Source organism: Geotrypetes seraphini, chromosome 2 (assembly GCF_902459505.1).
Source record: "Geotrypetes seraphini chromosome 2, aGeoSer1.1, whole genome shotgun sequence".
Taxonomy (NCBI): domain Eukaryota; kingdom Metazoa; phylum Chordata; class Amphibia; order Gymnophiona; family Dermophiidae; genus Geotrypetes; species Geotrypetes seraphini.
The window spans coordinates 256,153,576-256,397,368 of NC_047085.1; the positions used below are offsets into that span (position 1 = coordinate 256,153,576).

The 243,793-nt window shown below is 45.9% G+C and overlaps 1 protein-coding gene across 3 annotated transcripts; it reads right to left on the reverse strand.

Moving 5' to 3' along the window:
- Window positions 1-57,507: 57,507 nt before the first annotated feature.
- On the reverse strand, window positions 57,508-243,489 carry DDX17 (DEAD-box helicase 17). 3 transcript variants are annotated; one of them, XR_004537952.1, is made up of 14 exons: window positions 234,122-234,182; window positions 210,930-211,107; window positions 174,373-174,469; window positions 154,281-154,414; window positions 112,746-112,811; window positions 91,781-91,922; window positions 91,409-91,569; window positions 91,151-91,323; window positions 83,124-83,234; window positions 81,864-81,925; window positions 81,683-81,742; window positions 72,002-72,244; window positions 58,027-60,639; window positions 57,508-57,855 (listed from the first exon to the last, which is right to left on the reverse strand). XR_004537952.1 is itself a non-coding variant. In XM_033929439.1 (13 exons), exons 1-13 carry the CDS (start codon window positions 242,822-242,824, stop codon window positions 60,065-60,067), a joined length of 2,034 nt encoding a protein of 677 aa, XP_033785330.1. In that variant the 5' UTR covers window positions 242,825-243,489; the 3' UTR covers window positions 57,508-60,064. The 3 variants fall into 3 exon arrangements, 2 of the variants coding, with proteins under 2 accessions (XP_033785330.1, XP_033785329.1); XM_033929439.1 differs by lacking the exon at window positions 234,122-234,182 and adding an exon at window positions 242,793-243,489 and having other exon boundaries at window positions 57,508-60,639; XM_033929438.1 differs by having other exon boundaries at window positions 57,508-60,639.
- Window positions 243,490-243,793: the final 304 nt, after the last annotated feature.

Sequence of the window (243,793 nt, forward strand, 5' to 3'; positions counted from 1 at the left end):
TTTTAGAAACCAAACCCCCTTTGTCAGGTCAGGAAAGGATACCATAACAGCAGTACAGTGGAACCTTGGTTTGCAAGCATAATTAGTTCCAGAAGCATGCTCGTAAACCAAAGTGCTCATATATCAAAGCAAATTTCCCCATAGAAAATAAGGGAAACTCGCTTGATTCGTTCCAATTCCCCCCCCCCCACAAGGCCACAGGCGCTGCTCGCTTCCACCCCACCACATCACAAAAAGATCCCCTACCCCAAGGCCACTGGCGCAGTTTCATCCCACCCCCGATACCGGCAGACACTCCCCCCCCGAGAACCAGCATCGCCCACCCAAATCCTTACTGCGATCTGGCACCAGCACGCAGCAGCAACCTACAGGACGTGCCGAAAAAGCCTGCCGCTTGCCGCTGATCTCTGCTGGGCTGGGCCTGGAGCATTTGCGCATGCTCAAGGCCGCCTGGATCTCACTCTCTCCGAGAATCTCATTAGAATCTCAGAGAAAGCGAGAGGCAGAAGGCCTTGAGCATGCGCAGATGGCTCAAGGTCCAGCCCAGCAGAGATCAGCGGCAGGCTCTTCAGGCACCAGCACGTCCTGTGGGTTGGTGCTGCGTGCCGGTGCCAGATCGCAGTAAGGGTTTGGGTGGGCGGGCAATGCTGGTTCTTGGGAGAGGGGGGGGCTCGCAAATCAAATCAACGCTTAGTTTGCGAGGCATGATTTGCAAGAGAGTTTTGCTCATCTTGCAAAACACTCACAAACCGAGGTTTGACTGTATATGGTACTGACCTGAGGAAAGAGATTTTGGCTTCTGAAAGCTAATTGAAAAATGGATTTCTCCAATAACATGGTATCTTGTTTCCCATTTTTGTTTCTATATGATGATTGGTATTTGTCAATCTTTTCAAATTTACATCTGCTGTCTTTATATTTTGCACAGTACTAGGGAACATTCATCACTGTTTATGGGATGTTACATTCTATGCAGAATCTGGCTTCTTAGGATGCAGTTTCATTGTTGTCTACATATTCCATTTTTAGTTTGCGGTTACTTATTCTCTACTGGGTGAGAGTGTATCTGTGTTCTATATATGCGAAAAAAAACCACATTCTTTTCTGTTGGCATTGACTGTGCAGAATAGATCTTTACTAATATGGTTTGTTTAGTTTTACAATGGGTGTATCAATGTTATAGTGTTCACTGCAAAGGTTAAGATGCTACCTTTTCCTAGGTGTGATTCGTGGATTATAAATAAAAATATTTTTTTCATATAGAGGAGAGGTTATTAAAAATGATTGGCCCCAGCTGTCAAATATGCTAGGTATGCCACTGCTGGCTGGACTTGGAGTTCCAGACCCGAAGCCGCAACAGTCAGCACCACCGGTTATCACAAATGCAAAGCGTGTGCCAGTAGAGATCATCTCAGGTCACGCCAGTCACCTTATCTTCTTGTGCTTGCTGTGCAGCAAGCAAAAAGCCTCCTTTTCCTCCAACCTTTTGCACTGCACTTAGCCAGCAGCCACCAAGGTCTGAGGAGGCCAGTGTTCTGCTGCCTAAGTTAGCCTGAAGTTGGGACAAAATAAAATAATGCTCTGTCCTAAGATTAGGAGCAACCGAAAGGAGGATGTACCAGGAAATTTTTTAAAAAATTTATATATCGCATACAACTAGGCAGTTTCCATATCACATACATAAAATCTTGTATGCGATTTCCACATATAACATAGATATGTCTAAACAACATCATGATCGTCCCTGTTGTGAACAGGGATAGAATGCAAATTCAATCCATTCAGAAATACAAGCAAGCTTCACCTCATACATTGCTGTCAAGAAATTCTAAAAGGCGATTATGAACTGAAATATACCTTAGCATAAGAAGGCATTGGCAAATAATTGAGTTGTCAACATTTTAAAAAAAATTCATCCTCCCCATACAGAACCACAAGATACCAGGCAAGGCATTCCATAATTCTACGCCAGCCACAGATATCATTGATGCTCAAATGCATAATCGACATTCTACCCTTCAAACTTAATTTCATCCCATTTACATCTCTAAGCTCCCTTCTTGGTTTATAGATCTCAGACTATTTGTAAGATCTTTGGGGAAGCATGATACATGTCTGATGTATAATCGCAACAATCTTAAATTGCACTCTTTGTTGCATAGGTAACCAGTACAGTTTCTTTAACACAGGAGTTATATAAGTACTCCTTGGAACTCCTGTGATTAATCTTGCAGCGGAGTTGATAAGCATTTGCAAAGCCCTCAACTTCCCTTTCACAACTCCTAAGTATAGTGAATTACAATAATCTACCCTACTCAGGATCAATGTCTGAACCACAGTAGGGAAATCATATGCTGGTAATATTGGCTTCAATCTATAAAGCATTTGAAGTTGCATATATCCCATCCTGATTATTTTTAATATTTGGTTTTCCATTGTCAAACAACTATCTATGCACACTCCCAGGACAGTCATCTCCTTTTTTACTGGTAGTTTTTTCCCCCCATAACAACCACATTTTCCAACTCAAAATTATCTCTTTGGCCTTTTACCACCATTTCCTCTGTTTTGTTAACATTTAATTTCAAATAATTTTCACTCATCCAACTCCCAATCATTTCCATATACTTTTGCAAGCAAAGATCTATATTAAGGATGTCTTTTATCAGGAAGAAGAACAGAATGTCATCGGCATATATTCTGTATTGCACATCCATCTCTTTAAACTTCTTCCCCAATGAGGCCATATAGATGTTAAACAGCATTGCCGATGTAATACAAAGTTTTACGTAAATTTCTTTGGAACAATAAGAAACCCAGATTGACCCTAGCACAACTCTCTTTGCCGGTGGGGAGAGGTGGTCTGGCATTGCCGAACCTGAGAAGATATAATATAGCCTGTCTCCTTCGACATCTGGTAGATTGGATTAAGAACACTCAATACTATACCCCTTTTTCTCTTGAACAGCAGTTGATGGCACCAATGCACTTGTTATACTATCTTCATGCCAAAAGACCTCATCTGATTTTTCCTACTCATTTTCATCCTTTGCTGAAATCTATGAAACAGTGCTGGCAATGGTTATGCAAATGTATGCATTTGCCTTTCACCTCTACTATACTATTGCCCTTATGGGGGAATCAAGATTTGGACCCGGATGGCTCTAAGCTTTATTTGCAGAGATGGACTGACCATGGTTTAAGTTAGGTGCGGGATGTGGTGTCAGAGCAAGGACTTCCTATTTCCTTTCAGAATCTTCAAGCTCGGGGAATTTTGCAGGCTCGAGATTGCCTTTCTTATGGCCAGGTCACCCATTACCTACACTCTTTGGACCATAATATAATACCTTAAATGAAGACATGGCGGATATGGTTCAGGAAACATTGACTTTGTCTCGACAGTCCAGAATTGGCTCTTCCTTTCACCAGGTCAGTTTGGGTAGTTTCAGTGTTCCCTGTGAAATGGATAACCTGGACACACAGATGGATAACATGGACAGATGGATAATACTGGCCTCACTTGTGTATGCTGGACACTACAGACATTTTAAACCTGTATTTTCCCATAGCCAGGCCCAGCCTGTACCTTGCTGTCTGTGAACACATGTATCCTTTGAAATGCTAACCCAGCTGGCCTTTGTGCTGCAAAGTTCCTGTCTCCATTCCCTGCTGGGAGGATACTTCTCCAAGGTTCTGCTGAACTGTTATCAGTGCAGTATGACTTCATATGCCAGGCACCTGGGAAAGCCATAAAACATTTATAACGAGCAAGGATCCCTGCAGGACGATGTGGGTGTAGTGAGATGAGAAAACTTGATACCAAAACATTTGTTGAACCAAGTTAAGGGAACCAAGCACAGCTGGGTTGTTGAAACTTTCTGTATAAGACTATCTACAAGGTGATAAGGATCTCAGAGCTGGAGGAAGAAAGTTCACCAAGAATTCTCTGTTTCTGCTCAGGCCCCCCTCTGGGGTGGGGGGGGTGGGGGGGCAAGTGAGAGAGGCGTGGACTGAGGGGAGGAATAGTTAGGTATACATTTTTGTACCAATAGGGAATTACATGACCAGAATTTGGGGATGTGCTTTTTGGAACAAAGGAAGAATTTCTCTGTATAAAAAAAACCACATGCATCACAGGTAGAGCCAGAGAGAAATTCACTTGGGTATACCAGCAGGGACATGCTTCGAAAATTGTGCCTCGTTCTCACAGTACCGTTGCCTCTTCGGTTTCATCGAGGCATTCGAGGTCCAGGACTCCGCCTTTGAGGCGTTTATCTCGGGATCGATCTCCCCTGGCTAAACCTCGCACTCCGCGCACCTCTCCATCTCGGAGTCTTAAGCGGAAGCATTCAGCCACTCCTCCTCTGACTGGCAGTGGAGCATCCTCCATCACTTTGCACCTTGAATCGGAGCCCGTCTCTCAATATTCGCACGAGGCTTCTCCATCGTTTTCAGTGGCGCCTCATTCTCGTTGTGCCTCCCCTGAGGAAGCCTCGACTTCAAAGTCTTCTTCGTTTGCGAAATTTGTTTTCGACATGGGGCAGGCACTTAAAATCGACTTGCATTCTGATTCTAAGTACACGCCCGAGTATTTGGCGGATATGGAGCTTTCTCATCCTCCTAAGGAGACTTTGCGTCTGCCCATGACACCGGTGCTGAAGCAGACTTTCCTGCGGAATATGGAGACTCCTTATTCTGTGACAGCGATCCCCTCAAAGTTGGAGTCTCGGTATCGCACTGTTCCCTGCAAAGGTTTCGAGAAATCACAACTTTCTCACCAGTCTCTAGTGGTGGAATCGTCCCTGAAGAAAGCTCATCCTTCTAAGGTGTCTGCAACAGTCCCACCGGGCCGAGAAGGGCGCACTATGGACAAGTTTGGGCGCAGACTTTATCAAAATTCGATGATGACAAATCGAATTTTGAATTACAACTATGTCTTTACTTCATATTTTAATTATTTTTTGAAGCAGTTGTCATCCTTTTGCCCAGACTGGCCCAGAGAACGCCTTTCTGAATATAAACATATTATTCAGTCTCTCTCTCAATTGCGTCTCTTCATGTTGCAGGCATCTTGTGATGCTTTTGAGCTTTCTTCCAGGGTCTCGGCATTTGCAGTGGCCATGCGACGTCTTGCATGGCTCAGAATAGTGGACATGGATCCCAACTTACAGGATCGTTTAGCAAACCTACCGTGCCTAGGTTCTGAGCTTTTTGATGACTCGATTGAGACGGCTACTAAAAGGCTCTCTGAGCATGAACGCTCCTTCGCCTCTCTTCTTCGTCCAAAACCAAAACCTTCTGCGACTAGAGCTTACAAACCTCCAGCTCGTCGCTACCCGATGAAATCCACGCCGGCTTTCTCTAGGCCTCCACCTAGACGGCCCCAGCAACAACGTCCTCAAAAGTCCCAGGCGCCTGCTCCAACCAAAACAGCTCTGTCTTTTTGACGGTCCAGTGGTGAGCATTCCAACCTCTTTGCATCCAAACTCCTCCCTACCCATCGGAGGTCGCCTTTCCCTTTTTACATCTGTCTGGGAAACCATTACATCGGACCTTTGGGTCCTCACGGTCATCCGCGAGGGATACTCTCTACGCCTACTTCAGGTGCCTCCAGATCACCCTCCAGGAGAGTGTCTTTCCAGTTCCTCGCAACTCCCCCTTCTTCTTCAGGAGGCTCAGGCGCTTCATCGCCTTCGAGCGGTGGAGGAGATTCCTCCTTCCGAACACAATCTGGGGTTTTACTCCAGATACTTCCTAGTTCCAAAGAAGACGGGGGATTTGCGACCCATTCTGGATCTCCGAGCTCTCAACAAATTTCTAGTCAAAGAAAAATTTCGCATGCTCTCTCTTCCAATTTTGTACTCCCTCATGGATCAGGGAGATTGGATGTGCTCACTGGACCTCAAAGAGGCTTATACTCACATTCCTATCCATCCAAATTTTCGCAAATATCTCCGGTTCAAGGTGGGGAACCTTCATCTTCAATACAGGGTTCTTCCGTTTGGCTTGGCAACCTCTCCCCGGGTCTTCACCAAGTGTCTAGTCGTGGTAGCCGTGGCCCTTCGTGCTCGGGGACTTCAAGTTTTTCCTTACCTCGACGATTGGCTTATCAAAGCTCCTTCTTTTCCAGAGGTTACTCAAGCGACCCTTCAGACTATTTCTTTTCTTCAAAGTCTGGGGTTCCATATCAACTTTCCCAAATCTCAGTTGGTTCCAACTCAATCGATCCAATTTATTGGCGCCGTGTTGGATTCTGTTCGCATGAGAGCTTTCCTCCCCCTCAATCGTCAAGACACTCTCTTGCGCCTTTGTCATCACGTAACTTCCCTGTCGACTCTCACGGCTCGACAAATGATGGTCCTTCTGGGACATATGGCATCTACGGTGCATGTGACTCCCTTTGCAAGACTCCACCTTCGCATTCCTCAGTGGACTCTGGCGTCCCAGTGGCAACAAGCCCTGGATCCGCCTTCTCGTCATATAGCGGTGACGCCTTCATTGAAGAACTCTCTCCGCTGGTGGATGCTCTCTTCCAATCTTTCCAGAGGTTTGCAGTTTCACCACCTTCCTCATCAGAAAGTTCTCACAACAGATTCATCCGAGTACGCATGGGGAGCCCACATAGATGGTCTCCGTACGCAAGGGTTATGGACCGCCACAGATTGTCGATTCACATCAATCTGTTGGAACTCAGAGCGATATTTCTTGCTCTCAAAGCTTTTCTTCACCTCCTTCACGACCAAGTAGTCCTTGTTCGGACGGACAATCAAGTAGCGATGTATTATATTAACAAACAGGGCGGGACGGGTTCCCACTCCCTTTGTCAGGAAGCTCTGAGGTTGTGGCATTGGGCGATTTCTCACAACATCCTTCTTCGCGCTGTTTATATTCAGGGCCTTCAGAACTGCCTTGCAGACAAATTGAGTCGTCTGCTTCAGCCTCACGAATGGACACTCAACTCCCCCACACTTCGTCAAGTATTCGCTCGATGGGGGACTCCTCGGGTGGATCTCTTTGCGTCACCCAGCAACTTCAAACTACCTCTGTTTTGTTCCCGCATTTTCTCGCCTCTTCGTCTCGAGGCGGATGCTTTTCTTCTGGATTGGAGGGGTCACTTCCTCTACGCCTTTCCTCCTTTCCCTCTGATTCTCAAAACCCTTGTCAAGCTGAAGTCGGACCATGCCGCGATGATTCTTATAGCGCCTCGGTGGCCCCGACAACCTTGGTTCTCTCCTCTTCTTCAACTCAGCATCAAGGAACCTCTTCTTCTGCCAGTTTTTCCTTCTCTGCTCACTCAGAGTCAGGGGTCTTTACTTCATCCCAACCTGCAGTCTCTTTACTTGACAGCATGGTTCCTTTCTACTTGACAGATTCTGCTAAATTTTCTCAATCTGTTCAGGATGTATTTCTGGCTTCCAGAAAACCGTCCACTCGTCAATGTTATGGTCAAAAGTGGACCAGATTCTCGGCTTGGTGTTCCACTCATAGTCTTCAGCCAAAATCTTCTCCTTTGGCTTCCGTTCTGGATTATTTGCTTCATTTATCCCAGTCAGGTCTTCAATCCACATCTATTAGAGTTCATCTTAGTGCAATTGCTGCTTTTCATCAGCCTTTGGATGGAAAACCGCTCTCGGCACACCCTCTGGTTTCTCGTTTTATGAAGGGCCTTTTTAATCTCCATCCACCTGTCAAACCGCCTCCTGTTGTATGGGATCTTAATGTTGTTCTGGCTCAACTGATGAAACCTCCTTTTGAACCTATTGACTTGGCTCATTTTAAATATCTTACTTGGAAAACTGTTTTCTTGATTGCCCTCACTTCAGCTCGTCGAGTTAGTGAGTTGCAAGCTTTGATCTCGGACCCGCCTTTCACAGTTTTTCATCATGATAAGGTGGTTCTCCGTACACATCCCAAATTCTTACCTAAAGTAGTGTCTGATTTTCATATCAATCAATCTATTGTGCTACCGGTATTTTTTCCTAAGCCGCATTCTCACCCTGGTGAGGCGTCACTGCATACTTTGGACTGTAAACGTGCGTTGGCATTTTATCTTCAACGTACTCAACCTCACAGAACTTCTCTTCAACTTTTCATTTCTTTTGACCCAAATAGATTAGGTCATCCCATCTCGAAGCGCACCATCTCCAACTGGATGGCTGCTTGCATTTCTTTCTGCTATGCTCAGGCTGGTCTTCCTCTACAGGGTCGAGTGACGGGCCACAAAGTTAGAGCTATGGCGGCTTCTGTCGCTTTCCTCAGATCAACTCCTATTGAGGATATTTGCAAGGCTGCCACTTGGTCCTCGGTTCATACTTTCACCTCTCATTACTGTCTGGATACTTTATCCAGGAGGGATGGCCATTTTGGCCAATCTGTTTTGCAAAATCTTTTTTCGTAAATTGCCAACTTCCCTCCCCCCTTTTTACTTAGCTTGGAGGTCACCCATGTGTGGGAATATGCTGCCTGCTTGTCCTGGGATAAAGCACAGTTACTTACCGTAACAGGTGTTATCCAGGGACAGCAGGCAGATATTCCCACAACCCTCCCACCTCCCCTGGTTGGCTTCTTAGCTTGGTATCTGAACTGAGGATCCTCACAGGAGATGCGCCCCCTAGTTCGGGCGGGAAGGCACGCGCGCATGCGCGATGCAGCACTCTAAAGCTTGAGATCTTCAAGCAAGTTTGCTTTCGAGGCTGTCCGCTGCGGGGCTCCGTCGGTGACATCACCCATGTGTGGGAATATCTGCCTGCTGTCCCTGGATAACACCTGTTACGGTAAGTAACTGTGCTTTTTCTGCTATGCCTTTGCTGCTGTAATTGTGTAAGTTTTTATACTAACAATAAACAAATATTGTCTGTTTTTGGAACATACAATGCTGTCTCGTAGTCATTCCAATGAGGTAAACAAAGCAGCCTTTACTTCACCTGGGACTATGATGCTGTGGCAGTGGTGTGAAATCAGGACCTTGCTTCTTCTGAGCAGCTAACTGGTGATGGCTTGCATATTCTATGAAACATCTCCCGCGCTTGACTCGCTCTATGGTCCTGCAAGAACAGTATTACAAATTCCTTTAATGACTTTACATTTCCCCCATAGGGCATATGTTGCAGTGTTTGCCTCTCATACCAGCTGAGCTAAGTGCCATTCAATGCCAGCTAGTTTATTTCATATGTTTTGGTCCTGCAATAGATTGCAAACTTTTTGGTCCTTTGTTGGTCTTCATCTACAGACCATCATGCAGAGGAGAGTTTCTTTGCGGGCGGATGTCCTGCTTTTTTCTCAATTTTCTTCTTTGGGATTGTCTAAGGGTAATTCATTGTTGCTGCAAAAAGCTTCTTTGTTGGCTAGGAAATTCATACTTTTACTATGGCGGCAAGCAGAGGTGCCTACCATTACTATATGGAAAAATGAACTGTTTACCTTGTTAAATTATGAATATTTGGATGTTAAGAATTGTGGCCCTGGCCGTTGGAGAAAATTCAGGGCCATTTGGGCTCCTGTTTGGGATAGTTGGCCCCTGGAGCCCGAAGTGCTCTTTTGAATTATTGACACTGGAGTGCTTGGGAGGGGAGGGGGAGAAATGAGGTGGGGGTGGATATTAATCTTTTTTTGTTGGGTTCATTCAGTCTCCGTGAAGAAACCACGCGGACTCTTATCCTGAGTTTTGTTTATGGTTGTATTTGTTTTCAGAGTGTTGTATCCTTTATATTGTATACAAATTTCTAAATAAAAAATATATATTAAAAAAAAAAAACAACAGCATTGCAGATAGGGCTGACCCTTGTGGGACTCCTTTTTTAACTTCCATTATTCTTGACACCACATTCTTATTCCTCACCCGCAAGGTTCAGGTATGTGCACTGTGCCAAAAGAGTCCCTAGACTCGAACGTAGGCATTTTGCACCAGAATCCAGGGCAACCTCTGGGCAAGATTGTTTTGGAAGACAAGATTACTCAGAGGCGGCAAAGTCCAAAGCTCCCACCACCAGCACGCAGTATACAAATCGCTGATCCAGCACAATTAATGTCCACATTCAACAGATTAGGGGCTGGGGAGGAAATGTTTCAGATGTTCTATTGTGTAAAGAGCAAAGACTGATTTATCCATGGGGAACAATCGAACCGAAAGGATTAAACAAAGAAATAGATTGGAATTTATTGTAATCTGAATCTGGTGTGTATTTGGGATTTAAGGAGAAGTTATGTGGGGTGAGGTATACCCTCCTTTTCTGGTTTTGGTTTGGTTGGGTGTGATCCTGGCTTGGAGATCCTAGCTTTGTTGCTGCCTTGCACGAGATTGAGAGTGAAGATTTGGTATGTGAATATTTAAAATATTTGATATTGATTGATATTGTGTTGATAAGATATATATATTATGTTTATAATTTTGATATGTTTTAGTAATAAGGAAAGTAGAGCCCTTTTAGTCAAAGCTCCTGAAGACGCTCATTAGCGAAACACAGACCTGTGTCAGGCTTGACTAATAGTGGTGAAAGATCTACCAGCTGAACATGTGAGATCACCAGCATGTACATATCTTTAATCATGGGATAATTTCATCTTTGAAAGCTGAAGAACTTGAACTGAATGGTGCATTATCCTTTGGAGTCAAAGATGGACAGTGATTATATACTGTTTGAAGTATTTATGGTCACTAGAAGGGTTCCGTAGTATGAATGGAGAGTGAATGATTGGGGGTAATGATATGAAGTATTACATTGATTGATAAAGTTGATAATATAATAAATTGTGATATTTATAGTTCACTAGTGTTTAAGCCCGTTACATTAATGGGTGCTAAAATATATGTCTGTCTATTTGTCTTTCTGTCTCTCTCCCTGCCTGTCTCTTTCTTCCTTTCTGTCTCTCTCCCTCCCACTTTCTATCTTTCTTTGTCTGTCTCTCTCCCTGGCCCATCTGTCTCTCTGTCTGTCTCTCCCCCTGGCCCCCTGTCTGTCTCTCTCCCTGGCTCCCTGTCTGTCTCTCTCCCTGGCCCCCTGGCTCTCTCCCTGGTCCCCTTTGTCTTTCTTTCTGTCTGTCTCTCTCCCTGGCCCCCTGACTTTCTTTCTGTCTGTCTCTCTCCATGGCCCTGTGTGTCTGTCTTTAGTTCTCGTGCGCTGAGACGCTTCAGCTCCCCTTTCCTACCAACCCACTTTTAAATCACTCCTTTTGCCTCCTCCCCAGCCTGAACAACTGCCAACCACAGTCCGGATGCTGAGCATCGGTATGCCTGTTTCCGTTATTTTTGTGCTCTCCTTGGTCCTGTTAGACGGAGTGAGGGCAGGATGGGGCGAGTCGCCGCCGCAGTTGCAGTCTCCGTGCATCCATGCTTAAGGTGCCTCTGCATGCGCAATAGAAGGAGAAAGCATCGCTGAGGGAGGGCGATGGGGAAACCGTCACTGGCTCCTTCTACTATGCATATGTGGCACGGAAGCACGGATCACGAAGATTGAAATGCACATGCCCGCTAAGGGTTTTATTATAGCGGATATTTGTGGTAATAGCTTATTCTATTTATAGTGTTAATATTTATTGAAGCTATTTTATACATTGAAAAGTCCTGGTGAACATATAGATATTGGTAATAAATAAATATGCATGAGATGCATTTGTATACAATAGAGGTAGTTCATGCAAATACTGCAGATCTCATGCATATTTATTGTTATGCACAAACTTATCCACACAATGATTTGTTGATTTTTGTGGAGTGCTTTTGCATGGTGGTTGTTTTTTTTTTTTTGGGGGGGCTGCTACTGTGCCTCATTTTTTCATCATTGTTTTTTGATACATCTAAGACACAAAAGCTGGGGGGTCACGTGATGGTAGCGAGCTGACCGGACGTCTCCGGCTCGGGCTCTGCTCTCCCTCAGTATAAACGCTACATATCTTGCTAGTAGTCAGCGTTTTTTCCCCGGCGATTTCGCTTCTCGCTGCTTGGGAACGCTGTGGCATTGCGTCGGGAGCTCCGGAACAGTGCAGCTCAGTTCCGTTCGGCAGGGATGCCGATCAAGACCACGAGGCCCGGCAAAGAAAGATCTGCTAAGCCTCCCAACATGGCCGCCGCTAGCCCGATCTCTCCAGGACCGCCCCCGCATGATGCAGACATGCAGGTCTCCGTCTGCCATCTCTCCAAGCTCCTGGATGAGAAACTCTCCAAACTGCACACCGTGATGGAGGAGGTAAAAGACAGCATAGCAGGCCATGCTGCGCGGCTGCAGCAGGCGGAGGAGCGCATTTCGGCGCACGAGGAGCAGGCGGTGGCGGCGGAGGTTCGTATTAGTGCCCTGGAGGGACAGGTTAAGCTGCTGGAAGAACAGGCGGAGGAGGCGGAGAACCGCAGCCGTCGCAATAACCTGCGGCTAATTGGGGTACCGGAGGCTGTCCGAGATTCTGAACTGGGCGAGTTGGTGGCCACGTGGCTTCCCCAAACCCTGGGACTTCCATCTTCCTTGGGCCCAGTACAAGTGGAGAGGGTTCACCGCATCGGGGCCCTGCGAGCTGAGGGAGCGCGGCCGTGCCCGGTCATAGCCCGTTTTCTGAATTATGCCATTAAAGCCCGCATACTGGAGGCTTACCGGCGCACCCGCTCCCTGGACTACCATGGCACCAAGCTCCTGCTTTTCCAGGATTTCTCCATCAAGCTGTCTGAACGCCGGCGGGCTCTGGCACCATATTGCACCCAGCTTCATGCCAGGGGAGTTAAATTCTCCCTCCAGTATCCAGCTAAAGTCCGCATCTCTCATAACAACAGTGTGGTCACCATGGATACCCTGGCAGCGCTTTGCTCATATCTGGAGGGGCTGCCGGCCACTTGGGCTGAAGACGGCGGAGTCCATGTTTGGGTTTCTGCCCTACGACCCTGGATAGGGGATGGAATTCTCTTTGTTTCCTGGGCAGGGGGACCTGCTTGTTTCTGCTTCCACCTTCGAGATTACGCCGGGGGGAGGGCGGCCCTGGGGGGATCTTGCCTCCTCTCCCTGAGTGTTTCCCTGCCCGTGGCTGCATTCTTGGACCCTGTCTCGGTTGATGATTGAACTACGGGGCACGGTCTGTGCCTAGCCTGCTGGGGGCAGCATCTCTTGGACTGTCACCTGATGCGGAGACCTTGATGGGCATTTTTTCCTCTGCCCACTCCGGCGGGAGCTAGACTGTTGGTCTTGGTCCTGTTGCACTTATGCTGACTACTTGTATATCTTGCGGACCTTTGTTTACTGGAGGGAGGGGGGGTTCGGGATATTGGTTACGTTTATGGTTTTCAGGATGGGTTGTCTGTGGGTGGTTGGATTGTTCCTGGGGAGGGGGTAGGGATGGGAGGGGGCGGGGGGGGGAGTGTGTCGGGTGGGGTATGCATGGGGATGTGTGATTGGAGTCTCGAGAGTGCGAGCTTCTTCCCTATCACAGAGGGGTGAATCCCATGGGGGGTCGGTGGGAGGTGGGCCTAGCTGGGGGGCCTTCTTCCCTGTATTTTTCTTTTGCCCGTTTTACTCCTGCAGTTCCAAGCAGGGTAGATAATGGTTAATTTAAAACTTTCCACCCTCAATGTGGATGGGATCCACTCCCCGATCAAAAGGAAGAAAATACTTTCTTGGTTTCATAGGGAACGTATAGACATTGCTTTCCTGCAAGAGACTCACCGCACGCCGGTAGAACATGAGAAACTCAGGATGGACTGGGTGGGGGAGGTGTACTATTCCTCATATAGCGCCCGTCAACGGGGGGTAGCTATTTTGGTTCACAAACAACTCCCGTTTCAATTGCATAAGGTTATACAAGATAAAGAGGGTCGATATGTTCTAGTGTTGGGCGAGCTTTGGGGCCGGAAGTACCTACTCGGTAATGTATATGCCCCTAATATCTATAATCACGGTTTCTTTTCAGGGATGTTGTCGCGGCTGACACAGTACCCGGGATACCAAGTTATTTTGGGGGGGGGATTTTAACATCACAGCGGACCCTGCTCAGGACTGCGCCCCCGCCAAGCGCATCCCTCGAGACCATATGGGCAAGGGAGTTAATTTTCTGACCACACAGCTTGGGCTCCTGGATATCTGGCGCTTATTTCACCCTACAGAACGTACTTATACGTTTTACTCTAATCCTCATAATCTTTATACCCGTCTTGACTATTTCTTGCTCTCTCCCTCGCTGTTGCCCCTCGTTCATGCTGCTGACATTGTGGAGGTCCCGCTCTCTGACCACTCTCCTGTGGTCCTCTCTTTTCAAATCACTGCTGATTCCTCTGATTGGACTTGGCGTTTCCCGGGATATTTGTTTAAAGATCTTGCTTTTCGTAGATTTCTGCGGGAAAAGTGGCTAGATTATTATAGTACCAACTATGCTTCTGATCTTGACCCGGGTCTCTTCTGGGAGGCTTCCAAAGCGGTACTGCGTGGCTTCGTTATAGCATATGTCGCTGGAAAGAAAAAGAAATTGGAAGCGGATCTGTTGCAGTTATCGGGCGAACTGCAACAGTTACGGAGGCGTCACCAGCGGACTCTGCAGGATGCTGATCGTATCCGCATACGTACTCTTTGACCACAAATTGATGTGATCCTCACCCAGCGAGCGGAGAGAGATCTGTATTTTCGTCATTACAATTTACATCGGTGGGGGGGCGAGCGGGCCGGTTGATGGCCCGTCTGGTCCGTCCCTATCGTAAGCGTCAAATCATTACGGCCATTACCGACCCAAAAGGTCAAACCTACATGACGGAAGCACACATCCAGCAACAATTTGTGACGTACTATAAGGATCTGTATGCTTGTCGGCCGTTCGCGGATGCGGATCAGGACCACTTCTTAAGGGATGTCCTTTTACCGAAACTTCAACCGTCCCAGGTTCAAGCCTTGAATGCCCCGATTGATAGCCTTGAGGTGGAGTTGGGTATTAAGGCACTTAAATTAACTAAATCTCCGGGGCCTGATGGCTATGGACCAGAATATTATAAGATCTTGTCTGACGTCATCTCCCCTTCTTTGGCAGCTGCTTTTAATTCTTTGCATTCCCAGAAGGGTGTGGACCGCTATAATATGGCGCACGTTATTTTGCTACCCAAGCCGGGCAAGGACCCGTCTCAGGTGGGATCTTACAGACCCATATCATTTCTCAACCAAGACGCCAAACTGCTAGCCGCCTTGCTTGCTCGACGTCTGAACTCTTATCTTCACCTTCTTATTCATGAAGATCAGGCAGGATTCGTACCTGGAAGATATGCCTCCATGACTCTTACGAGAGCTTTGATGGCCATCTATTCTCGTCGAGGGGGAGACAATAGGGCGGCTATAGTGGGCCTTGATATGGAGAAGGCGTTCGATAGCATCTCTTGGTCCTACCTCTTTTGGGTTATGGGTCACTACGGGTTGGAGGGCGCATTTCTGGACTGGGTGCGCAGTCTTTATTTTTTGCCCCAGGCTCGGCTTCTGGTTAATGGACAACTCACATCGCCATTTCCGCTTGAACGCGGTACTAGGCAGGGGTGCCCTTTGTCCCCGCTTCTTTTCCTTCTGGCTATTGAGCCATTGGCGGTTAAGATTCGTTCCAATTCACTCCTTCTTGGTATTAAAGTGGGAGCCAAAGAGAGTCACATTAATCTATTTGCGGACGATATTTTGTTATATTTGGAAAACGCACCTTTACACCTCCCGGTGGCTCTCTCACTTGTCCGAGATTTTGGGACCATATCGGGCCTCCGAGTTAATTGTGCTAAGTCAGAACTCTTGCCCCTGGCTTCCCATAGACATGAGCTGTGGCATGACGATCTTCCCATTCCTCCCGTCCGGAAACCCATGCGCTATCTCGGAGTCTATTTGAGCACCCAATATCATCTCCTCTATAAGTATAATGTTCTTCATCACATTGAGGCTATACGTCACCTTTGTGAAAAGTGGAAAGATTTGCCTCTTTCTTTATGGGGTAGAGCGGCATTGTTTAAGATGGTTCTTTTGCCAAAACTTTTATATCCGCTTCAAACGATCCCGCTCTGGATCCTGAATAAAGATGCCCAGGCCTTTCGGTCTCTCCTTCTTTCTTTTCTGTGGCGTAACAAAAGGGCTCGAATCAGCTTTGCTACCCTATCCTTGGACATCAGGCAAGGCGGACTGAATCTGCCGGATATTCGTCTATATAATGTTGCTTCCTTGATGCGTTTTGTCCATGAGGGCATCTCGGGACAGTTTAGGTATTCTCCCCCGGGGTGGATGACAGCTTGGTGTGCTCCTCACTCCTTTGTCTCTTTATTGCATTTGCATCCTCGATCCTCCCCTGGGGTGGACTTCCGATTTCATCTTCTGAAACCTTTTCGTCAGGCCTGGTGGTGGTGGCGGAGGTTGCAACGGCGGGCTCCGCAGGCCTCTCCGTTCTTGCCCCTGGTAGGTAATATTGATTTTCTTCCGGGAATGGGTCCATCGGGGTTTCACCTGTGGGAGTCCCGGGGCTGTGTCAGCGTGCGACATCTCTCTGCTGAGGGTGCGGGGACATTCCTTACTTTTCAACAACTGCAGTCCCGGTGGGACCTTCCGGCTTCACATTTTTGGGCTTACTTGCAAGCCAGACATTACTATTTCTCCTTAACACGTAAATGGGGCGAGCAGTGGCCTCTTGGCAAATTGGACGCCTGTTTGGCCCTCTTTCCTTCTCACCTTAACACCCTAGCTACTTGGTATAGGCTCTTAAAAACTGCTCTTCCCACCTCTTATCTGCCTAGGGTTTCGGCCCAGTGGGCTCGAGATCTGGCCCTTGACTATAATGAGTCCCAATTTTTGGCCCTCTTTACTAACCTTATCCAATTCACGAGCTCTATGGAACTCCGGGAGATGCAATTTAGGATCTTGCATCGGGCTTATATTTCTAGGGCTAGAGGACAGGCTATGGGCTTGTGGGACGATGCTACCTGCTCTCATTGTCGGAGGGCATCGGGCACACTAGTACATATGTTTTTGGAGTGTCCCCATTCAGCTCTGTGGCTCCGGTTCTCCCTTTTCTTGATGGCCTTCTTGGCAGGACGGTACCCAGGTCTTATGGCCTCTTGCTCCTGGGAGACATGGAAGAGGTGTCTGATGCAGGATTTTCCCCACCTTCCCAGAAGTTCTTATACACGGCACTCCTGGTGGCGAAAAAGATTTTGCTTCTACATTGGGTGGTGGAGGCGCAGGCTCAACAAAATGCGGGAACTAGCTGCATTCGAACTCCAGACCTATGCAACTCCTACCAGTAATGACAAAAAACTGTATGTTTCCTTATGGAGGGCGTTTCAGGTTGCAGCTGACTCTGCAGTCTCTGCTCCCTTGCCTTAATCTGGTCCCTGTTGGACTTGGGGACCCGCCTTCATGGGATTTCGCCCTACAGGACTGGTCGGTGACTCTCGAGCTCGGGTGCTTGTTGTTGTTTGTTTGAGGGGTGCTTGGTGTATGTTTGGTGCGAATTGTGTGGATTGATTGAGAGGGATGATTTTGTATGCTGGATGAGTGAGGGATGGTTGCGTGGGGGATTTCTATTTTTGAAAAATGATTTTGCAGTCTATGGTATCTTTAGGAGAGTCTTTTGCTGCACGTCTCTGAGCCCGACTTGGACGTGTTCCCCCTTTTATTTTATCTTATTTTATCTTGCTGATTTTGTATTCCTTCCAAGCGATTGTTTCGATTGCACCTCTCCTGTTGTACGGTTTTGTATTTACCAGCGATTTACTCTTCCTTTGTACTAGTACTTTGGTCCTCAGATTGGGCCTTGTTGTTTGTTCTTTTTGACTGCTTTCTCAATAAAAATTATTACAAAAAAAAAAAAAAAAGACACAAAAGCTTAACTGAGGCTTTTTCTCCACTTTTAATTTGTGTCTTGTTTATGTTGATTTTTTTCTGAACTTTCTGATTATGGTTGTGTGTGTTTATGGCCTTGCAGTGTCCTGAAAGACCCAAGCTGTTCCATTTGGGGGTATATTTTGAGGTGATTGTTGACAATTCTAAAAAACCCAACTGGATTATGGCCCTTAAGGACTAAGGTTGCCTACCCCTGCAATAATGAATATAAAGTTTAAGAAGAGTGTGTGAGGGTTTCATTGATCAGTTAAAGGAGTGCAGAAATAGAACAAACAACAACAAAAACAGGTTAAGAACTCCTGCTCTAAGGTCTTGAGTGCAGAAAAAGCACAGTTACTTACCGTAACAGGTGTTATCCAGGTACAGCAGGTCACATATGGGTGACGTCATCGACGGAGCCTGGATGCGGACGCCTCACAAACAGACTTGCTTGAAGAAACTAGAAGTTTCGAGTTGACCGCACTGCACATGCGCGAGTGCCTTCCCGCACAGCATAGGGCACATCTCCTCAGTTCAGATAGCTAGCAGAGAAGACAACCAGGGGAGGTGGGTGGGTGGTGAGAATAGCTGCCTGCTGTCCCTGGATAACACCTGTTACGGTAAGTAACTGTGCTTTATCCCAGGACAAGCAGGCAGCCTATTCTCAACATATAGGTGACCTCCAAGCTAACCAGAATGGGATGGTGGGAGTGTTAGTAATTTAAATTTTGTAATACTTTTGGCCAAACTGTTCATCCCGTCTGGAGAAAGTATCCAGACAGTAGTGAGAAGTGAAGGTATGAACCAAGGACCAAGGAGCAGCCTTACAGATTACCTCAATTGGAGTAGATCTGAGGAAAGCAATTGAAGCTGCCATCACTCTAACTTTATGAGTTGTAACTCTACTGTGTAGGAGGAATCCAGCCTGGACATAGCAGAATGAGATACAAGCAGCCATCCAGTTGGAGATGGTACACTTAAAAATAGGATGTCCCAACTTATTTGGATCAAAGGAGACAAAGAGTTGAGGAGCAGTTCTGTGTGGTTTGATGCGTTCCAAATAGAAGGCCAAAGCATGTTTACAGTCCAGAGTATGAAGAGCTACTTTTCCAGGATGAGAATGAGGCTTTGGAAAAAAACACTGGAAGAACAATGGATTGGCTGAGATGAAATTCCGATACCACTTTAGGGAGGAATTTAGGATGAGTACGAAGAATCACCTTGTCATGATGGAACACCGTGAAAGGTGGATCAGCAACTAAAGCTTGCAGCTCACTGAAGCGTTGAGCAGAAGTGAGGGCTATGAGAAACACCACTTTCCAAGTGAGGTACTTCAGATGAGCCTTATCAATTGGTTCAAATGGAGGCTTCATCAGTTGAGCAAGGACAACATTGAGATCCCAAACCACTGGAGGCAGTTTGAGAGGAGGTTTGACATTGAAAAATCATTTCATAAATATGGAAACCACTGGATGAGCAGAGAAAGGTTTCCCTTCAATAGGCTGATGGAAAGCCGCAATTGCACAGAGATGGACTCTGATAGATGTAAATTGAGGCCAGAATTGGATAAGTGCAAAAGATAGTCCAAAACAGAAGATAAGGAGGAATGCTGAGGCTCCTTATGATGAGAGAAACACAACATAGAAAATCTAGTTCATTTTTGGTGATAGCATTGTCTAGTGGTAGGCTTCCTAGAAACTTCTAAAACATCTCTAACAGATTGAGAAAACTGGTTATGTTGAAAGGTACCAAGCTGTCAGGTGTAGAGACTGCAGGTTGGGATGAAACAGAGATCCTTGACTCTGTGTAAGCAGAGAAGGAAAAACTGGTAGAAGGTATGGTTCCCTGCTGCTGAGTTGAAGTAGAAGGGAGTACTAAGGCTGTCTCGACCACCGAGGAGCAATTAGAATCATGGTGGCATGACCAGAGTCTTGAGAATGAGAGGAAATGGAGGGAATGCATATAGGAAGAGATTCGTCCATTCCAGAAGAAAAGCATCTGCCTCGAGGCGGTGAGGAGAGTATATCCTGGAGCAGAACTGAGGCACTTTGTAGTTGTGGGGAGCTGCAAAGAGGTCTATCTGAGGCGTTCCTCACTGTGAAAAAATGTGATGAAGAGGCGAGGAATGGAGTGTCCATTTGTGAGGTTGCAGAAGACGACTCAAGTTGTCCGCTAAGCAATTCTTCGCCCCTTGAATGTAGACAGCTTTGAGGAAGGTGTTATGGCGGATTGCCCAGTCCCAAACCTTCAGAGCTTCTTGACAAAGAGAGGCAGATCCCGTCCCTCCCTATTTGTTGACATAATACATGGCGACTTGGTTGTCCGTTCGAATGAGGACTACTTGGCTGTGAAGATGTTGAAAAGCGCTGAGAGCTTTGAGGATCGCTCTAAGTTCCAACAGATTGATATGACACTGACGATCCATACTGGTCCAGAGGCCTTGAGTACGGAGACCATCGAGATGAGCGCCCCAAGCATAGGTCGAAGAGTCTGTCGTGAGGACCTTTTGATGGGGGAGCGTTTGAAAAAGCAAGCCTCTGGAAAGATTGGAAGAGAGCATCCACCAATGGAGAGACTGCTTCAATGGAGTGACTGATATGTGTCGAGAAAGTGGATTGCAAACCTGTGTCCATTGAGATGCCAGGGTCCACTGAGGAATTCTGAGGTGAAGTCTGGAAAAAAGAGTCACGTGTACTGTGGAGGCCATAGGACCTAGGAGTACCATCATGTGTCTCGCTGAGATGGTAGAGCGGGAAGACACTGTATGACAAAGTTGAAGAAGAGCTTCCAGTCGTTGTTGTGGGAGGAATGCTCTGAGTTGGACAGTGTCCAGAACAGCTCCAATGAATTGTAGATTCTGTGAGGGCTGAAGTTGAGATTTGGGAAAGTTGATTTCGAATCCCAAACTTTGTAGGAACCAGGTAGTCCGTTGGGTCGCTACAATAATCCCTTGAGATGTGGACTCTTTGATGAGCCAGTCGTCGAGGTAGGAAAATACCTGAAGACCATGGCTTCAGAGAGCTGTTGCTACCACTACCAGGCACTTGGTGAACACTCTGGGAGATGAAGCCAGGCCAAAGGGTAGCACTGTATATTAGTAATGCAGATTCCCCACCCGAAATCTGAGATATTGACTGGAGGCCGAATGAATGGGAATATGAGTATAAGCCTCCTTGAGATCCAGAGAACATAACCAGTCGTTCTGATCTAGAAAGGGATAAAGGGATGCCAGGGATAACATGCAAAATTTTTCTTTTACTAAAAATTTGTTGAGAGCCCTGAGATCCAGAATGGGCCGCAGATCGCCCGTCTTCTTCGAACAAGGAAGTAACAAGGGTAAAACCCCCGTTATGCTGTTCCAAAGGAACTGGCTTGATGGCACGGAGGCGAAGCAGAGCTTGAGCTTCCTGAAGGCTGCTCAGAAACCCTACTCCTCGATTAGACCAACCATCCTTAGATTACTATAGACCAATTCATCCTAAACTACTCGGTAATTTAATCAATTTAAATTCCTTGTGAGGGAACTGCATCATGGCCCTGCCAAACTTTGCTATTCTTATTTTACTTGATCAGTTTCCGAATCTGCGTAATCAACTCACTTCATTCTGGTCCAATCCCAGTTCATTACTCCACATTTCGTACGGTAAAAACAAAATTCTCATCAATCTCACACTGTGCACTATATGACTACTCGGAGGCAGGTCCATTCCCAATTCCAACCTTACCATCTTTGTGCAGACCAACTAAGCCTTACTTAAAGAAACAACGCTCACTAAAAAATCTAGCCTATTCCCATTTTTTTCAAACGACCATAGCTACCATAACCTACAAGGCTTTTACCTAAATATAAGATCCATGAGGAATAAATCCATATTGATTAAGGACTGGCTGAAAGAAATTAACCCTGACTTTCTTCTTCTTACAGAAACCTGGTTGCTATCAGACAACGATATTATTATCCAAGACTGCCTCCCCACAGGTTTCAAGATTTTATCATTAGCTAGAGCCTGGGGAAGAGGGGGAGGACTAGCAATAATGTTTAGAGACTACTTAAACTACTCCATACTAAATTCCAAATTCTCTTCCAACTTAGAAATTTTATCTCTTTCATTAACATCTAAACCTCTAGCGGCTGCTTTAACCACAATCCTGTTTTATGTTCCACCAAAAAAATGGAATCTAGCCAAGGAGTTTTCAGAATTTCTACTAACTAACTAATTCATTATCAAGCCCATATAACCTACTATGCGGGGATATTAATTTGCACCTTGAGCAACTAGATCAACCAGAAATTAAGGAATTTTGGTCATTCATCTCTCTGTTAGGTTACGCCAAACCCCTGCCAGTTAAAACACATCAAAGAAGCCATCAATTAGATTTTAGTTACATTCTCCTCTAGAGAACTGACCAATCTCAAAATCTATTGGAAACAAGATAATTGGACAGATTCTCTATGGCCTGATTACAGACTACACAACTTTAATATTGACTGCCAATTAAAGTCAACTAAATCAACAAACTACAAAACCAGAAATAAAAAAGTTCATGCTAGTAAGATAAACCCTGTTGAATTTTGGTTTCATTATGAGATTGTCTTAAAACAAAATGAAGAAACCGAACAACTCATTAACTCCTGGATTAATGATAGCACAAACATTTTAAATGAAATAGACCCATTAAAACCCGTAGAATGCGACCAAAAAACTCAGAGGGATGGTTTGATACAGAGCTGCTAATGACAAAGAAAGATTTAAGAAAATCAGAAAGACAATGGTTAAAATCAGGAACTCATGAGCATAGAGTTGCTTGGAGATTAAAATTAAAAAAACTACATAAACCTCTCTAAGTAAAAACTAAAAATTTCTACGCCCAAAAAATTGGAAATGTATCTATCAATAGTAGTAGCCTTTTTAAACTGGTCAATATTCATTGACACCCAGGAAGAATCTACCCTAACTGCAAACAGCTTGGCAGATTTCTTTAACTCAAAAATGCAAAAATTAAGATCCTCGCTAACAGTTCCTGCCAAGCCTCATTGGTGTTACTCTATTCTGCAGGATACTGACATATCCAGAGCCAATCTGAATTGGAATTACTTTACAACGAATTGGAATTACTTTACAACCATCGATTGGCAAATTTTCAGTAAATACTACAATAAGTATGTTAATTCCTACTGCAGACTGGACACTTGTCCCCCAAATGTTATAAAAACTGCCCCGGTCAATTTTAAGGTTAAGTTACTGACATGGGTTAACTTCTTATTATCATCAGGAAAGTTCCCACTAGAACAAGGTCATATTACGATTACACCTATTATAAAAAATGCAAAACAACTATCCAATGTCTCATCTAATTATAGACCCATCGCTAGTATCCCGCTGGCAACTAAAATTGCAGAAGGGGTGGTAAATGCCGAATACACCACATATTTGGAGAAACATAACATTATACATGACAACCAATCTGGCTTTCGATCAGGCCATAGTACCGAAACCATTATAGCCTCATTGATCGATTACCTGCACTCACTTTTTAGCCAAGGATCAAGTGCTCTGATCATGCAACTTGATCTGAGTAGTGAATTTGACCTGGTCAACCATACTATTCTTCTGGACTGTCTGGCATCCATTGGTATCTCGGGCTACATGCTCAACTGGTTCCGTGGGTTTCTGGAAAATAGATCATATAAGGCAGGGGTGTCCAATGTCGGTCCTCGAGGGCCGCAATCCAGTCGGGTTTTCAGGATTTCCCCAATGAATATGCATGAGATCTATGTGCATGCACTGCTTTCAATGCATATTCATTGGGGAAATCCTGAAAACCCGACTGGATTGCGGCCCTCGAGGACCGACATTGGACACCCCTGATATAAGGTGTTTAAGAATGGCACTTTCTCCTATAGTTGGGATAACTCATTTGGTGTTCCACAGGGCTCCCCCCCTGTCCCCCACCCTGTTTAATATCTATCTTGTCTTCTTGGGAAATCTCTTGCAGAGTTTAAAGCTTAAATTCTTCATCTACGTGGATGACATTACTATAGTCATCCCGCTATCTTGTTTTACATCAGAGCTTCTAAATTCCCTATCAACTACTCTTAATCAGGTTGAACTTTGGATGTCTGCTTTCAGATTAAAGTTAAACACAGAAAAAACCAAATTTTTCTTGGCAGCCCCCAACGATAAAATTAAGGAAACCACAATATTTGTGAACGGGATGGATTATTGTATTGAACAATCCTTAAAAATACTAGGAGTTACTTTAGACAAACACCTTACCCTGGAGAAACATTCTGATCTAGTGTTGAAGAGAAGTATCTCGGTACTCTGGAAACTCTTTACCATAAAAAAAATACGTTGACAATACCTCCTTTCGTTTGTTGGTACAATCCTCCATTCTCAGCATTCTGGACTATTGTAACATCATATATCTAGGCGCCTTTAAGAAAACCATAAGGAAGCTGAGGCTGGTTCAAAATACGGCCGTCCGCCTCATCTTTGGCCTGAACAAATAGGAACATATTACTCCTTTCTACCATAAACTACACTGGTTACCATTTGAATCCAGAGTTCTGTTTAATTTATCATGCATTTGTTACAAATCAGTATTCGGTATGTCACCGAGTTATCTTCACCCCACCCCAACTTGAGTCACAACAAGAGCTCCCACAGAATACATCTGTTTGCCTTTCCCTCATTAAAATTATGTCATCTTAAAAGGTTCTTCGAAAAAAACTTTTCTTTTCAGGCGGCTAAACTAAATTCATGGCTCGCCCAATTGGTGCTCGATGCCCCCTCTTATCTTGACTTCAGAAAGCTGATCAAAACTCAATTATTCCACAGACTGTATTATTAATTGTATTCCACAGACTGAATTCCTTAAATGTATTTATTACTATCTTTTTACTATTTCTTTCCTCATTTATTACGATCCTTTTAAGTCTGTTGGCCTGTAAACTCCTCCTTCCTTTTCCTTATTGTATGCATTTAATATGTTAACTTCAATGATTGCATTGTTTGTAATTCGATTAACTGATGTGAACCGCCTAGAACTCCCTGGGTATGGCGGTATACAAAAATAAAATTATTATTATTATTAGTTTAGTACAGGAAGAAAGAAAAGAGAAAAGGCAGGGGATTTTCCAACCAGAAATTCAGGCAGGGAGGACACACAAAACACTATCTATCCCCTATTATTCCTTTCCCTGCTCTAAGGTGAAACAGAGAGTCAACACAGGAGGTGGAGTTTGTCACGAGGCTCTGCAGTCACGTAAGCCTCAAGCAGGAGGAAGGGAGGTAAATAAATTAACCCCAGCCGACTCTAACAAGGGAAGCATAGCATGGCACACGGAGAGCAGCCCAACCACCATTGCAAAGCAATAGGAATGTGTGATTGCCCCAGTCCAACAAGCAGGGAGAGGAATCCAGCAACCAGCTAGGTACTGTGAATTGCCAGGGGAGCCTGAAGGGGTAGAGCTAGAGGTTCTTTCAGACGGAGAAAAACCTAGCCAGGAAACTTTCCCAAACACCCAGAGAGGGGGATGGGAGGTGGGGAGTGAAGTAGGGGAATTTATGGAGACAGAAGACGACTATAGCCCCAGTGATCCAGGGTGGGGGTGGTACAGTGAGGCTGAAGCAGAGTTAAGTGTGCCAGAGGAATGTATGGAAATCTGTAAAAGTTATAAGCTGTGACATTCTTCCATTTGAAGTAAACATAAGAACATAAGAACATAAGCAGTGCCTCCGCCGGGTCAGACCATAGGTCCATCCTGCCCAGCAGTCCGCTCCCGCGGCGGCCCAAACAGGTCACGACCTGTCTAAATCACCAGAAGGGGCCCCCATGCCACCTCGGTTTCCTAATTGAGTCCTATCTTCCCATCAAAGTCCTAGCCCTCCGGTCTTGCACCTGCACGACCTGGTTGGGTTTCTACATTTATTTTCTGGTTAGCTTTCTCAGTATCCCATGATCCCTTTATCCCTCAGGAATCCATCCAGTCTCTGTTTGAATCCCTGTACCGTACTCTGCCTGATCACTTCCTCCGGTAGCGCATTCCAAGTGTCCACGACCCTCTGGGTGAAAAAAAACTTCCTTGCATTCGTTCTGAACCTATCTCCCTTCAGTTTCTCCGAGTGCCCCCTCGTACCTGTTGTCCCCTTCAGTCTGAAGAATCTGTCCCTATCCACCCTCTCTATGCCCCTCATGATCTTGAAGGTCTCTATCATATCACCCCTGAGCCTCCTTTTTTCCAGAGAGAAGAGCCCCAGCCTATCCAACCTCTCAGCATATGAGTAGTGTTCCAGCCCTCTTACCAGTTTCGTTGCTCTCCTTTGGACTCTCTCAAGTACCTCCATGTCTTTCTTGAGGTACGGCGACCAATATTGAACGCAGTATTCCAGATGCGGACGCACCATCGCTCGATACAGTGGCATGATGACTTCCCGCGTCCTGGTAGTTATGCCCCTCTTTATGATGCCCAGCATCCTGTTGGCTTTTTTTGAGGCCGCTGCGCACTGTGCAGATGGCTTCAGTGATGCATCCACCAGCACACCCAAGTCTCTCTCAAGATTGCTTTCTCCCAACAATGCCCCCCCCAATTTGTAGTTGAACAACGGGTTCTTTTTCCCTATATGCATGACTTTGCATTTTTCCACGTTAAAGCGCATTTGCCATTTGTTTGCCCAGTCTTCCAGCTTGTCTAGGTCCCTTTGCAGGTCCTCACACTCCTCCCTGGAGTTAACTCTGCCGCACAGTTTCGTATCGTCTGCAAATTTTATAACCTCGCACTTTGCCTCTTTTTCCAGGTCATTGATAAATATGTTGAAGAGTAACGGCCCCAGCACCGATCCCTGTGGCACACCGCTCGTGACTCCCCGCCAGTCAGAATATTGGCCCTTTACTCCGACCCTCTGCAGTCTACCCGACAGCCAGTGCTCGATCCATCTGTGCACATCCCCTCCCACCCCGTGATTCCACAGTTTCCTAAGCAGCCTTTCATGTGGTACCTTGTCGAAAGCCTTCTGAAAATCGAGGTAAATGATGTCGATGGGTTCCCCATTGTCCACCCGACTGCTTATTCCCTCAAAGAAGTACAGAAGGTTCGTTAGGCACGACCTTCCCTTACAGAATCCGTGCTGGCTTGTTCTCAGTAGGCCATTTCTCTCAATGTGCTCACAAATGCCGTCTTTTATCATAGCTTCCACCATCTTCCCTATAATTGAAGTCAGGCTCACCGGCCTGTAGTTCCCGGGGTCACCCCTCGATCCCTTCTTGAATATAGGTGTGACATTCGCCAATTTCCAGTCCTCTGGTACCTCTCCAGTTTTCAAGGATAGGTTACAAACATGCTGGATTGTGCCCGCTATTTCTTGTCTTAGTTCCTTCAGAACCCTTGGGTGGATCCCGTCCGGACCCGGTGATTTGCCGCATTTTAATCTGTCTATCTGTTTGAGGACATCCTCCTTACTTACCTCTATGTGCTCCAATTTTTCAGCCTGTTCCCCAATCATGAGCTCCTCTGAGTCCGGTATATTAGATGTGTCTTCTCTCGTGAAGACCGACGAGAAGAACGTGTTCAACCTCTCAGCTACCTCTTTATCCTCCTTAATCACTCCCTTCCTATCCCCATCGTCCAACGGCCCCACCTCCTCTCTCGCTGGTCGTTTCCCCTTTACGTAACTGAAGAATGCCTTGAAGTTTTTTGCTTCCCTGGCCAGCCCCTCTTCGTATTTCCCTTTTGCTTTTCTAACCTCTCGGTGGCATTCTTTTTGGCATTTCCTGTGCGCCTGGTGATTTTCCTCAGTTGGATCCTTTTTCCATCTCCGGAAGGACACTTTTTTGTCATTTATTGCCTTCTTTACTTCTGCTGAGATCCAAATCGGGTCCTTTGTCCGCTTGTTCTTGCATCCTTTCCTGAAACTGGGGACGTACGTTTTTTGTGCTTCCTGCAGGGTGTCCCTGAATAGGGTCCAGGCGCTTTCCACAGTCTCCATCCTAAAGATGTTTCTGAGCTTCCTCCCCACCGTTTCCCTCATAGCAACATAGTTCCCTTTCTTGAAGTTGAGCGCAGTTGTTGCGGTTCTCCTTACTATGGGTGTCCCCCTTTCTAATGTGAATCTGATTTCATTGTGGTCACTGTTGCCTAGTGGTCCTCCTACTTCTACCCCTCTTGCAGGCCCCCCTAATCCATTCAGGATGAGGTCAAGGGTAGCACACCCCCGCGTCGGTTCCCTGACCAGTTGCTCCATGAAGCAGTCCCTCACAGCTTCTACAAATCCTGTTTCCCTAGTGCAGTTGGAGTGACCCGTACTCCAGTCTATCCCTGGGTAGTTGAAGTCTCCCATCACTGTTACACTTCCAGTCCTGCACTCCTGTCTCAGTTCAGCTTCCAGGTCGTGTCCGAGTCCTTCCGGCGTGCCAGGTGGGCGATAGTACAGTCCCAGTTTTATGCCTGCACCATTGTTTCCCGGCAATTTGACCCATAGCGATTCCAGCCCCTCTGCCTTCGTTGCTATATCCATCCCGACCGAGTAGATAGAGTCCTTTATGTATAGTGCTATGCCTCCCCCCTTCTTGTGGGTCCTGTCTCTCCTGTAGAGCTTGTACCCCGGCAGCGCCACATCCCATTGATTCTCCTCTGTCCACCATGTTTCTGTAATTCCAATTATATCCAGGTCTTCCCCCTTGGCCACGACCTCAAGTTCACTCATCTTGGCCATGAGGCTTCTTGCATTTGCGTATAAGCACCGCAGGTCCCGTCGTTTTTCCTCCACCTCTGCATTCACCTGGGCCGCCTCTCCTGTTCCCTGTACTTCTGTTTTGCCCATAGCCTTTACCCTCGTAGCTTTCAGCTTCCCCACATTTCCGCCACCCCAATTCCCCGCTTTTCCTCTGGGTTTTCTTGTCCCCTCCTGGGCCCCGGCCTCTGTTCGATCCCCCTCGCCTTGTGTAGCCCCTATAATGCCCTCAGCTTTCGCCCTATTGCCACCCAGTCCCCCTGTGTCTCCATGCCCCTTAGTCTCCACCCAGCAAGCTCCCTTTACCTGTTGTTTCCTTTGCTGTCTGATCCTGAGATCCACTGGTCTCTCTACTTCCTCTGTGCAGTCAGCCCGTTCAGCATCTGTTCTGGATACTGTTGTCCGAAGCGTCAACATCAGATCAGCTGTCGGCTTTCCCCCTCTCCTCAGTTTAAAGCCCTCTCGATCTCCTTCCTCACATTGGCAGCCAGTAGTCTAGTTCCCTCTGTGCTCAGGTGCAGGCCGTCCCGCCGGTAGAGCTTACTCTTTCCCCAGAAGGACGTCCAGTTCCTTACAAAGTGGAAGCCCTCCTCCTGGCACCATCTCCTCAACCATGCATTCACAGCCTGGAGGTCTGCCTGCCTTTTTGCATCTGCTCTCGGCACTGGCAGGATCTCTGAGAATGCTATCCTCCGGTTACTCTGCTTCAGTTTTCGTCCCAGGACCCTGAACTGGTCAGTCATCGTGGCCATGCTGAAGTTCCTCCGGCTCACGTCATTTGTTCCGACGTGGATTATCACCGCAGTCTCCTCTGTCTCTGCTCCGTCCAGGATCCTCTCAATCCTATCAGTGACGTCTCGTGTCTTGGCCCCTGGGAGACAAGTCACTAGCCGATCCTCCCTTCCTCCAGCTACGTGACTATCTACCTCTCTCAAGATCGAGTCTCCCACCACAATAGCAGACTTCCCTTTCCTCAGCAACCTCCTCTGTCTCAGGTCCGTGTCCTCGGTGTAGTGAGGTGTCTCACCCTCGGGGTCTCGGTGAGTCACGGTCTCCTCCTCTTGTGTGGTTCCTCCGCTAGGTCCTTCCCCGGTGTCGCCTTGTGGATCCTGGGTCTCGTCTGCCGACATCCGTCTGTGCAGCTGTTGGTCCTGTCCTTCCGCCTTCCTATAGGCCTCCTCGATGAATCTCTCAAGGTCCCTCACAAGTTTCAAGTTTCAAGTTTCAAGTTTATTAAGTCTTGATGAATCGCCTATAAATTTGCTAGGCGATGTACAATAAAAATAACATGTATTAATAAATGAAACAAGTACAATATTAAAAATGACATAAAAACAAATTTGTTGTATAGACAAGAAACATACTTTCCAAACTACTCAAAAAACCTAAATTCACAATAATGTGAAGGTAAAACAAACATGACATGTGAGGATAAATAGGGAAATAGTTACAATTTTGATAGAGGAGAGGAATAAACATAAAAGGAAAAAAACAAAAGGTGGGAAAAAAGATGGCTGTTTTTTTTTTTTTTTTTTTATTTATTTTAAAAAAAAGAAAAAAACCGAAAATGTAAATAAGAATGTCAAATTTTACTGCTCATAATCACCATACGCATCTTTGAAAAGAAAAGTTTTTAACATTTTTTTGAATTGAGTTAGGTCTTTTAGTTCTCTGATGTGTTGGGGTAGAAGATTCCATGATTGAGGGGCATTAACTGAAAACATATCCTGTCTTCTAGTTCCTATCATTTTAATAGAAGGAACTGAAAGAAGATTAGTTGAAGAAGAACGAAGAGAGCGTGTCGTACTATAGGGAATAAGCCATCTGTTAATGAGGCCTGCTCCATCTGTGTCCTTGGTTGACCAGCTCGTCTCCTCTATGTTGCGCAGTCCCTCCAGTCCCTCCAGTTCCTGGACCTTGACCCTCAATCTGCCGACCTCCATCCTCAGGCTTTCCAGTTCCTGACACCGACCGCATATGTATGCCCGCCTCCCGGAGGGGAGGTAGTCATACATATGACACTCAACGCAGTAAACTGGGTAGCTCTGCTGGGTTCCTGTAGCCTCCATTTCTTTCTCCTTGCTCCTACGGTCCCTCGGTGGTTGAGAGTGGCTTTTGGCGTGCAGCTAGTTGAAAGAGTAGAGAGAGAGAGAGAGAAGAGTGAGAAGCCGAAAGGGTAGAGAAGGAAGAAAGTGGAGAAAAAAGATTTTTTTTTTTTTTTTTTTTAATTTGGGTTAAAGTTAGGTTTGCTGCTGGGCTGCCTGGGCTCCTTCTCAAGGCTCCTTCGCGAAGGCGCTCTCGCTAAGGCGAGCGCCTTTACCGCTCGCCTTCGCCGCGCGCCGAACGGCTGGGCGCCGTTGGCTCCCTTCCTCTTCTAGTGGAGCCCGGGCCGATGCGACCTGTGACGCGCGGGGGTGGGCGGAGCTAACTCTCGCCGCGACCCCGATCTGCCTGCCTCCCCAGTCCTCCTCTCCTCAGCGTCCCCGGCTCACCTCTCTGCCTGGAAACCTAAAAAAAGGCACAAAAAACAACTAGAACAGCTAACAGAAGCGCCGCTGCAGGTCTCCTCGTGTCCCGGCTCCCTTCCTCTTCTAGTGGAGCCCGGGCCGATGCGACCTGTGACGCGCGGGGGTGGGCGGAGCTAACTCTCGCCGCGACCCCGATCTGCCTGCCTCCCCAGTCCTCCTCTCCTCAGCGTCCCCGGCTCACCTCTCTGCCTGGAAACCTAAAAAAAGGCACAAAAAACAACTAGAACAGCTAACAGAAGCGCCGCTGCAGGTCTCCTCGTGTCCCGGCTCCCTTCCTCTTCTAGTGGAGCCCGGGCCGATGCGACCTGTGACGCGCGGGGGTGGGCGGAGCTAACTCTCGCCGCGACCCCGATCTGCCTGCCTCCCCAGTCCTCCTCTCCTCAGCGTCCCCGGCTCACCTCTCTGCCTGGAAACCTAAAAAAAGGCACAAAAAACAACTAGAACAGCTAACAGAAGCGCCGCTGCAGGTCTCCTCGTGTCCCGGCTCCCTTCCTCTTCTAGTGGAGCCCGGGCCGATGCGACCTGTGACGCGCGGGGGTGGGCGGAGCTAACTCTCGCCGCGACCCCGATCTGCCTGCCTCCCCAGTCCTCCTCTCCTCAGCGTCCCCGGCTCACCTCTCTGCCTGGAAACCTAAAAAAAGGCACAAAAAACAACTAGAACAGCTAACAGAAGCGCCGCTGCAGGTCTCCTCGTGTCCCGGCTCCCTTCCTCTTCTAGTGGAGCCCGGGCCGATGCGACCTGTGACGCGCGGGGGTGGGCGGAGCTAACTCTCGCCGCGACCCCGATCTGCCTGCCTCCCCAGTCCTCCTCTCCTCAGCGTCCCCGGCTCACCTCTCTGCCTGGAAACCTAAAAAAAGGCACAAAAAACAACTAGAACAGCTAACAGAAGCGCCGCTGCAGGTCTCCTCGTGTCCCGGCTCTCTTCCTCTTCTAGTGGAGCCCGGGCCGATGCGACCTGTGACGCGCGGGGGTGGGCGGAGCTAACTCTCGCCGCGACCCCGATCTGCCTGCCTCCCCAGTCCTCCTCTCCTCAGCGTCCCCGGCTCACCTCTCTGCCTGGAAACCTAAAAAAAAGGCACAAAAAACAACTAGAACAGCTAACAGAAGCGCCGCTGCAGGTCTCCTCGTGTCCCGGCTCCCTTCCTCTTCTAGTGGAGCCCGGGCCGATGCGACCTGTGACGCGCGGGGGTGGGCGGAGCTAACTCTCGCCGCGACCCCGATCTGCCTGCCTCCCCAGTCCTCCTCTCCTCAGCGTCCCCGGCTCACCTCTCTGCCTGGAAACCTAAAAAAAAGGCACAAAAAACAACTAGAACAGCTAACAGAAGCGCCGCTGCAGGTCTCCTCGTGTCCCGGCTCCCAGAGAAGCCTGTGCTCAATTAATGCCATAGAAGCAGCAAAGCAGCAGAGCCTGTCTGTTTGAACCAGGCTTAAAAGCCTTATTAGCAAGCCAGGTCCCTAGGTAACAAAAGCTCTAGGACTGTGGTGGCATTTTGGGAGGGCATGAACACCTGGATACAAAAGGGAGGCTGGCTTCCATACAGACTGCACTGCAGGCTGTGAAAGTCCTTAGTGGGACAAATTGCTAATAATAATAAAAGCCAAAAGAAGAAGTTTTTTTTTCTTATACTATGGTGTAGAGAAGTGTGGGCACCTGAAGTGCCAGAGTAGGGCTGGCCAGGACTGTTGCATAAAGTATCCAGCAGCCCTAAGAGGGGCACACTAGGATATTGAGGGACGGAGAAGTCCTATTTTGATTGTCTTATGCTGTTAAAGTAGGGATGAGGACTATCCGGTCCCGGAACTATATTACTGATAAAGGACACTGGAGCTGTGGAAAGGGAACTGTGTGATACCTGCCTGTGGACAGCAGTTTTGTTTTGAATTTTCTTTTTCTTTATAATAAACCCGGGAGAGGATTTGTTTGAACTGAATCCAGTGTCCATGTTTTCCTTACACCAGCCATATAAAAGGCACATAAAAATCTTACCTGTGGTCCAAACCGGGTTTGCCCACTCACCTGGGGCCTGGCCCGGCCACAGTGGTCACAAGGGGAACAGTTGGGAGCTTACTCAAAAAGTAAAGTCTGGGTTGGCATTGCTAACTGCTTAAATGCAGTCCATCACCACAACCGGGACATAGAGGACTGCAAAAAGAAATGGAGGGCTCTCAAAAGGGAGGTTTGAGCCAAGGCTGGGAACAGGGCTGCTGATGCAGACTTATCTGATCTCAGCCCATTGAAGCAGGTGGAGCTTTGTCTCACCAACGGCAACATATGGCCTCAAGTAAATTGTTGCCTTAATCCCCATTCAAATAGCAATGTTCCATATAAATATAGATTGCCTTTTCTTCTTCCCCCCCCCCCTTTTCTCCTCTTTTCTTTCTAATGGGCTCTGAGTACTGTTGCTGTTCTAACCTTTACATGTGGAGAAGGAAAATCAAACTGTAGCAGTGGGTAGCATCAGAGGCCAAAAAGACATTCTATGAGGATCTCATAAATCAATCGGAAAATTTCACCAAAACCCTCTTCAAGATCTTCAACTCCTTAACATCAACGCAAGCCATCTGCAATGGCTCAGCCTCAAATCAACCAGACGCAGCAAGACTGGAACACTACTTCCAAGAGAAAATCTAGACAGTGAGGGGATCCTTCATTGACACCCAGGAAGAAACTGTCAGTCAGGACCAAATATACCACACTGCTGAGGAAGGCATTCCTGCAGACAGATGCTGGTTATACATCACCCCAGTTACAACCAAAGAGATATCAAACTAACTACTGAGGCTCTCAAAGAAACCATCCAGTCTAGACATATGTCCAGCGAAACTGCTGCGTCAGGCACCTTCCTTCTCTGACTGACAGACCTCGTCAATAAATGCTTGCGCCAGGCACCCCCCCACCAACGCCTTCCTTCTCTGACTGACAGACCTCGTCAATACATGCTTGCGCAACGGCATTTACCCCAATGCAATATCAGTAATTACACTGACACCTATACTAAAAGCCCAAGGCCTGGACTTATCTAGGACCAAGAGCTTCAGACCCATAGCTGGAATACCCTGGCAGGTGAAACTACTGGAATTCTGCTTAAACTCACTCTTCAACTTCATTAACCAATGGGATGGATTCCACAGCACACAATACGATTTTATGGCCATGCACAGCAGTGAAACACTACTATTGGAACTAACCTAGACAGCCAAATTCTACCTGAGAAAGGGTAGTCAGTCAGTCATGTTGCAATTTGACATCTCAGCCGCCTTCCGACACTGTAGACCACTCACTCTTGCTCCTGAGATTGGATGAACTGGGTATACAAGGAACAGTTCACGAATGGTTCTCACAGTTCTTGAAAAATAAGCTCTACGAGGTGTGGAAGAGTGGCCAAAGAACTCAGAACTGGATGCCCTCCTGTGGGGTGCTGCAAGGTTCACCGCTTTCACCCTCTCAACATCTACAGTATGCAACCCAGTTGTTTGAATGAAATGAGTGACTGGATGGTTTTGGCTGAGTGAGGCTGATTATAGCTGGTATTTGTTTGCTTCTTGCCTGTTACTGATTTGATTTGTATTATGTCTTTGCTCTTATGCATTTCTGGTTTTATTTTTACAGTGTTGAAGTACTCGCTGACCCTTGCTGTGACTGGTGGGGATCCCCAAGCACTGCCAGCAGAGGACCTCCTCTGGAGATGGCCAGAACTCCCCTCCACCAAGCACAGCAGTCACTGGCAACATCCATGAGCTACTGAGGTGCCAGTATGTGACTCAGGGACACTACTGCTGCCTGCCAAGCTTGGCAAAAGGGACCCCCCGGCCAACTGCAAAGGAAGTGCTCAGCTGATAGCTTGGAGGTTCTCATCAGCTGAGTATATTTTATATTTACATTAGAGGCTCTGGTAGAAACCCATTTACAAAGTATGTATTCTTCCCAATTAATATTTCCAAATTAATAAAGTCTCTTTGCTTATTTGTAAATGGGTCTCTACCACAGCCTTTAATTCAGTAGCATAATTAAATGAAATAACTATTTCTGAAGTTTATAGGGATGGGTGGGGATTCCTCACGGGGACGGGTGGTATTTTGGCAGGGACGGGTGGGATTTCTGTCCCTGCGCAACTCTAGTGGAGAGTGATGTGGCAGAACTCCAGCTTGCTGAAGCAAGGCAGAAGCCTTGTACAGAGCGGGCAGACCTTGAAGGCTTGGACTGGCCCATGCAGGAGGTGGAAGAGTTTCCCTACTTCCAACTTTCATGCTCCAGAGGTTTTGGAGAGAATGGAAATCCAGGAAACCTACCCTATCTCAGAAAGCCAGGCAGAACAAATGGAGATCAGCTAGTAGTGAGTATCTGTGAGACAGCTGGTGATTTTCCCTCTAGCAAAGTATGCTCTATATTTGTTCAAAGATTCTGAGTTTGGCATTATTTCTGGCTAGGAAATTTCTTACCTGGGTTTTTACAGTCTGCCAATTTCCTGCTTGATTTGTACCAAAGAACACGGTGCAAAGTTAGTGTTTAAATGCTGGACAAAACATACTGTTTGCTGTTGCTGAGAGCAATCACAGAACACCATTCAGCTGTGCTGCCTACCAATGGTTACTACAGTAACCAAAGAGCCTTATGCATAGCTTACTTGCTACTATAGCATATTTCTTAGTGCCTCAGAGAATGTCCAAAACTGTCAGCTGTTGAATAACATTCCTGTATGCACTATATTGTGAGAGTATCTATTTCTGCTTGGAAATAACTGTCACAGAGAAGGAGTTCTGTTTCTGGAAAACAACTTTAATTTGAATGCTGAGCAAGAGTATATTGTCTCAGGCAAGACAAATTTATTTGGGTTTTTTTTTTTTTCCTCTTTCAAAATCCTTTTTGTGCTAACTCACTGCAGTCAGGTACATGCCTTTATTCAGGAAACTGAATGCTGGTTAATAATTACTGCAATACTGGACTGGAGCTGGTTTAAAGCTCATAACATCACTTGTGCTGTTTGCCAGGTGCATATATTTTCTTTTGCCTTTATTATGAAAACTGAAAGGATAAAAGACATCAATGTAATGTAATTTTTCTTATGCTATGCATTTTGACCACTGGGGTCAAAATAAAGGCCATTTCTGATTTGAGACTTTATTACTGAGTTTGCATTTTTTGGTGAATGAAACGAATACCTACCAATACTCCTAGGTAGGCACTTAGGGCCAAGTAAAAGTCCTGAAGATATCCCTGGTAGTAGGGGACATGTCAAATCACAGGTTTTTGTCACCTTTCAACTCTGCTCTAAGGGGTGTTTGTGACACTATACCAGGATGCTCTCCACAAGAAAATCGCTTGGCCATGTATATTTTTACAGTTGCGCACCTGGCACTGGCACGCTGTTGACACGCCCTGAATTTACCACCATTACAAGACCTTCTTCACCAATTGGACTATATTCAATTGATATGTAAACTGACTGCAACTAGATGGAGGGCGATGCTTCTATATTATAAAGTTTGGAGTACCTATGAATCTTGGAGAGCTGGCAATAGGGAGTGAAATTTGCGGCTCAAACTGGGCCCCTTCCTGAGTATTGCTGTCCAATGTACCACCTCTTTGGTTTGGGGTGAGGTTTAAGGGTGGGAAGGGGATGGGGGGTTGGGATTTGGATTTCTATCATGACTGTGTATTGCTTAAGTTTGTGTTATTCGCATTAAATTTAGCAGCTGACTTAAATAAGCACAGAACCGTGGGATCATCCCCAGGTTCAAAAGTCATAGAAGGATCTGAAGACCTAGCATATTGCCCGAGTCCCCCGGCACAGAAGAGTGTCCCTGGAAAACAAGGGGTACGCAAGCTGATCATCATAAGTATCACCCAAATCAGGGTCAGCTAACTCAGGAACAGTGGCTGACTGAGAAGAGGACTAAAGAGGCAAAACCACTGAGAGACAAGACTGAAGAGTAGGACTGCACAGGGGAAGAACGGCTATCCTGAAAGCATTCCACAAATATTTCATAAATTCTGAGAAGGCCTCCAGTCCATGGAGAGTAGTCACCCTTAGATGACTTGACCTTGCGTTGCTTGGGCTGTGGGGTGTCCATGTCTTTTCGTGCAGAACCTTACTGAGCCTCGAAAAAGAAATGGCTGCCCTAATGGGCTAACTGCATGGTCTATCACCTGCTTAGGCAGGAGAGAGGTTAAGCATAGCATTCTCCCAGCCGTGCCAGGCAGCACAAGGTCACTGTGGAGGTGCCAAATTTGCATAAACCTGGCATGGAATGGAAGAAGAGCACAAGGACTCCATCCCAAGTCTTGAGGCAAAAAATGCAGTTTTGGAAGACCAGGGAGCTTTCCAAATAAAGATTGCTAAAATTCAAGATTACCACCACTAAGAAATTTGCTAATTGTGAAAAATATCATAATTTTGGTGAAAAGTACAAAAACTGCAATTTTAGGATTTTTCAGATGAGGGAACCCAGGGAGACATGCAGAAACCCTTAAAACTCTGAAATTCAGACCCCCCCCTCCCCCCCAGGTTATGGCAGCCTTACTTACTGTGGCCTGTACTGGAAATGTGCTGCAGCCTACCTCAGCTCTCTTACAGTAGCTGGAATCAGAGAATCAATGCCTCATGTTGGGAATGCCTCTTTGATGCTGATCTTTGGATTGCCAGACATGGTGTCTGACTATCTCCACCCTCACGGACCGATGAATACGCTAAGGGAATGGTGGAGGCAAAAAACACAGCCAACACCCTGCGAGACTTTGCTGAGCTTCCTAAGGGTGCTTAACTGCTTACGCTCAAACCCCTGCTAGACAGGTTACAGCAATGTAGGGATGGCCCTGAGCTCCAAAGAAACAAATGCAGGCTGGCTAACAGGTGCCACCAGGGATCAGCTTATCAACTGCAGACCAGAGTTTGCTCTTTCTCTATGCAGGCAGAGCTGACGAAAGCACTCCGAGCACAAAGAAAACCCCTAAATGGGTCAAAAATCATCAAAAAAATAAGAAGGGGAGAAGAACAGAAACACCTTCAGGCTCACGTGCAAAAGGGAAAAATTACAGGTGGCAGTAGAGCAGCTTACTTCACTCTCCACACATCTGCCAAATTTTACAGAGAGGATGTGGCTGCAAGACGGGACTCTGTCTTTGGGTCCTTGATCTTGAGGGTCGGCACACTTGGTCCACCCTAGATTTTTGGGACTGCTTTTGTCTCTCTTGTTTAGAATGACTCACCTATTGCACTGGAAAAAGAGATTATGTCCTACTTTAATAATATCTTTTCCAGTAGATAGGCGAGTCATTCTAGACTCCTGCCCTGTCCTGCCTCCACCTGCCTACTGTCTCATTCTGCTTATGCTTTTCCAAGTTTGATTCTTGGATGCCAGTCAGCCCTTTGGCGCCTTGAATAATTCTGCATATAGGTTAAAGGTGCATGCAGGGGTACTTGAGCTCCTTTGATGCTTATGTTGGCTGTTTGAGGTTTTGATTTCACATTGCTTATTTGAGCTGAACAGTTGCTTCTTGGAAAAGTTCCAGTTGATGACCCTACTTTACATACTGTCGATGGAGCTCTTTGTGTTTGGGTACTAACTACAGGTGGCAGTAGAGCTCCTAGTGAAGTAGAGAAGGGTCAGAATAAAAATCTGGAGTGGATTCCTTCTGCAGATGGCTCGTAGCCATTGGGCAATAACCCGTTTGTCTAGAATGACTCACCTGTTGCACTGGTAAAAAAAAAATTTCTGCATAATTTTACTGCACTTCAGTGTTCGGAAGGTGTTATGTATGGTATATACATCCCACACCTAGTTTAGACGTTTCTGTTTACTGGTCTATTCTTATTGGAGGCATCATGCTACTCTGACAAAAGCACCATCTAGGAAACCATCTTCTAAATAGTAAGAAGTTAGAACTCTCTGGGGACCTGGTGATTACATTTTCTGGCAACGTTTGGGTTGGAACAACCCCATGAAAGTAAGACGACTATCGAGTCCTCCCAGATCTTTTAGCCTCTGGGTTATTCCATGTCAACTGGTCCAAGTTCAAGGAGAGTCCCCAATCGACATCTTTTAGAGATATAAAAAAAGGTGGCTCAAATAAGGGGCCCCTAACTCTGGATCTAGTTGAGATCATGCCCCAAAACTTTAGATATCTGTATTAGAGGTCCCAATATATTCCCTAAAAAAATTTAATCAATTTCTAAGATAGTCAAGTGGGGAGATGTGATCTCTAAGGACTGCTTTGAAAGCAAAATTGGTTGAGATGATTCCTTTTTAAGAGCAGCTGGCATATCCTTGAAATAGTTTTTCATGAAGTATTATACAAAGGGATGATGAAAAGTTCTCAGCCCAGTCAACTTTCAAATTCTGAGCATTATTTTGCCACTGTAGCTGAAGAGAGTGTTATTTTATTTTGCAAAGTGCCAATTTGCAGAATCGTAATGCTTTGTTTTGACATTGTTTCAAAATCACTGATTGAACCATGTCAATGAAAAATGTGGAATTTTCAAGTGTGGAACTCCGAGCTGTCATGAAGTTCCTGCTCCTGCAGAAGAAAACACCAAAGGAAATCCATGAATATATGATGCAAACACTGAGTGATGAATGCCCATCATACTCCACAGTGAAGAAGCAGTATGTAAACTTTCAGTGTGGAGACTTGAGATCAAAGATGCAGCAAGGTCTGGGAGGCTTCAAACTGGGTCAACTCCTGAAATTATTGACCATGTTCATGACCTAATTTTGGCAGATCGGTAAATATCAGCTAAAACAATTGCTGAGACACTACAGATAACCAGGGATAATCTGGGAATATAGAAACTGTCAGCCAAGTGGGTGCTCAAATGTTTAAATGCTGACAAGAATCAATGTCAAGTATATACTTCCAAGTTGATTTTGCAGCATTTTCAGCGAGCTTGTGCCAATATTTTGGCATGATTGGTCACTGTTGATGAATCAGTTACACCACTATGATCCAGAGACAACACAACAGTGCATGCAATCGAAGCACTCAGGTTCTCCAAGGCCAAGGAAATTCAAGACCCAAAAGTCAGTAGGAAAGGTCTTAGCCAGAGTGTTTTGAGATCAGGAAGGTGTTGTAATGACTATCTTCCAAGAGGCCAAACAGTTAATGCAGAATACTACTGTAACTTGCTATGCCGATTAAAGGAGGCATTGAAAGAAAAAAGAAGAGGGAAGCTATGGAAGGGAGTTCTCTTTCTACAAGAAAATGCACTTGTTCACAAGGCTGGCAAAATGATGGATGTTTTGATGTAGTTGGGTTTTCAGTAAACAGATCTTGCTCCATCTATTTTGTTTACAAACCTTAAAAAAGAGTTTCAAAGGGAAACAATTTGAGTGCTTCGGAGGTGACTGCAGCAGCAGAGCACAGTGACCAGACATCAAGAATATTTTTGGAAGTGTTACAGAAACTTCAGACACAATGTGCCAAGTGTGTTGAACATAGGAGTGAATATGTAGATTAACTTATAAGTTTCACGACTCGTTGTCACTCCCTTTTTGGTTGGGCTGAGAACTTTTCAGTACCCCCTTGTAACCTTCCTTGGTGGCTTCCTTAACCTATAGTTACTGACTTTGGAAGGATAGCCTGCTTATGGCAGTATCTTGGTAGCACTAACTATTTTCTCTTTATAATAATGGATCCAACAGTGATAATTCAAGCACACTGGAAGTCTTATATTTTTCCTCACAAATGTATCTTTAAATAACTTTAGCACAGAGTTCTTTTAGCAGCTCCATATTTCAAATTCACTTCAGTTTGATTCTTCTCTTGGGAAGTATCTGAAGCAGCTCAATTACTATGATTGGACATAGGTGGGGGTCTGTGTTATTACAGGGCTTGTTTGGAACTGGAGCTAATTTGGAATTGCCACAAAAAAGGGGGGTGAAAGCTTGCACAGGACATTTTGGTTTCTTACTTTTTATATTTCTATAGCTGTTTAAAGTAAAGATTATATTGTGTGGACCAGTGAAAAACTACTTTAATGCATTTTGAATTCTTTTCACACTAGCTGTCTACAAGAAAATGTAGAAGAGTATAAAGACAATGAAGATTAGGTTCTTATCTTTGCTAATATTTTCTCCTGTAAATCTTCCCTTTATTCCAGGACCAGTGGGTTTATGCATCCCTTGCCGCCAGGCACTGTAAGAAGCCTCAGATGATTGAAGTCTTCTCTCTTCCCCCTGATAGCATATCCTGGAGCATGCCCTTTGGACACCAGTTAGTCTTCAAGCAGCCAGGAACATCTACAGCAGAGGTGTCAAAATTGGTCTTCGAGGACCGCAATCCAGTCGGGTCTTCAGGATTTCCCCAATGAATATACATGAGATCTATTTGCATGCACTGCTTTCATTATATGCTAATAGATCTCATGCATATTCATTGGGGAAATCCTGAAAACCTGGCTGATTTGCGGCCCTCGAGGACTGACTTTGATACCTGTGATCTACAGAATAAACAAGAAACTAATCTAAAGCCTAAGCTTGGGGGTTTTCAGTTAATTAAATAGCTGCCTATTGGATAACTCAAATTCTTAAAACCAGCTATTTAATCTTTAATACAAACAAGTATTATCTTAATTCAATTTTATTATCTCCCACAATTCATTTCATTACAGTACAACTTATCAATACTTAATTTATTAATAAATATCAGAATAATTTAGTCAGTGAACCTAATCCCCATCAACTCACACTCACTTCCCAACTTTCACACACATAATACAATCACAAGAGACAGAGGGAAAAGGAGAACTCCCCATCAAACAAATCAATTCTGCTCATATTAACATATGCAAAACAGCAACAATGAAAACTAGAAACAGGTTATGAAACATTAGAAACCTGAATGACAAAAACAGCTTGCACCGTCAGAAGGGGGCACCCCAAAAAAATATATATATATATTTAGTGCTAGATCCCAGAATAAAGGGAGGATTTACAAGAAAGAAGATTGGCAAAGATAAGAACCTAATCTTTCGTTCTTATAAAAATCCCCCTTTATTCTGGGACCAGTGGGATGTAATAAAGCAGTTCTGAAAACATCAGGGTGGGACTGATCGAGCTCAGTGCCAATACCAAGTCACTAAAAGCGGCATCCTGCTTGGCCACCACATCAATCCTGTAAAACTTGGTGAAGGTGCGCAAGGAGGACCACGTAGCAGCCCTGCAAATCTCATCCGGAGATACCACTGAAGACACGGCCCAGGAGGAAACCCCTCTGGAAGAATAAGCCTGCACCTCGAGGGGGGGCTTCTTTCCTGCCACTACATAAGCTACAGAAATGACCGCTCAAATCCATTTTGAAATGGTGGCCTTAGAGGCAGACTTGACCTTGCGGGCAGGACTCACTATGACAAACAGGTGGTCCGAGACATGAAACTCGGTAACTTCCAAATACCGCAGCAAAAGCTCATCCAGGGAACGCAGCACCTGGACCTGGGCCTTTGAACTGGAAGGAATAAATGCCAGAAATAAAACTTCCTGATTCACGTGGAAGACAGAAACCATTTTCAGAAGGAAGGCACCGTATGCAAGAGCACCGCGGTATCCGTAATATGCAAGAAAGTATCCCGACATGAAAAAGCTTGAAGCTTTGAAACTCTCCAAATCGACCTGACAGCTACAAGGAATACCATCTTGATAGTGAGATCCATCAATGACGCCTGCTCTAGAGGCTCATAAGGTGGGTGAGCCAGGGAGCAGAGAACTTCTAGACAACTGATCCACTCATCTCTCTCCCTCAATAGCGATTAACTTGTCCTATTGATCACTTTCTCCTCAACAATGGATTTCCTGTCCTATTAATTTTCTTTCTTCCACCCTCTTAAAGTCAATCAATTTGTACCTTTGCTTAATCTTTTGTAAACCACATAGAACTTCACGGTATTGCAGTATATAAACTGTTATTATTATTCCATGTCGGACAAGGGAGGCACAAAGGAGGCCTCAGACGAACTGAGCTCCGTAGAAAATGGACCATGTCTAGATGAACCGCCAAAGGGCCCCTCAAGGTAATAGGGCCCAGGCAGGACAGACCTGCAATCTGAGCGCATAGGGAAGCCACTGGAAGGTCCTTTTTCAGGCCATCCTGCAGAAACTCCAGCACCCAAGGAACAGAGGGAGTAGGATCTTCCTGATGGTTGGTAGCACTGCTAAGCTTTCGCGTAGGCCACCACCGCAAACTGAAAGTGCTTCTCCAGGGCGTGTGCTGGAAAGATTGGGATATAGAGCTACACCTCTGTGAGGTCCAGGGAGGCCAGAAACTCCCCTAGTGCCACCGAAGCAATGACAGAATGCACCGTCTCCTTGCGGAAGTGGGTCACCTTCAGTGCTGCATTGACTGCTTTGAGATTCAGGATCAGTCTCCAATCTTCGGAGCCTTTCTTTGGAACTATTAAGTATATCGAGTATCTCACTGAGCCCAAGTTGCCTTCTGGCACGGGCTTGATCACCGCAAGATCTAACAGTCTGCGGACCGTGGCCTGCACCCAAAGCGCTTTCTCAGGCCGGCCTGAAGGGGAATCCAGGAAGTACTCGGAGACATCCCGGGATCTGTTCCCTTGGCAAAGCCTTGGGTTTGCAGTCTTGTACATTTGCCATAAGGTCATCCAGACCCTAGTCAAATAGAAGCTGTCCCTTAAGTGCAACTTGCTCAAGGTAGAAGAGTCCCCAGACCACTGCCTGATCCACAGCATCCGCCGGATGGAAACTGAATAAGTGCCCAGCTTGGTGAAAACCTTCAATATATCAAATAAGGCATCAGCCATATAATCCACCCCGAAGATAAGAAAATCCAAATCATGCAGCACCACAATATCAGGGTCATAGCGTAGTTTGAAGTGGCATGCCCGAACAATGAAGGATGAGGCTGTTGCTGCCTTGACACAGGCCGCAACCAAATCAAACAGGTGTTTAAGGATAAAATCCATACGCCTGTCTTGAACATCCTTCAGGCCACCCCTCCATCAGTAGGGAGGTAAGTACGCTTGGTGAGCTGGCTTTTCAGCAAATTGTAACTCTGTCCTTCCCCCCTTTCTCTCCCCCCTTCTACACATAAGTTCATGTAATCCTTTTTTTTTCTTCTCTACCCACTATTTTAAGTTCTTGTAAACCGTATCGAGCTCCATACTCATGGAGATGATGTGGTATATAAACTTAAGGTTTAGATTAGATTAGCCACAGCTGAATCCACCTTCAGAGAAGCAAAGTGCTTGGTAAAACCAACCTACGCCATGGTCCCAGTGCATTTTAAGGGGCCCTCCGGGTTATCCCAAATCTCAGCCAGGATACGAACCACATTGGGGTTATCAGGAAAGGAGGCAGTTAGCGGCCTCTGATCACTCATGAGAGAACATTCCGCCTGGACCAGCTGATCCGGTTGCAGCTTCAATTCCTGCAGAGATTCCATAATGAGGTCCTCCAGATAAGGCTTGAAGAACCTGGATACTGTGGGATCGTCAGCCAGGTCCTAGGACCTACACAGATCCTGATCGCGTATCTCCAACAGATCTGCCACATCTGTGGTTACTGCTGTGAAAGCATAGGGATTGAGAGTGTCTGACGCAACATGGGCATTGCCCTTTTCCACTCCGGGGTCCCCGCTGGGAAACAAAGCAAAAGACCCGGATCCAGCAGAGGCATAGTCTCCACGGATGGCCCAGACTTCGGTGGTGTGACCACAGGCATGGACTTCTTAACTAAGTATGCCCGATACAGCAAATTCACAAATTCCAGGAGTAAAAGCTACCCTGTGCGCCTCAGACTTAAGAGTGCTTGGAAGATTTATGAGGCTTTTCTCCAGATCCATGGTTGTTTTGCCGATATACCTTCAGTGCTCTACTGCGAGTCCCCAGTTGTGAATTTTTGCAGAATTTGGGGCATAAAGCTGAAGCAGGGTATCCCTGGGAGTGGAAGGCACCACATCCGTACAAGCCTTGCCCCCCCCTTGCGGGTCGCAAGGAATGTGGAACACTGTTGTGTATCCAACAGCCATCCGCTGCAAACGAGGCATGAATCCGTCCCATCCCAACCTGGGGAGGCCATCTGTGAAGTTTGGATCAAAAACAAAGCTCCTAACTATAAAAATTATAGTTTTATTCAAATTGAGAAAAATCCAAGATGGCTGCCATGGGTGGGTGGTGATTTTGCACTAAAATAGCCCGGGAAAGGAACAGGAATCCCTAAAAAATTGCGATTTTAGAAGTAGAGAGGAGTAGGGCATACAGGGAAACCACCCAAAACTCCCTTTTTAAGAACCCCCCCTCCAATCGCTAAAACAGGCTGTTAAGTCTGTTACTCACAGTTCCATTGTGCTGTATGAGAGAAGCTCAGGCAATGATGGAACAGCATGTAGGGTGATCTAAAGCCTCAGGAAGCTGAAAAGCTGGATTTAAAGTCTTCTGACTACCCCACTGGCCCAACTACCATGGCCGGTGACCTATGCCACCCTCAGAAAGATGTCATGCAACCACCTGGCGGAGGCACGCAGTCCGCCTCCAATGCTGATCGCACCTCCAAGGAACTGCTCAGTGGACAAACCTGGGGTGAGCTAGCTCCCAATCCCAGAGTACCAATCTCCAACCGTCTGCGATCTCTTGCCGCAAGGAACAGGGAACCATAGGGAACCTCCACAATATGAAGGCAACCCACAAAGGAAATACCAAAAAAATCCTGAAAACTAAGAGATAAACTTCTATTTATTTATTTTATATTTAAATGATTTTTATTATTCCAGCAGTAAGAAGCAAATACAAACAGTAGTACCATTCAGGAAATAACATTTTCAACAATATAATCAGTTCCCCTCCCATCCCCCTTCCCCAAGAATCCATGGCCAGTCCAACAGCTGAGAGTGGGAATAAAATCTTAAAGATTCAAAAGTCTACTGCGAGCACGCGGTGTGAGGTCCTGCCAGAAGTGCTCCCACACCTGACAAAATTTGCGACCCGGGCCAAGAGTCAAGTCTCCCACCATGCGTCTCTCCAGTGTTGCGTGCACTATCATTAGGGATCTCCATTGTGCATATGACGGGGGATCACGGGAGAGTCAGTTGGTGAGGATGGCTTTTTTTCCCATCAAAAGGGCTCTGGAGATAAATGCTGACATTCCCCTGGGTTTGGGCGAGGCTATATTATAAAATCCAAATAACGCCCTCAGTTGCGGAAGCCATCGCCTTCCCCAAAGCGATGTGGTATATAGGCCAAGATGTCTCCAAAACTGTTGGATTGCGGGGCAAGCCCAAAACATGTGACTCAAAGATGCGTGAGCCTGATTGCATTTCGGGCAAGAATGCGACGCAGTAATCCCCATCCGGGCTGCACGTTCTGGTGGAATGTAAAGTCTAAGAACAATTTTCAATTGCATTTCCCAGTGAGTAATATTGGGTGACACCTTCTGAATGTTCTTCAGGACCCGTTGTAACTGTTGAGCAGTCAACTGCCAATGCAAGTCCTCAGCCCACGCTGTCGCTAATATATCCAGATTCGTACTTGGTTGGCAATCCCGGATCCCCACAATATGAAATCGTAGAGGAATCCTCTGTTGGGCTGAAAGGCTGAAGAGTTCCGAAAGCGTGACGGATCTGGTAATAGGCGAAGAGATCATTAGCCTGTAGGTCAAAAGTTCGTTGCAGCTCGGCAAATGTGACCAGACTCCCCTCCTCTGAAAACAGGTGAAAAAGATATTGTAGACCTTGTGCTTGCCACCTAAGAAAGGTGGCATTTTGCATGCCCGGCTGGAAAGCTCCATTGCCCAGTATAGGCAAATATAAAGACATCCTAGAAGACAATTTGGCTGTTTTACAGACCCATCTCCATGTCCTTCTGGCCGGCGTAAAAATGGGGTAATGAGACACCAAAGGACGCATCCTCGGATCCGCCACATGTAGAAAATAGCTCACATGGAACGGAGCCAGCAAAGATAACTCCAGTGGTGTAGCAGAAAAATCAGATGTTCCTCTAAACCAATCATTAATATGTCTCATCTGACAAGCCATAGCATACCAACATACATTTAATAAACCATAGCCCCCCCCTATCCCTGGGCAGAACATCCATAGCAAGGGCATATGTGGTCGCTTACCACCCCAAAGAAAACGCTGTAGCTCTTTCGTTAAACGAATGTTATGGGCATGGGACAGCAGCAGAGGTAAAACCTGAAAGCGATATAACCATTTGGGAAAGAGCATCATATTAAAAAGGGCTACCTGGCCCGCCACCGATAAAGGAAAAGTGGACCAATTCTGTAGATGTTGTGAGGTGTCTTGAAGCATTGGGGTGATATTGCTGGAGTACAGGGTCATAAGGTCTCGGGGGATCTGTACCCCCAAATAGCGAATTGAAGTCTGAGCCCACGTAAATGGGAAGTGACCACTCCATGTCTGTTGTAGTGTCATGGGGCTAGCTAGGGCCATAGATTTCTGGTAGTTCAACGTAAATCCCGAATAAAATTTGAATTCGTCAAGCGCTTGCAATAAATATCGAACAGAGTGAGCGGGGTCAGTTAGCAAAAATAATAGGTCATCTGCAAAGGCCAACACTTTGAGTGAATGAGTCCCGAAATCCACACCCACTATGTCGGGGTCCTGAGACACTGTGCGAAGAAAGGGTTCGAGGTACAATAGAAATAAGAGGGGTGACAGGGGACAGCCTTGTCGAGTTCCCCTCTCAATAGGTATTGGGTCAGTATTATGTCATTGACAAGTAGTCTTGCTGTTGGAGTGGAATATAAAGTGCGTAATGCCGAGGCGAACCAGCCAAATATCCCCAAACAATTTAGCACTTCAAAGAGGTACGTCCAATTGACCTGGTCGAACGCCTGTGCCGCATCCAAACTGAGTAGAAGCATAGGAGTGTGATGGAATTGCGTGTGCGCTAAGGCTATCAATGCTTTACGTACGTTGTGTACTGCTTGTCTACCCTGTACAAAGCCGACTTGTGTGGATGCAATCACATCGGGGAGAAGGGTCGCTAATCTATCAGCTAAGATTTTGGACAGAATTTTGATGTCTACATTCAGCAAAGAAATTGGGTGATAGGACTCGGGAGCAGAACTGTCTTTGCCAGGTTTCAATATCAACGTGATTAAAGCCTCATTCGCTTCTCCTGGGAAATGTTCATCCTGGATTACCTGGGAGTAATAGTCCCTTAAAAAAGGACTAAGCTGCCCTGAGAGCAGTTTATAAAATTCTGCCGTAAAGCTATCTGGCCCTGGAGCCGAAAAATTTTGTTGATTGTGGATAGCTTTATGTAGTTCTTTAGGGGTGATGGGTGCATTAAGAAACCTAACATCCGAGTCAGAGAGCGGCTGTAAACAGGAATCCGTAAAATAGTCCTTAATAAGGGGTTCAGCTCCCGAGTCCCGGCGCTCATATATCTTCCCGAAGTGGGACTGAAAAATTTGTGCAATGTGTTCAGTAGTGTGTCGAAATTGGCCCGTACTATCCCTCAATCCCAAAACATAACAGTGACCCCGCACCTGGGAAGTCAAGCGGGCTAATAACTTCCTTGCCCGATTTCCATAGCGATGGTAGCGAAATTTTTGATACAAGAGCATTTTCACCGTGCGCTCATGTATATAGGAGTTGAGGGTCGTTTCCACGGAAGCTAAGTGTTCCCTAGTGTGGCGGGTCAGGAACAGGGTATACTGACGCTTAGCACTTGCTAGTTCTTTTTCCAACCACAGTATTCCCCGGGACAAACGGTGATTATGCGCTATTACATAAGCTATACAATCTCCTCTGAGCACCACCTTAGCCGTGCTCCAAAACAGTGTCGGATCATTGCTATGCTGACCATTAAAGTCTAGGAATTCACCCCATTTAGTCGTTAGGTATGTTTTGAAATGGTCTTCAGAAAATAGATAACTAGGGAAGCGCCAACGTACAGGTCCGCGTAAACCGAAGCCCACATTTACATCTAGCCAGATCATCGCGTGATCTGAAATCACCGCCGGGCCTATTACCGCTGCATCCACATTTAGAAATGCTCTGCGCGTGGTAAGGATGTAATCTATCCTAGATTGTGTGTTATGTGCTCTGGAGCGGTATGTGTAAGCCCGTTCAGTGGTATGGAGAATTCTCCACGGGTCCACCAGATCTAAAGTGGCGCAAAGATAGGGCAGGCCTCTGGTATGAGATATAATCGCACCAGGTCCCGGCTGAGAACGATCACAAGTCGGGTCTAACACCTGATTGAAATCCCCTGCAATGTATACCGGATCAGTAACCTGCCCAAGAAGCATGGCAGTTAGACTCTCAAAGAAGGAATGGTCATAGGTATTAGGTGCATATACATTCATCAAATAAAAGGAATATGTGCCTACTGACAACTGCAGCAAGAGGTAGCGGCCCTGTGGGTCCGAGGCTACTACTTTCGCAGTGTAAGGCAATGTCTTACTATTTATTTATTTTAAAAATTTATATATCGTTTAAAATTAAACGGTTTACATAATTTACATACACAGTATTTAAAATGAACATTTAATAAAAACAAATATGTGATAAAATAGGCATATAATAAAATAAACATGGGCCGCTTGCCGGAGTGCTTGTCATCTTTGCAGGCACTCCCGCAGCCATCTCCAGCCCAGCTGAGAAGAGGTCCTTGCCTTGCCGGCCTCTTTAAAAAGAACCTGTGCCGCGGGAGAAGGGAGCCGCTTGCTGGAGCGCTTGTCATCTTCGCAGGCACACCTGCAGTCATCTCTAGCCCAGCTGAAAAAAGGTCCTTGCCTTGCCGGCCTCTTTAAAAAGAGCCTGTGCTGCGGAACGCGGCTCGCAGTCGCGAGTCCAATGGGGCGTGGCCAAAGGGGCAGGACATACCCCTTTTGAGCCCCTTCGGAGCCCTAGAGGAGCAGAGGCCAGGAGAGTAATTCCCCATCGATATGGGGAAAAGAATGGCAAAGATAGTATCATCTTTGCCTTTATTAGGGCCAACAGATTGCCATTTTCAGTCCTTATCAATGCCAATGGTAGGGAAGAGGGCGGGTCCATCTCCTCTCACTGCTTCTCTCTCCTCAGGTGAACCGTCCCCACCTCTTCAACCAGCAATGAGTTCAACTGGGAGTCCTGTTTCTGCTCCCAAAGAGGAGACAGCTCCACCTCCAGCACAAATATTTTCACCAACTGTGATTACGGACATACAACAAGCAGATATATCTTTTCAGGGAATGAAAACTTTGACTCCTGTCCATATGGTGATAGTCTAATCAAGACTCTATACCTAAGGACAAAGTAATTTATCTTAATAATGGCTGGCTGGTTGTAAATAGGATAGAGTCCTCATTACAGAGCATAGTTACTAAACTCTGCCAGTTTTCATCTGATATAACAGCTAAAGTAAACGAACAACAAAATCAGTTATCTTCACTAACTGTTTGACTAGATAAAGTAGATAACTCTGTGGATGTTTTGCAAAAAACTGCTATTTCTAATATTAAAGATAACTTATCGTTACATAATCAAATGGAAAAAATGGAGAACTTAGCAAGGGCAAGAAATCTTAGATTTCTGAATTTCCCTATAACACATTATTTATCACCTTTGGAACTCCTGAAGATGTATATGAGAGATAACCAGGTGGAATTATTTACTCCTGATAACTTATATTACATCCCCAGGAGTACTAAAGAAACTGGTGAGGAAGGAGAATTAGATAAGATTGTATCTCCAGTTTAAATATCTCCCAGTTTCTAGAATCTTCTAAGGATGTGATTACAAAACGAGCAACCTTGTCGGTAACATTTAGTCTGAAGAAAATGAATGGAGAGATCCAAGATGGCGGATTAACCATTGGACTGAGCGTTCCGCTTCAGAGTGCTTGTCAAAACTTGTTTTCTTTTTCTTAAATACCTGTAAAATGCCGAAACGGAGAGGGCGCAGTGCTGCTGGAGCCTCGCAGCGTTCGGGTCCGGCTGCTCTTGGTAATTGACGAGCTCCTGCACTGAATGCAGGACATCACGGGAGCGTCGGCACCCCCGCTGGAGACACGCCAGAGCGAGACGGAGGCATCCTCCTTGGGCTTAGAAACACCCTGAGTCCCGACGCTGGAATGCCTCCCCCTCCTCCCCTGATTTCCAGCTCCCCGCGGGTGGAGGAGCCATCGGAAGTCGATGAGAGACTCTCCCCGGAGGCTAATGGGAGCATAGAGAGGAGCTTGGAGGTGGAATCCCTGTATCTACAGGGTATTCCTCCAGAATCTGGGGACTTGCCAGCACCACAACTTGTTTGTGAGCAGGAGAGCAGCAGCAAAGAGGGAATTCCAGTTGGTGAGAACATTGACTCTTCTTCTAAAAAACTTTCTTTTACATTAAAAAAAAACCCCAAGAGGTACCCTTGAATCTATTTGGGATCTTGTGGCAGATTTAACTAAAACAATTAATCCTCAGCTCTCTCAGTTAGAGCATAAAATTAATACTCATGAAAATGAAATTAAGAATATTAAAGCTGATCTACAATACCTGAAAAATTCGACATTAAATTCTTCCCAAGAAATGAAAATTTCCAAACAAATTACAGAAACACTGGTGAGAGATAATATCAATCCTATATAATAAAACCCTAGCCGTGCACGTGCACTCTTACCTGCGTGCTTCCGTGATCTCTGAACTGTGATCAGTAGGCCTGTGGCCGCAGGAGTGCGCATCCGCGAGTCCCCAGCCTTACAGCACCTAACTACACTCGCCGGCAGGACTGGCCGCCAGCACTGGACTCCCTGCTCTCTACACGATCACGGTGTTGGCTCCTCTCACGAGCCGCACAAGCGTCGGAGAAGGCTTCCGACGCTGGTGGGGATCGAGAGGAGCTGCGGCGACATCTTTAAACTTAAAAAAAAAGTAAGTTCTTCGCTGTCTGACCGGCTCACTTAGTCTCTTGCCGCCCCCCCCCCCTTACCGAGGTCCCGACTCCAAACCTGCCGACTCCAGCAGCGTCTGCAGCACTCTACACACGCTGCTTCGGGGCCTTCTACTGCCCTGATTTCCTCTGCCGAGTCTCTGATGATGTCATCAGGGACGTGTCAGAGTAAATTAGGGAAGTAGAAGGCCCCGAAGCAGCGTGTGTAGAGTGCTGCAGACGCTGCTGGAGTCGGCAGATTTGTCGGGACCGCCTGAAGGGAAGGGGGGTGGCAAGGGACTAAGGGAGCCGGCCAGACCGCGGGAATAATAATAATAACTTTATTTTTCTATACCGCCATAGTCAGGCGATTTCTAGGCGGTTTACATTGAAAGAAGGCTGGACATTCAGCGAATAACAAAAAGTCTTAATACAATACAATGAGTCTAAATACAATTCAATACAATGAGTCTAAATACAATACAATAAGTCTAAATGGGAAACTTACGTACTAATTGGAGTTCTATGGGTAAAGAATACCTGAATACATGAAAGGAGCTTCTTGAGAGAAAGAAAAGGCGTTTACAGAGGGGGAAGTCCTAGTGAGGGAGGGGACAGTTTTAGTCAATGAATTTGGCGAATAGGGTGGTTTTGATTGATTTTCGGAATGCACTGTAAGTCAGATTGGGTTCATTTATGTAGTTTTTCAGCCAAACTTGCTGTCTGTTCGCTTGGAACTTAAAGGTTCTATCCAGGAATGATTTGTATCTACAGCCTGTGATCTTTGGGTATGTAAAGATGTTTTTGTTTCTGGTTGCTCGTGTGGGGTTGTGTAGGATGAAGTGAGTTTGCAGGTATGAAGGTGCTAGTCCCCAGACTTGTTTGAAACAGGTGCAAGCAAATTTGAATAGTATTCGCGCTTCTATTGGTAGCCAATGCAGTTTTTTATAGTAGGGGCTAATGTGGTCGTTTTTTCTTAGTCCGAAAATTAGGCGAACGGCGGTGTTTTGTATTAATCTCAGTTTTTTTTATTGTTTTTTGTGGGCTACCCAGGTAGATGATGTTGCAGTAGTCAAGAATGGATAGGATCAGCGCCTGCACCAGCAACCTGAAGGATGTTGGGTCAAAGTATTTTTTTATGGTCCTTAGTTTCCATAGCGTGAATAAACATTTTTTCACTAGTGAGTTTGTGTGGTCAGTCATGGTTAGGTGTGTGTCTAGAGTGATACCGAGTATTTTTATGTTTTTGGATATTGGGTATTCGTGATTGTTTATTTTTATCGATGTTCTCGTAATTTTGTCATTAGGACTAGCCAGAAAGACTTTTGTTTTCTCTGTGTTTAGTTTCAGTTTGAAATTGGTGGTCCATTTATCGATTTCAGTCATTATGTTTGAGAGGTTGTCTACAATTTCATTTGTGATGTCGTTTAAGGGGATTAGAATGGATATGTCGTCTGCGTATATGTAGTGTATTAAGTTTAGTTTTTGTAGGAGGTGACCTAAGGAGGCGATATAGATATTGAAAAGGGTAGGCGATAGGGGTTTTTTTCTATGGTTTGGAGTAGTTTCCATTGCTGATTACTCGGTAGGATCTGTTTGTTAGGAATTCTTGGAACCATTTCTTTACCTTTCCAGAAATTCCCATTACGTCAAGGCACAGTAGCATGATTTCATGGTCTACCAGGTCGAACGTGCTGCTGAGGTCTAATTGTAGGATCAGTGCGCTTTTGCCTTTGCTAAAGAGATCATAAAGGTGGTTCAGTAAGGAGGCTAAGACAGTTTCTGTGTTGTATCCTTTCCTGAATCCTGATTGGTGTTCACTAAGGATGTTAAATTTGTCTAGGTAGTTTACTAGTTGAAGGTTGACCAATCCTTCCTGTATCTTTGTGAAAAGGGGAATGCTTACTATGGGTCTGAAATTGGATGTCAGTGCTGAGGAGGTTTTCTGATTTTTAGGGATGGGAGTGATTAGTATGTGTCCCATTTTTTTGTTTAATGTTCCGCTTGTAAGGGAAAAGGGGGGTAGGGGAAACGCTGCTGCTGCACAGGGAAGTGGGGGGGATCAAAATGCTGCTGCTGCACATGGAAGTAGGGTGGGGGAAATGCTGCTGTATAGGGAAGTGGGGGGAGAGAAATGCTGCTGCATAGGAGGCAGGGAGAGAGACAGACAGATAGAAAGACAGACAGCGGGCGGAAGGGAGACAGAAAGAAAAGAAAGACACAGACAGAAAAAAAGACAGCATGAGGGAGAGAGAGACAGAAATAAAGAAAGACAGACAGACATATATTCTAGCACCTGTTAATGCAACAGGCTAAAATACTAGTTTAAGAAGAAAACTGGAATCTTTAGAAAACTTTTCCCGTAACAATAACCTTAGACTGATTAACTTTCCCAGAGTTGCTTCGGCAACTCTGAGACATGTTGAAATGTTATATGATGGAGGTGCTGGAAATTACTGAAGACCTATTCCCGCCATTCACCCAAGTCTATTATTTACCTATTAAAAGGGAAGAAAAACTAAAGGAAGATGATCAACAATTGCTTAATATTTCTACAATGCTGGAACTTTCAGATAGGGAAGCCGCAAAGCCAGCAACCCTTCTTACAGTTGCCTTAGCACCAGATAAGAATTGGTTATTAAGACTTTTCTTTAGAAATAGACAGAAAGAATTTCTAGGGTATAAAATACAAATGTACATGGATCTGTCACGAGAAACACAAAAACGTCATAGTGAATTTTTGTTGTTAAAGCCAGGCATTATTGCTCTTGGGGTAACTTATTTTCTTCGTCACCCATGTAAATGTGTGATAGTTTATCAAATGCAAAAATATGTTTTATTTGAACCTAGCCAACTGACAACCTTCTTGTCAGCTGCTCGACTGAAAATAGGAGGAGGAATATGAAGTACTCTTAGATTGTTTGATTTCCTGTCTCAGCCAACATATTGTTAGTTTTCTTTTTTTTTTTTATTTATTCTATTTCTTTGTTAAATGCTTGCTGGTTTTACATCTTGGATCCAACTGAGGACTTGAGTTAAAGTTAAGACATAATGGGTTAGTAGATTATAATTTGTATTGTACTTTATTTTCTGTCTAACTTTACCTTTCTGTACAAGTGGATACTTGATATGTTATTGAAAAATGATAAATAAATTTAAAAAAAAAAAATTTAATCAGAAACTGAAAAACAACTTATACTTAAATTGTACTCTGTGAATAAACAAGCTTTGTTTTGTGGACAACAACTAATGATTTTTCCTGATATGTCCAGACAGACACAACATAGGAGAAAACACTTTCTACAGCTTAAACCTAAAGTTATAGCTGTGGGAGCTACTTTTTTTTTAAATTCCCTTAAAAATGTGTTGTAAACTATAAAGCTGATAAATTTGTTTTTGTAGATCCATCACAATTGGAGAATTTCTTAATAAAACGATATATTCTTTCCCAAGGGACCCTCGGTCACAAGGGGGCACCCGCTCAAACTCAGAAGAGGGAAATTTAGTGGTGACACCAGGAAGTATTTCTTCACAGAAAGGGTGGTAGATCACTGGAACAGACTTCCGGTGCAGGTGATCAAGGCCACCAGCGTGCTCGACTTTAAGAATAAATGGGACATCCACGTGGGATCCCTACGAGGGTCAAGTTAAGGAACTAGGTCATTAGCATTCAGACTTAATGGGGTGGGTCAATAGAGTGGGCAGACTTGATGGGCTATGGCCCTTTTCTGCCGTCATCTTTCTATGTTTCTATGTTTCACTGAAAGTTTTAGATACTAATGTAATTGTTGAAGTTTAAGGACATATTGGATTTGGTCATTTAGCATGCAAACGATGATTAACGTATTTTCACGCATATAACGCGCACCCGTGTAAAACGCGCACACGGGTATAGCGCGCGGGGAACACAAATTTATGTTTAAAAAATTTAATATAGTGCGCACACGCGTATACCGCGCATGCTAAAACCTCCTCCCGCTTACTCCGAACCGGCATCCTCCCCCCCCCCCGCTCGCTTACCCGCGTTTTACAACTTTTTTTTTCAATCCGATCCGGTATCCCCCCTGCGAACCAGCATCCTCCCCCCTCGCTCGCGTCACCCCCCCTCCCCCGTGATCCTACATCCCCCCAGCACCAAACATCTCTTACCCGATTGGGCACCGGCACCAGCACCAATGCACAGGACATGCCAGTGCCCGAAGATCCTCCCTCGTTGGTTTGGGCTGGGCTGGGCGATGCAGGAGAGATAATCCTTCTTCCTGCGGATCCTCCCTCGTTGGTTTGGGCTGGGCTGGGCTGGGCTGGGCGGTGCGATGCAGGAGAGATAATCCTTCTTCCTGCGCCGGGCTGGACTAGGCTTTGAGCATTTGCGCATGCTCAAAGCCTTCTGGTCTCGCTCTCTCCGAGAAGAGAATCTCGGAGAGAGCGAGACCAGAAGGCTTTGAGCATGCGCAAATGCTCAAAGCCTAGTCCAGCCCGGCGCAGGAAGAAGGATTATCTCTCCTGCATCGCACCGCCCAGCCCAGCCCAGCCCAAACCAACGAGGGAGGATCCGCAGGAAGAAGGATTATCTCTCCTGCATCACACCGCCCAGCCCAGCCCAAACCAACGAGGGAGGATCTTCGGGCACTGGCACGTCCTGTGCATTGGTGCTGGTGCCGGTGCCCAATCGGGTAAGAGATGTTTGGTGCTGGGGGGATGTAGGATCGTGGGGGAGGGGGGTTGATGCGAGCGGGGGGGGGGGGGAGGATGCCGGTTCGCAGGGGGGAAGCCGATCGGATTGAAAAAAAAAAAGTTGTAAAACGCGCTCACGCGTATAACGCGCAAGGTTATGCACGGTTTGTAAAATCGTGTATAACGCGCGCGTTATATGCGTGAAAATACGGTATATATTGTTTCTTATATAAAATTTTTACCTTCTGTATTGAGTGGCTTCTTCTAATGTGGACTTGGCATAAGTCTTATTTTGAAATTGTAAGTTTTGTTTTTTTCCCTTTGCTTTTCCTGATCTTTGTTATTGATGTAACAAATATTAATAAAATATGAAAAAAAATAAAAATAAAATAAACATACATACAATCTTCAGAGAAATAGCATGGTGTGAATAATAAAGATCATGAATAGTTCATCAACTTTAGCAAAAATAACTAAAGAAAGGCATCTATGAATAGCTGTGTCTAATAATTTTCTAAACCTACCCTTTTCAAGGCAATTTCGTATCTGACCCATCAAGGAGTTCCATATCTTAACTCCTGCACAACAAAAAGTAATACAGGCACAACAAAAAGTGCTGGCTGGCTGGCTTGTAGGAAAACAAGACTGGTGTCCAAGGGGCATGCTGCAGGATATGTTAGCAGAGAGAGGAGTTAAGACTTCAACCATCTGAGGCTTCCTACAGTGCCTGGCCGCAAGGGATGCATAAACCCACTGGTCCCAGAATAAAGGGGGATTGTACAAGAAAAGGCATTGTAATTATGAGACAATTTTAACTGTGCAAAATGTGGGACTTTCTACTGTACTGCAATAGAGAAGTACTAGAATAATCTGTCATTGGAAAACATCTCAATATGTGACAAAATGGTGAGAAAATCAACAGTAGGAAAATACCACCCATATTAAATTAACACACTAGACACTAAATGACAACTTTTTTTATTTTGCATCTACAAAAGAAAATGGTATAAAAAGGTGACATATAAACTGGAAATTAGCTTGTCAAAAAGGGGAAGAGAAACAAAACTAAAAGTTGAACAAATCAAAGTATGCCAACAGCTAGCTGTATTCTTGAATAGATCAGTATTTGGTTTGCAAACATGGCACAGAGCCAGACATTATAATGCGAATGCATTTCAGCAAATTCTCAATGCTTCTGCTATGCAGCAAAACAGGATAAGGAGGAGAAATTAGGTTCTTATCTGCTAATTTTCTTTCTTTTTGCCTCTCCATACCAGTATTAGCAATACATCTTACAGATGAGTTATATCTCATCATGACCATCTGTAAGATCTATAGCTATACCAGTCTGGAGAGTTGCTAAAGAATGAGAAATTAGGTTCTTACCTGATAATTTTCTTTCTTTTAACCTCTCCAGACCGGTGTCTCCACCTGCTGGTCATGATGAGATATAACCCATCCGTAAGATCTATAGCTATACCGGTCTGCAGAGTTGCTAAAGAAAATATAATTTATGGGGAATCCCACTCTAACTCCCTTAGAGCACCTCTTGTTAAAAAAACACTTATGCACAATTAGTTACAATACTTTTATGAGTTTATGGAATTAAGAGCAATTAGTCACTACATTATGTCAGAATGATACTTGAAAAATTAGTGCTCTATGAAATGAAACACTCATTTAATGCTGTAAAACTATTTACAAAGCAGACTTAAACACTTGCCAGTGCTAGTGCACAACAAAGGGGGCAGAGCAGTCTATCTGAAGGATGTTCCCAACCATGCACCTAGTTACACTGGAGTCAATACAGCCTACCCCTTTACCAATCTTAACACAGTATGATAGTTTAGATAAGCAGTATCTAACAGCTCAAAACAGAACAAAATAGCTTATTTCATGCCATTGTAGAAATGTGGAAAAAGTTAGTAGAAAAAATCCAATGGTGTTCATTCACTGATTCTAAAAAAAACTTGACCTCTACAATTAAAAAAGGGGTGTGATTAAGCTGAGATGCATCATCCATCCCAAGTTACTATCTGTTTCTGCTAACACAATTTAACTATATACTACACACAAAAAACCAAAACTAAAGAAGAAATGGAATTGTCTTTTTCAGAAAATCAAAAGGCTAGTACTTTAACAATCTAATCATTTTACAAAGCTTGTACTGCCAAATGCATATAAAAATCAAAGAACCCTTTTCTTCATTTAGGGAGAAAAGGAGAAGAAGATAAGTGGAGCATAAAAGTGCCAACTTACTTATACTAAATGCACTAACCTCCAGAAGAGAGGCTATCAAATATTTAATAAAACCCATCATTAAAGTAAACATGTAAGAATATCTTAGAATATGGGGAAGTAAAACACATCACCTACCTTAGCCTGAAAAAAAGGTTCAATTAAAAATTTTAAAACTTGTTCCAAAATTCTCCCCCTCCCATTCTGTCTATGCCCCATTCTTAAGAGTACTATCTACCTGGAAAAATTAGTTTACTTTGAGAAACAGTCAACGCACAAAGTTACAGAATCTGTTCCACTTTTTAACCCATTCATGATATTCTTAACCACCCTTGCTCCCTGCATCTTGAATTATTAACCCTACTTTATTTTGCTCGTCTACCTTCTCAATTTTTAGCACTGCAGCTTTTCACATTGTAGTCACTACCCACAGAAAAGTATCAGTCTCATTATGTTAACACAAGTTTGGGTCTTCATTATAGCACTTTTCAGGCCCTTGCCGTATTTTACTGGTTTGTCCTCTGTTTGTTATGCAGCTTATTTTTATTCAGACATCATGCTGCTTTACACCATGACCATGTTTTCATCAGGAAACGGCTACCAAGTTTTAAGTTACCTCCCAAAATTTAGAAAAAAAATTCTTAGCTGCAGAAGATTTCATGACTTAACTATAATATTGAAGACAGATAGAACTGCTAAGCACAAGGGGATACACAGGAAAAAGTAAAGAAGACTATTTTTACAAAACAGCACAAAGCCAAAGTAATTTGGTATATATTACAATTGAATATGCTTGTGAAGAAAGGACAAAGTAAGAAAACACCAGTTACAAAAAAAGAGCAAAACCAAAGTATCAGTATACATAACAGAATAAGCCTGCAAAGAAGAAAAATGTAATTCAAAAAGGGTGCCTACCTTAGTGGCCTAAGGCTGTACAAGTTCCTACTAATCTCTTTTCTGCTCCAATACCCCCTTCTCTAAACCTCCATTGGCAACCAACAAGTCTGCTAAGGAACTCATCATAACTAAGGCGCTAGGTACCAACAACAGACTGTCATGTTCAGAAGAAAGCATTTAACATTAAACATATGCACACGATATCTAGTGGATGACAGGTGTTTGTATTAGCATTCTTCCACTTTCACTATGAAGGCTAGATTCACAAGACAAAATAATCATTAAAAAAACAGAAATCATGATGAGAAAATTAAGTAGCTATTTAAATACAGGGCAAGAAAAAAAGAAAAGAAACTCTCTAAAGCCTAACTACTGTTGTGGTTTCATTTCCTTGAAGGAGGGGGAGGTGGTGGGGGTGGAGGTGGATACTGATAGGTGGCTTGTCCCATATAATTCATCATATTATTAGCGGGAGGTTGAGGAAACTGCTGAGACATCAGCGGCTGCGGCGGCTGGTTTGATCGTCCCACACCACCGTACTGCTGCTGGCCAGAACCTTGTGAGTTTCTCCCACTCCCAGAGGAGCCGCCACCACCACTACCACCAGTGGCTCCATAAGTTCCAGAGCTGTAATCCTGGGCCCCATAGCCACTCCCACCATAGCTGCCCCCTCCTCCGTAGCTGCCTTGATTGTAGCCATATTGGTTCTGTTGTGTCCCATATCCAGCGTTCTGATTCCCATAACCAGAGCTATAATTTTGGCGACCTGCTTGATCTCGATTGTTAGCTCCATTACTGTATGCTCCACGGTCACCAGTGCCTCTGTCCCTGTCTCGAAAATTACCACCACCAGCCTGGTCTCGCCTTTCCTTGTTACCCCGAAGTCTACGATCACACTCCTCTTGGTACATCATATTTGGATTGTTGGCTGTGGGAATACGATAGCGTGATCGACCCCCTATAAGAAGGAAAAAAAAAAGTAAGTGTTAACACACTTGGGAGCTGATGCTGAACTTCAGTGAATGTGCTGTACAAAATCTTTAATCCTAATGCAGTAAAATAAATGAATAACGATACCACATTTTGCCATTTACTACATCAGGTGAAGAAATTCTTCTTTCATCTCTCCTTTCCTATCAGACTAGGTTTCTTACCTCTGCTAATCTGCTCACCATTGCAGAATAGCATTCCGGAGCCCTGCTGGCACTTTGTAGGTTAATGTATAGTGCCAGTGTTTTATACATTTATGAGGGGCCGCTGAAAAGTTCTCAGCCCAACCAATAAAGTTGGGGCAGTCTTCATCAAGAGCTTTATACTAATTAGTCCACTGATTTTCCACTTTTTTCATTCTGTCGGAAAAATTGGGAATGAAAAAAGTGGAAAATTGCTAGACTAAGGAACTCAAAATCAAAAGACAAATATGTCTAAAAACCCACCCAAGTCAGCACTTGGGCGACCTAAAAGACAGGTCATCCAAGTGCCGATAATCAAAACGGGTTTTTAGACATATCCAGAGACTTTTTAGGCTTCTGAATCCCACTGTGTGCCCAGAGATGAAAGGGGTGTTTTTGAAGGAGTGGTTAGGGTGGGATGTGGGCCGACCTAGACTTAGTCATACTGCAAGGATAATCGAAAGTTTGACAAGACTGCCTAGAATCTAGGTAGGCCCTAGATGGAACTTATATGTTGTGACTTAGGTGAACTGTAAATCTGCTCTGTAGTCTGAACAGTAGGTGTCAATCTCATGCAGCCAAAAACTGTAGGGAACTCAAAACAAAATCTAACCCCTCCTCCTGTGACAAACCAGGTAGATCTACAGTAAAGACAGGAAACAAAAGGAAAGAGAGAGAGGGGGTAAGGGGGATCCCCGCTACATAATCAATTCTGCTTATAATAAAGAGTTTCAAAACTGTTATTGTATTTATACTGTTATTGTATTTATACTGAATTGTATTTCTCCCCATAATTTTACCCTTCTGTGATCAAACATGTTAATCAGTCTTGTTGCCTTTGTCTAATCATGCGATTTAATGTTAAGTATTTTTGTTTAATTTTAAGTGATTTTAGTTTGTATGTATACCCTAACTTTGTAAACTTGTAGATGTACATCGCTTAGAATATGGAATAAGCGATTTATCAAATCTTATAATAAACTTGGAAACTTGGACCTAAGACGAAACACAGTATAAACATTCAACTTGAACATGAAACAATTTGGAGCTGACCAAATTTGGAAAAAAGAGACACAGCCTAAAGGTTCAGAAAGGGGCAACAATCTGGGAACCCCTTAAACCCTACGTCAAAGGACAATAATGGTATTCTCAGTGAGGCTAGTCAAAGGCAGAAATCCAGCTTACCGGTTACTGGCCAGGCAACCTGCGAATCGGATACAAACGGGCAAGTGTTCAGACTACAGAGGAGATTCACAAGAAGATTAGCAGAGGTAAGAAACCTAATCTTTCGTTCTCATACAATCCCTCTGTAGTCTGAACGGTAGGGACATATCAGAGGAGTCCCAGAACATCAGGAGGGCCCGATGAGCCTGCCGTCAGGACTTAAGCCCCAAAACATAGAAACATGACAGCAGATAAAGGCCAAATGGCCCATCTAGTCTGCCCATCCAAAGTAACCATTATCTCTTTCTCTCTCCAAGAGATCCCATGTGTGTATCCAGGTCCTCTTGAATTCAGACACAGACTCTGTTTCCACCACCTCTTTCAGGAGACTGTTCCATGCATCTACCACCCTTTCCGTAAAAAAGTATTTCCTCAGATTACTCCGGAGCCTATCACCTCTTAACTTCATCCTATGCTCTCTCATTGCAGAGTTTCCTTTCAAATGAAAGAGACCTGACTCATGCACATTTAGTTTACGTAGGTATTTAAACAACTATCATATCTCCTCTCTCCCGTTTTTCCTCCAAAGTACAGTGGTACCTTGGTTTACGAGCATAATTCATTCCAGAAGCATGCTCTTAATCCAAAGCACTTGTATATCAAAGTAACTTTCCCCATAGGGGATAATGGAAACTCAGATGATTCGTCCTACAACCCACCTTGATGATGAAAAAGCACTAGCAGCCCATGCTGCCTCTGTGTCCTCATCTTTCGCCAGCAAGTCCACACATCCTCACGGGTTAGAGCACCATACGGCAACAACAGCAAGAAGCCAAGTGTAGGACCGTAAAGGCAGCCGACATAGATGCCGAAGCAGCAGAAGAGAAAGTGGCTCATGGGCCCAACCTCCTTTTCCTATGACACGCACGTGATTGTCTTGCGAGCCACCTTGTCGCCCACTGGCACAGCTCACTCCCCTTGCATGTGCGTCACCCTCCCGCTTAACTTGGAGTGCCATTTTCAACTTGCACCGCCGTCTGGTACGCCTCAACTGCACATGCACCCGCAGAGCCAACATCTAGGGACAGACGCCAGCTCTCGCTCTCCACCAATCAGAGGCCACCTAAAAGAAGGGCGCTATTATTTGGAAGTGGGTTTTGAAGGGAGGGTGATGGGAAAGTTTTCTTTTGCGGATCATTATCTTTCGGGGTTTCCTTGGTTATGAGTTGACCATGTTGGAGAAATTCAGTGCATGTATCTTTCAGAGAAGCTGTTCAGGTAGCCCTTGTGCTGGTGGTTTGGAGGACTCCTTGTATCGAGTCAACACTCGTCTTGTGAGTCACAGTTTGCTCGAGTGTTTTGCTCATCTTGCAAAACACTTGCAAACCAAGGTTTGACTGTATACAGATTGAGATCTTTAAGTCTGGCCCCATACGCCTTATCACAAAGACCACACACCATTTTAATAGCCTTCCTCTGAACTGACTCCATCCTTTTTATATCCTTTTGAAGGTGTGGCCTCCAGAATTGTACACAATATTCTAAATCAGGTCTCGCCAGAGTCTTATACAGAGGCATCAATACCTCCTCTTTCCTACAGGTCATACCTCTCCCTATGCAACCTATCATCCTTCTAGCTTTTGCCCCTCACCTTTTCAACCTGTTTGGCCACTTCAAGATCATCACAAACAATCACACACCCAAATCCTGCTGTTCTGTTGTGCACATAAGTTCTTCACCCCCCTAAACTGTACCATTTCCTTCCTCTGGTTTTGCAGCTCAAATGCATGACCTTGCATTTCTTAGCATTAAATTTTAGCTGCCAAATTTCAGGCCATTCTTAAAGCTTATTCACACCATCCGGCGTTGTCTACTCTATTGCATATTTTGGTATCATCTGCAAAGAGGCAAATCTTACCCGACAACACTTCAGCAATATCATTTATAAAAATGTTAAAAAGAACAGGCCCAAGAACAGAACCTTGAGGCACACCACTGGTAACATCCCTTTCCTCAGCGTGATCTCCACTGAACCTCTGTCACCTTCCACTCAACCAGTTCCTGACCCAGCCCGTCACTTTGGGACCCATCCCGAGGACACTCAGTTTATTTATTAGACATCTGTGTGGAACTCTGTCAAAGGCTTTGCTAAAATCTAAATACACCATATCTAGCGCACATCCTCTATCCAATTCTCTGATCACCCAGTCAAAGAAATTGATCAGATATGTCTGACAAGACCTACCTCTAGTGAATCCATGTTGCCTCTAGTCCTGTAATCCACAGGATTCCAAAAACTTGATCATTCTGTTTTAAAAGTGTTTCCATTAATTTGCTTACCACAGAAGTCAGACTTACCGGCCTGTAATTCCCTTCTTCCTTACTTCCACTTTTGTGGAGAGGGACCACATCCGCCCTTCTCCAGTCCTCCGGTACCACTCCTGACTCTAGAGACTCATTGAAAAGGTCAGTCAGCGGAGCTACCAGAACTTCCGTAAGTTCCTTCAGCACCCTCGGATGTACACCATCTGGCCCCATCGCTTTGTCTACCTTTATTTTAGCTAGCTCCTCATGAACACAACCCTCTGAAAATTGATCAGGGTCTATTACTCCTCCATCCCTACTCACGTTTGTCTTCTGCGGTCCCGCTCCCGGCACTTCAGCCGTGAACACAAAACAGAAATATTTGTTAAGCAATTCAACCTTTTCTTTATCAGCTACTACATATTCCTCCCCTTCACCTGAGTCTCATAATGACACTTTTGCACTTCTTCCTATCATTAATATATCTAAAAAATGTCTTGTCTCCCCATTTCAGCATGTCAACTATTTTTTCTTCCATTTGCATCATTGCTTTCCTGACTACAGGTCCAGCCTCTCTTAGCTTTTCCAGATATTTTTGCCTGTCTTCCTCTTTCTGCAATCTTTTGTAGTTTTATGAAAGCTAACCTCTTATTCCTTACCTTCTCAGCTACTTTTAAGAAACAAAACGGCCTTCTTTTCCTCTTAATTTTATTTACTTGCCTAACAAACACGTTTGTCGCCCTTACAATCGCTCCTTTCAGTTTTGCCCATCCACACAATAATTCCTTGACGTAAACCCCCATCCAAAGTTATTTTTTTTTAAGTCTAGAATCTTTGCTTTTGAATGAGCCCTCTATATACCCATCTTAATATTAAACCATACCATGCAGTGATCACTGGATGCCAGATGATCACCCACTGTAACATCAAAAACACTTTCCCTGTTTGTAAGCACTAAGTCCAGTATGACCCCATCTTGTGTGGGTTCCATTTTCAACTGCTGGAACAGTTCTCCTTGTAGAGAATCCAGAATCTCCCTACTTCTAGAAGACCCCACAATAGGGATACTCCAAACAACATCTGGCATCTTAAAATCATCTATTAGCAAGACTGCTCCATTTTTAGATATATTCTGAATGTCTGCTATTAAATCTCTATCTACTCAAAAGGAGGATTTCAACGACGTTGAAAAACACACGTCTTCTTCGCTCCGTGGAAACGAAGAAACTGGGGACCACGCTCTCCTCCGTCGGGCGGGAAGGCACTCGCGCACGCGCGGTGCGGCCAACTAGAACTTTCTAGTAAAAAGGTCCGTACCGAGGGCTCCGTCGGTGACGTCACCCATGCGTAAAGAATATGCTGCCTGCTTGTCCTGGGATAATGTCTGCTATTAAATCTCTATCTACTTCTTCTGTCTGTGAAGAAGGTCTGCATATCACTATTCCCTCTTTCCAAATTGATCCACAGTGCCTCTTCCTTGCCCTGCAGATCCTGCAATTGATCTTTAACATATAATGCTACTCCTCCTCCTTTTCTTCCTACCCTGTCTTTCCTGAACAGATTATAACTACATCCCAGTCATGGTTCTCTGTGAACCATGTCTCTGTAACTGCTACTATATCCAACTCCTCTTCTTCCATCACAGCTTCTAGATACAGAATCTTGGTTCCCATACTTCGAGCATTAGTATATCCTGCTTTCCATACATTGCCCCCTTTTTCCATCCGTGTAGAGGTATTCAGTGATTTACTTACCTGAGGGCTTATACTTATCCGGGAGCTTTGATCACCCAACCCCATCACTTCTAATCTAAAGCCCTCTTCAGCAAATTAGCCAGCCTGCTGACGAAGACACTTCTTCCTTTCTTTGATAGATGCACACCATCCTTGCTTAGCAGCCCTTGAAGATCATCCCATGGTCCAGGAAACCAAAATGCTCTCAACAACACCATCCACATAGCCACACATTCATCTCCAGCATGCGAGCTTCTCTGCCCTGGCCTTTACCCTCGACAGGGAGGATGGATGAAAATACCACTTGCGCACCTGGCTGCTTCACCTTCTCTCCCAGAGCCAAAAAGTCATTTTTGACACATTCGCAGGGGTACCTGGCAGTATTGTTAGTGCCAATGTGGATGAGCAGCACTGGATAGTAGTCATCAGGCTTGATGAATCTCGGCACGTTCTCTATAACATCTTAGATTTTGGCACCAGGCAGACAGCATACCTCTCGTGACATCACAATAAAACCATCTATCTTTTGGCTGCCTGCTGTGCGACCCTGTCTTTCACGTCTTACGTACATGACTTGCAGGGCTCCGTCATATGACTGGCGCATCCCACCTTGGTTTTTCTCACTTCGTTTCATTGGGCGTGGCGGTGGTGGAGGGGGTCAACAACAGAGGTTGTCCTACACCTCTCCATTCCTATCCATATTGCATAATCCCTGTTTTCTGCCTGGGTTTGATGGACTTCAGGGCTTTACGGGGCGGGATGAGCGAGAGGTCACTTTGGGGGACTTGTTACACTTAGGGGGGGTCACTTTCCCTCTTTTGTTCAAATGCGGGATCATTGGGGACTCTCTCAGCACGGGTTGTATACTTACTTGCAAATTAGACACTATTATGACTCTTTGGTTCACTCTTCTTCTTCCCTGTGGGATTATGGTTCCTTTGACAGCGAGGTCATTCTAACTCCCCCTCCATTAAATAAAATTTCCACCTGGTATAGGCGGGGCAGGGATATTCAGGGACTGCGCTACCTTAACCCTATAGCGAGGAATTGGTCCACAGAATTGGGAATGGAAGTTAAGCCTACTGATATGCAACTGAGAAGGGAGGAGAGAGAGAGAGAGAGAGAGTCCTGTACAGGTGACAAGGTGAAGAGCCTCCCCTGAAAAATCCCCTAACAAATTAGGCCAATAAACACAACCAAAGGCCTAAGATGGCTGAGAATGCTCTGACTAAAACTGTCAAGCCTTTGCACAATCTATGCTTGCTGAAATCAGCAAGCCAAGAGGAAAATAAGCGAGTGAAACGAAACTTATTCTTTTACATGGCAACTGGTGTCACATCTGCAGTAATGCCAGGGAAGTGGATCTAAGAAGGATGAGAACATGTCTTAACCAAGAATATAAAAATACATTATTTTGCAAGAATATCCTGTGATGGGCAGGCTTTTACTGGTCGATGGCTTGAAATTGCTGACATGATAAATTAAAACAGCATATGCGGGAAAAGATAGATTTTCTGGTAAACAGGACATGTGTATGGTTTGACACAGATATTATGAACCAATTAATAAACTGATAAATGTAAGACGTTTGTAAGTGACCAATAAAAACTAACAATATGATATGTGCCAACGTGGCCTCAAGCTAACAAGAATTGTATAAGAAACAGCCTTTGTGATTATGAAAACAGGAGAGACATCCAGGTATACTCAAGTGCTTGAGGCATACTATCTGTCAGCTCCATATGCTGTAAGATTTGTTATTGATTGTTAATAAAATAAATATATATTAATTATAACAGCATATTGAGTTTCCATGAAGCCAGGTATTGAAAGGCCGTAAACAGGCGGCTTTTCACAACTCTTTTTTCAAAATGTTTATCAATTTGTGAAAGTGACTTCTTTGCAGGAAACACAGTTCAAAATTCTGCATAGGGCGTACATCTCCCGCTCCAAAGGCTGTACTATGGAACTGTGGTCGGACAATTCCTGCCTCAAATGTCAACGCTACCTGGATCTTTCCTACATTCCTTCTTTGAATGCCCCAAACTCTCTCTGGACCGATGTGCATCAACGCCTTATATCTACACTTCAGCACCCCTTTGACTGGAATCCTAAGGCCCTATTGTTGGGGGATGTGCAAGATCTTACTCAGCAAGGCCTGCTTTTTGAATCCCACAAGTTCATCCTTCACGCGATTCTGTTGGGAAAAAAGCTAATTCTGCAATACTGGGCCTCTCCAGAGTCTTCTACATACCAGCTGTGGACTGCTCAGATGAGGGCCTTGCCCCTTTTGAGATTCACTAGTACTCTACCAGAATTAAGGAGGTGTGGAAAGCTTATTGTGCCCTTTGGGAGCGTTTTCTGTTAACCTCTGATGTACCATAGTTGCTGTATTTTAGGGGTGGCCTCCATGGCGGAGGTTTTGACATCCTCCTGGGTGCTTTGTTATGCTGAGTTTCCTTGGACGAGTGTGTGGGGGTGTGGCTGTTGTATGGAGTAGCGTGTGTGGAATTCTGGGGAAGGGGGTTGAGTGAATGTTGTACGTGTGGGGAGTGCTTGGTGTCAAGGGAAAGGGGGATTGGGGATCTTATCTATCTTTTCTGTATTTTTGAGCATATGTATTCCAGCTCTCTACTTCTGTTTTCTGTTGTTGGTTGACGTAACAGTGTTGTTTCCAAAAATTATGCCATGCATTTGTGTTCGGGCAGGTTCATTCTGCTTGCCATGTTTCCTGTTTATTATTCTGTTTCCATGACCTTTTTGTATTTGTGGAGTTTCTGGATACAGTTTTGCCTTAATAAAGATGATTATATATTTTTTTAAAAACCCATCTATCATAATAAAACCCTTAGTGCGCGTGCGCACTTCAAACTCCACGATCCGTGCCTCCGTGATCCGTGCTTCCATTTCACACTAGCGCAGTAGAGGTTTGCGGCACATATGGCGGTTTCCTCCAGCTGACTAAGGAGCCTGCGATGGTTTGCATGCAGCAGTTTCCCTATCTATACAAGGAGCCTGTGTCGGACTCTGTCAAAGCTGCTTCATTTTTACAAGGTAGGTGGGAGGATGGGGCTGGAGCTGAAGCATCTCAGTGCACAAGAAAGAAAGACAGACGGACATCCATCAGCCAAGGAGAGAGAGAGAGACAGAAAGAAAGACAGACAGAGGCCAAGGAGAGAGAGAGACAGATAGAAAGAAAGAAAGACAGATAGCGGCCAAGGAGAGAGAGAGAGAGAAAAATCAAAAGAAAGACAGACAGAGACAGCGGCCAAAGGAAGAGAGAGACAGAAAGAAAGACAGACAGCGGCCAAAGAGAGAGATAGACAGAAAGAAAGACAGGAACAAACAAACACAGACAGACAGAGGCCAAAGAGACAGACAGAAAGAAAGACAGCGGCCGAGGAGAGAGACAGACAGAAAGACAGACAGATAGCGGCCGAGGAGAGAGACAGACAGAAAGAAAGGCAGACAGATAGCGGCCGAGGAGAGAGACAGGCAGATAGCAGCTGAGGAGAGAGAGAGACAGATAGCGGCCGAGGAGAGAGAGAAAGAGAGAGACAGATAGCGGCTGAGGAGAGAGAAAGAGAGAGACAGATAGCGGCCGAGGAGAAAGAGAGACAGACAGATAGTGGCCGATGAGAGAGAGAGAAAAAGAAAGACAGACAGATAGCAGCCGAGGAGAGAGACAGAAAGAAAGACAGATAGACAGCAGCCGAGGAGAGAAACAGACAGAAAGAAAGACAGACAGATAGCAGTCAAGGAGAGTGCTTGGGAGAAATATGCCTGGACTTCAAAGAATGCTTGCCTTAGTGGAAGGAGGACGTGGAGACGAATGCCTGGAAAGACTGGAGCAATTTTCAGAAGAATGAGGTTTCTAGTGTTGAGGCCTTGGAAAAGGAGATCAATGTTTTGTGAAAGGAGACCAGTACCTTGAAGAATGGTGTCTGGAAGCATGATTCAATGATGATGATGATCGGTGCCGAGATTGACGCGGTACAAAGAGGCAGTGGTGGTACTTGCATCTCACATGGGTTAATGCTCAGGCTGGGCCGGTACCAGAGGAGCCGACATAGGGGTGACAAGTTGTAACATATCCCCAAACTCCAACTGCAAGAAAGCATCAAGCTTCTCTTTAAAAGCCTGCACCAACACCTGTGGCTTGGACGCCGGTGGATGACATGGATGAAGATGCACCCCTCGAAATTAAAGCGAGCCACATTAATGGTCTCTGGCTGGTACGACTAGACTCGATACCTTAGTGGCCTGAGACACCTTCTGGGAAGCTGGTGACTTCTTAGCTGGCTTACTTAATGGAGCCATAGCCTGTGACACCGACATGGAAGCTGGTACCTCAGATGCTTTCGACGTCGATGGCTTGAAAAGTGTCAAAGATACCTGTGATGTATCCATGGTTCCGAAGAGAAGTCTTTGTTGTAAAAGACGGCTTTTTATGGAATGCTTCTGAAGCATCGAACAGCACGTACAAGACTCTAAGCGATGGTCCGGGCCAAGGCACTGGATACACCACTTATGTAGATCAGTTAGGGAAATAGTGCGCTGGCACCTGCCACACTTCTTAAAGCCATTTAATGGGTGGGACATGGGATGGAAAACTGCCTCAGCCAAATCAAAACCCAAAGGCTGAGGCAGAGGCAAAGGTCCCGCCATCAAAAACGGCTACGACAAAAAAATAAACTTTTTTAAAAAAATGTTAATATAACAAGAAAATAAGAATCTGTGAATGCAAGAGCGGGAAGGCAAAATAAAATGGAGACCGTTTCACATACGACTTTGTAGCTCCGCGGAAAACTGAGAATTGAGGAGACATGCGCCTACGTCGGGCGGGAAGGCACTCGTGCATGCGCTGTGTAGTCAGTCACAAACTTTCTAAAGTTCTTAAAGTGCAAGAGCGCTTTAGCAGCTGTCCGTATCAGGGCTCCTTGGATGATGGCACCCACATGTGAGAATATGCAGCCTGCTTGTCATGGGATAAGTCCACTAAACAAATTCCAACAGCCCTAGGGAAGACTGCAACAGCTTACCACACCTGCTGGAGACTGAAAAAAGACTGGTTATATTTGGGGGAAGCACAGCTACTTGTTTTGTCTCAGTCTCCACCAGCTGGTCATGGTGAGCTATTACCTATCAGTGAACTGTGCTGGTCTGGAGAGGCGCTAAAGAATAAACACTTTTTCCCTTTAAAAGTGCTCATTGTGCAATATGCGAGCTATCTAAAAGAAAGGTGCCGTTTAACAATAAAAACACAATTACAGAGAATAGAAGGCTCCCTTCAGACCAGCACTGTCTCAGGATTTTTTTTTCTGAACAGACTCGACTGGCTCTCTAAGCCGGTATCAGTGGTAAGGCTTACAGCTAAGGCACCTTTACAAAAGTTTGGGGAAGTGAAAGAAATGGAGGGAGGGACTTGACCCTGTCGAGTGTGACACCCCTAAGGTAAGATGGACCTCTGAAAGGGTTCCAATCTCATTCAGGCACCAGACAGGGAGAAGACGGCCCCTACACAACTTCCAACAGCCCTACAATAAGCAAGGGAAGACTGCAACAGCTTACTACACATGCTGGAGACTGCGAACACACTACTTGTATAGGGGAATTGAAAAAACACTTGTACTACAGCCAAAAGTTTGTCTTGGTCTCCACCTGCTTTTCATGGTGAGCTATTACCCATCAGTGAACTGTGCCGGTTTAGAGACGCACTAAAGAACTTTAGTTTACATTTTATAGCCGAAGTCAGCATGACAGTACAGTATAATCTAGTACTAGATATATGCCATTCAATTTAAAAACTCAACAAAAGTACTTCAACTGTACTGCAAGAGCTTGGGTCCTTATTCTGAATACGAGCAGATTAGAGAGACTGCCTAACTATAATCAGTTGTGCTTTTTTTTTTTTTTTAATTACTATACAAAAGTTGACAATACTCACCTTTCATTCCACCCCCACCCCCACGGCCATGGTCCACCAGCTGCATGAGTTTAGGATTGATGGCCTGATTGGCCTCCTCCAAAACCTTGACCAGCTCTCTAGCTTGCTTCAGGTTACCAGGTGTGAAGAATGTATAGGCTGTGCCCTTATTGGTGCTACGAGCTGTACGGCCAATCCTATGTACATAGTCCTCTGAACTGTTGGGATAGTCGTAGTTGATCACAAACTTGACATCTTCCACATCTGAAGGTAGACCAGGTTTGCAGATGCCATGAATAGGAAAAGGGAGGGAGAAGGATATGCATGTGTGCATGGAGAGCACCAATGCAATGAAAGGGATAAAAAACAGAGACAAAATTAGTTCCTGTATGGAAACTAGGCAAAATAGACTTGACCCAGTAAGAGTAATGCTCAAAAATGCAGATGTATAGAAATTTGCTGCTATGTAGCTTGAGAAAAACTTTAAATGCTTTGTAAATCTGAAAAATAAAAAAGCTCCCTTCTATAAGTTAATTGAATCTTTAAATTCTTTCATCCACAATTTTACATTACAGCTTTACATTTTCGATTGGGAAAATTAGATCAATAAAGTCTTCCTTGCCTAATCCAAAAATTACTTATTAATCCTTTCACAATACAGTTGCAACAGCTTTAGAAGTATACATACTACTAGATTACAAAAATTAGATTGCTCTAAGTCTAATAGGTGCTGGCATTGTAAAATTGAAGTTGGAACTCTGGATCATCTTTTATTTTATTGTCCATATATTCAGGCATTTTGGTTATCAATATGGGATCAAGTTAACCTCTTTATGGAAAATCATGTGGCATTGTCATATGATACAGTTTTATTTGGAATGTGTATGAGAAATAAAAGCCAAATATCTGCAGTAAATAATAAGCTTTTGATGATCCTTACAGGAGTAGGGATACAACAAATAACATTGAATTGGAAAAATTGTTCTAGACTAAATTACAGCTTCTGGTGGAACTCAGTGTGTCATATGTACAAAATGGAATGTTTACTTGCAATACAAAATGGTCATTTTAATAGATTTAAAGATGTGTGGAGGCCAATAATAAATTATCATAATGATTAATGTTAATTTATTATTCTTTTTCCTTATATGATAATTGAAAGAATGGGGGATGGGTGGGTTATGATAATTTAATATATATGTGCATAATTTAATTGATTAATATACATAGGAATTATATTATTCATGTATAGATATGAGATGGGGTGGGATATAAATCTTTTAGTTATATATTGTTATGGAATTATCAAGTGATAATGTAATATGTTGTGTTCATATTTTAATGTACACTTGATGTATATGTTAAAATAAATAAAGATTTGAAAAAAAAAAGAAGTATACATACTCCATAACCCTCTCAATCATAAAGGCACAGCATGAACAAGACACACTGCCAAAGGACAACACAACATAAGCTATTACTCTTATTGGGAAAAATCTAGTATTGCAATACAGAAGAAGAAGATTACTTACCTCCAGAAAGATACCAAGACATTTAATGGAATGGATTCTCTGTTGATCCCCCTCCCCCAAAGATATGACATTTTATTCAACCCTCTCAACTGGCACAATTTTCTGTGCATGTTGCACCGATATTCTAAGTTTACTACTCACAAAATATCAAATGCTACAAACAATAATGGTAATTACATCAAAAGATAATTCATAAATCAGTATTTTTATAATCAAGTAATGCCTCGAGCATTGTTAGAAATGGTACCTGCTACTTGGCAGTCCTTACCAAGAACATGCAAGAGGACATTCTTGACTAGCTATTGGATGTGATGAGTAAAGGTGTGTATGAGATATAGAGCTTATTATCTGATCTAAATCAAGCACAATCGCATTGAAGCCAGGTTTCAGTTAATACCAAATTTAAGTGTCCAGAATAAATATGTACATAATAGATCAGAAAAACTTGTATCTTAGAAATAATTATCTGGACAATATCCTTAAAAGGCAGGTTCATCCTTGTAGAAAACAAAAACACTTATACTGTGTTACCAGACCGATGCACACTCCCTCCTTGGGGGAGAATCAGCTGCAGCCGATCCCGTCTCTTGGCATTTGGCGGTCTCCTTTCGAAAACTCCGCCCCTCTGACACGGTACCACCGGAGTGGGAGTATGCATCGATGGTCCTGGCGTAGCGAGAAGTCCCCACACGCTCGCTCTGCTAGATGCTTCTCTGTTGCCCAGTGCTTGGTGGTCAAGCGCAGGAGAACCAGGCTTCAGCTATAAAGATCCAGTCCTCCAATGCTTTTCCCCCTCCACCCTGGGGCTAAAGTTCATTTATAATTAAACATTCCAAGGGCCAAACTGTGCTTAGTTCCCAGACTTCCATAATTTCAGGGACAAAAAGGTACTGGGGTGGGAGTTTCTAAAATGTCTGTTTCTTATTACAGTTTAAGTTATTGTTGACTTCTGTATGCTACTGATTAGACCCTGCCATTCCCACACAGAGGGAGAAACAGCAGATATCATGGGAGCGGCCCTTCTTGAATCACCAATAGAAAGCTTGTCCTTGTGCAACACTGTAAGACTAGTTTTAAACAGATGCATGCACAACAGGCAGTGGAAAACGAATAGATGGTGGTAAGAAACGCCAGACTATTCTTCAAAGGTCCGGGGTGGGAGGGGAAGACAAGCAGAGTCTGATAAATGTCCTGGCTCTGTCACTCAGTCTGTTCCACACTGCACGGTACCGTTTCCAGGCAGATGTAAAATAACCCGCAAGTGCTTTTCCTTTGGAAGACAAGGCACCACGGGGTAACTTAACATACAGCTGATAAGTGGCATATGGGAACTCTCCATACCAGAAAGGTGGTCCTGTGTGTGTGCGTGTGTGTGTGCGTGTTTATATATACATATACACACACAGACTCTCAGAGGAGTGGGTTGTAGAGCTTAGTAGTTAAGGATGGGCAAACCAAATATACTTTACCTGCCATTTGTGTTACTTATAGAATGGCAGCTGGATAAAAGAAATGCACTGGGGCATTTCAGTGCATACTTTTAGGATGTATCACTCTCTCATTATTATACTAAATGTTTTCATATAAAAAAGGGTACAAGAACACTAATCCTTATTTTCAAAGTTATCTCTTACTTTTTCATGGATCAAACTTTATACATGACATCTTAGGAGCCATACACATGCTAGCTTTTCAGTTTCTATTCTAGGCAGTGTTCTCAAAGTATGGTAAAATTTTTGTCTTAAGTTATGCCATCAGTAAAGCTAAATATGATGAATGATGGCACTTTATTCTTACATGGTTAAGAGACACAGTCATGTAAGAAAGTGATTTTGAGTCAGATCAACCTGACCAGATATATACTGGCAAAATCTAATACAGGTGACCTCCATCTACAAACGAGCTTCATAAGTGATCTTGCAGATTTTATGGAAACTGCCAAGAGCAGGTCTATGACTGTACAAAATTGAAAAGGATGGGCAAGCACCTGAAGAAAAGGATGGGGACAGAACAGTATGTGCCATCAAGATGCAGACCATAAAAAATTGTCCTCTCCAGTACAAGATATCATTAGGGCCAGAGTTGTAACTGCCCTCCTGAAAGAGAGCTGCTCCAAGCCCCCAATGCTGATTCTTGCAGGCCCTGTATGGAGAGGGATCTGCAGCGTGGCATCGTTTCTGTTAAAAAAAAAGAAATTCAAGGATATTAGTATGACAAAGTAATCAACAGGAAAATAAAAATTGCAGCGCGTGCAGAGGGAAAATGTGACCTTCCATGGAGTTAAGCTGCTACTGAAATTTGAAAGGAATTGGTAGGTTGGGTGAGGGGGTGGGAGAGAAGACTACTTACCTGTTTATTTTTATGTAAATATTTTAGAACCACCTTTCCATGAAGCAAAATAGCCTCATGAGGCACAGAGTACCCCTGCCACTCAGCCAAAGCATACCCCCTCCTACATTGCACCAGTCAGGTGGCAAAAGCATTCCTTACGAGACCGTGAAGGTTGGAAGGATTTATTTCTCTTCTATAGGAATGCCACACGACAGAGCCAAGAGCAGTAGACATTTTAAGTAACAAGAAACAGACGGTGTACCGTTTTCAAGGGCAAAGGGAGGGCTCATATATGATATTAGGACAGTTCCCATACTGATGAGCCAATTTTTTTTTATTCATATTTTTCTAAATATCTAGGCAAGATGCACAAAGAAGCGATCAAGCGTTTTGCAAGCTTGGCTAAAAAAAAAAAATTAAAATTGAAAAGTTACGACCAGTGACTAAAGATGGCCGCTCAATATCAAACTGCTTTCAGGCCTTCCGCCCCCTCCGCCAGGCCCAAGTTCTACCTGCACAGGTCCAGACATGACCCTGGAGGGGAGACACTTCTGGCTACTGAATTTACATTCTGCATCTTTGGGACAGATTTAAAGGGAAACATTCAGGTTGTCATTTCAAATATTTATTTCCACTTTTCCACCAAATGCACCTCCAAAGCCCTATCTCCAGTCTAAGGAAGAGCAAACTGTTATACAAAATAAAAATGTAACAAAAGACTGTCAGCTATGACAGATTAGTTCATAATGACAGCAAGAATGTTCAACTTTAAAGCCTAACTATGTTTGTGATCCTGGGAAGGGGGGGTGAGGTGGGGGGGTTAGTTGTCTCCCTCTGGAATATATATTTTAAAGGACGAAGACAAGATAAACCAAGTGTAATAGTGAACATGGATTGCTCATTAAATGTATTAGACTATATAAATGGAAAGATTAGGCTCTTACCCCGTTAATCTTTCTGATAGAGACACTCGATTCCTGAATGGCTGGGTAATCAACCTCTTCTTGTGAGAAGTCTTGTACAGAGCTTCATTTACATTCATTTGCTCCTCCTCCTATCCATCTGGGTTATCCTCCAATGCCTCAGATCGTATCAAAGCAGATGGTTAGCCCTGGAAAGGAATTAAATAGGAAGGAGTATGGGGACACACTCCGAGAAACATGTCTGTTCTGCTCATAACATGATCCAAATATACAACTCCCTTATATCAAAATAACACAATCCTTAGACGATGGAATTAACTAGAACACCATTGTCACATATTATTCACTCATGTAACAAGTCATTATACCGGTCTCTGACAGTGCAAATGCTTAAAGATGTATTAATCACCCAGGAGGAAGGAAAAAGCCTTATAATCCCTCCCACACCAACCTTTGTTGCAAAAAGTGAGAGAATTCCAAACCAGGGGAAATTACCTCATTGGCATAAAAAACCTCCTCAACTGAACAACATCAAAAAAATGCCTTGTGCAATGTAGAGAACAGTAATAAAAACTGAACAAATAAATCATTTATATATTCATCCAGTAAAACTAAATCAATGGAGTACTTATCCTCAATGCGGAGTTCATCTCATAACGACGATGGCCAGCGTTTTGCCAGTGTCGGCTACCTCATAACATGAAGCATACAACAGATTAACAAATTTTAACCATTTGTAGAACAAAATGAAAAACAAATCACCAACTTGAGCGCAACCTGCACTAAGAGTGTGGGATATTTCAGTTTCTTCAATACGACAGTTGTGTGTTCTATCCTGGCAAGGGTGAACAAAAGAAACAAAATGTCCGAATTCCCAGGCATCACTGAGGCAGCAAGCAGGCGAATGAACATCTGACAGGACGGGCTTCAGGAATGGAATGTGTCTACCAGAAAGAAGATTAATGAGGTAAGAACCTAATCCTTCCTTCTGGTGCAACAGACACTCCATTCCTGAATGACTGGGACATAACAGAGCAGTCCCTGAAGCTTAGAGTGGGACAGATAAGCTGCCTTCAAAATCGAAGATCCAAATGTGGAGTACTGTTTGGCCACCACATCTACTCTGTAAAACTTTGTGAATGCATGTAGAGAAGACCAAATTGCGGCTCCACAGATTTCTTCTGAGGACACCGCTGAAGATGCCACCCAAGAAGAAGCAATGCTCCTCATCAAGTGCGCCTTTATGGATATAGAAGGGCGTTTTCCACTACTGACACAGGCTGAACAAATGGCCATATTTATCCCTGGAAATACTTGCTTTTGAGGCTGATTGACCTTTATGGGCTGCCCCCGCCAGTGCAAACAGATGACCTGACAATCGCAATTTGTTCGTAACCTCCAGATGCTGCAGTAAGAGTCTGCAGACATCCAAAGATTTCAATAACAGATCACTTTTTTTCAATCCAGAGGGTGTGATGGCAGGTAAGCATATTTCATGGTTGATGTGGAAATTGGAAACCACTTTTGCCAAAAAAGATGGGACTGTGCACAAAACCACACCTATATCTGAAATTCTAAGAAATGGATCTCTGCAGATTAAAGCCTGAAGTTCCAAAACTTTTCAGGCAGAAGTAATTGCCACCAAAAACGCCATCTTGACAGTGAGGTCCATCAAGGAAGCTTGCTCCAGATGTTCATAGGGCACTCTCGCTAGCGCTCAGAGAACCAGATTAAGTATCCATGTCAGACAAGGCTGTCGCATCAGAGGGCAGAGCCTTAACGTCCCTTTCAAAAACCTAGCAACATCCGGATGTGCGGTTACGGTGCTCTTATTAATCATGGGCCCAAAGCAGGAGAGCCCCACAATTTGAACTTTCCGGGAGCCAACTGCTAGGACTTTTTATAGACCTTCCTGCAGGAAGATGAGAATCACCGTGATCGGTGCCGAGCTTGAGTCTTCGCTCCTCTGAGCGCACCAAGTTTGGAAGCACTTCCAGGCATGCTGTTTTTGTCAACTTTTTTCTGCATCTTGAATATCATTGCATCTGAATAGCCTTTACACAAGCACCACAAGCTCAAGAGCCATGCTGTAAGATCAAAGCATTCCGGATCCTGTAGGACAACTGTGCCCTGCGTGAGTAGCCGGGGATGACAGGAAAGTTTGAGATTTTGATCCTAGTGTGCCTTGATCCTGCGCAGAAGTCGGTCTATCATATTCCATGGAAAGAAGGCATAATAGAAGACCTGGACCAGGGCGTCTAGGCCTTCGCTTCCTGGCTTGCGTTTGCAACTGAAAAAAATCAAACCACCTTCATCTTGGCAACCAATGCCATCAGATTGAATGTCGGGCACCTCATCAATTCATGATGCAGGTGAAGACTTCCTGAGACAGTGACCACTCCCCAAGATCCAGTCTTCCAGCTGAGAAAATCTGCTTGCACGTTGTCCACTCCTGCAATATGCGCTGCCAAGAGCACCAGAAGATAGACCTCTGCCCAACTAAACAGCATCTGGGCTTTCAAGCGCAGAATGGCACTCTTGGTGCTCCCCTTGGCAAGTGACATAGGCTTCCACTGTTACAATGTCCGAGAAAACTCAAACTGCTTTGCTTTGTAATTTGCTCCCAAACTCCAGGAGCACCAGACAGTTGGCCCAAAGTTTCAAGCGGTTGATAGACCTCTTCCTCTGGGAAGGGGTCTATCACCCCAGGACACCCCTCGCAATGCCTAGGAGAGGGTGAAAGAACTCGAGCTTGTACCCCTCCTTCATAAAGTCCGGCACCCAGCGATCTGTGGTGATTTCTGCCCACTCTCCCCAAGAGACCGATAACCTCCTTCCAATGCATGGAGGCTCAGCTGAGGGCTTGGTATCCTCACTGTTTCTTTGGATCTGTGGTGGAGCAGGATCCTGAAGAATCAGGGCACGTGGCCCCCAAATCTTTGTCTGGAATTTTGAAATGGTGTCTGGCCCAAAGGCCCTCCCAAGAACTGGTGGTTATCACTTGGAGGTCTGAAAATTACTATGATCTGACACTCCAGGGGCTTGAGGCCTGCTATCCAGTAAGAATTTTGGCATGGTGGCCATAAGATCATCCAGACCTTTCTCAAAGAGAAACTGTCCCTGGAATAGAAGTTTACTTAGAGACGCCTTAGAGGAGGAATCTCAGGCCCACTATCTAATCCATAGCATCATGTGGGCAAAATGGAGTAAGCCAACATTTTGCTCACGACTCTGAAAAGGTCATTCAGAGCATCAGCCATATGATCCACTCCAGACATTAAAAATTGGAGATCTTTATCAACAAATAGTCTCTGTTGTGGCACAATTTAGAATGGCAAGCTCAGGAAATAAAAGATGCTGCCACAGCTGCCTTTAAACCCGAGGCCACGGCCTCAAAGAGCTTTTTGTGTACAAATCCAGTTTGTGGTCCTGGGCATTCTTCAATACCATGCCGCCCTCACTGGGAAGGGAGGTACAAGAATAAAGTTATTACATTTTGTAACCTGCACCACCAGTGAATCTACTTTAGGAGGAACAAAAAGCTGGTTAAATGCTGCATCCATAGGATAGAGCTTTATCATAACCTTGGCCACCCAAAGGGGCCCTCCGGGACCTCCCAATGGTTCATAAGCATTTTTGTAATGTCTTAATGAGAGGGAAAGCAGGAGATCTGTGCCTTAGTGCTTCTCATAATTGGGCACTGTGTGGTAGAGGACTGAGAAGTCTCTATCTTCAATTCTGAGGAACTGGAGGACAGCCCAGATGGATGGGAGGAGAAAAGGAATGCAAATGAAGCTCCCTACAAGAGTTCTCATGAGAAGAGGTTGGCTACCCAATTGTTCAGCAATGGAGTGTCTGCCACACCAGAAAAGTTGCTAGCTTTAGATAAAGTCTTTCTGTAAAATCAAAAAAATTGCTCCAACAGTATTTCCTATAGTTTCTGTTATGGCCAGTATTTTGCAAAAACAAACTAGAAAACCCACTAAATAATGCATCTAAGCACAAAGACTTTAAGACTTAAATGCTATGCATGTCCAATATCATACAATGGTAAAATAAAAGATAAAGAATGCTAGGGATCCAACTACTCATTAAGAGGCACCCATCACAAAGGGAACTCAAGAGCAGGAATTATTTTGCATTATGTTACTCAAGCACAACTGAAAGGCTGAAAATGTTGACTTTCATATTAGATTATCTTAATATAAAAGTTTTACTTTCATAAAATGTTGTCAAATGTAATTATTAAAGAACAAAATAGCTACTGCAAAAAGCATCACTTGTTTTCCTTAACATTTTTACTTAATTCAGGTATTTATTTTCAATGTAATAATTTCAAAACATTTAATCAAAATGGACAGAACTCGTATACTTGTCCAACATGAATCAGAATGGCTACAAGGGATTACAGTACTCATCAGAGAAGCACCGGGCATCTTTGTTCTTGAAGTTTTGAAGAGCACTTGTAAAGTAAGATATACACTATAGTGCAGTGAATGAGTATTGTTAATGTGAGTCAGTGAAGTTATTTTTCTGTGTGTATGTATCCATACATCTTACAGTAGTGGGGTTTTTTTTGTTGTTGGTGGTTTTATTTTTAACTGGCTGAGGGATTATACTGTACATATTGGTGGGTATGCAAAGACCTGAGACATAATCTCTCCAAGAAGGAAGAACACTAGGGGTTGTGGGTGGAGCTGAATGACTAAACTAGATGTTTCCCTCTCCCTCCTGGCGATCATTTAGTCATGCCTAGGCCTTGCTGCAGACCAAAGCCTGGTCGTTAAGAGCAGGAAGCAGCTTTTAAAGAGAAAAAATAAGATAGTTAAAAAAAATTAATGTGGGGTAAATCACGCTCTGACTGATTGAGAAAGCTTCATGGCAAAATCACTGCAGGCTCTGTGTACAATACAAACCTAAACCACGAGAAGCAACGTCTGTGGCAATGAGGATTGGCGCTTTCCCTGTTCGAAATTCTGCAAAAACAAGGAAAGGCTGGTTACCCCAGTACGAAAAAAATTACTACCTGATTGCGCTTTCAGAAAGAATTCCTAAGTTATATTTTTTATATTAGTGGTAGTCAAAATCTGGACTCACCAGTAAGCACCCAGTCTCTCTCTGGCTGACTCTTATCTCCATGGATACACATGGCTGGCCAGCTATTAAATAGAAGACAACACAATGTTATAGGGGTATGGTAAAATGTTACCATTATTAGTCATTTCTACTGTGTTACCAGATATGCAGTTGTGCTCACAAGTTTACATATCCCTGGTAGAATTTGTAAGATGTGTACCATTTGTGGAAAATATTAGTGATCCTGCAAAATACCATTCTTTAATTTAGGAATATTGTTTGTTTGTTGGGATTTATTAACTGCTTTTTTATGAATCGTTTTTACCCTGTCGGCGGCTGGGGAAATCCATGCATGGGTGGCGAGGAAAGACCGGGCTTCCCCACTAGTGGCTGCCAGCGAGTGAGGCAATCGCAAAAGGGATCCCTGGACGCCGGCACCTGATGCTGACGAGGATTCCCCTTCGTGGTAGCCTGCACAGCACTTGCACAGGCCGGCTGCAAGTGCCTTGCATCTGGAGCACAATGAGCACTTTCTCTCCTGCAAAAAGCTCACTGTGCAATACACGACCTAGCTAATATCGGGATTGTCTCCAGCTTATCTTTTTCCTCATTTTGTGTTGCATAGACCATCAAGAGAAACTAGAAACTTCTACTTATTTGCTTATCCAAAAATTAATGGGTGTAGATATAAGACCTTCTTAGATAGGACCCTAGCATTTCAAGCTGGTAGGCAACAATCTTGGTTAGGTAAATGTATTCAGCAAGCTATGTTATCTTACTGCAGTTTTCGGAAATTAATTAAGACCACTTTGTTCGATAAGTTTATTACTTAGTGAGTTTTATTATTGAAATTCTATTTTACAAATATTTGTATTTTTTTACTGTATTATTGTATTTCGCTGATTGCCCAGCTCTTTTTAGTGTAAACCACCTAGAACTTTTGGTTATGGCGGTATAAAAGAATAAAGTTGTTATTATTATTAAACTAATTCCAACAGTCCTAACAAGGGGAGACTGATACAACTCACCATAACCACCTGCTGAAGACTGAGAGAAGACTGTTAGTTATGGGGAGGGTCAGCTATTAAGTACCACAACCAAGAGTTTGGTCTCAGTCTCCACCTGCTCAGCATAGTGAGGTATTACCCATCAGTAAAGTCTGTACTGGTTTGGAGAGATGACAAAGAATTTCAGTTTTCATACCTTTTCGGAATTTCAGATAAAGGATCTTGTACCTGTACAAAGAATTTAATGTTGTTTCTGAAATTGTTCTGGACTTACCCATCCCGCCTCATTCTACGTGTGAGATCATCACAGCGGCGTTTAGTTTCTACAAAGATGATTGTCTTATTCTCTTTTTCTGCCATTATTTCCTCCATCAACTGAATCAACCTGAAACAGTATAATATAGGCTAAGAAGTGCCAAGAATGACTATTACAATCTTGCATAACCACATATACTGCTATATAGATCGCACACATGTATACAGTTTTTACAGGTAAAGTGAGTAAGGAGAAATTAGGTTCTTACCTGCTAATTTACTTTCTTTTAGCTTCTCTAGACCATTATAGGAAATCTTACAAGCGGATATATATCTCATCATGACCAGCAGGTGGAGACTGAAACAAAACTGTGGAATAGTACATAAGAGGCACCGTCCCGATCCAAGATGGCTGCATACCCTTCTGGCTGAGCAACACGCCGAAGAGTTTTACCTTTAACAACTTTTACATCGCTGCCCGAGACTTCTGTTTTCTCCTCATGCCGAAACGAAGAGGGTGCAGTGCAGCTGGAGCCTCGTGGCAGGCTGGTGCAGCGGTGTTCGGCAACATTGAGGAGATTCTCCGACGTATGCAGGAGACACCCCAGGCGTCAGGGGTCCCGCTGGAGTTGCACCGGAGAAGCAGAACCGATGTTAACTCCTTGGGCTTGGAAACAACATTAAGCCCCGACGCCAGAGCACCTCCCCCTCAGATTACCAGCTCCCCACGAGAGGAGGTGCTGTCGGAGCATGGGCAGTGCTCTCCCTCGGAGGCCATAGAGATCAGAGAGGGGAGAATGGAGACTAACTCTCGTTTACAGGAGAGTTTGGAAGAGACTGAGAGTTTAACAACTGAAGGGGTAATTTGGAACCCGAGGAATGCTGCTCAAGAGGGAACATCAACTGGTGAGATTTCTCATTTTATTAATGTTTCCCATATTGAAAAACCCAGAGAGGTAACCCTGGATTCCCTTTGAGATCTGGTGGCAAATTTGGCAAAATCTGTGAAATCCCAACTGAGTCAGTTGGAAGAAAGACTTAAAGTTCAAGAGGTTAAGGTGGGAAATTTAAAAGCTGAATTTGATGAATCTAAGTTCCTTAGAAAATATCCACCAGGAGTTAAAAGTTTCTAAACAGATTAGAGAAACACTAATTAAAGATAATACTAACTTGAGAAGGAAGCTGGAATCCTTAGAAAATTCTTCTAGAAACAATAATCTCAGATTAATTAACTTTCCGAGGGTCGCAACAATATCTCCAAGAGACATGGTGAAACGTTATATGATGGAAATATTGGAAATTTCCGAAGATATGTTGCCACCACTTACGCAGGCTTATTATCTACCTATTAAAAGAGAGGAACAGCAGCGAGTACAAGAAAAGGACCAGCAACCGTTAGATGTTACTGCAATATTGGAACATTCTGATATAGAAATGGCTAACCCAGCGACATTTTTGATTACAGTAGCCTTAGCACCAGATAAAAATTGGTTGCTCAGGCTTTTCTTCAAAAATAGACATAAGAAATTTATGGGATTTAAAATATTGATTTTTCCAGATCTGGCTCGAAATACGCAAAGAAGGAGATGTGAATTTCTTCTTTTAAAACCAGGGGTTATAGCTTTGGGGGCAACTTTTTATCTCCGACATCCTTGTAAATGTGTGATACAATATCGTATGAAAAAATATGTCTTCTTTGATCCAAGTACTGTACGTTGTTCATCCGAGAAACTGAACGTCTTCTGATTGGTAGATATTTGTATATGTGCCATGATGTTGAACTCTCAAAACTAAATAAAAACACTACGGTCTCACTATCAAACTATCAGAAACAGTCCACCATCAATTGTGTTTAAATCCCTCTTAGTTCCTCAGAATGTCACACTGTATAGTTGTGTGGTAGCCGTCCTCATTGGAACATTTTGTAATGGGATATTTTGAACAAATGTGCAACTATGTACATTATAAGTTATAATAAATTATAAAGTGTCAGTGCTTATTTATAAAACTTACATCTTGAAGTTAATCAGTATATGAAAATAACTTAACTTTTAAACCGGGTCTGCCTCATTCCCCACCGAAGCGTTTCAAAATTTTCTTCAGGGTCGGGGACAGAGAGAGCAGAACTATCCGGAACTTTAGCTCAACACTAATTCACAATGATGTTCGCCATATATAACAGCCCCTCCGTTGGAGTTGGTTGAACCAGAGCATCCAGACCCTTGGCCTGATCGTCTCTGAAACAACTGAAGAAGCGGGGTTTTTGGCGTGGACACTCGTGGCCATCAGGTCCATCATGGCTTAGACACCACTCTCCAGGATCTAGCACATGACAACTGAGGAAGTCCGCCTGAACATTCTCCACTCCGGCTATGTGGGAGGCCGAGATGTCCCGAAGGTTGGACTCTGCCCAGACCATGAGCAGAGCCACCTCCTGCGCTACCTGAGTGCTCTTTGTGCCCCCTTGACAATTGACATAAACATAGAAACATAGAATATGACGGCAGAAAAGGGCTATAGCCCATCAAGTCTGCCCACGCTAATGACCCACCCCCAGACTTCACCCCGCTAGAGATCCCACATGCATATTCCATTTCTTTTTAAAATCGAGCATGCTGCTAGCGTTAATCACCTGCAGTGGAAGTTCATTCCAATGATCGACCACCCTTTCGGTGAAGAAATACTTCCTGGCGTCGCCATGAAATTGCCCGCCTTTGATTTTCAGCTGATGACCTCTTGTGGTCGAAGGTCCTTTAAGAAAGAAGATATCGTCTTCCACCTCGATGCAGCCCGTGATATATTTAAACGTCTCAATCATGTCCCCCCTCTCTCTACGTTCCTCGAGCGAGTATAGCTGCAGTTTATTCAGTCTTTCCTCATATGGGAGGTTCTTGAGTCCCGAGACCATCTTGGTGGTTATTCGTTGAACCGACTCGATTCTCCGCACATCTTTTTGATAATGTGGTCTCCAGAATTGGACACAATATTCAAGATGAGGTCTCACCATGGATCTGTACAGGGGCATTATGACTTCGGGCCTCCGGCTGACGAAACCTCTACGGATGCATCCCACCATTTGTCTAGCCTTGGATGCAGCTTTCTCCAGTTTTCATGTCTTCACTAATGATCACTCCCAAATCACGTTCTGCCCTAGTCCTAGCTAAGGTCTCACCATTTAGAGTGTAAGTTCTGCACGGGTTTCTGCTGCCAAGGTGCATGACCTTACATTTTTTAGCATTGAAGCCTAGCTGCCAAGTCGAGAACCAATGTTCCAATAAGAGCAGGACCTGCTCCATACTGTCGGGCAAAGCACTGTTACCTACTATGTTGCATAGTTTGGAATCGTTGGCGAATAATGTTATTTTACCTTGAAGCCCTTGAGTCAGGTCTCTTATGTATATATTGAAAAGGATCGGTCCCAAGACCGAGCCCTGTGGCACTCCACTGGTCACTTCCGATGTATTGGAGGGAGTACCGTTAACCACTACCCTCTGGAGTCTACCGCTTAACCAGTCATTGACCCATGTCGTCAATGTTGCTCCCAATCCCATCGATGTCATCTTGCTCAACAATCTGCGGTGCGGGACGCTATCAAAAGCTTTGCTGAAGTCCAAGTACACGACGTCCAGAGACTTCCCCATATCCAGTTTCCTTGTAACCCAGTCAAAGAAGCTGATTAGATTGGATTGGCAGGACCTTCCCTTTGTGAATCCATGCTGGTGGGGATCCTGTAGATTCTCCTTGGTCAGGATCGTATCTAATTTGTGTTTAATAAGTCTTTCCATGAGTTTACTCACTATTGAGGTGAGACTCACCGGTCTGTAATTCGCAGCCTCCGTCCTGCAACCCTTTTTGTGCAGTGGAATGGCGTTAGCCGTTTTCCAGTCCATGGGGACTTTTCCGGTACTCAGGGAAAGACTGAACAGCACAGATAGCGGTTCCGCCAGGACATCACACAATTCCCTAAGAATCCTGGTGTGTAGATTGCCCAGTCCCATGGCTTTGTTCACCTTGAGTTTTGATAGTTCGCCGTGGACGCTGTTGGGTGTAAACTTGAAATTTTGAAACGGGTCTTCCGAGGTTTGCCTTGCCTGCAGTTGTGGGCCAGTCCCTGGCGCCTCGCAAGTAAAGACTGAGCAAAAGTATTCATTTAGTAATTTGGCTTTATCAGAATCCGTTTCTGCATAATTCCCGTCTGTTTTCCTGAGGCGTACTATTCCATCTGTGTTTCGTTTCCTGTCGCTAATGTACCTGAAGAAGGATTTATCCCCTTTTTTAATGTTTTTCGCTAGATGTTCTTCTGTTTGAATCTTGGCCTCTCTGACTGCCGCTTTGACTGCTTTAGACCTGGTCAGATAGTTTTCTTTTGCCACCCTGTTTCCTGTGTGCTTGTAGGAAATAAAAGCTTTTTTCTTTTCCTTAACAAGATCCGAGATCTCTGCAGTGAACCACTGGGGCTTGTTCTTCCTCCGTCGTTTACTTACTATTTTTGTATAGCGGTTTGTTGCCTCATGCAAGGTGCATTTCAGGATTGACCACAAAGCCTCTACATTATTGGTTTCAGCTTGGTTTTGTAGCGCTCGATGGACGAAGTCTCCCATGCGTTTAAAGTCAGTGCCCCGAAAGTTGAGGACCTTTGTTGCTGTGTTTGATCTAGTGAAGCCTATCTTGATGTTGAACCATACCATGTTGTGGTCGCTGGAGGCTAGCGTATCGCCTACCGAAACTTCTGAAATGCTTTCTCTGTTGGTGAGTATCAGGTCCAGTGTCGCCTGATCTCTAGTGGGCTCCAGTACCATTTGTTTGAGTCGCGCCCCCTTTTATGGAGGTTAAAAGTCTTCTGCTGCCGCTGGTAGTAGCGGAAAGTGTCTTCCAATCATCATCGTGGCATTGTCCAACAGAACTCTGACTGACTTTACCGACAAGAAGGAGCGGAAGACTAACAGCGCCAGATGGAAGACATACCACCTCCAGGACCCACTGATAGGACTTGATCTTGGCCCACTTGGGGAAAAACTGGCGCAGCCGGGCACCCACTGGAACCAAAGGGGTGCCGGCAAAGAGTCATTGGGCAGGATGGGCAGTGGGGGGAACTGGCGAAGGGATTCCAAGCCCCCCCCCCAACGGGCCCCCCGAAAGGACTTCATGCGCTGATAAAAATGACCCCGGGAAAACCCAGAAGCCTGGAAAGTAGCAGCCCCACACCCAGGGCGGTATTTACGGAACTCCCGCAGGCAGTGCCACCCCGCGACGCTAGACGGGCACGGTCCTCAAGCAGGCGGGGCACTTTAGAGTCCGTCAGAGTCTGAACTAACTTATCTAAATCCGCTCCAAACAAAAAAGATCCCTGAAAGGGAAATTTAGTAAGCTTAGTTTTGGACTTGGCATCCGCCAACCATGCGCGAAACCACAAGGTATGTCATGTGGCCACTCCAAAAGCCATAGACTTGGCAGACGTCCGCACCAAGTCATAGAGAGCATCCGAGAGGAACGAGGCAGCCATCTCAATCTTTGCTACCTCCTGATCCACCAAGGACCAGTCATCACTCATGATCCAGGGCACGCTCTGCCCACCGAAACACAGCCCAAGCCACCAGCCCCCCACCAATAGCCGCCTGGACCCCCAAGGCAGAGACATCAAAATTCTGCTTAAGATTGGTCTCCAACATACGTTCCTCAGAGTCCCGTAAGGCAGAACCGCCCTCCACAGGCACGGTATGCCGTTTAGCAATCGCTGAGACTATTGCGTCCACCACTAGCAACTTCAAAGTAGCCCTATCCACCTCCGGGATGGGATACCAATGAGCCATGACACGCACCAACCAAAATGGCACCTCCAGGATATTCCACTGCACCAGTAAGAGATCCCGAATATCCTGATGCATAGGAAAAGAACGGGAAGCAGCGCAGATCCCCCTAAGAAGAGGGTCCCCCATACACGAGGTCTCCGGTGGCTCTTCCTCAAAACGCAGCACCGAGACCTACTGAATCAGGTCTGGTAGCTCATCCCTCTGAAAAAGGCGTACCACGGACATGCCGTCAGTGGTCGTCCCCTCAAGAAGATCCTGGAAATTCCCAAAAGGGTCCAGGTCCTCATCCAGGCCAACATGCTCCTCTGACCACCAATCTTTTTCCCAAGCCACCCTCGGGCACTTGGACAAGGGAGGAGGAAGAGGGGACACCAAAGAAGAAGAGGGAGGCAAAGCCACAGGGAGTGCGGAGGGAAGCCCCCTTCCGAAACCCCCTGAGTGCATGTGGGACCTCCAGCCGCCAGAAAATAAGCTCTGCACAAAGCAAAAATTAAATCAGGGGAAAAAAACCTCTGGGGTCCCATGGGACTCCCTGCCACAGCAGGGGACCCAGCTGAAACCTGGCTTTGTTTAAGCCCTCCCTCCCCTCCGACGTCAGCGCTGACGTCGGGAAGACTTCCGTTCGGCTCTGTGCTGCAAGCAGAGAAGGTAGGGAGAAGAGCCGCGCGACTGAGTACATCCAGCTTTGTTTAAGCCCTCCCTCCCCTCCGACGTCGGGAAGACTTTCGTTCGGCTCTGTGCTGCAAGCAGAGAAGGTAGGGAGAAGAGCCGCGCGACTGAGTACATCCAGCCCCGCAGGAACCCCGCGACCCTCGGAGGCGTCCCCACGGGATCCCCGCTACCCTAGGGGGCGTCCCCACGGGATCCCCGCGACCCTAGGGGCGTCCCCACGGGATCCCCGTGACTCAAAGGGGGAACCCGCGGGTCCCGCGGGATTCCCGTCGTCCCCGTTCCCGTGCAGCTCTCTACTTCAGACCGGCACTACCTTCAGGATTTTTTTTTTTTTTTAACAGAAGACTCCACTGGCTCTCAAAGCTTGAATTAGGGGGCAAGGCTTACTGCTGAGGCACCTCTAAAAAGATGTTAGGGAGATGGGGGGGAGTGACCCAGGGGGAGACCCGCCAGGTTTGACACCCCCAAGATCAGACAGACCCCCAAACAGGGCCCACCCAAGCTCAATCCAGCACAGAAACAGGGACCAGGATCCCTAAACAAATTCCAACAGCCCTACCAAGGGAGATGGGTACAGCCTGCTGAGACTGAAAGAAGACTGACTGATAGGAATAGGAGAAGGTACCTCTTATGTACTATTCCAGTTTTGTTTTAGTCCCCACCTGCTGGTCATGATGAGATATATACCCATTCGTAATGACTATAACTGTCTACCAGGCGCTACAGAAGAGAGCTCTATCAAGACTCGTTAAAATTTGTGATTGGGCGCTAAGCTGCCAAAACATGGGCGTTTTAAAGAATCCCTTTTGAAGTTTGTATATACCTACCTTGGACCATTTGACTTTTTTTAAACAAAAAACTGAGTTGAGCCTTTTTATTTTCTGCTATTTTGTTCTTTCTATACCAATCCAAATATGCCAAGTCAGACAACATTAAAAAAATGTTACCTCACATAATTCTACCATCTTCTCCCTCATCTAAGCACTCTTCTTTCCCATCAAAGCATTCTACATGGTTTAAACTACCTTGATGTCAGATTTATTTGAATAATGCTGCTGCTGAATGCTGTGGTTGTCTTTTTGATGTTATTGCTTGTCTTAGAACATTTTTTTTTTTTTTTTTTAATCAATGCTGCTTGCCACTTTTGTTCCATTGAATATCTTAAAAAAACATTTTCAAAAACAAAAGTGGACTGCTCTTTTCCCATTTAAACCCACAGACAGGGTAAGTAAGAGGAGGAGTCAATAGGGAGGGATTGATGACTTCTAGGCATGATGAGAGGATGATCGCTAGAGGCAGCAGTGGTAGTAAAGACAAGGTGCACGAGGGTCAGGTAGAAAAACCATGCAGATTATATCTAGTCAACTAGTTCCCCAACCCTGTTCTAAATTTTTATATACATGTCCACATCTGTCCCAGACCTCAATAGACAGTGCCTTGAAAAAAACAAGATTAATAAATTATTAATATATTAGAATCGCCCCTTCTTTCTACAACTTTGTTTGGAAGGACAGGCTGTCCAAGCACATGGTTTTTAGCATCTTTTTGCTAAACGTAGACATACTTGTGATCCTTCTCACTTTCCTGGCACACATCAACAATCTGCAGGATGTTATGGTTAGCACTCAGTTCCAAGTTCCCCACATTAATTTGTACATAGTCACGTAAGAAGTCCTCTGCTAGCTGGCGCACCTCCTTTGGCCAAGTTGCACTCCACATCAGGGTCTGCCTGTCAGGCTAAAGATATTGAAGGGACAAAATAAGCAAGGCATTTCAATATATGACCAGCAAAATTTATTTTAATGACAAGATAAATGCCTACCCGAATTTGATCAACAATTTTACGAATCTGTGGTTCAAAACCCATGTCCAGCATTCTGTCAGCTTCATCCAACACCAAGTATGTACAGCGGCGGAGATTTGTCTTCCCTGCTTCCAGGAAGTCAATGAGGCGCCCTGGAGTAGCAATACAGATCTCCACACCTTCAAAAAACAAACCAGACATGAGCAAGAAGCTGGTCTATAGATATGTAAATGTGAATCTGAAAGAACCCATTGACATAGAAACAGAAGTCCTAAAAAAACCGGATTTTGACATTATTAATAAAATACAAAGGTAATGAAAAAAAATATGACTCTCCAAAACATCTATAGAAATGTTTATTTCTCAAACAACTAGCCTACAGCTTGTTACCTCTCTCCAAGTCTCTTATTTGAGGACCCTTTGGTGCTCCTCCATAAACACAGGTGCTTTTCAGTCTTGATGATTTCCCATAGTCATCAGCAACCTGCTGCACCTGCTGTGCTAATTCCCGTGTTGGAGCCAGAACCAAGCACTCAAATAGGAAAAAAAAAAGTTTCAATTAAAGAGAAATGCAAATTTCCTCCTTGAAGAAAGGAGAAACACACACATATTAAAGTTATTCTCTTAATAAAAAGAAATTATGTTCACCCAACAGTAGCATTCTGCAATTCCTAAAACATTTTTCTTGCCAGCCAATGATTTAGCAGAGTTGCTTACCTGTAACAGGGGTTATCCCAGGACAAGCAGGCAGCATATATTCTCAACAGGTAGGTGACATCACCGATGGAGCCCCGCAGCGGACAGCCTCGCAAGCAGACTTGCTTGAAGATCTTTGTAAAAGCTTACGAGTGCTGCACTGCACATGCGCGAGTGCCTTCCCGCCCCCAAGTCAGGGCGCATGTCTCCTGTGAAGTACCTCAGTTCAACGTTTTCCACGGAGCCGAGAAGTCTTCTTTACTTCAGCTCTGCAGCTACTTCGTTGCCTTCTCACATCGCGGCTTTGTTTTTCTCAGTCGCTGTGCCCGCGTGTCTTTTTTTCTCTTTTTTTTTTTTTAAAAAACCCCAAAACAGTTTTTTTTTTTGGTTTCTTTGGCCGCTGAACCTCGTTCTTGCATCAGCTTTTCTTTTTTTCTATGTCCCGGCCTCTTACCGGTTTCAAAAGGTGTAGCCAGTGCGGCAAGGTACTTTCACTCACCGACCCTCATTGTTGGTGCATCGCTTGCCTGGATCCAAAACATTGCCCTGACACTTGTTCGCGCTGTGCTACCCTTCAACCTCGAGCCCTTCGCAGACGCCGTGCTAAAATTCTTCAACTATTTGGCACAATGGAACAGTCAGCTGACAGGGTCTCGACCTCGGCTTCAGGGTCGTCCTCAACTTCCAAGACCTCGACCCCGACACCCGCAACTGCCTCAACCAAGGCCTCGACCCCTTCGGTCTCGAAGGCCTCGCCTGCAATTCCTACGAAGTCTTCATCTGTGGGCAAGTCTCCTGTTTCTCCTTTAGGTATCCTTCCTAAGAAGCCTCCAGAGTCTCAGGCATCCCAAGCTGTGCCTACGGTCCTGCCAGCCTCTTCGAGACCTCCACCTAAGCGTGCCTCCAAACATAGGGAATACACATCCTCGAGGTCGCCCTCTTTGGAGCTGCACCTTCGAGACCTGATCCCTTCATCTCGGTGCCTATGTTCGAGGACATGTTGAAAGCCATTCTGACCACTCAGATTTCCTCGGTCATGGCCAGAGCTGTGGAGTCGGAGTCAATTTCGGGTACCTGGAGTCGGAGTTGCCAAACAATGCACCGACTCCGACTAAATTTAGATTGGAATTTAAAAAAAGCAAGTTTAAATGTCCAAATTCACAAAAAGTTATAATTAATGACTTCTCTACTGTAAGAATAAAGACTAATGCATGCAGTACCTCACGTAACCGCAAAACGAACACATGCTTCACTATATGGCACGCAACGCACAATTCGGAGCACCAATACTTATAAATGTATTTTCCCTTGTTGTTTACAACTTATTTCCAACGTTCAACAAGGTTTTCAATACCTCGTTGGTAGAAATCACCTGGTGTAGACTCGAAAAATTCATCTAACCAAGCTCTCCAACCATACGCACAACATCTTTTTACGCGGATGAAGATCTTGTTTCACACGGAGTCGGAGTCAGAAGTACAAAAAACTGAGGAGACGGAGTCGGGGAGTCGGAACATTTATCTACCGACTCCACAGCCCTGGTCATGGCTCAGCTCCTCCCGGCCTCGACCCTGCTTCCTACGAGCCAGCCTGAGTCCCCTGTTGAAGCACCTCGAGGCAAGCCTCAGAAGTCTCGTCGCTTATCATCCAGTGACTCTTCGCCTCCTCCTGGGATACAGTCTCCTGAACCTCGATCGAGGCATCGCTCGAGGCATTCGAGGTATCTTGCTTCCAAGCACAGTCACGAGTCTTTTCTCAAGCAGAAGACCTCTCCTCATCCGGATACTGAGTCTTCTATGCCTCGTTTATCAAGGGCTGTCGAGACTTCTTCAAAATCTAAACATAAGTCTCGCACAGCTCTTGCACTGGCTGCTTCTCCTCGAAGTCCATCGAGGTCGAAGACTCCTGCATCGAGACCGCCTCCAAGGGAGTCTTCTCCTCCTGTCTCGACCCATTCTGTTCCTTGAATCCCGGAGACTTCACCATCGAGGCTTCTTAAGCGCAAGCACTCTCTGACTCCTCCTGTCACAGGTATGGAGCTTCTTCAGTCACTGTGCAGCTGGATTCTGAGCCTCCTTCTCAATATTCCAGAGAGGCTTCTCCTTCTTATTCGGTAACTCTTAAGTCTCGCACTCCTTCTCCTGACGGTTCTTCTACCTCGAAGTCTGCCTCTTTTGCGAGGTTTGTCTTTGACATGGGGAAAGCTCTACAGCTGGATCTCCATTCTAACTCCAAATACACTCCTGAGTACTTGGCAGACATGGAGTTATCTCATCCACCCATGGAGACCTTGAGGCTTCCTATGATTCCAGTGTTAAAGCAAACTTTCGTCAGGGATATGGAAACTCCTTATTCCATTACAGCTATTCCATCCAAACTGAAATCCAGGTATTGCACTGTACCTTGCAAGGGATTTGAGAAATCTCAATTGTCTCACCAGTCCTTGGTTGTGGAATCTTCATTAAAGAAAGCTCAACCATCTAAGCTCTACACTGCGGTCCCTCCAGGCAGGGAGGGCCGTACCATGCTCAAGTTTGACCGTAGGCTATATCAGAATTCCATGATGGCTAACAGAATTCTCAATTACAACTACACTTTCACTGCTTATTTTAATCACTTCCTCAAATTAATGCCTAAGTTCTACCCGGCTCTTGAGGAACAGTGTCTTCCAGAATTCCAACAGATTATCCGAACTGTGTCTCAACTTCGACTCTTCATGCTGCAAGCCACATATGATGCCTTTGAGCTTTCTTCCAGAGTTTCTGCCTTTGCAGTAGCCATGCGTCACCTCGCTGGCTCCGCATTGTTGACAGGGATCCAAATTTGCAGGACCATCTAGCGAACTTGCCTTGCAAGGGAAATGAACTTTTTGATGATTCCACTGAAACTGCTACTATGCACCTCTCTCAACATGAGCGCTTTTTTGCTTCCTTGATTAGGCTGAAGCCTAAGACTCCTCCTGCTCGGACATACAAGCAACCACCACGTCGTTTTCCTCAAAAAACGACACCAGCTTTCTCCAGGCCTCCGCCTAGATGGCCGCCACAGCAATGACAGCAGAAAGCTCAGACTCCTGCTGCGGCTAAACCAGCTCAGTCTTTTTGACATTCCCAGTCTGAGCATACCAACCTCCCTTCATCAGACTTCTCTTCTGCCCATAGGAGGTCATCTTCACCATATTTATCACCAATGGGAGATGATCACCTCAGATCTCTGGGTTCTCAACATCCTTCGGGAAGGATACTCACTTCACTTTCTTCAGGTGCCTCCAGATCGCTATCCAAGAGAGTGTCCTTCAAATTCGTCGCAACTTCCCCTTCTTCTTCAGGAAGCTCAGGCTCTTCTTCACCTTCGAGCTGTCGAGGAAGATCCCTTGAACCAATGGGACATGGGCTTTTATTCCCGTTATTTTCTAGTCCCAAAGAAGACGAGGGATTTGCGACCCATTCTGGACCTCAGAGCCCTCAACAAATTTCCAGTCAAAGAGAAGTTTCGGATGCTTTCTTTACCAACTTTATATTCCCTGATGAATCAGGGGGATTGGCTATGCTCTCTGTATCTCAAAGAGGCTTATACTCATATCCCGATTCATCCAGCCTCTCGCAAATATTTACAATTCCAGGTGGGGAATCTTCATCTACAATACAGGGTTCTTCCTTTTGGACTCGCCTCATCCACCACAGTCTTCACAAAGTGTCTGGTGGTGGTGGCTGCAGCCCTCTGTACCCAGGGTCTTAAAGTTTTTCCACACCTGGACGACTGGCTCATCAAAGCCCCCTCTCAACAAGGGGTTATTGCAGCAACCCGATAGACTATTACGTTCCTCCAATGTCTGGGGTTCGAAGTCAACTTTCCAAAATCCCAGTTGCACCCCTCTCAGTCTCTTCAGTTCATAGGGGCCATTCTAGACACTGTCAGCCTCAGAGCCTTCCTGCCTCCACCACGCCAAGATGTTCTCATTCGTCTTTGACATCAGGTGTCTCATCTCCACTCAGTTTCAGCGAGACAATTGATGATTCTACTCGGTCACTTGGCTTCTACAGACTTCACCTTTGCATACCTCAGTGGACCCTAGCATCTCAGTGGCAACAAGCTACCAACCTGCTTTCTCAACAAATTACAGTAACTCCTTTGTTGAGGCAGTCTCTCCACTGGTGGATGCTCTCTTCCAATCTTTCCAGAGGTTTGCTGTTCCACGCTCTCCCTCATAAGAAGGTTCTCACAACAGACTCGTCAACCTATGCATGGGGAGCCCATCTAGATGGTCTCCATACCCAAGGCCACTGGTCTCCCGCAGACCGTGTTTGTCAATTCAATCTGTTGGAACTCAGAGCAATTTTCAATGCTCTCAAAGCTTTTCAATACCTTCTTCACGACAAGGCAGTCCTTGTCAGGACGGACAACCAAGTCGCCATGTACTATGTCAACAAACAGGGAGGTACGGGATCTCACTCCATTTGTCAAGAAGCTCTGAAGCTTTGGGATTGGGCAATCCATCAAAACATCTTTCTCAGAGCTGTTTACATTCAAGGTCAGCACAACTGTCTGGCGGACAAATTGAGTTGTCCTCTGCAGCCTCACAAATGGACATTCAATTCCTCACCTCTACGTCAGATGTTTGCTCAATGGAGGACCCCTCAGATAGATCTCTTTGCGTCTCCACTCAACAACAAGCTGCCTCAATTCTGCTCCCGGATATACTCTCACCAGCATCTCGAGGTGGATGCTTTCCTCCTGGACTGGACGGGTCAGTTTCTCTATGACTTCCCCCCATTCCCTTTAATTCTCAAGACTCTTGTCAAACTCAAGACAGAACATGCCACCATGATTCTGATAGCTCCTCGGTGGCCCAGACAACCGTGGTACTCCATTCTATTTCAACTCAGCACCAGGGAGCCTCTGCTTCTACCAGTTTTTCCCTCTCTGCTTACTCAGAGTCGAGGGTCCTTACTTCATCCCAATCTGCAGTCTCTACACTTTACAGCTTGGTACCTTTCAACCTAACTGATTCTCTACAGTTTTCTCAATCTGTACAGGACATTTTGGTGGCTTCCAGAAAGCCGTCCACTAGGCAGTGTTACGGTCAGAAATGGACTAGATTTTCTGCTTGGTATTCTATTCGCCAAATGGAGCCACTGTCTACCTCCTTGGCTTCTGTTTTGAATTATTTACTTCACTTATCACAATCTGGACTCCAGTCTACATCTATCCGAGTCCATCTCAGTGCAATTGCTGCTTTTCATCAGCCTCTTGATGGGAAACCTCTGTCTCCACACCCTGTGGTTTCCCGCTTCATGAAAGGACTTTTTAATGTTCATCCACCGCTCAAAACACCTCCAGTGGTCTGAGATCTCAATGTCGTCCTGGCTCAATTGATGAAGCCTCCATTTGAACAAGGCTCCAATTGACAAGGCTCATCTTAAGTATCTTACTTGGAAAGTGGTGTTCCTGGTTGCCCTCACGTCTGCTCGAAGAGTCAGTGAGTTACAGGCCTTGGTTGCGGATCCACCTTTTACAGTCTTCCACCGTGACAAGGTGGTCCTCCATACTCATCCAAAATTCTTGCTTAAAGTTGTCTCAAAATTTCACATTAATCAATCTATTGTTCTTCCAGTATTTTTTCCAAAGCCTCATTCTCACCCTGAAGAAGTGGCGCTCCATACTTTGGACTGTAAACGTGCCTTGGCTTTCTACTTGCAACGCACTCAACCTCGCAGAACGGCCCCTCAACTTTTCATCTCCTTCGATCCAAATAAGTTGGGGCATCCTGTCTCGAAGCGAACCATATCCAACTGGATGGCTGCTTGCATCTCTTTCTACTATGCTCATGCTGGTCTCCCTCTGCAGGGTCGAGTCACGGGTCACAGAGTTAAAGCAATGGCGGCGTCTGTTGCTTTCCTCAGATCAACTTCTATTGAGGAAATCTGCAAGGCTGCCACTTGGTCCTCGGTTCATACTTTCACCTCTCATTACTGTCTGGATACTTTCTCCAGAAGGGATGGCCATTTTGGCCAGTCTATTTTACAAAATCTCTTTTCTTGACTTGCCAACTCACCCACCATCCCATTATGCTTAGCTTGGAGGTCACCCACCTGTTGAGAATATGCTGCCTGCTTGTCCTGGGATAAAGCACAGTTACTTACCGTAACAGTTGTTATCCAGGGACAGCAGGCAGATATTTTCACAACCCACCCTCCTCCCCTGGTTGGCTTCTTAGCTAGTTATCTGAACTGAGGTACCTCACAGGAGACGCGTGCCCTGACTCAGGCGGGAAGGCATGCGCGCTTGCGCAGTGCAGCACTCGTAAGCTCTAACAAAGATCTTCAGGCAAATCTGCTTGTGAGGTTGTCCGCTGCGGAACTCCGTCGGTGACGTCATCCACCTGTTGACAATATCTGCCTGCTATCCCTGGATAACAATTGTTATGGTAAGTAACTGTGCTTTCTTTGTACACAGAAGAGATACAGCCACATTCTAAGGTGAGGTCATCCAACAGAGTAACCTGTGCCACAGCTCTCCTCAGTTCAAAACCTAAGTTTTGACTTCTGGGCATGAGAAGGGGCTCCTGTGCTACCTCAGTTCTCTCTCCCTTTAGTCCATATTTTAGCAAAGATGTTCATTTTTTTAATGAGGGGATGGCAGGCAGGTGGATGTATCTGCAGAACACTGCTGTCTACAGAGAACCCCCCTACCCATTACAGTAAAGCAACTTTGCTTTCTTCACAGATAAACTAGGGGATGCAAGCACACTCAAAGGTGAGTCCTAAGAGGAGGAACAATTGTTTTGCTGATTTTGGTGGGCTGTATTTGAAGAATGGGGTGATGGAGTATATTTAAAAAACAAATTGCAGTTAGGGAACAAAAAGACTGCGGACTGCTTGACAAAACACTAAAGCCTCTACTATCTATACTGCTCAGTATTTTATAAACCTCTATCATACCTCCCTTCAGCCATCTCTTCTCCAAACTGAAGAGCCCTAGATTTTTTAGCCTTTCCTGCTCTGTACCTATTCTAATTCTTCTATATATTTCAGATGTGGTGACTAGAAATGCACACAGTATTCAAGGTGTGGTTGCACTATGGAGCGATACAAAGGCATTATTTTATTCTCATTTTGTTTTCATTTCTTTTCCTAATATTCCTAACATTCTATTTACTTTCTTAGCCACTGCTAGTTTCAACATATCATCGATGACGCATAAATCTTTTTCCTGGATGATGACTTATCATAAGGAACCCCTGCATTACATAGCTATAGTTTGGGTTTCTCTTTCCTACATGCATTACTTTTTATTACTCTGTTGTGCCGGAGAGGTTGCTGTAAAAACTGTCAGCTTTTGTCAGAAGAAAGCACGCTGTGCTTCATGGATCAGAGAAATATTTTGATTTTATCTTTTGTCTTAACATATATTTATTTAATTTATTAAAAAATTTATAAAGATTTTTGTGTTTTTTAATATAAATCTTTATTAATTTTCAAAACTTATAAAAAGTGCAAATATACACTCAAATATGACCAATAACAGCACTTGTATTTGAACAAATATTAAAACAAATGACCCCACTCCCTCCCCCCTTTTTCCCCTCCCTCCCTATCTGGATGTATGTAGAAATCAAAGAATAATTAGAATTTAAGGATTTAATCAATCTTCTTTTTTAACCAATGCCTCCAATGGATCCCAAATTTCTTTAAATCTTTTATTGTTTCCCAATTGTTCCGCATTCATTCTTTCATACCTATAACACAAACAAAGTGTTTCCCACCAAAAGGAAAAGTTTAGCCTATCATAGTTTTTCCAGTTCCTGGTTATCAGTTGCATGGCCAGCCCCATCAGCGCAATTGTCACAGCTGGGGATAAAGCTATTTAGTTATGCAGATGATTTTATGATCATTATTCCATTTGCTATGTCTCTTTCTGAAGTTATTCCTAAAGCAACAGAAGTATTAGGTCTAATGGAGAAATGGATGACTGAATTTAGACTGAAGCTTAACTCAGAAAAAACGAAGTTTTTTTGTAGCTTCACTGCACCCGTTTGATACTAAAACATCATTGCATATAAATAAATTCAGCTATCCTATTCAATCTACCATTAAGGTTTTGGAAATAATACTGGACCAGGGCTTGACTATGAAGAACCAGGTAGACTCTTTGGTCAGAAAGAGTTTCTTTACTCTGGAAGCTTCAGTCCGTTAGGGCGTATTTTGATGTTTCATCATTTAGAGTTTTGGTATAATCTCTTATACTAAGCCAGCTTGATTACTGCAATATTGCCTATTTGGCAATTTCCCAGAAGAAATGCAACAATAGTAATAGTACAAAATACGGTGGTCAGGCTGATTTTTAGGTTGAAGAAATATGATCTCGTAACACCCTCCTATCGAGTACTGCATTGACTGCCAATGGAGGACTAGGTGAAGTTCAAGTTTGGTTTTTCATTTACTGTAATTGTGTCTTCCAATGTTTTTTGAATCATTAAACCTAAATATTGTATTCCCTCTTCTTTCCAAAGGAATGGGAATGGATCAAATAAACCTTTTACACAATATACATTCAATGGAAGAACCTCTTATAACCAGAAAATTTACCAAAACGATCAATCAATTCCAGTAAATGCGGAAAGCACAGTTACTTACCGTTAACAGGTATTATCCCGGTACAGCAGGCAGATATTCTCACTAGAGAATGACATGGGGACTGTTTACCGCAATAAATCCATAGGAATGGAGACATTTGCAACTGGTTTAACGCAGGAATGGGGACAAGACCTTTCACCGCCCCGCGTGAATGGGGACAAGACTTTTCACCGCCCCGTGAGAGCAGTGAAAAGTCTTACTCCTGTGGTAAAAAAAATTGTGCCCGTGTCAGACTCAGCATCTTCTCCCTAGCTCCTCTTGTGCCTATTTTACCTTCAGGAGCCAGCCATTCCACAATGAAGACAGAAGGAACCTAAAACCAAAGCCTGAGACCAATGTATTTGAAGAATAAAATTACCAGACAACAAAAAGAAAAAAAATAAATGTATTTTATATTTTGCGATTAGAATATTTCAGATTTGAAATATGTATCCTGCTAGAGCTGGTATTAGACATAACTAGGGACCGCAAAGTCCAGGCTGTGCTTCTTTAGCTTCCAGTTGGCTTAGGGCTCTCTTTCTGATCTGGGGGCAGTTGCCCTAGTTGCACTCCCCTAACATTATTCTTGCCATGTGTGACTAAAGTATTCTGTTAGCTTGATTTTTCTATGTAGCATTCTGTAGTAATTTGGTTTGTTCAGTTTTCACAATAGTGAAGGGGATAATTGTGAAAGGGAGGGGAGATGGGTTTTGTTGAACCTTGCTCTGTGTTTATAAAATGACAATTGTCAGAAGAGAAGCTTCCGTCCACACACACGCGACTGCAGGGCGGCACAGGCATCAGTTTCTTTTCTAAAGAGCTGCAAAGGTAAGGGGGAGGGAGTGAAATAGATTTGGCCGGAGGGAGGGAGGGAAGGGGCCGCGAGCACAATCGGTGACTGCGCGCCTTCCCTCCCTTAGGTTTCTTTACGCTACGAAGGTAAGGGGGAGAGAAGGAGATTCTCGGACCGCTGAAAGGCGGTGAGGTGGCAAGGGAAGTGCCCATCCCGTCTGGAGAAAGGATCCAGACAGTAGTGAGAAGTGAAGGTATTAACTGAGGACCAGGTTGCAGTTTTACAGATTTCTTCAATGGTGTAGATCTAAGGAAAGCAACAAAAACTGCCATAGCTCTATCTCTGTGGGCTATGACACAACTTTCTAGTGCCAGTCCAGTCTGAGTATAGCAGAACGAGATGCAGGCAGCCAGCCAGTTGGAAATCGTTCACTTGAATACAAGGTGCCCTAACTTATTTGTATAAAAAAAAAAAATGAAAAGTTGGAGAGAAGTTTGCTGTGTCTTTGTCCGGTCAATGTAGTAGGCCAAAGCCTGCTTACAGTCCAAAGTATAGAAAGCAGGTAGAACAATTGACTGATTGAGATGCAAAGTGACAACTTTGGGAATAAACTTTCGATGTGTACGGAGAACCACCTTGTCATGATGCAAAACTGTGAAGGGTTAATCTGCTACTAATGCTTGTAACACACTGACCCTCCTGGCAGAGGTGGGGGTAATAAGGAAGACAACTTTCCAAGCAAGAAGCTTAAGATGAGCTGTGGCCATTGGTTCAAATGATGGCTTCAACAAACTGGAAAGAACTACAGTAAGGACCCAGACGACATGGGGAGATTGTAGAGGTGGTTGCACAGGGCAAAAATCCTTTCATAAACCTGGAAGCCAAGTGGAAAGGACTACAGTAGGGCCCAAACGACAGGGGAAGGCATGAGGTGTGGTTACACATTAAAAACCCCTGTCACGAATTTGGAAACCAAAGAATAAGCAGTAAGAGGTTGACCCTCGACTGACAAAGGGAAAAGCTGCAATAGCACTTAAAAGAAGTCTGAGAGATATAGACTTGAGACTAGAGCCAAACAAAAGAAGAAAATAATCCAAGATCAATTCCACTGTCAAGGAAGGCGGAATATGAAAATAAAGAAGACACCAGGAAGAAAACCTAAGCCACTTTTGATGGTAACATTGTTAAGTGGCTGGTTTCCTGGAGACATCCAGAATTTAACAAAAAGGCTGAGAAAGATGTAAGTGAGATGGACACAGCCCGAAAGAAACCAAACTGTCAGAATAAAGCATTGCAGATTGCGATGAATCAGTGATTTCTGAGTCTGAGTGAACAGAGTAGGTATGGACTCCCTGGAGCCGAGTTGAAGAAGAAGGGAGAACCAATGTTGCCTGGGCCACCATGGAGTAAAGAGAATCATGGTGCTCTCTTGAGCTTGAATAAAGTGCTCAGGATGAGAGGAAATGCATATAGAATTATGTCCGTCCAATCCAGTAGAAAAGGATCTGCTGCCTGACAGAGAGGGGAGTAAAGTCTGGAGCAAAACTGAGGCAACTGGTGATTGTGAGGAGTCACAAACAAGTCCACTTGTGTGGTGTCTCATTGATGGACTGGAGAGTTGTAGAGTTGAGAGTCCATTCGTGAGGTTGAAGAATTCTGCTGAGATTGTGTGCTAGGGAATTCTTCTCCCCATGAATGCAGACAGGCTGCAAGAACAGATTGCGAGCTGTCGCCCAAGTCCAGATGTTCTGGGCCCCCTGACACAACAGGATAGAGCCCATGCCTCCTTACTTGCTGAGGTAGCACACTGCTACTTGATTGTCCGTGTGAAGGAGGAGGACTTGAGGGCAAAGAAGATGATGAAAAGCCTTGAAGGCATAAAACATCGCCTTGAGTTCTAGGAAATTGATGTGAAATTTCTGTTCCCTAGCGGTCCAAAGACCCCGAGTTTTCAGATCGTCCATATGAGCCCCCCTTGCATAAGATACGTCTGTCGTAATGACCTTATGATGAAGGGACAAATGAAAAAGGAGACCTCTGGATAGATTAGAGGAGGTCATCCACCATAGAAGTGACTACAGAAGAGACGATGTCACAGATATAATGCTTTGAGGGACGATCCATCGCCTGAGACCACTGGGGAGCAAGGGTCCATTGAGGGGTGTGAAGTAGTCTTGCCAGTGGTGTGACATGAACAGTTGAAGCCCTGTGACCTAGAAGAACCATCATGTGTCTGGCAGCTATGATTTGAAGAGAGAGCAACTCCTGACACAGATGGATGAGAGCCTGAAGGCGATCTAGAGGAAGAAACGCTCTTATGAGAGTGGTGTCTAGGATTGCCCCAATGAATTATAGATGTTGTAGAAGTTGACTTCGAAGCCAAGAACCAGAAGAAAAGAGATGGTCCGAGATGTTGCCTGGACCACGTCCTGAGAACAAACAGCCTTGATCAACCAGTCATCCAGAAAAGGTAAGACCTGAAGGCCGTGTGATCGGATAGATGCAGCCATCACAATCAGATACTTTGTGAAGATTCTGGAAGAAGATGCCAGACCGAAAAGAAGGACCCTGTACTGGTAATGGCAGCGACTGATTTGAAATTGGAGATATTTTCTGGAAGCCGGATGAATTGGGATTTGTGCATAGGATTCCTTGAGATCCAGGGAGCACAGCCAGTAATTCTGAATGAGGAGAAACGAGTTCTAAAGTACCTCTTGACTAGAAAAAAGATGAGAGCTCTTAGATCTAGGAAAAGTCTCAGTCCTCCGGTGTTCTTGGGAATCAAGAAGAAATGGGATTAGAATCCCTGACTCCGCTAATCGAGGAGGACTCTTTGATGGCAATCAGCAGGAGAAGAAAGGACGACTGTTCAGGGTCCAAAACAGTCAAATACAGTCTCTTGGAAAAAAGATCCAAGAGCAGGGTGAAAACATTGAGTGTAGAACCCTACCCCATGAAGGTGATAAACCAGAGAGTTAAGGTGATGAGCTCTCAGTGATGTATGAGGAACTGAAGACGGCCTTCTAAGGGATGAGGCCCAGACTGTAAAACGTTGACATGGAGGAAACGATCGAGCAGCAAATATTCGTGGAGAATAATATTGTGGTCTGAACGGACGAAATGAAGGCTGCTGTTTGGGCTTGACCAGAGTGTCCCACCTGGTCTCGTGGACAGACAACTGCTAAGTAGGCATGTCCTAGCGTGTCCATGGAAGTACCAAAGAGGTTGTCCCCCAAACAAAGTGTATTTGTTAGCCTGTTCTTGTGGGTGATGTTGAGGTCAGACACTCGAAGTCAGACCAGGCCTGGTTAGAACAGAAAAGAGGTGCTGAAAGAAACTGACACCGTACGTGCAAGCAGAGAGTAGTGGAACATGGCAACGGGGAAGGTGGCAACTGGTTTGTGCCAAGTAAAAAGGTTACTGGATCAGTGAGTAAGCATAGAATGCTAGTAAGCCGATTGGCCAACTGGTCCATCACCTTGCCCACTCTGCCCAGAAATACAGAGGCCTACACACTAATCTGTAGAGTGGACTCCACCAGTAGGGATTCATTGAGACATCCTCAGCGTTTCTAAAGGCGTGGGAGCCCTGCTCCGCCCCTCTCCCCGACCAGCGGCGAACCCAGGACACACTACCAGCGCCAACGGCGCAAGATCACTTTCGGGCCCCCTCCAGCACCAGCAGGATCAGAGGAGAGGTCGCGTGGGAGCCCTGCTCCGCCCCTCTCCCCGACCAGCGGCGGACCCAGGACACACTACCAGCGCCAACGGCGCAAGATCACTTTCGGGCCCCCTCCAGCACCAGCAGGATCAGAGGAGAGGTCGCGTGGGAGCCCTGCTCCGCCCCTCTCCCCGACCAGCGGCGGACCCAGGACACACTACCAGCGCCAACGGCACAAGATCACTTTCGGGCCCCCTCCAGCACCAGCAGGATCAGAGGAGAGGTCGCGTGGGAGCCCTGCTCCGCCCCTCTCCCCGACCAGCGGCGGACCCAGGACACACTATCAGCGCCAACGGCGCAAGACCACTTTCGGGCCCCCTCCAGCACCAGCAGGATCAGAGGAGAGGTCGCGTGGGAGCCCTGCTCCGCCCCTCTCCCCGACCAGCGGCGGACCCAGCACACATTACCAGCGCCAACGGCGCAAGACCACTTTCGGGCCCCCTCCAGCACCAGCAGGATCAGAGGAGAGGTCGCGTGGGAGCCCTGCTCCGCCCCTCTCCCCGACCAGCGGCGGACCCAGCAGATACCACCAGCATATACCACCTTGAACTGGAAGCAGCCAGAACTTTAATCTCAACCTATACATCATAGCTTACTAAACCGCAGTCCTCACAAACAATAAAAAAAAAAAAAAAAAAAAATGGCAATGCGTACACCCAACCTCATCCTTATCCTCATACTAATTGCCACATTTATAGCAAAATGGAAAACTACCGGATATCAAACTCATACCATCCCTATCCTAACAACAACGCACAGACCTGTTCTACAAACCAGAAAACTGCATACCACTAGAACGCTAATTCCATGTCCAATATCCAACCAAGCCAGCAACTCCACTATCGGAGGAAAAAGACCCCCAACAACGCCTAACTCAAGCACACAAAAACACCAAACTTCACTAAGAACTATCACAAACACAACCTATAACCCCAACACAAAAATCTCCGCAATATCTTGCGCATACATGAACATTAGATCCATCAACCCAAAAGCAGAATTAATCAAAGACTGGCTGATCAAAGACAATCTAAGCTGCCTCTTTTTAACGGAAACATGGCTCACCTCCGATTCAGATCCAAGCATCACAGAATTCTGCCCCAAAGGATATAAACTAGAACTAGTATGTCGAGAAAACAGGAGAGGAGGAGGTATAGCAATCATAACAAAAAACAATTTCAACATAGACGTCCTAAGCAAGCACTCCACCCCTTACCTAGATCTATTAGCCTGCCAAATATCAGACAAATCACTCATTGGAAACATGAACTGTCTTCTCTGCTACATTACACCAGGAAAATGGAACTCAGCAAAACAAGAAATCGAAGAATTCATCTTCCAGAATTCTCTCTCCTCCACACATAACTTGATTCTAGGAGACTTAAACCTCCATTTAGAAGATCAATCATCCAAACAAGCAACAGATATACTGTCATACCTCAACTCACTATCTTACCAAATTCTCAACCCAGAACCCACTCACGAAAAAGGTCATCAACTAGATATAGCAGCTTATTCATCTCCAAACCAAAACACACAAAATATTCACATCTCAAACGGGTTCTGGCACCCCACCCTCTGGTCAGACCACTTCAAATACTCATTCACTATCAATTGGGCTCAAAACAACAACAAACCCATCCCAAAGAAATCACACATCATGATCAGACCGAAAATCGAACCTAACACATTCTGGAACACTGTCGACCCCAAAATCGAACCCAACAACCCCAAAGAATTCATAAACAGCTGGCGGACCCTAAGTGAATCTACACTAAACGAACTAGCTCCAATAAAAAATAAAAACAAAATAGACAGACCATCTAACAAATGGTTTGACGACGAACTCTTACACCTAAAAAGGAAATGCAGACAATTAGAAAGAACATGGAAAAAACAGAAACACAATCATACCAAAGAAGAATGGAAAATCCAAATAAAACAATACAATACCAAATTGAAGGAAAAACGGAAAAACTTCTACTCTAAACTAATCGGCACCGAAAAACCAGACACAAGAAAACTTTTTGACATCATAAAAAACCTCACAGATACTAAACCATATCTCGCCACCCAAGGAAACCAAACTCCCACAGCCACTCAATTAGCGGACTATTTCAAACTCAAAATCCTCACAACCAGATCCACATTCAACAATTCAAGAACCAACATAGAAGAAATACAAATCAATCACACAAAAGACGAAGCAATCCCAGCAGACAGGACCTGGACAAATTTCCCAAAGATACAATGGTCAGACTTGAACAGACTTTACAAAAAATACAGCAAATCCTCATGTGACTTGAATAATTGCCCCTCATACTTATTAGCTACAGCTTCCACCAAATTCAAAGCTAGCCTCACATTATGGCTCCAAACTACACTAAGTGAAGGCCATTTCCCACCGGAATTAGGAGAAATCATAATTACACCTATCCTGAAAGATCCCAAAGGTCCTACAGACAATCCTGCAAACTACAGACCAATCGCTTCAATCCCATTATACATCAAACTAACAGAAGGCCTTGTCGCACAACACCTCTCCAACTACCTTGAAGACCATCATATACTACACCCCTCACAATCCGGATTCAGATCTAACCATAGCACAGAAACTCTACTGGTATCACTATTAGACACTGTCCGACAACACCTCAGCATAGGTAACAAACTCCTTCTCATTCAACTTGATCTCTCAGCGGCATTTGACCTAGTTGACCACCACATACTACTCCAGATATTAGACGCAATAGGGATCTCAGGTAACGTTCACAACTGGTTCCAAAGCTTCCTAAAAACTCGAACATACAGAGTCAAGTCAAAGGAGCACATATCCGACCCATGGCCAAACCCATGCGGAGTACCACAAGGATCACCATTATCACCAATATTATTCAACCTCTTCATAGCATCCCTCGGCATAACCCTAGACGCCCTAAACACAGTATCATTCAGCTACGCGGATGACATAACTATCATCCTCCCATTTAACAGTCAAGACCCCTTACCCACAAACCACTTGAAAATAATAATGGAAACGGTAGAAAAATGGATGTCAAGTCATAAACTAAAACTGAACACGGAAAAAACCAAATTCCTCCTTCTAGAGAAGGAAAAAAAACCATCTTTCACTGAACTAGAATTAAATACAATCAAGTACCCAATGCAAAACACACTCAAAATCCTGGGAATACAACTTGACAGAAATTGCACAATGCAGACTCATATCCACAAAATCATCCAAAGAGCATTCTTCACTATGCGTAATCTGAGAAAAATAAGAAAATACTTCAACAAAGATCAATACAAGTTATTGGTACAATCCCTGGTACTAAGTATGTTAGATTATTGCAACAGCCTCTACTTGTCTTGCCCAAACTATATGTTAAGACAACTGCAGTCGGTTCAGAACACGGCCCTCAGACTCATCTACTCCCTTGGCAAATATGACCACATCACCAACGCATACCTAGACTCACACTGGCTACCAATAAAAGCAAGATCCCAGTTCAAATTCTACTGTCTACTATACAAAGTAACACACGGAACAGCACCCATATACCTAAATAACAGATTACACCGTAACCTATCTCATAGATTAAGGAGAACTCGGAGCCTATTCATTCACCCCCCTCTCAACGGAACAAGACGAAAGAAAATATACGACAGCCTTTTAGCGACACAAGCAGCAAAGATTGATCCCACCATCAACAACCTACTGATAAATTCAACAGACATCAAAATATTCCGAAAAGAAATCAAAACTCATCTCTTCAAAAAACACTTTCCATCATCATAACCCCTCAACAACAATAGAAAATACTCCCATGACCACCACCATCACCACCATAGCAATACATCAGAACCCTGACTCTTATTATTTCTATTCATCACAACAACCTACCAGAATCCTGATTTTACTATATCTACTCATCACAACTACTTATCATAATCTACTATTAGCTTTCAAGTTCTTCCGAAAAACCCAGATTAACAATTGTATCTTGACACATTCTTGAATTTATGTACTGCACCGCTACTGGAAATGTCCAGTCTTATAAATTGTAATCCGCTTAGAACCGCAAGGCACAAGCGGAATATAAATCACTAATGTAATGTAATGTAATAAAAAAATCTCCCGTAAGAAATCATGAAAGGGAATCAGAAGTTCCTTGAGTTGATTATAGGTCAAGGTATCTAAAAATCTTTAGACTTTTCAGAGTCAACTGCCAAGTAAATGACTTTTCAAAGTCAACTTTAAAGGGAATGGCACAAGGTGCAGACTTTCCCCTAAGGAATCTTGAAAAACATAATTCCTCAGACACTACTGAAGTGGAAAAGAGAAGCATGTGCTGAAAAATCCCACCGCTTCAGAGTAATTTGGGGGCTTGCTCAAAAAATCCCCCCCCCCCCCCGATTCAAATCCCAAACTACACAGAATCGATGTCAGGGACTCGGTGTCGAAGGCTGGAGACAGTGTAATGTCTGCAGGGCCTTCCCATATTAGTGTCGCTTCATATGATCTGTCAAAACCGTTGGAGACTCCTGTGCAAGTGCTACCAGTATCGAGAACCTAAACCAGACTGGCACCAGAGGAGTTGGTATCGACAAAGGCGTCGGCACAAACAACTGAAAATACAGTGGGACATGTACTCGAAGTATGGAATGAATCTACTGCGTTAGAGAAACACACCAGTACCGCTGGCTGTGTAGCCAGTACCATCGGTGTGGGTCTACGCTCCAAAGATGAAAATGCCAGTATCAAGGCACACAGCAGGAGCTGAGTGGAAAAGTTAACGCAGGAAAAGGAAAAACACTGGTACCACTGGCCTGTTAACTGGTACCATTGGTGCCGCTCCATGCTCCAAAGATGAGTATGCCGGTATCGAGGCACTCATCGATATCGAAGCGGAGCCAGAGATGGGGCTGATCAAGGTCGGCAGGACTTGACTCACTGCTACAATGACCTGAAGCCCAAAGGAGAAGGGAAAAAAAAACCTCATGAGCCAACTTACCTAGGTAGGAGTGGCACCCGAGACAGCCATGTCAATCTCAGTGCGGGCTGGAGTAGCACAGGCGGTGCCGAAAGTTCGCTGGGCACTGGATTCCCAACGTCGGCGGGTGCCAGATTCCTGATGGCATCAAAGGGAAACTGCTTCTGAAATACTTGCATGAGAATGCACTGGCGAGAAGAGCAGAGGAAGCAGAAAGTGGCAAGGCTGAGGTTCCAACACTGCGAGAATTGTAGGAGAATGTTGGTGAAGACAACTACCCCAGCAAAGCAACCGCCCGGAAGGAAAATTATCAGGAATGTCCTGAATGGTAAAACAGCCATAAGGTGGAGAAAAAAACAGTATGGCGCCCCATAAGGCCCCACCGAAGCTAAACAGACGAAGGCAAAAGAAAAAGAATTTGGTTTAATATTATTTTATTTTTTTTTACTGAAATTGAAATAAAAGAAAAAACTGACTGAAACGTCAGAAGCCGCGAGAGCGGAAAGGCAGCAAAAAAAATTTTTAACAGCTGTTGAAACGCGACTTCTTAGCTCCACGGAAACTAAGAAACTGAGGGACTGCGCGCCCTACCTCAGGCGGGAAGGCACTTGCGCATGCGCAGTTCGGGCTATCGCAAACTTTCTAAACTCTTTAAAGTGGTGATGCACTTTTAAAGTGGTCCGTACCAGGGCTCGGTCGGTGACATCACCCATACGTGAGAATATGTTGCCTACTTGTCCTGGAATAATGGTTGATTCAGGATTCTTCAAATGAAGCAATATATCATCTGCATAAGCCGAAACTTTATAATCTCGACCTGCATATGGAATTCCCTGCATCTCTTTTGCCGACTGGATAGCTAACAACAAGGGGTTCCAAAACAATATCAAAAAAGCAAAGGAAATAAGGGACATCCTTGTCTAACTCCCCTCTTCAGAATGTATTATTAATATATAATCTGGCTGAAGGGGAGCGATACAATGTTTGAATCATTTGAATAAATCCAGATCCTATTCCAAATCAATCCATTGCTTGATACATAAAAATCCATTCTACTTGATCAAAGGCCTTCTCTGCATCCAAGGATACCGAGAAGGCTGGATCCTCTATAGCTTATGCTAAATTAAGCATATGAAGTGCCAATCTAGTGTTATTTGCAGAATGTCTTTGAGCAACAAAACTCGTTTGATGCATTCCAATCATATAAGAGAGAGCCTGAGCTAATTTCAGAGCCAATAGTTTAGCCATCTACAGTTCATTAAAGAAATCGGCCTATAGTTTGAAACCAACATGGCTTTGGCAAAACAATAGTAAGCACTTCTGGCATAGTACCCGATATCTGACCCTACGTCAGTTGTGATTGATATAATTTGAAAAGATGAGGTAACAGTATAGTTTGAAAAGATTTGAAAAACTCCACTGTAAATCCATCACTACACGGAGAAGATCCAACTCTGAGAGACTTTAATGCTGACTGGATATCTGTACATGATATAGGCACCTCAAGCTTTTCTTTTATATGTTCACATTAAATTTCATCTATTTCAGCTATTTGGACGCCCAGTCTTTCAGTTTCCTAAGATCCGCCTGCAATTTTTCACAATCCGCATGCTTTTTAATAACTTTGAACAGTTTAGTGTCATCTGCAAATTTAATCACCTCACTCGTCGTTCCAATTTCCAGATCATTTATAAATAAGTTAAATAGCACTGGTCCCAGTACAGACCCTTGCAGCACTCCACTGTTTACTCTCCTCCATTGAGAAAAATGACCATTTAACCTTACCCTCTGTTTTCTATCTGATAACCAATTCCTAATCCTAAAACTAAACTTTGCCACCTATCCTATGACTCTTTAATTTTCTCAGGAGCCTCTCGTGAGGAACTTTATCAAAAGCTTTCTGAAAATCTAGATATACTATATCAACCGGTTCACCTTTATCCACGTTTATTGACTTCAACGAACTCAAGCAAATTTGTGAGGCAAGATCTCCCTCGGCTGAACCCATGCTGACTCTGTCTCATTAAATTATGCTTGTCTACATGTTCCACAATTTTATTTTTTATAATCGTTTCTACCATTTTGCCCGTCACCGAAGTGAGGCTTACCAGTCTGTAATTTCACGGATCTCCCATGGAGCCCTTTTTAAAAATCGGCTTAACATTGGCCACCCTCCAATCTTCAGGTACTACAGACGATTTTAGCGACAGGTTACAGATCACTAACAGCAGGTCAGCAATTTCATTAGGCAGGTTTCATCGAATTGTCTACCTTTGACTTTATTTTTCAAGTGGGGCCAAATCTAGCTCAACAAAGCAGGGCTGCACAGTAAGTCACCCACTAACTTGTTGGGAATGGTCTGGAGACCCCCTGAGGAACATTTTTTTGTAACATTGAATATCACTCCTCTGAATGGGTCATATTTAATGTTGATTACAATTAGTAGTCAAAATAGCAAGAGTTTCAAAAACAAACAAAAAAGAAGAAAATGTAAAATGGCTTGCAGCAAATGAATGCAAAGGCAGGAGAGTACTTACAATTGGGCCATCACCTCTCTCCAAGTATGGCTGGTGGTTGATGTGAACCATAGCAGGAAGCAGATACTGAAATGGAGAACATTTGCAGGCATTTGAAATTAATTTACTATAAATCCAATGTGAGTAAACAGTAGTTTCTTGCAACCCATATGTCATTAACAAGACTGAACGTAAAGCCTACTGAAGGCTGTTAAGTTACAATAATTTAGCCTTGACGGGATTTTGGATTGTCATTTTTGCTCATTAGCTGAATAAATTAATGCTACACTTCTCCCTCCGTATCCACGGGGGTTAGGGGCAGAGCCAGCCAAATATGAAAAAAAAACCGATTAATATTCGGGTCGGTTCTGACCCACCCCCCACTTCACCCGGCATCCCTTAAGCCTTACTTGGTGGTCTAGCGGGTTTTCAGGGCAGGAGCGTAGTGCAGATTGCTCATAGTATATGGCTGCCGTGAGCTCCCGTTGTAGTCTCAAGAGACTATGGGAGCTCACGGCAGCCATTTACTATGAGCAATCTGCACAGGGCAGGAGTGTAGGAAGATCGCTCCTGCCCCAAAAACCCACTAAACCACTAGGTAAGGTTCCAGAGGGTCTAAGAGGGCTTAAAAATAGCCCCCAAATTAAAATGGATTAAAAAAAAAAAAAAATCGCAGCATTGGCCACCCTCCAATCTTCAGGTACTACACGGATGCTGAAACCACGGATTTGGAAGAAGTGTACTTTATTTCCCTTTAGTCTCTTTACTTGCATAACTGAAATTACAATATAAGTTCTCCTTTCTCCAAATAAAAGTAAAGTTGCTTAAGTAATATGGATCCTTATTTATTTTGGTTTGTTTTATATCTCACCCTCCCCAATGAGCTCAGAAAGGGTTACAAGGTTGATACACATAATGCATAGACAAATGGGTTATAAATGTGCATGTGTACAGTACAGTTTTATTTAATTCATTTTCTATCCCGTTCTCCCCAAAGAGCTCAGAACGGGTTGTAGGTTGACATACATAATATACAGTTAATAGGTTACAATTTGCTATAGTTACAGTATAAGTTTTCTTTTTAATACAAGTTTTTATCCTAATTCAACACATACTAAGGATCTAATGTCAATATACATAAAGGAAATCCAAAAATTCTTCTTGGATAAAGTGGAGATAGCAGGAGCCAAGGAAAATGGTTCAAACACAACACAACAATAAATGAAGTTTTTTCATGAGTTTTTCACATTTTGATTTATACTGAGGCACATTTGGGGGTGAGGTCAGGGATGTTACACCTCCTAAACCCTGATTGGGTACAAAGAGTGACAGCTGACGCTTTGGTCTTTCTAGCCTTTAATTGTGTAAATTGAGGACCCCCTATCACATTTAATTTAATTCACTTCATTTATTGTTGTATTGTGCCTGAACCATTTTCCTTGGGTCCTATCTTCACTTTATCTAAAAAGAATTTTTGGATTTCTTTTATTGTGATATTCTTCTCTGTGGGTTTTGGAATATATAAAGGGACATAATAAAAAATGTGCCTAAGTCCGAGGTTGGGTGTTTTGTGCTATTCCAAGACTTCTCCCAGAAGGTGGCCAAACAACAAAGAACCATGACTCCGTGGTGCTCGCAGCTCTTCACTAAAGGCATAAAATTTGTCATTCAATACCCTGCTATGGTGTGTAATTTCATGTGTAACAACCGCACCTTCACAGCTACTAAGCCATTCCTGGTGAGTCTTCCACCTAAACCAATGACGCTGGTGGCTCTTAGCTACTTGCCTTGCAGTGCCCCGAGCAACCTGTTATTTATCTACTAGCCTTGTGAAACGCAGCCGGATTAGGGGGCTTTGGTCCAGATGGCCTGCCTCCCTGACTGGTTCTTCAGTCGGGCCGGGGAGCCTTGGTTTTGTTAACCTGCCTCTGTGACTGAATTTCTGCCACCCAGGACATTTGTACCATTTTTAACGTTTATACCCCTGCTGTCTAGGTGTTGGCCTCTTGTTTCTTGGGGTTTTTTTGGCTCTTCTTCCCTGGGGGAGCCTGGCTGGGGCGCCTTTATTTGATTGTGCATATGGGCCTGGCGGATCCTCTGGCCGTGGCCTTGCATGGACATCATCTTGAAAGGGGTCCCTTGAGTGATTCTTGAGAGACCCATGCTTAGCCAATTTGGCCTGGGACTGATAGATCACGGCTGCTGGTTTATTCTGGCCACAGGCCGGCAGTTTGAGTTCGAGTGCTATTGGGAGGCCTGCCTGAACCATTGTGGTTTACTCTGGGACTCTTGGCATTTGGGAGTCCCTGCTGTACTTCTTATTAGAACTCCGCTGTTTTCTTCCACTTGTTCATTGTGGGGTTCTTACTGTTGATCCTGTACTGAGGTGGTCGGGGAGGTGCCGGGGGGGCAGGTGAGTGTTTGAATGGGGGTGTTTCCAGTACTATGGCTGTTGGTATGTATGTGTGGGTTGCTTGTGGGGACAGGGGGAGTTGCTGGTGGGGAGTGGATGGGTGGGAGGGAGGGGGTGGGAGTGGCAGGAGAAGCTTGTGGAGATTGATACTTGAGGTAATTACTGTGTGTACAGAGTCTAACCATGACATATTTTTGCACCGGACAGCTTGGTACTTCTCAGGTTGACATGGACTGAGTTTCATCTTTCTCATCCTGTCAGACTTATCTTAGAAGTGTCATGAAAACCGTCTACGTAGCAGTGTTGCCAGCAGAAATGGACAGTTTTCCCACTTTGTATACTTTTCATCATCATGATGCTGTATCCACTTCTATATCTACAGTATTGGATTTCTTCTACATTTATGCAATTTAGGCCTCGAGACCACTTTGATTCAAGTTCATCTCGGTGCTATCAATGCTTTTCATAGCCAGTTGATGGTAAACCTCTAACTGCTTGTTTTATTGTTGCTTTGTAGTTCCAGGCAGAGAGACTGAGGAGAGGTGAGCCGGGGACGCTGAAGGGAGGAGGAATAAGGAAGCAGGCAGATCGGGGTTGCGGCGAGAGTTAGCTCCGCCCACCCCCGCGCGTCACAGGTCGCATCGGCCCGGGCTCCCCTTAAGAGGAAGGGAGCCGGGACACGAGGCGAACTGCAGAGGCGATTCTTGTAGCTGTAGCTGCTTGTTTTATTGTTGCTTTGTAGTTCCAGGCAGAGAGACTGAGGAGAGCTGCACGCCGAAAGCCACTCTCAACCACCGAGGGACCGCAGGAGCAAGGAGAAAGATATGGAGGCTACAGGAACCCAGCAGAGCTACCCAGTTTACTGCGTCGAGTGTCATATGTATGACTACCTCCCCTCCGGGAGGTGGGCATACATATGCGGTCGGTGTCAGGAACTGGAAAGCCTGAGGATGGAGGTCGGCAGATTGAGGGTCAAGGTCCAGGAACTGGAGGGACTGCGCAACACAGAGGAGACGAGCTGGTCAACCAAGGACACAGACGGAGCAGGCCTCATTGTGGACCAGGTGAGGGACCTCGAGAGATTCATCGAGGAGGCCTATAGGAAGGCAGAAGGACAGGACCAGCAGCTGCACAGACGGATGCCGGCAGACGAGACCCAGGATCCACAAGACGACACCAGGGAAGGACCTAGCGGAGGAACCACGCAAGAGGAGGTGACCATGACTCACCGAGACCCCGAGGGTGAGATACCGCACTACACCGAGGACACGGACCTGAGACAGAGGAGATTGCTGAGGAAAGGGAAGTCTGCTATTGTGGTGGGAGACTCGATCTTGAGAGAGGTAGATAGTCAAGTAGCTGGAGGAAGGGAGGACCGGCTAGTGACTTGTCTCCCAGGGGCCAAGACACGAGACATCACTGATAGGATCGAGAGGATCCTGGACGGAGCAGAGACAGAGGAGACTGCGGTGATAATCCACGTAGGAACAAATGATGTGAGCCGGAGGAACTTCAGCATGGCCACGCTGACTGACCAGTTCAGAGTCCTGGGACGAAAACTGAAGCGGAGTACCCGGAGGATAGCATTCTCAGAGATCCTGCCTGTTCCGAGAGCAGATGCAAAGAGGCAGGCAGACCTTCAGGCTGTGAATGCATGGTTGAGGAGATGGTGCCAGGAGGAGGGCTTCCACTTTGTGAGGAACTGGACGTCCTTCTGGGGAAAGAGTAAGCTCTACCGGCGGGACGGCCTGCACCTGAGCACGGAGGGAACTAGACTACTGGCTGCCAATGTGAGGAAAGAGATCGAGAGGGCTTTAAACTGAGGAGAGGGGGAAAGCCGACAGCTGATCTGACGCTTCGGACAACAGTATCCAGAACAGATGCTGAACGGGCTGACTGCACGGAGGAAGTAGAGAGACCAGTGGATCTTATGATCAGACAGCGAGGGAAACAACAGGTAAAGGGAGCTTGCTGGGAGGAGACTAAAGGGCATGGAGACACAGGGGGACTGGGTGGCGCGAGGGCGAAAGCTGAGGGCATTATAGGGGCTACACAAGGCGAGGGGTATCGAACAGAGGCCGGGGCCCAGGAAGGGGCAAGAAAACCCAGAGGAATAGCGGGGAAGTGGGGTGGCGGAAATGTGGAGAAGATGAAAGCTACAAGGGAAAAGGCTGAGGGCAAAGCAGAAGTACAGGGAACAGGAGAGGCGGCCCAGGTGAATGCAGAGATGAATGCAGAGGTGGAGGAAAAACAACGGGACCTGCGGTGCTTATACGCAAATTGGAATTACAGGAACATGGTGGACAGAGGAGAATCAATGGGATGTGGCGTTGCTGGGGTACAAGCTCTACAGGAGAGACAGGACTCACAAAAAGGGGGGAGGCATAGCACTATATATAAAGGACTCTATCTACTCGGTCGGGATGGATATGGCAACGAAGGCAGAGGGGCTGGAATCGCTATGGGTCAAATTGCCGGGAAACATGGGTGCAGACATAAAACTGGGGCTGTACTATCGCCCACCTGGTACGCCGGAAGGAGTTGGACACGACTTGGAAGCTGAACTGAGACAGGAGTGCAGGACTGGAAATGTAACAGTGATGGGGGACTTCAACTACCCAGGGATAGACTGGAGTACGGGTCACTCCAACTGCACTAGGGAAACAGGATTTGTAGAAGCTGTGAGAGACTGCTTCATGGAGCAACTGGTCAGGGAACCGACGCGGGGGAGTGCCACTCTTGACCTCATCCTGAACGGATTAGGAGGGCCTGCAAGAGGGGTAGAAGTGGGAGGACCACTAGGCAACAGTGACCACAATGCGATCAGATTCACATTAGAAAGGGGGACACCCATAGTAAGGAGGACCGCATCAACTGCGCTCAAATTCAAGAAAGGGAACTATGTTGCTATGAGGGAAATGGTGGGGAGGAAGCTCAGAAATATCTTTAGGATGGAGACTGTGGAGAGCACCTGGACCCTATTTAGGGACACCGTGCAGGAAGCACAAAAAATGTACGTCCCCAGTTTCAGGAAAGGCTGCAAGAACAAGCGGTCAAGGGACCCGATTTGGATCTCAGCAGAAGTAAAGAGGGCAATAAACGATAAAAAAGTATCCTTCCGGAGATGGAAAAAGGATCCAACGGAGGAAAATCACCAGGCGCACAGGAAATACAAAAAAGAATGCCACCGAGAGGTTAGAAAAGCAAAAGGGAAATATGAAGAGGGGCTGGCCAGGGAGGCGAAAAACTTCAAGGCATTCTTCAGTTACGTAAAGGGGAAACGACCAGCGAGGGAGGAGGTGGGGCCGTTGGACGATGGGGATAGGAAGGGAGTGATTAAGGAGGATAAAGAGGTAGCTGAGAGGCTGAACACGTTCTTCTCGTCGGTTTTCACGAGAGAAGACACATCTAATATACCGGACTCAGAGGATCTCATGAGTGGGGAACAGGCTAAAAAATTGGAGCACATAGAGGTAAGTACATAGAGGATGTCCTCAAACAGATAGGTTAAAATGCGGCAAATCACCGGGTCCGGACGGGATCCACCCAAGGGTTCTGAAGGAGCTAAGACAAGAAATAGCGGGCACAATCCAGCATGTTTGTAACCTATCCTTGAAAACTGGAGAGGTACCAGAGGACTGGAAATTGGCAAATGTCACAGCTATCTTCAAGAAGGGATCGAGGGGTGATCCCGGGAACTACAGGCCGGTGAGCCTGACTTCAATTATAGGGAAGATGGTGGAAGCTATGATAAAGGACGGCATTTGCGAGCACATCGAGAGGAATGGCCTACTGAGAACAAGCCAGCACGGATTCTGTAAGGGAAGGTCGTGCTTAACGAACCTTCTATACTTCTTTGAGGGAATAAGCAGTCGGGTGGACAATGGGGAACCCATCGACATCATTTACCTCGATTTTCAAAAGGCTTTCGACAAGGTGCCACATGAAAGGCTGCTTAGGAAGCTGTGGAACCACGGGGTGGGAGGGGATGTGCACAGATGGATTGAGCACTGGTTGTCGGGTAGACTGCAGAGGGTCGGAGTAAAGGGCCAATATTCTGACTGGCGGGGAGTCACGAGCGGTGTGCCACAGGGATCGGTTCTGGGGACGTTACTCTTCAACATATTTATCAATGACCTAGAAAAGGAGGCAAAGTGCGAGGTTATAAAATTTGCAGACGATACCAAACTGTGCGGGAGAGTTAGCTCCAGGGAGGAGTGTGAGGACCTGCAAAGGGACCTAGACAAGCTGGAAGACTGGGCAAACAAATGGCAAATGCGCTTTAACGTGGAACAATGCAAGGTCATGCATATAGGGAAAAAGAACCCGTTGTTCAACTACAAATTGGGGGGGGGCATTGTTGGGAGACAGCAGACTTGAGAGAGACTTGGGTGTGCTGGTGGATGCATCACTGAAGCCATCTGCACAGTGCGCAGCAGCCTCGAAAAAAGCCAACAGGATGCTGGGCATCATAAAGAGGGGCATAACAACCAGGACGTGGGAAGTCATCATGCCATTGTATCGAGCGATGGTGCGTCCACATCTGGAATACTGCGTTCAGTATTGGTCGCCACACCTCAAGAAGGACATGGCGATACTTGAGAGAGTCCAAAGGAGAGCAACGAAACTGGTAAAAGGGCTGGAACACTGCCCATATGCCGAGAGATTGGATAGGCTGGGGCTCTTCTCTCTGGAAAAGAGGAGGCTCAGGGGTGATATGATAGAGACCTTCAAAATCATGAGGGGCATAGAGAGGGTGGATAGGGACAGATTCTTCAGGCTGAAGGGGACAACAGGTACGAGGGGGCATTCGGAGAAACTGAAGGGAGATAGGTTCAAAACGAATGCAAGAAAGTTTTTCTTCACCCAAAGGGTCGTGGACACTTGGAATGCGCTACCGGAGGAAGTGATCAGGCAGAGTACGGTACAAGGATTCAAACAGAGACTGGACGGATTCCTGAAGGATAAAGGGATCATGGGATATTGAGAAAGCTAACCAGAAAATAAGTATAGAAATCCAGGTCGTGCATGTGCAAGACCGGAGGGCTAGGAAGGGAAACCAAGGCGGCATGGGGGCCCCTTCTGGTGATTTAGACAGGTCGTGACCTGTTTGGGCCGCCGCGGGAGCGGACTGCTGGGCAGGATGGACCTATGGTCTGACCCGGCGGAGGCACTGCTTATGTTCTTATGTTATGTTCTTATGCTCATCCTGTTTTGTTCAGATTCATTAACAGACCTTTTCAAGGTCAAACCACCTCCAGTAGCTTGGGCTCTCAATGTTATTCTCTCTCTAGACCAGTGGTCTCAAACTCAAACCCTTTGCAGGGCCACATTTTGGATTTGTAGGTCCTTCGAGGGCCGCAGAAAAAAATAGTTAATGTCTTATTAAAGAAATGACAATTTTGCATGAGGTTAAATCTTTATAGTTTATAAAACTTTCCTTTAACAGTTAAAAGGAAATATATATAAACTATAAAGAGTTTTACCTTATGCAAAATTGTCATTTCTTTAATAAGACATTAATTATTTTTTCTGCGGCCCTCCAAGTACTCTATTTTTTCTGCAGCACTCACATTTAAAGTTTAATATCTTTTCTTTCTCAAAACTGGCACATTTCAATCACTAAATTGAAAATAAAATCATTTTTCCTACCTTTGGTAATTTCATCAGTCTCTGGTTGCACTTTATTCTTCTGACTGTGCATCCAATATTTCTTCCCTTCTTTCAGCCTCCTGTATGCTTCCTCTCCTCCAGACCTCATTCCCTCCCCCAACTTTTTCTTTCTTTCTCTATGTCTGTCTTTCTCTGATTCTGTGTCCCATTTTTTGCTTTGTTTCTGGCTCCCAGTCCCCCCCCTTCTTTCTTTCTTCCTTCCTGCCCTCCCCCATGCCACCACCGCCGCCGGGGAATAGGCTGCTGCTGCCACCATCGGGAACAGGCCGAGATCTCCATGCTTTTCTTCTCCACGGGGCCGACCGCCCGACATCAATTCTAACGTCGGATAGGACGTTCCGGGCAGCCAGGCAGCGATTGGCTATCCAGAACGTCCTCTCGACGTCAGAATTGACATCGGGCAGCGAGAGAAGCAGGGAGATCAAGGAGCACGGTGCCGGCCTGTTCTTCGATGGCAGCGGTGAGAAGGGAAGGGAAGCAGGTTGGGCACCACTGCTCTAGACTCTAGGGAGAACAGTGGAGGGTGGCCAGCTGTGCGGACCACCCCCCCCCCCTTGGTACGCCAATGGAGCAGCAGCGTGTCTGGCCAGCTCGTTCCGTTCAAAGCCGCGGGTGGCGGCTCCTTGTGAGATCCGCGCCTGCGTCTGAAGCCTCTCTAATGTTGTGATGTCAGAGAGGCTTCCGATGCAGGAGTGGATAGCGCAAGGAGCCGTCAACCCGTGGCTTTGAACGGAACAAGCCGGCCAGACACGCTGCTGCTCCAAAAGGAAGAGAATGATCCAGTCCAGACCGCGGGCCGCAAATAAAACCTGGAGAGCCACATGCGTCCCGCGGGCCGCATGTTTGAGACCACTGCTCTAGACGTATGAAGTCTCCTTTTGAGCCAATGTCTTTGGCTTATCTGAAATACCTCACTTGGACAGTGATCTCCCTTTGCTGAATCTATGCAGACTGTCTCATTAAATCATGTTTGTCTACGTGTTGCACAATTTTATTTTTTATAATTGTTTCCACCATTTTGCCTGGCACTGAAGTCAGGTTTACTGGTCTGTAATTTCCCAGATCTCCCCTGGAATCTTTTTTAAAAATCCACATAACATTGGCCACCCTTCAATCTTCAGGTACTACAGACGATTTTAGTGACAGGTAACAGATCACTAACAAGTCAGCAATTTAATGTTTGAGTTCTTTTAGTACCCTGAGATGTATACCATCTGGTCCAGACAATTTATCACTTTTTAACTTGTAAATTTGGCTTTGTACATCTTCCAGATTCACAAAGATTTATTTCAGTTCCTCTGCATCATCACCCTTGAAAAACACTTCTGGTTCAGGTAGATCTCTTACATCTTCTTTCATAAAGACCGAAGCAAAGAATTCATTCAGTCTTTCTGCTTTGGCCTTATCCTTCCCGAGTGCCCCTTTTACTCCTTGATCATCCAATGGTTCCACAAATTCCTCACAGGTTTTCTGCTTCTGACGTATCTAAAAAAAATTGTTATGAGTTTTGGCCTCTTTTGCAAGTTTCTTTTAATATTTTTTCTTAGCTGTCTTTATCAATGCTTTGGACCATTCTCCTGTGACTTTTCCATTCTGTCCACAGCTCCTGGGTCTGGTTTCAGAATAATGTAATCCCCAGAAAGCTCTTTCCGATCTGCTACAGCTATGTCTACATTTTATCACCTGAATCCTACCTTTTGGCAGGTTTGCACAGCCTGAGATAGATTCCGCCATGGCGCAGGTTTTCCAGCATGGAGCCCTCCCTAGTGAAGGAGAGTGAATTTTCAGGACTCGCAGGATTGCAGGAGGCTGTTATGTTACAAAATATTTTTTTCTAGTATCCTCAGGTAGCCGAGTGGTGGTGGCCACTTCCTTAATGGCACGTGCTTGTCATTCAATGCCTCCTCTGTGGAAATGCATGACTGTCTTCTTCTGGTGCTGGTTGGTGTGGCTGCGATGCTGGATGACCTTTATGATCTCATTCGAGTTTTTAGTGCTTTTTCTGCTGGTGCAGAGTCTGAGCATCGTACTTTTTAAACTGTCTCTGGATGAAGACGTTGCCTCAAGGATCCCCGAGGTACAGCTACACGATGGGAGGGCTGTCATTGAGTGAGAGTACCCAAGAAAGGGACTTGGAGGTAATAGTGGACAAGACAATGAAGCCGTTGGCACAGTGCACAGCGGCCGCTAAGAAAGCGACTAGAATGCTAGGTATAATCAAGAAGGGTATTACAACCAGAACGAAAGAAGTTATCCTGCCATTGTATCGAGCGATAGTGCGCCCACATCTGGAGTACTGCGCCAATATTGGTCGCCGTACCTAAAGAAGGATATGGCGATGCTCGAGAGGGTTCAGAAGAGAGCAACACGCTTGATAAAGGGTATGGAAAACCTTTCATACGCTGAAAGATTGGAGAAACTGGGGCTCTTTACCCTGGAGAAGTGGAGACTTAGAGGGAATATGATAGAGACTTACAAGATCATGAAGGGCATAGAGAAAGTGGAGAGGAACAGATTCTTCAAACTTTCGAAGACTACAAGAATGAGAGGGCATTCAGAAAAATTAAAAGGGGACAAATTCAAAACCAATGCTAGGAAGTTCTTCTTCACCCAGAGGGTGGTGGACACCTGGAATGCGCTTCCAGAGGGCGTGATAGGACAGAGTACGGTTTTGGGGTTGGATGATTTCCTGAAGGAAAAGGGGATAGAAGGGTATAGATAAAGGATTACTATACAGGTCCTGGACCTGATGGGCTGCCGCGTGAGCGGACTGCTAGGCATGATGGACCTCTGGTCTGACCCAGCAGAGGCATTACTTATGTTCGCATCTAACTGGTCTGATGCTGGTCACCTATGAGACACGGCCCGAGCCACAATCCCCCGTTCATTTATCAAGGGCTCAAACTGATGTCCATTATTTAAATAATTTTTTCTACTCCATTTATTTTTTCCCAGTTCAGACTTTTTGTCCAAGGGACTAAGTGTATTAGCCAATTGTCAAATGGATTGCATCTAACTTGCCGGTGCTTGTTTCTTCTTATTTTCTTAATTCAAATCCTTTTTCCATTCCTTAAAGAATATTTTTTTTGGCTCTAATAGCCTCTTTCACTTCACATTTTAAACACGCCAGCTCTCATTCTCTTTTTTCCACCTTTGCTAATGCGTGGAATATATCTGGTCTGGGCTTCCACGATGGTATTTTTAAATAACATCTACACCTGGTATACAGTCCTAACCTTTGCAACTGATCCTTTTAGCTTCTTTTTAACCATTTTCCTCATTTTATTATAGTCACCCTATTGAAAATTAAATTCCCCTACAGTAGATTTCTTTTGCGACGTTACTCCCAGTATCAGCTCAAATTTGATCACGTCATGATCACTGTTTCCCAGTGGACCCAACACTGTTAAAACTCCTGTACTATGTCTTGCATTCCACTAAGGACCAAATCTAAAATAGCACCCCCTCTTGTCGATTCCCGGACCAGTTGCTCCAAGAAGCAGTCATTTATGACATCTAGGGATTTTACCTCTCTAGCACACTCCGATGGGAGAAGATAGCACAGTTACTTACCGTAACAGTTGTTATCCAGGGACAGCAGGCAGCTATTCTCACATATGGGTGATGTCATCAACGGAGACCGGATGTGGACAGCCTTGCAAGCAGACTTGCTTATACAAACTCTGAAGTTTCGAGTCTGCCGCAACGCGCATGCGCGAGTGCCTTCCCGCCCAGCATAGAGCGAGTCTCCTCAGTTCAGATAGCTAGCAGAGAAGCCAACCAGGGTGGGTTGTGAGAATAGCTGCCTACTGTCCCTGGATAACAACTGTTACGATAAGTAACTGTGCTTTATCCCAGGACACTCAGGCAGCCTATTCTCACATATGGGTGACCTCCAAGCTAACCAGAATGGGATGGAGGGAGCATTGGCAATTTAGGAGAATAAATTTTGTAATACTCTCTGGCCAAAATGGCCATTCCGTTTAGAGAAAACATCCAGATAATAATGAGAGGTCAAAGTATGAACCGAGGACCATGAGGCAGCCTTGCAAATTTCTTCAATAGGAGTGGATCTGAGGAAAACTACTGAAGCCACCATTGCTCTAACTTTGTGGGCTGTGACTTGACTCTGTAGATGCAGTCCAGCCTGGGCACAGCAGAAAGAGATACAAGAAGCCATCTAGTTGGAGATGGTACACTTAGAAATTGGATGTCCCAACTTGTTCGGATCGAAGGAGATAAAAAGTTGAGGAGCATATCTGTGTGGTTTCGTGTGTTCTAAGTAGAAGGCCAAACCACGTTTATGGTCCAGAGTATGAAGAGCTGATTCTCCAGGGTGAGAATGAGGCCTTGGAAAAACACTGGATGTACAATTGATTGATTGAGATGAAATTCTGAAACCACTTTATGTAAGAATTTAGGATGAGTACGGAGGACCATCATAGAAAACTGTGAAAGGTGGATCAGCAACTAAAGCTTGCAGCTCACTGACTCTTTGAGATGTGAGGGCAATGAGAAACATCACTTTCCAAGTGAGATATTTCAGATGAGCCATAGATATTGGTTCAAATGGAGGCTTCATTAGCTGAGCAAGAACAACACTGAGATCCCAAACCACTGGAGGCGGTTTGAGAGGAGGTTTGACATTGAAAAGTTCTTTCATAAATTTGGAAACCACCGGATGAGCAGAGAGGGGCTTCTCTTCAATTAGGCTGATGGAAAGCAGCAATTGCACTAAGATGGACTCAGATAGATGTAGACTTGAGGCCAGAGGTAGACAAGTACAAAAGATAATCCAAGACAGAAGCCAAGGAGTTATCTCGAGGCTCTATGTCATGAGAGATGCACCATGTAGAAAATCTTGTCAATTTTTGGTGGTAGCATTGTCTAGTGGCAGGCTTTCTAGAAGCCTCTAAAATGTCTCGTACAGGTTGAGAAAACTGAAGAGGAGTTATGTTGAGAGGTACCAAGCTGTCAGGTGTAGAGAATGCAGGTTGGGATGAAGTAGAGATCCTTGACTCTGTGTAAGCAGAGATGGAAAAACTGGGAGAAGGTATGGCTCCCAGCTGCTGAGTTGAACTAGAAGGGAGTACCAAGGTTGTTTTGGCCACCGAGCACTATCAGAATCATGGTGGCATGATCGTTCTTCAGCTTGACCAGAGTCTTGAGCATATGAGGGAATGGAGGGAATGCATACAGGAAGAGAATCATCCATTCCAATAGAAAAGCATCTGCCTCGAGGCGATAAGGAGAGTATACCCTGGAGCAGAACTGAGGCAGTTTGTGGCTGTAGGAAAATGCAAGGAGATCTATCTGAGCAGTTCCCCACTGAAAAAAAATGTGATGAAGAGGCGAGGAATTGAGTGTGCATTCGTGAGGTTGCAGATTACTCAATTTGTCCGCCAAACAGTTTTTCTCCCCTTGAATGTAGATTGCTTTCAGGAAGGTATTATGAAGGATTGCCCAATCCCAAACCTTCAGAGCTTCTTGGCAAAGAGGGAGAGATCCCATTCCTCCCTGCTTGACATAGTATATGGCGACTTGGTTGTCCGTTCGAATGAGGACTACTTGGTTGTGAAGATGTTGAAAAGCTTTGAGAGCATTGAAGATCGCTCCAAGTTCCAACAGATTGATATGGTGGAGAGTAAAACTGTGACTGAGTTCAAAGAAGCGTGGGATGAAAACAGAAGATTTAGAATCAGAAAATAATATTAAATATTGAACTAGGCCAGTTACTGGGCAGACTTGCACAGTCTGTGTATGGCCGTTTGGTGGAGGATGGGCAGGGGAGGGCTTCAATGGCTGGGAGGGTGTAGATGGGCTGGAGTAAGTCTTAACAGAGATTTTGGCAGTTGGAACCCAAGCACAGTACCGGGTAAAGCTTTGGATTCTTGCCCAGAAATAGCTAAGAAGAAAAAATTAAAATTAAAAAAAAAAAAAAAATTTAAATTGAATCAGGTTGGGCAGACTGGATGGACCATTCGGGTCTTTATCTGCCATCATCTACTATGTTACTATGTTACTATGTAAGATCCGTGCTGGACCAATGGCCTTGAGTACGGAGACCGTCGAGGTGAGCCCCCCCCAAGCGAAGGTCAAAAAATCTGACGTGAGGACCTTCTGACGAGGCGGCGTCTGAAACAGTAAACTTCTGGAGAGATTGGAAGAGAGCATCCACCAGCGGAGAGACTGTCTCAAGGAAGGAGTGACTGTAATGTGTCGAGAGAGTGGTTCACAAGCCTGCGTCCACTGAGATGCATGGTCCACTGAGGAATTCCAAGGTGAAGTCTGGCAAAAGGAGTCACGTGAACTGTGGAGGCCATGTGACCGAATAGAACCATCATGTGTCTCGCTGAGATTGAAGAGCGGGAAGACACTTCGTGACAGAGTTGAAGAAGAGCATCTAGACGTTGTTGAGGAAGGAATACTCTGAGTTGGATAGTGTCCAGAACAGCTCCGATGAACTGTAGATTCTGAGGGCTAAAGATGGGATTTGGGAAAGTTGGTTTCGAATCCCAAGCTTTGTGGGAACCAAGTAGTCCGTTGGGTCATTACAATAACCCCCTGAGATGTTGAATCTTTGATGAGCCAGTCATCTAGGTAGGGAAACACCTGAAGACCATGGTTCCTTACAGCTGCTGCTACCACCACCAGGCACTTGGTGAACAATCTGGGAGATGATATCAGGCTGAAGGGTAGCACTCTGTATTGGTAATGCAGATTCCCTACCTGAAATCTGAGGTACCAACGGGAGGCCGGGTGAATGGGAATGTGAGTGTAAGCCTCCTTGAGATCCAAAGAACATAACCAATTGTTTTGATCTAGAAGGGGATAAAGGGATGCCATGGACAACATGCAAAATTTTTCTTTGACCAAAAATTTGTTGAGAGCCCTGAGATCCAGTATGGGCCGCAGATCGCCCAGCTTCTTCAGAACTAGGAAGTAACGGGAGTAAAACCCCCTGCTCTGCTGTTCTAGAGGAACTTCCTCGATGGTACAGAGATGAAGCAGAGCTTGAGCTTCCTGAAGAAGGGAGTCTGGGATGGATTGGAAGGATACTCTCTTGGCGGAAGCTCTGGTGGAATCTGAGTGAAATGAAGAGAGTATCCTTCCTTGATTATTGACAACACCCAGAGGTCGGATGTAATGGTCTCCCATCGATGGTAAAAATGATGGAGATGACCTCCTAGGGGGGGAAGGGACAAAAGAGACAGAACGATGGAAGTTATGCTCTGTTTGAGACAGTCAAAAAGGCTGAACAGCCTTAGGTGCAGCAGAAGGCTGATGTTTCTGTTGCTGTTTCTTGGGGGGGGGGGTGCTCAAGTGTAAGGAGCCGCCCTTGGAGGATAGCGCCTCTGGAAGGATGGAAGAGGTCGAGAAGGTTTTGCAGGAGCTGGCTTTGGCTTTAGTCTGACAATTTTAGCAAAAGATTTTTCATGCTCAGACAACTTCTTGCTGGCGGCCTCCTATGGATTCATCAAAGAGGTCATTGCCCTCACAAGGAATATTAGCCAGACGGTCCTGAAAATTGGGGTCCATATCAATGGTGCGAAGACAGGCCAGGCGGTGCATCGCTACTGAGAAAACAGTGACCCTGGAAGAAAGTTCAAAGGCATCATAAGATGACTGGAGAAGATGTAACTGGAGTTGTTCCAAGGTAGCAGAGAGCTCTAAAAACTCCACATGTCTATGTTCATCCAAGTTCTTCAAAAAACTTGGAAGATGATCAATCAAAGAACTTAACATAAGTCGTGAAGATAAAATTGTAGTTGTGGAATCTGGAGGCCATCATGGAATTCTGATAAAGGCGACGGCCAATCTTGTCCATGGTCTTTCCCTCTCTTCCAGGAGGTACTGTGGCATAGACTTTGGGAAGGATGGGTTCTCTTCAATGAGGATTCCACAAGGAGGGATTGGTGAGATAGTTGTGAATTCTCAAACCCTTTGCAATGTAGAGTTCTATACCTCGATTCCAATTTTTCCTGGAATAGCAGGTAAAGCATAAGGAGTCTCCAGATTTTGTTTGAAAGTTTGAGGCAAAAGCCTGTAAGAGGAAGCTTGAGTGCCTCTGCAGGAGGTTGAGGCAGATGCATTTCTTCTAAATACTCCTTAGAATATTTAGAACCAGCATCCAATTTAATATCCAGGTCTTCAGCCATTTGATGAAGAAAGGAGGAAAAGGACAATTGATCTGCCAGAGCCTGGCCTCAAGTAGGACTCGATGACCTCGAGGCGCTTCAAGTGTAGAACGAAGGCGAAGCCTCTCTAGAGTATTGATAACCTAAGGAATGAACAGATGTGGAGGAGGCATTGGAATCAGCTGAATCCTCGGGGTCTGAAATTGAGAGACCTCGATCGAGGAGTTGGAGGCCTCGAAGAACTAGAAGGACTGGATTGAGGCCTGGAAGAGGAAGGCTTTTCTACGGAAGAAGACCTGCGCTTCGATGGATGCCTCAATGATGGCCTTGATCTATAATGAGAGTACTGCCTGGAAGTAGGTCTCGGGCGAGATCGAGACTTCGCCCTATGCTTAGAAACAGGCAGTGCCTCTGGTGAATGAATAGGGCTAGAAGCTGTAGATCGAAACCCCATAGACTCAGTGGTTTGGATTGAGGAATCTCGAAGCACTTCCAATGACTCGGCTGCTTGTATGGAGTGTGAGGATTCCTGTCAAGACACTTGCAAAGACTCGACTCCTTGCATAGAGTATGTAGATTCCAGACCAGACACTCGCAAAGACTCAACTCCTTGCATAGAGTGTGTAGACTCAGCTCAAGGCACAGGCAGAGATTAGACTTCGTGGGAGACTGCTGATTGCCTAGGCTGGACTGCAGGAGGCAGAGTCGAGGCAGGACCGTATTTGCTCAGTAACTGAACAAATTGGCACTCTAACATGGTCTGGAGAGAAGCCTGCAATTGTGGATTCAAGTCTGAAACTGGACCACTTGCTGAGGCTATAGGTTTCGAAGTGGAAGTAGAAGCAAGCTTCAACTTGGATTGATGCTTGGATAACTTGAGGACCACTGCAGGAACCTTCTGCTTAGGTATCTGACCTGAGGGAAGCTCAGGGGAAGATAAAGCAGGTGTTCTCGAGGCAAAAGACGATCCGAACGAGGAAGGTCTGATGAGACTCGAGGTCGGGGTTGTGGAGGACCTCAGGTTGAAGTCTTGACCGAGTCAGAAATCGAGGTCGAAGGTGTAGCTGAACAGCTTTTCCACTTGAACCCGACGATGTTTAAGGGCTTGAGGTTGAACAGTAGCACAGTGCTCGCACGACTTCAGACTATGGTCAGGCCCGAGACAACGAAGACACCAGCGGTGTAAGTCCCTGAGGGAAATCACACGCTGGCACTGGCTACACTTCTTGCCGTGACTGGCCAGGACATAGAAGGGAAGATAGCCGCTGCTAAGTCGAAGTCCGCAGGATGCGGGCACACAACCTGCCTCACCAGTCAGTCAACAAAAAATAAAACTTTAAAAAAAAAAAAAAATAAAGAAAATAACAGCGATTCGCGACAAAAAGAACACAAACCGCGGTGAAGAGAAGGCACGAAGCGAACAAAGTTCAGCGCAGAGCATCAAAGACAGGACTTCTCAGCTCCGCGGAAAACTGAGATCTGAGGAGGCTCGTCTTGTGCTGGGCGGGAAGGCACTCGCACATGCGCAGTGCGGCAGACTCAAAACTTCTGAGTTTCTACAAGCAAGTCTGGTTGCAAGGCTGTCCACATCCGGGCTCCGTGGATGATGTCAACAATATGTGAGAATAGCTGCCTGCTTGTCCTGGGAAAAAATCTGATCGCAAATCTGAAATCAAATTTTGTCATCTTTACTGAGGGAGAAATGCTCCGAGATAAACGGTGTAAAGCAGAGCTCTGATAAATCACAGATTATGAGATGGTTGGGATTTGGAAAAAATGATTTCGAATCCCAACTGCTGAAAAAGAGAATTGTGAACTGAGTCACTGCGAGAACCCATTGCGAGGTTGGATCATTGCTGAGCCAATTGTCCAGACAGGAAAAACCTGAAGACCCTATGGCTGTAACGCTGGTGCAACTACAACCAGGTACTTGATGAATACTCTGGAAGAGAATGCAAGGTCAAAAAGCAGGACTCTATATTGATAATGGTGCTGCACTATCTGAAATCTGAGTAATTTCCAGAAAGTCGGATGCACTGGAATACGAGTAGAAACTTCTTTTCAGATCTAAAGAGCATAGCCAGTCGTTGCGATCTAAGAAGGAATATAAAGTTATCAGAAGAAACATGAAACTTTTCCCCTCAGTGGAAATTTGTTCAGGCCCCTGAGGTCTAAAATAGAGAATGATATGGGAACAAATTTGTCCCCATCCCCGCGAGTTTTGTCATTGACCCTGGCCCTGCCCCATTCCTATAAGCTCCGCCTTAACCACACAAGCCTCGAACATTTAGGATTTTAAAGTGTTTGAGGTTTGTGCAGATGAAGACGGAGCTTGCAGGAATGGGACAGTGACAGGAAAAGAACTCACCAGGACAGGACAGGAAAATGAGTTCCTGTGGAAGCAGGGAAAAATTTGTCTCCGTGTCATTCCTGTAGTCTAAATTTTGCCGTATACCTCCCTTCCCTTTCATGATGAGGAAATACCGTAAGTAAAAACCCCGGATTCTCTGCAGAGGTGAAACTTTTCTTTAAGGAGAAGAGATAACATCTCCTGAAGAAGAGAAGCCTTGAAAAGAGGCTTTCTTGGAAGATAATCTGGAGGCGTGGAGGGGCATAATAAAAAAAATGTCAAGTCCCCTTTTAGCCTAAGTCCCTAGACGCAGAAAGCAGGCAGCAGGGAAATATCCATTCTCAAAAAAAATATCCAACATGAGTAGGTTTTTTTTAGAATGGCATACCTCTACATTCACCAGTTTAATTGCCCAAACTACCACTACCTTAAAACACATTCCCAACAAAAAAATCACCCAAGTCCCAAACACCCAAATCAAGACCTTTTAGGCGAAGGAGGGGCCAGTCCTTTGCCTAAAAGCAGGATTCTGTAACTGGTGTCTGTCAAAAACAATGCCGGTTACAAAATCCTGGAGCCCCCCCCACCCCAAAGTTCACAGAAGGAGAGATGCTTAATCTCTCCTGCTGAAGAACATCCCCTCCCCCCCGAAACCCCACAATCAATAGCAGGAGGGATCCCAAGCCCTCCTGCCAGAAAGAACCAACCCCACCCTCCCCGATCAACAGCAGGAGGTAGCCCAAGTCCTCCTGCTGACAACCTCCCCAGAACCAGCAGGAGGGAGCCCAAGCCCTCCTGCCGGACAACTTTCCCCAAACCCTGACCGTGCCTCCCCCCCCCCCACACTAACCTTAATCGCTAGCCGGCCGGGTCCTCCCTCCGTCCTACCACCCCGCCAGGCTAGCTGAGTGTTTCATCACCTGCTTCAGAAAGAGAGGCTAAGCTTAACGCTATCACCTCCCCCAGCTGCACCATGTGGCACAAGGACATTCTAATAATGAATTTAGGCTGCAAAAACCAGAGGGAATGGTACAATTTAGGTGGTGAAGAGCAAGTACAGAGGAAGGCTACTAAAATGGTTGGTGATCTTCATCATAAGGCATATGGAGGCACACTTAAAGATTTCAATATGCATGCTTTGGAGATATGATAGAGACATTTAAATACCTACATGGCATAAATGCGCATGAGGCAAGTTTCATTCAACTGAAAGGAAACTCTGGAATGAGGAGGCATAGGATGAAGTTGAACTTAGGAAAGATAGGTGAATGCTTCTTGGAAAGGTAGGTGAATGCTTGGAACAGCCTATCAGTGAAGGGGTGTCAGGTCAAAACCGCGGAAAACAAAGGCGCGCGCCGACAACTGAGCGCAGTGCGGAGGCGCGCACCAAAGAAAATAACTGTTTTTAGGGGCTCCGACAGGGGTGTGTCACTTTGTGGGGGCATTGTGGGGGGTTTGGAGGATTGTAACCCCCACATTTTACTGAAAACTTCACTTTTTCCCTAAAAACAGGGAAAAAGTTAAGTTTACAGTATAATGAGGGGGGTTACAACCCCCCAAACCACCCACAACGACGCCGCGATCTGTATTAAGTAAAGTGGGGGGGCTCCCCAACAAAAACCCCCGTTGGAGCCCCTAAAAACTGTCATTTTCTTCGGCATGCGCCTCCGTCTTACGCTCAGTTGTCGGCGCGCGCCTTTGTCTTCCGCTGTTTTGTCTATGAACCCAGTGAAGGTGGTGGTGAATTGAACCCAGTGAAGGTGGTGGTGAATTCAAGAAAGCTTGGGACAAGTACATTGGATTATTATACCTCCAGCAAAATTCACTCAAAGCACTTCCAGAATATACCGTAATGTGATTCATTAATCAAACCAATGAAAAGGAGAGACAAGGAGACCTCACCGACCTTAACAAAAGACAAACAATTCTGTCTTTTCAATTATAAGTCCAAATGTCAATCAATGGTCTCACTCAAAAATTCTCCATTTATTGTCTTGAAAAAAATATAAATTTGCTTCTAAGATTTTATTTTTTATTTTATATGATATAATTAATTTGAACTTTCCGTTAAACATTGCTGTTAATCTCAACCTTTAAGCTGAAGAATTGTCTTTCAAACAAACATAGCAAAAATCTTCAAAATACCAAAAGGGTTTGCTGCACCTTAACTATTTAACTGGGCAACATCCACTCTTAAAAGTAGAACATACCACGAGTATATGGGACACATACTGATCACACCCATCCCCAAAGACCAGAAGAACTCAATCTCACTGACATCCAATTATAGACCCATAGCGAACACCCCCTTGTTCACCAAACTGCTGGAAGGGCTGGTCAACCTGGAACTAGTAAACCACCTAGATAAATTCAATCTCCTAAACGAACACCAATCAGGTTTTAGAAAAGGATACAGCACCGAGACTATCCTAGGCTCTCTCCTTAACCATCTATATGACCTCTTCAGTAAAGGCACCAGCGCCCTGATCTTACAATTAGACTTTAGCAGTGCTTTTGATCTAGTGGACCATGAAATAATGCTAAATTGCCTAGACGCAATGGGTCTATCAGGATGAGTTTGGACCTGATTCCAAGGCTTCTTAACCAAAAGATCTTATCAAGTGGTCTACGACGGGAATTATTCTAACTCTTGGAAAAGCCCTTCGGAAGTTCCTCAGGGTTCCCCTCTATCTCCCCCATCTATCTCTCAGTAATATTCATAAATTCACCTGGTACCTGATTTTGGAATAAATACGGGGGATTACAAAGCTGCAGTAAGAACTGACCTTAGCATGCCTTTCCAACACATTAAGGCCGTTTTTACCATAGCCAGATTTTCTCAAGTAATGGAGGTTTTTGGAGAGAACTTCACCCCTCTGAGATGGACTATACTTATTATTCCTCTGTACATCAAACATATTCTCGTATTGATATGTGGGTGGGCACAGTAGAACTACTCTCTCAGGAGCAGTTTCTGATATCTGCCCCCATTCCTGGTCTGATCATGCCCCCATATTAGTTGTCATGCACACCCAGGAAGCTCGGATAGGGAACAGATATTGGAGATTTACAGATATTTTGCTACATAATCCGAATCATGTCCATTATATAGGCAAGCAAATCTTGCAATATGTATAATTTAATGATATACTAGAGATTCTGACTGTGAAATTTATGGGAAAGTTTAAAAATAGTTTTGAGAAGGGCTATAATATCTCTGCAAGCTCATGTTCAGAAAGATAAACTGCATACAAAGGAGCAAGTTATGAGAGCAGCTGGGTACTCTACAAAGAGATAAAAACAAGGCTTATAGACCTCTGCTTTAGATCAGGCTCTTTATGACACTTAACTCCAGCTCTATGACTTGGAGCTAGAGGATATCCAACAACAGTTTCAGCTCACACAATAACAATTCTTTGAATTTGGCAACCGATCTAGTAGGCTGTTGGCCCATCAATTGAGGGAGCAACGTCTTCACAATTATATCCCTAGGATTGAAACCAGTGTAGGCACTATGTTAGTGGATGATACATCCATACATTCTGAATTTGTACAATTCTTTAAGGAGTTATATAAATCTGATAGGCTACCATCTGAGGGGGATATATCCCTATTTTTTAAAAAAAAATTATTTATTCATTTTTAAACTTTCATCAAGTGTACAAAATTCATAATAACAATATTAAGTAGATCACTTGAACATCTTATCAGTATATTTTATAAACATAAAAGCAAACCTCCCCCCACGCCCATTATTAATTGTAAGATCATAAACCCTCCAATAGAAACCCTCCCCCCTCCCAACACTAAGTGGTGTATAATTAATAGAAAAATGGCATTTAATCATGACAAAAAGATGTTAATGGCTCCCATATTTTTATAAAATTTTTATAATTTCCATTCTGTACCACTAGTGATCTTTCCATTCTATATAGGCGACACAACAAATTCCACCAGAAATTAAAATTAAGTTCACTGTGTTCTTTCCAGTTATTAGTAATATGTTGGATGGCAACTCCTGTCATGATCAATAAAAGTTTATTGTTACACGATGATATCTGACTCTTTTTTCTCATAGACATTCCAAATATCACAGTATCATAAGATAACGCTACATGATTTTCCAATAAACAATTTATTTGATCCCAGATTGAATTCCATAAGGCTAAGATATGGGGACAGTAATACAAAAGATGTCCAAAGTCCCTACATCAAGATTACAATGCCAGCATCTATTAGACAAGGAACTATTTAATTTTTGTAATCTAACTAGGGTCCAAAAAGCTCTATGTAAAAGAAAAAAACAAGTTTGCCTCATAGATGCCGACATTGTACATCTTATTCTCCAAGACCAAATTTGTGGCCATTGAGATGTTGAAATCTGATGCTTAATCTCAATGCTCCAAATATCCCTAAGACCATTTTTAGGCTTTTTTTTAACCAGATCACTAATAGTTTTATACCACTGCGTGGCCTGGTGACTGAAAAAGTCTGCCTGAAAACATAAAAATTCCATACTGTATTGGGTAGTAAGAGTTTTCCATTCAGGGAACCCTGCCTGAATGGCCTGCTTCAATTGCAACCAATGAAAACATTGTGATTTATAAAGCCCAAATTTATGTTGCAATTGTGTAAAATCAAGCAGTTTACCATTAGAAATAACATCATTCAAAGTTCGTATTCCTGCAATTATCCAGTGCTTCCAGACGACCTTGAATCCGCCAATTTGAATCTTGGAGTTTAGCCATATGGTTTGATTTGTTGATTTGTTAATAGGAACAGCTGTTAAGTTACTGACAAATCGTAAGGTTTTCCAAGTATCCATTAAAATTCTATTTTCTTTATATAATCTGGGCATCTTTATACTGAGAACATGAGAAAGATGTAAAGGAAACATGAGTCGTCATTCCAAATATAACCAATCAGGAATGTACTCAATGAGCTCCGGGAGGACCCAATACATACCTTGACGTAAAATATAGGCCTGATGATACCTATAAAAGTTTGGAAAATTTACCCCACCCTCCTTAATTGGCCTTTGTAAAGATACTAAAGCAATTCTAGAAGTTTTACTAAGCCAAATAAATTTGATAATAATCAAATTCAATTTTTTATAGAAAGACCCCTGAAAAAAACACTGGTATCATACCCATTTGATAGCAAACCACAGACAATATCATCATTTTAACAGTTTGAACTTTCCCCCACCAAGATAAATGTAATGGATTCCAATGTTCACATAATTCTGTAACCTTTTTTAATAAAAGTTTTTCATTCTCTTTTACCATATCATCCACTGTATTTTTAATCCATATTCCTAAATATTTTAATCCATCTTCCTTCCAAACAAAAGAAAATGAATCAAACATACTTTTTAAACAATGTACATTGAGTGGAAGAATTTCAGATTTATTCCAATTTATTTTGTATCCTGAAAATTTTCCAAACATTTCAATCAACTCTAACAGGCAAGGAATGGAGGAACCTGGATTTCTCAAATACAGTAGTACCTCGGTTTACGAGTGCACCGGTGAGTGTTTTGCAAGACAAGCAAAACATTTGCAAACTTGGTGCCTCGTAAACCGAGCTTGCCTCGCTGTACGAGCGTGTCCGTCCCCCCCCCCCCGCTCGCGTTGCCCCCCCTCCACCGCGATCCTACTTCCCCCCCCCCGAGCACGTCAATGACACTAACTTTACCCCATCTTGGCACCAGTGCCGGTGCCCGAAGATCCTCCCTCTTCTGGCGCGGCCTGGGCTGGGCGGTGCGTCGGAGATTCTCCCTCTTCTGGTCTGGGCTGGGCGGGCTTTGAGCATTTGCGCATGCTCAAAGCCTTCTGGTCTCGCTTTCAATCTCGGAGAGAGCGAGACCAAAAGGATTTGAGCATGCGCAAATGCTCAAAGCCAGTCCAGCCCAGCCCAGATCAGAAGAGGGAGGATCTCCAACGCACCACCCAGCCCAGGCCGCGCCAGAAGAGGGAGGATCTTCGGGCACCGGCACTGGTGCCAAGTTGGGTAAAGGAAGTGTCATTGACGTGCTGGGGGGGAGGGAAGTAGGATCGCGGTGGAGGGGGGCAATGCGAGTGGGGGGGAGGATGCCGGTTCGCATGGGGGGGAAGCTGGATCGCGGGGAGGGGTTTGGAACAGCTTCGGATTCCTCAAGGAGGGGAGAATGGAGCAGCGCCGGTAGCCTCGGGAGGGAGGGGGAGGAGGTGGAACCAATCAAAGCAGTTTCCCTTACTTCCTATGGGGAAACTTGCTTTGATATACGAGCAATTTGGTTTACAAGCATGCTTCTGGAACGAATTATGCTCGTAAACCAAGGTTCCACTGTATAGTAAAATATCATCGGCATAAGCAGAGAGTTTATATTCCCAATCATTACGAGAAATATCCTGTATCCCCTTTGCCTGTTGAATAGCTAACAACAAGGGTTCCAAAACAATATCAAAAAGCAAAGGAGATAGTGGACAACCCTGTCTAACTCCCCTATGCAATTGAAAACGTTCCGATAAATTATTATTAATATATAATCTTGCCATAGGGGAGCTATACAAAGTTTGAATCATTTGAATAACTCCCGAACCTATACCAAACCATTCCAATGCCTGATACATGAATGTCCATTCCACTCTATCAAATGCTTTTTCCGCATCTAAAGATATGGCAAAAGCCGGTTCATTCATGCTTTTAGTTAAATTTAACGTGTGAAAAGCCAATCTAGTGTTACTAGAAGAATGTCTGTTCGCAATGAATCCAGTTTGGTGTACATCAATTATGAAAGGGAGAGCCTTAGCCAACCTCAAGGCCAATGTTTTAGCTAATAATTTCCCATCCACATTAATTAAAGATATCGGCCTGTAATTTGAGACCAAAGTGGGATCTTTATTTGGCTTTGGCAAAACAATATCAAAGATTCTGCCATATTACCTGTAATACAACCCTTATTTAGTTGAAACTGATATAAATTTAGTAAATGTGGTAATAAAGAATTTTGAAATGTTTTATAAAATTCCACTGTAAACCATCCCCACCTGGAGCGGATCCAACTCTAAGAGACTTCAACGTTGTTTCTAATTATTTTAATGATATAGGCTCATCTAAACTTCTTTTTATATGATCAGGAAGTTTTGGACCCTCTAAAAAATTTAAAAATTCTAAACCATTTTGAACTTTATCATCATAAGACTCGGAAGAATACAAATCTTTATAAAAATTAAGAAATTGACTTAGAATATTACTAATCTGAGTATGTGTATTTCCTTTTTCTTCTTTTATTGCTATTATTTTTACTCTTCTTTTTTTTTTTGCTTTAAGATAATTTGCAAGTAGTCTTCCTGCCTTATTAGAACTTCCATAATACAAGGTTTGCTGGGAAAACAAATCTTTCCTCGCCTATCTTGAAGAAATCTCATTATTTTTCCCCTTTACCTTTAAAAGAGCTTGTAAAGTATCTTGCTGCCATTTATCAACTAATTTAGATTCCAAATATTTAATTTCTTTTTCCAAATCAGTAAATTGCTTAGCAAGTTGTTTTTTAGTATGTGCAGAATAGGAAATAATATGACCTCTCATAGTAGCTTTAAAAGCATCCCATAATATTTCAGTACTAATATCTAATGAAGTATTTATTTGGAAAAACTCAGATACCTTTAACTTAAAATCTTCAAGAAAAGCTGAATCCGCAACCAATGTATTATCAAATCTCCATATTGATCCATTTTTATCCTGTTTGTCCAACCTAAATTTGATCCAAACCCCTCCATGATCCGACAAAATAATTGGATCAATGGAAGCTTGTGTCACCTGCTGTACCAATGAATTTGAAACCAAAACATAATCAATTCTTTAAAAAGACTTATGAACTTGTGAAAAAAAAAAAAAATTCCTGATCATTGAAATGAAGTATTCATCATATATCTTTTAAATCACAAGATTGTACCAAATTCTCTAGCCCTAATTATTTTATATATTTGCTTGGCTTTTTATCCAAAAAAGGATCCATTACAGCATTAAAATATCCAGCTACAACTAAATTAGAAGCAGCCAATGGGAGTACCGTATTTTCACGTAGATAACGCGCACCTGTGTAAAACGCGCACACGGGTATAGCGCACGGAAAACACAAATTTATTTACAGAAATTTTTATATACCGCGCACACCCGTATACCGCGCATGCTGCCCAACTCTCCCATCGCCACCCGACTCTCCTCTGGCCACCCCGACTCTCCTTTCACCCGCCCCGACTCTCCTCTCCCCCTTGAAGTCCTGTCCCCACCCTGAAAGCCTGATGTCCCCCCCCCCGATGTCCGATTCACCCCCCGCAGGACCGCTCGCACCCCCCACCCCGAAGGACCGCTCGCACGCACTCCCACCCGCACCCCCACCCAGAAGGACCGCTCGCACCCCCACAGCCTCCTGACTCCCCCCCCATCATGTAGAAGCTCCTACCGGTGTCCTGCTGCTTTCTCTTGGCAGTCCCGGCCCTTCCGTGAGCCCTGCGCCTGCGATGCTTCCTCTTCCAGCGGTTCACCCTTTCTCTAATGTCAAGCCCTCTTGCCCCGCCGACTCCCCGACACGATCGGGGCAAGAGGGAGCTCAAGCCCTCTTGCCCCCCCCGACACGATCGGGCAAAAGGGAGCCCAAGCCCTCTTGCCCCGCCGACTCCCCAACTCCCTGACAATATTGGGCCATGAGGGAGCCCAAACCCTCCTGGCCACGGCGACCCCCTACCCCGCACTACATTATGGGCAGGAGGGATCCCAGGCCCTCCTGCCCTCGACGCAAACCACCCTCCCCCAACGACCGCCCCCCCAAGAACCTCCGACCGCCACCCCCAGCCGACCCGCGACCCCCCGACCATGTGCCCAAGGCCCTGCCCCCAGGAGGGACCTAAGGCTCCCGGGCCTATTCTGATTGGCCCAGGCGCCTTAGGCCCCACCAGTAGGCGGAGCTTTGGGACGGATGGGCCAATCCGGCCTCATTCCGTTGTTGGCTGCCTGCCGGACAGGCGGGTTTGGCTCCCGTCTGTCCAGCCAACTACACAAAGGTACGGGGAAGGGGGGTGGGGGTGTCGTGGGGGTCGGCCAGGGAGGTCGCGGGTCAGCTGGGGGGGGCGGTCGGAGGTTCTTGGGGGGGGCGGTCGTTGGGGGGAGGGGGGTTTGCGTCAAGGGCAGGAGGGCCTAGGATCCCTCCTGCCCGTAATGTAGTGCGGGGTGGGGGTAGTGGGTCGCCGTGGCCAGGAGGGTTTGGGCTCCCTCATGGCCCGATATTGTCGGGGAGTTGGGGAGTCAGCGGGGCAAGAGGGCTTGGCCTCCCTTTTGCCCCGATCGTGTCGGGGGGGCAAGAGGGCTTTGAGCTCCCTCTTGCCCCGATCGTGTCGGGAGTGCCGCGGTTGGCTGGGGCAAGAGGGCTTGAGCTCCCTCTTGCTCCGATCGTGTCGGGGGTGCCGCGGTTGGCTGGGGCAAGAGGGCTTGAGCTCCCTCTTGCCCCGAACGTGTCGGGGAGTCGGCGGGGCAAGAGGGCTTGACGTTAGAGAAACCGCCGGAAGAGGAAGCAGCGCAGGCGCAGGGCTCACAGAAGGGCCGGCACCGCCAAGAGGAAGCAGGACACCGGAAGGAGCTTCTACATGATTGGGGGGGTCTGGAGGCTGTGAGGGTGAGAGCGGTCCTTCAGGGTGGGGGTGCGGGTGGGAGTGCGTGCGAGCGGTCCTTCGGGGTGGGGGTGCGTGCGGGCGGTCCTTCGGGATGGGGGTGCGAGCGGTCCTGTGGGGGGGGGGTGAATTGGACGTCGGGGGGGGGAACTATGTAAAAAAAAAATTTGTACAATGCGCTCACGCGTATAACGCGCAAGGGTATGCGCGGTTTGTAAAAACCACGTATAACGCGCGCGTTATATGCGAGAAAATACGGTAATAATTGTTGTAAATTCTTGAAATAATCATTTTGGTTCGAATTAGGGGCATAAACATTAAACAAAGTCAAGGTATTTCCCATTCTCATTTCCACCTTAATCCATCTTCCCAAGGGATCAAAATCTATCATTTGAAAAGAAGCTGAACAATTACTACTTATTAAAATGGCAACTCCCGCTTTTTTCCTAACTGCAGGGGCAAAAAAAACAGTGCTTTACCCAATCCCCTTCGAGTTTCTTTCATTCTATATCCGATAGATGCGTCTCTTGGATATAATATATATCAGCCTTCTGTTTTTTCAAGAATGTAAGCATTTTTTTCTTTTTACTGGGTGATTGAGGCCATTAACGTTAAGTGAAAAATTTTAATCTGCATTATATATTAATTATTAAATATCTCTTCCAAATTTCAAAGAGTAAGTAAAAAATTAAAGTATGATTATACACCATTTTCCATATTAATGCATCTTGAATAATACACCTCCCCCAATTATTATTATACCCTTTACTAATACCCATCCCACCCTTCCCCTCCCTAAATAATGACATAAATAACTTGGAACCACACATATAAGTTCAGGTAAATCAAGATAAATCCCCAACAGACAATTATAAATCAATTTTGTAATACATTAATCATGTTATATATATATCTTATCATTAATATAATCAAGAATCTTAAATAAATACCAATGACCTTAATAATCAGACCCCTAGAAATAAAAAACAAACCTAATTATTCAAATACCATTGACAATAATGATGAAATATATTACTTGAGTGATTAATAAGTAAATAATATATTAATTTATAAATTTTCATAAATAATATTCATTTCTTTTTAATCATGTATAATCCGGTGGAAGTGACGTCACTGATGCGGCCGGTCGCTCGGGGCTGAAGCTCCGTCAGGGCCGATGTGTAATTAGCGCATATGGCTGAGTTAGCGCTTTTTTTTTTTTTATCGCCCCCACGATACCCCAGAGGGTGGATGCGATGGCCACCGCTACCCGGCACAAATTGGAGCCGCTTAAGAGTGCCGGTAGCAAATCAGGAGCTGAGGCTGAGAAACTTCCGGGATCCCCGAGTGGAGTTAAGATGGCGTCTGGGCTGGTGGCAGAGAGCAGCGTGGAGGTGCGGCGTTTGGAGGCTGGGCCGCGGTCTGGTGAGTGCGGCCTGGATGAACAGGGCGGATTTGCGGAGCTGTTAGCCAGCTTACGGGAGGACATCCGATCCATCCGCTCTGATATTAAACAAGCAGTAGTGGACATTAAATCGGACCTACAGGAGGTCTCCAGCAGACAAGGGGAATTGGAGACCCGGGTGGACGCGGTGTCGGAAGATCTTATAGACACTCAGGGCGCGGTAGTGGCTCTTCAGAAGGATCGTGTGGACATTTGGGACAAACTTGAAGATCTTGAGAACCGCACGCGCCGCTGTAATTTGCGGCTGCGAGGAGTGCCAGAGGAGGAGAGATATAAAGACGTGCGGCAAGTGGCGCAAGACATCTGTGCCGACCTTCTGAGGCTGGCGCAGAGGGATTCTGAAGGCGGACCGGGTGTGCATATAGAACGAGTCCACCGAGCCCTTGGTCGAGTCCAGGGGAACCTACCTAGGGACATTGTACTTTGTCTTAGTTCCATTGCGGTGAAGGAGACCATTTTACAAACAGCCCGACAACACGCAGATTATAAGTGGAATGGGCTCCCGGTTGCTGTTTTTCAGGATCTGGCGGCCGTTACCCTGTAGAAACGGCATGATTTTCAGGGGGTCACAAGATATTTACAACAGGCTGGCTATAAATATCGCTGGCAATTTCCTTTTGCTCTGTTGATGACTATTGGGACTAAGCACAGAAGGGTGCGGACCCCGATGGAGGCGTGGAATGTCTTGAAGGAATTGTTGGGAGATGCTGTTCCGGTGGAGGTGTCCAGTAAGGCGGGACGGCGTGATGGCGGAGTCCGTCCTTCTCAGTGGCAGAGAGTGCGCCCACAACGCCAGAGGCGCGGTGTCCCGGCTGAGCCTGCAGTTGGTTGTTCGTTTTGCTGCGGCCGAGGAGGATCTGCACTGGACTTCTTTTTTCTGTCTCTTTCCTTGGTTGGAATGAGTGTTCGGTAGTTTGGAGTTGGGTGGGCTTTGTGGAGTGATGGTAGTCTGGTTGTGGGGGTAGTATGTTTGTGGAGTATGGGGGTTGGATGGGTGGTTTTTCGTATGGGGAAGTGGGCGGTGGGTGAGTGGGGGTGTGGTGGGTTTGTGGGGTAGTTTGCGTGGGTCGTATGAGTGGGCGGTATGTTGCGGCCTTGCTGCTAGTGGGCCTTCCTTGACCGAATAACTCCAGTCATTCTTGGGGCTGGAGATGGTAGGGGGAGGGGATTGGGGTGGGGGACTTGGGGTTAGGGTATGGGATGTGGGGGGGATTTGTTGGGGTCGATTCCTTGGATACAGTAGGGGGGTTTGGGTATTTGGGGGAGACCGCAGTTGGAGGCTGGGCTGACTGCGTTGTAATTTGGGTGGTAGGTGGTTCTGGGCGTGTGGTTTTGGGTTCTGATGGTTAAAGTGGTTACTTGGAATGTGGGGGGTATAAATTCACCGATTAAACAGTCCAAAATTTTACACCATTTACAGCGGCATCGAGTTGATGTGGCCTTATTGCAAGAAACTCACTTGGATGAGAAAGAACATTGTAAACTTAAACGCTGGTGGGTAGGAGATTCTGTAGAGGCGGATGGGGTGGGAAAGAAGAGAGGGGTTGCTATTCTGTTTCGGAAAGGGGTTGTGACTGATCTTACGTTGTTGGCCGCGGATGCCGGTGGGAGGTATGTGATCTGTAGGGGGGTGGTGGACCGGCAGCTGTTGCTTTTTTGTTGTATCTATGCTCCAAATGTCTATGATCCCCTTTTTTATAAGACTATGGTGACGGCACTGTCCGCATATCAGGGAACTCCGATGATTGTAGGAGGCGATTTTAATGCTGTCTGGGACCCCGATATGGACTGTTCGGCGAAACCAGGGGCTGGGAGGTTTGCTGGTTCCCGGTGTCTGCAGAATTTGGGTCAGTTGTTGGATTTGGTGGACGTTTGGCGGGTGTTACACCCGGATGTGAAGGATTATACCCACTTATCTCGGGCGCATAATACGCAGTCCCGAATTGATTACCTCCTGGTGTCTAGCTCGCTTTTTGGGTCGGTGGGGGACGCAGATCTTGGAGCGGTAGTGATTTCTGATCATGCTATGGCTTGGCTTACTTTGGAGGGAGGGCCCCCGAGTGTGCGTGGTCGGCGCTGGGTGTTCCCGCTTTCCTTTTATAATGACCTTAAGTTTCAGGAAATGTTGAGAGACAATTGGAGGACTTATGCTCTTACTAATGAAGCTCATCAGGATCACCTAGTGCTCTTTTGGGATGCTGCTAAGGCAGTGTTGCGGGGGGCCATCATTAGTTATACCGCTTACGCTCGCAAGGCGCGGGATCGGGAGATCCTACGTTTGGATAAGGCATTACGGCAGGCACGTCGACATTATGGTCAGACCCAGCTACCAGCAGATCGTGCTCGGTATTTGGAGCTCCAGGTGGCTCTTAATGAGCTTTTGCATAAACGAGCGCGCAAATTCATGGCCTATTATAAGTATCAGTTGTATCGGTATGGCCAGAAAGGGAGTAGGTTGATGGCTCGCCTGATCTCCTCGGAGTGGGGCCCGCGGAAGGTGCTGACTTTGAAGGATCCGAGTGGGCGTCGGGTTACCACGAATGCGGGTATTTGTGAGATTTTTCGGGATTATTATCATGTGCTCTATGCCCCTCCTGATGAGAATGGGTTGTGTGGGCGCACCTATTTGCAGAATGTTACTCATCCCCGGCTGACTTCATGGAGCGGTCGCGGTTGGAAGCCTTAGTGACTCCGGAAGAGGTATATATGGCGATTGTGCAAAGCCCTTTGTTGAAGGCCCCGGGAGAGGATGGGTTACGTAACGAGTTTTTAAAGATTTTGGGTGAAGGGATAGTGCATCCTTTGGCTCAGGCATTTAATGTGATGATTCAGGCGGAGGCTCTGCCTGAGCGGTTGAATCTTGCACGGATTTTGATGCTCCCGAAGCCGGGTAGGGACCCGACGATGCCGGAGGCGTATCGCCCGATCTCTTTGTTGAATGCCGAAGTTAAACTATTGGCTAAAATCATGGCGAATAGGTTGGCAAAGGTTCTTCCGCGGCTTTTGCATGAAGCGCAGGTGGGGTTTGTCCAGGGAAGATCGATAGCCGTGAATATGCGTAAGCTCTTGCTGTCCCTAGAGATGCGGGCCTCACAGAACTCGCGGGCGCTGTTGATTAGTTTTGACGCTGAAAAGGCGTTCGATCGGGTGCGGTGGGAATTTATGTTTGATACGTTGATGGATTATGGTATTGGGGGCAATTTTCTTTCGGCGGTGCGGGCGTTGTATGCTTTGCCTCAAGCTCACATTTTGGTGAATGGGGTGGAATCTGACCTTTTTGATATCTCTTGTGGGACGCGACAGGGTTGCCCATTGTCCCCGTTGCTTTTCGCTTTGACATTGGACCCTCTGGTACAAGATGTTTATGCGATGCCGACGATACAGGGATTTCAGGTGGGGGACCAGCAGTTTAAATTGGCGGCGTATGCGGATGTTGTTGGTACATGTTGTTGATCCTGAGCGGTCTTTGTTTGCGCTCTTGGAGTTGCTGAGTGAGTATGGGGCTTATGCTGGTTTGCGGCTTAACTTAGATAAGTCTGAGGCATTGGCCTCTTCTGCAGATGTTCGGGAGGCTGGGGGGGGCGCTTTCCTTTGCGGTAGGCACCTGGTTCATTTCGCTATCTTGGGGTTCACATAGCTATGGATGTCCGTACCTTGTATCATTTGAATGTGGCTCCGCTGTTGTTGGACACTAAACGTTGGTTGGATGGTTGGCAATTGCTTCCCTTATCTTTGATGGGGAGGAGTCAGCTGGTCCGGATGATGGTGTTGCCACGGTGGCTTTATTTATTTCAAACCCTTCCTCTGCATTTGTTGCGGAAAGATCATCGTAAGATCCAGGGCATGTTTTCTAAATTTGTATGGGCGGCGAAGAAGCCTAAGATGCCCTTGCAGGGTTTACAGGGGGGTTGGAGCCAGGGGGGCTTGGGCCTGCCTAATTTACAACGCTATAACTATGCTTGTTTGTTACGTCACTTGGGGGATTGGTTGAGGGGGTCGACTGTGTTTACACCTGTGCCTATGGAACGGGCATATTATGCTCCTGCGCACATTTTATCAATGGTGCTTCTTCCCCGTGCGCTGTTGCCAGCTCGGTTTCGTCGTAGTCTGCTGGTGAGTTCCTTGCAGGCGGCGTGGAGGTGGTTAGTTCGTAATTTGGATGGGGATCCATGTCTTACAGATCAGATACCGCTTCGTGGACACTCACCCTTCCCACCAGGGTCTGACAACGCAGCTTTTTGTAATTGGGAACGAGAGGGGGTTTGGCAGTTGGAGCATGTTATGACATCGGAGGGGACTTTAGTGGAGTTTGCGGCCTTACAGCGTCGTATTGGGGCCCAATGGGGTAATTTATTTGCATATACTCAACTTAAACATTTTTGGGCCACTCTGGACCAGGGGCAGCTGGGAGCCAGAATTGGTTCCCGCCTGCGGGAATTTTTTGGATTTGATAATGAGGAGGGTTTGTTGGTGTCGATGCTTTATAAGGGTTTGGGGAAGGTGGAAGCATGTAAGGATGTGAGTGTTTATCGTAGAAGTTGGGAAAAGGACTTGCAACTGCCTTTACAGGAGTGGGATATTGTTGCGCAAATAGGGGGGGGTTCCCGCCCTGACCCGTAGTGCTCCCCTGCAGGAATGCTACTATCGGGTGGTTTTTAGGGCTTATCTTACGCCTCAGCAGTATTATTATTGTGGGGGTGCTGGGTCTCCGTTGTGTCGTAAATGTGGTTTGGGAGACGGGACCTTTGGCCATATGTTCTGGGGGTGCTCGGTCGTACAATCCTATTGGCGGGAGATTTTACAGTTTATGCGTACCAGGCTGGGGTTAGAATTGGAGGGCACGCCGAATCAGTTGGTGTTGGATTTGACTGGGGCGTATGGGTTGATGAGTGGATTGCGTAAATTGTTATGCCGGAAGCTAGCCTTGGTGGCTCGGAAGGGTATTTTGAAATTTTGGATTTCTCCTGAGCCTCCAGGGTTTTGGCTTTGGAGGGGTGATGTGCATCAATTGGCCTGTTGGGAAGCCAGAGATGCAAAGGGTTCTAGGAAGGGGGGGGCAGAGATATTTGAGGCTCTGGGATCCCTATCTTCAGCTCCTTCATCCCAGGGGGCGCAGTCTGCTCTTGAATGAGTTGCGCTGTTCTTAGCTCTTTGGGGTTGTTGTTGAGGTTGGGTGTAAAATTTTAAATTTTTATTTTATTTTATTTTTTTTTAATTTTTATTTCTCCTTTACTGGAAGTGGATGTTAGTGGGGGGAGGAACCGGGGGGGGGGGGGGGTTAGGAGGGGTTATTTTAGGCTCTAGGAGTCTTTGGGGGGGGGGCGGGCAGTGCATGTGGCCCTGGGATTATCAGAGTCCAAATTCCCGGGCACTTTTCAAGTTGTTGGTTGTGATTGTCTTGCGGGCACTTCTTCTTTCTTTTTGTTCTTTGTGGATTGTTGTTGAGGGGGGGCTGTTGGGGGGGGGTTGGGGTTTGGGAGGATTGTTTTGGTTTCAGCTTTATTATTGTGTATGGAGCTTTTTCAATGCCAATAAAATAAAAATTGTTTTGACACTAATCATGTATAATCCATTAACTAACCAAACAAAAATAGCATTAACATTAGTGATTAAATATATTACTTGAGTGAATAAGAAAATATGTTAATTTATAGATTCTCATAAATAATAATCATGTATAATCCATTAACTAAACCAACATAAAGGAATACATTCATTCATTGCCAATGAATTTCATTGAATAAAACAAAATGAAATTGATGAGTCCAAAACCCAACGAAAGATAAATGCTATAAATATATTCACTTAATAAAATAAAACATATAATAAGAAATAATTTAGTCATTCATAAAGAACCTTCTCATGGAAACAAGGAAATACAATTAAGCAATTCACAATACTATATCAACAGAACATAACATCACCATACAGTCATTGCCTTTAGGATGACCCAGTAGTGATCCAAACATGTGCCTTACTCCAGTTATACTCAGGATTGCAGAAATAGCTCATACTCCAAGTGAAATGTATTTCAGGTTATAAATAGATAATAGTACTTCATATATTGCTGTCAATAATGAACAAATTAATATCTTGAAACTAAAACCATTAAATCTCCTTCATCTTGTCTTAATATCCATTAAAACCCCCAGAAGGTTATTGCTGCTATGGTTCTCTACACATATCCGCCCCAGTCATATTGCAAACAACTCAGATACCTTCGGATTCTCCATTAGCCAATTCTTCTTCTTAATATGCATAGTCGATGTCAATGGTGGTATCAAATAACTTCTCTTGCTGAAGTTTGCGGCTCTTGATGGATCATTTTCGAAAAGAAGAACAACGCGTACAGGAGTAGACAAGCTATTCTGGGCCAAAACACCGCAAACACCAAGAGTGGGGGGGGTCTGTGATATTGGCCGTTGACACCTGCCGCACTTTTTTAAACCAGTTAATGGATGGTACATCGACGGGAAAACTGCCTCAGCCAAATTAAACTCAATGGCTGAGGCCCCGTCGGCCGAACACCCGCAAAGCGAAAAAAAAGAAAAAAAATGTTCTTCTTTTTTTTCTAGAGAAAAGAAACGAAAGAAAGAAAACGTGGGAGTGGGAAGGCAATAAAGTTTGAACAGCATTCAAAAACACACAACTTGGGGTGCCTGAGGACCAAAATGGCGGCGATGTAGAGGAGCTGCGAGAGACGTTCTCAACAAGTTCCTAATCTGCGTTTCTCAAATACCTTACACGGATGCCTCCTAAGAGGAAAGGGGTGCTTAGGGCTTCTGCCTCGTCGGCCCTGATGTCCACCCCGTTTCAGCAGACGATGGACCGTTTCTTCGCGCCTTCTCCGGCGCCCACACAGGCTGGAGTGGAGAGCTCGGCGTTGGGCGGTGACGGGAGGGAGTCACTGGCCCTTTCGGGCATTGAAACATCGTTGTCTCCTTCAGCTCCCACGACGCCTCCGTGTCCGGCTACAGCCGAAACGCTGTGGCGAGAGACACACGCTTCCGGAAGTGAAAGCGTGGGGTCTCCCGGCGAGGGCTCAGCGTTGTCGGCGGGACGGCAGATGGAATCAACAGCAGAGAGAGGGGATTTTTCCCTCTCTCAAACGGAGGTTTCTTTGAACAGCATCTGGCAATTGTTGCAGAGGATGGAAGGGAAAATTGAAAAATCAACTGATGAGGTAACAAAATTAAATGAAAAACTGGAAATTTTGACTGGGTCAGTTGAATCTATGAAAATGGAGTTTACAGGCCAAGCCAAGCAAATGCAGGGGGACATACAACAATTGCAACAATTCAAATTGGCTTCAATTAAAGATAGCTCTATCATTCATAAGAAACTAGAACAATTTGAAAATTTTAATAGGCGTTTGAACCTCCGCTTTCTAAATTTTCCTCAAATTTCAGGAATGTTACCTATTGATTTGCTAAAAAGATACCTCATTGAGAATTTGGAAATTTCTTCAAATTGTATTCCTCCAATCAATAAAATTTATTATTTACCAAATAAAAAGATGCCTGATGGAAATGGAAAAGGAAAGGTAAATGAAGATGGAAATGAGATTGGGAAAGTAAGAGAAGGAGAGACAAATGTGATAGATTTTGCAAATGTGACGGCTTTACTGGAACAAACGATAACATCTGAAATGGACAGAGCAACATTATTAGTATCATTTGTTTTTGAACAGGATGTGAATATGATTATGAAATTGTTTTTCAAAAATTCCCAAAAATTATTTGGGGGACAGAAAATATGGATATATCCTGACGTAGCTAAGACTACACAAGAACGGAGGAAAGATTTTCTTGCAATGCGACAACAGACTATAAATATTGGAGCAACATTTTTATTGGTGTATCCCTGCAAATGCCTGGTTAGGTACTTAGGTGTTAAATATGTTTTTTTCTCTCCTAACCATCTGAAGGAATTTCTAGATGTTAAGCAGATCATCAAGGATTAAGGATTAAGGGATAATAATAATTGGGCGCTAGATACATTATGCCTTTCTTTTTTGTATTATTCCTTTAAATTTCTCTCTAATTTTAGTTTTGGTCAACCCCTGTTTATTGTGGTCTAAGAAGGGGTTTATTATCATCATTATGATGATTGTGGCAAAAGTATTATTGCGTTAAAATTTTCTTTCCTGTATTTAATGTACAAGAATTAATTCTTGTAAAATAAGATTGTATAATTATAAATAAAAAAAAAAAATAAAAAAAAAACAAAAAAAAAAAAAAACACACAACTTTTTAACTTCGCAGAAAACTAAGAACTGAGGAGCCACGCACCTATGTCGGGCGGGAAGTCACTCGCGCTGCGAGATGCGGGTGGTTCCCAAACTTTCTTAAGTTTTTTAAGTGGCAATACACTTTTAAAGCTGTCCGTACTGGGGCTGTGTAGATGACATCACCCACGTGTGAGAATATGTTGCCTGCTTGTCCTAGGATAATGGTAGTTATATGACAAACTTTGAATTATTCCGAGGAACCGTACAAGGCTGTGCTCTATCTCCTTTACAGTTTGCTTTATCAATAGAGCCTTTTGCACAAATAGTGCGCCAGCATTCTGAGATCACTGGTATATGGTGTGGTGGCTTTCAACATAAAATTGTGTTTGCTGATGATGTATAGCTTACATTAACTCAATCTGATACTTTGTTGCAACATCTGTTATCTCTGTTTGAGGCTTATGGAGATATATGAGGCTTTAAGGTTAATATGCTTAAATCCAAAATTTTAAATTTAACAATACCATCTGCTGAAGCAACACAATTCCAACAGAAATATCAATTTCCTGTGCGAAGGGGACAATCCACTATCTTGGGATTAATATCCCTAAGCGTATAGACCAATTGTATGCTTGTAATTTTCCAAGATGCCTTTAACATAGTAACATAGTAGATGACAGCAGATAAAGACCCGAATGGTCCATCCAGTCTGCCCAACCTGATTCAATTTAAATTTTTTATTTTTTCTTCTTAGCTATTTCTGGGCAAGAATCCAAAGCTTTATCCTGTACTGTGCTTGGGTTCCAACTGCGGAAAATTTCTGTTAAGACTTACTCTAGCCCATCTACATCCTCCCAGCCATTGAAGCCCTCCCAAGCCCATCCTCCACCAAACGGCCATATACAGACACAGACCGTGCAAGTCTGCCCAGTACTGGCCTTAGTTCGATATTTAATCTTATTTTCTGATTCTAGATCCTTTGTGTTCATCCCACGCTTCTTTGAACTCAGTCACAGTTTTACTCTCCACCACCTCTCTCGGGAGCGCATTACAGGCATCCACCACCCTCTCCGTAAAGTAGAATTTCCTAACATTGCCTTTGAATCTACCACCCCTCAACCTCAAATTATGTCCTCTGGTTTTACCATTTTCCTTTCTCTGAAAAAGATTTTGTTCTACGTTAATACCCTTCAAGTATTTGAACGTCTGAATCATATCTCCCCTGTCTCTCCTTTCGTCTAGGGTATACATATTCAGGGCTTCCAATCTCTCCTCATACATCTTCTGGCGCAAGCCTCCTATCATTTTCGTCGCCTTCCTCTGGACCGCCTCAAGTCTTCTTACGTCCTTCGCCAGATACGGTCTCCAAAATTGAACATAATACTCCAAGTGGGACCTTACCAATGACCTGTACAGGGGCATCAACACCTTCTTCCTTCTACTGACTATGCTTCTCTTTATACAGCCCAGCATCCTTCTGGCAGCAGCCACTGCCTTGTCATACTGTTTTTTCACCTTTAGATCTTCGGACACTATCACCCCAAGGTCCCTCTCCCCGTCCGTGCATATCAGCTTCTCTCCTCCCAGCATATACGGTTCCTTCCTATTATTAATCCCCAAATGCATTACTCTGCATTTCTTTGTGAACTTTTTTTGTTGTTGTAGGATTGGGATTCTCTTTCACATTCCTGACTAGGACAAATAGCGGCTATAAAGATTGTACTACTACTGAAATTTCTCTATGTGTTTATGTCCCTACCCATCGATTTACCCTGCTCATTTTTTCAAGATCTGAATAAGAAAATGTTTACTATATCTGGTGGGGAAAACCTCCTAGGGTGAAACGTCAGATATTGTGGTAACAAAAAAACCAAGGAAGAATGGGAGTGCCCAATTTTTAGCTTTACCATCAGGCTGAGAAAACTGCAAATTTTGATGGCTTGGATAAATACTAAACTCTTGGTGCAAATGGAGCAACGATTGTTTCCCACAACACCCCTATAGGCTATTCCAGGGTTGCCTACACAGCAGTTTCTGGCTTTAATATCGAAGGCCACCCTGCTCTTTGTACTATCCTCTAAGACCTGGTATTCTCTCTGGCAGGTTTCCTGAGCGCCAATATATTGGCCTCACAGCTATCTTCTATACTCTGGGTCTGCAGACTGATAGCTCTTAGTCAGTATTTTTCTCAATGGGCGACAGCCTTTTTATGCACCTTAGGCCAGCTTTGGGGTGATCAAAGGGTACTATTATGGGATGTTTTGCAAGAGGAATATAGGCTCCTTAATTGAGTCTTTTTATTACACCCAACTTAAGAGATTTACTACTACTACTAATTACTCCTCAATATACTTCTCCTAGTACTCTTTGCTATGACCAGTCTGGTCTCTAGAATAAGCTCTATTATTGTCTACTGTAACCTATTTGTTGTCATGACTAGTCTGTTTTAAAACGATTGTGAATGTAACCCGTTCTGAGCTTCTGGGAGAACGGGATAGAAATAGAAATAAATAAATTATTTCTATAGTGCTACCAGACGTACGCAGTGCTGTACAGTCACAAAGAGTAAGAAAATAGTCCCTACTCGAAAGAGCTTACAATCTAAACAGGCAAGACAGACAAACAGGATGTCATGGATACAGTTAAGGGGAACGGTTAATCAGCTGGCTGGGTTGGAGGGCAGAGGGTTAAGGATTGAAAACCATATCAAAAAGGTGAGTTTTCAGTACTGCATAAACAGGCCAGAGATTAATTATCTCTTCCATTTACCTATTTAGAGCAAGCTTTACAAAAACCTCTGCAATGAGGATTGACATCTTTATTGTATCGAGCATTGTTGTGGCGGACTAATCCAATCACATATTACACCACCAAATGGGAACGGGATATAGGTGAGACGTAACCCATTGAAAGATGGAAACACAGTTTTAAGGACCTGTTGAAAACTTCTATAGCTAGTAGTATGAATGAGAATGGTCACAAAATTCTGTATAGATGGTATTATACACCCCAGTGCTTGCATAGAATTTATAGGACTAGCTCTCTATACTGGAGGGATTGTAATGCAGTAGGTAATTTTATCATATTTGGTGGACATGTTCGGTGATACAACGCTTCTGGACTTGTCTACTCCTTACCCTTACTTTAATAACTGGAGAAAGGTATCCTCAGGAACCTAAATATTGTTTATTGTAGCACACTGGAGGAAACATTGTGCACCCACATTATTTCAGCTGCTGAGGAAAATAGACAATTTGCTTGATGCTGAAGCTCACAGCTTTAACATATGGACATTTACATTTTTTTCATAAGGTTTGGGACATTTACTTACAGTGGAGAGAAGCCTTGTTCTCACGGCATCCATGAGGACAGATTCGGACACCTTTTATTTTCAGAAAATGTTATTTTCTTTGGATACAGGGTATCCAACTGGATATCATGGATGATATGTAGAGCTTTATGAGAGAACCCAAAATGCTTTCTGGAATTGTGTTGGGGAGGGTGTTCTATGGTGGTTCTATGTATTTCAGATATTGGGTTCTTGTATTGTCTGACTGTTCCTTTGTACCTATGTATCTTTGCATAAAATTAAAAATAACACATTTTAAAAAAAGAATTCTTCTGCAGCACTACATACCGCTAAAGTCTTGCCAGAACCAGTTTGTGCAATGCCCACCATGTCCCGACCACTCAGAGCTAATGGAAAGCCCTGGCACTGGATAGGGGTTGGCTCTGAAAAATTTTGATCCATTAAAACATCCATGACATATTCTAGAACAAAGGGGAAAAAAAGGGCTTTAGAAATTGTGTGTTAAATACCTTTATACTTTAGGCCAGATATGTCAAGGTTTCCCCTCCCATTTAGAGTCAGTTTTCAAAAGTTTTACACGTTTATTGCCTCTTTTACATGCAAAAAAAGAGAAGTTGCTTACCTGTAAAAAGAGATTAGGTTTTTACCTTGTTAATATCTTTTCTAGTAGATAGGTGTGTCATTCTGGACAGACGAGTAACTGTTCGCAAACCGTAAAGAATGAATCTACTCCAGTTATATAATCCCTCCTCCTTCATGAGAGGGCTCTGCTGCTCCCTTCAGTTTGTACCAAAAAAGGTGACAGTCCTATATAGAAATATATGTGAAGGAGGGGTACAATGAAACTCCCTGAAGTACAAGTCTGTTCTGCTCTGAAAACACAAACATGTTAAACATTGCCACTGAACAATAAAAACAGCAAAACAAACAAGCAGAAATCTTTATGGAGCTCAAATAATACCCCAATGAGTTAGACAGCAACAGATAATTCATACCAACATCCAAAATTTCAGTTTTGGATTTAAATTTTGACTGAAATAGTAGGCAGGAGCAGGAGATAATGATTGCTACATAAATTTTTAATTATTAATTATTGATTCATGGATTGATATTGCCTTTAAAGCCTGAGCAGTGATGATTTGATGTGTTTTTTTCATTAATTAATTCACTATGTACCTTCATGTTTGGTTGAGCTTGTTTACCGTATTTTCGCGGATATAACGCGCACCATTGTAAAACGCGCACAGGGGTATAGCGCGCAGAAATCACGATGATATGTACAAAAACTTTTCTATACCGCGCTCAGGCATATAACGCGCATGCTGCCCGACTCTCCTCTGGCCACCCCGACTCTCCTTTCGCCCTCCCCGACTCTCATCTGGTTGCCCCGACTCACCCTGACTTTCGGTGCACTGCCCCGACTCTCCTCTGGTTGCCCCGACTCACCGTTCACCCGCCCTGACTTTCGGTGCACTGCCCCGCCTCTCCGTGCCTGTCCCCCTTGAAGATCTGCCTGTCCCCCTTGAAGTCCTGTCCCCATCCTGAAAGCCTGATGCCCCCCCTCGACGTCCGATTCTTCTCCCCCCTCGGCAGGACCACTCGCACCCCCACCCCGAAGGACCGCCGACTCCCCGACAATATTGGGCCAGGAGGGAGCCCAAATCCTCCTGGCCACGGCGACCCCCTAACCCCACCCCGCACTACATTACGGGCAGGAGGGATCCCAGGCCCTCCTGCCCTCGACGCAAACCCCCTCCCCCCAACGACCGCCCCCCCCCCCAAGAACCTCCGCCCGTCCCCCAGCCGACCCGCGACCCCCCTGGCCGACCCCCACGACACCCCCACCCGCCTTCCCCGTACTTTGTGTAGTTGGGCCAGAAGGGAGCCCAAACCCTCCTGGCCACGGCGACCCCCTAACCCCACCCCGCACTACATTACGGGCAGGAGGGATCCCAGGCCCTCCTGCCCTCGACGCAAACCCCCCTCCCTCCAACGACCGCCCCCCCCCCAAGAACCTCCGACCGACCCGCGACCCCCCTGGCCGACCCCCCCACCCCCCTTCCCCGTACCTTTGGAAGTTGGCCGGACAGACGGGAGCCAAACCCGCCTGTCCGGCAGGCAGCCAACGAAGGAATGAGGCCGGATTGGCCCATCCGTCCTAAAGCTCCGCCTACTGGTGGGGCCTAAGGCGCGTGGGCCAATCAGAATAGGCCCTGGAGCCTTAGGTCCCACCTGGGGGCGCGGCCTGAGGCACATGGGCCAAACCCGACCATGTGTCTCAGGCCGCGCCCCCAGGTGGGACCTAAGGCTCCAGGGCCTATTCTGATTGGCCCACGCGCCTTAGGCCCCCACCAGTAGGCGGAGCTTTAGGACGGATGGGCCAATCCGGCCTCATTCCTTCGTTGGCTGCCTGCCGGACAGGCGGGTTTGGCTCCCGTCTGTCCGGCCAACTTCCAAAGGTACGGGGGTGGGGGGGTCGGCCAGGGGGGTCGCGGGTCGGTCGGAGGTTCTTGGGGGGGGGGCGGTCGTTGGAGGGAGGGGGGTTTGCGTCGAGGGCAGGAGGGCCTGGGATCCCTCCTGCCCGTAATGTAGTGCGGGGTGGGGTTAGGGGGTCGCCGTGGCCAGGAGGGTTTGGGCTCCCTTCTGGCCCAACTACACAAAGTACGGGGAGGGCGGGTGGGGGTGTCGTGGGGGTCGGCCAGGGGGGTCGCGGGTGGGCTGGGGGACGGGCGGAGGTTCTTGGGGGGGGGGCGGTCGTTGGGGGGAGGGGGTTTGCGTCGAGGGCAGGAGGGCCTGGGATCCCTCCTGCCCGTAATGTAGTGCGGGGTGGGGTTAGGGGGTCGCCGTGGCCAGGAGGGTTTGGGCTCCCTCCTGGCCCGATATTGTTGGGGAGTCGGCGGTCCTTCGGGGTGAGGGTGCGAGTGGTCCTGCCGGGGGGGGGGATGTATCGGACGTCGGGGAGTCGGCCGGGCAAGAGGGCTTGGGCTCCCTCTTGCTCCGATCGTGGATGCGGGTGCGGGTGGGAGCGCGTGCGAGCGGTCGTTCGGGGTGGGGGTGCGAGCGGTCCTGCTGGGGGGGTGAATCGGGCGTCGGGCGGGGTGGGAACTATGTTTAAAAACTTTTGTATACCGCGCTCAGGCATATAACGCGCGAGGGGTATGCGCGGTACGTAAAATCACGTATAACGCGCGCGTTATATCCGCGAAAATACGGTACTATCATAGAATTGAGTCTTATTGATAGTATATGATTGTTACATAAAATTTTCAATTAAGGATAAGTTTATTTGGGTAAAGTTTTTGATTCATGAATTGGTATTGCCATTAAAGCCTAAAGGAAGATGAATTGATGACATTTTTAATTACCGTAATCAATTATGCATTTTTGAATTAATATCTTCAGTTTGAATTAATTGTGAGTTAACACCCTGATATATTAATTGATATTTAGGATTTGGGTTATACCATTATATTTCAATTGTGCTGTTAATAATGAAATAAAAGTCCATTGGGATTTTATTGCTGTGATAATTAGTTGACGCTTTTCATTAGATGAACATGAACTTTAAAACATTAATAATTTAAATAGATTGTAAGAGCTTAATGAATTTATATTAATTTAGGTAATTTAATATTTGTTAATTGTATTTTTGATTTAAATATTTTAGATTTAATAAATGTAATTTGATATATTTAAAGTGGGGGTTGTATTAGATTTTTAGATATGTATTGTATGAAATTATTTAACTCTTTAGTAATGTGTTTATATAAGTTAATACGCAGTTTTAGGGTAACATTATATGAATTTAAATGGTCTTTATCTTTGTATTGTTAGTGCTTCCTGAAGGAACCCTTGAAAAAGCCTAATGTGGCGAAACGGGTCCTGTCTAGAATTATATAGACCGAAGATTGAACCCTATGAGTGAAGGCCTTTGCTTTGTTTGGAGTTATCCTGTTTCCTCACTCTCCGTCTTCTATTTTGGACATTTTTAGTATTCTCCAGAATGACACACCTGATCTACTAGAAAGCAGAGTTATTTTACCTTAACAGGTTTTATCAGGGAACAGCAGGCAGATATTCTCACATGTGGCTGATATCATCCACAGAGCCTGGTATAGACAGTGCTAAAAGTGTACTGTCACTTTAAACTTCTTAAGAAGCTTCAAGACTACCTGCACCACACATGTGTGAGTGCTTTCCTACCTCAGTTTCGTACGCAAGCTAAGAAGCCAACAAGGGGAAGTGGGAGAGATGTGAGAATATCTGCCTGCTGTCCCCAAGATAGCACCTGTTACGGTAAGTAACTGTGCTTTATCCTTGGACAAGCAGGCATCATATTCTCAACATGGTAGCAATGCTCTCTAGAAGCATGTGAAAAAGACTGAGCTGGCTTTTTTAGAAGCCAAAGTCTGGGCCTTTTGAGGTCACTGCTGCTTTTGTCTCTTCTGTGGTGTGGTTTGGAAGAAGAGAATATTGCAGGGTATCTATCGTCTCTTATAAGAATAAGAAGCTGGTTTTGGAACAGACTTAATTGTTGACTCTTAGAGCTTCTTTTACGAAGGTGTGCTAGTGTTTTTAGTGCGCACTAGCCAAAAAACTACCGGCTGCTTAAGAGGAGGTGGAAGTGGCAAGCGCGCACGCTATTCTGCGCCTTCGTAAAAGGAGCCCTTAGTCTTTGATATAATTTTGCTCTTAGAGTCAGCTTTTGAGTAGCAGCCTCTATTCTATCACCACAGATTTATTTCCCCAGGCATGAAATGTTAGCTAAAGGGTCCTGAAGATTAATATTCATGTCAGAGACTCATGGCCAAGCAAGACACCTCATAGCAACAAACATGGCTGATGCTCTAGATCAGTGTTCTTCAACCTTTTGACACCTGTGGACCGGCAGAAATAAAATAATTATTTTGTGGACCGGCACCGGTCCACGGACCGGCAGTTGAAGATCACTGGGCTAAGTCATGCCCATCTCCACTCAATCTCCGCCCCATAATAGTACTAATTGTAACACTATTTTTTCCTTTCATTTTTCATATATACACACAATATAATTGTATTAACAACACATAATGGTTAACCACAAAATTAAATTACACAAAGCACACTGTATGCTTTTCAACATTCATTCCTACCAGAAAACAGATAACCCCATACAAATGCAGGACCAAAAAGCACAGTTACTTACCATAACAGGTGTTATCCAGGGACAGAAGGCAGCTATTCTCACATATGGGTGATGTCATCCGATGGAGGCCGGATGCGGACGCCTCACAAGCAGACTTGCTTGAAGAAACTCGAAGTTTCAAGTCGCCCGCACTGCGCATGTGCAAATGCCTTCCCGCCCAGCGCAGGGCACATCTCCTCAGTTCAGATAGCTAGCAGAGAAGCCAACCAGGGGAGGTGGGTGGGTTGTGAGAATAGCTGCCTGCTGTCCCTGGATAACACCTGTTACGGTAAGTAACTGTGCTTTATCCCAGGACAAGCAGGCAGGTATTCTCACATATGGGTGACCTTCAAGCTAACCAGAATGGGATGGTGGGAGTGTTGGCAATTTAGGAGAATAAATTTTGTAATACTGTTTGGCCAAACTGTCCATCCCGTCTGGAGAAAGTATCCAAACAATAGTGAGAAGTGAAGGTATGAACCGAGGACCAAGTAGCAGCTCTACAAATTTCTTCAATAGGTATAGATCTGATGAAAGCTACTGAAGCTGCCATTGCTCTGACTTTATGGGCTGTGACTTTACTGTGAAGGGGTAATCCAGCCTGGGCATAGCAGAAAGAGATACAAGCAGCCATCCAGTTGGAGATGGTACGCTTAGAAATAGGATGGCCCAACTTATTTGGATCGAAGGAAACAAAAAGTTGAGGAGCAGTTCTGTGTGGCTCATAGACAAAATCGCGTGAGACAACGACGCGCAGACAACTGAGTGCAAGGTTGATGGCGCGCCGAAGAAAAACACTATTTTAAAGGGTTCCGACGGGGGATGTTGGTGGGGAACCCCCCTATTTTACTTAACAGACATCGCGCTGGCGTTGTGGGGGGTTGTAACCCCTCTCATTATACTTGAAACCGAACTTTTGCCTGTTTTTTAGTGAAAAAGTTCAGTTTTAAGTATAATGTGGGGGGTTACAACCCCCCAAACTCCCCACAACGCCAGCGCAATGTCTGTTAAGTAAAGTGGGGGGGGTTCCCCCCCACACCCCCCGTCGGAGCCCTTTAAAATAGTGCTTTTCTTCGGCGCGCCGTCAACCTTGCGCTCAGTTGTCAGCGCGCCGTTGTCTCGCACGATTTAGTCCCATCACCGTTCTGTGTGGTTTGGTGCGTTCCAAGTAAAAGGCTAAAGCACGTTGTGGCCGGGCCCGTCCCCCGAGTAGGTGGGAAACCCAGGCTCAGATCACAGGTAAGATTTTTAGGAGCGCCTTTTATATGGTTGGTCAAAGGAAAACCCGGAAACTGGATTTTTCGCAATACTTCATCGGGTTTATTAGCGTGCAAAACAAAACATCACTGAATGCACACTTGTCTCAGGGCAAAGTCATTGAGTTCACCATATATTACTCAAGTCCAGGGCACGCTCGATGTGCCTCCGTCTGGGACTGTCAATCTTCCTCAATACATTGGAATCATAAAACAAAAATCAGAAAAATGCTTCTGCAGTTTCTTCACTGCCTCCGTAGTGCGGGCCAACCTCCCTTATGCTAAAGGTCTTATCGCCCACCCAAACATGCCTCTAACATCCAGAATTTTAATTCAAAGGGCTACTGGGAGAAATGAGGTTCCAGGAAATACTTTTCTCTTTCTTAATTGGACACTGCTGCCATGCCTTTTGCAGGGAGCTTTCCTCCTGCTCAGGTCTCAATGTCCATGTCTTCTCCCCACATACATTCTTCAGTGTCTCCCTCACTGAGCATTTCCCATGCTGGCTCCAGGGAACTAGGGCTCTCCACGAAGTCCTCCACTTCTGCCTGTTCCTCCCATCCCCCTCTTTGAATGCCTGCTAGCCTTCTCAAATCATTTTCCCTTCCAGGAACACTCTCCAGCTCCTCACCCCAAAACGTGCTAGGAAAGTTCTCCTCACCCCAAAACGTGCTAGGAAAGTTATGGTACTTCCCTGAAGGTAATCTCTCTCCCCTGTTGGGCTGGCGTCCTGGAAGCTTTCTTGGCTGGCTCATGGAAGAAGGGAGATAGCAGCTATCTTGGTGTGCTGCTGGGCTCCTACAATCAGGAACAGCTGAGCCTCCTCCTCCTCCCTGATTACTCTGCCTTCTGCCTATTTGAGGTTTGCTTGGTTGCAGGGCTTGGTAACCAGCTCCACCCCCTTCTACCTGGATTCCTCTAACCTGGGGAAAGGAGTAATAGGGACTGGCTTGTGGTTTCAGTGCCCTCCCTTCCTGAATTCTGGGCTGGCTCCACCCCGGCTTTTCCCCCAGGTTCTTTGGTTGAGCTACCCTGCTGCTTTTACCAGGAGAAACAGGCTTTATTTTAGAGCTTACAGCCTTAAGGGCAGTATTTCTGACTTGACCCACAGTCTTTTTACCTGGGACAGGAGCTTCCCTGACACAACGTTTACAGTCCAGAGTATGGAGAGCTGATTCTCCAGGATGAGAATGAGGCTTTGGAAAAAACACTGGAAGTACGATGGATTGGTTGAGATGAAATTCTGAAACCACTTTAGGTAGGAATTTAGGATGAGTACGAAGAACCACCTTGTCATGATGGAACACAGTGAATGGTGGGTCAGTAACTAAAGCTTGCAGTTCACTGACTCTACGAGCGGAAGTGAGGGCTATGAGAAACACCACTTTCCAAGTGAGATACTTCAGATGAGCTTTATCAATTGGTTCAAATGGAGGCTTCATGAGTTGTGTAAGGAAAACATTTAGGTCCCAAACCACAGGAGGCAGTTTGAGAGGAGGTTTAACATTGAAAAGTCCTTTCATGAATCTGGAAACCACCGGATGAGCAGAGAGGGGTTTCCCTTCAATAGGCTGATGGAAAGCCACAATTGCACTGAGATGGACTCGTATAGATGTAGACTTGAGGCCAGAATTGGATAAGTGCAACAGGTTGTCCAAAACAGAAGATAAGGAATAATGTTGAGGCTCCTTATGATGAGAAAAACACCACGTAGAAAATCTAGTCCACTTTTGACGATATGATTGTCTAGTGCTAGACTTCCTAGAAGCTTCTAAAACATCTCTTACAGATTGAGAAAACTGAAGAGGAGTTATGTTGAAAGGTAGCAAGCTCTCAGGTATAGAGACTGCAGGTTGGGATGAAGCAGAGATCCTTGACTCTGTGTAAGCAGAGAAGGAAAAACTGGTAGAAGGTATGACTCTCTGGTGCTGAGTTGAAGTAGAAGGGAGTACCAAGGTTGTCTTGTCCACCGAGGAGCGATTAGAATCATGGTGGAATGATCGTTCTTCAACTTGACTAGTCTTGAGAATGAGAGGGAATGGAGGGAATGCGTAGAGGAAGAGATTTGTTCATTCCAGAAGAAAAGTATCTGCCTCGAGGCGGTGAGGAGAGTATATCCTGGAGCAGAACTAAGGCAGTTTGAAGTTGTGGGGAGCCACAAATAGGTCTATCTGAGGGGTTCCCCACTGAGAAAAAAATGTAATGAAGAGACAAGGAATGGAGAGTCCATTCGTGAGGTTGCAGAAGACGACTCAGGTTGTCTGCCAAGCCATTTTTTGCCCCTTGGATGTAGACAGCTGTGAGGAAGGTGTTGTGGCGGATTGCCCAGTCCCAAACCTTCAGAGCTTCCTGACAAAGGGAGGCAGATCCCGTCCCTCCCTGTTTGTTGACATAATACATGGCGACTTGGTTGTCCGTTCGAATGCGGACTACCTGGTCGTGAAGCAGATGTTGAAAAGCGTGGAGAGCTTTGAAGATCGCTCTGAGTTCCAACAGATTGATGTGACACTGACGATCCGTACAAGTCCAGAGGCCTTGAGTACGGAGACCATCGAGCTGAACGCCCCAAGCGTAGGTCGAAGAGTCTGTCGTGAGGACCTTCTGATGTGGGGGCGTTTGAAAAAGCAAGCCTCTGCAAAGATTGGAAGAGAGCATCCACCAATGGAGAGACTGTTTCAATGAAGGCATGACTGATATGTGTTGAGAAAGAGGGTCGCAAACTTGCGTCCATTGAGTTGCCAGGGTCAAATGAGGAATTCTGAGGTGAAGTCTGGCAAAAGGAATCACGTGTACTGTGGAGGCGATGTGACCCAGAAGTACCATCATGTGTCTCGCTGAGATGGAGGAGCGGGAAGACACTGTATGACAGAGGTGACGAAGAATTTCCAATCGTTGTTGCGGAAGAAAAGCTCTGAGTTGGATAGTGTCCAGAACAGCTCCAGTGAATTGTAGAGTCTGGGAAGGCTGAAGTTGAGATTTCGGACAGTTGATTTCGAATCCCAAACTTTGGAGGAACCAGGTAGTCCGTTGGGTCGCTACAATAACCCCTTGAGATGTTGAATCTTTGATGAGCCAGTCGTCGAGGTAGGGAAATACCTGAAGACCATGGTTCCGTAGAGCTGCTGCCACCACCACTAGGCACTTGGTGAACATTCTGGGAGATGAAGCCAGGCTGATTCCCCACCCGAAATCTGAGATATTGATGGGAGGCCGGATGTATGGGAATATGAGTGTAGGCCTCCTTGAGATCCAAAGAGCATAACCAGTCGTTCTGCTCGAGAAGGGGATAAAGGGATGTCAGGGAAAGTGGTTGAGAGCCCTGAGATCCAGAATGGGTCGCAGATTGCCCGTCTTCTTTGGAACAAGGAAATAACGAGAGTAAAACCCCCTGTTCTGCTGTTCCAAAGGAACTGGCTCGATAGAATGGAGGTGAAGCAGAGCTTGAGCTTCCTGAAGAAGAAGGGCGGTCTGGGATGGACTGGAAGGATACTCTCTTGGAGGAAGGTCCGGAGGAACCTGATTGAAATGAAGAAAGTATCCTTCCTTGATGATGGTAAGTACCCAGAAGTCTGACGTAATTGTCGTCCATCAGTGGTAAAAAAGATGGAGACGACCTCCAATAGGGAAAAAAGAAGGCAGAGGCAGAACGATGGAGGTTATGTTCTGTTCTAAGCAGTCAAAAAGGCTGAGTAGGCTTAGGTGCAGCAGAAGGTTGAGGTTTATGCTGCAGTTTTTGAGGCTGCTGCTTCTTAAGAGTAGGACGAGTATAAGGAGCCTGCCTCGGAGCAAACCGCCGCTGATAAATAGGAGAAGGACGTGCAGATTTAGCAGGGGTCGACTCTGGCTTAGGTCTGACAATAGAAGCGAAGGACTTTTCATAGTCAGACAATTTCTTGGTGGCTGCCTCGATAGATTCATCAAAGAGGTCATTACTCTCACAAGGAACATTGGCGAGGCGGTCCTGAAGGTTAGGGTCCATGTCAATGGTACGAAGCCAGGCAAGACGACGCATAGCCACTGAAAAAGCAGCTGCTCTAGCAGATAACTTGAAGGCATCATAAGATGACTGGAGAAGATGTAAACGAAGTTGAGATAAAGAAGCAATAACTTCCTGAAACTCAAAATGCTTTTGAGAATCCAAATAACTCATTAACTGTGGTAGTAGAGAAATAAGGAACTCAAAATAAGTAATAAAATGAAAATTTTAATTAAGGACTTTAGAAGACATCATGGCATTTTGATAGATGCGACATCCACATTTGTCCATAGTTTTCCCTTCTCTTCCAGGAGGTACGGTGGCATAGACCTTGGAAGGATGGGATCTCTTCAAAGAGGACTCAACAAGCAGGGATTGATGAGATAACTGAGAGTTGTCAAACCCTTTGTGGTGTAGTTTTATAGCGAGAATCCAATTTTCCTGGAACAGCTGCTAAGGAAAAAGGAGTCTCCATGCACCGACCAAAAGTCTGATTTAAAAACTTATGAAGAGGAAGCTTAAGTGACTCAGCCGGAGGTTGAGGAAGATGCATGACTTCGAGATACTCCTTGGAATATTTGGAGCTAGTATCTAATTTAAGATCCAAGTCCACAGCCATCTGACGGAGAAAAGATGAAAATGAGAGTTGATCTGCCAGGGCTTTGCCTTGAGAAGGACTTGAGGTCAAGGCAGCCTGTGTCGAAGATGAAGCTTCAGCATGTAAAAAGGCATCAGATAAATATAGTGACTTGGACGAGGCAATCGAATGTGGAATATCCTCGAGGTCTGGCATGGGAGACCTCGAACGAGGAGTATGTGGAGTAGAACAAGGCTTAGTGGAAGAGCCATGTCTGGAAGTATGGCTCGATGAAGGCCTCGAGCAGTGATGAGAACTGTGCCTGGAAGCAGATCTCGAAGAGCGATGAGACCTCATTGAAGAATGGAGAGAGGTAGAGGAACCTCGATGCACTCTCAAAGACTCAGCTCCTTGTATAGAGTGTGAGGAATCCTGTCAAGGCACATGCAAAGATTCTGCTCCTTGCTGAACGTGCTTAGATGCCAGACCAGACACTTGCAGAGACTCTGCTCCCTGCAAAGAGTGTGGAGGATCAGACTGAGGCAAAGAAAGCGGCTCGACCTCGCGAGAGTCTACTACATGCCCAGGCTGGATAAGAGGGAGAAGCTTCGGTCCCATGTTAGTAAGGAACTGAACGATGTGCTTCTCCAATAAGGTCTGGAAGGAAGCCGGCAAAAATGGATCCGCGTCTGAAACCAGTCCACTTGCCTTGGCTGGAGGTTCCTTCGGGGTAGTGTGATTGTGCTTCGACTTGGTAGTCTTAGGCACTTTTAATCACTACCGCTGGAACAGCCTGCTGAGCTATCTGACCTGAGGAAACAGGGGAAGATACAGCAGATGTCGATGAAGTAAGAGCCGTTGCAAAAGACGAAGGTCTGATGAGGCTCAAGGTGGAAGTAGTAGAAGCTGGAGGACCATCGGCCGAAGCCGAAGTCGTCTTCGAAGTCAAGGTCGATGTCATCTTCGAAGTCGAGGGTTCAGAAGAATCCATTTTGAAAAGCTTGTCCACCAGGATATGACGACGCTTAAAAGCACGAGGCTGAAGCGTTTGGCAAGGAAGGCACAATCTAGGATGATGCTTAGGCCCAAGGCACTTGAGGCAGCGACGGTGAGGGTCCGTAATAGAGATCACGCGCTGACACTTGCTACACTTCTTGAAGCCCGTAGCAGGCAGGGACATAGAAGTGAAAACAGCCGCCCCAAGATCGAAGTTGTTGGGCCGCGGCTGAACGGCCGGCTCCAAAAAACGGATGGAAGAAGAAAATTTTTTTTTTTTTACCGAAAATAAAATAAAGACAAAAACAGCGATTCGTGAAGAAAATAAACACAAACTGCGGTTACAGAAGGCACAAATAACAAAGTTAACGCAGAGAGTCGAAGAAGGACTTCTCAGCTCCACAGAAAACTAAAAACTGAGGAGACGGGCCCTGCGCTGGGCGGGAAGGCACTCGCACATGTGCGGTGTGGGCAACTCGAAACTTTGAGTTTCTTCAAGCAAGTCTGCTTGTGAGGCATCCGCATCCGGGCTCCGTCGGATGACATCACCCATATGTGAGAATACCTGCCTGCTTGTCCTGGGATAAACTAAAAGTACTAATATTTACAAACAAACCCTAAGATGCAAGACTCTGCAAGTAGTACAATCCCAGAGGAAAAGAACAAATGCATTTCTTCCTGAACAGACAAATCAATCACTAAATTAAAAAAAAATAAAAGCATTTCTTCTACTGTTGTTGTCTCTCTCCTTCCATGCTGTGCCTTGCCTTCTGGCCTGCCGCCCGGTGTTATCTTCGGGCCGGCTCCCTGAGTGCTGCATTGCACAAAGCTGTGGGCAGCGGCTCCTCGCACACATCCCACACCTCATCTGGAAGCCTTCCCTCTGACATTGCAACATCAGAGAAAAGGCTTCCGGTTCAGGTGCAGGATGCGGGTAGTAGCCTTTTCCCACGGTTTTGTGCACTGCAGAACTCAGGGAGTTGGCCCAAAGATGCCACGTTGATCACACCGTGGACCAGCAGCTATAGAATGCTGTCTTGGGCCCAATGAACGTGCCGGTCCTGTGAACCGGCAGAAAATTTCTGTGGACCGGCACCAGTCCACGGACCGGCGGTTGAAGAACACTGCTCTAGATGACATTTCAAAAGCATCAAATGCTATCTGTGCCATATATTTTCTGGTTTGTAGAAGACTATGTGTGGTCTAATGAAAATCCACAAGATGTTCTAGTGGAATATACTGCTTGAAATCAGTCTGCCCAAGAAGTAGCCATCGCTCTAGTGCAGTGGTCTCAAACTCAAACCCTTTTCGGGGCCACATTTTGGATTTGTAGGTACTTGGAGGGCCGCAGAAAAAAATAGTTAATGTCTTATTAAAGAAATGACAATTTTGCATGAGGTTAAACTCTTTATAGTTTATAAAACTTTCCTTTAACAGTTTTACCTTATGCAAAATTGTCATTTCTTTAATAAGACATTAACTATTTTTTGTGCGGCCCTCCAAGTACTCTATTTTTTCTGCAGCACTCACATTTAAAGTTTAATATCTTTTCTTTCTCAAAACTGGCACATTTCTATTACTAAATTGAAAATAAAATCATTTTCCTACCTTTGTTTGGTAATTTCATCAGTCTCTGGTTGCACTTTATTCTTCTGACTGTGCATCCAATATTTCTTCTCTTCTTTCAGCCTCCTGTATGCTTCCTCTCCTCCAGACCTCATTCCCTCCCCCAACTTTTTATTTCTTTTTCTATGTCTGTCTTTCTCTGATTCCTTGTCCCATTTTTTGCTTTGTTTCTGGCTCCTTGCCCCCCCCTTCTTTCTTTTTTCCTTCTGGCTCCCTGCCCCCCCTTCTTTCTTTCTTCCTTCCTTCCTGCCCTCCCCCATGCCACCGCTGCCGGGGAATAGGCTGCTGCTGCTGCCACCATCGGGAATAGGCCGAGATCTTCACAGGGCCAACTATCCCCGCCCGACGTCAATTCTAACGTCGGAAAGGACGTTCCGGGCAGCCAGGCAGCGATTGGCTAGCCAGAACGTCCTCTCGACGTCAGAATTGAGGTCGGGCGGCGAGAGAAGCAGGGAGATCAAAGACATGGTGCTGGCCTGTTCCCCGATGGCAGCGGTGAGAAGGGAAGGTAAGCAGACGATCTGCGAGCCGCACTCTAGGGAGAACAGTGGTCCGCCCCCCCTTGGTATGCCACTGGAGTAGCAGCGTGTCTGGCCAGCTCATTCCATTCAAAGCCGCGGGTGGCGGCTTCTTGCGAGATTCGCGCCTGCGTCTGAAGCCTCTCTGTTGTTGTGATGTCAGAGAGGCTTCCGATGCAGGAGCGAATAGCGCAAGGAGCCGCTAACCCGCGGCTTTGAACGGAATGAACCAGCCAGACCCGCTGCTGTTCTAAAAGGAAGGGAATGATCCAGTCCAGACCGCGGGCCGCAAAAAAAACTTGGAGAGCCACATGTGGCCCGCGGGCCGCGTGTTTGAGACCGCTGCTCTAGTGGAATGAGCATGAAGCTTGTCCGGCAACCGCTTACCTGAAGTCAAGTAAGTGGAAGCAATGGTTTCATTGACACATCGAGCAATGGAAGCTTTAAATGCAGCCATACCCTTGTTGCGGCCCGCGAATAACACAAAGAGGTGATCTGAACAGCGAAAGTCATTAGTAAGTCTGAGATAACGTAGAAGTACCCTACGTACATCTAGGAACCACAGTGAAGAGAACTTCTCCCCCCAAACCTCTTTCCAGAAGGCAGGAAGGAAGAGAGACTAGTTAACATGAAAGGCATCATGATACCACTTTAGGAAGAAACGACGGAACAGTCCTCACGGATACCCCCGAATCCGAAATGCGCAAAAAAAGGATCTCTACAATACAACGCCTGCAACTAAGACACCCGCCTGCCCGAAGCCATTGCACAAGAAAAACCGCTTTCAACATCACATCCTTCAAAGTTCCTTTAGACAAAGGCTCAAAGGGAGGCTTTTGAAACCCCCCAAGGACTACTTTAAGACTCCACTCCAGACATATCTTCTTAATAGGGGGACGAATATGCTGCACCCCTTTTAGAAATCGAATCACATCAGGTTGTGAAACCAGGGAAGAACGAGCCACGCAGCCTCTGTAACAAGCAATAGCAGCCACTTGAACCTTAAGAGAATTATAGGCCAATTCCTTGGCAACTCTATCTTGAAGAAAGGAAAGGATGGAATAGAGAGAAGCCTGGAAGGGTGACAGACCCTGAGCAGAACACCAAGAATCGAAAACCCTCCAGACTCTAGTATACGATGCAGAAGTAGATCTCTTTTTGGCTTGAAGAAGAGTGGAAATAACTGGCTCTGAAAATCCCCTACGTCTCAGCAGAGACCTTTCAAGAGCCAGGCCGTAAGACCAAAGTGGGACGGATTTTCCTTGCAGATCGGACCCTGAGTTAGCAAGTCCGGAGCCACTGGATCAAGTCCGCATACCATGGACGACGTGGCCAATCCAGAGCCACCAGGATCACCGTGCCCGGGAAGCAAGAAATGTGATGTAACACCCAACCTATCAGCGGCCAAGGAGGAAACACATAAAGGAGACAACTCGGAGGCCATGGAAGAGCCAATGCGTCTACCCCCTTGGACACCTGCTCCCTGCGTCTGCTGAAGAAACGAGGAAGCTTTGCATTTAGAGACGAGGCCATGAGATCTATCTCCGGAAGACCCCACCTCTGAACAAGCAGGTCGAACGCCTGAGTGGAGAGCTCCCATTCTCCGGAATCCAGAAGATTCCTGCTGAGGAAGTTCGCCTGAACATTTTCTTGCCCCGCAATGTGCGCCGCCAAGAGAAGAGGAAGATGAACTTCCACCCATTGAAGCAGGACCATCGCCTCACTTGCTAATTGAGTACTGCGTGCTCCCCCTTGCCGGTTAACATAAGCCACCGCCGTCACATTGTCCGAAAAGATTCTGGTCTGGCGGCCCTGAATCATGGACTGAGACGCATGAAGCGCTAGCCGAATCGCTCTCAACTCTAGCACACTGATCGACCACTGAGCCTCCTCCGGAGACCAGACACCCTGTGCTGAAGATTGAAGGCACTGAGCTCCCCAACCCAGAAGACTGGCATCTGTTGTAACTATGATCCAGTCCGTTGTCGCAAGAGGCATTCCTTTGAACAGATTGATCTCGCTGAGTCTTCATTGCATGCTGAGCGCTGCCTGCGACATCCACTGAAGATGCCAATTGTAGTCCTGATACACTGGGGACCATCGTGAGAGAAGCGACTGCTGCAATGGTCTCATGTGGAAGCGAGCCCAGGGCACCACCTCCAGAGCCGCCACCATTGAGCCCAGTACTTGCACATAATCCCAAACCCTCGGTCTGCGCGACTGGAGAAGCAGTCGAACTTGAGATTGCAACTTGGCTCCCCGGTCCTTGAGTAGAAACACCTTCCCCAGACTTGTGTCTAACTGTACTCCCAGATGCTCCAATGACTGGGAAGGGGTGAGAGAGCTCTTTGGAAAATTGATGACCCATCCCAAAGATTGAAGAAGAGAGATCACCCTTTGGGTCACAGTCAAACTCTCTTGTCTGGAAGACGCCCAGAACAACCAGTCGTCCAAGTAAGGATGTACCCGCATCCCTTCCCGGCGAAGGAACGCCGCTGCTACTACAACCATGACCTTTGAGAACGTATGTGGAGCCGTGGCAAGGCCGAACTTCAAGGCTCAAAACTGATAGTGCTGGCCAAGGATTGCAAAGCGAAGATACTTCTGATGCAGCAGCCATATCGGAATGTGCAGATAAGCTTCCTTGAGGTTGAGCGCCGTAAGGAATTCCCCCGGCTGAACAGCCGCAATAACTGAACTCACTGTTTCCATCCGGAAATGCCTGACCCGTAGAAAGCGATTGACCTTCTTGAGATCCAGGACAGGCTTGATTGAACCCCCCTTTTTGGGCACCATGAAATAAATGGAATATCTGCTCTGTACCCATTCCGCCAGAGGAAATGGAATCACGGCCCCAATCTCCAAAAGAACTTGAGGGGTGACCTGCACTGATTCTCATTTGGCTGCCCCCGCACAAGGGGAGACCAAGAAAGAATCTGCGACAGGAGAGGAAAATTCTAATTTGTAACTGTCTCGAATAATGTCCAATACCCACTGATCGGATGTTACCTTGGCCCACTCCACCAGAAAGGAAGACAGCCGACCCCCCTATTGGCATGACGGAAGGATCCAACATCCCATCATTGGGAATTACGTAAGGCAGGGGTTCGGGCTGGTAGAGCAGGTTGGGGTTTCGTAGGATGAAAGGAATTCTTTTGTGAAAACCTAGGCCTGGGATTGTAGAAAGAGCCATAAGAAGGCAGTAAGGGCAGCTTTCCAGACAGATATCTCTTAACATCCCTGAAACAAGATCTGGTAGAGAAAGTCTTCAAAGGGGCTTTAGGTTTATCCTCTGGTAACCTCTGTGTCTTGGTATCACCAAAATCTTACGCTGAGCCCACTGCAGACAAGCCCGAGCCGCATAGGAACTGCATACAGTCACTTGCAAGGTAACCGCTGCTACTTCAAGGTTCAAGGTTTATTAATATTTGATGTATCGCTGAATCTGTTTACAAAGCGATGTACACAAGTAAAAAAAGGATACGATTATAAAGATACAAATTAAAAATTCGTTAACATCAAATTTATGACAAGACAGACTTGAACTGGGGAGGGAAGAAGGGCAAAGGTTACATCTGTTATATCGAGAAAAACATATATGGAAAAAACAAAAGGAAACGAGGGTGGATAAAAAATTAAAAAATAAAAATATTAATATTGAGTATTAAAAGCATCTTTAAAAAGGTGCGTTTTTAAGGATTTTTTAAAAGAAAGAAGATCTTTTTCATTTTTAATATGTTGTGGCAGAGAGTTCCACCATTGTGGGCCCATAACAGAAAACAATTGAGAGGATGATCTGAATGAGCGTACGGGATTATGACAGCTTAAGTGAAGACTCAATCTTCCTATCCTGAATGTCTTTGAGTGCTATACCTCCCTCAACCGGCAAGGTAGTCTTCTTGGTAACCGCAGCCACCAAAGGGTCCATCATGGGGGTCTTAAATTTATCCAGCTCGTCATGCGAAACCAGATACAACTGGCACATAGCCTTAGCGACACAGAGACCAGCCTCAGGGGTATTCCATTGAGCTGAAATAAGTTCTTGCATCGCCTCATGAACCGGAAACGATTTAGCCAGTTTCCTTGAGCCCGCCATAAGAGGATTAGCCAACCCTAGCGCGTGTGGATCAGGCTGAGAGATATTAAGGTCCTGTAGCGCTTTGGAAATAAAAGATGGCAATTACTCCTTATGAAAATGACAAAGCACCGTAGGATCATCCACCTCCCTAGTCAGCGCATCCTCAAACTCCAAATCTGCCACCTCACCTTCTTCCAGAAAATCTGGAAGAGCAAAAGATAAGGTGGAGTCAGACGGAGGGTCCCCACCATCCAGAGGCGCTATCCTGCGCCGTTTTGCTGCCTGAGACTCCTGAGGAGGTCCATTGGCATGAAGAACGGGTATCTGGTCCACATCACTTCCCGTTGCTGCGCAGACAGAGCCCTGCATCAAAAATGCTTTATGCATCAACATAACAAACTCCGGGGAAAAAAACCACTGAATTTGCAGGATCCTGCACCGAAAGAATCTGCTCCTGCCCAGAAACCCGGCCCACAACAGCAGCAGAAGAAGAAAATAGCTGACTGCCTGCCCAGCCGCCGATGTGCACTGAAGCGGAACGGAAGCAGCCACGAGTGCAGGAGAAACAGGCCGGCGTTCAACCGCGTGGGAAGCAATTTATATCTCAGGCGCGATCAGCAGTTCTTCACCCACTGCGTCTGCGCACCCCGCCGAACAGAGGCCCGATGGTGCTCGCCGCTTCCCACAGCGGGAACACTGTTTAACTGCCTCTGCCGCAATTACACTAAAAACGATATGCTGAGCAAATCGAAATCGGCAGCCAACAAAACAACACCATTCAGCGACACTGCAGCAACCAACCCGACAAACCAAACCAGCAAGCAGAAAGAAAGCTAGAAATAAAACCTTTCTTACCCGAGTTCAACTTTGTTAAGGCTGGTAGTTGCAAACTGGAACTGCCAAGAAAACACCATTCAGCCGCAGCACCCTGGTTTTAAAATATATATATATTTTTTTCTTCTTTCCCTAAAAAAAAAAGAACCAGGAATAACCTCAATCCCAAAGGAGAGGAGAGTGGAGTAGGGACCTGAGGGGGCCCAGGTGTACTTCCCGCTCAGCCAAACACCCCTATCTACCTGAAGAGAATAAACTCAACAGAAGAATAAATAAAATGCCAGCCAGACTTCAGGAGCTAGTGAAAAAGCGACCATCACCTGCTGGGAGATAGAGAATAGTGAAGATACAGGGAGAGTGCCAACCAATAGGACCACCTGTTAATCAGTTCTCTATCTCCGCCTGCTGGTAGATGTGTGCTATCCCACTAGTCTCTGGATTCATCTGCTGCTGTTGCTGAGGAAACAGTACAATTAGAAACTACACTGTGCAATGAAAGGAAATAAGAAGAAAGAAGTGTTCTCCCTAGCGTCTTTTAACCGGGCGCCCCGCCCGGCTAATTTAGATGAGCTATCGTGGTTTAATAAAAGGGGAGGAGGTATATTTGTCTATTTTTGTATAGTTGTTACTGAGGTGACATTGCATATTTTAAAGTCATCTGCCTTAACCTCTGAAAACCCCCCCGAATACAAATGATAATTAACATTTTCTCTATGTACAGTGTGTTTTGTGTTTTTTAAAATTTTATTGTTGGTAGATCATTTTGACTTGGTCATTTTAAAAGTAGCTCGCAAGCCATAAAAGTGTGGGCACCCCTGCCCTAGGCTCTCAACGAAGTCTTGACTAGGCAAATACCGATAACTAAGGAACTACTAGGACCGAAGAACCACACCAGTGACAAGACTTACAAAAAAAAAAAAAAAGGAAGTCAAGCCCAAAATACAGAAAAATAGTAAGGGTTCCTTTTACTAAGGTGCGCTAGCGTTTTTAGCGCACGCAGGATATTATCGCATGCTACACCACGTGCTATGTGGCTAAAACTAACGCCAGCTCAATGCTGGTGTTGTCTAGTGCATGCGGCAATTCAGCTTGTGCTATTCCCTGCGTTAATGCCCTAACGCAGCTTAGTAAAAGAAGCCCTAAGTCTTAATGAAAAGCATCTTTTGACATAATCAATAAGCTTTACAGAAACAGAGATTGAAGCAGTTCCCTCTTGAGTTCAAAAGCTTTCCAAAAAAAGGTGGAGCAATTTTCCTGCACCAGTCTCCATTGGTGACATCAGATCTCGCCAATTTTGAGAGGACTTGCTATTCTGCTTCCAAAAGGGAGGATGTGGATATAATGGAGAAATTCAACCCCAAGTACATATTTTGACATCAATACAAAATACTTACGGGGAAATGAAGCCTGGTGAAAATTGAACACTGGTTTTGGACAATCTGTTCCTCTCACTGTAATCTCTTTCTTACGGCGCAATTCCTCCACTTCAAACTATTAAAAGAAAAAAAAAGGATTAGGTTCTTACCTTGCTAATATCTTTTCTAGTAGATAGGTGTGTCATTCTGGACAATAGGATATTACCTCTCATGCTCGCGAGCCGTGCAGAAGGAATCCTCTCCAGATTTTCAACTCCTTCTACCGATGCCTCAGCTCCCTCCATGCTGACACCGAACAATTTTTGTATTGAAGAATGCGGCTTTTAATGGAGCGTTTAAGCGCAGAGCAACACACAAAGGGCTTGATACAATATGTTCCAGGCCGACACTGTATACACCAATTGTGAGAATCGATGATTGAAATTGAGCGTTGGCACCTGCAGTACTTTTTAAACCCCGCTAACGGGCGGGACATCAACAGAAAAAAACTCCTCACCGTAGTTGAATTCAATGGCTGAGGAAAGATAAGGGCCCCAGTGGCCGAAGCCCCTGAGGTAAGAAAAAAAACAGCAAAAATAAAAAATTCTCAACTGTAGTTATTTAAAACACATAGAACAAATACACAGAAAAAATGCGTAAGTAAAATACGCAGAAAAAATATGCGTGAGCAAGAAGGCAAAGGAAAAAATTGAACAACGTTCAAAAGATATGACTTCTTAGCTCCGCAGAAAACTAAGAACTGAGGAGTTGCACACCTACATCAGGTGGGAAAGAACTCGCGCATAAGCGTTGCGGTCAGTCATGAACTTTCTAAAGTTCTTAAAGTGTACGTACAATTTAGCAGAAGCCCATACCGGGGCTCTGTGGACGATGTCATCCATATGTGAGAATATGCGGCCTGCTTGTCCTGGGATAAAGACTGCAGCTTTTTCAGAAGTTCCGAAAGATTAGGTTCTTACTTCTGCTAATCTTCTTTTTTGTACATCCACACTTTATTCTGAGAATGGATGGGTGTTCTCTTCCCTTAGGGATCTTCAGCATAGAAAAGAGACAGCTGAGAGGAGATATTATTGAAGTCTACAAAATCCTGAGTGGAGTACAACGGGTACAAGTGGATCGATTATTCACTCCGTCAAAAATTACAGACTAGCAGACACTCGAACTTAAAGGAAAATACTTTTAAAACCAATAGGAAGAAATTTTTTTCACATTGCCAGAGTTGTGGTAGAGTGGATAGCGTAGCTGGTTTTAACAAAGATTTGGACAATTTCCTGGAGGAAAAGTCCATAGTCTGTTATTGAGAAAGACATGGGGGTAGCCACTGCTTGCCTTGGATCGGTAGCATTGTAAGTTGCTACTCCTTGGATTTTGGCCAGGTACTAGGGACCTGGATTGGCCACTGTGAGAAAGGGCTACTGGGCTTAATGGACTATTGGTCTGACCCAATAAGGCTATTCTTAAGTTCTTATGATATCTATCATAATAAAAACCTTAGCGCGCATGCACACTTGAAACTCCATGCGTCCGTGTTTTGTGCTACCTTGCCACGCATGCACAGTAGAAAAATCTCTCCTACCGCCGATCAACCGTGCCGTTGTCAGCTGATTTCCTGCCTACTGCCCCAATCGCCGATGCCGGCTGACCTCCTGCCTTCTCCTCTTCTCACCCCCGGACCAGCAGCAGCAGCTAGCTTTACTTTAGCTTTAGCCACGGTTTCATCAAGTAGCCCCCCTTTGCTAGGCTGGTCCACTTCAATGATGCGAGGCGGGTTGGCCTAGCAAAAGCCCTGAGGCTGCCTGATGAAACCGCAGCTAAAGCTAAACTAAAGCTAGCGGATGCTGAACAGGGGGAGCGGGGAAGGGGTACTGCTGGACAGGAGGGAGCAGGGAAGGCATACTGCTGGACAGGGGGAGCAGGGAAGGCATACTGCTGGACAGGGGGGATGTAAAAGGAAGGGAGAAGGGCTACTGCTGGACAGGGGGAGCAGGGAAGGGGTACTGCTGGACAGGGAGGAGATAAAAAGAAGGGAGAAGGGCTACTGCTGAACAGGGGAAGCAGGGAAAGCGTACTGCTGGATAGGGGGGAGGTAAAAGGAAGAGAGAAGGGCTACTGCTGGACAGGGGGGAGGTAAAAGAAAGGGAAAAGGGCTACTGCTTGTCAGGGGGAGCAGGGAAGGTGTACAGCTGGACAGGAGGAAGGGAGAAGAGGTATTGCTGGACAGTGGGAGTAGGGAAGGGGTACTTCTAGACAGGGGGGAGGTGCTGCTGGACTTGGCAAAAAGGGAGGGAAAGGAAAGGTGCTACACAATGGAGGTAAGGGGGAGATGATGCATGGGGGGAGAGAGCATGTTGGGTTGGGGGTGGGAAGGAGGAATGCCATTGAGAGAAGAGGCAATGACAGAGAGAGAAAGTGTGCAGGAGGCAGAAAGTGCTGGACGTGAAGAGGGTGAGGTGGATGGGGAGGCCAGAAAGGAGGGAAGGAGAAATATTACACTGGGAAAGGGGGAGAGGGCAGAGAGTGAAAAGTTGGACTCATGGAGGAAGGGAGAGATAGATGTTGGTTGGGGGAGGGAAGGAGGACCAGAGGAAACATGCAGGAGGCCCTGGAAACATAGTTAAAAGCACAGAAAAATAAAGTCAACAAGAAGGCTTCAGGTACATAGAAGGATGGAGAAATACATGGAAGGACAAGAAGCTATTTGCACTGATGGGCTACATATTACAACCTTGCAGAGAAATTTAGACAATATGTTTCTAGGCATTTAAACTAGAAGGTGGGGTGGTGTATGTATGAAGGACAATTATAGAGACCACCCCCGGCAAAAGAAAAGATGTGATGGTAGTAAAGATTGCAACGTAAACAATATCAGAAACTCACTTAGCATTGCAATGGAAAGTGAAACGAAACAAAAATCTATACGAAAAAGGAGATTACCGCTGAAAAATAGCTGGAAAGCGATGACCACAAATGCTCGCAGTCTAAACAACAAAGTTCATGATCTGCAAGCCCTGATGTTAGAGGCAGATCTAGATATTGTCGTTATCACAGAGACATGGTTCAGTGAATCACACAGATGGGATGCAAACATACTGGGATATAATCTTTTTAGGAAGGACAGAGATGGTCAAAAAGGTGGAGGAGTAGCTCTCTATGTAAAGATCAATATCCAAGCGACTGAAATGCAAGGGACCTGGGGAGAGGAAGAAGCGATATGGATCGTTCAGAAAAGAGAAGATGGAACTTCTATCTACGTGGGTGTAGTCTATAGACCTCCGATTCAATTGCAGCAAACTGATAAGGATCTGATTATGGATATCCAAAAGTTTTGAAGGAAAGAGGAGGTGCTGCTGTTGGGAGATTTCAACCTGCTGGATGCGGACTGGAATGTTCCATCTGTGGAATTGGAAAGAAGTAGGGAGATTGTGGATGCCTTTCAAGAGGCTCTGCTCAGACAAATGGTGACAGAACCCACGAGGGAAAAAGCGATATTGGATCTGGTACTCACAAATGGAGAGAGTATCTCTAATGTTCGAGTGGGTGCTCACCTGGGAAGTAGCAATCATCAATCGGTTTGGTTTGATATAACGGCTAAAGTGGAGAGCAGCCGCACAATACAGATTTCAAACATTCGGACTTTAATGAAATGGGAGAGTACCTGAAGAAGGAAAAATTATGTTCTTACCTGTTAATTTTTTTTCCTTTAGACTCAGCAAATGAATCCAGAGACCAGTGGGATAATACACAACTACCAGCAGGTGTAGATAGAGAACTGAATAACAGGTAGTCCCATTGGTTGGCACATTCCCTGTACCTCCAGTATTGCTCCTTCCCCAAACATCCGGAACCAGAACAAGGTCCATATGCAAAAAACTTCTTTCCCACAACAAGTGCAAATATAAGAATAGAGAACACAACTACCAACTCAAACAAACTGCCTGCAACTTACACACAGTGAGCAAAGAACCAGAAAGGGTGAGAGGCTCTGGATTCGTCTAAAGGAAAGAAAATTAACAGGTAAGAACATAATTTTTCCTTCCTTTTCAACAGCAGAAGATGAATCCAGAGACTAGTGGGATGAAGCAAAGCAATCCTTAATCCGGGTGGGAAGCGAACGCCGCCTCCGCAATAACCAAAGCTCCAAAAGCAGATTCCGCACACACCGCCACATCCAACCGGTAATGCTTCGAAAACGTATTCCGAAAAGACCAAGTAGCTGCACGACAAATCTCCTCCAAAGAAAAACCCCTGGACTCCGCCCAAGAAGTAGACATCGCTCTAGTGGAATAAGCATGAAGTCAAGTAAGCAGACGCAATGGCCTCCCTGACCCATCGAACAATAGAAGCCTTGGATGCTGCCATACCCTTGTTGCGGCCTGCGAACAACACAAAGAGGTGATCGGAACGACGAAAATCATTAGTAATCTGGAGATAATGCAAGAGAATCCTACGTACATCTAGCAAACGCAGAGAAGAGAAACGCTCCCCCCAGTCCTCCTTCCGGAAAGCCGGAAGGAAGAGACTGGTTCACATGAAAGGGGGAGACTACCTTAGGAAGAAACAAAGGTACTATTCTGACCGACACACCAGAACTCGAAATTCTCAAAAAAGGATCTCTGCAAGATAACGCTTGCAACTCAGATACCCGCCTGACCGAGGCCATAGCAATCAGAAAAACCGCTTTCAACGTCACATCCTTTCGAGTAGCACTTGCCAAAGGCTCAAATTGCGGCTTTTGCAACTCTCCAAGGACCACATTAAGACTCCAATCCGAACAGATCTTTTTAACGGGAGGCCGAATATGTTGCACCCCTTTGAGAAATCGAACAATATCCGGTTGCAACGCTAGGGAAGAACAAGTCACCTGGCCTCTATAGCAAGCAATAGCAGCCACTTGAACCTTGAGAGAATTATAGGCCAATCCCTTGGTAACCCCTTCTTGAAGAAAGGAAATAATGGCAGAGAGAGAAGCCTGGAATGGCGACAGACTCTGAGCAATACACCAAGAATCGAAAACCCGCCAGACACGAGTATATGAGGCAGAGGTGGATCTCTTTTTCGCTTGAAGAAGAGTGGAAATAACCTGTTTGGAATAACCCCTACATCTCAGCCGCAACCTTTCAAGAGCTAGGCCGTAAGAACAAAGTGGGACGGATTTTCCATGATGACTGGACCCTGAGTAAGCAAATCCGGAGTCACCGGAAACGTCAACCGATCGCCCGCCAAAAGATGCATCAGGTCCGCATACCATGGACGACACTGCCAATCCGGAGCCACCAGAACTGGACAACTTTTTTGGGGAAGAACAAGCTCTTCAGGAGGGACGGACTACACCTGAGCATGGCAGGAAAGAGACTGCTAGCTAACGTCGTCAAGAGAGGAATAAAGCAGGCTTTAAACTAAGAAGAAGGGGAAAGCCGACAGTCAACCTGACGTCGACGGTTCAGACAAGAGTATTCAAAGAAGATACTGAGCAGGAAAAATGCTGGGAAGAAACAAAAGACGAACTACAGGAGTCAAAGGATCAAGAGAAACTAGAGAACAAAAAGAAGAGCAAACAGCAGGAGCTAGAAGAACGGGTGAAAATGAGGAAGCAGGTTGAGAACAAAAAATACGCGCCAAAGGAAGAGGAAGGAAGAAACAGAAATCAGGGACTGGCAGCTCATGAGGGGGACGGCAGGAAGAGCAAATCACAAGGAAAAACAGCAGGAAAAAGAAAAAAACAGGTCTTAAATTGCTTGTACGCAAATGCAAGGAGCCAAGGACCAAAATGAGAGAACTGGAAGTCACGTCCAAAAAAGAGGACCTAGACATCATTGGAATCACGGAATGAGGAAATCAAATGGGACATAGTACTGCCAGGGTACAAACTCTATAGAAGAGACAGGACTAATAAGAAGGGTGGAGGAATAGCACTAAATATAAAGGACACCATTCACTCAACCGGAGTGGAAACGGCGACAAAGACGGAAGGATTGGAATCATTATGGGTTAAATTACCAGGAAGAAATGGATTTGACATAAAATTGGGACTGTAATATCGTCCACCTGGACAAACAGAAGCAAACGATAAAGAACTGGAAGCAGAATTGAGGCAGGAATGCAAAAACGGAAATGTGATGGTAATGGGGGATCTTAACTACCCCAGGATAGACTGGAGTATTAGAAACTCCAACTGCGCGAGGGAAACAGAATTCCTAGAGGCTGTGAGGGACTGCTTCATGGAACAGCTCGTCAAGGAACCAACGCGAGGAGATGCCACCCTCGACCTAATCCTCAACGGGCTAGGGGGACCTGCAAAGGAAGTGGAAATAGTAGGACCACTAGGAAACAGCGATCACAACATGATCCAGTTCAAATTAGAAGTAGGAACATCAAAAGTGAAGAGAACCACAGCGACAACACTCAACTTCAAGAAAGGGAACTACAATGCTATGAGAGCAATGGTGAGAAAGAAACTCAGAAACAGCTCAAGACAAACGAAGACCGTAGAGAAAGCCTGGTCCCTATTCAGGGACACGGTGCAAGAAGCACAAAATCTGTACATCCCCAGGTTTAGGAAAGGGTGCAAAAAAAAAAAAAAAAATAATCGAACAAAAGACCAGGTATCAATGAAGTGAAGAAAGCGATAGGAGACAAGAAAAAATCGTTCTGAAAATGGAAAAAGGATCAAACCGGGGAAAACTGGAAGGAACACAGGAAACACCAAAAAGAATGTCACCGAGCGGTTAGGAGAGCAAAAAGAGAATACAAAGAGAGGCTGGCTGGGGAAGCAAGAAATTTCAAAACGTTCTTCAGATACTTTAAAGGGATGCAACCGGCGAGGGAGGAAGTAGGACCGCTGGATGATGGAGACAGAAAGGGACTGGTAAAGGAGGAAAAAGAGGTAGCTGACAGGTTAAACAAGTTCTTCTCGTCGGTCTTCACAAGTGAGAACACATCCAACGTACCTGAACCCGAAGAGATCATAAGTGGAGACCAAGAAGAAAAACTGTCGCAAATGGAGGTAAGTCATGAGGATGTCCTCCAACAGATAGATAGATTGCAAAGCGACAAATCACCAAGCCCGGACGGAATCCACCCAAAGGTATTAAAAGAACTAAGAAATGAAATAGCAGAAACACTCCGACAAATTTGCAACCTATCCTTGAAAACTGGGGAGATCCCAGAGGACTAGAAAATAGCAAATGTTACACCTATCTTTAAAAAGGGATCGAGGGGTGACCCGGGGAACTACAGGCCGGTAAGCTTGACTTCAGTTCCGAGCAAGATGGTAGAAGCACTGATAAGACAGCATCTGTGAGCACATAGAAAAAAATGACTAATGAAAGCGAGCCAGCATGGCTTCTGCAAGGGAAGATCGTACCAAACGAACTTACTGCACTTCTTTGAAGGGATACACAGCCAGATGGACAAAGGGGAATTTATAGACATCATTTATCTCGACTTCCAAAAAGCCTTTGACAAGGTACCCCATGAGTGGGCTACTTAGGAAGCTGTGGAAACATGGGGTGGAAGGGGAAGTATACAGATGGGTTAAACACTGGTTGGCAGGCAGAAAGCAAAGGGTTGGAGTGAAGGGCCACTACTCGGACTGGAGGAGGGTCACGAGCAGTGTTCCACAGGGGTCGGTGCTCGGACCGCTGCTGTTCAATGTATTTATAAATGACCTAAAAACAGGGACAAAATGTGAAATTATAAAATTTGCGGATGACACTAAACTCTGTAGCAGGGTTAAGACCGCGGAAGAATGTGAACATCTACAAAGGGACCTAAACAAACTGGAGGAGTGAGCAAATAAATGGCAAATGAACTTCAATATAAAGAAATGCAAGGTCATGCATATAGGGAAAAAGAACCCGATGTTCAGCTACAAAATGGGGGGATTAGTATTAGGGGAAAGTAACCTTGAAATGGACTTGGGTGTGCTGGTGGATACAACAATGAAGTCAACGGCTCAATGCGCAGCAGCCTCGAAGAAAGCAACAGAATATTGGGTATTATTAAGAAGGGTATTACAACCAGGACAAAGGAAGTCATCATGCCACTGTATCGTGCGATGGTGCGCCCGAATCTGGAGTACTGTGTCCAATATTGGTCACCGTACCTTAAGAAGGACATGGCGATACTTGAGAGGGTTCAGAGAAGAGCGACAAAAATGATAAAAGGTATGGAAAACCTTTCATATGCAGACAGGTTAGAAAGGATGGGGCTCTTCTCCCTGGAGAAGCGGAGACTCAGGGGAGACATGATAGAGACTTTCAAGATCTTGAAAGGCATAGAGAAGGTAGATAGGGACAGATTCTTCAACCTATTGGGAACCACAAGAACAAGGGGGCACTCAGAGAAGTTAAAAGGGGACAGGTTTAGAACCAATGCTAAGAAATTCTTTTTCACTCAGAGGGTGGTGGGCACCTAGAATGCGCTTCCGGAGGTTGTGATAGGACAGAGTACATTACGGGGTTTCAAAGAAGGATTGGATAAATTCCTGAAGGATACGGGGATTGAGGGATACAGATAGAGGTAGGGATAGGATTATGAAAGGGTATAGATAGAAGGAAAAAGGGGATTAAAGGGTTTTAGACAAGGATCACCTTACAAGTCATGGACCTGATGGGCCGCCGTGGGAGCGGACTGCTGGGCGAGATGGACCTCTGGTCTGACCCAGCGAAGGCAACTTCTTATGTTCTTATGATCACTGTGCCAGAAAACTGAGATATGTGATGTAATACCTGACCTATCATCGGCCACAGAGGAAACACATAAAGGAGACAACTCAGAGGCCAAGCAAGATCCAGCGTTTCTACCCCTTCCGACGCTTGCTCCCTGCGTCTGCTGAAGAATCGAGGAAGCTTCACATTGTTTGACGAAGCCATGAGGTCTATATCCGGGAGACCCCACCTTTGCACTATGAGGTCGAACGCCTGATCGGAGAGTTCCCATTCTCTGGGATCCAGAAGATGTCTGCTCAGGAAGTCTGCCTAGGAAGTCTGCCTGAACATTTTCCTGACCTGCAATGTGAGCTGCCGACAACAGAGGAAGATGAAGTTCTGCCCATTGAAGAAGCAGAATCGCTTCTTTTGCCAGCTGAGGACTTTGGGTACCACCCTGCCGGTTGATGTACGCCACCGCCGTGACAATGTCTGAAAAAACCCTCGTCGGTCAGTCCCGAATCATGAGTAGGAACGCTTGGAACGCGAGCCTGGCCTCTCTCAGTTCCAGAAGATTGATGGCCCACTGAGCTTCCTCCGGAGACCAGACTCCCTGCGCTGAGGATTGAAGGCAATGAGCCCCCCCAACCCAACAGACTGGCATCCGTGGTAACCATCATCCACGCCAGAGTCGCCAAAGGCATGCCCTTGAACAGATTGAAATCGCTGAGCCACCAACCCATGCTGAGTGATGCAGGCGCCGTCAACTGCAGACGACGATTGTAATCAAGTTTCAAGTTTAATAAAATTTTGATTAATCGCTTAATCATTATTCTAAGCAATGTACAAAGTGATAAAATTACAAAGTTTTAGGAGACAATACAACGCATAAAAAGAGCTAAGTCTTACAAGACTATTGACAAACTTGACAAACTTAAGAACACAGGGAAACCGGGGACCACTGAGACAGAAGGGACTGCTACAGCGCTCTCATGTGAAAGCGCGCCCAAGGCACCACTTCCTGCGTGGCCACCATGGATCCCAGAACCTGAACATAATCCCACACTTTTGGTCTGGGAGACTGGAGAAGCCCACGAACCTGAGACTGCAACTTCTCCCCCCGGTCTTTGGGAAGAAACACTTTCCCTACCTTCGTATCGAACAGCACTCCCAGGTGTTCCAATGACTGTGACGGGATAAGAGAGCTCTTCGGAAAATTGATGACCCACCCCAAGGATTGAAGAAGAGAGATCACCTTGTGGGTTGCTGACAAACTGTCCTGCCTGGAAGACGCCCTGATTAACCAGTCGTCCAAGTAAGGATGCATCTGAATCCCTTCTTGGCGAAGGAAAGCCGCTACCACAACCATGACCTTGGAGAACGTCCGAGGAGCCGTGGCTAGGCCAAATGGCATGGCTCGAAACTGATAGTGCTGTCCCAGGACTGCAAAATGAAGAAATTTCCGATGCGGCGGCCAGACAATGTGCAGATAAGCTTCCTTGAGGTCGAGAGCCGTAAGGAATTCCCCCGTTTGAACAGCCGCTATGACTGACCTCACAATTTCCATCCTGAAATGCCTGACTCGAAGAAAGTGGTTGACCCTCTTGAGATCCAAGACTGGTCTGACTGAACCCCCCTTTTTGGGCACAACAAAGTAAATGGAGTACCGTCCCTGCCCCCACTCTGCTGGAGGCACTAGAATGACTGCCCCAATTTCCAAAAGAAACTGAAGAGAGCTCCGCACCGAATCTCTCTTGGCAGCCCCTGTACAAGGGGAGACCAAGAAAGAATCTGCGACGGAAGGAAAATTCTAATTTGTAATCGTCTCGAACAACGTCCAATACCCACTGATCTGACGTGATCTTGGCCCACTCCACCAGAAAGGAAGACAGCCGACCCCCAATAGCCACGACGGAGAGAGCCAACCTCCTGTCATTGGGAATTAAACAAGGCCAGGGTTGGGCAGTCTGGGGTTTGGAAGGACGAAAGGAATTCTTTTGTGGAAACCTAGGCCTAGGAGTAAAAGAAGCACCATAAGACGGTGGAAAGGACGGCTTCCCAGGCCGATATCTTTTAACATCCCGGAAACGATTTCTGGCAGACAAAGTTTCAAGTTTATTAGGATTTTATATACCGCCTATCAAGGTTATCTAAGCGGTTTTTACAATCAGGTACTCAAGCATTTTCCCTATCTGTCCCGGTGGGCTCACAATCTATCTAACGTACCTGGGGCTATGGAGGATTAAGTGACTTGCCCAGGGTCACAAGGAGCAGCGCGGGGTTTGAACCCACAACCCCAGGGTGCTGAGGCTGTAGATCCAACCACTGCGCCACACACTCCTCACAAAGACTCCAATGGAGCTTTAGGCTTATCTTCCGTCTTGGTATCACCAAAATCTGCGCCTTGGTATCACCAAAATCTTTTACCAATTTATCCAAATCATCCCCACATAACAAGCGACCCTTAAAAGGAAGCCTCACAAGTCGAAGCTTGGAAGCCGCATCTGCCACCCAGTAACAGAGCCACAAGGATCTCCGAGAAACCACAGAAAGAGACATTTGCTTCGCCGAAGCACGAATAATATCATAGAGGGCATCAGCCACGTCGCAAGACCCGTTTCCATATCCAGGAAGTCGGCTGAACAGAAATCCCCGTCTCCATCATTTTATCCGCCATACCTTGCGCCTATTGAAAACAAGCCTGTGCCGCATAGGAACTGCACACTGCTGCTTGCAAGGTAACCGCCGTGACATCAAAAGACATCTTAAGGGAAGATTCAATCTTCCTATCCTGAATGTCCTTAAGCGCTATACTGCCCTCAACAGCCACTACCAAAGCGTCTACCTTCGGGTTCATAAACCTGAGATACAGGATACAACTGGCGCATAGCCTTTGCCAAACGGAGACCAGTCTCCAGAGTGACCCATTGAACCGAAATAAGCTCATGCATCGCTTCGTGGACCGGAAAAGCCTTAGCAGGCTTTTTAGTGCCTGCCATCAGAGGATTAGCAGATCCAGCCGCTTGCGGATCCGGCTGCAAGATATGAAGGCCCTGGAGTGCCTTGGAAATAAAAGATGGCAATTCCGCCCTATGAAAAAGACGAAGCGCTGTAGGATCATCCACTCCCTAGTCAGCGCATCCTCAGACTCTAAATCCGCCACTTCCCCATCCTTCAGGACTTCCGGAAGATCCAGAGACAAGGCGGAGCCAGACGTAGGGTCATCCCTGTCCATAGTCGGCACTCTGCGCATTTTGGCCGCATGAGACTCCAAAGGAGGTCTACCGGCAGGCAGCACAGGAACCGGGTCCAAAGCACCCTCCCATGGCAGCGCAGGCTGAGAGTTCTGCAACAAAAAGGCCTGATGCATCAACATCACGGACTACGGGGAAAAAAACACCCAATTAGCATGAGCCGTGGACGAAAAAAGTTTCCCCTGCCCAGAAACCGGCCCCGCACATACAGAAGAAGACGACAAACCGCTGACCGCCGGCGCAGCCACCGACGTGCGCTGAAACAGAACGTCAGTGGCTGCGAGAGCAGGAGAAGCAGGCTGGAGTTCAATCGCGCGGGAAACTTCAGGAGCGACCTGTACATCTTCCTCAACGGCATAGGTGCAGCCCACCGAACAGAGGCCCAAAGGTGTTCTCCTCTTTCCACAGCGGGAACACCGTTTAATAGCCTCTGCCACCATAACTCCCAGACAAAACCGCCGAGCAAACCAAAATCGACAGGCAACCCTACAACACCGCGTGGCAGCGAAAACTCCCTCAAGTAAATCGGCAGATCCAACCACCAACACACAGAAGCTAGAAATAAGCTCTTACCCGAGTCCACCGTTGCTCAAGCTGGTAGTTGCAGACTGGAACTGCCGGGACAGAATGTCCAGCAACAGCACTCTGGTCCTTTTTTTTTTTTTTTTTTGTGGTGTGGAAAGAAAAATACAGAACCAGGAAAAGAAAGCCTCAATCCATCGGAGAAGAGGGTGGAGCAGGGACCTGGGGGGGCCCCAGGTGTAACTCCCAAAGTTGGCACCGCTCAGCCAAACACCCCTATCTATCTGATGAGAAAAATCTCAACATAACAACCAACCAGCCAGCCAGCCAGAATCCAGGAGCTACTAGAAAAGCTACCATCACCTGCTGGGAGATAGAGAATATTGGAGGTACAAGGAATGTGCCAACCAATGGGACTACATGTTATTCAGTTCTCTATCTTGCTGGTAGATGTGTATTATCCCACTAGTCTCTGGATTTATCTGCTGCTGTTGAAAAGGAAAGAGCTGTTAGGATGGGAGGACATAAGAGAAGTGGAAAGACAGTGGGGTCTAAGCTGAAAGGAGTGATAAAAATGGCTACGGACCTTCATGCGAAGAAAATCAATAAAAACAAGAGAAAAAGGAAGCCGATATGGTTCTCCAAACTAGTGGCGGAGAAAATAAAGGCGAAAGAGTTGGCATTCGAGAAATATAAAAAAAACCAAAGAAGAGGAGTACAGAAAGGACTACAGGGTGAAACTAAAAGAAACCAAGAGACAGATACATCTGGCGAAAGCACAGGCGGAAGAACAAATGGCTAAAAATGTAAAAAAGGGAGGCAAAAAATTTTTCAGATATTAGTAAAAGGAGGAAGATGAAAAATGGAATTGCTAAACTAAAAGATGCTGGGAACCGATATGTGGAGAGTGATGAGGAAAAGGCAAATGTGCTAAACAAATAGTTCTGTTCTGTGTTCACAGAAGAAAATCCTGGAGAAGGACCGAGATTGTCTGGCAAAGTTACATGAGAAAATGGAGTAGATTCTGTGCCATTCACGGAGGAGAGTCTTTATGAGCAACTTGAAAAACTGAAGGTGGACAAAGCGATGGGACCAGACAGGATCCATCCCAGGATATTAAGGGAGCTCAGAGAGGTTCTGGCGAGTCCTATTAAAGACTTGTTCAACAAATCTCTGGAGATGGGAGTGGTTCCTGGGGATTGGAGGAGAGCAGATGTGGTCCCTATTAACAAAAATGATCACAAGGAATGAAGCAGGAAACTAAAGGACGGTGAGCCTCACTTCGGTTGTTGAAAAAATAATGGAAATGTTGCTGAAAGAAAAGATAGTGTACTTCCTTGAATCTAATGGGTTACAGGATCCGAGGTAACATGGCTTTACAAAAGGTAAATCGTGCCAAACGAACCTGATTGAATTTTTTGATTGGGTGACCAGAGAGCTGGATCGAGGACATATGCTAGATGTAATTTACTTAGATTTCAGCAAAGCCTTTGATATGGTTCCTCATAGGAAGGAGGCTGTTGAACAAACTTGAAGGGCTGAAGTTAGGACCCAAAGTGATGAACTGGGTTAGAAACTGGCTGTCGGACAGACGCAAGAGGGTGGTGGTTAATGGAAGTCGCTCAGAGGAAGGAAAGGTGAGTAGTGGAGTCCCTCAGGGCTCGGTGCTGGTGTCAATCCTGTTCAATGTGTTTGTGAGTAACATTGCTGAAGGGTTAGAAGGAAAAGTTTGCCTTTTTGCAGATGATACCAAGATTTGTAACAGAGTAGACACCAAAGAGGGAGTGGAAAATATGAAAAAGGATCTGCAAAAATTAGAGGAATGGTCTAATGCCTGGCAACTAAAATTCAATGCAAAGAAATGCAGAGTACAGTGGTGCCTCACACAACGAACTTAATTGGTTCCAGGAGCAAGTTTGTTATGTGAAACGTTCGTTATGTGAAACGCGTTTTCCCATAGGAATACATGTAAAAAAAAATAATTCGTTCTGCAGCATAAAATATGCTAAGATGACATAAAAAAAGATAAATTTTTGGTTATTATTTTTATTTAGATACATCTAAAAACATAATTGTTTTTTAAAACAACACACATTTTTTAAATTTAAAGACAGACTAAGTAGAGTCTAATTTTACAGTGAGAGAGGGCAGAGTCTCAGCGGCAAAAACTGGGACTTAACTGTTCATTTTTTTTTTTTCTACCGTGTTTCCCCGATAATAAGGCAGGGCCATCAAATAAGACAGCCCCCCCTTTTTAGAAAAAAATGTAAAATAAGGCACCCCCCCGCAAATAAGCCACCCACCGATACCTGCACTTACCCGAATCGGGTGGTACGGTGGGTGACTCCGTGTGGTCCCTGGCACCCCCGACACGATCGGGGCAAGAGGGAGCTCAAGCCCTCTTGCCCCCCCGACTCCCCGACACGATCGGGGCAAGAGGGAGCCCAAGCCCTCTTGCCCCCCGACTCCCCGACACGATCGGGGCAAGAGGGAGCCCAAGCCCTCTTGCCCCCCCGACTCCCCGACACGATCGGGGCAAGAGGGAGCCCAAGCCCTCTTGCCCCCCCCCGACTCCCCGACACGATCGGGGCAAGAGGGAGCCCAAGCCCTCTTGCCCCCCGACTCCCCGACACGATCGGGGCAAGAGGGAGCCCAAGCCCTCTTGCCCCCCCGACTCCCCGACACGATCGGGGCAAGAGGGAGCCCAAGCCCTCTTGCCCCCCCGACTCCCCGACACGATCGGGGCAAGAGGGAGCCCAAGCCCTCTTGCCCCGCCGATTCCCCAACTCCCCGACAATATCGGGCCAGGAGGGAGCCCAAGTCCTCCTGGCCACGGCGACCCCCTAACCCCACCCTGCACTACATTACGGGCAGGAGGGATCCCAGGCCCTCCTGCCCTCGACGCAAACCCCCCCTCCCCCCAACGACCGCCCCCCCCAAGAACCTCCGACCGCCCCCCCAGCCGACCCGCGACCCCCCTGGCCGACCCCCACGACACCCCCAACCCCCTTCCCCGTACCTTTCTGTAGTTGGCCGGACAGACGGGAGCCAAACCCGCCTGTCCGGCAGGCAGCCAACGACGGAATGAGGCCGGATTGGCCCATCCGTCCCAAAGCTCCGCCTACTGGTGGGGCCTAAGGCGCCTGGGCCAATCAGAATAGGCCCGGGAGCCTTAGGTCCCTCCTGGGGGCAGGGCCTGAGGCACATGGTCGGGTTGGGCCCATGTGCCTCAGGCCCCGCCCCCAGGAGGGACCTAAGGCTCCCGGGCCTATTCTGATTGGCCCAGGCGCCTTAGGCCCCACCAGTAGGCGGAGCTTTGGGACGGATGGGCCAATCCGGCCTCATTCCGTCGTTGGCTGCCTGCCGGACAGGCGGGTTTGGCTCCCGTCTGTCCGGCCAACTACAGAAAGGTACGGGGAAGGGGGTTGGGGGTGTCGTGGGGGTCGGCCAGGGGGGTCGCGGGTCGGCTGGGGGGCGGTCGGAGGTTCTTGGGGGGGGGCGGTCGTTGGGGGGAGGGGGGGTTTGCGTCGAGGGCAGGAGGGCCTGGGATCCCTCCTGCCCGTAATGTAGTGCAGGGTGGGGTTAGGGGGTCGCCGTGGCCAGGAGGACTTGGGCTCCCTCCTGGCCCGATCGTGTCGGGGAGTCGGGGAGTCGGGGGGGCAAGAGGGCTTGAGCTCCCTCTTGCCCCGATCGTGTCGGGGAGTCGGGGGGGCAAGAGGGCTTGGGCTCCCTCTTGCCCCGATCGTGTCGGGGAGTCGGGGGGGCAAGAGGGCTTGAGCTCCCTCTTGCCCCGATCGTGTCGGGGAGTCGGGGGGGCAAGAGGGCTTGGGCTCCCTCTTGCCCCGATCGTGTCGGGGAGTCGGGGGGGGGGCAAGAGGGAGCCAGGCGGAGAGAGGGCAGTTAAGCGCAGTGCCTGCGCGGAAGGATGCAGCTCGGGCGACTTCGTTGTGTGAAACGAAGTTCGTTGTACGAATCAAGACATAAAGTTCGTTGTGCGCAGCGTTCGCTGTGCGAGGCGTCCGTTATGCGAGGCACCACTGTAATGCATTTGGGGATTAATAATCGGAAGGAATCGTATATGCTGGGAGGTGAGAAGCTGATATGCACGGAAGGGGAGAGGGACCTTGGGGTGATAGTGTCCAAAGATCTAAAGGCAAAAAAACAGTGTGACAAGGCAGTGGCTGCTGCCAGAAGGATGCTGGGCTGTATAAAGAGAGGCATAGCCAGTAGAAGGAAGAAGGTGTTTATGCCCCTGTACAGTAGTACCATTTTCCTTTCTCTGGAAAAGATTTTGTTCTACGTTAATACCCTTCAAGTATTTGAACGTCTGAATCGTATCTCCCCTGTCTCTCCTTTCCTCTAGGGTGTACATATTCAGGGCTGCGTCTAAGGGAAAGAAAATTAACAGGTAGGAACATAATTTTTCCTTCCTTTTTCTCTTATTTTTATTTATTTTCTTCACATAAATGTCAGTAGCTCCTTTTAATGCACCTTTCAACTTGGACCACTGTTTACCATTGGTAAAGCCCCACTTGGAGTATTGTGTTCAGTTTTGGAGACCATATCTTGCGAAGGACGTAAGAAGACTTGAAGCGGTCCAGAGGAGGGCGACAAAAATGATAGGGGGCTTGCGCCAGAAGACGTACGAGGAGAGGATGGAAGCCCTGAATATGTACACCCTAGAGGAAAGGAGAGACAGGGGAGATACGATTCAGACGTTCAAATACTTGAAGGGTATTAACGTAGAACAAAATCTTTTCCAGAGAAAGGAAAATGGTAAAACCAGAGGACATAATTTGAGGTTGAGGGGTGGTAGATTCAAGAGCAATGTTAGGAAATTCTACTTTACGGAGAGGATGGTGGATGCCTGGAATGAGCTCCCGAGAGAGGTGGTGGAGAGGAAAACGGTGACTGAGTTCAAAGAAGTGTGGGATGAACACAGAGGATGTAGAATCAGAAAATAATATTAAACATTGAACAAAGGCCAGTACTGGGCAGACTTGCACGGTCTGTGTCTGTATATGGCCGTTTGGGGGAGGATGGGCTGGAGTAGGTTTTAACAGAGATTTCGGCAGTTGGAACTCAAGCACAGAACGGGTAGAGCTTTGGATTCTTGCACAGAAATAGCTAAGAAGAAAAAAATTTTAAAAAATTTTAATTGAATCAGTTTGGGCAGACTGGATGGACCATTCAGGTCTTTATCTGCCGTCATCTACTATGTTACTATGTAATTATTTTTTTTCCATGTAGTGATTGAAATGTGTCGGTTCTGAGAAAGGAAAGATGTGTCAGTTTTGAGAAAGGTAAAAACTCTTATTCTAGCACCCATTAATGTAATGAGCTTAAAGACTAGTGGATATATAAAAGTTGGGAAAGAAAGGGGAGGTGCTGTTGCTGGGTGATTTCAACCTGCCAGATGTGGATTGGAAAGTTCCGTCTGTGGAATCGGAAAGAAGTAGGGAATCGTGGATGTCTTTCAAAGGGGCTCAGACAAATGGTGATGGAACCCATGAGGGAAAAAGTGATACTGGGTCTGGTGCTTACAAATGGAGAAAGTGTCTCTAATGTCTGAGTGTGGGCCCACCTTGAAAGTAGTGATCATCATATGGTTTGGTTCATATAGCAGCCAAAGTGGAGGATAAGCACACAAAACTCAAAGTCCTGGATCTCAAACGTAAGTACTTTAGTAGAATGGGAAAGTATCTGAAGAAAGAGAAATGGAAAAACAGTGGTCCAAGTTGAAAGGTGCATTAAAAGGAGCTACTGACATTTATGTGAAGAAAATAAATAAAAATAAGAGAAAAAGGAAGGAAAAATTATGTTCCTACCTGTTAATTTTCTTTCCCTTAGACGCAGCAGATGAATCCAGAGACCAATGGGATAGCCCACATCTACCAGCAGGCGGAGATAGAGAAACTGATTAACAGGTGGTCCTATTGGCTGGCACTCCTCCTGTCTCATCAGTATAGCTCCTTGCCCAAGCACACGTAACCAGCAATAGGCATAGCATGTAAAAAACTTCTTTCCCAGAACAAATTGCAAAAGGCAATGATACAGAATACAACTATCAACCACAACAAACCGCGAAAGTTGCACAAGAAAAAACCGACAGACAATACCAGAAAGGGTGGGGCTCTGGATTCATCTTCTGCGTCTAAGGGAAAGAAAATTAACAGGTAAGAAGGAAAAATTATGTTCTTACCTGTTAATTTTCTTTCCCTTAGACGCAGCAGATGAATCCAGAGACCAATGGGGATAGCCCACATCTACCAGCAGGCGGAGATAGAGAAACTGATTAACAGGTGGTCCTATTGGCTGGCACTCCTCCTGTCTCATCAGTATAGCTCCCTGCCCAAGCACATTTAACCATCAATAGGCATAGCATGTAAAAAACTTCTTTCCCAGAACAAATTGCAAAAGGCAACGATACAGAATACAACCATCAACAACAACCAATCACGAAAGTCGCACACGAAAACCGACAGCCAAATACCGGAAAGGGTGGGGCTCTGGATTCATCTGCTGCGTCTAAGGGAAAGAAAATTAACAGGTAAGAACATAATTTTTCCTTCCCTAGCAGCAGCAGCAGATGAATCCAGAGACCAATGGGATGTAGCAAAGCAATCCTCAATCAGGGTGGGAAGTAAACGCCGGCTCCACAACAACCGACGCACTAAACGCATCTACCGCATGCGCCCCCACATCCAACCAGTAATGCCAAGAGAAAACACTCTCGGAAGACCAAGCAGCCGCGAGACAAAACTCCTCCAAGGAAAAAAACCTCTGGACCGAGTCCAAGAAGTAGCCACCGCTCTGGCGGAATGGTCATGAAGTGCTTTCGCCAATCGCTTTCCTGACATCAAGCAAGCATAAAGGTAATCTAAACAACTAAAAGTCATGAGAAACCTTGCTCGCTGAGAATGCTACGCACTTTCAAAGAATGCAGTGAATAAAAGCACCGCTCCCCATTTCCCCTCCCCGGAAGAAGGAAGGAAAAGTGAGCGTGTCATAAAAGAAAGGATGACACCTCCTTAGAAATAATTGCGGTACCATCTGAACTGATACCCCAGAGTGTGGAAATCAGAAATAGGAATCCCCGCTGAGCAAGGCCAACAACTCGGAAACTGCAGAGCCGAAACCATGGCCACAAGACACCCCGTGTTCCACAGCACAAGGAGGAAATGAAGTCCTCGGTAAACAGCAAGGAAGAACCTGAAAATTGTACTCCGGACAGGGCTTTCCAAGAGGGGTACAAATATACCGTACTCCAGTTAGGAACTGAACTACATGAAGCTGAGAAGTAATCGAAGAGCAATATACCTAGCCCTTGTAACAAGATAAGAATGGCACTTGAAGCTGAAGGGAATTGAACGCTAAGCCCTTGGCCATACACCTGTGCCAAAAAGGAACCATGGAAGGGAGCAAAGTTGAGAAGTATCCAAGAAAGGCAAAAAACCTCCAACAGGAAGCAGAAGCCACAGGCAAGAGTCTGCAGCGCCTGGATAAGAGAAGAAACAACCTGCTCCGCATAACCCTTACACGTCAGTCATGACCTCACAAAAGCTAGGTCGTAATACCAAAGAAGTACGAATATCCATGTTGATCGGACCCCAGGCGAGCAAATCTGGAGATACCAGGAAACAGACTCATCAGATCCACACAGCAAGGATGGTGCAGCCAAGCCAGAGATTCTACCAATACTGCGCCCGGAAAGCGAGCTTGAGATGTCAAATCCCAGCCAACATCAGCCAGGGGTAAACACTGAAAAAGAGAACCAGAGGTGAGAAAGAAGCCACGCTGTTACCCCCTCTAACTCCCACTCCCTGTGTCCGCTGAAGAAGCTAGGAAGCATAGAATTGCGAGACGAGGCCATGAGGTCTAGTTCCAGGAGATCTCACGTCCATAACAAGAGCTGGCACGCCTGAGCCAAAATTCCCAATATCCAGGATGTAGAAAATACACTACTACCAACGTGTACACGTCCTAGAGCGTACACAGTGCTGTACACTGCAACATACAATAAACAGGCCATACTCAGATTCCACGGAGAGAAAGACTATCCAAACTCTTTGCCTGACCCGTAAAATGAGCCGACAACAGAAGAGGAAGATGAGGGTCCACCTATTGAAGCAGAACAATAACTGTACCTGGCAACCGAGTACATCACCTACTGCCCAAGCTGTAGAGAAATATCCCCATCACAATACTTACTGAAAAGACCCTCAGCGGTATTCAGTAAGAAGGGTCTGAAGCTCCAGAAAGGTAGCCAGACCCTGCTCAAGAGTAGAAGAATGAACAAGTACTGAGGCGCCTCATAAGACCAGACTCCTGGAGCTGAGGATGGAAGGCACCGAGCCCCCCAACCCGACAGCCCGGGATGTAATGAGGCCCTGAGCCAGTCCAGTAAAGACCGAGGTATGCCATTTAAAAGAAAACTCTTGCTGAGCCATCAAATCATACAGAGAGATGCATGAGGAGCCAACCAAATAATTGGAGCCCTGACATACCGGGAACCACTGGAACAAAAGCGACTGCTGTAACGCGACAATGGGAAGGCAAGCCGAAGTTCCCAGTGGAGTCAGCAACATGGATCCTATAACCTGCACAGAATCCCAGACGCTGGGTCATGGGGACCAAAGAAGAATGCAAATGCGAGACCGTGACTCATCACCCTAGTCTCTGTGAAGAACACATACCTCTTCTATAGGACTAAAACCTCTCCTCGATATATCTACAATTAGTACAGGAGAAAAGAGTGTTGTGCAAATTCGAAGATTCACGTCCAAAGATCTGAGGAAAAGAAACCACCTAGTTCGTGCCAGTCAAATGGCCCGACTGGAAGACGTCCAAATCAAGCAGTCAGTCAAGAATAAATTAGGTGAATCACCTGGTAGCGCCAAAACAGCACCACAGCCCACATTTTCTAAAATGTGCCTGAAGCCTTGGTTAGGTGAAAAGGCATGTGCCAAAACCGAAAGCGCTGCTGAAAGAGAGGCAAGCAAACCTAGTGCCGACACGGAGACCATAGGGAAAATGTAAATATTCTCCCAGAGTTTCTGCAGAAATGTGTAACCCTGAGAAACTAATTCAGCAGAATGGGATCCAATGCCTATATGTCCCTAAAAGGAAAAACGCACTATATGAAAGCTAGAAATGCCTCCAACCCCCAAAGGCCGAAGAGCTGTCCTTCGCCACCTACCACAGCAAGAACCCAAACCCAAAGAAAAATCATAGGGATGGAACTAACTGCCAAGTTATGGATTCCATGAATGCCACCCCTCCAATACTATATCATTAAATGGATGCTGTCAATCCTGCCAATACCTTTCAGTTCTTGGTGGATTACCACAAGAGTTAGCCTCAGCACTGCCATGGAGAAAACATGGGTAAAAGAAGTATGTGGCGGAATCATGGAGGGCAATCAGGAATCGTGAGATCATTTAACAAATGTCTGGAAAAGAAACCGGAAAAGCGGCAATGACAGGTCGACCAGAGTGAGGCGCTATCAAGCTAATGGCGATATATCGAATACAATAAATGCCAGTAATGCCCCTAGACCGTCCCATTTAGGGGCCAGATTTGAAAAGAGAGAGCGCCTGCATGCAGCTCGGGTACAGAAAGAATCGGAGCGGAGTAGCCTTTACCATGAACTAGGGGAACGCCAGAAATGGCCTGTTCAATAGCGTAGGAACAAGAAAAGCATAGGAAAGGAATAAAGGTATTCCCCCCACCATAAGCGGACAAGTTCCGCCAGGGCACCTAGCACAGCCGCCCCAAAACTGTTCCAATCCCGAACTCCAAATAGTACCACTAAAAGCCAAGTCTATAGCGCCACCAGACCCATGCAGTGCTGTATAAATGCACAAAGAAGCCTGAAATATGCAATGCAGTAAATCCATTCCATGCATGGACCCCGGGAGAGAGTAAGAGATACCCCTGAATAGAAGACACGCTTACCTCTGATCGCACTCTGCAGCGCTCTGCTTTCCCCTGACACAGGCCAGAACAAGCAGAACCTGGAAGCAGGGAACAGAACCGAGTCTTCCTCCAAAACGCCCTCATGCAGATCAGAATGGGCCACAATGAAGAGGAAGTGGCTGCGACTCAAATGCCCACTCATGAGAACCAAAGAACCCACTGAGGCCGCCCGCAGCACGAACAGCAAAGCCTCCCCGATTGAACATAACAAGAGGGACGTGCGATCCTGCGGAACCTTGAACCAAGGCCGCGTTGGAGAAGAAGAAGAAGAAGAAGAGCGCCAAAGCAACGGCATACTGCAGGGAAAAAACACACTGCGCACCTCCCGCCCGTCCTGCGATGCCAGCAAGCAACTCGGGAGAAAAACACAATCCAAGCTCACGCGGCTCAGCAGCAGCTGGAAACCGCCCATGCCTCCGACCCCGAAGTCACCGGGGCCGCAGCAGACGGGAAGCAAAGCCAGCGGTCAATGAAACTCCCTGAACGCTGTGGCGGTCCCACCAGCGCAGGAGCACGAGCGCGAGCCCCATGCTCGCCAGAAGATACCAGTCCCAGCATGCCTGAAAATCAGCTTACCGGTGGAAACAAGCAAAACCCAGCCGCAGTACACCCTGACGCATGACAGGTCCGAGGAGAACACCAGTAATACCGTTTAACAAGGAGAAATGTGCCTGCTCCATAGAGCGGCCGTAATAACACCCCCATAGCTAACTGCCACACAATTGAAAAACGCCGGGGCACGCAGTAAACACAATGGCGCGAAGCCACGACGTGCTCTACAGGGCAGTAAACAAACATGTGCTTCCCGCGCGCGGGAACGGAACAACTCTTCCAAGTAACCCGAAGTATATACCCGGGCCCTTCCTTGAATACAATACACCAATCCGTCATACCTGACAGGCAAGAAAACATTGTCACCACCGCACCGAATTCAGCGCGGCAACGAGAAACCACAAAACCGCCATGCCACACCAGACAGGACAAAACCTGCACACGCACAGTTCCAACCATGTGAGCAAATATTTACAACCTCGCTTTCAGTGCAGATAGATGCCTGAAATACCGGTCTCTCAGCACATGCAGGGTAGAAATGCAATTCAGCCCATGTGGTCTCTTTTTTTTTTTTTTAAGGGAAAGAAGAAATGAGAGACCAAGGCAGGCCCTCTATCACTGGAGGGAGGGTGAGGCAGGGACAAGGGAGGGCCCAAGTGTAACCTCTAAAGCCGGCACCGTCCAGCCGGACACCCCTGTCTCACTGAAGAGGGAAAACCTCAACAGGAGAAATAGAAAAGCAGTCTCACTGAAGAGCAAACCTCAGCAGGAGAAATAGAAATGCAGTCTCACTGAAGAGCAAACCTCAACAGGAGAAATTAGTTATCCAGCCACCGCCATAATCCAGGAGCTAGTTGAACAGCGACTTGCACCTGCTGGGAGATAGAGCATACTGATGAGACAGGAGGAGTGCCAGCCAATAGGACCACCTGTTAATCAGTTTCTCTATCTCCGCCTGCTGGTAGATGTGGGCTATCCCCATTGGTCTCTGGATTCATCTGCTGCTGTTGCTAGGGAACATAATTTTTCCTTCCCTAGCAACAGCAGCAGATGAATCCAGAGACCAATGGGATGTAGCAAAGCAATCCTCAATCTGGGTGGGAAGCAAATGCCGCCTCCGCAACATCCAAAGCACTAAACACATCTACCGCATGTGTCCCCACATCCAACCAGAAATGCTGAGAAACAACACTCTCGGAAGACCAAGCAGCCGCGAGACAAAACTCCTCCAAGGAAAAAACCTCTGGACCGAGTCCAAGAAGTAGCCATCGCACTGGCGGAATTGTCATGAAGTTCGTTCGCCAATCGCTTTCCTGCCATCATGTAAGCAGAATGTCCTCCTGGACCATCGAGTGATGGTGGCTTTGGACGCCGCCAGAAAATCGAGGCGTCCCGTGAATAATACAAAAACAGGTGATCTAAACAACCAAAAGGCATTAGAAACCTTGCTCTCGAAGAAAGCTATGCACTATCAAAAAATGCAATGAATAAAAGCACGACTCCCTATTTCTCCTCCCAGGAAGAAGGAAGGAAAAGTGAGCTAGTCATAAAAGAAAGGATGACACCCCCTAGAAAGAATTGTGGTACCGACTGAACTGATACCCCAGATAATGGAAATCAGAAATAAGAATCCCCGCTGAACAAGGCCTGCAACTCGGAAAACTGCAGAGCCGAAACCAAAGCCACAAGAAACCCCGTGGTCAACGGCACAAGGAGGAAATGACGCCTACAGGAAACTGCGAAGAAGTACCGGAAGATTGCACTCCAGACAGGGCTTTTAAGAGGTGTACAAATATACCATGCTCCGTTCAGGAACGGAACTACATGAAGCTGAAAAGTAATCGAAGAGCAATATACCTAGCCCCGGTAACCAGCTATGAATAACACTTGAAGTTGAAGGGAATGGAACGCTAAGCCCTTGGCAATACCCCTTTGCCAAAAAGTAACTATGTAAGGGTGCAAAGTTGAGAAGTATCCAAAAGGAAGCAGAATCCACAGGTGAAGACGTCTGTAGTGCCAGGATAAGAGAAGAAACAACCCGCTGCGCATAACCCTTACACGTCAGTCAGGACTTCTCAAAAGCAAGGTCGTAATACCAAAGTAGTACGAATATCCATGTCGATCGGACCCTAGGTGAGCAAATCCGGAGATACCAGGAAACGTCATAGTCCAGCTGTCGAAAGAGTCATCCGATCCGCATAGCAAGGATGGCGTAGCCAAGCCAGAATTCTACAAATACAGTGCCCGGAAAGCAAGCTGGAGATGGCAAATCTAAGCCATCATCAGCCAGGGGAAAACACTGAAAAAGAGAAACCAGAGGTGAGAAAGAAGCCACGCTGTTTCCCCCCTCTAACTCCCACGCCCTGTGCTAGGAAGTATTGAATCGTGAGACGAGACCAAGAGGTCTAGTACCAGGAGATCTCACGTCCATAAAAAGAGCTGGAACGCCTGAGCCAAAATTCCCAATATCCAGGATGTAGAAGATTTCACTATCACTAACGTGCACACTTGCTAGAGCGTACACAGTGCTGAACACTGTAACATGCAAGAAATGGGTCATGGTCAGATTGCACGGAGAGAAAGTCTATCCAAACTCTTTTCTTGACCCCTAAAATGATCTGCCAACAGAAGAGGAAGATGAGGGTCTACCCATCGAAGTAGAATAACAACTGTACCCGGCAATGGAGTACAGCACCTACTGCCCAAGCTGTAGAGAAATACCCCCATCAAAATACCGACTGAAAGGCCCTCAGCGGCATTCCGGAAGAAGGGTCTGAAGCTCCAGAAAGGTAGCCTGACCACGCTCAAGAGTAGAAGAATGAACAAGTACGGAGTCGACCCTGAAGACCAGACTCCTGAAGCTGAGGATGGAAGGCACCGAGTCCCCCCAACCCAAAAGCCCAGGATGTATGGTGGCCATGAGCTAGTCCAGCAAAGACCGAGGCATGCCTTTTAAAAGAGAAATCTCGCTGAGCCACCAAAACATACAGAGCGATGCATGAGGAGCCTATCAACTAATCGGAGCCCTGAGAAACCGGGCACCACCAGAACAAGGGCGACTGCTGTAGCGTTATAATGGGAAAGCAAGCCGAAGTTCCCAGTGCGGTCAACAAGAGAATTCCATACTCTGAGTCATGGTGACCAAAGAAACCTGCAAACCTGAGACTGTGACCCATCGCCCAAGTTTCTGGGAAGAACACATGTCTCTCCCATAGGAACAAAAAAATATCTCCTCGACATACCTATAAATAGTACAGGAGAAAAGAGCGCTGTGCAAATTTCGAAGATTCACGTCCAAAGAACTGAGGAAAGAAATCACCCTGTTCGTGTCAGTCAAATGGCCCGACTGAAAGACGTCCGAATCCAGCATTCAGTTAAGAAGAAAGTAGGTGAATCACCTGGTAGCGCCAAAACAGTACCTCTGGCCACATTTTCTAAAATTTTTTTGAACCTTGGATAGGAGAAATGGCACATGCCAAAATTGAAAGCGCTGCCCAAAGAGAGACAAGCAACTAACTGCCAAGGTATTGAATCCATGATTGCCACCCCTCCATATTATATCATTAAATTGATGCCGTCTATCCCGCCAATACCTCTCAGTCTAGGTGGATTACAACAAGAGGGTGCCTCGGCACTGCCCTGGAGAATGCATGGGTAAAAGAGGTATGTGGCGGGATCAGGGAGGGTCAATCAGGAATTGCTAGATCAATTTAACAAATGACTGGAAGAGAAACCGGAAAAGCGTTCATCCGGGACACCGCTGCAATGACAGGTTGTCCAGAGTGAGGCGCTATCAATCCAATGGAGATATATCGGACACAATATATACCAGCAAGGCCACTAGACCGTCCCATTTAGGGGCCAGATTGGAAAAGAGAGACTGCACGCCGCTTGGATACAGAAAGAATTGGAGCGGAGTATCCTTTACCATGAAATAGGGGAATGCCGGAAAGGCCTGTGCAACAGCAGAGGAACATGAAAAGCACAGGAAAGGAAGAAAGGTATTTCCCCTACCATAAGCGGATAAGTTCCGCCAGGGCACCTAGCACTGCCGCCCCAAAACTGAGTTCAGTGCCCCTCAGTGAAGGACCTGTACCTGGCAGGCAGAAAGAGAAAACACCATGTCCAAAATACACTGCAGGGATGATGCAAACTGACAAACAGCCCTGTCTCCCCTCTCAGAAAGCCGTTCATCACATGGCTACTAGGGAACGACCCCGCGCATAACAATGCGAAGAGGGGAAAAAAAGAAATAGGTGAGCTGATTAACATACGTCAGGAAAAGACGATAGCCGCACAAGGCTGTTGAGTATCTCGACAAACACAGGACCCTGCATTGATCCAGATACAAACAAAACCTAGTCCTGCCCACTTGAAAAGTGAAGGTGCCACCAGGTAACCCCACATTACTAAGAGCGCATAGCCCCAACAGGAAACTCAGCACGCCAGTACAAGGCGGTTTATTTTTATTTTATTTATTTATTTATTTTATTTGTAAATTCTATATCCCTTGTATTATCATCAGTAAGTGTACAAAATCACTTAAACTCTCCAGCAATATAATAGACATACATATGACAAGGAAATATTGTAATAGCACCACCTGATACCAGCAGCGGACCCCAAGGCGCAAATAAGAGGCAACAGCCAACAGGCAGAACTCTTACCACACCGGGACCCCGGGATGCAGGAGGAGAGATCCGAACCAAGACCCAGGTATCCCTCCCCCGCCGCTGACCGTCCCAGCGGCAAAGCACCTCCTGCTGACCCAGCGCCGAGACAAGCTGTAACCAAGGGGCCAATTGCCTAATGGACTCCCTCTCCAGCGCCCTCAGGCAAGGCAGGATGGCTCCCAGACCCCAAAGAAGCACTTCGGGAGAGAGTCCCACCGCCGCGTGAACAGCAACTGTACCTGCAACCCCCGACACAGTCAAGACCAGAACCGGGAGACTGGGGAGGCGCAGAGATAAGGCCACAGCTGAAAACAGGCGCCAATAACGCAGTGGCTCTGCCGCCAGCGTCGGAGCAGAAGCGCAAGCCACCCGCTCGCTGAAAGGCACTGACTCCACAAGCGCGACTCACTCGGCGGCTTGAACACCGCCGCGGCACCCACTGCGCACAGGACAGCCCCAGTGAACAGGCCGCAAAAATCAGGTCTCTCCCGCCCATGCACAAAAACAAGCTCGCAGCTCCCGCGCGCGGGAAAACACCGATATGAACAACAGTGTCCAAGACACCAAACAGAAGGCCTTAACTGAAAAAAAGCACACATTGCAAATGAAAAACTCCCCATACTGCACAGTATTCCTGCCCTAACAAGGCTTAGAAGATGAGGAAAGCTAGTTGGAAGGCACGCGACCGCACAGCTGCAGGTACTCCAGAACAAGCACAAAACCAACACAAATCCGTAGGTCCAAGACAACCGCAAAATAATATAACCCGCAGGGCAATGCAACAAAGGGATACTCACAACCAGGCTTACAGGACTGACAGACACCGGTAGACACCGGTTGAGCACCCCTGAGAATGCATAACTGCAAATAGCAAATGGTCTCTTTCTTTTTTTTTTTTTTTCAAGGGAAAGAAGAAAAATTAGAGACCCAGCTAACCCCTCTATCACTTGAGGGAGGGTGAGGCAGGGACAAGGGGGGGGCCCAAGTGTAACCTCTAAAGCCGGCACCGTCCAGCCGGACACCCCTGTCTCACTGAAGAGGGAAACCTCAACAGGAGAAATAAAATTGCTGCCTCACTGAAGAGCAAACCTCAACAGGAGAAAAATAATTGCTGCCTCACTGAAGAACAAACCTCAACAGGAGAAAATATTTATCCAGCCACAGCCAGAATCCAGGAGCTAGTGGAACAGTGACTTTCCCCTGCTGGGAGATAGAGCATACTGATGAGACAGGAGGAGTGCCAGCCAATAGGACCACCTGTTAATCAGTTTCTCTATCTCCGCCTGCTGGTAGATGTGGGCTATCCCATTGGTCTCTGGATTCATCTGCTGCTGTTGCTAGGGAAACTGATATGGTTCTCCAAACTAGTGGTGGAAAAAATAAAGGCAAAAGAATTGACGTTTATGAAATATACAAAAACTCAAGAAGAGGTGTACAGAAAGGAATAGCGGATGAAACTGAAAGTCAAGAGAAAAAAAACATCTGGCGAAAGCACAAGCGGAAGAGCAAATGGCTATAAATATAAAAAAGGGAGACAAATTTTTTCTGGTATATTAGTGAAAGGAGAAAGAAAAATGGAATTACGAAAATGAAAAAAGGTATGAATCGCTATGTGAAGAATGATTAGGACAAAGCAAATGTGCTAAATAAATACTTCTGTTCAGTATTGACAGAAGAAAAACATGGAGAAGGACCACAATTGGTTAGCAAAGTTACACCTGAGAATGGAGTGGATGCTGCACCATTCACGGAAGAAAGTCTTTATGAACAACTTGAAAAAACTGAAGGACAAAGCTATGCCTCTCCTTCTAATAAAATGATAGAAAAAAAAAACTGATTGTAGATGGGATAAACTACACTATCGATCCAGAAATTAAAATTTTGGGTGTTTACCTGGATAAGAATTTAACTATGAAACCATTTACAAATGCCTTGGTTAAAAAAAAATCTTTCTTCACTCTTTGGAAGTTATGTACGATTAACGGCCTCTTTTACAAAGCCGTGCTAGCGGCTGCTGCGCGGCAATAGCCCCAAAGCCCTTTAAATCTCTATGGGCTTTGGGGCTGCTAGCGCGGCTTTGTAAAAGAGGCCATAAGTCTTTTTTTTTAGTCCCATTGCATTTAGAATTCTTGTCCAATCTCAGGTACTTAGTATACTGGACTACTGTAATTCAGTTCATTTGGCAGGTCTTCAGTCAAATTTGCATAGATTGCACAAAATCCAGAATGCGGCTGTGCGTCTAATTTTTGATTTGAAAAAAATCAGATCATGTTACTCCATACTACAGACAACTCCATTGGTTGCCTTTTGAGGCCAGGGTTTGGTTTAAATTTGGGATGCTCTGTTATAAAGCCGTATATGGTCAGGCACCTGGTTATTTACTAGAACATTTTACATTTTTAAGGCGGTTCCTCCACTAAGGATGACTTCATTGTTTGTGTTCCCTCCAGTGTGAGGATGTCTTTACAAGAAATTTCTGCATCAAACATTGCATATCAGGCTGCTAATTGAGATTCGGATCTGCCTATTTTGTTTACTTCTTCGATTTCATATATGCTTTTCTGAAAACTATTAAAGACATCTCTTTTTGTAAAATTCTTAGGAAAGTAAGGAAGATGATATTTCTCTTGTATTTCACTGTGATGTACAGTCTTTTGATGATGTAAACCGCATCGATCTGGAAGGTATTGCGGTCGAGAAATCTATTTTAATGTAATGTAATATCAAGGGAGCTCCGAGAGGTTCTGGTGGGTATGCTTAAAGATTTGTTCGATACATCTTTAGAAACAGGAGAGGTTCCGCGAAATTGGAGAAGAGTAGAAGTAGTCCCTCTACATAAAAGTGTTTGCAGAGATGAAGCGGGAAACTACAGGCCAGTAAGCCTCACTTCAGTTATTGGAAAAATAATCAAAACATCGCTGAAGGAAAGAATGGTGAAAATTTTAGAATCTAAATGATTACAAGATCCGAAGCAACATGGGTTTACTAAAGGTAAATCATGCCAAATGGATCTAATTGAATTCTTTAGAAACATAGAAATTGACGGCAGATAAGGGCCACGGCCCATCCAGTCTGCCCACCCTACTGACCCTCCCCTTCCTTTATTTTGCGAATAGATCCCACGTGTCGATCCCATTTGGCCTTAAAATCAGGCACGCTACTGGCCTCAATCACCTGAAGTGGAAGACTATTCCAGCGATCAACCACCCTTTCGGTGAAAAAGAATTTCCTGGTGTCACCACGCAGTTTCCCGCCTCTGATTTTCCACGGATGTCCTCTTGTTGCCGTGGGACCCCTGAAAAAGAAGATATCCTCCTCTGCATCGATGCTGCCTGTGAGATACTTGAACGTCTCGATCATGTCTCCCCTCTCTCTGCGCTCCTCGAGCGAGTATAATTTATCTAACCATTCTTCGTAAGGGAGATCCTTCAGTCCCGAGACCATCCGGGTGGCCATTCTCTGGACCGACTCCAGCCTCAGCACATCCTTACGGTAATGCGGCCTCCAGAATTGTACACAGTATTCCAGGTGGGGTCTCACCATGGATCTATACAGAGGCATAATGACTTCAGGCTTACGGCTGACGAAGCCCCTGCGTATGCAACCTATGATTTGTCTTGCCTTGGAAGAAGCTTGCTCCACTTGATTGGCAGCCTTCATGTCCTCACTGACGATCACCCCTAAGTCCCGTTCTGCTACCGTTCTTGTTAGGATCTCGCCATTAAGGGTACAAGTCCTGCATGGATTTTGGGTACCCAGGTGCATAACTTTGCATTTTTTGGCATTGAAGCTGAGCTGCCATGTCTTAGACCAGGTCTCTATTAAGAGTAGATCGTGCATCATGTTGTCGGGCATTGAATTTTTTCCTATTGTACTTTTGCCTACTACATTGCTTAGTTTGGCATCATCGGCAAATAATGTTATCTTACCTCGGAGCCCTTCTGCCAAGTCCCTTATAAAGATATTGAATAGTATCGGGCCTAAGACAGAGCCCTGGGGCACCCCACTGATCACCTCCGCCATTGCAGAGGGGGTGCCGTTCACCATCACCCTTTGAACCCTGCCTCCAAGCCAGTTCCCAACCCACTTCGTCAATGTGTCGCCCAATCCTATGGAACTCATCTTGCTTAGCAACCTGCGATGAGGTACGCTATCGAATGCCTTGCTAAAATCTAGGTATACGATGTCCAGGGACTCTCCAACATCTAACTTCCCCGTCACCCAGTCAAAGAAGCTGATCAGGTTGGATTGGCAGGATCTCCCCTTAGTAAATCCATGTTGACGGGGATCCCGTAGGTTCTCTTCATTCAGGATTGTATCCAATTGGTGTTTGATAAGAGTTTCCATTAGTTTGCTCACTATTGATGTGAGACTCACTGGTCTGTAGTTTGCCGCTTCTGTCTTGGAGCCTTTCTTGTGGAGTGGAATAACGTTAGCCTTCTTCCAGTCCAACAGGACGCTACCTGAACTAAGGGAAAGGTTGAAGAGCGCTGACAGCGGCTCCGCCAAGACATCACTTAACTCCCTGAGCACCCTGGGGTGCAGATTGTCCGGTCCCATTGCCTTGTAAACCTTGAGCTTTGACAGCTCCATGTAGACACTGTTGGGCGTGAATTTGAAATCGCTAAATGGGTCTATTGAGTCAGCCCTTGTCTGTAGCTGAGGTCCATGCCCCGGCGCTTCTCGGGTGAAGACAGAGCAGAAGTATTCATTTAACAGTTGGGCTTTTTCTGAGTCCTTTTCCACATAGTCTCCGTCTGGTTTTCTTAGACGTACTATTCCCCCTGAGTTTTTACTTCTGTCACTGATATACCTGAAGAATGATTTATCTCCCTTCTGGATGTTCTTTGCTAGAGATTCCTCCATGTTGAATTTAGCTTCCCTGACTGCTGTTTTGACGGCTTTTGACTTGGTCAGGTATTCTGCTCTGGAGTCCTGTTCCCTTGATTGTTTGTAAGAGATGAATGCTTTTTTCTTTTCTTTGATGAGGTCTGAGATCTCTGCAGTGAACCACTGTGGTTTATTGTTTCTACGGCGTTTACTTACCAGCTTAACATAACAGTTCGTCGCTTCCTGTATGGTGGCTTTCAAAGTCGACCACATTTCTTCCACACTATCGGTTTCTGCTTAGCTTTGAAGCATCTGGTGAACAAAGTCACCCATCTCTTGGAAGTTTGTGTCCTTGAATTTGAGGACCTTGGTTAGTGTTGCAGATTTATTGAAGCCTTTCCCAAGATTGAACCATATCATGTTGTGGTCGCTGGAGGCCAATGTGTCTCCCACCGAGACTTCTGTGACACTTTCACCATTGGTAAGTAACAGGTCCAGTATTGCCTGATCCCTTGTTGGTTCCAACACCAATTGCCTGAGATGTGCTCCCTTCAAGGAGTTTAATAACCTCCTGCTGCTGCCGGAAGCAGCGGTAAGTGTGCCCCAATCAACATCAGGCATGTTGAAGTCACCTAACAATACTGTGTCCCCACGCAAGGTGATATTCTCTATATCTCCAATCAATTCCATATCCAGGTCATCCTGTTGTTTTGGGGGTCTGTAAATAACGCCAAGATACAGGCATTTGTCCTTCCCTCTGGCCAAATTAACCCAAAGGGATTCCCCAGTGTATTGGACATCTGTGATTCTTGTGACCTTAATGTCATCCTTTGTATATAATGCTACACCTCCTCCCAATCTGCCCTCCCTGTCCCGGCGAAGCAGGTTGTAACCTGGTATGACCATGTCCCATCCATGAGAGTCTGTGAGCCAGGTCTCAGATATTGCCGCCACATCCAGGTCGGCATTCCTTATTTCTGTTTCCAGATCCAGTATCTTGTTTCCCAAGCTATGTGCGTTAACGTACATAGCTTTCCATGTTATGTTTTTATTATGTCTTAGTGGGGATATTCCTGTTTGAATTACTTGGATGCTTTTAGCATTATTCACATACTTTGTATTCTCCCTAGACCCAGAGCTATATCTTGTACCTGACCCGGACTCCCCAGACCCAGAGCTACAGTGTGTACCTATCCCAAATACGGAAATGTGTGTATCTTGTGGGGGAGTTCCCGCATGGGCTACTTGAACTCCTTCCACACTATTTGCAATGTGTATACCCCCGCTGGACCCAGTCTTGCAATGTGTACTGCCCTTAGTCCCGGAATTACAGTGTGTACACTCCCCTAACCAAGAATTGCAATGTGTACTCCTCCTAGATCCAGAATTACAATGTGACCCAGAATTATCATGTGACCAAGAACTACATGTGACCAGAATTACAATGTGACCAAGAACTGTATCATGGAAATATGCTAGATGTTATTTACTTAGATTTCAGCAGAGCCTTTGACACGGCTCCTCATAGGAGGAGACTCTTAAACTCCATGGGCTGAAGTTAGGGTCCAAAGTGGTGAACTGGATTAGAAGTTGGTTGACAGGCAGACGACAGAGAGTGGTGGTTAATGGAATTCGCTCAGAGGGAAATGTGAGCAGTGGAGTGCCTCAGAGGTCGATGCTGGGGTTGATTCTGTTCAATATGTTTGTGAACGACATTGCTGAAGGTTTAAGGTAAGGTTAGCCTTTTTGAGGATGTTACCAAGATTTGTAACAGAGTGGTCACCCCGGAGGGAGTGGAAAACATGAAAAAGGATCTGCAAAAGTTAGAAGAATGGTCTAACATCTGGCACCTAAAATTCAATGCGAACAAGTGCAGAGTGATGCATTTGGAGGGTATAAATCAGAGGGATCCATATGTGCTGGGAGATATGAGGCTGATAAGCACTGACAGAGAGAGGGACCTTGGGGTGGTTGTGTCCAAGGATCTAAACAGTGTGATAAGGCGGTGGCTGCAGCCAGAAGGATGCTAGGCTGTATAGAAAGAGGAATAACCAGCAGAAGGGAGGTGTTGATGCCCCTATATAGGTCATTGGTGAGGCCGCACTTGGGAGTATTGTTTTCGGTTCTGGAGGGCATCTCTGGTGAAGGATATAAAGACTTGAAGTGGTACAGAGGAAGGCGACGAAAATGGTAAGGGGTTTGAACCAAAAGTAGTATGAGAAGAGACTGGAAGACCTAAATATGTATCTGAGGAGAGGAGGGAGATATGATGATACAGACTTTTAAATACAGTCAAACCTCGGTTTGCGAGTGTTTTGCAAGACAAGCAAAACACTCAAGCAAACTTTAACTCACAAAATGAGTGTTGACTCGATAAGCAAGCACGGCCAACCCCCAAACCCTTACCTCCAGTGACATTACCAACCAACGCCAGCACCACCGCCTTGAAACAAGAAGTGCAATCAAAAGGGGGTGGAGCTTGGATGACGGCATGGACGCAGTGGCAGACTGGGCTCACAACAAAGCCTGCTCAAGAAGGACAAGCACTTGCTGGCTGGGGGGTTGCTGGCAGCTGGTGTTGGCGGAGGCCCCAGGGTCAGCATGGGACTCGGGGTGAGTCCAGCATGGGTGGGCCAGCGTCTGGAGAGTCCCGGAGGGGGGTGGCACATGAACAGCAGGACCAACAGTGCCTATCCGGGCTTGGCGGCGGCAAATCATCACCACCCGCAGCGACATGAGCGCCCTGCAGTACAGCCCCCTCTCCAGTTCCCAGAGCTACGTGAGAATCAGTGAACAGTGGCAGAGTCCTCCCTGAGATAGCTGGAGGAGCCGCATGGAGAGGTCCGTGACTGAGGCAGCGGTGGGGGCATTGCTAATGGTAATTAAGTTTTTGGGATGTGGAACAAATTGTCCAAGTTCCCATTAATTCTTATGAGGAAAGTTGCTTTGATATACGAGCATGCTTCTGTGTACTACTGTACTTGAAATGTATTAATATAGAACCAAATCTTTTCCAGAGAAAATGGTAAAACTAGAAGGTATAATTTGATATTGCAGGAAGATTCAGGAACAATGTTAGGAAATTATTTTTTTACGGAGAGAGTAATAGATGCCTGAAATGCCCTCCCGAGGGAAGTGGTGGAGAAAAAAATGGTGATGGAATTCAAAAAAGTGTGGGATAAACATAGAGGATCTCTAATTAGAAAACAAAGATGTAAATTAAAGAACAAAGGCCGGTACTGGACGGGAACTCCACTAACTTGGAACATGAGGATGTTATTGGACAGACTTTATGGTAGATATCCTGCAAAAAGGATGGTTGGATAGGCTAGAATGAGCTTGGACGGTAACTTCAGCATTTGGAACCTAGGACAATACTAGGTGGAGTCTATGACCCAGAAATTTATCATATATTTTTAATGGGTATAACTAACAGGCATACTGGATGGACCATTCAGGTCTTCATCTGCCGTCATTTACTGTTACTATGAAGTACAGCAGAGGCACAGAGAAAAAATCTGGAGTGGTTTTCTTCTGCAGATGGAACACAGCCATGGAGACACTACCCATCTTTCTAGAATGTCTCATCTATTGCACTGGAAACACTGTTTTCAACTATTAGAAACACTTATTAATAAAGACACTTCCTGCATTTCAGTCTAATTAAAGTAAAACATATTCCAGAAATATCAAAGAAGAGACAAGTTAATTTAATCATTAATTTTTAATGAAACATAGAAACATAATGGCAGATAAATGCCAAATGGCCCATCTAGTCTGCCCATCCGCAGAGTGTTCTAATGGACCGTTCTGCCGTCATTTACTATGTTACAATATATTAGTTTTACCAAACTGTTAGTCTCATATAGGGTATAAGAAAAAGTAGATCAAATACATGAAGAATAGATGGGACATCCACGTGGGATCCCTACGAAGGTCGAGCTAAGGAACTAAGTCATCAGCACTCAGACTTAATGGGGTGGGTCAGTAGAGTGGGCAGACTTGATGGGCTGTAGTCCTTTTCTGCCGTCATCTTTCTATGTTTCTATGTTTCTAATATCAAAACTTTAAACGATACTGTGACAGGAATGCATTCATCCCTGGAAACAAAAACTTACAGCTGTCAACCGGGTAACTTCTGGATGCTCTGCATAGAAATTCTTCTCAAATTTTGGCAGCTCACTCAAATCCCATTTCTTTTTACGGAGACGCTCTCCAGGATTGCCAAATTTTTTGGGGGGTGGTAGGCCACCGCCACCACCACCACGGATTGAACCAAACCTGGGACCACCATGGCTGAAATATAAATACATAAAAATTAAAACACAGAACTACTATTGAGCCCATCCATAAGTCCCTCTGAAATTCGCCAAATTAGCTCTATCATTCAGTTTAACAAACTTGTTTCTTGCAAGCTTATTCATTTTGCTGATTTTATTTTCAGATTATTTTGTTGATATTGTATTGTTTTAAGTTTTTATTGTGTGTGTCTTCATTGTAACCTGCCTAGAAGGAGAAATTAGATTCTTACCTGCTAATTTTCTTTCTTTTAGTCTCTCCAAACTGGCACAGTTCACTGGCATAGCTCATCATGACCAGCAGGTGGAGACTGAGAAATCTTTGGCAGTAGTACAAGTAACTGCGCAGCCCCTATCCTAACCAGTCTGTAGAATAGCCAGGCAGAACTAAGAGGTACTAAACATAACAGTAACAACACTCCCAACAGGAGTAACAACTAACAGAGCAATACCACTGGAAATTGAATAGAAATACCTTCAGCAAAACATCCCCACAGCTTCCCAGCTGAGCCAAAGCCACTGTTCTTGTCATCTCCTCTACCCTACTAAAAACACAAGATCCTGCAGAAAAAAACACACAATTCACACATATCCCGAAAGAATGACAGACAGACTGTGCCGGTCTACAGAGACTAAAAGAAATAAAATTAGCAGGTAAGAACCTAATTTTTTCTTCTTCTTTAGCCTCTCTCCAGACCAGCACAGTTCACTGATGGGACTTACCAAAGCAGTACCTATCATGGGTGGGAACCCTTTAGAGCTGCACCAGAACATGCTCACCGAACACCGCATCCCAACACGCCTGAATGTCCACACGGTAGTGACGCACAAAGAAATGGAGAGACAACCAAACCGCAGATTTAAAGACATCCAGCAGAGGCACAAGAGAAGACTCAGCCCAAGAAGCTGCCTAACACCAAGTGGAAAAGCAGACAAAGCCGCAAGCTGAACCCGGAGAGAAGACCAGGGCAGACCCCTGTCCAGGCCATTCTGCAAGAACTCTAAGATGTGAGACAAAGAAGGGCAAAGGGAAGCCATACCATGTATAGAACACCACTCCTCAAAGAGACACCATACTCACACATAAGCCCAAGAGGTGGAAAGTCTCTGTGAACCCAAGAGGGTGGAGATCACCTTATCTGAATAACCTCGTGGTCATTAAGTCCATTACTGGCTGGCCCCAAACCTGTAAAATCAACTCGAAAACCCAAGACCAAGAAACCACTCGCTGGGATCGAGCACGTGACTACTGAGTAAGTCCGCCTGGACATTCTCCAGTCCTGCTATGTGAGAAGCTGAGATATCCAGAAGATGAGTCTCTGCCCAAATCATGAGCAGAGAAGCCTCCTGTGCCACTAAACAACTCTTGGTTCCCCCTTGACGATTGACATAAGCCACTGCAAACTCAAGTGTATATACACAAATGCAAGGAGGCTAAAGAATAAGATGGGGGAATTGGAAACTATGGCACAAAAAGATAACCTTGACATCATCGGCATCACGGAAACATGGTGGAAAGAGGAAAACGTCTGGGACACTGTGCTACCAGGATACAAGCTATACCACAGAGACAGAGTAGGTCAAAAAGGTGGGGGTATTGCCCTATACGTCAAAGAGGGAATTGAGTCTACCGGAGAGAACATGCCGGAAATGAAAAATAAGGTAGAGTCTCTATGGACCAAAATTCCGGGAACAAATGGAATGGAAACAAATATTGGCATCTACCACCGACCTCCAGGGCAGTCTGAAGAAACTGATGGAGAAATGATGGACGAGATTAAACGCAACTGCAAGGGAGGCAACACAGTTATCATGCTGACTTAAATTTTCTGGGGATAGACTGGAACCTAGGCATCTCCGGCTGCGGTAGGGAGACCAAGTTCCTGGATGCTGTAGGCGATTGCTTCCTGGAACAACTTGTCAAGGAAAATACGAGAGGAAATGCAATTCTGGACTTAATTCTAAATGGACGAGGACTGGCAAAAGGTGTAGAAGTAGAAGGGATGCTGGGAAGCAATGATCACAACATGATCCACTTCAACCTGGACAAAGGGGCAAAACATCAATCCAGAACGAAGGCCATGGCACTGAACTTCCGAAAAGGGAATTACGAAGGGATGAGACTCATGGTGGGGAAGAAGATAAAGAAGAGGATAAGCAATATAAAAATGCAAAATCTATTTATACTGCGTAGGGATCCAAGAGGACAAAGAACAAGGAACCGGCGTGGCGAAAGAAGCGATCAGAGACAATAAGACTTTGTTTAAGGAATGGAAAAGTTTAAAAATGGACAAAAACTGGAAAAAGCACAAACAACATCAAAGCAGGTGCTATGAGGTATAAGAGGTGCCAAAAGAGACTATGAGGAAAAAATAGCCAAGGAGGCAAAAAACTTCAAGCCATTCTTTCGCTATATTAAGGGGAAACGACCCGCGAAGGAAGCAGTGGGGCCATTGGATGATCATGAAATAAAGGGAGTGCTAAAGAAGGACAAAGCCATCGCTGACAAACTGAACACATTTTTTGTGTCTGTATTTACCGAAGAGGATATGCACAACATACTAGAAGCCGAAGGCTATACGCAGGAAACAAAGACTGAAAACTAACTGGGTTGATGGTCAGTCTATTAGAGGTATGCAGGCAGATTGGTAGGCTTAAAAATGATAAATCCCCTGGACCAGATGGCATCCATCCGAGGGTAATAAAGGAACTGAAAGGGGTTATAGCTGAACTGCTTCAACTAATAGCCAATCTGTCGATCAAATCAGGAAGGATTCCGGAAGACTGGAAAGTGGCAAATGTTACACTGATCTTCAAGAAAGGTTTGAGGGGAGATCCGGGAAACTACAGACCAGCGAGTCTGACCTCGGTATCAGGAAAGATGGTAGAGGCGCTGATAAAGGACCACATCACTGATCACCTTGACGGACACAATCTGATGAGGACCAGCCAGCACAGCTTCAGCAAAGGAAGATCTTGCTTGACGAACTTGCTGCACATCTTTGAGGGAGTTAACAGGCAGATAGACAAGGGTGACCCAGTCGACATTGTATATCTGGATTTTCAGAAGGCATTCAACAAGGTGCCGCATGAACTACTTCGAAAAATTGCGAGCCATGGAATCAAGGGTGAAATACTCACGTGGATTAAAAACTGGTTGGCGGATAGGAAACAGAGTGGGGGTAAACGGACAATACTCGGACTGGAAAAGCATCATGAGTGGAGTGCTGCAGAGTTCGGTGCTTGGACTCATGCTCTTCAATATATTTATAAACGAACTAGAAATTAGTACGACGAGCGAGGTGATAAAATTTGCAGACGATACGAAGTTATTCAGAGTAGTGAAGACACAGAAGGATTGCAAAGACATGCAACGTGACATAAATACGCTTGAGAAATGGGCTGCGATATGGCAAATGAGGTTTAAAGTGGATAAGTGTAAGGTGATGCATGTCGGTAACAAAAATCTTATTCACGAATACAGGATGTCCGGTGTAGTACTCGGAAAGACTCCCTAGGAAAGAGACTTGGGAGTACTGGTTGACAAGTCAATGAAGCCATCTGCGCAATGTGTGGCAGCAGCAAAAAGGGCGAACAAAATGCTAGGAATGATTTTGAAGGGGATCATGAACAGATCGTAGAAGATTATCATGCTGCTGTACTGGGCAATGGTATGCCCCCACCTGGAATACTGCGTCCAGCACTGGTCGCCGTACATGAAGAAGGACACAGTACTACTTGAAAGGGTCCAGAGAAGAGATGGTTAAGGGGCTGGAGGAGTTGCCGTAGAATGAGATTAGAGAAACTGGGCCTCTTCTCCCTTGAAAAGAGGAGACTGAGAGGGGACATGATCGAAACATTCTAGATAATGAAGCGAATAGACTTAGTAGACAGACAGGTTGTTCACCCTTTCCCAAGGTAAGGAGAACGAGAGGGCACTCTCTAAAGTTAAAATGGAATAGTTTCCGTACAAATGTTAAGGAAGTTCTTCTTTACCCAGAGAGTGGTGGAAAACTGGAACACTCTTCCCGAGGCTGATATAGGGGAAAACACCCTCCAGGAATTCAAGATAGTTAGACAAGCTCCTGCTAAACCAGAACGTACACATGTAAGGCTAGACTCGGGGCACTGGTCTTTGACATAAGGGTTGCCACGGGAACGGACTGTTGGGCACAATGGACCACTGGTCTGACCCAGCAGCAGCAATTCTTATGTTCAATTTGCTCTTCAAAAACGTCTGGAACGCTAGTAATGCCAACTGGATGGCTCTGATCTCCAAAACATTGATTGACCAGGACGCCTCCTCCGGAGACCAGCTGCCCTGAGCCGAGCGACCAAAACACTGAGCTCCTCAACCGAGGAGAGTGACGTCCATGATAAGCACCGTCCACCGAGGTTAATCCAGACTCACTCCCTGCACTAGATTGTAAGATTGTAGCCACCAGCAGAGGCTGCGACAAACTAACCCCTAAAGTGGAGTGGGAGAGTTTCAAGTTTATTAGGTTTGTGCATCCGAGATAACCACCACCAAAGAAGAGCATACTGAAGTGGGCGCATGTGAGCCCAAACCCACCTGATCTAGGGAGGCCGTCACTGATCCTCAAGACCTGCAGAAAATCCTGCGCTCGAGGACACCGACAATCCATCAGGAAGCAAATCTGTGACTATAACTTGCACACTTGGGCTTCTGGAAGGAAGACTCTCCCCAGGCAGGTGTCGAAGAGAACCCCAAGGTACTCCAGGCGCTGAAACAAATCCAACTGGCTCTTGGACAAGTTGACCACCCATCCCAGTGACTGCAGGAACTCCACAACCTGAAACCCAGATCTCATGAAAGGACTTTGCTCAAATCAACCAGTTGTCCAGAAGGGATGAAATAGGATGCCATCCCTGCGTAAAGCCGCTGCTACCACAACCATAATCTTGGTAAAAGTCCATGGAGCCATGGTCAGACCAAAAGGAAGCGCACAAAACTGATAGTGCTGTCCCAAAATCACAACGCGAAGGAAACGCTGATGGGAGGCCCAAATCAGAACATGCATGTAGGCCTCCGTCAGATCAAGGGAAGTCAGGAACTCTCCAGGCTGGACTGCGAGAATGGCAGATCTCAGGGTCTCCATGCGTAAAGATGGGACTCAGAGCGCCCTGTTGACACCTTTCAGATCCAAAATGGGACTAAATAACCCCTCTTGGGCACCACGAATTAAATGGAATACTTGCCGGTGCAAACCTCCTGAGGGGGCACTGAGACTATTGCCTTGAGGTCGAGCAAGCTTTGCAGCACTTGACGAAAAGCTGGCGTCTTCCAAGCTCCTTGACAAGGAGAAGAGAGGAAACGATCTGCCAAGGACGGGGAAAATTCCAAAGCATAACCGTCCAAAATTACTTTCAGGACCCACTGATCCGTTGTGATCTAGGCCCTTCCCTGGTGAAACTCCCGCAATTGTGCTCCCACCGGCACGAGGGGAAGAGCCTGCAAGGAGTCATTGCACCGGGCAGGTGGCAAATGGGTCTCCGGAGGAGTCATGATCATGCCCCCAGAGGGCACCCCAAAAGACTGCATGCACTGAAAGAAACGGTCCCTGCAGGAAAAGAAGTCACCCCCCCCCCTCACCAGGGTGGAATCGACAAAAATCACGTAAATGCCCCTGGATGACACCACCCCGTAAAGGCAGGCGGGAACAGTCATCAAGAAGATGGGGCACCTTAGAGTCAGTCAAGGCTTGAACCAACTTGTCCAAATCCTCACCAAACAAGAAAAAAATCTCGAAAGGCATCTGAAAGATAAGAAGCGCCCAGCTCAATCTTAGCAACCTTCTGATCCACCACGTACCAGTCATCAGACTCCTAGTCAAGAACATGCTTGGACCACTGGAAACAAGCCTGGGCCACCAGACCGCCACACATCGTCGCCTGGCCTGCCAGGGCAGCCACGTCAAAACTTTGCTTAAGAAGAGACTCCAACTTGCAGTGGCAAAGAGACCTGAATAGACCCAGCTGCTAAAGCAGGCAAGCTGGCAGCCGTGAAAAGGGAGTCCCCAGCACTATCGGCAGTAAGGTAAATCACCTTTCCCTGACCGTTGGCGGCTGGGAAAAGCCCTGTGTGGGCAGTAGGGGAAGCCTGGGCTTCCCCACAGCCTGCTGCCAACTTGCAGTGCACAAGCAAAGAGGAACCCTGCTCGCTGGCAACAGAAGCCGACAAGGATTCCCCTTCGCGGTGGCAGGTGCACTTTGTGCACACACCAGCCAAATTGACCACGTGCCTGGAGCATAATGAGCACTTTTTCAGCTTAAAAGTGCTCATTGCACCAATTAGCAAAAAAATCAATTAAACTTAATTGAAGGCTTCCCATCAGACTGGCACTGCCTCAGGACTTCCCCCCCACAAATATAACTTTAATTTGAACAGACCCCACTAGCTCTCTAAGCTACATGCCTTGCCGGTAGTTGGTGGCAAGGCTTACAGCTGAGGCACCTCTAAAGATAAAAAATTTGGCGAGGTGGGGGAAATGGGGGGAGTGACTTGACCAGTCGAGTGTGGCACCTCCGAGGTCAGACGGATCCCTGGAAGGGACCTCAAGCTCAATCCAGCACCACAAACAGGGACAAGAAGACCAATTTAAGCAAAATCCAATAGCCCTACAATAAACATTACATTACATTACATTACATTACATTACAGATTTCTATTCCGCTTGTGCCTTGCGGTTCTAAGCGGATTACAAATTAGGAGACTGTATAATTTCAGGAATATTACAGTACATAGAATCAGGAATGTATCAAGTTACAATTGATTAGTCTGGAAGTTTCCAGGAGAAATTTAGAGTACATAGTAGATAAATAGTAGGTTGTTGAAGTGGGTTGTACAATGTTTAGGTATAGTTATGGTGGTGGTGTTCTTGTGTGTATTTTCTAGTGCTATGTTGAGGTTAAGATGATGGAAAGTATTTTTTGAAGAGATGAGTTTTGATTTCTTTTCGGAATTCTTTTATGTCTATTGAATTGATCAGTAGATTGGAAATGGTGGTGTCAATTTTTGCTGCCTGTGTAGCTAAAAGGCTGTCGTATAGTTTCTTGCGTCGTATACCTTTGAGAGGAGGGTAAGCGAATAGTTTTTGAGTTCTCCTTAATCTGTGAGAGAGATTACGGTGTAGTCTTTTGTTTAGGTAGCTGGGTGCTGTTCCGTGTGTTACTTTGTATAGTAGACAGTAGAATTTGAACTGGGATCTTGCTTTTATTGGTAGCCAGTGTGATTCAAGGTAAGCGTTGGTTATGTGGTCAAATTTGCTGACCACATAACCAACGCTTACCTTGAATCACACTGGCTACCAATAAAAGCAAGATCCCAGTTCAAATTCTACTGTCTACTATACAAAGTAACACACGGAACAGCACCCAGCTACCTAAACAAAAGACTACACCGTAATCTCTCTCACAGATTAAGGAGAACTCAAAAACTATTCGCTTACCCTCCTCTCAAAGGTATACGACGCAAGAAACTATACGACAGCCTTTTAGCTACACAGGCAGCAAAAATTGACACCACCATTTCCAATCCAAACCAGGGAAAGACTGCACAAGCTTACCACCTCCACTTGCTGGAGACTGTGAAAAGACTGATTGTACTTGGGACTACATAGCCTACTTGTACTACAGCCAGAAGTTTTTGTCAGTCTCCACCTGCTGGTCGTGGTGAGCTATTACCCATCAGTTTCTTTGCCAAGGGTGGTTTGGGGTTCAAAAGAGCTGAAGGATAGCCGACAAATCTTCCTACTTGAGGCCATAATGCCAATAGTGCTTCTCAACGTTCATTCCTACCAGACCAACTGGCCTTGGTCACACAACGAACCCTATGCAAATACAGGACCACAAAATCCTAATAGACACAACTAAATCCCATGATGCTAATCGCTGCATGCAGTATACCACCAGATAAATAGAGAGAAATGCATTTCTTCCTAAACAGTGCAAAATATAGGTAGCATATGCAAATTCTCAAAACTGACATATTTCAGTCACTAAATTGAAAATAAAATTATTTTTTCCTAACTTTGTTGACTGTTGATTTTATTTTTCTAATCATCATCACGTGGGATCTTTAAGGGAGTAAATTCAGGGGAGGGGATACTTGGAATGGGCAGACTTGGTGGGCTATAGCCCTTTTCTGCTGCTTTTTTCTATGTTTCTATCTTTTCCCAAGCTCTGGCTGCACTTCATTCTGTCTGTGCTATTAACTGTTTCCAGGACCTTCTGTATTCATGTACTGTTTCTCTGTCCTTCATTTTCTGCCCTATGTCCATCTTTGGCATTAACTATTGATATTAAACTATCTTACATTTTTCTGCTTCCTTCTCAAACTGTAAACTTTCCATGTCTTCCCCTCCTCTCCATCCACATGCACCATCTACCTCTCTGTTCTTCCCCTCCTTTCCATCCATGTGCACCTTTCCTCTACCGTTCTTTCCTTCCAGTGCAGCTCTCCTCTGCCCTTCACCTCCTCTCCATCCAGTGCAGCTCTCCTCCGCCCTTCCCCTCCTTTCCATCCACTGCACCATCTCCTCCTCTCTGCCCTTCCCCTTTCCTTCCTATCTTTCTTCCCACAGAGGTCTGGCATCTTCTTCCCCTTTCCCTCCCCCACCCTCATTAGGATCTGGCATTTTTTGTTTCTAGTGCTGCAGTCCTGCACTCTTCAGGCTATGGAGAGAGTGGGTCTCGCCTATCTACTGGAAAAGAGCTTACCAGTGTAAGTACATAATCTCCTTTTCTAGTGTAATATGTGAGACATTTTGGACCATAGGGACATACAAAAGCAGTCTCTCAACTAGTCAGGGTGGCTTGCTGCGCCAGCCTTCAAGACCAAGAACCCGAAAGCTGAGTTCTGACAGGCAACACCATCCACTCTGTAGAAACTGGCAAATGTGGGAAGAGGCAACTACATCGCTGCCCTGAAAAACTCAACAGGAGGAAAAGATCTAGACGAGGCAATCGAGACCGGAATATCTTCGAGGTCCGGCATTGGAAACCTCAAATGAGGAGACAGTGGTCTGGTCGAGGCTGGACTAGATCGAGGCTTCAAGGAAGATGGTTTATCCTGAGAAGAACGATGCCTGGAAGAATGCCTCGATGAAGGCTTCGAATGGTGGTGAGAACTATGTCTGGAACCAGATCTCGAGGATCGAGGAGATTTCGCCTCAGAGACGTAAGTAGCCAATGCTGATTTATAAATAGGACTAGAGGCTGTAGATCGAAGCTCTAGAGCAGGGGTGTCCAATGTCGGTCCTTGAGGGCCGCAGTCCAGTCGGGTTTTCAGGATTTCCCCAATGAATATGCATGAGATCTATTTGCATGCACTGCTTTCAATGCATATTCATTGGGGAAATCCTGAAAACCCGACTGGATTGTCGAGGACCGACATTGGACACCCCTGCTCTAGAGGCTTGGTGGAGGAACCTCGATGCACTCGCAAAGACTCTGCTCCTTGCTTAGAGTGTGAGGATTCTCGTCGATGCACTCGCAAAGAATCTGCTCCTTGCTTTTCGTGCTTGGATGCCAGACCAGACACTCGCAGAGATTCTGCTCTCTGCAAAGAGTGTGGAAGCTCAGACTGGGGCATAGGAAGCGGCTCGACCTCGCGGGAGTCTGCTGAATGCCCAGGCTAGATAAGAGGAAGCAGTTTAGGTCCCATGATAATAAGGTACTGAAGAAACTGCTTCTCTAATATGGTCTGAAAAGAAGCCGGCAAGGATGGATCCGCGTCTGAAACCGGACCACCTGCCTTAGCTGGAAGTTCCTTTGAGGTAGTGTGAGTGTGCTTCGACTTAGTAGTCTTGGACACTTTAATCACCACCGGTGGAGCCGACTGCTGAGCTATCTGACCTGGTAAAAGAAACAAAATAAAACAGCGATTCGTGAAGAAAAAAAATACCAACCGTGGTTGAGAGAAGGCAAAAAGTGAACGGTTAAACGCAGAGAGTCAAAGACGGACTTCTCGGCTCCGCAGAAAACTGAGGAGACACGCCCTGTGCTGAGCGGGAAGGCACTTGCGCATGCACGGTGCGGGCGACTCGAAACTTCGAGTTTCTTCAAGCAAGTCTGCTTGTGAGGCGTCCTCATCCGGGCTCCGTAGATGACGTCACCCATATGTGAGAATACCTGCCTGCTTGTTCTGAGATAATACCTGTTTCACCATGGCGTCCCCCGCTTACAATGAGGTTACTCTGAGCAATCAGTCAAACAGATATGGGTGAACTTGCAACCTCATCCTCCTCCAGTGAGCTGCTCCAACCACCAGCACAGTGGTGAAGGTCCAGGGCACTGTCAGATCACATGGCTGAGCTGAAAACTGATAATGCTGATCCTGCACACGAAACCTCAGAAAGTAGCGGTGAGCTGGAGAAAAAAAAAAATTGGAATCTGTAAACATGACTCCTCAAAATCCAGGGAGACCAGAAACTCCTCCAGAGCCACTGCTGCAATGACCAATTCCACAGTCTCCATCTGAAACCGAGGAAGCTGGAGAGCCACCTGCAGTTACATTAGATCCAGAAGAGGTTTCCAATCTACTGATGCATTCTTTAGTATGATGAAATAAACAGAGTATCTACCTAAGCCCAAAAGGGCACTTGACACCGGCTCTATTGCTCAAACATCCAAGAAGTGCTGGACAGTAGCCTGGACTATGTGCGCTGCATCCAGTCTCCCAGCAGGAGAAGCCACAACCTAATCTAACAGGGATTGGGCAAATTCTAACTTGTAGCCTGACCAAAGAAATTCCAAGACCTACTGGTCTGCCGCAATGTGCATCCAGGCCTGCAGACCCTCCAAGACCCGACCCCCTATCCGCACAGGGGTCCTCAACTCCCTGGCATCTTTTTTTTCAGGCAGGTTGGGCAGGGACAGGCTGATAGTGCCTGTAGGCTGCAAACCGACCCATGGAACCCTGAGAGGATCTCCGCAACGAGATAGGATGTGGTCTGTAGGCACAAAAAAAAATCCTTCAGGAGCCCCAAAAAGGGAGGGGAGCTATACCATCCGGCAGCATCTGCGGACAACGATCCATTACCAAAGTCACGAGGGCATCCGGCCAATTGCCCAACAGCAATTGCCCAATGAAAGGCAGCCGGGCTAGAGTTGCTACGGAGGACATATCAGTATAGACTACGTTGACCCTGAAGCAGCCCTCTCAAAAGGTTATACCATTTATCATGAAGTCCATCCCAGCCATCAGAAGCTGAGGAGGAGGCTCTAGCATAAGTAGCAAGGTAGGCAGGCGCGGCACAAAGGACATTGCTAATTTAGGAGTTAAAGCTGCTGTGGCAGAGTCAAAAACTATCACTAGCAGTGACGTGCGCCGGTTCACCTGAGAGCTCCACGAATCACCTAGGGTCATCGCAACAGTGGATACCGGTGGGAGATAGCACTAGCAGTCTGGAAAATCAAACCGTTCCGTAACTATGAGAGTGATATCCGGATGCCCTAGAAGGGACTCAAGACTCAAAACCAGAGAAAATAAGTAACAGAAATAGGAGGAGACTTAGTTGGCATCCAAGCTCAAGCCCTGCCAAGACAGAGCAACCCGAGCAAGCAGCGCCACTAAGTTAAACAAGAGCACTACAGTATGATCAGAACCAGGATCCGAAGCCCCTAAGGGATCTGTGGATCCAGAAGTCAAATCCGGATCCTCCAATCTAAGCAGTGCAGCCCTTGCAACCAAACGATCATCAAGGACCGGATTCACCGCTGGTGCTCCCTGAACTTGCTGTGAAGAATGAACAGACGGAGCTGGTATAGACACTGAAATTCCTGAGGAGGTAACGTCAGGCAGAGACTGTGCAGGGGGGACAGAACAGCCATCAGCCAGATCCCTGGCAGAACAGCCATCAGCCAGATCCCTGGCTTGAAACTCAGAGCACAAAAATCTCACGCACTCAGAGAAGGTATCTGGACTCTGGGGCATAGAGTTACATTCAGATGACTGAAACTTCTGCCCATTAGGTTGCGAAGAGTCCGTCTCGCGGCTGGTGCCACTGCAGAATCAAACCCCGAAAGCATAAATGGCTGCCCTGACGGGCTAGCTGAGTGTGTAATCACCTGCTTCTGTGAGAGGGAGGCTGAACCAGTAGTTACCATCACACCCCCCCCCCCCCTGACTGCGCCAAGTGGCTCAAAAATGCTCAAACAGCAGCAAATCTGCACAAATTTGGTACGAGTCCAAGCTAGGAGATCCTCAGGAACCCATTCTAGCAGTTTCCTGGCAAAAAAAATCCAAATTTTAAAGAAGGAGGGAGAAGCTGAAAAAAAAGATCGATGAAAATCCAAGATGGCAAATGGTCCCGAATTCATGCTTATAAACACGCTAAAAACTGCACTTCCCGAAAATAAAAAATTACCAAACTAGCATTTTTCAGGTGGGGGAGCACAGAGGATCACTAGAAAACACTCAAAACCCCTTGAAATTAAGTTTTAGAAATCATTGTTGGAACCTATCGGCTCTTCTTACTCACAAACGCTGGTCACAGAAACTGCAGCTACTCTCTAGCCCCAATCAAGAGCTAGAGCAAGAATTCACTGCCACATTGCTGAAAAAGCTGTCCTCAAGCTGATCTTTGGGCTGCCGGTCAGACTTCATTGTCTGACAATGCCTCCACCCCTGCGGACTACAGACTGCGCACAGAGACGAGTGGAGGTGCAAAAACGCAGCCTGTACGCTGCTGAACACTGCCGAGCCCCCTAAGCATGCTGAACAGTCTGCGTGTGAGTAAGATAAGGTCAGAAACAGCCCTGACATCCAAGGAAGACTAGCAGACTGACTGACAGGTACCCCGAAGGGATCAGGGATTGGTCTGTCAGCTACAGAACGAAATCTGTGAATTCTCAAGCAGGCAGCACTTTAAATGTTCGTAGAACACGAAAGGGAACAAAACTATGTCAAATTAAAAATAATAAATTGAAAAAAGCAGAACAAAGACACTGCATCTAAATGCAGAAGAGAAAGACTGATGGAAGGAGCTAAGCTAGCCTGTGATGTACCCTTGAGGCACAGTAAAAAAATTAAATTCTCTTCTGCGAGTAAAGGGAAATAACCCTATGGTCTAGAACAAGGGTGTCAAACTCAGGCCTACAGGACAAATTTGGCCCACAGGGTAATTAAATTTGGCCCACAAAAAAATATAATTTCTGTTCCTTCCCTCCCTCCATCCCATTGTCCACCATCTCTCTCCCAGCTTCCCGGTCTCACCTTCAAAGCAGCCTGACCAAAATCGATTTTTTCTTAATAAGCTCTTGAGCTTAAAAACTATGCCTAAAAGAAGAGGTAGAACGGCGGTAGCCCAACCGCCAGAACCTACCTTGATGTGACAGGGAGCAATTACCGGCTTCTTCTCATCTTCGCCTCAGGGCGTTCCTGTTTTGTCCGATGTGAGAGAAGCATCGGACCTAGGGAGCGAAATCTCGCTAAGCCCCACGGGACCAGTGCCTCCTTCGCAGCCGGGTGAAAGGGGAATGTGGGCTGCAACGCAGACAGCGGAAGTCATGCTGGCTGCGGAGCTATCGGGCTTGCTGGCTCCCCAAGACTCCACAGCCGGACCTACTACACCGAAGGAGGCTACATGAATCTCAGCAGTACGAGGGGAATTGCCATCTCTTCAACCCCTGGAGAGATCTGCTGAAATTACCTTGGAATCTATTTGGACAGCATTGGACACCCTCCATAAGGTATGTTTGGGAATCCTACCACTTATGCAGAATCAAACTGTGAAAATGCAGAAGTCTGAAGAGGATTAGAAAGTTCAAGGGGAGAAAGTTAAAACTTTGGAACACTCAGTGCAAGCAGTCCAGTCTACTTGTACATCAATTGTTCAGGACAAATTGGTGCTTTTGAGGAAAATATGGAGAATTATACTATACAGTTGAACTTAAGAATTTTGAATTTCCCAAAAACTTATAATGTCCCCAAAAGACCTGTTCTATAAATTTTTGAAAGAAGTCTTTAAGTACCCTGATGATGGACTTCTACTTCTACACAAAATATACTTTATACCTATTTCTGTTAAAAAAAACCCTCCCCTTCAGACGTCGATCAACCTAATGAAGATTTGTCAAGTCCTATAGATATATCTAGAATATTGGAGACCTCAGAAGATGAACTGGTAGTTCGTATTCGTACAATGCTTCCAGTGACATTTGTATTTCTACAAGACAAGGAAGCGCTTCTTCGCCTATTTTTTAGGCTTAATGAAGTCTCATTTATGGATGGAAAGATTTCTATATTTTCAGATGTCTCTAGAACAACACAAACAAGAAGGAAAAGATTCCTAGAACTCAAAGATAATGTTAAGTCATTGGGGGTGAAATTTCAATTGCATTATCCTTGTAAATGTGTAATTTACGTTTTTTATGAACCTTCCGAATTGCAGTTTTTTGGGAAGGGAAAGGAGTGGCAATGCAAAGTCCCAACTGATCCCAATTTACTGGTCTGAATTAAGAAAGTAGTTGAGCTACTAATTTGATTTGTTATTTTTAATTCTTTGATTTTCCATTCCCAATGGTATGTGAATTGTTTCTAATGAGGCCTATTCAAAAGTTTTATGTATTTAAATTTGCAAATGGGTATTTCTCTTTCTTTATAATTGTAAATTGGGAAAACCTTTGTTTTGATCAATGAGTTTATATTGTTGAAATTATGATAAATGATTAAATAAATAAATAAAAACAGAAGAGAGGGTGAGAGATCGTGGACAATGGGATGGAGGAAGGGAAGGAACAGAAAGGGAGAGAAGTTGGACACAAGGGATAGAGATACTGGATAGGAGGGTAGTTGAGAAGAGAAAGGGAGAGATGGTGGACCCTGGGGTGGTGGGGAAGGAGGGAGATATGCTGGATGAAAGGGTAGTTGAGAAAAGGAGAGATGGTAGATCTGGGGATGGTGGGGGTCCATCGCTGTAGCTGCGGGGATGGAGATGAAAAAAAGGAAACAAGTCAGACCTCCGGGGGAGGTAAGGGAAACGGAAGGGGAGGACAGAGATGGAAGATGGATGGTTAACACTGAGAAAGAAGAAAACAACAAATGGGCAGGAGACCCTGGCAAGCAAGTTATCAGAAGACAACCAGAGCCTGGGACCAACATGATTTGAATAACGACCAGACAACAAAAGGTAGAAAAAAATTTTATTTCCTATTTTGTGATTACAATATGTCAGATTTGAAATGTGTATCCTGTCGGAGCTGGTGTTAGATAGCACGTGTGAACTAGGACCTAAAAGAGAGGAAAAGTCTTTTTTATTTATTCTGTTTACACCACAGAGTCACCGTGGGGTTGGAGAGATTATAACCCTATACTTCTACTAAAACTAAGTATCTTAATAAAAAAAATTGGCCTGTAACTTAGCCTGTGTTTTAGATTTTAGCTCCTTATGTGATTGAGTTTGACATCCTTGGTCTAGAATGTCTCACCTATTGCACTGGAAAAGGCTGTTAGCTTTGTTTTTGTACATAAAATTTCACTGTGCCTACCGTATTTTTCACTCCATAAGACGCACTTTTTTTTACCCAAAAGTGGGTGGAAATGTCAGTGCATCTTATGCAGTGAAGATACAAATTTTTAAACACACACCCCCGTCCTTTTTAAAGCACCCCCAATACCTTTTTAACTCCCCATCCCATCCCTTTTTAAAACACCCTCCATCCCATACCTTTTTTTAATCCCTCCCACCCCTTACATTTTTAAATGTCCCTTATTGCCTGGTGGTCCAGTGATGTATTGGCCAGCAGGCGCGAGCTTTGCGCCAGCCTGGGCCCGCGCTGATTTCTGAATGGCTGCCTTCAGTTCTCATGAGATTGCATAAAATTGAGATTGCATAAAATTAAGCCCAATATCCCGGATATCTGCAGCAGCCTCTACGGGCACCAAGGATCTTTTGAGCATATATGGTGGACTTTCCATAAAGCAAGTGATTACTGGGATATGGTGTCTGCGCTCCTGTCCGTTGTGACTGCCGCCCGTATGGTGCTGGCAGCAGCATGGTGCCAGGTGTCGACCCCATCTAAGGCCCAGGTACTACAGAAAATAGCTTATGTTTTTTCAGTGTCTAAACTTACAGCTATGAAACATCAAGACTGCCAAGACTGATCCAATGTTGGAAGCCCTACATTGATTGGTGTGAAAAGAAGGGGCTCTCCACGACTTTTTGCTAGTATCCAGTGATCCAGTAACCATCATTTACAATCCTGGTACAATCCCTCATACTGAGCCAACTGGATTACTGCAATATCACCTATCTGGAAATTTCCCAGAAGAATATGCAACGATTGCAACTAGTGCAGAATGCGGCAGTCAGGCTAATCTTCGGGTTGAAGAAGTTCGATCACATAACTCCTTCCTACCAACTCCTGCATTAACTGCCAATGGAGGCACGTGTGAGATTTAAATTCGGCTGCTTTTGCTTTAAGGTACTATTTGGACTAGCCCCCAAATACATAACCGACCTATTCTTCTTTTCAACCAATAGACATAAAAGAAGCTCAAACTTGAATTTTATTTCCCCCCCAGTTAGAGGATGAAAATTCAAAACATCTTCTCTCTTATCAAGCAGCATTATGGGGCAACGATCTGAAACAACTACTTACGCTTGCCAATACATATGGGGAACTTAGGAGACAACTGAAAACATATCTGTTCTTAAAGTACACAGGAGACCGATTTGCACAATCTCTCTCACATTACCTGATCTCTAGAACTGTTAATCAATAGATATTAACTATGTCAATTCTACTCAATTTGTAACATTTATAATCATTGTAAACCGCATAGAACTTCACGGTCCTGTGGTATATAAACCGATATTATTATTATATATATGCACAGACCTGGGGGAGTGGGGGGGTGGGGTTTTTTGTATTATATGGAGTGGTATTGCTATGTTTTGTTTTAAAGCACTTTGTTTTTCTGTTGTGCAATAATTCTGTTCGATTTCTTTGGTTGTAAAACTTCAAAATATTTCAATAAAAAAATGTTATTAAAAAAATTGTTTGACAGTAAAAAGGTACTGGGGGGCAGGTTACAGGGCAGGGCAGTGGGACAGGGTAACGAGCCTGGCAGGGAGGGGAAACAGGGTGCAGAGCCTGGCAGGGAGTGAGGGGGGCTTGGATGGGCTGGGGAGGGCTTCAATGGCTGGGAGGGTGTAGATGGGCTGGAGTAAGTCTTAACAGAGATTTCGGCAGTTGAAACCCAAGAAATAGCTAAGAAGAAAAAATTTAAATTTAAATTGAATCAGGTTGGGCAGACTAGATGGACCATTCGGGTCTTTATCTGCTGTCATCTACTATATTACTATGTTAGAGTGGGTTTTTTTCCTTGTTTTCCTCCTCTAAAGAAGTGAGGGCAATTAGAAACACCGCTTTCCAAATAAGATACTTCAGATGAGCCGTAGACATTGGTTCAAATAGAGGCTTCATGAATTGAGCAAGAACAACATTGAGGTCCCAAACCACAGGAATTGGTTTGAGAGGAGGTTTGACATTGAAAAGTCCTTTCATGAATCTGGAAACCACCGGATGAGCATAGAGGGATTTCCCTTCAATAGGCTGATGGAAAGCCGCAATTGCACTGAGATGGACTCAGATCGATGTAGACTTGAGGCCAGAAGTGGATAAGTGCAAAAGGTAATCCAAAACAGAAGATAAGGAGGAATGTTGAGGCTCCTTATCATGAGAAAAACACCACCTTGAAAATCTAGTCCATTTTTGGTGATAGCATTGACTAGTGGTAGGTTTCCTAGAAGCCTCTAAAATGTCTCCGACAGGTTGAGAAAACTGAAGAAGAGTCATGCTGAGATATACCAAGCTGTCAGGTGTAGAGACTGCAGGTTGGGATGAAACAGAGATCCCCGACTCTGTGTAAGCAGAGATGGAAAAACTGGTAGAAGGCTCCCTGCTGCTGAGTTGAAATAGAAGGGAGTACCAAGGTTATCATGGCCACTGAGGAGCAATCAGAATCATGGTGGCATGATCGTTCTTCAACTTGACAAGAGAATGAGAGGAAATGGAGAGAATGCATAGAGGAAGAGATTCGTCCATTCCAGAAGAAAAGCATCTGCCTTGAGGCGATGAGGGGAGTATATCCTGGTGCAGAACTGAGGCAGTTTGTAGTCGTGGGGAGCTGCAAAGAGGTCTATCTGAGGCTTTCCCCACTGTGAAAAAATGTGATGAAGAGGCGAGGAATGGAGTGTCCATTCATGAGGTTGCAGAAGACGACTCAGGTTGTCCGCCAAGCAATTTTTCGCCCCTTGGACGTAGACAGCTTTGAGGAAGGTGTTGTGGCGGATTGCCCAGTCCCAAACCTTCAGAGCTTCTTGGCAAAGGGAGGAAGATCCCATCCCTCCCTGTTTGTTGACATAATACATGGCGACTTGGTTGTCCGTCCGAATGAGAATTACCTGGTCGTGAAGAAGATGCTGAAAAGCATTGAGAGCCTTGAAAATCGCTCTGAGTTCCAACAGATTGATGTGACATTGACAATCTGTACTGGTCCAGTGGCCTTATTTACGGAGACAATCGAGATGAGCGCCCCAAGTGTAGGTTGAAGAATCTGTCGTGAGGACCTTCTGATGAGGGGGCGTTTGAAAAAGCAAGCCTCTGGAGTGATTGGAAGAGAGCATCCACCAACGGAAAGACTGCTTCAATGAAGGAGTGACTTATGTGTCGAGAAAGTGGGTCGCAAACCTGCGTCCATTGAGATGCCAGGGTACACTGAGGAATTCTGATGTGAAGTCTGGCAAAAGGAGTCACGTGTACTGTGGAGGCCATGTGACCCAGAAGTACCATCATATGTCTCGCTGAGATGGAAGAACGGGAAGACACTGTATGACAGAGTTGAAGAGCAGCTTCCAGACGTTGTTGTGGAAGGAATGCTCTGAGTTGGATAGTATCCAGAACAGCTCCAATGAATTGTAGATTCTGTAAGGGCTGAAGATGGGATTTGGGAAAGTTGATTTCGAATCCTAAACTTTGTAGGAACCAGGTAGTCCGTTGGGTCGCTACAATAACCCCCTGAGATGTTGAATCTGATGAGCCAGTCGTCGAGGTAGGGAAATACCTGAAGACCATGGTTCCTTAGAGCTGCTGCTACCACAACAAGGCACTTGGTGAATACTCTGGGAGAGGAAGCCAGGCCGAAGGGCAGCACTCTGTACTGATAATGCAGATTCCCCACCCGAAATATGAGGTATTGACGGGAGGCCGGATGAATGGGAATATCAGTGTAGGCCTCCTTGAGATCCAGAGAGCATAACCAGTCGTTCTGCTCGAGAAGAGGATAAAGAAATGCCAGGGACAACGTTCAAAATTTTTCTTTGACCAAAAATTTGAGAGCCCTGAGATCCAGAATGGGCCGCAGATCGCCCGTCTTCTTCAGAAGAAGGAAGTAACGGGAGTAAAACCCCCCTGTTCTGCTGGTCCAGAGGAACTGGTTCGATGGTATGGAGACGAAGCAGAGCTTGAACTTCCTGAAGAAGAAGGGCGGTCTGGGAAAGATTGGAAGGATACTCTCTTGGAGGAAGCTCTGGTGGAACCTGAGTGAAATGAAGAGAGTATCCTTCCCTGATGATGGTCAGTACTCAGAGGTCGGATGTAATTGACATCCATCGGTAGTAAAAAAGATGGAGACGACCTCCTATAGGGGGAAAAGAAGGCAGAATCAGAACAGTGGAGGTTATGCTCTGTTTTAAACAGTTAAAAAGGCTGAGTAGCCTTAGGTGCAGCAGAAGGTTGAGGTTGTTGTTGCTTCCGAGGCTGCTGTTTTTTAAGAGTAGGGCGATTGTAAGGGGCCATCCTCGGAGCAAAATGCCATTGATAGATAGGAGCAGAGCATGCAGGTTTGGCAGGAGCTGGCTTTGGCTTTGGTCTGACAATAGAAGCAAAGGATTTTTCATGTTCAGACAATTTCTTGGTGGCTGCCTCGATAGATTCATCAAAGTGGTCATTGCCTGCACAAGGAATATTAGCTAAGCGATCCTGAAGATTAGGGTCCATGTCAATGGTACGAAGCCAGGCAAGACAACGCATGGCTACAGAACAAGCAGCTGCCCGGGCAGACAACTCGAAGGCATCATAAGATGACTGGAGGAGATGTAATCGGAGTTGTGATAAAGAAGCAAGGACTTCTTGAAATTCAAAGTGCTTTTTTGTATCCAAATAAGTCAAGAATTTTGGTAATAGAGAAATGAGGAACTCAAAATAAGTAATAAAATTAAAATTATAATTGAGGACTTTAGAGGACATCATGGCATTTTGATAGATGCGACGTCCGAATTTGTCCATAGTTTTCCCTTCCCTTCCAGGAGGAATGGTGGCATAAACCTTGGAAGGATGGGACCTCTTCAAGGAGGACTCGACTAGCAGGGACTGATGAGATAACTGTGATTTGTCAAACCCTTTGCGATGTACAGTTTTATACCTAGAGTCTAATTTGATTGGAACAGCTGGAATGGTATAAGGGGTCTCCAGGCATCTGGCAAAATCTGAGGCAAAAGCTTGCAAAGAGGAAGCTTAAGTGACCCTGCCAGAGGTTGAGAGAGATGCACGACTTCGAGGTACTCCTTAGAGTATTTGGAACCAGCATCTAATTGAAGATCCAAATCAACAGCTATCTGACGAAGAAAAGATGAGAAAGATAGCAGATCCGCCAATGCTTTGCTGTGAGAAGGACTCAAGGACATCGAGGCAGCCTGGGTCTAAGATGAAGCTTCGGCAGGAAAAAAGGCATCAAAAGAATATGGAGACTTGGACGAAGCAATCGAAACCGCTGCATCCTCAAGGTGCGGAAGTGGACACCTCGAGCGAGAAGTAGACGGTCTAGTCGAAGTAGGAGTAGAGCGAGGCTTAGTTGAAGAGGGATGTTCTTTAGAAGAACTATGCCTGGAAGTATGCCTCGATGAAGGCCTTGATCATCTGTGAGAACGGTGCTTGGAAGCAGATCTCGAAGATAGAGGAGACTTCGCCTCGGAGACAGAAGCATCCGATACCACCAAAGAATGGATAGGACTGGAAGCTGTAGATCGAAGCTCGAGGCTTGATGGAGGAACCTTGATACACTCCCAAAGACTCTGTTCCTTGTATAGAGTGTGAGGATTCCTGTCGAGGCACTTGCAAAGATTCTGCTACTTGCTTCATGTGCTTGGATGCCAGACCAGACATTCGCAGAGACTGCTCCCTGCAAAGAGTGTGTAAGCTCAGACTGAGGCAAAGGAAGCGGCTCGACCTCACAGGAGTCTGCTGAATGCCCCGGCTGCATGAGAGGAAGAAGCTTTGGTTCCATATTAGTAAGGAACTGAATGAATTGATTCTCCAACATTGTCTGGAAAGAAGCCGGTAAGGATGGATCCGCATCTGAAACCGGACCACCTGCTTTGGCTGGAGGTTCCACTGAGGCAGTGAAAATGTGCTTTGACTTGAAGTGTTAGGCACTTTAAGCACCACCGCTGGAACTTTCTGCTGAGCTATCTGACCTGAGGAGACAGGGGAAGATATAGCAGGTGTCGCTGAAGAGAGAGCCGCTGCAAACGACGAAGGTCTGATGAGGCTCGAGGTGGAAGCAGTAGCAGGAGGTGTCAGTCGAAGGTTAGGCCGAAGGCGCCTTCGATGTCAAGGGATCGGAGGAAGAATCCATCCCGAACAGCTTCTCCACCAAAAGATGACGTTTAAGGGCTCGAGGTTGAAGAGTAGCACAATGCTCGCACTACTTCGGGTGATGTTCCGGCCCAAAGCACTTGAGGCACCAATGGTGTGGGTCCGTAAGGGAAATTGCACGCTGGCACTGGCTACACTTCTTGAAGCCCATGACAGGCCGGGACATAGAAGGAAAAATAGCCGCCGCAAGATCGAAGCCCTTGGGCTGCGGCCGAGTGGCCTGCCCCAGCAGATGGACGGAAGATTCAAAATTTTTTTTTTTTAACTAGAAATAAAGCGAGAACAGCGATTTGTGAAGAAAAAATGCAAACCGCGGTTCAGAGAAGGTACGAAGTTAAACGCAGAGTCAAAGACGGACTTCTTGGCTCTGTGGAGAACTGAGGAGACGCGCCCTACGCTGGGCGGGAAGGCACTCGCGCATGCGCGGTGCGGTCAACTTGAAACTTCGAGTTTCTTCAAGCAAGTCTGCTTGCGAGCTTCCGCATCCGGGCTCCGCTGATGACGTCATCCATATGTGAGAATAAGCTGCCTGCATGTCCTGGGATCAAAAAGTGTTTTGAATTCAAGAAAGCTTGGAACAAGTACACTGGATTTCTAAAGGGAGACAAGGTGATAGTAGATGGCTTGGTTAAGCAGATTAGATAGAAAAATGAAGGCAGATAAAGACCATTTGGCTAATTTAGCTTTCTATCTTACTGCTGCACTGCTTTTTTTCCCCGACAGCATATACCTGTACTATTCCTGGTGAAATTCTGTGCAACTATGCAGTACAGAATTTCCCTCCCCCACAGAATTCTGTGCAAATATGGGCAATAGCAGCTCTTTCCTCCCTCTCTTCCTCTCCAGGATTAAACTTGAGCAGTAAGAACAAAATGAACTAACTCACTACACAGCAGGTCACCTCCTCCTCCTGTGCCAGCTTAGACCTGTTTAATATGAACTGCAATCCACATAGACACTTGTGTCTAAGCAAGTGGTCTCAAATTCAAATCCAAATCCTTTGCGGGGCCACATTTTGGATTTGTAGGTTCTTGGAGGGCCGCAGAAAAAAGTTAATGTCTTATTAAAGAAATGACAATTTTGCATGAGGTAAAACTCTTTATAGTTTATAAAACTTTCCTTTAACAGTTAAAAGGAAAGATATATAAACTATAAAGAGTTTTACCTCATGCAAAATTGTCATTTCTTTAATAAGACATTAACTATTTTTTTTGTGGCCCTCCAAGTACTCTATTTTTTCTGCAGCCCTCACATTTAAAGTTTAATATCTTTTCTTTCTCAAAACTGGCACATTTCAATCACTATATTGAAAATAAAATCATTTTCCCTACCTTTGTTGTCTGGTGACTTTATTTTTCTGTGCTTTCATCTATGTTTCCAGGGCCTTCTTGTCCTTTGACTGTTTATCTCTCCGTCTTCACTTTCTGCCTTGCATCCATTTTTGGCATTAACTTAATGTTCAATTTTTCTGCTTTCTTTTCAAAATCTACATTTCCTTGTCTTACCTTCCCTTCCTATCTCTCTCTTCTTCCGTCCTATTTCCATGGTCTGGCATCTCTTTCCTTCCTTTCTCTCCCTCCCTCCTTCCTTCCTTTCCCCTGGCATCTGTCTCCTTCCCTTCCCCCATGCCCTGTCATCTCTCCCTCCCCCTCCATGGTCTATCTCCTTTCCTTCCCTTCCTCCCATGAACTTTGCTTCTTCTCTTGTTCCTCTCCTCTCCCTTCTCCTTCCTTCCCTCTCTTTTCCCAATTGGGTGCAGCAGCAACAGAAGCAGCATTTGCCTTCCCCCTTTCCTGTGCAGGAGAGGCATTTCTCTTCCCCTTTCCCTCCCTCTCCCTGTACAGCAGCAGCAGCAGCATTTCCCTAGGGTCCCCCTTTCCTATGTAGTAGAAGCATTTCTCTTTCCCCTCCCCTTCCGTTCTCTTCCTTGTGGAGCAGCAGTGTGTCTGGCCGGCTCGTTCCATTCAAAGCCGCGGGTGGCGGCTCCTTGTGAGATCCGCGCCTGCGTCTGAAGCCTCTCTGATGTTGTGACGTCAGAGAGGCTTCCGATGCAGGGGTGGATAGCGCGAGGAGCCGCCAACCCGCGGCTTTGAACGGAACGAGCCGGCCAGACACACTGCTGCTCCAAAAGGAAGGGAAAGGGGAAGAGAAATGCTGTTGATCGCGTCCAGACCGTGGGCCGCAAATAACACCTGGAGAGCCACATGTGGCCCGCGGGCCACGTGTTTGAGACCGCTGGTCTAAGCCGTCACAGGAGTAAGTGACATATTGTGCATGGGTTTACTTCCTAGTGCTGCGGGAGTTCAGCGGGGGAGAAGAGAGAGTGAGCAGAGTTGTTGCTACGGCTGAAAAAGCACAGTTACTTACCGTAACAGGTGTTATCCAGGGACAGCAGGCATATATTCTCACATGTGGGTGACGTCATCTACGGAGCCCCAGCGCGGACAGCTTTTCAAGCAAACTTGCTAGAAGTTTCAAGTTTGCACACTGCACCACGCATGTGCTAGCCTTCTTGCCCACTAGAGGGCGCATCCCCACCTCGTGGTCCTCAGTTCCATATCATAGCAAAGAAAGCCATCCCCGGGGAGGTGGGCGGGTTGTGAGAATATATGCCTGCTGTCCCTGGATAACACCTGTTACGGTAAGTAACTGTGCTTTATCCCAGGACAAGCAGGCATGATATTCTCACATGTGGGTGACCTCCAAGCCAACCAAAAAAGGGCAGGTGGGAGGATGGCAAATTATGAAAACAGATTACGTAACACCGACTGGCCAAACCGGCCGTCGCTTCTGGACAAAGTGTCCAGACAGTAGTGGGAGGTGAACGTATGAACCGAAGACCAAGTGGCAGCTTTACAAATATCCTCCATAGGCGTAGATCGGAGGAAAGCCACAGAAGCTGCCATCGCCCGGACTTTATGACCCGTAACACGACCCGCAAGCGGGAGACCAGCCTGAGCGTAGCAAAAAGAAATACAAGCAGCTAACCAGTTGGACAAGGTGCGCTTTGAAACCGGGTGTCCCAAACGATTAGGATCAAAGGACAAAAATAATTGAGTAACCTTCCGATGAGACTTGGTACGTTGGAGATAAAATGCCAACGCCCTCTTACAGTCAAGGGTATGAAGCGCCGCCTCACCAGGATGAGAATGGGGCTTCGGAAAAAACACCGGAAGGACAATAGACTGATTGAGGTGGAAATCAGACACAACTTTAGGTAAAAATTTGGGATGGGTGCGGAGAACCACCTTATCATGATGAAACACCGTGAAAGGAGGATCCGCCACCAAAGACTGTAGTTCACTAATTCTACGAGCAGACGTGAGAGCAATCAAAAAGACTACTTTCCAAGTAAGAAACTTAAGGTGCGACTTGTCGATGGGCTCAAAGGGAGGCTTCATAAGCTGAGCCAAGACCACATTAAGATCCCACACCACCGGAGGAGGTTTCAGAGGAGGATGGATATTCACTAGCCCCTTCATGAAACGCGTCACCAGAGGATGAAGAGAGAGAGAACGACCCTCAAGATGCCGATGGAATGCAGCAATGGCACTGAGATGTACCCGAACGGAAGTCGTTTTCAGGCCAGACTCAGACAAATGCAAAAGATACTCCAGAACCGAAGCCACAGGCACCGAATCTGGTTTCAGACTATTCAAAGAACACCAGGATGTAAACCTGGTCCATTTCTGAGTATAGCAAAGCCGAGTCGAGACCTTACGCGAGGCCTCCAAAACGTCCCTCACGGCCCGAGACACCGGAATCGAAGTCAGGGGGAGAGAAACCAAGCAGTCAGATGTAAAGACTGAAGATTGGGATGCAACAGCGAACCCCGACTCTGAGACAGCAGAGAGGGAAACACCGGCAGAAGCAGAGGTTCCCTTGTACTGAGTTGAAGAAGTAGGGAGAACCAGGGCTGCCTGGCCCAACGAGGCGCAATGAGGATCATGGAGGCTCCGGTTGATCTGAGATGAACCAGCGTTCTCAAAATCAGAGGAAACGGCGGAAACGCATAAAGGAACCTCCCCTCCCATTCGAGGAGGAAGGCATCCGCCTCGAGACGATCCGGAGAGTAAATCCGAGAGCAATAGAGGGGCAGCTTGCGAGTCTCCGGAGAGGCAAACAGATCCACCTGAGGAGTACCCCAGCGGTCGAAAACCTCGCGAAGTACTCGGGAGTTCAGAGACCATTCGTGCGGCTGGAGAGGACGACTGAGTTTGTCGGCCAGCTGGTTCTGCTCTCCCTGAATGTACACCGCCCGCAGGAACATGTTCTGGGAGATCGCCCAGTCCCAAAGGCGGAGAGCCTCTTGACACAGAGGCCAAGAGCCCGTACCCCCCTGTTTGTTTACATAGTACATCGCTACCTGGTTGTCCGTCCGCACGAGTACCACCTGGTCGCGAAGTAGGTGGACAAAAGCTCGCGCAGCTAGAAAAATGGCGCGAAGCTCCAGCACATTGATGTGGCACCGACGATCCTCGGCCGACCACAGACCTTGCGTCCTCAGACCGTCCAGGTGCGCTCCCCACGCATACTCGGAGGAGTCCGTCGTCAAGACCTTGGTGTGAGGAGGAACGAGAAACAGCAAACCCCCTGACAAATTGGAAGAGACGGTCCACCAACGGAGCGATCGACGTAAACAAGGAGTCACTGCTATCCGGGAGGACACCGGATCGCGATCCTGTCGCCACTGCGACGCCAGAGTCCATTGCGCGATTCTCAAGTGCAGGCGAGCGAACGGCGTAACGTGAACCGTCGACGCCATGTGGCCCAGCAAAACCATCATGTGCTGGGCCGACATCTGCGATTGCCCTTGACAATGGCGACTCCACCGAAGCAGAGTCTCCCGTCGAGGCGGGGGGAGAAAAGCGCGGAGGCGAACCGTGTCCAGCACGGCTCCAATGAACTGGAGAGACTGCGCCGGACGCAACTGAGACTTGGGGAAGTTCACTTCGAACCCCAGGTCCTGCAAAAGACTGATAGTCTGTCGGGTCGCTAAGATAACCCCCTCCCTGGACGGGGCCTTTATCAGCCAATCGTCCAGATAGGGAAAGACCTGCAGACCCCGCGAGCGCAGGGCCGCCGCCACCACCACCATACACTTGGTGAATACCCGAGGGGAAGATGACAGCCCGAAGGGAAGAACCCGATACTGCAGGTGCAAATCCCCGACCTGAAAACGCAAGAACTTGCGGCAAGCGGGATGCACCGGAACATGGGTGTAAGCTTCCTTCAAGTCCAGGGAGCACATCCAATCTCCCTCGTCCAAAAGTGGATAGAGAACCGGGAGCGATAACATACGGAACTTCTCCCGGACCAGGAACTTGTTGAGCTTCCGGAGGTCCAAAATGGGGCGCAAGTCCCCGGTCTTTTTTGGGACCAAAAAGTAACGGGAGTAAAACCCCTGGCCCATCTGATCGCGAGGTACCACCTCGACCGCCCTGAGACTCAACAAGGCCCTGGCTTCCTCCAGGAGAAGGGCCAGCTGGTTCCGATTGGGAGGGCAAGCCCCGGGGGGCAAGTCCGGAGGCGGACAGGAGAAGTTTAGCGAATAGCCGTCTGAGATTATCCTGAGCACCCATGCGTCCGACGTGATCGCCGACCAGGCCCCGGCAAAGGCCGTCAGCCGACCCCCGATGGGGAGGGGGTGGCGCGATATTGCGGTGAGGGCCCGCCCCCAACCGCCTATCCCGTCAAAAGGACGGCGCGGCCTTGGCGGCCCCCTGCGCGGCAGGCTTAGAGGGGCCACCCCTACTCTGCTGGGGCTGTCTCCGAGGGGGCGGTCTGGAGAAGGCCGGTGTGGACTTCTGAGGGTACCTCCTCGGGGGCTGCCGGAAGGGACGCTGGGCAGGAGCCTTAGGCTTCGGCCGCACCAGAGAGGCCAGGGAGCGTTCCTGTTTAGACAGTCGCTCCGTCGCCGCATCCAGAGAGTCATCAAATAATTCCACCCCAACACAAGGCAAGTTTGCCAGGCGTTCCTGCAAATTTGACTCCATCTCGAGGGTCCGAAGCCACGCCAGCCGGCGCATGGCCACTGCACAGGCGGACACCCTCGAGGCGAATTCAAACGCATCATAAACTGCGTGGAATAAATATAGGCGCAGCTGGGTCAGATTCGAACTAAAGGTGGCGAACCGGTCCCTATGCGACTCCGGCATCACCTCACGGAAAGAGGGGAGGTCCTTCACCATCGTACGGAGGAAGGAAGAGTACGAAAATGCATAGTTCAGGACCCTTGCAGCCATCAGAGAGTTCGCATAGAGACGACGGCCAAATTTGTCAAGGGTCCGGCCCTCCCTACTCGGCGGGACCGTCGCCGAGACCCTGGAGGGTTGCGATTTCTTGACCGCCGATTCCACTAGGAGCGAGGTATGGGAAAGTTGGCCCTTCTCAAACCCTTTGATGGGGAGGGTGCGATACTTAGACTCCATTTTGGAGGGGACCACCGCGACCGTCAAAGGAGCCTCAAGATTCCGCAGGAAGGTCTGACAGAGGACCTTGTTAATCGGAAGGCGCGGGGACTCCCTAGGAGGGGCAGGAAGATCCTGCTCCTCCAAGAACTCCTTGGTGTGAGTGGACCCTTCAGACAAGTCAACACCCAAAGCCGCCGCCATATCCTGTACAAACCTGGTAAAGGATGAGGGTTTTGCAGGAGGAGAGGGAGACCGTGACTTCCCGGCGGAGCCGAAGAGAGAGGCCTCATGAGAGTATCTGGGCTCCCTCCCCGACCCCGACCCCAACGAGGCACAGTCCTGCGACCTCAACGGAGTCGGAGACCGGGTGCGTCGGAAGGAACCCCTCGGGGATCCCCCCGGGGTCCGAGGCACCGAAGCCCGAACCTTCGGCCCCGGCGAGGAAGCCCGAGAGCTCTCCCTGGCCGGAGACCGGAACAAAATGGGGTTATCGACACGCAGGTCCCGCACCTGCAAGGCATCGGCCCCGGCCGGCGACGAGCGACCACGCCGCCGAGGCGAGGTCCGAGACCGCTTGGCCTTCCTCGGCTTGCGCCTCGCTCGAGACCTGCCCGAGGGCGATGAACCTCGCGAGGACCCCGAGGACGAAGATGAGATTCTTCGCACTCGGCGCACCTTGTCCTTCGGGCGCACGCTACGCTCAGGCGGATCCCGCGAAGCCGGGTCCGAGGGTACCGCCGAGGTCGAGGCCGTGGGCGCCTCGGGAGCCGAAGCCCCGGTACCCGAGGCCGAGGTCGCCAACTGCGGGGCCACCGAGGCCGAAGCCACCGGGACCGAAGCCGCCGAGGCCGAAGCCTGCTGCAGCTGGTCAATGGCCCCGGTGAGCTCCGAGGCGATCAACGCCCGGAGCAATTCTTGGAACACAGGGATTGACATTCCCTGTGGCAAGACCTGCCGCTGCTCCTCAGAGGGCGACCTCGGTCTCGAGTATTCCCTCGGGGCAGCGGACGCGGGCAACTTGGATTTAACAGAGGCGGACCCACCCGCCGACGAGCCCGAGGATGGCTTTTTGGACGATCCTGGAGCTGAGGAGGGAAGCGGAGACTTACCCGAGGCCTTGGGCTGTTTCGAAGGCATCGAGGCCCGAGGCGAAGCCGAGGGTGCCGAAGCTGAGGTCGATGCCGACGTCGAGGCCGAGGTCAAGGCCGGGGCCGAAGCCGAGGCCGAACTCGAGGCCTTCCCCGGAGGGGACTCGACAGAAAAAAGTTCCGCCATGCGGGCTTTGCGGCGTTTAAGTGCCCGCTTCTGGAAAGTGGCACACTTCTCGCAGGACGCCGTCGGGTGTTGGGGCCCCAAACACCGCAAACAGCACCCGTGCGGGTCAGTAATCGAAAGAAGCCGTTCACAGCGCCCGCACTTTTTAAAGCCCGTTACGGGCCGGGACATGGGCCCAAAAGAGAGCCGGGAACAAGCGAGGTTCCTCGGCCACGGCTACCGGGAGCCCCCGGTAGCAACGGAACGAAAAAGATTTTTTTTTTTTTTTTTTTGAAAAGAAGAAAATAAAGAAAGAAGAAGACAAAAAAACGCAGCGACCGTGCGAAAATCCCTACACAGCCGCGGCGACAGAAGGCACAATTAGCACAAATTCTCCACAGGGCTTCTGGCTCCGCGGATGAAAATGAACTGAGGACCACGAGGTGGGGATGCGCCCTCTAGTGGGCAAGAAGGCTAGCACATGCGTGGTGCAGTGTGCAAACTTGAAACTTCTAGCAAGTTTGCTTGAAAAGCTGTCCGCGCTGGGGCTCCGTAGATGACGTCACCCACATGTGAGAATATCATGCCTGCTTGTCCTGGGATAAAAGGAGTGTGCAAAAGGGGGTTGGGGCTGAGTAAAGGAGTGAATATGCCATGGTGTGGGTAGAGGAGGGGAGCAAAGATACAGTGATAGCTGGGGAGGCATAGAGAAAAATTATACTCTAGGGCAGTGGTCTCAAACTCGTGGCCCGCCAGGTACTTTTTTGAGGCCCTCAGTATGTTTATCATAATCAAAAAAGTAAAATAAAACAGTTTCTTGATCATATCTCTTTAGCTATAAACTACAATATTATTATTAAGACTTAACAAAAATGATTTATAAATTATAGAGTTTTACCTCATGCAAAATTGTCATTTCTTTAATAAGACATTAACTATTTTTTTCTGAGTACCTACAAATCCAAAATGTGGCCCTGCAAATGGTTGAGTTTGAGACCACTGCTCTAGGGTGTTTCATGCAGGGGAAGACAGAATTATGGGTCATGTTGGGATTTAAAGTGAGAGGGGAACTGAGGAGGCTGGAGCCTGAGAAAAGAATTTCAGGCATTGTGATGAAGGAATTCTATGCAAAACACTACAAATAAACTTTGCAGAATTAAAAAAACAAACCACACACTTTGCACAGAATTCCATTAGAAGTAATATACACAGTTATAAGATAAATTTAGAGTAAACGTTTGTTTAGCACATGCATTATTAGAATACTGTGCACTGCAGCCTAGCACATACGGCATTCTTATGCACAACTTTTTGCACAAAGGTCAGAGATAAGCACATACTGTATTTTGAACTAGCTACACCAAGCAAAGAGGCTGTACCGACAAGATGTAGACAGGCTGCCATTATCTCCCTCGCCTTATTGTTAAGAATCAGGGCAGAGGGTAGAAAGGCAGCTCTTAATCTAGAAAGGGTGAGGCAAAGAAGCAGTACAATTACTAGATGAATAAGGCGACAACAGATAGTTAGAAAAAGCAGTAGTTCGTAAGAATCAAGAGAGAATACATAGAAAAGGGCTATTAACAAAAAAAAACAAAAAAAATGCATCCAAACTGATTAGCAAAAAAACAGGGGAAACAAAACCACAAATTCAAACACAAAAAGACAAAGTGGAATTGTCCCAATTCCACTTTGTCTTTTTGTCTCCAAACTGATTAGGACAGAGAAGGAAAAAAGATGGCAGCAAACATACTGTCATTAGAGTAGGATAATGAAGAGATACAGAAAGAACCCACTTAGATTCTTATGAACCAACCTTTGGCAGTCTCTCTAAGAGCAAAGAAACAAACATATATAGAAACCCCAAGTTTATTATGTAAATGACTTTTCTTTTTTTTTTTTAACCACTAACTGAGGGAGAAATTACATTTTGAAACTTCACTCTCTCTTAACTACAGCGTTCCGGATCCATGTATCTCTTCAACCTAAACACACATTCACTAGACACAGCGCAGATCATCATAAGAAGTACTTATAGATTATCCTCGACGACCTGAATGACCCCCTTTAATCCTCAGAATACAACCCTAAAGTAATTTTCAGTAGCTACCAAGAAACCCCCCCCCCCCCCGCTATAGAAGATAATAACAGTAATAATTAGGAACCCACTTTTCCTTGTCCTATAAAGGGCCATAAAAATTGTTTCAATAACAGCTGAACCTCTTATGTGTGTATTTAATGTATCGTATGGACACAGACCCACATCTCTACAAGAGCGTTTAGATGACAGGTGGGGGGCGATTTATAGCTTAAATAAGAGTGCGCTTCTTTTTCTTACCCGCCTCGGTCCCGGTCTCCAAAACTTCGCATTCTAGCTATGAAACCGAAAATAAAACAAAACCTTTAAAAAGATTAAATCCTAAAGTTATTAAAAATATATATATTTCCACATATATGGCAGAACTTTCTCTTTCACCAAATGGCGTCGCTCTTAATGGCGGAAGGAAAACAAGAGTCTGAAAAACACAGGATTTATTTATTCCTTTGCAAAAAATAAGATCCCCTAGCTGATCCCTTCCGAGAAGGATTTCCGTTTACTTAGATTTTATTCAGGATTTTTTGGCGTCTTCTGGAACTTTTATCGCACTTTACGCTTTTAATCCGGTAGGACGAAGCGAGCACACCACTTCGGACAAACAACAGCCACTGCACAAAATGGCGATTGTCTGAGCCTTCCCCCCAAATTCTCCTCACGACTTTTACGTAACGTAGACATCGTTTGACTTTACCAGCTTACGCTGTGAATTTTTACACAAACAAAATGTTGAATAGCGCTCACGCCAGTTTTCCGCTGCCCCAGAAGCTAATGTGTGATATCAGCGTAGCATTTTACGCCCTTTATCGATTGTTAGTTTATGTATAAACTAGACTCTGCAAACATTTGGAAATCACCCCGCGACAACAAAGGCTTTCATCTATTAAGGATCAGAGTCTTCCCGAGACAGTTGCTGAGGAAGTGTAGGAAGACTGATGGCTTCTAAATAGCATATATTACACTAGTCTTTAAGCCCGTTCCATTAACGGGTGATAGAATATATGTCTGTGTTTCTTTCTTTATTTCTGTCTCTCTCCCTGCCCCTGTCTCTTTGTTTCCTTTCTTTCTGTCTCTCTCCCTCCCGCTGTCTGTCATATATATGTCTGTCTTTCTTTCTGTCTGTCTCTCTCTCTCTGGGCCCCTTTGTCTGTCTCTCTCCCTACCCCCTGTGCAGCAGCATGTCCCTCCCCCACCCCACTTCCCTGTGCTGCAGCCGCATTCCCTCCCCCTCCACTTCCCTGTGC

Excerpts from the sequence above, each read along its gene's own strand:
- DDX17 (XM_033929438.1), bottom strand. The coding sequence starts at position 234,159 with ATGAAAGCACAGAAAAATAAAGTCACCAGACAACAAAG. Across the intron at positions 91,923-112,745 it reads AGAGAGGTGATGGCCCAATT|TGCTTGGTTCTGGCTCCAAC; the intron begins GTAAGTACTCTC and ends TTCCTATTTGAG. Across the intron at positions 60,640-72,001 it reads GGGTGGGGGTGGAATGAAAG|GGGGTCGATCACGCTATCGT; the intron begins GTGAGTATTGTC and ends TCCTTCTTATAG.